The sequence below is a fragment of the Diadema antillarum genome, unplaced genomic scaffold, assembly GCF_040938485.1.
Source record: "Diadema antillarum isolate AM-2024a unplaced genomic scaffold, OU_Dant_1.0 scf00000074, whole genome shotgun sequence".
NCBI lineage: Eukaryota > Metazoa > Echinodermata > Echinoidea > Diadematoida > Diadematidae > Diadema > Diadema antillarum.
In genome coordinates this window covers 4,430,645-4,676,209 of record NW_027270963.1, presented here as the reverse complement: position 1 = coordinate 4,676,209, position 245,565 = coordinate 4,430,645, and the positions used below count along the sequence as shown (strand labels likewise).

The 245,565-nt window shown below is 38.9% G+C and overlaps 10 protein-coding genes across 10 annotated transcripts; 6 read left to right on the top strand and 4 right to left on the bottom strand.

Moving 5' to 3' along the window:
* Positions 1–9,938: 9,938 nt before the first annotated feature.
* On the top strand, positions 9,939–18,921 carry LOC139717306 (uncharacterized). The gene is made up of 3 exons (XM_071628797.1): positions 9,939–10,081; positions 11,904–11,998; positions 17,977–18,921. The coding sequence occupies exons 1-3, from the start codon at positions 9,965–9,967 to the stop codon at positions 18,656–18,658; spliced, it is 894 nt and encodes a 297-aa protein (XP_071484898.1). The 5' UTR covers positions 9,939–9,964; the 3' UTR covers positions 18,659–18,921.
* An 8,148-nt stretch (positions 18,922–27,069) lies between these two features.
* On the top strand, positions 27,070–32,063 carry LOC139717305 (small ribosomal subunit protein uS12). Its single transcript, XM_071628796.1, has 3 exons — positions 27,070–27,077; positions 30,830–31,116; positions 31,851–32,063. The coding sequence occupies exons 1-3, from the start codon at positions 27,074–27,076 to the stop codon at positions 31,995–31,997; spliced, it is 438 nt and encodes a 145-aa protein (XP_071484897.1). The 5' UTR covers positions 27,070–27,073; the 3' UTR covers positions 31,998–32,063.
* A 4,057-nt stretch (positions 32,064–36,120) lies between these two features.
* LOC139717379 (regulator of nonsense transcripts 2-like) lies at positions 36,121–73,006 on the bottom strand. The gene is made up of 34 exons (XM_071628882.1): positions 72,926–73,006; positions 71,117–72,180; positions 69,397–69,595; positions 68,289–68,336; positions 67,205–67,366; positions 65,867–66,118; positions 64,015–64,062; positions 63,095–63,264; positions 61,977–62,151; positions 61,446–61,538; positions 60,692–60,731; positions 60,063–60,217; positions 58,959–59,040; positions 58,231–58,386; positions 57,322–57,425; positions 56,646–56,731; positions 55,965–56,073; positions 55,035–55,092; positions 54,494–54,549; positions 53,866–53,982; positions 52,833–52,934; positions 52,482–52,607; positions 51,984–52,145; positions 50,731–50,869; positions 50,137–50,273; positions 48,362–48,548; positions 45,886–45,993; positions 43,637–43,779; positions 42,693–42,761; positions 41,825–41,920; positions 39,689–39,928; positions 38,474–38,552; positions 37,243–37,364; positions 36,121–36,285 (listed from the first exon to the last, which is right to left on the bottom strand). Exons 2-34 carry the CDS (start codon positions 72,166–72,168, stop codon positions 36,121–36,123), a joined length of 5,037 nt encoding a protein of 1,678 aa, XP_071484983.1. The 5' UTR covers positions 72,169–72,180; positions 72,926–73,006.
* Positions 73,007–78,565: 5,559 nt separating this feature from the next.
* On the top strand, positions 78,566–97,147 carry LOC139717304 (uncharacterized). The gene is made up of 8 exons (XM_071628795.1): positions 78,566–78,659; positions 91,186–91,572; positions 91,963–92,085; positions 92,872–92,969; positions 93,438–93,589; positions 94,443–94,604; positions 95,888–95,966; positions 96,999–97,147. The coding sequence occupies exons 2-8, from the start codon at positions 91,235–91,237 to the stop codon at positions 97,145–97,147; spliced, it is 1,101 nt and encodes a 366-aa protein (XP_071484896.1). The 5' UTR covers positions 78,566–78,659; positions 91,186–91,234.
* A 10,221-nt stretch (positions 97,148–107,368) lies between these two features.
* Positions 107,369–110,152, top strand: LOC139717303 (ras-related protein Rab-43-like). Its single transcript, XM_071628794.1, has 3 exons — positions 107,369–107,753; positions 108,510–108,693; positions 109,541–110,152. Exons 1-3 carry the CDS (start codon positions 107,520–107,522, stop codon positions 109,789–109,791), a joined length of 669 nt encoding a protein of 222 aa, XP_071484895.1. The 5' UTR covers positions 107,369–107,519; the 3' UTR covers positions 109,792–110,152.
* A 15,418-nt stretch (positions 110,153–125,570) lies between these two features.
* On the bottom strand, positions 125,571–150,319 carry LOC139717302 (haloacid dehalogenase-like hydrolase domain-containing 5). Its single transcript, XM_071628793.1, has 8 exons — positions 150,015–150,319; positions 144,666–144,872; positions 136,318–136,430; positions 131,741–131,837; positions 130,661–130,869; positions 129,140–129,185; positions 127,446–127,588; positions 125,571–126,003 (listed from the first exon to the last, which is right to left on the bottom strand). Exons 1-8 carry the CDS (start codon positions 150,141–150,143, stop codon positions 125,571–125,573), a joined length of 1,377 nt encoding a protein of 458 aa, XP_071484894.1. The 5' UTR covers positions 150,144–150,319.
* Positions 150,320–156,883: 6,564 nt separating this feature from the next.
* On the bottom strand, positions 156,884–179,126 carry LOC139717301 (pre-mRNA-splicing factor ISY1 homolog). The gene is made up of 9 exons (XM_071628791.1): positions 179,075–179,126; positions 169,189–169,211; positions 168,160–168,320; positions 167,607–167,719; positions 166,724–166,841; positions 165,559–165,681; positions 164,209–164,327; positions 162,552–162,644; positions 156,884–156,991 (listed from the first exon to the last, which is right to left on the bottom strand). Exons 1-9 carry the CDS (start codon positions 179,075–179,077, stop codon positions 156,884–156,886), a joined length of 861 nt encoding a protein of 286 aa, XP_071484892.1. The 5' UTR covers positions 179,078–179,126.
* Positions 179,085–193,726, top strand: LOC139717378 (U3 small nucleolar ribonucleoprotein protein IMP4-like). The gene is made up of 10 exons (XM_071628881.1): positions 179,085–179,109; positions 181,075–181,157; positions 182,669–182,777; positions 183,292–183,375; positions 184,159–184,265; positions 185,790–185,922; positions 188,306–188,460; positions 189,451–189,545; positions 190,490–190,563; positions 193,488–193,726. The coding sequence occupies exons 1-10, from the start codon at positions 179,085–179,087 to the stop codon at positions 193,601–193,603; spliced, it is 981 nt and encodes a 326-aa protein (XP_071484982.1). The 3' UTR covers positions 193,604–193,726.
* Positions 193,727–199,788: 6,062 nt separating this feature from the next.
* LOC139717377 (uncharacterized) lies at positions 199,789–208,605 on the bottom strand. Its single transcript, XM_071628880.1, has 3 exons — positions 208,209–208,605; positions 200,754–201,876; positions 199,789–200,163 (listed from the first exon to the last, which is right to left on the bottom strand). Exons 2-3 carry the CDS (start codon positions 201,861–201,863, stop codon positions 199,831–199,833), a joined length of 1,443 nt encoding a protein of 480 aa, XP_071484981.1. The 5' UTR covers positions 201,864–201,876; positions 208,209–208,605; the 3' UTR covers positions 199,789–199,830.
* A 7,197-nt stretch (positions 208,606–215,802) lies between these two features.
* Positions 215,803–232,772, top strand: LOC139717300 (uncharacterized). Its single transcript, XM_071628790.1, has 6 exons — positions 215,803–215,919; positions 219,641–219,784; positions 225,150–225,215; positions 226,577–226,645; positions 229,802–230,024; positions 231,160–232,772. The coding sequence occupies exons 2-6, from the start codon at positions 219,670–219,672 to the stop codon at positions 231,299–231,301; spliced, it is 615 nt and encodes a 204-aa protein (XP_071484891.1). The 5' UTR covers positions 215,803–215,919; positions 219,641–219,669; the 3' UTR covers positions 231,302–232,772.
* Positions 232,773–245,565: the final 12,793 nt, after the last annotated feature.

The window sequence follows — 245,565 nt, the reverse complement described above, 5'->3', positions numbered from 1 at the left end:
TGTACACTTCTCCGTTCAGTACAGGACTCCACAATCGCGAATTTAACCACTCGCAAAATCGTCGGGAATTCTGGATTCGTGAAAATTTAGACTCGCGAAATATATGGCGTATACAGTACTCTGCTGTTGGGTTATAACGAAGTTTCATAATCACGAAAGAAAACGGTGGACTCGAGGACTTCGTTATGATGGGAGTACACTGTATTACCTTTCCCTTAAACTGAAACTGAGAGCACTTTGAGAGAGTATGAAGATAGTTGTAGAGTGAAAGAAAGAGGATAAAGAGAAGGGAGAGAGGGGAAAAAAATGTGTGCGTGCGTGTGTGTATACATCTGTAAATGACCCTCGTACCGTAACATTCAATCGCTCTGCTAAAGCTTAAAGGCATAATTTACCTTTTGCAGATGAAACAAAAACCAGCATTAGTGCTTTGAAATAGTTCTAAAATGTGAGTTAGGGATAGAAACAACCACTGCGAAAATTTGAATTAGTAAAATCAATGCTAATGTTGTTAAATATACCAAATGTGAACCATACAGATATGATAAAAATGTTTCCAGACTAAACTGTATACCGCTACGGTTTATTGAGAAAAATACTAACATCTCCTTATATCTTAGGCTTTATTGCAAAACTTTTATATGGAAGGATGTTTTGTGGTACAACAGACCTACACTTATGCATGAAAGGCGATATCTTGAACATTTTTCAAATGACTGCTCCCAAAGGTAAACTGGACCTTTAATTGCTTGCCACTAGAAGCAATATGTTGCCCTTCCTCATTAGCCAGTTTCGATTACATGCTGTGGAATATTCTCCAGACCTGCAAAGTTACTTTTTGACAAGGCCACATACATTTATTGGCCCACTCTGAAAATGTCTCCGCACTTAGTCATTTAACGAGGGCTGGTTTCCACCTCTCACTGAACAAGTTTGTGAAGTGGTTTTGAATAGGCATTATATTTTGATGTCCAGGGCACTGTGTGCACAGATCAGTCACAGAGAATTGTGTGAAGGACTCCCTATAGGGTGTCGTACTATTCCCTGGCACACTTCAATCACAGAGAATTGTGGGAACAATCCCCTATGGCACGTTATAGGTTTCCCTGAGGTTTGCCCAACATGGCATCAATAGATACGTACCTTCATATCTTTAATGAACAATCAGAACTAAGGTGATTATTTACTGAAAACAGTATCTGGCAGGGTTTGTTTGTTTCTTTCCATTCCCATTTTACATTGTCTGGCTATAGCATTCAGTTATCAATTGGCCCATTACAGCACAAATTCTACACCATATTCTTGTTGGTTTTTGATCAATGGAGTAAAATAACCTAAGCAATGGTCAATTTCATCAAATTAGACTGAATCCAAGTTTTATGGAAGTACATGAACAATTTTTGGTGTGTTGCAATGATCAGGGATGGGAGAGGGGATTAGTTATGACTGCCAGTTTACAGATCAAAGTAATTATTTCCTTGTTGGTAACACCCCCCCCCCCCCGCCCTCCCATTTGTGTGTGTGTGTGTGTGTGTGTGCACTTACCCATGGTGTAAAACGAGGACACATATACGAACTTTACATTTAAACCGAGGACACACAGAGAACCGAGGACGTCCTCGGTTCGCAGACCATTCCAAACGGTCTGCTTTTGCATGCTTTTGCATGTAGGGGTACATGTTTGTAGGTCCTTGATTGTGTGTGTGTGTGTGTGTGTGTGTGTGTGTGTGTGTGTTACATGTTAAAACAATATGATTCAGCAGCACAAGTGTTATTGTTATGAAGCAGATATTGATTAGTTTCATCAGGTTGATTTAAGATAGCGTTTTCTTAGAATTATGCAGAGTTTTTATATCACTTTTGTATACATGGTTTGTTTTGCAAAAAAAAAGAAAAATGTAGGGCCTATATTTTAAAAAAAGAATGTGATTCAGCAGCACAAGTGAGAAGAATACAGCTGCTTATTCTTGTTCAAACTAATTTCATTGTGAAAATGAGCTTGATATCGGATGAAATTCAAATAAAGAATATAAAAATAGTGTGTGTGTGTATGTGTGTGTGTGTGTGTGTGTACTCCCAATGATGGACTTGTGAGTTCATCACATAATCCAATCTGCCAGTGTGATATTGATAAACATTACTTTTCAATAAAAATTTTGACAATTCTCCATTTCGAATCTGAACGTACATCGTAGTATTCTATTAAAGTCAGGGTGAGCATGGAGAGAAATTGTGCATATTCTGTGATGTTTATTCAAAAAATGAAGAGATTATGTACAACTGAACAATGTATGTTATTCTCTTTATATATCCCTCTGTGCTTCAGAATAGGTCACTAGATGGTGCATTACCAATGTTGTACTTATTATTGTAGCTGTTGTTATTGTTGTTATTATTATTATTGTCATCATCATTATTATTATTATTTAGTTGTTGTTTTTTTTAAGTGACTTGCCATATCGAGAAAACATACTGGTAGAAGTTTTATTGAAATTAAACATTAGGCCTAAATCTGAACATAGATTAAACTTTTTCAGGTGTTTTCAAGAAAGTGCTGTTTATAAACAAACAAACAAACAAACAAACAAACAAACAAACAAACAAACAAACAAACAAACAAAAAACAAAGGCAATTGCAAATTGAACAAGATGAGGATGAACCCATGCCTCTCAAATCTCCTACACAAATCTGAACACAAATCTTCACTTCCCCATCTTTGTTTTTCTTTTAAGATGCCATACCATTAAAATCATTCTTTTTCCTTGCATCAGGTTGATATAATCATAATGTTATATACACCTGTAAAAAAGCCTCAAGCAATTCTAATGGTGGAAATTGTAATTGCCAAGTCATTGACCTCATGGTAATGAGCTTTGTTGATTGTTTTTATATCTCTGTGGTTTGGTGCAAACCATATGAAGAATTGAAATTGGAAGTAGTCATCTTCTCTGCAGTTCATTTTTGTTTTGATTGATTGATTGTTGAATTGTTTGTGTGTTTGTTTGTTTGTTTGTTTGTTTTTACACTTGTTGCCATTGGCTGTTGTCGTCTTGACAACCCATAAGGAACATCTTCCTTAACCGAAGTGTAACACTATAATAACCCAACATACCCGAAATGGCCCCTTGTCGAAATACCCGACCTGCTGGAAGTACCCTGATGTGTTATAAATAGAACATGACGCACTAAATATTGACAGCTTCTCTCATTCATAGTACACAGTGCATGCATGAACAAGTGATTCTCAGAGCGAGAGACAGATTTTTGCGACCGGCTGGTGTAAGGCCGCATAAAGGGTATCGTCTTCTCATCATACGCAGCACTCGCTGTAAACAGATCGTTTTCATGAAATCCGAGTTTACTTGCGTTATTTCAAGTGAACTATATCATAAATCTGAGTAGGTAAGTAAAAGGACTATTCATTCTACTTCGTGATAAATGAAAATTGTATTCTCTTTCAGGAAGTGATATTCACTGTCAATTCGTCATTTGACAGTCCCGTTCCTTATTATTTGTGTCTGGTTTTGTCCAAAGTTCCGTGACGCGTGAAATGATAAACAAGCGCCTCATAATATGATCATGGAGCACAAAGAAAATCTCAGGATGCAGGTGTTTGTGTGGCATGTGGACCTTGATCACACATGAGACTAAATCTTCAACTTGCCTAAATCTATACACAAACAAATGAGCTTTTTGTCACGACTGAGGATCGAGGAGTGAAAACGTCGAACCGAGGTTCGACCAACTGTGTTTGCACTGTCGTGTGCAGAGACGAATGACTACACTAGATCTAGTAAGTTTACTGTAGGCCTCTAGGTCTAGCTAGACAAGAAGGCAAGATAGTTAAAGGGAAAGTTACACAAAATTTTACTCTGTGGCAGGTAGGACTTTCGTTCATGGAAAGAGTTCCATATGTATGCCCCAATAATCTAGAACTCCGGGGTCCGCATTACCCGAGGACACTGAGATCAACGTTTAATACCCTCACCCTAACCAACAAGATGCTAACCCTAAATTATTTAAATAAAGCCACTGAAATTTAATCATATATCACTTTATATACATATCACTTCAATTTTTCCCCATTTTTTTTTTTTTTTTTTTTTGGGGGGGGGGTCCATGGAACTCTTGCCTCGTTCATGATCCATTTACATTCGTTCATGTACATTTGTACATTTTATAGCTTGTTGAATCAGACCGTACATTTAATACTAAGGCCAAGTAAAAAAAGAAACTAGTTTCTCGTCCTCGCGCGCATCGATTTTGGCCGCCGCGTCGATTTTTTTACTATTTACTATTTTCAAAATGGCGCTGAAAATACCAAGAAATTCATAATTCTCGTCCCAGCCCGCTCCCCGCCCGCATCGATTTTCAGTTGCCGCATCGACTTTTTTGTTATTTACTATTTTTTCGGCCGCCGAAAAAAAAAATCGACAATTCACCTACCAATCGTGATGTCTTATTTAAGCGTCCTTATACTTAGCTGTAGTACAGCTGTAGCTTCTGTAGTGCGTATGTAATAACGCATGCATTTCACACTGCGAGCTCGGCAAGAAGGAATGACCCACAAAGCAGTTGAACTGTAGTTGGATGGGCGGGCCTGGGCTGTGATGTATAGCGCACTCGGTACCTCGTGATGTAGACAGGACGTTGAGCACCTTCTGTACATTTGCTGCATTCATGTGCTGCTAGATTGATTGCGCAATGTAACCACAAACCCCGTTATAACGAGGTCCGTGAGACCGGCGATACTACCTCGTTATAACCGGTACCTCGTTATAACCATACTCATCAAAAAACAAAGAAAAACATAAGCATGACGTCATATACCCATCAATGAAACTTAGACATATCCTTTGCGTTGTTATTACACAATTATTAAGCGTTATTATTGAGAGAATAAAGGGAGATTTGTGAATTAGGCGAAGAAATAGAGGCTGAAATGATTAGTTAATTCTTTATTGTAATTCTTGTTTGTGAAGCTTTTTCTAAACACCAGCGCAAATATGGGGGCAAATATATAGAGTAACATACAGGCCTTGTTTACCGTAGGCCTAACTTGCTAGGTATATTTTTACGCTGTTGGTGCCCAGCGGGAATGCGATGATTTCATGAATCATTTCGGCTGTAATCGTGTATACATGTACAATGTATGATCGTTGCGCCCAAATGGATTAAAAATGCGTTCTTTATTGTCTTCCGAAAATCTCTTCGCGTTTTGTACGACCGTTCTTGAAAAATATATCTAAATGAAAAAAAAAAAAAATATCTAAAAAAATATCTATATGTGACAGTATTGAATGTGGGAGGTTGTCATCCTGCTTACGCAAATCTGTACCAGATCTATTCAAACTAATAAATGCGTTTGTTTCTTTTTCTGATTTAGGTTAACATTCGTCATTCAACTTTTTTACGCTACTGTCACCTGGCGAGATCGCAATGATTTCAGAGTAGTTGTTTACCGCTAACTTGCGAGGTATTTTACGCTGTTGGTGCCCAGCGGGAATTCGATAATTTCATGAATCATTTGGCTGTAATTTTATACAATGCATGATGGTTGCGCTCGAAGGGATTAAAGATGCGTTCTTTATTTTCTTCCGAAAATCTCTTCGCGTTTTGTACATCCGTTCTTGAACTGTTGAGTGCGTTTGTTTCTATTTCCGAGCACCGATTAAGTAGGTTAACATGCATTATTCATCAATTTTTACGCTACTGTCACCCAGTGAGATCGCGATGATTTCATTAATTATTTCGGCTTTAATCATACACACTCATATTCAAATTATCATTCGTTAAATGATAATGAACAAATCCAGATCTATTCAAACTAATACATGCGTTTGTTTCTTTTTCCGAGCACCGATTAAGTAGGATAACATGCGTTATTCAACTATTTTTACTCTACTGTCACCTGGCAGGATCGCGATGATTTCACTAATTATTTCTGCTTTGATCATACACACTCATATTTAAATTGTCATTTGTTAAATGATAATGAAAAAATCCAGATCTATTCAAACTAATAAATGCGTTTGCTTCTTTTTCTGAACACCGATTAAGTATAGGTTAACATGCGTTACTCAACTATTTTAACGCTACTCAATAATTGTCACCCGGCGGGATCGGGGCGATGATTTTATTATTTCGGCTTTAATCATCCAAACTCATATTTGCTCAAAACCGGCAAAAGAACTGGAAGGTGCACACACATTCCAATTGTCCATTTTTGGTCATGATTTTATTGTCGCTACAAGAAAAGTTTTTGAATGCATTATCTATTTTTTTCTCGTTGCGCTGTGGTCTGACCTCATAGCACGCACGCGTTTCTCGCGAAAAAGAAAATCGAATGATTATGTTTAATGATTTAGTAGGAACATCGGAAGGTGTTCCTATGTCTTATCGCGTGATTAAGAAGAAAACATGGAAGGAACGGTTCTCTGCAAAACGGGAAAAGACGTGGATAGCGAGATTTCGGTTTCCAATGTTTCATTTGTCGCGTGTTTGAAAGCGGCAATTTGGTCAAGAAATGGAACCTCGTTATATCCGATCAAATTGCTTATGTTTTTCTTTATCATGATTTACCGAAATTGTCCTCGTTATAACCGGAATCTCGTTATAACTGAACGCGTTACAACCGATTCGTTCTGCCATTACACGCAAAGGAAAACGGGACCGACGCGATCACCTCGTTATAAGCGGTTCCTCGTTATAACCGAACTCGTTATAATGGGATTTCACTGTAGTAGAGGAGACCAGCCAGCCAGCGTAGCATCGTTCTGGAGCTGGAAAAAAAAATCGTGGAGTGATGGAGAGAACCGATCTCAAGCGCACGAGTGCACAGCGAATGGCTTTAGTATTCAACTGGTTCGTATTCTGTCTTTCAGTAAAAAGGAAATCAGGTGGTTGTTTCACAGGGTTGACAATTGGCAGTGCGGCATTTTAAATCCTTGAGCGAATAAGTTTTCATATGAGAATAGATCTAACTCAGTAAGTTTGTGTTGTGTTGAAAGGCAAAAATAATGCTGTGCATTTCCAGAGATATTATGGTTGGATTCGTAGGTTCAACAAGTGATGCATAAATGTGTTAAAACTAGAAATGTCGCTATGGCGACTGGTATGCCTCCGCCATAATGCATGATTCTCCTAATAGGTACAGACAGTACATGTGGACAATGTGTGATTACATTTTCACAAAATTGGCAAAATACATATTAAACCGACAAGTTTGTCACAAATGTGTTTAATGTTCACCTACCTTGGCCTAGGTTTAATTGGATGAACAGGAGAGCATGTATTTGGGAGTTAAGGACTTTGACTTGACTTTGACCCATTCATATGTTTGTGCATTGAGTTATTTTCAAGGTACGGAGAAAAAGTGCAATTTCTGTATCGAATAGTAAATTGTTACCATTTTCATCTGGCCTTTGACCCTAAAATTCATAAAATAATCACTGTCAGGCAGAACATGCATGAATATGTAGTACGTTTCAAGATAACTTGAGCCACTTCCGAGATATGGAGGTTCAGCACTTTCACATGATCTTTGACCTTTTGACCTCTGAGGCAAAAACAAAAGAAAAAAAATTCCAAAGAATCTGAATTACATTATGCATGCATACACCAAGTGTGAAACATAATAATCCTGCCAGCATTGCATAAACATGAAGGAAATAGTAAAATTTTGAAGTGTTTCCCTTGACCTTTGACCCCTGACCTTTGACCCCATGAACCCTAGATTTTCTAGATAATCACTGCCAGTCAGTATGTGTATATATACTATGTTCCATGAAGATACCTTGAACAATGTCCAAGGTACAGAGAAAAAAGGTGAAGTTTTAATATTTTTACTTGACCTTTTGACCTTTGACCTTTGACCTCATGACCCAAATTTTCATCAGAGAATCTTAATTGGGTAATACATGTATACACTAAGTTTCAAGAAAATATCTTCAGGCATTGCATAGATATGGTGGAAATAGTGAAATTTTATGTATTTGACCTTGACCTTTTGACCTTTGACCTTGAGCATGTGCACCCAAAAGTTGATAGGCACAACTTCACCCCCTTATACACATACATGCCAAGTTTCATTAGGATACCTCAAAAGGTTTTGATAGTTACCCTGTCCACAAAATTCATTACGGACGGACGGACAGAAGGAAGGACGGACGGACAGACGGACGGACGGACGGAAGGACGGACGGACGGACGGACGGACAACCCGAAAACATAATGCCTCCGGCACCACTTCGTGGCGGAGGCATAAAAACGTGTTTCTTTTCCATACCCTTGATATGACTGAATGAATACAGTCACAGTGTAGTTAAATTGGTATACTTGTCATGCATAAACAGCAATATACGCAGATTTGGTATTAAATTGTGCATCACTCAAATGATAAGTGGTTTATATCACTGCTGCTTCTTGGTAGCACTGTAATGATGGCCATGGAAGAAATGAAGGGAGAATGTGACTTACCTTCACAGGTACATGTTTTACAACATATGTAGTTTTGGTATACAATCATTCATCATCCAAATGATGAGTGATTATTAAATGACTTTTTAGAACATGAAGAAACATCTTTAAATGTTTAATGCTATAATGCCATATCAGTCAGTATCATTTTGACATCCATCTGCAATTATTGAACAAGCCAGTTTCCAGTTGAATGTGCTACAATAATTGTACTGTGAAGAAATGCAGATACATACCAGCTGTGTGGACACAAAAAGTCACAAACACAAATGATAAATAAAGCAGTGTTTTGAATATCATGGAATTCATTTCAGTCGTACATTTGTTGAAGGACATGTTTTATACCTGTTTCAATTTATAGCACAATACATCAGAATTGCAAGTACTAGTACACTGGTATCAGAAATGCCATTACAACACTAAATACCAGTATTAAGATGGCCATTTTCCCTTCGACATCTGTAGTGGAAAGAAAAAGCAAATGTATTTCTGCATGCATGAAGTTTCATTTCAAGTATGGTACATATATCTATTTGTTTGAAAATGCACATAGTGCAGGCAAGACATACACTTGGGACCTGGTCTCTCATAACACAGCTACCAGAGTGATATTTCATTTCGTAAATTGGATATAGAAAATAGTAAAGCCCTCTCTCGTTACCTTTCTCAGAATTACCGGACGAGAAACACATATTACTTTCATTTTGACAATGCTCGAAAAAATAGTAAGATATCAAATAGTAAGGACCTCCCTCATCGCCTTGCTCAAAAAACCCGGACGAGAAACTGCTTTCTTTTTTTACTTGGCCTAATGCGTGAGGGGCTCACCCTTTTGGCCAATTATCAGGCATTATTCAAAGACTTACAGTATTTTCTTTGTGAAGCAGTGCAACAAGTGAAAAAAAGAAAGAAATCATACTATTTAATCAAATACTAATTTGAACTTCAGGTACTATGCAGTAGAAGTCTGCATGCTGTCCACTAATTTACAGACTGTATTTTTATAATTTTACCGCACCAGGCCAAGTTGGTTCATCTTGGGACTATGTATCTAGATGATCATAATAATGTTCCTCACACTCGCAGTGTGCAAAAGGAAGAAAAGAAGCAAAAGTGGGAAACAACAAGTTCACATTTTGTAAAATGTTGGCAAGAACTGGACTAACCGATATTGTTGATTATGTATAAACAGTATGTGCATTGTTTATCTGTTGTACAAATAGATTATCAGTTTCTTTTCAGGCAATGAGGGTTAAAAATATGATTATTATATCTTCAACAACAAATATATAACAGTACTTTAAAAACTTCAATTCTATCTTAAACTACATGATTCAATATACACTGTATATATCAGGGGGTATTTGTTGATGTTTATTGATTTAATGATTAAGATTAGTTTTCATTTTCAAATATACCATTGCTATATTGCTCTGTTACAGCACAGGAGGAAGAGACAGGGGGAGAAGAACTGTTTCATCTATCATGGCAAGAGATGTGTTTGGGAGGGATGCCCTGATGCCCCCATTTCCAGCCAGGCAAACCATATTTGACAGTGCCCAGCAGATGGACTGCTACCATGGAAAGCTGACCAATAGTGAGGTAAACATCCACATTGCAACTTTGAACTTATGCAAAAAATAGGCGCAATAATGTAATGAATAAATATATGAATACATATATACATACATACATACATACATTCATACATACATACATACATAAATGTTGATTAATGATATTAATAATAGAAAATGAATGAAAATACCCCCCCCCCCCAAAAAAAAAAAAAAAAAAAACACACACAAAACAAAACAAAACAAAGAAACAAACCAACAAACTAACAGATGAATGTTACAGTATGTGGTAATATTGAGGTTGAAATTGGAGGTAGTATGATGTCATGTCCAAGATGATTGTAGATACATGTACTTTACTTTTGTCATGTCAGCCATTTAGAGCCATGTGGTTATATACAAGACCCGCACACCTCAAATGTATCCATAGGAAGAGAAGAAGCTATATGAGAAGGGATGAATTTAAATCATGAAGATGTTTCGGTACTTACTTTCCTTTCCATTCTCACAGTATTTTCTCTCTGAGCGTACTTTGCTGTAGATGAAAAACGTTTACAGTGACTGTTATACTTCTGGATCCTTTTTTCCTTTTTTTGGTTTATTTTGTTTTGGATATCATATAAACCATTGATCAATGCACAGATGCATATTAGATCAGGAAATTGTGTTGTTTGATTTAATCTCCTGTATCAGAAATGGCCTTTGTATTGGCCTGCTGTCCTGGCAAAATACTGTAAAACCAGAAATATTCTTATAAATGCATTTTAATTTTGTGAATTTTGTGAAAGCCAAGATTTGCTAAATTAAAATGTGCGCAAAAGGTCTTGTCTACACTACAATATGCATTGAATGCCAGTGGCTATTCGTAAAAATTTCATGCCAAGAAGAAGGCCTTGGCTCCAATCCACGAAAATTTCATGCTGTGAAAATATCTTGCTTCACAGTAAATGATTATTTCTGAACAATATTTGCACTAGAATATAAAATGCTTTTCTGTAGATATGGATCATACAAATATTCTCCCCATGCACATCAAAATGACAAACACATTTATAAGAACATTAGAAAAGATGTTATCACATTTAGAAGATCCTTTGACTGGTGCTTAATATATAAAACAAGTTATCATTCAAGTCTGTGTTTGCGTCAGACTTATTTCTCAATCCATTGCTCACAGGAACAGAGCTTCCTGTGTATGTATGTGTATTTAAGCTGATTTTGAAATTGCTGATTGTATGTGATGTCAGGAAAACTTTAGAATGCCAATTTAAGTCATTTGGTATAGTAATTTCAAAGTGTCGTTTCTTAATTCTTTGTCATGGTCTCTTTATGCAAATGGGATCAGTACAAATAAGGATACGTATTGTTTTTTTGTTTGTTTGTTGTTGTTTTTTCAGGCTTATTTTTATGGGATGAGGAGATTTCAGTTTGTTGTTGTAGCCAATTTACAGGTTATAAAAATCCCAAATTCCTCAACCTGCTATGTGAATGATGATGCTGCTGTCTCATGATTTACAATGTATATACCACTCACTTGATGGATGAAAATATGTGTATTTTATGCATAAAAATGTTTTTAGGGAACAATTGAATGTTTTAGGGAACAATTTATTACAATTTGTTTTAGGGAACAATATTTGACAGATCGGAGAGTTGAATTTTTTACATGAAAGCATAAAACTGTTGCAACTCTTGCAGCATTGATTGTACATTCCAGTTTGTTCGTCTGGTAGTATCATGTCAGTGTATAGTCATTAATGTCATTATAATCTTGCTGTCTCACCCCTTCTTTTTCCCCTCGATTAATCATCATCCTCTCCTCGTCACCTTCCAACACACTTCACCAGGAGGATAAGATCTTCAAGTATTACCTCGACAAAAGGGGAGCATATCTGTTGAGGAAAAGCAACTCACAACCAGACGTCCTGGTGATTTCCATTGTGTAAGTCCTAAGAGTCAATTAACAGGGTGCTTCCTAGTCTTTGTCAAAGACCCTCTCACTGTACATAGCGATTGCAAGAAGAGCAGGCAGAGGGTCTTTGTGTAAGACTAGGTAAACCCATAGCAAAAGCCAAGACCCAGAAAGAGGGCCTGTGGAGATCTGTTTGAGTTTCGTTAAATTACACTCAATCTTGGAATTATCAAATTGTGCTATCTACAATTGATAGCAAAAATCACAACCAATCAGGAGAGGCCATCCGAAGAGGTTCATGCAAACACTGAGAGAGAAAGACAGCCAGAGTCCTCCAATGGATGTGTCAATTGATTAATACTTTGGAATAGTTTGGAATAGCTGTAATGTAAAAGCTTGTTATCAGGTCCTTGGCAAAAACTTGGCAAAAACTAAACATAATTCTGAATGGACCATTAAACTTTCCTATTTTCTATTGTTTCGGACATATGTGGGCAAGTCCAAGATAAGGTCCCCTCAGAAGGCAAAATTTCATCTTTGCTCAATATTGACATGTTTGGTATCATTTTGAAGCTTATGAGTTGAAGTTTTGATTTCCATGGAGGAAAAAATGATGTTATGTAAATTTATGCAAATTTCAAGGGCTTCATTTGCATAAATGTGAAACACAGCGTTACGTATGGGACATTTATAAAAATTCATATTAATTCAAAGGAAAGCAAATAGTATTTGATTAATATGTGGACATAAGAAGTTCATCACATAGTCTAACTTGGTATGAAAATTTAGGGATTATGCAAATGATTATGCAAATTAGCTCGTGTCCTATCATGAGATGTCCCATACGTAACAAAATGAGGTCATTTTTTTAGGTTTTTTCTGAAATTGCTAAGGTTATTTTAATGCCCTTTTGGAAAGTTCTAATTTATTGTTTAGAGAAATTAAATACCAGAGAAAAAAGAAAAAAAAATAAAAGAAATATTTTTTATTAGGCATTGAAGTAATGTTACGTATGGGACAAATGCATTACGTATGGGACATCCTCATACATATTGCATGTGAATGCATGTAGCTAGCTAGGAAGGTCTCTCAGTACACAAATGGTCAATCATCCTGAAGAAAGCATCCCAACATTGTAGCTACTTTTTGAGTTATAGACACTTGAAACAATACATGAACTTGACTGAACAATTTTCAGAAAGGGGGAGGGGAAAATGGCAAAATACACAATGAAAAATCAGCATTAAAGGGATGGTCTAGTTTTTTGTAGAAATGGGGATTCAGTTTTCAACATTTAAAGAGATGATTGGAAACCAATTTATGTGAATTATTTAAGAGCATAAAATCCTAAGACTAGAGGAATTCAAAGTTTATGTGATGGAGATCCAATTTGAAATGGTTGTGATATATATAGGAAAAAAAATAAAAAGTAAAATTTTTTTTTTTCATTGCAAGTGATACACAAATAGTCCTTATTCAGTTTTCAGTAGTAGCCACAACAAAAAATTCATGGGTACACATACTGAGTTGTGACTCAAATCAATGACCTGACTGCTAGACAGACATCATATATCTACTCGATCACTGGGGTTTCACGCAGCAGGTTTTGCTTATTTATTAAACTTAATATTTCTTGTGTCAAGTTGTTTTTTATTGAAACTAAATGGCAAACTGCCCTTCATCAATGCAAGTAAACACTTTAAACTATTCAGTTTTTCAGTAGTAACTATCCTGATAAAAATAGGGCATACATACTCCGGTTGGTCATAAAAAATATAGAATATGATTGAATATGATTATGATGGTAAATATCTGAGGAATATTGTTCTCTTGTCAATCTGGATCAGTATTTGAGTAATTTCAACTGATTCCACCTCAATAATTATGCAAAAATTTGTTTAAATGGGTATTTTGCAAAATTATTTTGCAAAATATCCATTTCATAAACATGGTTCTCCACACACTAAACGAATGGGGGACAAAGGGCATGCATACCCAGGTTGGTCATAAAAATATAAAAATATGATTGAATATGATTATGATGGTGAATATTTGGGGAATATTGTTTCCTTGACAATCTGGATCAGTATTTGAGTAGTATCAACTGATTTTACTTCAATAATTATGCAAAATAACCATAAACATGGTTCTTCACACACTAAATGAATGGGGGACAAACTGTCCCATACGTAACTGTCCCATACGTAACACGTCATGTCTGTCTTTAATTAGAATCTGTAATTAGAGCTTTTTGCCTAATGACATGAAACTTACCTGTGATAATCTTGAGTGTTGTGACTTTCATCACAGTGAGTTACAAGTTGTAGAATGATATACTTTCAGAGAGTTTTGAGGTTGAAAAAAATGTTCAAAAAAACAAAATTTTTCTGGTCCCATACGTAGCGGCACATATTTTCTCTTCTAGAATATAATTGTCAAGGTCATTTTTCTCAATTTTTTACATGATTATACTTCTTCTAGATATCAATCACCATGATGAAGTTCAATATGATCAAAGGCCATTAACACTATTTTTCAGGTCATAAAAGTCTCTGAATGTCCCGTACGTAACGTGCGCATTATCTTGGACTTGCCCATGTACATTACAGTGATAAAAAAAAATTATTAATGGTTATTTAACACACACACACACACACACACACACACACACAAAGGAAAATCCACAAAGTTTGAATTGCATAAATTGATAGGTAAAGAGTTTATGGTGTTGTCAGTTGGGGAGCATTGTTTCCATTTTTAATTCCATAGGATTCCTTGTTGTGTCAAAGCTTTGCTTCAGTGTTTCAATGGTTGGATTGTTATTGCACTTCAGATCACTATACCACAAGCACAATGTACTAGTAGACCGCAAGTTGGATCACATACGTGATCACATACATGTAAGTGAAAATTGGAAATTGTTTGTGGGATGTACTGTATTTTATAACTTAGACAAGTAGTAACTTCTTTATAGCTTCAAAGAAAACTCCTATAGAAAAGTTCTAAAATCAATTTTTGCAGATTTTGTCCATGTACACTGTTTCTTTTTACTTAAAACATACAAATACCCTGTTGCTTAGCCTGTGTTGATACTTAACAAAGAAAATCCAGGAAGTTCATTCATTGTAAACATCAAATATTGATAGTGTTTACATCAATATTTGTGTGTCTGTGGTTTTTGTGCTTGTGTAGATGTGAAGGTTCCTGATTTCATCTGTAAAATTTGCATCATTTAATGATGTTTGCAAAAAAACAATTTCGGGTTTCGCTGGAAAACTCTTCCTTTCGTTTAAGGAATTACAGCTTGTTATAATTCCATCCAACTTATGTTTTGTACCCTACCCTAAAACATACATTGAAACCCAGAATAAACATAATACTGGTACAAGTTATTGCACAAACAGCATTCGCTGTGCTAATCTGATGGAGTTCTCAGAAATACATGTTTCTGTGACAACTCACATGACATCTTTCTACGCCACTGTGCGGAACGGAAGCCAATCTCTGCTGTAATGTCTGTCTGTGGGTTCATAAAGTTTAACATGAATTGGTACGCAATAAACAAGACAAGTCACATGCACAAGTGCTGTCTGTACTAATTGGACAAGTTTAGAACGGTGGAGCCAGGAAGGAAGTGATACTGTTTGAGATCAGCACAGTGTCTCACACCTCACGTCCCTATTTCTGCCACAAGGCTGCACTTTTACAACCCAGCAATGTGGAAAATTCTCCTATTTAAATGTATACACACTGTAGTTTCGGGAGCATATAAGACTAAATTGTGCTAAAGTTTTTTTCAGAGTTTTCAAACTTTTCATAGGCAGCCAAGAGGGACATTGAAATGTGTTAATTTTCTGTCCTCCTGGCATACATTAAAGGACAAGTCCACCTTCATGTACATAAGGATTGAGAGAATGCAGCAATATTAGTAGAACACATCAGCGAAAGTTTGAGGAAAATTGGACAATCCGTTCAAAAGTTACGAATATTTTAAGTATCTGCGCAGTCACTGCTGGAAGAGAAGACTACTACAGTGTATGATGTCACATGCGTACAACTATATAAGGAAAATAAAGAGAGAATTTCACAAAACTTTACTTTTTGAAGAAAGTGCACATTTCTTCGACTTGCTACTGACGTATGTTAAGGGTAATATTATTCCCCCTGCCTTCTGAAAGAGAGAAGTCTAATGTACTTTTGTTATGCGAGAAAAATGGAAATATGCTGAATTTTCTTTATTCTTTCTTTATATCGTTGTACACATGTGACATCACAAGCTATAGTAGTCTTCTTATCCAGCCGTGACTGAGCAGAAACTTCAAAAATTCATAACTTTTGAACAGATTGTCCAACTTTCCTCAAACTCTCACTGATGTGTTCTACTAATATAGCTGCATTCACTCAACCCTCATACCTTGTCCTTTAAGGTCTTCCTCAGTGTGCATGTATTTAAAGTGTAAGAAACTGATATATCTTGAGATAGGCTATGATTAGCTAAGTCTGTTGCACTCATAATAAATAAGAAATTTGTGAATTTGTCAACTACGATGACATAAGAATCTATTGTACTGTAAAACGAGGAATGTTCGTGTGCATTTTAATTTTGTGAATTTCGCGAGCGGCAACATCCGCGAAATTAAAAAGCATGCGAAAGTTCTTGCTTACACAATATGCATTGGATGCCACTGGCAATTTGCGAAAATTTCATGCGGCAAGAAAGGTCATGAGGTGCAAATCACGAAATTTTCATGCATGTCTACATAACACCAACTTACACAAGTATCTAAAATGTACATCCCCCAGTTCCAAGTATTTACATAATTGAATGTAATGTATATCCGCCTGAAACCAGTTGACATATTAATCCCCTCGATACCAATTGCCCATAAAAATGTAATGAATATCCACCTAATTCCAACTGTAAGAATCGAAATTTGCCTGAAACCAACTGATAAAGGAATCAAATGTAAATAGTATATCCCCCTGATACTAATTATTGACATAGGAATATATTGTACATGCATCCTCCTGAAACCAAATGACAAGAGTTTCTAATGTACCAAGTATACTGCCCTGATACCAATTGCTATTTAGTGATGGAAGTCAGGCAAGTAGCTCTGGTGTAAATGTGATGAGTGCAACCTTTTCATACAATTGATAGGTGCACCTCCAACTGCAGCTGCCAATGTCTGCAGGACCAATATTATTCTGTGCTGATAGGACTGTGCATATGCCAAAACTGTATACTGAGTCAAACTGATCACATGATTGTTGAGTTGGTTATACAGTATGTAAGCAGACTGTTCACAATTGTCTGTTGGATACTGAAAATTGTGAGAAAAAGATAGAAAGATGGCTAGCCTGAATGAAGGAAAGGATTGTAGAAAAATAGACAGAAAAAAACAAGGAGAATAAAGGAAGAAAGAACTAGAAAGAAACAGCAAAGACATGCATGGTTATGTCGAAAAATAGACAGTAACTGACACAGGGGGAAGAACAGAGATTGTAGATCTGTTGCCATGGCAATATCTGATTGTCTATGAAATAATTATTCTTGTATTGAGATACATTGTTTGTACCTAATTTTCTGACTTCTCTGGGCAGATCAACAGTCTATGTATTTCACAGAAAAGAAACCGCAACTGGTGGTGGGAATGCACCAATATCTCCCTGAAATACACATTAAATTTACCATCATCACAATCTCTCAGTAAACAAAATCATAATTTCCTTGGTATCTTTTTTTATTCGTATTTATCAATTCATTTCATCATGATGAAATATGAAAGAAACATGCAAATGTAAGATGAGTCAATCATAATGATACACAGATGTGTGTAGAGATTATAATTGAATGGGATATTGCAGGAACTTTAAAGAGATTTGTTAACTGTATTCTCAAATTAGACAAACTGACTACAGTGCTCAGTGATCACTTACGTGATACTTGGAGAAATACATGCTATGTTGACATATCTTTTTCATTCCTTTTCATATCCTCATGACAGGGTTGACCGCAAAAACATCTACCACATCAAGGTGCACCAGCGCCATGGAAACGTGTGCATCATCCAGAGCACAGAGGAGTTCTCCAGTTTGGCGGAGCTCCTCCATCACTTCTCAAGGTGCCCCTTTCCCGCTGTCAAACACAAGAATCTCTATCTGACCAGAGCCATTCCTAGTGGTAGTGGTAGTGGCAGTGGTAGTAGTAGTAGAGCCAAGCAAGCCCTTCCCCCGATGCCAGGGGGTAGACCACCACGTCTCTCCCCCGAGCAGAAGAAGTCGTCAATCGACGAGCGACCGCCTATGCCTCTTCCATCCGTCCATGATCCCATTTACGCCGAGACCCGTCACCTTTACTCCCGTGTGGACAAGGTCGAGTCCGACCAGCTGGACCTGATTCTCCGGCTGTGCGCGGAGGTGGACAAGGAAACCTGCCAGCTAAGTCGCATGAAGTGCTCCTGTGGACTCTACATGGAGGAGTCGACGCTCATCGGGTCCTGGATGATGCACCGGGACACCGAGGGCGAGACTACCAAAGGGCGTGTCTTCTTCCTTGACACCAAGACCAACAAGTCAATGTGGCGTCTGCCCAGTCAAGTGGAACAAGAGCTGAAAACTCTCTGCCCAGAGAAGTGGAAGCGAGTTGAGAAACTTATGAAAGAACCAGTTGCCAACTATGATTTTTGAGGAACAATTTTTGGGCTTTCTGTTGTCTTCCTGCAAACCTCAGGTGTTACTAACACTTCTTGGATCCCCTGCTTCCAGCTACCCAGATTCAATACACTCTCCATATGACAAGAACACTGGCATTTTGGTGCAAAATAGCTCTTTCATACACTTGATACATCTTGAGCCCAACCGAGGGAAGAAAGTGGCATGTGATATGACATAAGGAAGATCATTTATTCCAAGATTGCCATTGTACAGTAACAATGCTGAAGGAAACTATATTAGAGTATTTTATGACAGATATATGATAGAGAAATGTATATATTCCACTAGTTTTATGTTCATTAGCTTGACAACAGTAATCATATCATAGAATAGTTTATTTAAGAATTGCTGACAATGCTTGTATTTATGTAACTACTTTTTTGCACATTGGCTGTATGCTTATCATAAGAGAAATGCATCACTCCCTTGTGAAGAGGAGCTGATGCATAAAGTTATGTGCTATTCATGTCAAAAGAAAGCAGAATTGCACTAAATTCTACTTTCATTTAACTGATCGGTCAGTTAACTTACGGACCATTGTGGTTCATGTGACCATGAAAGCAATTTATTATTTTTTTTTTTTTCAATTTGCAAGGATGACAGCATATTGTTATCATTCCAATCATAACTGTCGATGTATGCACTAGTGACAATGAAATCGGGGGGGGGGGGGGGGGGGGGGGTGGAGGAGGAGGAAGGGGATGTCTCAAGAATTTGTCTCATCGTAAAAGAAAAGATGACTCAAGCAGTGAAGTTGTCATGGCAATTAGTCATAGCCATAGCAGAATCACTATCCAAATGAATAGACTTCCTCATATTGAATGAAATTGACAAATTTGAACAGTCCACAGATTTTGGTGCATTTTACTTGATTTCTTGTGTCTTTCATCACCACGGCGATAAATTTTGAATAAAAAAGATACATTGGTTTTTGTTTTTTTTTGAGGGCCCTTCATTAGATAAAGAATCTCGCCACAGTTTGACTGAAACAGAACAAACAAGTCATGGTGTTCAGCTTGGATGCAGAGGTTTTGAGACAAGCAAATGTCACTTTCACTCCATGTACCAATTTGAATATTCCACAGACTTTGATGCATTTCGCTTGATTTCTTATGTCTTTCATCACTACGGCGATCAAGTTTGAATCAGGAAGATACTTTGAGTTGTTTTCTGTTTTTATGAGCCCATCATTAGATTGGGAGTCTCGCTGTGATATGAATGAAAAAGAACAAACAAGTCTTCGTGTTCAGCTTGGATGCTGAGGTTTGCAGATAAGCAAAATGTCACTTTCACTCAAATCAATGGTTGCAACCAAGCAGTGAAGTGTTCCTGTACTTGCTGCAATGCATTGATGCCACAGTGTCAACAGTAATGATGTGATTTCCATCATAAAATGGAGCTGCATTCTTCTCTTAGTGGAAGTGATGCTCTTGTGCATTTCTTCTTATTTTTTTTTTTTTTTTGGGGGGGGGAGGTCCTTTTTACATCAATTGCAGAATCACACTTTTACAGCAGTTTTAAACTCTGTTCCAGGTGGTGTGGAAAAATCCAGTAAAGTCAAATAAAAGGAATGGTAGAGGTTTTATCCAAATTAGGCCTAAAATGAGAAAGTTATGGAATTTGAAAGTTTCATATGTTTCTTCATGAAACAGTGGTATTAGTCATAATTTTGATAAAATGTAAGTGAGATAAGATGATGATGTCATTCATTCACACTTCTTCTGTTGGCCAGTGCACAAATCTTCACCAGAATTTGTGTAGAATATTTTTATCAGTCACATCTATTTGCTTTTTTTCATGTATGCCAATTACCCAGCAAATGATGGCTTTTAGGGGAAAAAAGGTTTGTAATTAACAAAGTACCTACCAAAAACTTGTGTTTTTTTTTTTTTGGTTCTTTTACAAACTTTAATGGGAAATTCGGAGTCAATTACTTCATCACCCATCTCAACAAACTTACCTGGGTAGTTGTGACCACTTGAACTTTGTTGAAAATAGGCATATAAATCTGAGATACATATTGCTTGCCATCTTCTTTTTTTTTTTTTGAAAACATAATATATATGGTAACGTTGTTTGCTTTGTGGTAATGTGAACAAGTATTTGTGTACATAGAGGAGCAAAATGTGTGAGGTGAATCTAAACAGTACTACCTGCTTTACTGACATTGAGCTTGGTGCAGGCAAAAGTGTATTATATTACGATTGTGTATAGTAAGTTTCATGCCAGCATGCATATAGAACAAATCAGAGAAGGTAGATATTAGAAAAGTAGAGTATTACTTGAACGTAGTTTATTGGGACCTATGTCATAGCAAGGCCAACAACAGTAATAAGTTTCAGTTATTTGTGCTGCCATGGCAACTCTTCAAATGCCCGTTTGTAATTGGGTGTCTTTGCCATGATAGAGATCACTGGGTACAAATTATTCCATTCATTACATGAGTGTCATTTATGAAAAGGGTACCCTAAGAAGTAGAGTGTTGATATTTCAGTTTTGCACGTGGGATGATAAAATGAAGAGTAAAAAACAGTAATAGTAAGGCACTCATTCTTTGTAGAAACCAGATGTACAATTAATTGCTTTATGCCATATATACCATGTATTTTGTAACAAAATGTAAAGATTAAGTTTTTTCTTTGTCTTCTTCCATTGCATATAACTACAGGTATCCAAGTATAATTATGTTCTTAATGTATTTTATATTCTGGATCGGTCATAAGATTTTTGTTCTCCCGTGTATATATTCTGGAAGCACAACAACAACAAAAAAGCCTCGCAAACCTCATATTATCTGATATCCGGCCCTGAAAATGACAAAGAAAACAAAATTGTCAGAGCATACACTGCCTAGTCTATTATGTGCCAATCTTTGAAGATGAACCATTTATTAGTGCAATTTGTGTGAGCGTACAATGGTAGTTGAATTGGGTTGACGTAGCGGTTGCCACATTTCTGAAACTGAAACACCTCATTTTTCCTGCAGTAGATATGGTAACGGCTGAATAAACTGCCTCCCGATACATTAGACGGAATCAATGGCAGGAGAAAATCCCCTGTAAATGAATATCATACTGAATATTGCATTATCAGTACATGTACTTAGAAGTCTACTTGTATATTTTGGTATGACGCAGTTAAAAAAGGCTTGTTTTGAAAACATCGATGAGTATTAAAGTTACTCTTAAGTGAAGTACCAAAAGATTGCTTTAAAGAAGAAATCCACTGTAGATTTTTAGCGATTTCATAAGAAAAGAAAAATAAAACCTGCAGAACAGTGCAAAAATGATCAAAATCAGATAAGAAATAAGGAAGTTATAACGTACATTCTGAAATTTCACTATTTTTTGGAAAACACTTCTTGACCAGTGGTTCTGAATATTCATATCAGCAAGTTGATGATGTCATGATCTCACAATTTATTCATTTCATATACAGAAATTAACCAAAATTTCATATTTCAGCTGTATATATATATTAGTATACCTTGCCCTACAACCACCCAAAATAAAACAGAACAAATGTTAACTCTGATATATTTTGTACCTGTATTAGCTAAAAATAACACTTTTACGTAATTTCATGTATAACATACTTGGAAAATTATGAGGGCTATGACATCATCAACTGGCTCATTTGAATATTCACAAGGGCTTGTCAAGAAATGTTTTCCGAAAAAACGTGAAATTTCAAATTGTCATATCTTCCCTATTTTTTTATCCGATTTTGGTCATTTTTGGAACATTCTGTAGGGATTTTTTTTCTCTCTTTCTTTTAGAGTGTTTTATTTTTGGGGTGGATTTCCTCTTTAACTCTAGTCAGTGTATTCAAATGTACAGAATATCAAACAATTTTTGCATTGTCATCGTTAAAGTGGTATGCCATGTCACGTTGATATACACCAACTAGTGCATAAGACTCGTATTTGGTGAATATGAAATATGTGTGTGAAAGGAGTTCAAAAAAAATTATTGTTTATATTTGGAAGGTGCAAAGTTTGTGATGCAGTGTATGTCAGATCATCTCAAGCATAAGAATTATTTTTTTTCTTCTATCAGGTGTTATATACAGTCACTTGTAAAAGCAAATTTCAAAATAAGAATATTTCTATACACATGCATGACTTGTAGAAAAAGAGATCTTCAAAAGATAAATAAGAAAAGAAAAAAACCCAACAGTTATGAGAGCATACCATATTCGCCGGCGATAAGGCTGCGCTACTTTCAACAAAAATAAAGAAGTGAAGTTGGGGTGAGGCCTATACGCCAGCACAAGCAAATTACTGTATTGTAAATTTCCAACTCAAGAGAACCACCTACCTAACCGACATACATAATCATGTATGGGACTATGCAGTGTGCCACTTGTTACTGTTATTGTTAGGAAACGTGTGGAAACCCATAGAAATAACGAAGTTTCTTATAAAGATAACGTAGTAAAGTAATTAAGTTTTGATCAGAACAAAATCCCTTGATTTTTTTTTTCTGTTTTTCATCACGGATGTCGGGATGCGGCTTATCCGGCGTTGCGGCTTTATATGTCGCTGGCAAATACGGTAGTCTTAGAACAGTAGCAAAATCAGTTCACTTCCCTCAACTTCGTTGATGAAATGTAAATATATGTTGTGAGTATGCATGTATTATATTCACATAATTAGAAAGCAGTGTGACAAAATCTCGTACTGACACTCAAGCGTAATAATCCTGTTTGTGTATGGCTGCAACAACAGTGTGAAAAAAGCTTTGCCTGTGAAAAGGAATTGGGCATGAGTGTAAGTTTATTGTGGAGAGAAAATTGTGGAGTTGGTAAACTAGATGTGATTTATATATTGTCTTCCTTTTGTTTCCAAACTACAAATCAAATATATCAGGGATAAGGCAAGACATTATATTGCTGTGTTAACCTCAGTCCAGAGAACCGGAAAAGTTTTTTTTTTTTTTTTTTTTTAAAGTTGCTATATTTCATTGTTGCAGAGCTCTGCAGAAGGCTGTTTTACGGGCTGATATTCAACCTTCTGATGGCTAGAAATCTTGTTTATTGGATATTTTCTGTGATGCACATTCTGAGCGCAGGACTGCCATACAGGAGGCACAGAAACAAAGCTTTATATGAGAATGTGAGCAGAATTCTTGATGCTTCTTTCAAACCTTTAAGCTCCTTACAGTTTCATGGCATTGTTACACACATCCCACATACAAAAACATGCATCTATTTGGGCAGTAAGTCAGCAGCTGAGCAATTTTCCAGAGGGGTGGCAGCAGCTGGCTGAAGTGCTAAAGGGTTAAGCTGGTACTTTGGTATGATGGAAGTCGAACCTATTCTACCATTGGTCTGTAGGTTCTGTTCAAGTAGAATAGGTCAGACAATCAGTAAGTAGATAGTAAGGTGTCACCGGACACTTGATCAAAAGATCCATTCAACCTTACATGTTTTTGGTTCTACTCCTTGCAGATTTTGTTGCAGGAAATCACATCATATATAATGAAAGGAGAAAAAAACAACCCTCTTTTTTATGGTTTATGAGACCCAGCTAATACCTTGAATCAAACATCATCTGTCAAATGTCATGCTTATTATCTCACTTCTGTGACCATGTGTGTTTGTATGCATGATGCACAACAGGGAAAAATTATCTTTGTATGTTAAAAGGTGAATGTCACCCAAACTATATGCTTTGAATGAGTCATTACAAGTACAATGTATAGGAAGTCAGACAGGTAGTAAAAAGTCTGTTGTATTTGCATGGTACATAATTCATTGCCCATTTTCAGTGGCAGATCCAGGAATTCCATAGAAGGGGGGCACAAAAAAATATTTCTGGTGCCACTTGCGGGTTTAATCAGCTGACAAGCGCCCCCCCCCCCCCCCCCCAAAAAAAAGGCCATTTCTAGAGTCACTTCAGGCTACAGCACAATTTTCTCTTTCAAAAATTAAAGGGGGGGGGGGGGGCTTTCAATTTTTTTTCTTTTATTTTCCCTGCAAAATAAAGGGGGCATGCACCCAGTGCACCCGGATCCGCCACTGATTTTGATATCTTATTTTGAGGTGTTAAAGGGCTTTGTTTAAATTACATTAGGAACAATTCCATGTATCAACCATTGAATGGGAGACTATATTTTCCCATGCCAATTCAAAGAGTGATGGATTTCAGATCTTTGGTAATCTTTAAACAGTGTCATGCAGATGAGGATATTGTTTGTAATGATACTCAAATGTGCATTTCCTCCTCCCCCTCCCCCCTCCCCCCCCCCCCCCCCAAAAAAAAAAGAAAAAAAGATGACCTCCACTGACCTCTTGTCTGGAATAGTTGTACCCAACCTCTTCAAGCTGCAGTGGCTTTGAACATGAAGAATAAATGTGGCCATAAAAGACAGAGAATCTCTTTGATTTGTGCCCAATACTGATGTCACGTGTGTCCTTTAGGATGACAGCGTAAAAGTTTCACTTTTGTTGTGTCTGGCATTTTGCCAAATCACAAGTTTGCAGAGCAACTTTTTTTTTTAATGATTTAATAGTATGACTCCATTGTGTGTGTGTGTGTGTCTGTCTGTTAAAGTTGTCTGTCTGTCTGTGTGAATTCCATGTGTAACTTGTCATATGGACTTGAAAGCAAGTAAGTGTAGCAGTGGGCATTACTGAACCCCAGCCTCTACCTCCCCCCCCCCCCCAAAAAAAAAAGGGAGGTGGGGAGAGGCAGAGAGAGAGAGAGAGAGAGGAAGGAAATCAGATTTAGCAATCACAATGTTTCATAAAGCTGCCTATTTTTTTTTTTGTCACAGAATTTAAAGAAAGAGAGATAGGAGATAAACTCGCCTATTTGAAACAATTAAAAATGCAGGTATCTATAAACTTTCATATTCCTACGTATCCATGAATCAATAAAGTTTATGTTGATATGGTGTGAGCAGAACTAGCTGTCATTTAAAGAAATGCCTGAAATATTTCTGTGCATGGTGATCATTTGAAAAAAAAAAAAAATATTTCTGCTTGTCAAAGCTCATGAATATATTCTCCAAAAATATAGCAGTAGTACATGCATGTCTGATGTTTCTGTTGCTCTTATTGTGGAGGAATGCTGCCTCATGAGTGGAGAGTGTGGATGTAGAGGTTTTCAAATTCAAGTTCAAATGAAGATTATTAGGAATTTTCTGCATCGAATATATATTACAAAATGAAATACAGTCATTTCTTTTTGTTTACAAGACAATGGAACATACAGTGTGTACATCCGAATATAAAACTGAGATATACGTGTACAGATTAATGAAAAGAGTAAGAGAACACGTCGATTGGGAACCACACGGGATAAAGAAAGTAAAAGGATCTGACTGAATTATGGCACATGTATTGGGAGTATAAATGCAGAAGACTGTCGTCAAATAAGCATATAGCTTGAAGATACAACAGCCTTGAAAGAGAAGGAAGAAAAAAAATGGGTAAAACATGCATCTTGTATAGTTATCGAAAAGAAAAGAAAAAGCAAGAAAAAACAAAACAAAAACAAAACAAAACAAAAGTTTATATGAAGCTTTCAATTCCTGCTTTCCTTTGGATATTTGATATAATCTGAACATACTCAGGCAGTCATTGAATAGTGAACATCAGGCCAATCTGCCATGGGAAGAAAGGGGTGTGTTTCGACATGTAAATCAAATTACACATGAGACTAAGAAGATATTGGAAATCAATTCTGTTAAGTATAATTTCTTGCACCTTAAACATAAGCGATTTTTTTTTTCTTGTCAGCCGATGAAACCCAGAAGTGGCACCAGAAATATCTTTGGCGCCCCCCCCCCCCTTTTTTCGGAATTCCTGAACCCGCCCCGGTTAGAGGGCTTTCATTTGTTCTTATCAATTAGTTTTAGAGTGAAGGAACACATACCCTCAATGATTTTATTAGAATGTTGGGGGATGAAATAAATTAGTTCTTACTTATTGCAAATTTTCGAACAGTGATAGTGGTTGCGACTGCTAATGTGAGCGAGATAAAGAGATGATATCATAATCTCACACTCTCCCGTTGCCCTGTGATCTCTGTGCAGGCGCGGGCCGGAGGTGGGGGTGGGGTGGATTTGAGAGAGTGGTGACTGGCTAATTTATTTCAAGCCAAAAATCATACTAAAATCGCCAAATGCCAAGAGCCAAAGCCAATTAGGGTTGCCGAGCATTCAATTTTTACCACTCTAAAAAGCTAGAAATGTTAATATTAAGGCCAAAAATTTTACTTTGAAAATAATTATTTTAATTTGATAAGGATTTAATTTGATATCTACTTTGTGTCAAAAGATTTATTCAATTATTTTATCAACATTACGAAGGTACACATACCAATATGTTTGCCCATGCCTGACCAATGCATGTCCTTTTCGTGCACGAATCTCCTCAAACATGGGTTAGTTAATCTGACATGACTGTGAATAATCATGGAATACTGCCTATTTATGCCGTTAGAAACTTAAGCTCTGAGTTTCCTGGTTAGAAAGATTGCCTTTCAATATCTTCATATACTTCACGAGGATTATAAAAACAAAATTCTGTATTTCTGAGAGGAAGTTTATAACGATTCGACAGAGCTCTTTGATTGCCGTGCAGTAGTGGTTAACAGAATGCCGCATGCATGTACTTTTGTACACGACCTCTTTCACCATACCACATGCATTGGCCATTGCACTGCAATCTGCACTGAGCGAGCGCGAGCCCCTTCAGCTTCACTACAGTACAGGACATGACAGTACACTTGATGTCTGCATACACAATAGCCAAACCACTACAAAGTCATCACATGCACAGCTTCACAGTATTGTACCGTAGGCTATAACGAACTGTCACACATACACATGCATTGCATTAGTAGAGCGAAGTGCGCAGAAATTGATCATGATGTAGAAGAACCTAATGTTGATTAAAAATGCCAGACATTCACATCGCATGTGACACGCGCCGCAATTGGAGATCAGCTGGGGCGACGGATTTTCATCGCTCTCAAAAGACGTTCCGAATTCACCTTTTTCCTCCATAAAAACAAATAATTTTAATCCAAATCATAAAATGTATTTTACTATATGTAACAGGTGACAAAACCATTTTTAATGCGAGAATGTTTGTGATTTCGAATGGATTTCAGGTGGCAGATTAATAAAAGTTTTTCAAGCACGATGATGCATATCATGATGCACAATGCATCCTACATCGAAGTGTGTGTATATAACACACGCGCTGATATTATACGTGGCGCGCTATGGGCGGCGAACTAGGCCACCGCGAAAATTTTTGCGTTCACACTAACAGTAACAAAGAGTAACTGCGGCAGTAAGCGGCTGTGCAGCTGTTCGCGGCAGGTACAACATACACGGTAATATACTGCTAAACACAGCATTGCACTGTTTATACATGCACACTACACATATACTAACACACTAGCAATCAACAAAAACCAGCCGATAAAATGGGCACGATCTCTGACGAAAGTGAAATTTTCTCACCTAAATGACAACATATCGCATCCAAAATAAAATTTTCGGTACTTATTAACATAACAATTGAGAAATATGGTCCAAGAAACTTGATTTTTTGTCATTTTCCCAATGCTCATGGATTTTGAAAACATATCCTCACATAAAATAGAACTTTCGCGAGCTGATGTGGGCCGCCATTTTTGTTCGGAAAGTGGATGTTACCATCGAAAAAATTCAAAAAAACACGAGAAAGACGTCAACAGCACCGCCAGAATTGCGATCTTGTTTGCGGCCAATGCATGTGCACCTGCTATTTTCACGTGCTTTCGCAATGGGAATTGGTGCTTACGCAATGTTCGCGAGACATGTGAAGGCGTTCAGCTAAAGATCGCGGAGCACGCGCGTATTGCATAGGGATTGTACATCGTGCCGCAAGCAGAAATACTACGTCGCATATTGCCCTTATCGACGAAAATTGTGCCGGGTTTTGCCCCGGTAAATCATGAAAACTGCGTTGGTCAATGGAAAATTTCTTTTATGAAAACAATTGCGTTAATGAATAATCTTGTCTATGATATATGAAATGGTTGAAAATAATTTGCCTGATTTGTTTACAAGTTGGAAAAACCCTTAACAATGCTTAAACTGCCGCAAACGGGATATTTTACAGGCCTCGAAATAGGATTTTGGAGGGGCAAGGCCATTTAGAAAAGGGCACTTTTTCCAAGAGGCCAGGGCACTTAAGTCAGTCAGAGGGGCACCAAGGCCACATTGGAAAGGGCATGTTTGGTGTTTATGAAAAAAGAAAGAAGAAAAACAAACCGAGAAAAACAAACACACACACACACACACACACACACAAAGTGCAACACACAACAAAAACCTCTTCCCTGCAGCTGGGCAATTCCGCAGTTAGGTGGACATGACATGGATAAAAGAAATGTGCCTCTTTATCTTACTCTTTAATTTAGATATCAACTAATGCCATGGATGTTCACCAATCACTAAGGTCTTTCAAATTCAGTAGATTTTATTTTTCATATTCATTGATTTTGCAAGATCTAAAACCATCATTTAAAATGTGCATGTGGGACTGGGGATGCTGAAATTCACTTAAATGCAAATTACAGTGGGTTGCTTTGACATTTTTTCCTGAAATTTTTGCTAAAAGGTAAAAGATGAATACATTTAAATACTCCAGAAGTCATGTGACATTTTGTTGATTACAAAAGGGTGAAATGACCTGCGGAATTACTCCGGACAAATGTAACGTTACTAACCGTAACGTTACTAACCATGCATTTGGGGTCTAGCTAATAAATCATCGGTCAAACTGCTAAAAATATTTGTGTGAACATTTGTCATGACGCAATAATTGAAATTAATGCAACACTTTGTTTTAAGTAACTTGAAATTTTGCACACTTTTTGTTTCAAGACATTGATTTTTTTGTCATGTCCTTTTTTCGTAACGTTACTAACCAGCCCTTTTAGTTGCCATAGCAATTCTAATATTTATCGGATTGTACTCATTCTTTTCTATATCATAGACCTAGGAAGGATGAACATGTTTTAAAATGATTTTGACTTGAAATGAATAAATGGTGATTTAGTAGTAAAAATAAATATCTAAATTTCTTTAAATGTAACGTTACTAACCGCGGAATTGCCATGGCCGTCGGTGGCCGTCGGTTAATTCGAGGCCTGATTTTACTCTAGTGTTTTAGGTTTGATCTGAGATCTGGTGTTTTGTCAACAATTGAACTCCATCTGTATGCATTCAAATTTTGCATTCAGGCTGGTCGCACAAGGTTTTTCATGTAGTTGGTGGTCAAATTTTGGACAGCATTATATTATGGTCGAATTATGGGTGGCTTGCTTTACCGACATGCTCTTTCCCTCGTTTTGGTAGTGGTAGAATGTGCTGTGGCATAACCTAAAATGGTGTCTTTTCCCCTAAGTTGGACTTTCTTCCTCTGAGTTTGATTGTTTATATTTATAAACCATTTTGAACAATCTGCCAATTTAATTCAGTTATAAAATGCTAGTAATTACTGGTGGTACATGTATATACCTGATGATACAAGATTGTATTTCAGACTGCTGCTGAATTGGTATCTCAAGTTAGACAATGTGTTTTCCATTTGGGGGGCTGAAACAGCCATGGTGGGTACAGAATTGAATTTATCCCCCCTCCTTGACAAAAGAAAAAATAAATAAAAAGAAACAAAACAAACTGTCAATCAAACAGAAAAATGGTAAGGCTCAATTTGAAGTAAATACTATAACTGTTCTTTAAAAGTGTAGGGGAAAATGAATGTGAGAGCTCTTATCTCTCAGAAACATGTATTTTGCCTCTTTGTATCATTTTCTCTGACCCCGAGGTGTTGGAGAGTTCCAATGTACAGTGAGCAAAAAGAATTTAATCCAAATAAATGTGATAAATATTGGCCTACATTTTACTCTTTTACTGAAATCCATACCCTCCTGAAATTAGTTATAGATTGATGCAATGAATAGTTGGTTACATCAGAGCTTCATAGCAACCAGCTGTAGTGGGTATGCAGTAATTGGGGGGGGGGGGGGGGAGGCCGGAGGTATATGAAAATAATTTTGAGGCCGGAGGTATATGAAAATAATTTTGAGGCCATGACAGTCAATGCATGCACGCCATGTTTGTTTCAATGCAGGAAGTGGCAAGCCAAGAGGTCTGAGAACAGCCCGCAAGCTGCGTACCCATCGCCGCGAGCAGCGATGGCATGACAAGGACTACAAAAAGGCTCACTCCAGCACAGCCCTCAAGGCCAATCCATTTGGAGGTGCCTCCCACGCCAAGGGTATCGTCTTGGAGAAGGTCGGAGTGGAAGCCAAGCAGCCCAACTCTGCCATCCGCAAGTGTGTCAGGGTACAGCTCATCAAGAACGGAAAGAAGATCACCGCTTTTGTGCCCAACGATGGTTGCCTCAATTTCATCGAGGTGAGCAAGGCTTTCATTCTTTAAACTGAAGATAAGCATAGTCAACCTTGCGTAAGTCGAATCTACTTGAACTGAAGAAATAACTTCGACTTACAGAAAAAATCTGACATATGAGGGTGGCCTGTGATATCAATGTGACAAACAAAAGACATGGCGAGGGAACATGCAAGTTATGCTGAGTCGAGGGGAAGGTGCATTCCAATGTCTTTTGTTAAACATTTCAGTACTTACGCAGTGATTGACAGATGAGGTCATCTGAGGAATATTGGTTTGGAAGGATTTTTTGTTGGCGTTCCCAAGTAATCTGAAGAAAAATAGAAGAAAAAATCATTAAAAATATATGGAATGTTTCTAGATATTCATTTCACCGCAAAAGTGATGTTGAGGGTATCATAAATCGACACAAATCAACATGCACTTGGATTTCAGGGGCCCTTTAAATATAAAAAAACAAAGTAAAAGAAAGTGGTCGTAATATAAGTTGGATCCCACCTTAGGACCTCTTTGTTTTTTTCTATATCTCGGCCATTTCAAAACCAATTTCAATCGAATAAACTTTGAATTCCTCTAAGAATTGTATGCTCTTCAATATTTCATAAGTGGTTTCTAATTATCTCACGAAAAGTAAATCTGCATCCCCATCTCGGCCAAAACTGTACCAGTCCTTTAAATGTGGCATGTTGCAAGGTGTTAACAAAATGTATTCCTTCTGTGTCTGCATTTGACAACTGCAGGAGAACGACGAAGTGTTGGTGGCTGGATTCGGTCGTAAGGGTCACGCCGTGGGAGACATCCCAGGAGTTCGCTTCAAGGTGGTGAAGGTGGCCAATGTCTCCCTCTGGGCTCTCTTCAAGGGCAAGAAGGAGCGGCCGAGGTCTTAGAAGCCAAGTGATTGTCAGCTGGGAGAAATTCTCAATAAATTACTAGTCACGTGCATGTAACCACAATGTTTTGCATTCCCTTGTTTGTCTCGTGTCGTTTGAACCTTTATGTTTGCACATGTGAGCAGTACATGGAGAGAATGAAGCGTGCAGCTTTGTTTTCATGCTAGAGTGGGGCATATGAGTGTGTATTGTGTACGTGTGCGTTTGATATAGAAAAAGACTTATTTAAAAGTCACATGGTAACATGCAACATCATAACATGAAACGTGTCATCCATATTGGCCAAAGTTGATCATATTAAGCTAGTTCTATCTTATGCTGAAGAATATCATTGTACTCAACATTCCTGTTAAAGAAGTCCAGACAACTTTCAGAATTTCACATCATGTGGTGAATAAATTGACAGCTCCATGTATCGATTTGTGGAATTTAATTTGGTCATTGTTGGTCCTTCAGCAGAGAAACCAATGCTTTGGAAAAACTCAAAACAAATTATACTGAATGTTGAACCACAATGTGATTTTTGCCTTCAAAATATATTTTTAACTGTGCATCATAATGTTTGTTTTTTATCATGTTTAGGTGTGTGTGTGTGTGTGCGTGTGTTGTGTGATTGTTATGCAGATGTTGGCAGCCCTGCAAAAGATGGTACATGTACTTTAAAGGATAATGCAACCAAATATATACAGTATATGAGTTTAGGGAATGTAGCGATATTAGTACATTTGTAGAACACATTTGTGAAAGTTTGAGGAAAATTGGACAATCTGTTAAAAAGTTATGAATTTTTTAAAGTTTGGTGCTGCCATCACTGGATGAGAAGACTACAATACTTTCTTACGTCATGTATGGAAAACAAAGTAAATCTAAAGAAAATTCAAAATACAGTACATGTATTTTTATTTTTCTATCACAATGAAAGAGCACTTAACCGAAAGCAGGGGAAATAATATTACCCTGAACATGTCAGTAACAAGTTGAGGGAATGTGTAGTGTCTCATTGAAAAAGTAGATTTTGTGGAATTCTCTGTAATCATTTCTTTATATCGCTGTAGTTATCTCTTTGAGCGATGGCTGCATCTAAACTTTAAAAATTCATTATTTGGAACGGATTAATTTTCCTCAAACTTGCTGCATTCACTCAATCCACATTTATATTTGGGTTTCATTCCCCTTTGGTATTTATGTTAGTCTTGAATATCTACCAAATGTTTACCACAAGTAATTTTAGAAACAATGAACCCATTTTTCTGTCACATATTTTGATACATTTATACTCTGGTCTGTGTGTGTGTGTGTACGTGAAACAGAGAGAGAGACTTGGGTAGTAATGAAGCTGGACATTCACAGAACTTCTCGCAAGCCATAATAAAACAAATGCACACTCGGTGTAAGACATCTAAAGTTAAACTTTATTACAATTTACATGTAGCCAAAAAGTAAAGGGAAAAAAAATGCTAAAATGCAATGTAAAATTTCAAAAGCAAGAAATATGAACATGCAAGCACTTGGGAGAATTGCACCAGAAATCATACATTAAAGCAATGACTGACATCACAGAGGCAGATCTGCCATTTCTATTTGCCTTTAAGAATTCATCCAACATTGGCTTGGACTGGAGAAATTAATGAATAGTGTTCGTTTGGACAAACACAATGTCCTCTTCAACTGCAACAAGTACATAAACTTTGTTGAAATGTGTACACTTGTGGCCTCCCCCCCCCCCCCCCATTTACTTTTGTCGTCTAATTTTCTATTTATTTTCATACTAGGGTAAAAGAAAAAGGGCCTGTTATACCAAGTGGTGTTGTAAAACCACAGCAAAACGCAATTCATTCTCCTTGCAAAGAAAGATCACTTGCACTTGTGTATAAGCTATCATTTTCACGTACAGATATTTTGCAAATGAATAGGTCAGACATTTTCGCGAGATGTTTTCGCAAATTACACTGAAGCTACCGTAAATGCACTATTACCCTAGTGAATGGAAACATTTTCATGCGTTGTTAAATTCGCGATCCAACTCAGAACCGTGATTCGCGAAATTCACGAAAATAATGGCTTGTTGTTTCTCCCCCTCCCCAAAACTTAAGAAAACAGTAACAGACGGTACACATAAATTGCTGCATTAACAAGAACATGGAGATGGAACCCAATTTACTGATTTGCCATGCTCGATATGTATCCAACTAAATTACACTTGCAGCATTGGGCCATTCACTATCTCCAGCAGGTACAGTCACTTGTGCTGCATTATGTAATGGGTATCACTCTTGCCTGGGTGTATGAGCGTGCAATTCTCACCAAATTGGATTCCCAGTTCTAATCTTTGAGCACTGCAATGCAATCTGTGCAGTTTTCTCTGGTAACAACCCCCTGTCTGCAAAATCAAAGACTTCAGTATAGTTGTAGACATTAGGGCACACATGCCCACACAGAGAAGAAATGAATGCAAGTTTTTAGCCTCCACAAAGTACCTAGGTGGTCATATTTTGCAGTACACATATTTTACTTCAAGGAGTTCATATTACTAGTGGAGCTGTTGAGGTGTTTCAGTGATATTTTTTTTTTTAAAGTATATTTGACAGACAGCAATATGATCTACGAAAATGAGCGTTGTTATCTAGAAACATGAAGTCATCTCTGGAACACAGGGTGAAAAGAACACAAACTTTCTACGACATTAGAATTCTTTACACACAACGTGGCCACTTTTGAAGTCAGGATGAATGATGTTAAAGTCTGCTCTTCAGTGGCTTTTGCCTGTTATGTTTTTTGCCTGTTTCATATGTAAAAACACTTGAGGTGGCCTTGTAAATGGCAGTGAAAGTGGATATGATGTCCATTGAGTATGGCCCCTCCCCCAATTACATAATTTCACACCCTTTCTTTGTGCAGAGTTTGAGTTGCAAACCTGAATGGTAAAATGCAAAGCCATTCAACTAATATTACTGTACACCTGGTACATTTTGCAGTGTTCTCCATTTTTGCAAATTTCATGAGTCAATGTTGACATTCGCAAAATCAACAGCTCATGAAAATATTGTCTCATGCAACACAAAGCTCATGAAAATATTGCCTCACGTAACACAAAGCTGACGAAAATATTGCCATATGCAAAACAAATGTGCTATACCATTTCCAAGGAGGAAATCATAAAATTTTCTCCTGACAAGGATAACGCTTGTTTGTCATTCTGTCACTGTCGTTTCAACTGCGAATTCAACCACTCGCCACATAGTCTTCATACTCCCAATTTGCGAAATAGTATGACACGCGAAATGCACAGAATATACAGTAGTTTGGCACATACACAAATTTCAAGTGTACAGGATGTACTATATTTGCAAAGGTGTGAGAGATGTTAAGGAAAAGCAAAGATGAAATGCAATACAGTATTTGCAACAATTTCTTCAGCTTAACCCCTCCCCCTCCCCCCACCCCCCCCCCACCCCCCCCCCCCCCCCACCCCACCATCCCACCCTCACATTTGGTCATAAGTCTCATATTGGGTAGCTCATTCTCATAACCTGACCACCATGTTTAAGTGAGTAATCCAAGACTTCTCTACAAAGACATACTTTTTGTCTTTGCTTGGCACTATCCTCAACAGGTAAATGAACATTGGTAACACAAAGTCATAAATGGGTCAAGTCATAGATCAAGTCATAGGTTATATCATCTCCGGTGGCACAAGTTGGTTTTCTAACACTGCGGAGCTTACTTGGGCACCTTGAACATTCACATGGATCACATATCTTCGTGAACATATTTTGTCATCTGGCCCAGCAATTGCCCCAGCAATTGCCTTTAATAGCAAATGCCCAAACAATCCCACAGGCTCAATGGGACTTGAAGCTTTCTGCATCAGGCACTGCCTTGAACACAAATCTGTCTGGACCTATACGAGCCATGCATTCTACAGCACGACGAGTTGCCTGCTACGTGTATCTGTCGTTGATCACACTGCTTCGTCATATCATGAAGGCAGTAATATCTAACAATGCAGTATTCCTATTTGGCTCCTTACAAGGAAGGCCCTTCCCACTGGACACTCCATACATCCTCGCAAAGGTGGACGCACCAAGACCTTGACGTTTGGGGCTTGACCACTGGACAGCTACTGAATCCTCAAGGATAGGACAAGGGCAGCCCTAGAGGGTTGGCCTCTTTCCCTGGCGTCGTTCATCTCGTCCGCAGAAAGGACGTAGCGCTGAATTGCTCCAGAACCACATGTCACTCTGGACCACATCTGGGGTAAAGCTTCGCCCACTCCTACCATTTTCTGCACATTGAAAATTGAAGTAGAACGTGAAAACAGTACATGCATTCAGATGATGAAGACCATTACGACTGAATATTTCTTTACCATTTATGGCTAGCTGTATACACACCTAAGGCAAAGTCACTTTATCACTACAATCACTGGCAGTCATGAATTCCCAATGAAAGTAGTTCTCATCCATGATTCTAGACATACCTTGTTTGTCAAGCAAGACAGCACAAGTGGAATCCCATGAATGAAAAACATCAGCTACTGCACTCCTCATTCCAAAAATGAGCGAAGATGTAACTTATACTTTGTACCTATACTGAAGTCTAAGAAGACTAATATAAAACAATTTGCAGATAAAATCTTTTTACAAGATGGGATCAAGAGAGTTGTCCAATTAACACAGCTGTGGCATTAGAAATCAAGAATCATTGCAGCTTTTAAATTCTACAATTACTTTCCGCCAATATTTACAAATGAGCCCAACATTTCCGACACGGAAAGCTGTCAAACAGATTGCTACATGACTGGTCATCATAGAGGTTATATACTAGTAGGTACTAGTGTGCTTGCTTGCAATGCGCCCTGTGCAATTGCTCAGTGAGTGCGTAGAGCGAGGTACAAGGCTTGCCTCTCATGGCGGACAGCACTCCTTACTATACACACTAGCAGCCATGAAGCAGCCAAGGAGTGTGGACTTGGAGTATGCCCTGTACTTGCTCTGTGAGTGTGGAGCACACACATGCAGAGTAAAGTCTGCCATCACTGATTTGGGCTCATCTATATCTTCTTGTAACCACATAAATTTTAGGTGACATGACATTTGCTCCTCCGACAATTGCTCCAGTCTTATTTTCTCCAAGGACTTAAGGTTAGGGTTAGGGTTGTGATGAGGTTTTACACTTAGTTTGATGGAAGGATTAGGTAGTGAGCATATAACCTCTCTGCGTCTCATTGACTGGCCGATACCAACCTGTTGCCTTTGGCATTGAAGATCTGCTCAGTGTCTGGCGCCCCCTTGGGGTGGTGGAATCGAGGCTTGTGCTCCTTGGGGACACTGATGGCCGGCCTCTGAAGACTAGCCAGCATCTCTGAATAACACAACAAAAAAATATTTGATTGGAACCACTTGACCTCGTCCATTAAGCTGTCAATCCATCCATCTCATTTTATCTTCCTCTATCCATCCTATCTACCAATCTATCTATCTCTCTATCCATCCATCCATCCATCCATCCATTCATCTCCAGCCACCCATCTACTCATCAATCTATCTTTCCACTTATCTACATTGTAACTTCCTATATCTATCTAAAGAGAGAAAGGCATACATACACATTTAAACACTTTCAGAAGCTCCAGCTGAAATTAAAATGAACAGAAAAAGACCTACTGTCTGCTATGATTAAAGCAGGTCTGCTATGATTCAAAATCCACAAATACTGCCATCTTCAAAGATGCCAATCTCCTGTACACCTGATACTAGGCAAAGTCAAACAGCCACAGTGGTCCTAAATGCACTCTGAATACATATCAAGTTGAAGACTCTACCATTTAGCAAAATGCAAAAGGGTCTTTAACTCTAACACTGCATACAACGATGTTAAAGACATCACTGACTGGATGGTTTCTTCAAACTTAACTTTCCATGGGGGTGGGTGGGGTGGGAGTGGGGGACTGGAGTGTGGTAAACCCCATTACAGATGTAAAACTGTTGAAGTAGAAATCATTGTTTTTCAACTGCAAGATTTTCATATGCTTCATTTTTATACAATACCACAGAAACTGGTATCATATAGGACCATACAGCTCATGTTTTTGTTTAGCTGTAGTTTGTTTGTTTGTTTTTTTTCAAAAAGGAAACATTGTTAAACAATGCCTTGCTAACACCCATCTGGTTCCCCATTGAGATGATATGAAGAATTTGATCGCAAAATCGCAAAATAACTCCATTCTTGTTAATTTGAGATATCTGCTATTAAAGCAGCTAAAAACAAAGAAAATAATAAGAAAATATGGGATATTTCAACCATAACTTCAAGAATATACCTTGCCATGTTACAAATGAGGTATATACTGGAAAGGCTTTATTTTGTTCTATCTGATGAGTGGTTTACTCTGGAATGTTTAAAAACGGTCCTTAATCCATTTTGTGATAAAATGCTTCACACTGTGAGTCTTCCAGACATGCTCTCCTCACCTTCATAGTCCTCCTCCTCCTGTCTCTCATTGATGTGAAGAGTCAACTCCTTCATCCTCTGCTTCTCTGCCCTCTCAGCCTGGCAAAGAATACATAAAATAAAACCCACTGAGTAACACTTAACTCTTTATCTGGTGTTAAGTGGAAATTTTCTCACATTTCATGCAACCATTACCAGGAGCTAGCATTTAAAAACCATGCGAATATTTTTGCATGCCATATGTTCCAATAAGTAATATCCTGATTCCGCAGAATTAAAAGCATGTGAGCTTCATCTTACCCAGCAGAGCGTGAAAAATCATTTGCACCAAAATATCCACTATTACAGTATGTGTTTCAGTCACAAGAATACGAGTGTTTATAGTCGTGTATGTCGGGGCTCAGTTGTAATTATTGGAGGGATATTACTGTGGAACAATCTCATGGCAAGTTTGGGTATGATTTCACACAAAATATATACATGGTGTGCATCCTCTGCGGAAGGGTGCACTGTTCAGCCAACATGATCACAGTACAAATATAAACATTCAAGATGAGTTTCTTGATAGGACGATGAGAATGTGATAAATGACATTTCTCAGCTGTAAGTGTTCCATAAGCTGATGGACTCTGTAAAATAGATGGTATGAACTAACCTGCATAAAGCAACACATAACAAAGAATCATGCTGTTTTTTGACAAAGTTCATAATGTTTAAGAGACAGCCTAACAGATGGACAAATACACATAGAGGAAACATGAAAGAGAAATGGCAGTGCAACAAAGGTTCATCAAGTGAGTTAACCAGGCATGGTGAGATGTCTCAGTCAGTTGTCGGTCTCTCTTGCACTCAAATGTCCTGCTATAAAGCGATGTTGAGTGTAATCACGCTGTTCCCTCTAGTTAGCGGCAAAACACAATGTCCGTGTGACTGGGAGAACGTGGGACGTACTGTGTGTGACAGACATTAAAATGCCATGCACATAAAAATATCCCACTTCACTTTTTTCAAAGAGTAGGGTGCTGCCCTAATGAAATGGTCTGCCCACCCCCACACAAATACCAGAAACATTGGCAAATAATTCAAACCACTTTTGACAAAGAAAAAGAAGAAGAAGAAGAAGATGAAAATAAAGATGATGAAAGACAAAGGAGAAGAAAAAAAAAAGACAAAAATGAAGATGAAGAAGAAGAAAAAGAAGAAGAGAAAGAGGAGGAGGAGGAGAGCTGACCAACCTGCTCTCTGTTCTTAAGGTTAGATGCCAGCTCGGAGTTGATTGGAACCTCAAACTCCCGGAAGTGCTGCTTGTTCCCCTTCCGGGTCATCAACACAAAGTTCACCGTGCTGGGGTCTTCCGGAGACAGCTGCGGCTGGAAGGGGTTAAAGGTCATGGGCTTGGCACTCGTCCTAGCCTTGATGTGAAGAGGAACCCCAATGTCCAGCTGAGCCACCTTCATGGATTCCGCATTTCTTTGCTGTGAGTATTCAAGAAGTAAAAAGCTTTGTTCATTTCTATATGAAAAATCCATCTTGGGTTGTTATTTCCACTGTACCAGATATTGAAAGTGTCATTGTCAACTTTGTAGCTCTAGCTTCCTAGGTATTTTTCATGGCAATCGAGTACCAGAGTGATGATGTAACAGTCTTTTGCTATAGCTTGGGTTAGAACAAGGTGTGTGCTCATAAACACTCAGGCTAGACGAGGTTGTTCAGAACCAGTTTCCATGGCAATGAATGGCTAATGACATCACATTTTGGTAATCCATTACTACACCTGACAAAATGTGACCCGCTACAACAAAATGATCCTAAAGTCGGGCAAGGTCGATTATTTGAAAATTGCATGACACAATTTCCTAATCTTTCTGCTTTAAATTGATATACAACACATCTTATAAAAATAATCGGCTGCGGAGATATCGATGTTTAAAAAAGAGCATGTCGAAACATCTGGGAAATCACTGTTTCGAGAAAAGCGCCCTAAAAGTTCTCCTTGCGACGCAATCACGATCAAGGGACACGCAAGTCAGTATTCACCTCCGGACTATAGAAGGTAAGCCCTAGCAACCCCCGAAATGTTCATTCAAACACAGCGTCGACGGTCTCCTCACCTACCAATCAGTGACCAGGAGGCCAGGAGAAGTGGCTGGGCGTAGCGCACCCCGCCAGCACGCACCAGTCGACTGGACAGTGTGCGAGCTTCACGCTTCGGTTAGCGGCAAGCAGCAAACTGACCAATGACATCACTCTGGTCGTTGTTAGGGGCGGAGCCTATGTGTGGCGCTCAATCCAAATGTTCGAACCAGTTTCTGCTTCGTTGAAACGCCCAAAAAAAACATGGCCCAGAAAAACGCTATTTTTTAGTCTTTCCTTCCATCATTTTGCTTCAAAATTTCGACAGATGATAGAAGACATGTCAGACTCTAATAATATGTCAAATTCAGAAAATCGTAAGTTTTGACCAATTTTGATGCTCTGACTTCAAACTCGATTTTCACGGCTTCGACCGTGCGCGACTTTAGGACCATTTTGTTGTAGCGGGTCACAAATTACCTCTTTTCACCACAGTCCCCCCTTTACAAGACATTCATTGTGAGCAAGCTGGACTTTTGAAAGATGTGGAGGTATTTCAAGCTGAATCAATCTTGGAACTAAATCTGGATCTTTAATCATGCATCTCACGAATGACTCCTAAATGAAGAACTGCAACATGAAAAAGTCGCCACTTTTTCTTTTTTCTTCTTCTTTGTCAAAGCACAGACAAATACAGAGCATATAAGCTATTCATTTTCAAAACCTCAACACATCCTTTAGACAATTTCTGACCCCTAATTGACATTGCTACTATTAGCAGTGTGGGAAATATGAGATAACAGATTCCTTGTATCTTATGTTACTAACCCTAATGATACTCTTGTGCAAGTTGTATATGCTCACATTAACATTTTAAACAGCAGAAAATATAAATAAAGACGCTAGTCCTGGACATTCCTGTTTTGTTTAAGGATCTAAACCATAAACAGTATTTGACAGGATTTCATCATTTCTGTTTTGATTATTGTGTGAATACACACAATCTGGAATACATAGGAATATGGGAAAATGGTGTAAATCAACCATCCAGAAGAAAAACCATGCTGTATCCCATAAAACATTTTCAAAGTGAGAGACTTATATAGGCAATTCAAGATGGCTGGAGTTCACATATTATCTCTCTCTATCCACATATAATCACATCATTTCCATCATATATGACATATTTTTGTGACCCTGTGTTGATGTGAGTAACAAAAAAAAAAAAAAAAGGACAGCGAGAGACGGAGAGAAATGCTATTCCACAGATATGTTGACCAGACCGTGATGGTCATTACCTGGATATTTTCCGACAGCATCTTATCAAAAGCTTCGGTGAAGTTCTCATCTTCCTCACAGGCCATGAGCTTGGGTCCCCCCGTGATCACAGTCACCTGGTGTTTGGCACGGAGATGGGCAGAGATTTTCATTTCGAGCAAAAGGTGAAATAATGATATCCAAATCTATTTTCTTTGTTAATTACAAGAATTCATCATGTTTCAACATGTTGCTCCTTTTGGAGCACCATACCTCATGCTGACAATGAAAGAAATGATTACTCCAACTTCAAACTGCCATACAAAATAATTAGGACAGGGACAAATGTATCAATTCAAACCTTTGAAAAAAACATATCACTGTCATACTTAGTACATATGGACCTTAACAAAAACATCTGGGCCCCGTATCATAAAAAGTTGCTATGATAGCAACTCTTGCTGGAATGGCAAATTGTTGTGGTAATGACAAGAATCCGGAAGAATCCAGCTTCCTGATTGGTAATTGCTACGGTAAGTTACTATTCCAGCAAGAGTTGCCATCCTAACATCTTTTATGAAATGGGGCCCTGGTGTTAAAAAACAACAACAACAATAAAACCCATTAATAGATAAAAACACATACAAGCATCACATCTTTTTGATAAGTGAGTGCCATCCTATCAAATCACTAATGGAAGTTAACATCAAGCCAGAGAAAATGAAAACATGTCAGTGCAGTAACTTGTCACTGATAGTTACAGCAAGATTTATAAAGACATAATTCTGTGGATGTGCCATTCTATAGTGCTCGCATTCCAGTGATCAAAATAGAAGGGACATCTCTTCGATCAAATATCTTTGTCATTTAAATTCAAGTTTTCAAACTACTGAAGTGTGGAAAACTTACATGGTCATCTTCCTCGTTTTCACCAGCTGACTCAAGGGCAAAGTTATCATCTCCATAGTCATTGTATGGCTGAAAGGGAAAACAGAGAGAGAGATTGCATGGCACCAATGAGCTTTCGATGTCACAACCAATCAAACTCTTGAAGATAGTAGAGCAGTCCCCCTATATACCCTTTAGTCCAACCTATATATAATACATGTAGATACACTCATAATGCATTCTTCTATACCTACCTCATATACAATGTATCTCAGTTTACCATCAAGTTCTAGAAGCCACATATCTATGGTTTGGGGTTGTATTTTCTATGATAATTTTACTATTCGTTATTAGCATTCTATGGAGTATAGTATCAAACATCTCTTTTATCAAGGCCCTTGAGTGTTCATAACTATGTTATTCATTCTTAATTTTTCACTTTTCAGTGAAAAAATTTTCAAGGTCTCTTAATTCCTTAATTCATAAGAGTGCGGATCATAAATTACTTTGTGAATATGTTTAAGTGAAAACCTGTTTGGAACACTTTCTAAGTATTGCATGACATAAATCACAGAACTTGATCTTCACCTTTGACCCTTGTCACTTATCACAGCCCACCCACAATGATATGCAACCAGTGTATGAGATAGAACTGAATGCATGCATGCATGTGCACGGCATTAGGAAAAGCCACATTTCTGTCTAGGGCTGACATGATTGCATGATCATTGTATTGGTCAAACAGCAAAGATATCAGCTCGCTGTGCTGGTCCTTTTGTTATGAATATTAAAAAAGTGATGCGAAGGAATTTCTGTCAGATGTCATTGGTGCAAGTGTACTTTCTATCAACAAAAAAAAGAAGAAAGACAAAAATTTTTGTCATTTTATTGTCTAGAAGTAATGCCAAGAAAAAGGAAGGGGATCAAAACTGTCTGTGACTTCAAGTTCATCGCTCTTAACTGACCTCCTCCTGTTCCTCGCCCGTATTCTGACTCTGACTGTTGGTGGCGCTGTTACGGTCAGCTCTGCGATGACGCCCACCGCTTTCTCCCAGCTCACCGTCGGACAGATCATCGTCGTCATCATTCAAGGACATGGACTCGACACCTGGGTCAAAAAGGACAGTTGCACTTGAATTGTCAAGAACTGGTTCAACATACTGTAAAACAAGGACTGTTCGCGTGCATTTTAATTTCATGAGAGCCGAGATTTGCAAAATTAAAATGCATGTGAAAGTTCCTGTCTACACTATACGCATTGAATGTTAGAGGCAACTCACGAAAATTTCATGCCGCGAAAATATCGTGTTTTACAGTAACATGATGTAAAAGGCACTTGATGAGGCAGAGTTTCATGTACAAGAGAAGACCTGCAATTTAGATCACTTGCAAATGTGATTTAGTAATCAAGACAACATGTTCCATTTTCAGGTCTCGAGTTTATGAAACCACACTCTGACAAGGAAAAGAGTAACAAGAAAGTAATATGCATGTGTGAACTGTGTTCTCCATTGTGTTTGCTACTTTATACCCCATGATTTTAGAAGTAGAATATTTTGCAAATTGGAACTTGCATCCCAATACGAGTTTAATTCACGATCCAGAAACACACTGAACAGAACAAGAGAGAATCATTACCACTTTTCAAGAGAAACTTAGCAATTTCCATCCTGGGAGACATTATGTAATGCAATTGTGTTACATCAGGCAATATTTTTGTGAGTAGTTAATTCAATAAAAAGGAGTTGACTTGCAAAATTTGTGAAAAAAAACCCCACTACACTGGGACCACATACCACATATACAGTATACATGAACATAAATAGTTAAGGACTATAAGCTGCTTTGCACTGTTTGTCTTTGCCATGATTATCACTGTAATTTTTTTCTTAAAGGTAGGGAATCCCATTTGCATGCCTTAAATGAAGAGTTGTATAAATACAGTGGTATGTTGAAGAGAGTATCATTTTAGAAACTCCCATAAAGTATTGAAAGTGGAAGGTAACATTTAGTACACTTTTTTGACCGTTAGATTTTGAATTGAATTTTTTTCGGGGCTCACCGTAAATTCCAGTACATTACTAGGCTACATTTGCAGACCCATGCACTGCATGTGTGTCCATCATGTATATTTTGTGAAGAAAGTTCATCCAAACTTACAAACATTTCTATATACATTCTTGCCACACACTCTATATTATGTTATTACATCAGCTCTTATACTTTTAGATTTGTGTTTATAGATAAAAAATACAGAAGACTGCAACAAAAAGGCTTAAGTGTGGCTGACACACAGAACTACTGAGTAGTTGAGTTTTGTGCATTATTCAAATTGTAGATAACTGTTGACTTCCAAATTTCTCAGCAGTGGCCTAAACAAGTCCCCTGAGGTTCATATTTAATGTTTTGCTGCATTTTGGGAGGTCTGTAAAAGGTATCCCCTACCTTTAATGTCATATCAGTATTACAGTCGTCATCATGGTAAATCTTTGTCATCATCCTAATCACAATCATCATCATCATCTTAATTTTAACCATCATCATTATCACTGTCATCATTATCACCAACACTATCATGATCGTCATCTTCATCATCACTACCATTATTATCATCATCATGATCACACTCATCATCAGTATCATTGCCATCATCATGACCGTAACTTATCAAACATATCACATTCATCACCACAACCACCATCACCCCGCAATTATCATCATTTGATTACCAGAATATAATCATCATTATCATCAACACCATCCTCATTGTCATCATAACAATCATAAACACAAATATCACAATCATCTTATTTTCTTTGTAATTAGCTGCATCATCATCATCATCATCATCATTATCAACATCATCATCATCATCATCATCATCATCATCTTCATTATCAACATCATCACCATCATCACCATCATCACCATCATCACCATCACCATCATCATCACCATCATCATCACCATCATCATCATCATCATCACCATCATCACCATCATCACCATCATCACCATCATCACCATCATCACCATCATCACCATCATCACCATCATCACCATCATCACCATCATCACCATCATCACCATCATCACCATCATCACCATCATCACCATCATCACCATCATCACCATCATCACCATCATCATCATCATCATCATCATCATCCCTCCTGCATTGCTCATCACCTTCAACACCATCACCCAATCTTACCTTGTGACAGTTCCACCTGGTCCTCGTTCCCTTCCATGATGGGCATTAACCCTTGGCCTCCGGCTGGTGGCTGAACAATGTTTAACTGGATCTCAGGTATGATGTTTGCTGGCAGGGAGGAGTGGGCAGAAATTTTAGTCAGTATCATCATAATACTGTACACGTATATGCCATACATTTAGTGGCCCGTATTCTACTGTAGACCAAGGTTTAAACCCATTTTAGACTCACCTATGGTTTAGCTAGACCAGAGGTTTAATTTTGTATTCTGCTAGCGAGGTTTAGTTAAACCCAAGTCTATTTCGGGTTTAAATTAAACCCGAAATAGTCTTGGGTCAAGCCACCATGGTGCCCTCTATGGAAGAAGAAATTCTCCCTCTCTGAGTACTTTTCTCTCCACAAATCCACTTAAATTTATTATTGGCAGTGTATCAGCCACATGAGCGTGACTTTCTTGGATTTTGAATAGTTTTTACGGGTATTTATGTCGAATAAGGGCATGCTGTATTTTTGCTTGCGACGACTCGTGAAGCACTGTGATTATACTGTACAGTTTGTGTACGTGTGCGACGCACATCACAGGATACATGGTAAGCGTCTAATAGCGTAGCGCTATCATATTTTTGGCTAGCTAGCTTTGAATGCTCAGTATACTTGGGTGACCCGCACCTCGTCATAGTTAATGTTTGCCCATAATTGAACCACATTTCGCCACTGAAATTCTTTGAAATCCAACTCACATACAGGAAAAATGCTGAAAATTCCAATGGAATCACAAGTTCACTGATCGATATTGAAAATTTGCAGCTATCGTCGTCAAAGGCGAACGATGCGAAAAAGTTGCGCGCTAAGGAAGGGGCCCGCAACTCGTCACCCGCTCTCCCATAGACTTAGCACGTGAAAGACGTGTGCGGGTGACCGTGATGTTCCCATAGACATACACGTAATAGATGCGTGCGGGTGACATATAACACGTATTCCTATAGCCCTGTTAAAATTTCAGATTTTCGCGAAAAACTGTTCGGTTTTCACCACAATTTGCTTGGTTGTGGTAGTCCTGCCAAGTATCAAGCGTACAGAACACAGTCCCGGGCAAACATTTTTGTTCAGTGCGCTCAAAGCGATTTTAAGCGGGGTGACGGTATTCGGGCCCCTGACGAGGTGCGGGCACCTGGCTATACCAGCAGATCCATCGCGCCGCGCCGGCCGGCGGCACGGTTGCTGTGTGCGCTGGATGGGACATGGCTTTTTATGTCGATTGAATCGTGAATTCGGAATGGACTGGCAATTGATCAAACCAGGACTTTGAGGTAGGAAATTGAATAAAAGCTTTTCTCTTAAGATTGTCAGTTAATAAAAATAGAAACCATTCTAAAATTTAGAAATAGATCTAGATCTACTATCAACCCTGTCTCGATATTAGAAGTAACGTTAGATTTTACCTACCGTACCACACTAACTTTTAATAGATCTAACGTTAGTTCTAATGTTACAATAATGTACTCTAGCTATTCGAATAGGTTCTACTAACGTTAGTAGGACCCTACTCATACTAACTAGTCCTAACGTTAGTCCTACGATCGATCTAGGTTCTCGATCTAACAGAAACTATGCCAAATCGACCTCAGGCTCTACCCTCTAGTCCTATACATTGAGTTCTTGGTCTAGTCTCCAGGTTATTTTCATCGTAAAGCTTATCTAGACTAACGTATTAGTACAGGTAGTACTAGGTAGCTGTTAGTAGTATTGCTACAATTTAGCTCTCGAGTCTCTTCTAAGTGTACAATTTGCTACAAGTACTATAGATCTAATATGTAGTAGTAGGCGTATCTCGTGTGTACTCGCGTGTGGCCGGCAAGCTAGCTGCTGTATCCAGCCAGCCACTCGTTTTGTGCCATTGGCATTGATCCGTGTGCTGGTACCCTTACCAATCATCGTTAGACTCGATTTAAACTCGAAATAAACCTCCTCCAGGGTAGGTTTAATTTAAACCCAATTTAGACCACAGCTGGACTTAGTAGAATACAAATTAAACCTGGGTTTAAACCTGGGTCTAAACTGGTGGTTTAAACTCAGGTTTAAACCCCAAAAACCCACTTTAGACCCAGGCATGGGTTTAAACTCGGGTCTAAGTTTTTAGCAGAATACGGGCCAGTGAGTCTAAATTTTTGTGAATCGGGACTTTAAACGATTTTCCAGGTGGTTAAATTCGCGATCGTGAAGTACTGTACTGAACGGAGAAATGTATACATGTGCGTCACATTCATATCGGGATCAGTCATTATTTTTGCATGTCTTTAATATCGTGAATAGCACCCGACTCGCGAAATTTGCGAAAATAAAAGCCTTGCGAAATCTTTGGCATATACAGTATATCATATGAAATAAATTCACAGTGGATTTTTTCCTGTAATTTCTATGACACTCAGCCGAATGAAGAGCTTGGTATATACATTGTTGTCATGGCAACACTCACTGATCTTCTGGACCTGATCTTTCTCCAGCTGTGCCACCTCCTTGTGAGCCTCCTCGAGAGAGACAAAAAGCTTGAGCTTGGGTCTCAGCATCTCTAGGGTGTCAGAGATGGCGTTGTCCACGTCCATGGGGAATGGGCGGCCCTCTGTGTTCCAGTTTGGCAGGTTGCGCTTGTACCAGATGTATTGCTACAGCAGCACAGAGATATCAAAACTAAAGATATGACGCTTCACACCTCCCCCCCCCCCAAAAAAAAAATATATATATACATACATATATATATATATATATATATATATATATATATATATATATATATATATGCCTGCATCCATTTTGATGAGAAGCAATCACCATAATCTGCAACCACTCAAACCAAGATCATCAGCATTCACCTGACATAACATAACAGGTTCCATGACATTTGCTCCTGCGACAATTGCTGACCAACAAAATATCTGCATGTTATAAAGCCAAACACAAATTCTACCCACAAACATAACCTTGATCCTAATCCTAATCCTCACATCAATCTGACCTTAAAACCCTATCACATAATGGAACCCTATGGAACTCTAACCCTAAGTCCTTGGAGAACATAACAGAGCGATTGTCGCAGGAGCAAATGTTGTGTCCCCAAATGTAACATGACATGAAATCTACGACTTTATGCAATCACGAAATATGATATTTCTTCATGCAAATGATTGATTGATTGCACAATAATGATACCAAGCTGGTTGGAAACTCGATTTTGATGAACACACGCATAGCAATTCTGCAAAAATTTATGACAATACTGCAAAAATGAAATATCGTGTGGCAAACATTAATTCATGACACTGCACCAGAAACCTTTCATATCTGTGTGTAATTCACTATCTGTCTATGAAGTGACATATGAACAGAATTTTGCCCTTTTGTGCAAGGCCACTATTCTGTTTGTACACTTTTTAGAGGTGACATATATAACAGATTTTGGAAAATAATAATACACCTCCTACCATCCTGTTGTTGTTGTCGTTATTGTTGTTGTTGTCGTTGTTGGTGGTGGTGGTGGTGGTGCTTTTTGTTTTTTGGTTTTTTTTTTTCTGGTAAGTGTCTGGAGCTCATCTGTGTCTTTAGTCACACTTGGCTAGTATTTGAGGTAAATTGGCGAATTACAGTACAGATCATTAAAATTCACCATGAAGCCACCACAGGAGTTAAAGGGACTGTACAGTAGTGGTTGAGGTGGGGATTCATGTTTTGAACTTTCCTAAGTGAGATAATGAGAAACCTTTTATGAAATATGAAAGAGCATGCGATTTTAAGAAGGATTCAATGTTTATTTGATGAAAATTGGTTTTCAAATGGCTGAGATATCCCCAAAAGTGATAATAATAAAAGGCGACATGCCCTAACTTTATTAGGATCTCTTTGTTTTACCTTGTTTTTGGATATTTCTGACATTTCAAAACCGATTTTCATCAAATAAACTTTTGATACCCCTAAGAATTGCATGCTCTTTTGACATCTCATAGAGTGGTTTCTGAATGTCTCGCAAAACGTTAAAAGCTAAATCCTCACCCCGACCAGAACTGTACACACCCTTTAAACTGAATAAATTATTTCTTTTTTGGGGGTTTGTTTGTTTTTCTGCCATGTCATCAAAATTTATGCAAAAGCAATGCTGCACTTTAAAAATTGCACCGATATTTCCCACAGGATATTTTCATCATATGTGGCCATCTGAGTGCCTCAAGAACTTGGCCAGAAGAGGGAGTCACAATGTACCTGGAAGTAAACAAGGAAGCAGTCTAGTTTCTTCTTGCTCGAGCCGCGGTCAAAAAACTGACCACAGGTGTCCAGCAACGTGCAGACCAGTCTGATCCTAAACAGGTGCTCTGGAGGATCAAGGGGGCTTTCCACACCTATCCAACACAAGAAAGAAAAGGAAAGAAAAAGAAAATAAATAAGAAGAAAGTTTAAAGAAATCTCCAGCATGTATTGTTCTAGTTGTTGTAGGTTCTGGAGGGTGGATTCCTACTGTGGAATTTGAAATACTGTAAAGGAAGAAATTTTCACGGTGTGGAAATTTTCATGCATTTCGCATGGTATGAAACAAGTGCAAAAATCATACAAATGTGTAAATTTTTTGCTGTTCTATCTAATATCAATTTACACCTTGAAGCAAGACAGGTATTGAAGGGGTTTCACCGTTATGTAATTTGATATTTTCATCATGTTTGCTAGTTTTCTATCATGAGTGAACTTGCTGTCACATTGCGAACCAGATACTTTTTACCACAGCATGGATTGCACTGCCACAAAATATCTTTTGTAGTGCTCAGCTGTCACCAGAGATTATGTAATAGGTATCAACCTTACCATCTAGTGTGACACCAAAGCGTATCAGGGAGTAGAGAGTCTTGAAGATAACACTGGACTCCACCAGGCGGTAGTTGTAGAGTTCTCCCAGAAACTTGACCACCGTCACTCTGCGCTGATTGTACTTAGGGTGGTTGATCTGCGCACACATAAAAAAAAATAATAAATGAATAAAATCATTAAAAAAATATATAATGTTGAGAAGCAACAGAGCATACCTGCAAACCCTGAAATTTAGTATATAGGAATAATTGGGAGAAAATAATGCAAAAAATACACATTTTTACCAATCTCCAATGCATCACTATTAGCAGATGTTGACAAAAATAGGAACACAAGGTCGACTGAAGCTTCTTTCCTAAGAAAATGGAATGTTCCTATCAAATGGGAACAGCTGACTGGTATAAATGAAAATGACAATCAAGCATGGCAAGCATTGTTGATTCCAATCCAAGGATATCTGATTTCACATCAAAAGGAAGCGTGATGATGACTCTGACATCCCTGAAAGTCTTTGGAATTTTCTTCATCTAAGCTATGCTCATAAGGCAGATGAAATCTAGACAGGCAATCTTTGAAAGGTATGGGTGACAGCTTTGGAAAGTGAATAGCTGAACAAGACCATTCAAGCACCAACAACAATTTTTTTCTTCACGATGCAAGCACTGAGCGCAAATGGGGACAGAGAGATAGGCGATGTGATGAGCAGTGGTTATCAACCTGATGTACTGGTAGGCTATCAACCTGATGTACTGGTACATTTGCATTATTTTAGAAATCGGGAAAGTTTGAGACTGCCAAATAATGACACAAGATGTCACAAGCTAATTTCAATGACTGCAACCTGGTTATTCTGGAAATGCTTGCCAAAGATTACTTTATTCAAAAGTTAATAAAATTTCCACTCAACTATCGTCTCAAATTAACAAAACAGCATCAACAGAGAGACACTTTAGTAATAGGCAAAACATTCTGTCCCTTGGACAGGACATAAAATGGAGGTCCTGTGTGTGAGAGTCACAACTTCTGTATGTAAAAGATCCCACTTAATTCATTCATCTCAAAGAGCAGGGTGAATATTAACCTGGTGAACTGATCCACCTCAAATCCAACTGGACCTCACGGAAGACCAGCTAGTGCAGCTAAATATGGGCTATCCAGCCATCTTCTCAAATGGAAAATGGACAAAGACACAAACAAACAAACAGACAAACAAACACTCCAACAGCAGGAAGAACATGGGCATGGCCTACCTCCATCCCGATGCGCACATCCTCCAGGATAGCATCCACCACCCGGATACCAGTGTCGTCATGGTACTGGACCAGGCCGGCTAGGAGGTTGGCCAGACAGTGCACGTTGTTGTACTTGAGGTTCCACACGCTGCTCAGGCACTTCACTGTGTACTGCTTGATCTGGAGCAGCAAAGAGACACACACTCGCATGCATTTAAAAAAAAAACAAGCCAGAAAATAACAAATAGATAAAACAATGATGCTATTTACTCATCAGTACAGTTTGACTGGCATAAGTTGGTAGCTCTAATCCACTCTGCACAATTTTCCAGCTCATTTCACTGTAGCATCTTATAAAATTGTTCACATATGTGACTCTTCTAAGAGAACTTGGTAAACGTAGAGCCTTAGTAAACATATTCCGCCCCGTGCATTTTGTGCTGCTATATTCATAGAGTTAGTCATCTTCGACTGCAAACTCAGTTGTCATGGGAACCCCTCTCCTGTGGCACTGACCTCGGGCGTGTCCCAGGGCAGCTTCCTCATCTGCTTGAGCACCTTCTCCACAGTGGTCTTGGACAGATCCTTGAAGAGCAGCTTGCGGATGTACTCGTGCATTGGTGGCCGCACCTTCCTCTCAATCTGTATTGATGGGAAGACCAAGAAAAAAATTTGGGGCTTGTATTCTCCGAGACAGAAAATTTGATGCACATTATGGAAGTATCAATACACAAACAAACCTGAACAAAGCAAAAAGAAAAGAGAAAAGGGCAACTACGGAAACATTTGGTGAAAGTGTACAGAACATGAGAATCACATACCCCATCTCAGTCATAATTGTAGAGCCAGAGGAAAGAGGAGACCTACCTTGGTGACCTCTGGAGGATTGCAGTAGAAGAAGGCATTGTCCACCATGGTGTTGTGTCTCTCCCCTAGCACCATCTTACTCTTCTTCCGCATCATCAGTTCCTATGGCAACAGAGAGCACTGGTAAAACTCAATATGCCTTCATCTACCTTATCTGATACACCTTCATTATTCAATGATTTCTGCATTGCCAACAGAATAATTTTAACACCGGTAGTCACCATATCAAAGTTTCCTGTGCAATATTGACATTTCTGTGAAATATTAACATCCCTATGTACTGCATAAAACATGTATACAATATATATGTAGTGATGAAATACAGCATGACATAATAACAAGATTTCACTACATTCTTCAAATTCACATCTTAAAATAGAAGAGGGAATGAATGTAATGATGATGAGAGGCATCTCATGCAGATGGGCAATGCAATGCTGAATTTCCTCACTGTATGGATATTTCAAGACTGATTCAGCAGTTTGACAATGCAACAACGAATACATAGTTGTGTTACTGACATGAGCAATATTTTAGTCTTTTACCTTTGGTCCCCCTAGCCGCAGCCACACCGGCAAAACATCACAAAGTTTAACCTTGAGAAGTCTTTGCGAAGTTGGTTTGTTTGTCCACACTGGCGGTCAAACTTCTCTAAGTTTCAGTTTTGAAATCAGGGTCACCCTTAAACATTGTGAACTTAAATTTTGCGACATTTGCCAGTGTGACCACGGCTAATTGGATATAATTTGGAGACTATGCAAAGATGGAATAGTTAAATCTCCATCAAGGGTGTCAAACACCTCACTGCAGGATTTCAGTCAGCAGCCTTCATGGTCAGATACCTAAAATCCTACAGCATCAAGAACAAAAAAAAAAAACTCCACAGATACTGTCAAGTTGTATCTGTACACCTGTTCGAACACACACAGATATCACTCTGCAGATACATTGTAATTACAAGGCGGTGAGATACAGTAGTCCACGCCAATAGACTAGGGTGCGCTACAGACCAGGAAGGTCAGAATGGACTCACCAACAGGGCGTTGGTCTTGAGGTGGGACTCTGGGGAGCGGTAGAGGAACCGTCCACAGCTCTCCAGCAGGGCACACGCCATGTCGATGTTGTGGTGCCGGAAGTCTTGGATAAGGCTCTGAAAGGGAGAGGTCCACAGCAGAAGGGTTGATGGAGATGTATCTCATCTTTACACTATTTATAATCATTAGCTCAAGGCCAACATACATGGTAAAGGACCAAACTCCTATCTAATTTTCAAGTCATTGCAAAGCTGGATAATTTCATGAGAAACACATCTTATCCCGCAAGAACTGATCTACTTTGTATGTCAAGAGACAAAAATTAAGAGAAATATGAAAGGGAATATATCAATAATTTCTAATCACAAAGACAGTGAGAATAGTAGTGCAGCCCTAATGCCAGGATATTGATATAAAAGTTAACTGAATGACTGTCTACACACTAAAGCATAAAGATAAAAATGCAGATTACCACTAACTGGTAATTGGAATGACTTGGATTTGAATCTGCTATATACATGTACATGCACGGTTGAGGGTGGTGAAATATTGATGAGAAAATGAATGGATTCATTCTCTCAATCCAATCCAATGTCATACAGTGTTTCATAAACATGAATGTCCTACCTTGAGGCATTGCAGCGTATCAGCTTTGGAACACATCTTGAACTTGGTGAGTTCCCCTTGTAGAAGTAGAATAAGATAGATGTCATCATCACTAATACTTTGTTTTCAAATTTCCTAATTTAACAACAAGAAATACTGTCTTTTTGTTTCATTTCTTTTTCAGTATCTAAAGGGTTGTAAAAAAGTATCTTGCTTGATATTCAAAATATTCCTTCACATGGTAACATGGTGAATGACATTTGAGTAAGCACACACCTGTGTGTACAGACTATCCTCCTCTCTCTATTTACTGGAAAATGACATATGACTGCTTGGCAACAGTATGATCAGTGAATAGGTAGAAAAGAAATGGCAAAACAGCTTTCCTGGCATTAAAAAATAAAGACAAACAAAAAAAGGACCAATCTAATATCTTGCTTTATAGTGATCTTTATAGTGTTCTTTTTCCTCGCCAACAGTATGTTACCCTAGACATTATTCTACATCCATTGCTCAGTCAGTGACCGACACGTTCCATCACACAAAGTGAGGAGACTCTCACCTATGAACCTTGCCACTTTAATCTTGGACTCCACCATCATTTGATCCTTCTTCCTCACCTGGTGATTATCAAGAAAACATGACAAATGAATCACACAGCCCACATCTTGTACCGAGGATACATTTCAAAGTCCCTCCCATCTCATTCAAAAATCTCTTTTTAGTCTTGAATTATTGCATGTGCCACATATTTTTGTGAGTATATTTTCATGAATCAGGATTTGTAAGACAATTTGAATGTGGCTAAATTCACTGTCCACAAACACATCAAATGAATGAGAAATAAGTACTTCCCTTTTTCAAGAAGCAAAGTTATTGAATCCCTACCTATTAGGAATCATTGTACATTGCATTTCAGTTACAGGGGGCAATATTCTGGCATGTGTTAATTCTGTGGATATTAACTGACTCATAAAATTCACCCAATTTATACAAACACTACAAGATATATGGTCTATACAGTATATGTTACAAGCATTTGTATGAGTTTAAGGGTTGGAATTTGTTAACTTTTTTTTTTTAGGATGACCAGAGCTCAAATTTGAAACTGTCTTTGTTTCAGTTTTTGATTGTTTAATGAGCACATTTCACTAGCATGTCTTTCTCTATTTCCCACTATATGTACATACTGGACTTAGAAATGAGTAAGAAATCAATCACATAGTGAATGAAATAACTAATCAATTTTCAGTACCATCTTCAAGAGCTGAAACAAAATATCAGTGCAGTAAGAGGACGATCATCAAACTTCAAATGCCTGACATGATGCGTTAATTTTCCAGGACTTGAGCAAATCCGCAGGAACTATGAATCAAATGACTAGACTTCACAAAAGTGATGTAAGAGCAGCATCTTTGGGAGAAGATGTAGGGCAGACCAGTTGAGATATGATGCAGGACATCAGAATGGGACTAATATAATCAATACTCACATGCCACCTGAATTCATTCTTGAGTCTCTCCGCCAAGTCTTCCGCTATGTCAGGCATGCACACATACAGTGTTGCTACCAGCCGGGAATAGAATGGCAGCAGGTCAAGTCTGGAGCACAAAAAAAAGGGGGGAAAGAAAGAATGAATATAGATGTGTGGTAATTGATGTAAATGTGATGTGTGTCTCTTTCTGAAGTTTTGTGCATGAAGCGCTATGAGAGCAACATCATTTTTTTAGTGTGTAGGTGTATGTGTGTATGTGCGCGTATTACTTGTATTAAAAAAAATCAGAGAAGTATTTGTTATCAGAATTACTACATGTTGTTAGCATTTCACTTAGTCACTCCTGAACATGACCCAATGCGCAATTCTTGGATGTATGACACATGAAGGGAATATTAATATACCGGCTTTGATCTTGCCAATATAACAGATTACAAGTTGCTGAGTTTTTTTTTTAATTACACGAGTGTTACATCAATATCGAGCAAATTCAACAAAGCTGTATACAGGAAACTAATAAAAGTTGAGTTAACATCAGTGGCTTTTGCCTTATGACATCATCATTCTTAAGGTGTTCTCTAATCTTTTCCATCATTCAAATGCAGATGTACCAAACTATGTAATTTCCCTGCATAAAACTTGAAATAAGTATAGATGTGAAGGCACCACTGGACTCACCTCGTTCTGGGGACATTGAACAGAGCTTTAGCCAGTTTCTTCCTGTTGGCCTTTGTGTTTAGATTCAAGCAGAAGTCAACAGCAGCCTGAGATATTTAGAATATAAGGATCCAATCAAAAATAAATTTGCTGGGCTAATTTGCTGTGCAAGTAAGATATAAATGAAGCACAACTGCATGACAAGGACTCCTAAATTAGCAATCATGTCTACAACTCCAGGATAAGATGATGGAAATCTTAAGAGAACAGAAGCCTTTACAGCAGAGCATCATATGTCCATTTAGTCGCATGCAAATTTCAATTGCTGAGGAACAAGTAGGCCTATGCTGTGATTCACAAAATAGAGGTTGAATTCAATCAAGCCTGAATAAATTTTAGGATTATCCTCAACCATAATGGTCATATCAAATATATCATGGAAGGTATAGTTTACACACAAGTGATCCCATAGCTCATGGCTGCTCATGAAGATGAAGATATAGTATTTTTCTCATATGATAACTACAGTAACTCACTTGAAATATGCCATTGAACTTCCCTACATCCTTTCAGCAGCTTCAAGAGACTCGTGGCTCCCTCAGGGTTTCATCGCTGTTCATAAATTAGCGAATGGGCCTATATTAGTCATCACAAGTCTACACATTTACAACTTTCACCTTACAAAAAGTCCACTGACCTTGTCTATATGGTCTCTGTTGACACACTGTGGGAGGCTGTTGATGTATGCATCCATCAACATCTTGAGGGTGGCATTACTGATCTGTTCGCCCTCATCAGCATCTGAAAAAGATGAAGTAACACGGGATAGAGGAGCTTGTAATTGTATGGGATTTTGGAATCTCTCCTGCCCTGCGTCCTGGGGACAGGCAGGAGAGATCTCATCTTTTTTACAACAGACCATCCACACTACTCTCAACTGTCCCTGAGCTGCACGGGAAATCAGGGTCTGCGGTGGGCCCTGCCATTTGACAACAGGGTTCGCTTGATGAATATGAATATGTTCGCTTGCACACGCTTGATGAATACAGCTGGGTGCTATGAATTACGAGCCAAGGTCACTCTCCCCTCTAAATTTTGTCCCCGGTCCCAACAAGTCATGGAGACACTGGGAGAAATCCTGATGAGCATCCACACTATAGTTCTGGAGGGGAAAGTCCAGCGAAATCAAACTTTCCCTGTGGACTCCCCCCCCCCCCCCCCCCCCCCCTTTGCAGGACCTAGTGTGAACGCGAGCTGCACCTTGTCCATGACAAAACTGCTGGGAATCCTTGTGAGTGGATAAAGGTCTAGAATCGTAATAAGGAGACCCTCAGTTCTAATCCTATTACTATGTCAAGTGCAAACATTCTTGGACAGGGTGTCTTGCTCACAATGTCTTAACCTAGGAACAAGAATGGGTACTTGGCATGTGCCCAGATGGTAATAATAATAGTAAAGTCCTTGGGAAGATCAGTGATTTGGAGGAAGCATCTACGCTACAAAAGAGTTACAAAATGGAGTGCACAGTTCCTCACTTCACATTGTTTTTATCTAAACAACTTGTGTATAGTCTTTTTCTTTTGAAGCACTGCTCATGTTTTCTGACCTTCATCCCCTTCAGCCGGGTCCATCTCTTCCAGCGCCATCTCTTCCTCTGGTTTCGTCTCAGTGGCTTGCTCCTGCTCCTCCTCCCCTGCCGCCTCCTGGTCTCCCTCTTCCACCGTCTCCTCCTCATCAGTCGCTATCTCCAGGGCCTTTATGTCTGGGGGTCAGAGGTCAGAGGTCAGATACACAGTTGACAAAATGCAAGTGACAATCACAAAATGCAAACACACTGGCCAAGTCAAATTAAGCTCACACAGCATAATGTGGACATTTGTTGTGCTGTTGTTGCTGGGGGGTTTTTGTATTCATTTCTCTGGAAAACAATTTGATTTCAAATTTGATAAAAGCTATTTGGATGCCCACAGCTGTCAACAAGACGAGGTATAACAAAATAGGATCTGCTACCTAGATAGTCCATCTACTCATATCTTCACGTACATAACTTGCCCCTTGCTAACTGCTTGACAGATTTTTTTTGGTCATATTCAGTTTTGTGTACAATTGAATACAATCAGCTACTTGAGGTAATTTCACCAAATCAAACAGGCATGTGCATCACAGATCAAAACAAATGGAAGTCTACATGTATATGCCACCTTGAACAGACTTTTAGGCAGTAAACTCAGTAAGACATGATATCAAAACTCTTCTTCTCACATAAGGGGAGAAATTCAGCTTTCCTGGGAACTTCTCTGTTTGGTTGTTTTCCACTATTCTTTCCTAACTTACCATCTTCAAGCTTCTCCAATTTCTCATCTTCTTTGTCTCCAGGTCTATTCACTGACCTCTGGTCTGCATCCTTGAACAAGATCTATGAAAGACACATTTAAACAATGATTAGATTGCCTATGAGAGTAATGAAAATGTAACAATGAAATTCAAAACAATGTAAAAACAATAAAGCTAAAGAGATAGCATAATACTTACTACTATGAAGGTGGAAATTTCAACGGTGTGGAAATTTTTGCACATTTCATGCTTCCACAAGCTAGTGCAAAAATAAAAGCATGCAAATGTTTTTGCTTGCCATATGGTCCAGCCATTTATGTCCTGATTCTGCCGAATTAAAAATACAGAAATTTAACCTTATCTGGCTAAGTGCGAAAAAATTACTTTATCCACTTTTACAATATCTGTTTGAAACTGCAAGTGCACTTTTCATTTGCTTCTCATCTGATTCCTGAACACACAGTATTACGGTATCATGTAGCACAGATGCCACTGTTTTAATAGAATTCAGATAAACTGAAAACCACTTCCACTGGACAATGTTACAGGGACATTTCCAAGGCATACTATTCTTTACCAATTCAATCAGACAATGAGTTAGTTAAATTAGCAACAAATTTCATCAGATATGCCAGCAAAACAGACACATATTCTAAAATTAATCTTCCTGAATGAAGGAAATTCAGTAAACTTTACAGCGAACAATGTCATGGGTATTTAAAAAATCTTCCAGCAAACGATAAAACTATTGAGGAAGACAGAGTATGCAGCAGGAGTATAGATTAATTGCTGGACGATGCATCATACAACCCTTTGGCAAGCTGAATCCAGCCTAGCCTCTTAGAGAAACACGCTGTTATGCACATTTGTGTATACTTAACTCTGATACCGTACATAGTTTATTAAAATTGCCCACCAACAGCGATGCAAAAACTAATCTTCAACTAATACGCAAAGATACATGTGCAATTTGAACTACAATCATTGAATTAAATCATTGGTCATGTCTTGATCATGGTCTAAACCTCTAAATATAGTGAGTCAGCTTCAAGGAATTCCAGGCTTTGATTTGATCCATCATGTTCCTACTACAGGGAAACTTACTGCCGGCACCATGGATCGAAGGTTGATGAGATTCTCGTGGAACGTCCTCGTGTCCTCGTCTTCCCAAAGCGAGTTCGCCCAGTCAAACTCGCTCAGCTGACCGTCGGATCCCATCATGTCGATGGTCAAGATGTCCAGTTCATCTTTGCTCAGTTCTGAAGAGGAGTAAAAAAAATGAAATGAAATAAAATCTGCAAAAGCACACACTATTCAGGATGGAGATAATGTCAAAGAAAAATAAGAATTGACATGCTTTGCTTGAACACATTGATACTCCTCTCCACATGACTTTCCTAGCTTATGCTGGTGACAAAAATTTAAACTTTCATCAATAAGAAACTTTGAAAACACAAGACAATGCGAGAGACTGGTAAACTTGCCCTTCTTACTGAGGAATTCTTATTTTCTGCAATCATTTTTCTCAAAAACTCTAGCACAATTCTTCATTGTCAGACGAGCATTGTTATTCAGAGCTCACTTCTACTGTCATATTTTGCATTTTTCAAAGAGCTGCTGACTTATTGTGCAACGGTGCAAATTTCCTCTCATATGCACTGAACCTGCACTATATCGTCATTGACAAAGTAGATTCAAGGGGTCATTTAATGGGCACGACCATCAAAACTTGCCTTCCACTGGCAAGTCCGGCATGTCTTCATCTATCAGATCCTGTGGAAGAAACAGAAAGAAATGAAATATCCTGCTGTAACAGATGTGAGCCATCTATCTACAGTTGGAAGGGACATTTGTGTCCTACTCTCCAGAAACCACATCACTCCCTTGCATTTATCTCTTTGGACTTGTTTTAAAGGTTGCTATATCACCAACTATGCAGGATAATGGCTTCATCTCCGCAAACCCTGTCAAACTCCGCAAACAATGCCAATGGACTTCTGCTCATAATGTGGAGCTACATGAAATGGAATATCTGAGGAGGCATATCTCATACTCTTCATATCTTTGGTCTCCATTTCATTTAACGAACTGCTTATTGGACACATGTATGCCATGTAGTCAGTCTATGGTGAATCATCGTATCTCAGGGGTGACAAGTTAAACTAGAAACCAAACCTGGATTTTATACATCTCATAATATTTTGTGAAACTACAAGTTGCAGTCAGTGGCCATTCTACTATACATTTCTTTAGTGTGTCATCATTCGAATACATCTTTCTCAAACTTGTCTCACTTTTAAAATATATTTGTCAAGAACAGTAAATCTTTTTACCTCTTGGCAAGAAACAGAATTAAAACAATGAACAGAGTGGGTGGTGGAAAAGTTAGGTGTTTGACTTATGGAGCAATACCATAGTTACAGCTCGAAGATAATTTGTCAAGATTAACAACAACAAAAAAGTAATAAACGTAGACTAATGACTTACTGCAAAATTTGAGGTATTCATAAGAAGCTTCTGGTATGCCGTTTGCTTCTCTTCGAGTTTCTTCCTCCTTTCTTCACTCAGCTCACCTTTGTTCTGTTTGAAAAGACCATTTCAACATTAGACAGAAACAGAAAGAGATCAAGCATACTCTCACTATAAAAACATTCTTAATCTGGAAAGACAACTACAAACACGGCCAATCTTTTGATTGGTGGTACTAATCAAACAAAACTACTGGTTTAAAAAAAAAAGCGACAAAAATCTACTGAACTTCCACACACACTGAATCAAACAATTCTTATCAGGGAAAATGTTAAAGTGCATCATAGAATCTTTTTTAACCAAAATGTCTCCGATCAACATAATACTCAGTCTTGGTTCTTGAACCAAACAAGTCCTACGGTATATGCTCTAAACTTTTCTTCCGTGCTGCTACAGCAAACAATTCTTGCCTATAGTCAGGACCATCCTCAAAACGGGGAACTGCATCTGAGTGAAGCTAGTGAAAGTGAATTGACAAGTAAAACTCACCTGCAGCGTCCGCCTGTTCTGTCTCTCAATGTTCTGGAGGTCCTTGTGCTGTCGCTGGAGGAACTTGGCCAGAGAGCCGTAGTGGTCCTTGAGGAGGTTGCGATAGGCCGTTTGCAGCTGGCTTGAGAATACCTCGGGTGTTACCAACCCCAGCTGGAACTTCTCTGCCAGCAGTCTACAAGGATATGATGTTAAAGAATGCATCTTTAGAAAGAGGGCAAACTGGTTCCTATAGTAACAACAATGTCAACATCAATATCATCAACATTATCATGATGATGGTGATCATCATCATCATCATTATTATATCCATAATAATATAATGATGATGAGACTAACAATTAGAAAAAAAAAAAGAGGACAAGAAGAAATTAATGAATCAGCAGTAAACTTGATCTCAGCATTCATGATTGACAAGCAGAGGTCTTATTCAACAACTCTGATGCTGCATAACGTCTGTTTGAATGAACGACACAGAAAAAGATTAAGTAAAGAAAATCGATATCCTACGGACTGTACAAGTAAACTCAAGGATGCATGCAAATAAGTCATATAAGGGCTAAATGTGGGTAATAGTGCTTGGATGAATGAATTAATGAATAGACAAGCACTTGGTAAATTCACAAGAGTATGTATGGGCCAATATTTGAATTGACACTAGGTGTACAGTGATGAGAGTCAACGAAGACTGAAGCAAATTACCATAGAGCTGAATGAACAATTGAAGGAGTAGACATATTGTTTACGCCACATATTTAACTAGTCCAATTTTTAGCGTATCTAGACTTCCTCACAATTTCCCGAGTGGCTACATTTGCGATTGTGGAGTACAACAATGGACGGGGAAATGCATGGTGCATGTAACAGCCTTGTCAGGATCAGATTTAATATTTCCATGTGTGGTTAAAGTTGCGACTTGCAAATTTCATGAAAATAAACCCCCTGCAAAACACATGGCCTATACAGTATCTAAATAGACACTCAGAATATAGAGGTGAGAGTAAATGAAAACTGAAGCAAATTACCATTTAACGAACTGAACAACTGAATGAATAGACATAAAACATCATCTAAGAATCAAATGAATGATAGAGTAAAATGAAAGCTGCTGGAAGTACCTCTGTTTTCTGGGCACGATGCCAGCATAGTCCTCTCCACAGTGCTTGGTGAAGCTGATGATGATGCTGATGTTGTTGTGGTTCTCCTTGTCAGCCTTCATGATGGAAGAGAGCAGGTTGTTCAACAGCGGCACCCCTTCCTTCTCAGTGAAGATGCCATTGACTATGAGCTGCATGTGATTATTAAAGAAATCCAGTTCATCATATGATGTTTTAGAATAAGCCAGTTCACAGTCAGCACCAGTCTGCACTGGCCTCTGGAACCAACAGACTTTACAAAATATGGAATAGTCTTTTAGAAGAGCAATTGAAAACAGCCAAGCAGAAAATGGTAACTTTATTCAAACAAGCGCTGCATGAAAACTTTATGATAATTTGGTTGATAAGAATACACATTTACCTGTACATCTCAATATGCACCTGGTTCATGCATGAATATTTATAGCATTGTTTTCATGAAGACCTATCCAGTTTTTAAATGCCTCAGTTACACATCAATCTCAAGAGAAGATCTGCATTGCCCTTTATCTGCACATGTTCAGATTGAAAATATGAAATTGTTTTATGGTACTATTGTATGGTCCCAGATGCTCAATGACAAGGATCACAACCACACTCTTCTTGAAAGTACCATATCTCTGTCTGTAATAATCACTTTTGACTCACAGTTTCTCATTTGCTACAGTCTCAATAGGCACACAAGCATGCATGCACACAAATTCAAAACATACATGCATACATACACACACAGCAGAAGATAAGATATTTTCGCTTGAAATCAAACATAACAGATGAGTACTGTCAATGCACTTGATATGAGAATACACTGTACCACGTAATTAATGTTGGCATTGAATAAAAAAACAATTATGTACATGGGAAACATTTACATTTCATATAAAGAAAAAAAATAATCTCACCTCTGCTAGGAAGCGCAACTCAACCCTGATCTTGCTGTCAAAGATGATCTGTGAATAAACAGGGCAAAACAAACAAGGAAAAGTAGAAATTACGCGGTGCGTAATATATGTCCCCGCCGGAAGTAGCATTTTGTAGCAAAATGTACAATATAGGTTAAAAATCAAGGTCAAACGTCAAATAAGTCAAAGGTCAAAATTCTGTGTAGAAGTTTTGAAGCCCTCACCTAGAGCCATCACATAAAGCAAACGGAATCGAAATCGGGTTAGAAATGGCGAAGGAGTAGCATTTTGTAGCCAATGTACAATATAGGTCAAAAATCAAGGTCAAAGGTCAAAGAAGTCAAAGGTTAAAATTCTGTGTAGAAGTTTGGAAGCCCTCACCTACTGCCATCACAGAAAGCACACGGAATCGAAATCGGGTTAGAAATGACGAAGGAGTAGCATTTTGTAGCAAAATGTAGAATATAGGTCAAAAATCAAGGTCAAAGGTCAAAGAAGTCAAAGGTCAAAATTCTGTGTAGAAGTTTGGAAGCCCTCACCTAGTGCCATCACATAAAGCAAACGGAATCAAAATCAGGTTAGAAATGGCGAAGGAGTAGCATTTTGTAGCAAAATGTACAACATAGGTCAAAAATCAAGGTCAAAGGTCAAAGAAGTCAAAGGTCAAAATTCTGTGTAGAAGTTTGGAAGCCCTCACCTAGTGCCATCACATAAAGCAAACGGAATCGAAATCAGGTTAGAAATGGCGAAGGAGTAGCATTTTGTAGCAAAATGTACAACATAGGTCAAAAATCAAGGTCAAAGGTCAAAGAAGTCAAAGGTCAAAATTCTGGGTAAAAGTTTTGAAGCCCTCACCTAGTGCCATCACATAAAGCAAACGGAATCGAAATCGGGTTAGAAATGGCAAAGTAGTAGCATTTTGCAGCAAAATGTACAATATAGGTCAAAGGTCAAGGTCAAAGGTCACAACTGAAATTCTGTGTAAAAATTTCAAAGCTCCCATGTAGTGCTACCATATACAGCAAACAGAATCAAAATTGGCTCATAAATGACAGAGAAGTAGCAAATTGAACATTTTGATCACACATGGACATACACACAGACAGACGGACGGACGGACGCACGGATGCACGGACACACACACGTACGGAGCCCGTTTCATAGTCCCCTGCTCGAACTCGTTCGGCGGGGACAACAAACTTGTTCAGAGCTGAAATGGACTTTAAATGAGGTGATGGACCGCTCAACAACTTCCCATACCAATTCAGACATAAGTACATTGTGATTTAATCATCCCAATATTAGAATCACATAGAGTTTATTGTTCATTGACACTTGCATTTCAGCTTGGTTTGTTGAAAATGAAATGAAAACAAGGAAAAAAACCCTGATATTTATGACCACCTTGCATGTTTTGCATGAAAGGGATATGTTCACCGTTCAATACAATCACTTCCTGTCCAGTTGATTGGCTGCATGCAGGAAGTACAGATACAGCTATTGAAGCTAAAGACGACAATGAATACCATTTCAAGTTTACCGGTTGAACTGAAATTGGTGTTAAACTTTTGATCTCAATACAAGAAATTTACCTGTGGAATTTTCAGCTGTCAACATTACAGCCTTCATCAGCGGAATGACCGGTCTGGTGATGGTTGATAAGCCGCTCATACGCTTTGAGAAGTTTGTAGCGCCCCCTGTCTTTATTGAGAGAAGGTTGGTAGGCCCTGATGTAGATTGCTTCCTTAACTGAAAATTCCTGAGGTAAACAGCTTGTATTCAGATCAAAAGTTTAACACCAATTTCAGTTGAATTTCCAATACAGACGAGCTTCTACTCTAATAAAGTTTACCGGTTGTTTGGCATCCTTGTCCTCTTTCTTGACAGGCGGTGGTAGCGCCCTCTGTATGCCCTGCAGGAGCTGCGTGGAGAACTCGCTGTAGCGCTGGTGGAACAGGGAGCTGAGGTAGATGGCGCAGCCGATGTCCGCCATCTTGAGCTTGGCCTCGCAGAACGCGATGGCCGCCTCCCCGACGTACTTGGTCAGGTTCAGTCCCTGGAACTCCTTGGCCAGCGAGTCCCTCTGCTGCTCCGTCAGCATTTTCTGCCAAATAGCGGAGGAGACACAGAGCATGGTTTCAGTTGTGAAACACTTCATCGTCTCCTTGTTGCCATATCAGTTGACATAAAAACAAAATATAGCACATACTTCTACTACTCTGTACTAAAGTCTTAAAATGTAAATCCTCACTTTATGTTCAGGTTGGCTTTCATAACTAGAGTAAAAAATAGAGTAAAATCAGAACAGAAAGAGCAAATGCAAATATGCATTTTATTTCCTCCTATGCAGTTTGTTTGCAGTGGGACTGTTTTTAGGGACCACCTGTGCCTGAAGACTACTTTTCAATGTCTTCAGATGATTTTCAAACATGATGTGACTGTTTTACAGATTGTAATATGATAATAAAGAGAACATGACCCTCACAAGGCCATACATCCTTCTGATTCTAAACTGTACAAGTATGTACGGCAAATACATTTCAGATTAAAGAATGGGTAGCGAGAATTTTTGGCAAGAAAAGTACCCATTCTATATTAACACAGATGATGCACATGTCTTTTCCTGCGTCAGGCAGAATATAGTGTGCATGCGGTAACTGATGACATAAATGGTATCCCGGGGTACCAAATAAAAATCAGCCATTTTGTAGAATTATCTTTTTTTTTTAAAAGGTTGTACCCTGGGTGCCAAAAATTGGGAAGTTATTTTGGTGCTGGAGCTAGTGCACGCTAGCCACTGCACTACACTGCGCTGCACTGAAGCACACGCTATAATGCCAGCACAGCATACCATGCATGCATAGTATCACATGCAGTGGCATGGGAATGACTGTAGATGCACACACAGTGCATGCATTTCTCTGCGGCTGTCCTCGAGTGGACGTGAGGTGGCACTACACAACGTGGTACCCCAGAGTACAATGGTACCCCAGGGTAACGCATGATGCATCAACTATGGAATTTAGCCTAAACCCACTCGGCTTCGCCTCGTCAGTTAAGCATTCCATAGTTACCTTATGCACACAATTCCGACTGACGCACTCAGACCTGTGCATCATTTGCATATTGGCAAACTTAAAGTTCTTTGTACTCCCCTCCCCCCTCCCCCATACACAAACACAACACCTACCAGTTTCCTAATGAAGGCAGTGTTCTTCTTGAGACTCGAGTCCAGTTTCACAAAGAAATCCTCGTCGGGCCAATTTGAGGATGCCCCAAGGTTCTTGGTCCTGGTGGCAATTTTGGTTTCTTTCCTCTCCAGCGCCTCTGCGTGCGTTTCTCTTGCCAATTTCTACATAGCAAAAGCATACAAAGTTAGAACAAGGGATTCAAGGCAGTATTTGCCAGTATATATGCAATCATCTATCTTGGTCACTCTCTCATGAAAGCTCACTTGCAGAACAAATCCTCAAGACAAAAAAAGAAAAAAAATCACCTTAAATACATGGCATAATATAAATATATACACACACACACATTAAAGTAACTGCAAGGGAAGTGAAATATACAAACAGAAATTCATAATCACATGTAAAAAGGCATGCTACATTCTACACGGATCTTGCATGTGCCACCTTGCTCGTATGGCTTTATCATATCCTAGAGAAAATTCCCCTTGTTCTTGAGTCCTCTTGTCTTGGACATGCACAAGAACATATTGCATGTGGTTCTATCATGAACAGAATCATAACAAAAATGTTTCTTCTGAGTACAATACAGAACATTTTGTGAATAAATCTCAAGTTTTGTGTATGTCTCATCATTACAGTCACATGACGACCACCGCAACTTTTTGCAGTTGCTTCAGAACTACCTTTTTTCAGGCGGTCAATGGCAGTCCAATGGTTGCAATATTCTTGATATAATTCTGACTTAATTCGATATTTCATCATTTTTCTTTCAGTTCATCAAGTTTGTCTCTGGATTACAGAGATGACAGTTAGAATAAAAGAAAGGGTCTGATATGCATCTACATGAAGCTACTCCATACAAGAAAGGGCCTGAACTTTGATACTACCAAGGCCTGAATTTGGGTTTATGCTTGAAAACTGGGATTCTTTTGGATTACATTTTCCCTCATAGATGGTACCTGTTAATCAGACATCTACAAAATGCCCCAAACTTCTATAAGAAAAAAAAAAAGTTAAGTACGATTAAAGTATATATAGGATTAGTTTCTGAAAACTTGACGAAAAGAAAAACAAACAACTCACCTCTTCTTCCTCCTCTCTTCGCCTGGCAGCTTCTTCCTCCATTCTTTTCTAAGATTTCACAACAGAAACAAGTATTAAAACCACATTTATATATATAATATATGTATTGCCCATGAAAACCACCTCATATACTTTCAATATAAGAGGAAGAAATGCACAAATCCTGACTTGAAAATAAATCTAATCCCTTACTGCTTAGAATGGTTTCTTCTATTTGTTTCTTTGTTTTAATTTTGTTGGCTATTTTTCTTTTTATGGGGGGGGGGGAGGGTTGGGGAAGAGAAAGCTTGTCATCATCAGTGCTCACTGCTTGGACTGTTCTCTTCTCTATCCAGTCACCTGTCTCTTCTCTCATCACATATATCTAGCAGTTTTCATCCCATGGAAACTTAGGATATTGACGCATTATCATTTAAAGGGGATGGCTAGTAACCAATCAGTGGGAATCAGTGGGAATGCTGAGGGATGATTGTTCCAATCCTTGTCGGATTCATTTAAGAGTACATTATATATCTACTGTTGTGACAAATTATTTGCTTCAGAACGGTCTCATATTCAAGTAATGTGCAGATTAATGCCCCGTCACTGACCAGGCACGCTAACCTGGAAACATTAAACAGCACATTACTTGAATATGAGACCATTCTGAAGCAAATAATTTTCACACAACAATAGATATATAATGTACTCTTAAATGAATACCACAAGGATTGGAACAATCATCCTCCAGCATTCCCACCGATTCCCACCGATCAGTTACTAGCCTTCCCCTTGAACATATCCTGCTTCCACACTTAAACTCTCATCTAAATACAGTGAGAAATACAATCCACCGCAATTTCTTTAATATCCTTAGCATAGAGCATTACTCATACAGCTTGTTGGAACCCAGAAACATATACCATATGACTGTGCAAAAAGTTAGAATGATGTCACCATATTACCATTAATATCATCATCATTACTTACATTACCATCCATGTAATTTCACATTGATACACAGGGCATAGATGTATGTACCTGAACAATGACATTGCATTGCTCATCATAAATGACAAAATCAACACTACATCAAGTAGTCTTGGCATTTACTCTAGGAGAAACTTGCCTGTTCTTCCTCCTTCTTTTTCTTCTCTTCTTCAAGTCGTATCCTTTCTTCTTCTTTTTTCTTCTCATTTTCAATCTTTTTAGCTTCCTCCTCCTTTTTCCTTTTCTCCTCCTCCTCCTTCATTCTGTCTTCTCTTGACTTGGACTTGTGGTGGTGGTCCTCCTCCTTCCTCTTGGATCCTCTTGAATCTGTCTCTCTCCTGAAATGAAAATGGAATAAAAGGAGAATGAAACCATCATACAGTGCACTCCCCATATAACGAACATACTGTAAAACATATTTTCACTGCATGAAATTTTCGCGAATTGGAGCCGACAGCCTTTTTCGTGGCATTAGATTTTCGCAAGTTGCCTCTAACATTCAGTGTGTATAGTGTAGACAAGAACTTTCAGTGTTTATGGTGTAGACAAGAACTTTCACATGCATTTTAATTTTGCGAATCATGGCCCTCACAAAATTTGCGAAAAATGACAATGGATGCTAACAATCCTCGTTTTACAGTAGTTATAACGAAATTCTTGTTTTCTTGTTACAACAAAATAAAAATTCAGGTCCCCAAATTATCATCTATATTACATGTTTATACACAACACTGTTCGGTAATAATGAAATTTCAATATATCAAAAGGAAACCACCATCCACTGGTACTCCTGTTATAATAGTTATTCAAAATTCTAGTTACAATGAAAATCAGAATTGAGGTCCCCAAATTGTAATCCACGTATGTCTATACACTATACTGTTCGGTCATTACAAAAGTTTGATATAACAAAAGATAACCATTCTCCACCGGTCCTGAGGACTCCGTTATAACAGGAGTATGCTGTATATATGAGGATTGAGTGAATGCACAAATAGTATTAGAACAAATCAATACATTTGGGAAAAATCGGACAATCCTTTCCAAAGTTATGAATTTCTAAATTTTGGTGCTGCCATCGCTGGACGAGTAGACTACAGGAGTTTGTGACATCACCGCAGGACAAGGGCACAAAGAAAATATTTCGAAAATTCAATATATTCTCACTTTTCTTGCAATAGTGAAAGAGCACTTGACTTACCTCTTTCAAAATGCAAGGGGAATAATATAACCTTTAATATGTGTCAGTAACAAGTCACCTGGGAATGTGTACTTCTCAATATAAGATTTACCTTTGTGGAATTCTCTCCATATTTTCTTTATATCATCCTGCCTTAACATCATAGACATTGTTGTAGTCTACTCATCCAGCAATGGTGGCACCAAAATATTACAAATTCATATTTTTTTTAATGGATTTCAAATTTCCCTCACACTTTGCAGAAATGTGTTTTGCTAATATTGCTGTTTTCACTCCATCCACATTTGGGTTCCATTTCCTTTTAACTCTCTCTCTCTCTCTCTCTTAGTATTCAAACAATATATTTGGTTATATTACTTAGATATTTGATTGAAACTCTTATTCTTATATCAGGCATATTGAAAAATGCAGATCTGACCTGTGCATGTCACTGATATATATTTGTGCCATACAATCACATAAAAACCACTTTATATTTGTAAGTGATTGTATTGTAATCTACAGACTCTCTTACGCAAAGCATACATTCTACACCAGTAAGACTTTCTGAAATAACTTGAACTTTTCAGCAGGATGCTGAACTCTGTTGTTGCGCAAATCTTCACTGGACCTCTCTTACTGCCTGAATATGGCTGAATAGATCCAAGGATCAGCCTACCTGCGATCTGCCACCTTCTCCTTGTACTGGTCCCCTCTCTGTTTCTCCCTTCCTTTTTCCCTTTCCCGGTCTCTATCCTTGTCCCTGTCCCGAGACCTTTGACCCCCTTGCTCTGGAACGGGGTCTCTGCTTCTGTCTTTCTCCTTCCCATCATTGCCTTTCCTCTGTCCGCGCCTGTCCTCCCTTACTGCTCTTCCATCGCTTCCTTTAGCCTCGGGAGCTGCCTTGCCAGTTTTGTTCTTGTCCTCGGCCTTCTTCGCTTCTTCCTCGTTCCGTTTTCCTCCCCTGCTGCCAGATCTCTGGGCCGAGTATGACTTGCCCCCTCTCTCTTTACTCGGAGTGTCAGCATCAACTGAATGTTTCGTACTCTGCTTGTCAACTTTGACTGGTATTACGTGCACTTTGGCAGGGTCTTTTGCTGCTATTTTGTCATGTTCGGGGATGGCAGCATGTTCCTCTGAATTGTCATTCCCTGCCTTATTGTCACCCTCTTTTGTTACAGATTTTATGACATCATCACTTCCGCTGATAGTATTTCCAGAATTGTCATCTTTACATTCAAGCGAATGAGATGCTGTTGCTGTTTCACCTTGTTCTACTTCAGCAGAACTAGCATCAATGCTGCTCACTTCAGCATCCTTATCAGTGCCAGCCACTTGCCCATCACTGATTTTTTCATCTGTGTGCACCATATCATTCTCCACACTCTTAGGATTACAATTTTCAGACTGGTCTACTGGCTCCGCTGGGTTCTCGGTCTCAGCCTCTGCCCCTGCTGATATATGAGTTTCTCCTTCGGGCAAATTTGGCTCACTATCGACGGATGCCGTTCCTTTTTCTCCCACATGTTCAGATTCGGTCAGAGATTCCTTGTTGCCGACAGATACCCCACCCTCTGAGACTCCTCCATCCTCTTGTCCTGGGGTCTCCTGCATACCATCTGTCTGAAGACTTTGGGATGGGGACTTGCACGGATCGGCTGGATTGTTGGCTGACGCCGTCTCATCTGTCTGCGCTGATCCATTGTTGTTTCCCCCTTGATCTGTGTCCATGCCTTTCCTTTTCTGCAAGGAGTTCAAAACAAACTAAAGCATGAGCTGCAATCAAAAGTCATTTCTGATCACCACATACCAGATAGTGGCACTTTCTTAGTCAGTGCCTAAAGAAGTCCAACTTTGAAGGTTTGCTGCCTCTTGAAGGATACACTTCAATCAAATTCAAATTGGGATATACAATGCAATCTATGCAGCCAAATGAAATCTGACCAATGAAAAGGGGAAAATGAAGACTTACTTTGCACAGATTATGTCTAGAGAAAGCAAAAAAAAACAAAAACAAAAACAGGAAAAAAATCACCAAGATCTGATCTGTGACATCCGAAAATCTATGTCCACACAGTCTGTGCTGAGTAACTACTAAAATTTTTAAGTGCTGATTTAAGTTTTTGTTACTTCCAACACATTGTAACATTCAGGTTTATTTCAGCTAAACAATATAGAATGTGGTCTACCAGATCTAAACCTAACTTGTTAGATTTTTCTACATGTCTGTCATCTCTCGACCGATAATGTGGACAAGACTGTGTGATGCACATCACATCAGCTCATGTCTTTCGAAACATTCGAAACTAAAACGTTACAGCAAAAACGATAGGTGGGACTATTCGAATACTGTCGGACGTACGAAACTGGCATTCGTGGCTGCACAAAAATTAAAATTGCGTGAAATTTGAGGATCTGCTATGGCATTACGAGGGCAAGAACACTTCTTTCAGCACAGAAAATACAATCCAGGCGGAATTAAACTCACGAATTCAAGCACTCCAGCAAAAGAAGCCTACTTCAGTCGTGTCAACAGGACAGACAATCACGGGTATCGGCTGGGATTCTGCGACTGCGGGTCAACAGAGGTTACACGATTTTGATCCGACGATTCGCGATCGCGACACGAGTCGAGTGCTAGTGCTCGTCGAGCACACACGATGAATAGGAAATGCATTATTCATCAGTGTTGGTCTATTTCGCTTGGAAAGTGTTTAAAAGGAAATAACAACAACATCAACAAAAACATCAACATGCTGTCATAAGTTGTTATGATACCAAAGCTAATCATGTCGCCAGAACACTTGCAGTGTATACATACTCATAACCGAACATCTTATGATAGGAATAGCTTATAATTCGATATCATGTTCTTGATTCCTTTTCATATTTTTTTTCCCTCACTGGGATATTTATTACTCTCTTTCATCTGTACACGTAATACATCATATTTCAAACAACATAATACTTTTTTCAAATACAATACAATATAATATACATCAAGAAAAAAGGTGTCTAAAGAGACACCATTTTTTCTGAAACACTAGCAACTTATGATTATTTCTTGCAATAAATTTCTCTTTATCATATTATTCCCTTATACTATATTTACATAAATCAAAACGAGGTGTTATTTTTCTTATTTTACAAACACAAATTTTATATCTCACAAGCATGGTAACACAATTCAATGCCGCATTGTTAATACCCCCAAAACCAAATAATCTATTTTCCGTCGTAAATGTTATTTCTAACCCCGTGTTGACATTAATCCATTCTTTTCATATCTTGCTTTTCTTTCCTGCGACCACATTTTTGTCTTCTCGATCATTTAAAAACGAACAAACAAGCAAGCAAACAAACAAACAAACAAACAAACAAACAAACTCTTATGCGTTCTGTGACAGACTTTTGTTGTTGTCTTTTCTCAGTTCATGTATTTTTGATTTCTCTCTTTTTTTCTTTCTTTCTTTTTTTGCAACGAAAGGGAGTCACATAAACAGATTCGAGTGTTATCTCCGTGTGTCTCCGGAAAGCCCAAAGATTTGATGTTTCTGCTCCTGCAACAATTCAGGGCCCTGTTTCATAAAGCTGTTCGTAAAGTTACGAACAACTTACGAGCGACTGGTGATCAGTTCTGATGTTCTATACTTATCAGAATTTCCATAATTTAGCACAAGAACTTATCACTAGTCGCTCGTAAGTCGTTCGTAACTTTACGAACGGCTTTGTGAAACACCCCCCGGTCTTATTGCTCCGGTCTTATTTTCTCCAAGGACTTAAAGGGTTATACTAGGCCAGGTTAGGGTTGTGGGTATAGAGAATTTATGTTTGGCTTAGCGTGCATATATTTCATGGGAGCAATAAATTATTGTTGCAGGAGCAAATGTCATGGAACTTGATTAAACATGCTCCTGACCTTCCCCTCATATCGCATAGTCATAACATTGAGAGAAAGCTGTAGCACAGCTGGCCACCGGTAAATTTAGTAAGGCCAGTTAAAGTTAACGAGTCTCTGGATTGTTGACGCAGCCCGGAGATTTTGAGGTTGAATCCTAGTCCGTGCTCGCATCCTTGCTGAAAACAAACAAACAAACAAACAAACAAACAAACAAACAAACAAACAAACAAACAAACAAACAAACGAACAAACAAGCAAACAAACAAAACAAAGCAAACTGAAAAGTTTAATCTACAATCAATGTCCCTCATTAAAAAGATGTTGAATAGAATTGGATTGGTTGAAAGAAAAGAATGTTCATTTTGTAATGTGTATGTTGAGACTTTACATTTTTTGAGTGAGTGTCAATATGTTGATAGATTGTGGGTTGAAGTAAGAGAATGGATTAATGTCAACACGGGGTTAGAAATAACATTTACGACGGAAAATAAATTATTTGATTTTGGGGGTATTAACAATTCGGCATTGAATTGTATTACCATACTTGTGAGATATGAAATTTATGTTTGTAAAATAAGAAAAATAATACCTCGTTTTGATTTATGTAAATATAGTATAAGGGAATATTATGATAAAGAGATATTCATTGCAAGAAATAATCATAAGTTGTAAGTGTTTCAGAAAAAATGGTGTCTCTTTAGACACATTTTTTCTTGATGTATATATTATATTGTATTGTATTTGAAAAAAGTATGATGTTATTTGAAATATGATGTATTACGTGTACAGATGAAAGAGAATAATAAATATCCCAGTGAGGGGGGGAAAAAAAGATGTTAAAAAAAAATGGGGGACACCCGAAAAAACATATAACAAACAGACCTATATAAATGGAAAAAAAGCAAAATGGGTTCCAGAAGAACTATAGGCTGACAAAGGGGAGGGGGTTGGGTGTGCGTTTGAACCGATCCGTCTCCCCCCCCCCCCTGCACACACACACACACACACACACACACACACACACACACACACACACACACACACACACACACACACACACACACACAAAATAATCCCCGGCATCCCAACATTTCTTTTATAATTTTTACCCCTGTGGCCAATTTCTCGACTATATTTCAGTGTATCTTACTATTGCCCCGCGTCTGTCTGTCTTCCATTAAAAAGATAATAATAATGTATATATACTAGGAGGCTTTCATTATACTAGTAGTTAGGCAAAATGTCGGCGATGGAGGGATATGGTGGGAGAGTCATCTCTCTTCCATGATCCATCTCCTTGCTATATTCGTGTACAGGTTCCGCTGAACTGGAGGGCATCCGCACACACACACACATCTACACACACACACACACACACACACCCCTCCGCTGGCGTGTCCAGGGTCTGCTTTAAAAATGACAAAGAAAAGGGCCTATACTTCTTCCCACTTATAGTATAAGTTCCAAATGCAACAAAAGGTTGTTGCTGTTTTCAAATCAATAAAAAAAAAAAGAAATCCAAAGACAGTTAATGCCATTGACATATAAGATTTAATCCCCCCTCCACCTTTCCACTCTCGCTTCGTCTCGCTTCAATGTAGTGAGTGAGATCTCTACCCGAGAGCCATGAACCAACTCTCGACTCATTATGGCCGAACGCAGGTGGGAGAGGGGTTTTCAAACCTCTTTTCCTTGGATTTTCAAAGAATAGCTGGTCAGTATCGACTATGATAATTACTCAACAATTAGAATTTACATTGATTTTCCACTTTATCTGCTGGTTATGTTTCTTGTTATCCAACAATGAGAATACTCATCTATATCATCTACTTCTAAAACACTCTTTTGCATCGTTGTGATTATTTATTCTTTTTTGTTACAATGGCAAAGTGTGCATTGTTTGTTTGTTTGTTTGTTTTTTAATACAATTTGTGCATATGATTTATATTGTGTTCTCTGATCTGTCCTTCCCAACTGGATGGAAGTCGAATAGACACATATGCTGCTTTATCACGTATTTTCTTTTTCTTAATGAAAAAAAAAGATAAATAATTGAACTGAATTGAATTGAAAAGTAGAATATTGATGCCCCTCATCCACCATCGTGGTCGTACATCTGTATCACCATACACTCCACTTGTCATTGCCGATGAGCACTATATCAACCTCCTTAGACTTACGTAGTAAAGACGACCGCGTGGAACAAGATGTGACAGATGTACAATAGTTTACCTATTCACATTCTCCCTGAATATTAATTTTCTCACTTTTTTTAATAAAAATTTCCCAAATATTCCACCAAAAGTGTGCATCAGATCGTTGAATTTTACATCTAAAAATGTAATTTAAGCTCCCTCGTGAGGGAGAGCGTATACCGCTGCCATACTCTCCCCTTGCTGCGAGGGGTCGCTGCTTTGCTTATAGACATCGGATTTCAAATGGTTTTCTCAGTAAATGAGAAAATCATGTCACAATATTACAGAAGGTACCGGTAGTTTGTTTGGGCTTACGTATATCGTTTCACTCTATTTTTTGATTGGACACTTTCCAAGCTCCATCGAATGTGCATGCTACGATGTGCTCAGATCATCATAAAATTTCAATTCTAATCAAAATGAAAAAGCTCCACAGTGCGGAAGGGGATATATCCCCTCACCCTCGCTCCCTCAATATTTATTTTCTCACTTTATTAATTGAAAATATCATTCATTCATTCATTCATTATTCATTCATTCATTCATTCATTCATTCGTTTGTTAATTCGTTCGTTCATTCATTCGTTCGTTCGTTCGTTCGTTCGTTCATTCATTCATTCATTCATTCATTCATTCATTCATTCATTCATTCATTCATTCATTCATTCATTCATTCATTTTTCGATCTCCAGCAAAATAAACTCCTGTTTACATAAGATATGCATAATCATGTCAACATTACAAAATATGATAAATGACATTTATGGATATAATTATGACAGGGTGAAAAAAAAGAAAAAACACAAAAAGCATTCTGAATTTTAGAAAATGCGGGAGATGGGGAGGAATGCTCCCCCAGTGTAGGGACAGAAGTATTGGAGTAGTATGTGTATTTTTCTTCATGAAAGTAAGCAATCTAGCGGCACAATTCGTCGCTGAGTTTACCGAGTTCTTTTTGTGGAAAGCTGCAAGGCAGAGAATTGCAGAAATCTAGACGAGACGAAATAAGAGCATGCATCAGTTTTTCTGCCGCTGATTTAGTTAAATACAAACATGTATCTCCGAATTGAGTTCAGGTTACGCAAATGTAATCTTACAGATTGGGGTACATATGAAATATGATCTTTGAAAGCCAGATTTGCGTTAAACACCAAGATAACGAACTTTGTTCGCAGGCTTAATATTACTATTTCCACTTCTAACATAACATGTATCAGAATTCACTTTGGACAACATCTAACCCATTCTGTTTGGATCCTATCAGAATAAATTCTGCATGACTTACTGTCGTTAAATTTCAGACCATTTCTTTCCATCCCATGTCTTAACATCATCAATACACAATTCTAATGGTTTTAAAGCTTCAGAGAGTTCAATCCTGGTTGGTGATATAAGACACAAATATTTGTATATCATCTGCATAACAGTGATAATGTTAAGTCTTTCAAAAATGTGCCTAATCCTTGAAAGATACAGAGAGAACGGAAGTGGTCAACCTACAGACCCTTGTGAGTTGTGGGACACCGCAATTAAATGTAACCGGACTGGAGTTACTGTCATTGATCTTAACGACTAAGTGAACGGCTAGTAAGGTAAGATTGAAAATTCATCGAGGAAATCATTGAACTGGTTTGGATTAGGAGGTCTTTCATACACTACTAGGGCCTATCTTTCCTTGTCTAATGGATTGTTGTTGTTGAGTAGGCCCCTAAAGAGGCCCTGATGTAGCCCTATAGTGAACTTTCAGACTTCCAAACTCTCAAGCTGCAGACGAGCTCTTTGTCGGATCCCCGGCCCCATCCCAAGCCTGAGACAGGTCCCCGCCCCCTTACCCCCCCCCCCCCCCCCCCCACCCCCTCATCACACACACACACACACACACACACACATGCTTGGCCCTACCACCATTCTTAGCGCCCCTCCCCGCCCGCGCCCAGCCCCTGCTGCCCGCCCCCGGCGGCCACGGGCCGCCCCAGCCCGACACCATCGAATCGATGATTGCTCCATCCATTATTGGTGTGATCCTCCATCCATCTGGCATCCACGATCAACTACGCTACTACATGTACACTGTGGAACTGCAGTCACGAAACTACATGAAGTCAAGATTGCAAGAATTTTAGTAGGTGAGGCATTAGTTAGATATGTGTTTCATATCATGAAAAATGGAACGGTAGACAGGTATAGATGTTATTACGGTACTGAAGATAAGTACAGCGGACAATGCATCACATAGTCCCATGAATAGGAATAGGTGTCTGGTGTACGATATTTGCTTTCTTTACTTTTTGTGCATAGACCTAGGTCCTAGCCAGTGGCAATGATGCATGGCCCCATTACGCTTTACGTAAGTTCTATTTACTTAACCTGCGAGTTTGCCAATTATTTTGGACATTATCGTGATATAGTCCCCACCTAGTTCCCCACCACAGTGCGCGTGCACCTGTGCGTTTAGGGTTAGGGTATAAAGGGTAACCGCAGCAGCGACCCCATACGGACAAATACGTACCGTTACTGTGTTACAGCGCCCCGCGACGGGGTTAGGTAGGGTTTTATTTAGTACAGACACGCAGCGGTGGGAACTATATCACGATTATGCCTTATTTTGGTGAACAGACGCACAAGATGCCGAAAAAGTAAGAAAAGCGGTAAAAGAAAAAAAAATGGCATGAATTGCTGTCTGTGTTGTACTGTTGTCTTTTACTGCGACCAGCCCCAATGCTACCAATCATCCAAGGTCACGCCACGCCCGTGACGGGGTTTATGTTGGCCTGTAGGCTGTACTTAGTCTGGGAAATCCGCTCATGACAGTCATGTTGATGAGGCGCAGTGCAGTGTGACCAACGAAAAACACAGGATTGTGCCTAAAATTATGCTAAATTGCCATGAAATTATGTCAGATCAAGTCAACCAATTGTGATGCCTCAGCAGCTGACAAGCAATAAAAAAAAAAGGTCCTCACTCACATTTCTTTTTGCTACAAATTATGGTGTCCGATCGGCTGACAAGCAAAAAACCAATAGAATAAAAATTTAATTGTGGTGCCCAATCTCCTCCCATTTTTTGCTACGATCTGTGGTGCCCGATAAGCCGACAAGCAAAAAAAAAAAAAAAAAGAAAGAAAGGCCTCATATTTTACAAATTATAGATAGCTAGTGCCCAATCAGCTGACAAGCAAAAAGAAAAAAAAAAAGTCCTCAACTTCTGTTCTCCCAACTGAACTGTGGCTCTCATTCACCAAAACAAAACAAAAAACCACCAAAACGCATCTTCACAACTTTTTAGTGTCAATTTCATCCAAACATCGGCACACAAACTAACAAACCAACCAAAAAGAGGTACCACAGTACAAAAATCGCGTGGAGATTTCCTTTCTGTAAAAATTATGCCAGATTTGTGCTAAAAACTGCCAAATTGTGCCTAGCATAATGCCAGATGCTGAAACATCTAAAATTATACCAGAAAGCATAATTATGCCAGCTCGGGCAACGTTGATGAGGGGGATTGGGGACTCCTCTCCCCCACATGAGCACCCCTGCACTAAAGTGCTAATGAGGCCCTTGGCCCGGGGTGCTCATGGGACCTCCTCTTCACTTCTCATCCATCTTACATCAGACATATAAATTGTCGCATATTCGCGCAGTGGTGATTTTGTTTTGTTTTGTTTTGTTACACACACATCTCCACCCTCCATGATGAAAAGAACAAAAAAATGATTATGTCCGTTCATTTTGACAAAAATCAAGTTTTAATCAACCGATATGCAGCGACCCACTGAGGAATGGCAGCAGGTTCGGCCAATGCAGGGCTGCTGCACCTATCGCCCTGGTCTGACTTGAAATTTTCTGTGTTTTTTTTCTGGGGCTCTCAGCTCTCCACGCATGCATCAGCCCCATGAAACTGAAGTCTGACATCATTTTACAAATATTTGTAAAGAGAAAAGTAAAATCTGAACGAATCTGATCTTGTTCACACATTCCGAATTACTATTCCACATTGATAGAGTAAGTGGGTACTCCAATTTGTCTGCAGAATAATCACTTTGTGGGTATTACAGGTTTATTTTCTTTGTGAATTCCGCTGTTCACCAGCCTTTTGGCACCTTTCGTGCAAGTGTCCCGCGGCATTCAGCGCAGACAGCGCGCAAGCCATGCACGCTGTGGGATTTTCATATCGAGCTTGCGCATGCGCGGCAAGAGATTTCTGTGCATAGCATTTTATTGCATCATTCATGGCTTGTGCGCTGTGATACTCAGATGAGCACAAGACCCCCCAGGGTCTCGTATTTACTGTATAATGTACCACAGCAAAGAATCAAGTGAGGTTTTGCCACAATTTTATTTAAACTATTTTTTCCACATATATATGTATACAAAAGATTGTTTGTAAAAGAAAAAATACTAAACAGCTGAATATGAAACAATATGATTTTTGTTTTCATTCTGTGCTAAAATCTCTGTAGTATTGTAAATATAAACAAAGACATTAAATACACCATGGAAAGACACACATGGAAGGGAGGTGACATAAATTATTTCACAATCAAACCAAGTATCCTTTAAATAACTCGTGGTCATAAAGTACAGGGATCACAGAATAAGGAAAGTGAAACTCTGATAGTTCTCCAGGAATTGTTTTAAACAGTGAGGCCCGAATTCACAAAGGTGGTACAATATGAAACCATGGTTTAAACCATGGACAAAGACCGTAGTTTTGTATGGGGCGCCAAGTGTCGCATGGCCTATTTCATTACGAAATCAGTCATTTCGTCCAACGTAATGTTAACATTTCATAATGAAATGAACATTTCATCAATGAAATCGATGAAATGACTGATTTCGTAACGAAATCGGCCATGAGACACTTGGTGCCCCATACAAAACTACGGTATTTGTCTATACCATGGTTTCAATTGTACCTCCTTGAATTCGGGCCTAAGTGGGTATGTTTATAGTGTATCATGGTGTAAGAGTCCATACAATCATACACACAAAAAAGAGGATATTATTCCCATTTAACTTTAAAGGTCCTGTTTACCTTTGGGAGCAGTTATTCTAAAAATGTTCAAGATGTCACATTTGATGCATATGTGTAGGTCAGTTGTATCACAAAACATCCCACCATCTAAGAATTTTGCAAGAGAACCTGGAATATATGGAGATATCACTATTTTTCTCAATAAACCGTATAGATGGTTTAGTGTGGAAACATTTTTATTGTAACCATTGTTCACATTTTGTGTATTTAACAATACTTAACATTGATTATCTAATTCAAATTTTTACATTGATTGTTTCTATCTCTAATACACATTTTGGAACTACTTTGAAGCATTTATGCTGGGTTTTTATTTTATCTGCAAATGGTAAATTATGCCTTTAAGCAGCAGGGAGGTGGGACAGAGAGGGAGTTGCGAAGAGTTCTTCAGTCCTATGTGCTGTGCCTGCCACCAACTCTGTTTAGTTTCATTTTCTTTGTAATGAAATTACCACTGCTCTGCTTTGTGATCATTGCAAATCATGTGCTGTTAAACCGGTACTATCACACATATTCTAGTGACAGCCAGCACAATGGCATGCATAGGGTCTACGGGATTTATTTTACACAAGTTTCTGTAGGAGGAGAGCAGCAATGCAAGTATTAAAGGGGAAATCCAGCCCAAAAATAAGTTAGTCTGATGAAAAAAAAAGTAAAATCTTACGAGTACAACAGTGAAAATTTGACTGAAATCGGATGAAAAGTAAGGAAGTTATGATATTTTAAGTTTTGCTAATTTCTGCAAAACAGTTCGTGTATAGGGGATATGCAAATGAGTGAGCTGACCATGTCATGCCCTCACAATTTTACATTGATCGTGTACAAAAAATGACAAAAATTCAATGTTTTTGTCATTGAAGTTTGATGTTATTCCTGGTTGAATAACTTCAGAATGGTGATCAGTTAATTAATAGGATTTGAGCCTCAGGCATAATTGTGTTTGAATGAAAAACTGGAAATTTCAAAATTTTATGTACAAACTCTATGGCAAGTTGTGAGGGGATGACGTGCTCACTTTGCCACATGCATATTCATATTGACCGTTCAAGAACTGTTTCCTCAAAACTTAGTGAAACTTTGAAATGTCATAACTTCCTTATTTTTCAACAGATTTTGATCAAAACCTAACTGTTGAACTCAAAATATTTCATTCTTTCTTATCAGACTAACTTATATTTGGACTTGATTTCCCCTTTAAACCAGAGATATTCACAAGGTATCTTCCAAAATTGCCAGAAATGTTCATACAGGTGCCTCCCATTATAACAAAAACAAACACATTCAGTTTTATGTGATAAGTCTTGTAATGTTTGATGAGAGAGTCAAAATGATCATCTTAACTAGTCATTGACACCTTTTACTGTTGTTGTTGATAATGCACAGACAGAACACAATGAATGATGGCAATTGATTGCATAGCAGCAGGTCTTCTCCTCTTCCGGTTGGAGTACAATCCATGATATGGTGTATTTTCTTACTCATAGGCCTACCAACCAGGGGTGGATCCAGAATTCTGTAAAGGGGGGGGGGGGGGGGGGGGGGCGTGACTAATATTTCGGGTGCCACTTCCGGGTTTCATTTCAGTGTACTGTTTTTCTTTTTATTTCTTTTGTTTTTTACGAAAAATAAAGGGGGGGGGGGGCGTGCGCCGGTTGCGCCCCCCTCTGGATCCACCACTGCTAACTGACTAGTCTGGTGATTTTTCTACTAGTATTTTGGATGGTCCACTTCACCAGGTTTAGCACCCAGCCACCCTGCTCTTTGCAACAAACTAATGAAGTGGGATCTTTTACATGCATGGGATGTGATACTCTCACACATGGGATCTGTTTTTATGTCATACCTGAGGGATATAACGCGCTGTAATAATGCTGTAACACGCATTTCCCATAGACACTTAGCTGGGTATACTCAGGACCAGTCTTCAGTTGGTTAAATACAATTGTATAGAGTAAAATCAAACAATCAACGATGTGTAGGTTCTCATCACAATTACCAGTATATAAATGCACAAGGTCCAGAGTGTCACTTAGAAAAAGAAAAAAAGAAGAAAAAAAAGGTGCATACTGTTGCAGCTGTACTTTACACATTGAAAGTTATTCATTCTCAGACTGACTGTACCCCCAACTGTTTGAGCTCATGGGTAAACTCTTAGGTAAATTTTGTGGCCTGAGACATATTCTACCAGAACAGAATGTAGAGATTAAACTCTCCTTGAAGATAAAAGTAAAGAAGGAAAATTCCCAGAAATGATCATGCAGGATGGTAAAAGAGACCACTAAGTTGTTCTGCGATCACTTCCTTTATTATTATATTTTCTTTAACAGAAACCTCTACTTTGCTTTCTCTGTTTTGTTGTTAATTCGTAATTCAGACATGCACAATTACCCTTTTTGCAGGTGAAGGGTTGAACTTCCAATGTAATATGAAAGATGATTTCATGCCCTCGTAAATTGTGATTTTTTTAAATGAAATCATGTAAATGCTTTCTTTGAAGTTTGCATAAGCCAAAGTCGCATTCGGTCAAATTTTTCCTGATGTCAGAGCAGGTCAAAGTGAATTCTCAGACCAAAATATAGAGATTGTGTTTACTACAATGTCTAAATGATGAATATGACCTCAGTAGCATTTTATCCTCTAAAAGCCATATAGGTATGATCTGCACTGAGTTGACCACATTCGTGAGTGGTGTCGAAAATTTCCTTTTTTTCACTACATTATACTCATTATTTATCTCTTTTTGTTTGGGGGTGGGGGGAGCCGAATGAAGGATTAGGAGAAAGTAGATGGGATATCGTAGATTACATTAATTCTGTGCCATTAATAAATAGGCATAAGTGTTCCATTGCAGTGCTAAGTAGTGTAAAGGTGACTCCTGACTTGCCGTTTTCTTCACGACATAGTTTTTCGGCATTCATCTTCTGCTCACTTAGAGAGATTTATAGGCTTCGTAGGCTATTACTGCTGCATGCAAGTCATACAGAGAGAAGAGGGGTTCCAGGAGAAACCCTATCACACCCCCCTCTGATTTCCCAAAGTACTCCATGAAGATGGACAAGACACTATTGTATAAGCTGTCTCCAACCCAATTGCCCATATTCAACACCATTGTGTAGATCAAGCACACAGCGGCCCACTTTCTTTGCGGGGCCTCTCGCAGGTCTTGGCGTTGGACCACTATCAGGAAGAAGGTCATCAGGAAAACTCTGGCGAGTGAAGTAACCGAAGAGATGGCAATGAAAGTATATTGGCTAATTGTTTGCACTGACAGACTTTGATGTCTTTCTTTGAGAAGGCTGACTGTACAGATGAAACTCAGGAGGTAAAAGAAGTAGATTCCACATGAGGAGACTAAGAGCATCAAATCATGTCCCTCGAGGAGACCGCGTTCATGCGAGATGCCACTCTTAGGTCGAAATTCAGGGAAGCACTTTGTAATGCGAATGTGGTAGATGCACAGCAAAATGAATGGCAAGGTGTAGGAAATGGAGACTAAATCTACAAGGGTAATTGTGAGGAAGTTCTGATTATTGATGGTGATTTGCCACCAGATGATTGCCCCTAGTAGTGTGACAGCTAACAGGGCGATGACATACTTCAAATAAATCTTGTTTGCTCTGTTGCTTCTGGACCCTGGTTGGTGGTGGCAGGGACGGCCTTTCAAACACAAGGAAAGTCTCTCGGGGACGCAAGCATTTCGGTCTTCGATTAACTCGAACACCACTTCTCTGCTGTTGGAAGTAAGTGATGTGGGTAATGCTAACAGCCATTTAGGAAAGATGATAGCTGCTCCATTGATGCCAAATTCAACATAGAGGGGTCGTGCAAATTGCCTTATACTGGCAAAAGACTCTTGCATGGGTGCTGTTGTGTTGGCATGGAGATAAGGGATGTGGAGGAGGGTCAAGAAACTTGTAGGCGAACAGGAAGTTCAGACGTCGCAAGGCCGACCAGAAATACAAGCTGAATGCCACCGCAAGGAAATAACACAGGAGTGGCTTGTCTGTGAATACTGCATCGTGAAGTTTGGTCAAGAAAATTAAGGTTGTACAGATGGACAGAATGTAGCAGGCGTCAAGGAGAGCTTGGATGACCAGGTTATCCATGGGGCCACTGCCCTCAGAAAAACAGATGCACATCTCCACAAAGTCACACCCAACGCACACAATGCACAGGAAACCAAATATCTTAAAGACAGAAAGAATTGATTTATGCTGAGGAAAAAACAGGGGATGGTCTGATGCTCTTGGAGTTATCCGATCATGTGCCAAATCTTTATTGCAAGGCACTGTGTCGGATGTTAGATATGGTTTTGTACAAGTCATCAATGTAGAATCTTTTGTTGGTCCCACCAGCGAATTCGTGGCAAGTTTCTTGGAGCATTTCATGTGAGATGGTCTTTGTCCATTGAGAAGCATTTCTGAGGTGCACTTGTGTCTATCAACTTTGGTTGGATGTGGTAAATGTTGCAATTCAGCAGGATGTGTTAGTGATGTTTCTGCCCACTCGGATTCAGAATGACTGATATTGAGAGTTAAAGCGGCAGCTGCATGGGAGGCACAGGAGTTTCTCTGTCCTGAACAAGATGATGGCAGAGACTGGGTTCAGGAGTTCGGGAGAAGCAGCTGTTGGCAGCACCAACTGGAGAACAGTGACCCCTACTGGCGGGACCAGGTCTTGAGTGCGACTGCTCGCAGGAACCGTAGCTTGGAGAAGGGTGCGCGAGTCCTTGACTGCCAATCGATTGTATCCTTGATGGTGCAGCTGAATGTTGGCTGCAGGAGACGAGAATCTGTGCACAGTGTTGGCACTCCATTGGCCAAAAGATGGTCTGCTCCGTGTGCAGTTTTGCCTTGTGCCAGAGGAGCCACATGGAGATCAGGCTGACGATGAAAATAGATGCGCTGAGGATGATCTGCCCCACGATGTAGAGGTAGTTGTCTTCGGGCATCGTTTGAAGCGGGATGTGTGGTGTGAAGGAGAACCACACCCCTAGAGTACTCACCAAACACATCACCAGAGCACTCGTGAATTTACACTTCGCAAGGACTATTTGACTGTTGGCCATGTTCACGAATTAAATGTCCAAGGGTAATCCAGGCGTTTTAACTGATGGAAAACAAGAAATCCAGTGAGAGCAGTCTCCAGAACACACCGTCCACCACATGCATAGTAGAGCTGCATTGAGTCAGCCAAGCATATTGATACAGGTTGTTTAACCTCTAACTACTCATCAAAGCTCGGTTTCACATGTATACTGTGGTCTGCTTCAAATGTAATCAATGAAGATTAGCATACCGTGTAATTGCAATAGAAAGTAAAAGTGCTTGAGATTGGTGGATCGATGAGCGTGGGAGAAGGCTTTCCGATGAAGTGGTCACAAGACCCATATCATTAAAGAAAATTAACAACAATGCAGATGTACACCTGATTTCCTCATCCTCATTCTTGGACAAATTGTCCATACTCTCTGTTTGGCCTATTGCTCATTCAGGGCACATGATCCCGCACTGGAGCTCAGTTTAAAGGGAGAAAGTGTGAGATTAAAGGGATGATGGTACAGTTTTTGTTTAGATGAGGCTGCAGGTTTCCAACTTTTGTGTGTATGTGTGTTTATGAGACAATGAGAAACCTCTTACAAAATATTAAAGAGCATATAACTCTTAAAGGAATCCAAAGTTTATTTGATGGACATTGGTCTTGAAATGGCTGAGATATCCAGAAAAGCGATCCTAATAGAATGTGACGGGCCACGACTTTTATTAGGATCTCTTTGTTTTACCTTGTTTTTGGATATCTCAGTCATTACAAAACCGATTCTCATCAAACATAAACTTTCAATTTCCCTTGGAATTGTATGCATTTTAACATTTCATAAAGTGGTTTCTAAATATCTCGCAAAACATTAAATGCTTAATCCTCACCTCAACCAATACTATACTATCTCTTTAAAGGGTGTGTACAGTTCTGGTCAAGGTGAGGATTTAGCTATCAACGTTTTGCGAGATGTTCAGAAACCACTTTATGAGATGTCAAAGAGTATGCAATTCTAAGGGGTGTCAAAAGTTTAGTTGATGAAAATCAGTTTTGAAATGGCTGAGATATCCAAAAACAAGGTGAAACAAAGAGATCCTAAAGGCGTGGCCTGTCACCTTTTATTATTATCACTTTTTTGAATATCTCAGCCATTTGAAAACCAATTTTCATCAAATAAACATTGAATCTTTCTTAAAATTACATGCTCTTTCATATTTCATAAGAGGTTTCTCATTATCTCATTTAGGAATGTTCAAAACATGAATTCCCACCTCAACCAGTACTATACAGTCCCTTTGATATAACGCAAACAGTCTGGTGCTGTACTTATACTTGTACAGCAACATGCCTTCAGATATCATGGAAGCCGAGCTGTCAGAACATTATGTGGTTGTTACAATGCAGGGTGTGTGAGTTTTTCCCCCTAGGCAATTCCGCAGTTAGGTGGACATGACATGGATAAAAGAAATGTGCCTCTTTATCTTACTCTTTAATCTAGGTATCAACTAATGCCATGGATGTTCACCAATCATTAAGGTCTTTCAAATTCAGTAGATTTTATCTTTCGTATTGATTGATTTCGCGAGATCTAAAACCATCATTTAAAATGTACATGTGGGACTGGGGATGCTGAAATTCACTTAAATGCAAATTACAGTGGGTTCCTTTGAATTTTTTTCCTCAAAGTTTTGCTAAAGGGTAAAAGATAAATACATTTAAATACTCCAGAAGTCATGTGACATTTTGTCAATTACAAAAGGGTGAAATGACCTGCGGAATTACTCCGGACAAATGTAACGTTACTAACCGTAACGTTACTAACCATGCTTTTGGGGGTCTAGCTAAGAAATTATTGGTCGAACTGCTAAAAAACATTGTGTGAACATTTGTCATGATGCAATAATTGAAATTAATGCAACACTTTATTTCAAGTAACTTGAATTTTTGCACACTTTTTGTTACAAGACATTGATTTTTTTGTCATGTCCTTTTTTCGTAACGTTACTAACCAGTCCTTTAAGTTGCCATAGCAATGCTATTATTTCTTGGATTGTATTCATCCTTATCTGTATCATAAACCTGGGAATGATGAACATGTTTTTGACATAATTTTGGCTTGAAATGAATAAATGGTAATTTAGTAGTAAAAACAAATATCTAAATTTGTTCAAATGTAACGTTACTAACTGCGGAATTGCCCCCCTGCAAGAGTGCATTTTAACAAAAGCAATTCTCATGTTAAAGTAGTCACATAATTTCAGCTTTATATTGAAATATTTGGTAGATTTGTTCAAGTATTTCACTTCTTTTAGGATGAATTTCCCGAAGTGGCAAAATTAATTTCCTTGAAAATCAGCTGTACTTCAGATTCATTTTTGTCTTTCAAATTTTACAAAGTGTTTATGGCGCCTAATCTCATAACAACAACAACCACAGAAATATCAAACACGTAATTAGTTGGCAAGGCATGTCTTCACGTGAAATTCAGAATGTCCACCATGGATGCAGTGAATACTGTGAATCCCCATTGTCTCTTTTTCTAAAATTTTATGCAAACACACTCAGTGAGAGAAAGTCTTCTGTAATGAAGGTGAAAGTGATAAAGTGTCCTATTAAAGTGGATAGACCCAGGTGAGAATATGACAAGTTATTCAAGTTGAATAACATTTAAGCTGAATAACTGATACTTTTCAAGTGTGTAAATTGAGATTGATCACTCAGATCATGTTTAGATACAACTGTATATGCATGTCACATAACTGCTCAAGAGGTTGCACACATATGTTGAGAAAACTATTCCTCAATAGTAAACATCACTCAATTAGAATTTCCTAAATTTATTCACCTACAGACAAAGGTTCGATTTTTGTGGTTTTCTTCAAATGTGCTTCTGAACAGATCACTTCTTCTGTCTCAGAGAGTCTCAGAAAATGTCTCAGAAAATATCAAGAAGGAATTGTGTCTGTACAGAAAACATGACATTTTGTGACATTTTGTTTACAAGTCAAGAGAGGACATTCTGTGAGCAACCCATTGCACCTGTGACTCAGAAAATCAGTCTTGATGTGCCTTCAAGACACAAATGATGTATGAATAAAAGCCTGAAATTTCGCAATCAACAAAATGTGGGCAGAAATATAAAACAACTCTGTAAGCATCTTATTCAGGCAAAATATTTTGTCACAACATTGACCTTACCCCTGGTACTTTTTATGCCTCCGCCACGAAGTGGTGCCGGAGGCATTATGTTTTCGGGTTGTCCGTCCGTCCTTCTGTCTGTAATCAATTTTGTGGACAGCGTAACTAAAAGACTGTTTGAAGTGTCCTAATGAAACTTGGCATGTATATGTATGAGTGGGCAAAGTTGTGCCCATCAACTTGTAAGATGGACATGCTCAAGGTCAAAAGGTCAAGGTCAAATGCTCAAAATTTCACTATTTCCCCCATATCCATGCAATGCCTGAAGGTATTTTATTGAAACTTAGTGTATATATGAACTACCAAATAAAGATTCCCCAGAGAGAGTTTCGGGTCATGAGGTCAAAGGTCAAGTCAAAATGTTGAATTTTCACATTTTTCTCCATATCTCACAAATGGTTTAAGGTATCTTCATGGAAGTTAGTGTGTATGAATGTACTGACTGGCCTAGGGAATTTAGGGGTCATGGGTCACAGGTCATGGGCCAGAGGTCAAGGTCAACTCCTCAAACTGTCACTTCTTCCCTCATATTTATGCAATGTCTGCAGGATTTTTCTTGAAACTTGATATATACACGTATATTACCCAATAGAGATTCTGTGGGAAGTTTCTTGCCAAACGGGCAAAGGTCAAGTGAAAGTGCTAAATTTCACTTCTTCCTCCCTATCTCGAATATTTTTGCATGTTCTACCTGACAGTGATTCTCTTGGGAACTTTAGGGTCATAAGGTCAAAGATCAAGAGTCAAAAGCCAGGTTTAAATGGTAGTATTTTACCATTTAATACTGAAATTACACTTTTTCTCCATACCTTGAAAATTACTCATTGGATAAACTTATGAAAGGGTCAGAAGTCAAGTAAAAATCCTCAAATCCCAAATACATGTACAATTTGTACTCTTAGACAATTTAGCCATTCATCCAAGTAAACCTAGTTCAAGGAAAGTGAAGATTCAGCACATTTGTGACAAATCTGTCATTTTAATATTTTGCCAGTTATGTGAAACTGTCATCACACATTGTGAAGACATTGTACTATGGACCTATTAGGAGAACCATGCATTATGGCGGAGGCGTACCAGTCGCCGTAGCGACATTTCTAGTTGTATTTGCTATAATACTGTAAAAGTGGTTTCTTTCGCGTACAGAAACTTTCGCGGTTTCCATCGGTGCTGACTTTTTCGCGTGTGTTTAAATTCACGGTCGGTAATGATAGCGTTGTAACAAGCGACGAGTTCAAAACATTTTCGCATGATGTTAAATTTGCAGTTCAACCTCAAAGCGCGAAAGGCGCGAAAATAAAAACAAAGCGAAAGAAACCACTTTTACAGTAGTCACTACACGTGTATCAACAATTTTATCACCTCTGGCTCTCCTTTCAGGTTGCAGATCCCCATTGTCATGGCAGCCAATTTCTCCGATTGTATGTAGATGAGGAGGGACATGGAGCGCCTCCATACAGCCGTTCAGAAGGGTGACTTGGCACAGGTTGTCAAACTCTCCGCCTCGGCAGTGGCAGACGGCCGAGTGTCGGGTGAGCTCTTGGAGGCAGCCAACCCCAGGTCCGGGGACCGTGCCCTCCACCTGGCAGCCCGTCATGGGCGCCTGGCGATCCTGGAATATCTCAAGGATGCGGGCGTCGACCTGGAGAGCGCTAATCTGGACGGGAAGCGGGCCCTGCATGAATCTTCGGCAATGGGTCATGTGGAGTGTGTGGACTTTCTTCTCCAACAGAAGGTGCATGTTGATCCTCTGAAGAGAGCCGATTGGTAGGAAGAAACTGAACTTGTATTTATACACATATTATACTGTATACAACTCTGCAAAGGGATTAAATTCAAGATCAAGAACCTCAGTGACATAAAGAGAAATCAGCATTTTCTTGTTTGGAAGAAAAGTTAGCGATCTCCAACCTTTGAGATGATATACAGCACATTTACATTTTTTTGATATTTTGGTGAGCTGTTAATTTCCCAACTTGCAAAATATAGCATATTCTTTTGTTGTTATGGTTGTAATGAAAAAGTTTCAGTATGTGTCTGATGCATCTGGATGGAATGGTATCCTGGAATACCCGGGTCAATTGGTTCTTTGTAGCTTTATATGTGTGCCTTGTACTCATCCTTCTGAAAAATGTGCATCCTATCCCTACAACCCAGGACTCCTCTCCATCTTGCTTGCACAAAGGACAGTCTGGAGGTTGTGGAGCGTTTACTCGGTGGTGGCGTCGATCCAAGTCTGCGCAACAAAGACGGCTGGAATGCCTTTCACATCGCAAGCAGGTAATCCTGAAGGGCAGTGATATTTTTCTTTTATGCGAGTCAAAATTTCTGACAGTTTATGATTGATCAGTTGATGCCCTCGTTGTCAACCTGAAAAAATAGAATATGGTGTGATCATAAGTTCATGAAAATGATGAAGATGACATTGTCATTTTGCAGGGCAGTCTCAACATCATTGGTATCAGTGCTCCTCCTGACAGCCTTACCATTATGATCATCCCTGCAGTACTAGGAGTATTTGTAAGACACCCTCTTCAGAGCAATTATTGCTTCAGGAATTCTTGCTGAAAAATGTGGAACTCTCTCCAATAGTCCCCATTCTACAGTCCCCCCTAGTTCCATTTTACAAAACGTGGTAGTGTTCTTTCAGTGGTACATGTACCAGTACCAAGAATCATTTCCACTGTAATTGTTGTTACTTCAGAAATGTGTCGTATTTATTTATTTATTTTTTTGGGATGGGGTGGGCATGGGTAATAAGAAAATTGTGATGAATCTTCAGGTGTCACCCTGATTGGTCTGGTGAAAATGTTCATCTCCACAGCTGCAGGGAATAATTTTCAAATTCAAATTTGATTAGCAATTTCAGCTGATTAAAAATATCTTCAATGATATCCTGTACACTTCTATATAAGAAAACTGCTACACAAAAGTTAGTTTGTGTAAAAAAAAAGTTAGTGGTGTAAAAATGCATTGCAAATTGCTATGCGATACCAGGAAAATTATTCCCTTAGCTGTCATTCAATAGTTCTGTTTCCTCCTGATTTTGTACATGGTGCATTGCAGAGAGGGCCACGTTGACATTCTGAGCATCCTTCTCAACCACAGCAGCAACTTATGGGATACCACTAGCAAGAATGGTCGCACACCACTGCACACAGCGGGTGAGTAAAATTAGCCAATGAATGATAAATATACGTCAGTCTCAGAGGTGTATACCAGAATGTTGGCAAAGAAAATACACTTTGTATTACTGTAAAAGTGGATGTATTCGTGCGACTATTTTTTTTTGCGCTCAGCCGGTTAAAAAGAGTTTTAAAAAAAAAGGAAAAATGTTCCTGTGCTTTTATTTTTGCTCTAGCTTCTGGTTGCGCGAAGTGCGCGAGAATTTCAACACTGCAAAAATTTCTACTTTTACAGTACTCTGTGCATGCATGAAGCACAGTCTGCCTTTATTATGATGGACATCTTGAGAGAAAATAGTGGAGGATTGACAGACTTAACAACTTATCTGAGATTAACAAAAATGCAGGTTACCTCCATCTCAAGCTCTCGCTTGATCTTTATTGAAGCTTCATTAACATTAATGATAAAGTACATGGTGTTCTCTGTTTCTATCTGTCGGATACCAGCATTGCATGGGTGTGTGGAGGCAGTGGGGCTGATGCTGGAGAGATGTGGATATCTGGTGGACCAGCAGGATAGCTGTGGCAGCACTCCCCTCATGGATGCCCTCCGGGCTGGCTACGTCAACGTTGCGCAGATCCTCATCGACAGACACGGGGTGAATAGGAGATTTCTCTGTGCTGTTTAAGAGTCCGAAGTTTAAAGGGACTGTACAGTACTGGTTGAGGTGGGGATTCATGTTTTGAACATTCCTAAGTGAGATAATGAGAAACCTCTTATGAAATATGAAAGAGCATGTAATTTTAAGAAGGATTCAATGTTCATTTGATGAAAATTGGTTTTCAAATGGCTGAGATATCCAAAAGAGGTGATAATAATAAAAGGTGACAGGCCACGCCTTTTATTAGGATCTCTTTTTTTCACCTTGTTTTTGTATATCTCAGCCATTTCAAATCTGATTTTCATCAAATAAACTTTTGATACCCCTTAGAATTGCATGCTCTTTGACATCTCATAGAGTGGTTCCTGAATATCTCGCAAAATGTTAAAAGCTAAATCCTCACCTCGACCAGAACTGTACACACCCTTTAATTGTGAACACTCATGACCCTTAACCTTTTAAAGTGCCATTCCTTTCACCATCTTCATGTTTGGGAATATATTGGCGAAACACAAATTTAGCTGTGATAGAAATTATGGAGTCAGTCCTTTGACATGGTAGACATTAAACTTGCAAAAAGTAGCCATCTGTGAGTTGTCATAAGTTTCTTGCAAAATTGAAATATGCTATCAACTGTGCATTGAACTTTTATTTCATTGTGCCTGCTCAGGAAATACTCTGATAATACATTTTAACTATATAATATGGTCATTTTTGTTTTCTTTGGGGGGGGGGGGGGGGAGGGGGGGGGCTATACAGATAAACATGCTCATAACAAATGGAGTAGGTGTTTAATTTCAGTTTCTCATAGTGCCAAGTCCTGTTTCTGTTTACATTTAATGTTTCCCAGGCCAGTCTCACCAAGACGGATATTCTTGGACGGCAAGCAATCCATCTAGTCGCTCAGGCAGGTAACCAGAGGTCACTGAACTTCCTTGTCAGGCAACATCAGGTGGCAGTGGACACACTCACATCTCCTGGGGGACACACTCCTATGCATCTTGCAGCAAAGGTATACATTTCATTCATTATGTAGGGTTGTTGTTTTTATGCCTCCGCCAACGAAGTGGCCGGAGGCATTATGTTTTCGGGTCATCCGTCCGTCCGTCCGTCCGTCCATCCGTCCGTACGTCCGGCCGTACGTACATCCGTCCCGTTGTGTTTTTGTCGATATCTCAAGAACCATGTGGGTGGTTTTACATCAAACTTGGTATGAGGGTTTATCCTGGGGGGGATAATACTTTGTTTGGATTTTAGGGTCATGGGGGTCAAAGGTCAAAGGTCACAGGTTATTTTGTGAAAAAAAAAGGTTGAAAATTCATGTTTTTCTCCATATCTCACAAATGGTTCAAGGTATCTTCATGGAACTTAGTATATATATGCTTGTTCCAATGGGCAGTGATTATCTAGGGAAGTTGGGGGTCATGGTTCAAAGGTCAGGGTGTAAAAGGTCAAGGTCAACTCCTCAAAATATCACTACTTTCCTTATATTTATGCAATGCCTGAAGGTTTTTTTTTTTTTTTACTTGATGTATACATGTATTACCCAATATATATTCCGTGGGAAGTTTCTTGCCAAAAGGTCAAAGGTCAAAAGGTCAAAGGTCAAGTGAAAGTGCTGAATTGCACTGTTTCCTCCATATCTCAAAAGTAACTCAAGGTATCATCATGAAACTTACATATTTATGCATGTTCAACCTAACAGTGATTCTCTTTGGAACTGTGAGGTCAAAGGTCAAAGGCCAGGTTTAGATAATGTTATTTTCCCATTTGATACTGAAATTATACTTTTTCTCAATACCTTGAAAATTGCTCAATGCATAAACTTATAAAAGGGTCAAAAGTCAAGTAGAAATCATCAGATACCTGCACTCTGACATTTTAATCATTCATCCAATTGAACCTAGTTCTAGGAAAGTGCACATTCAGCACATTTGTGTCAAACCTGTCATTTTAATATTTTGCCAATTGTGTGAAACTGTCATCACACATTGTCAAGACATTGTACTATAGACCTATTAGGAGAACCATGCATTATTGCAGAGGCATATCAGTCACCGTAGCGATATATCTAGTTTTTTTTTATGGTGGTTTTGCATCGTAGCAGGCAGACTGCTTGCTCACTTTAATTTTTAAGCTAGCGTCGCATTGTTTAGAATGTGTTCAACATTTCCAAACTGCAATTATAGACGGTGATTTCTAAACTGAAATTATGGACATTGTTTTCAAAACTGCAGTTATGGACAGTGGTTTCCATGATAACATAAATTGCACTTTCTTCGTTAATGCTGGCAGGAAGGGCAAGACCATCTCATTGAAGATCTTCTCTCTCTTGGCGCAGATGCTAATGTGGTTGACAGCAAAGGCAGAACGGGTAAGTACTGCTAAATTCAAAATTTAGGATTTCTTTTGTGAATGTTGCCAACCTAAAATTTCCATCAAATCATGCCATGTAACTCTGTCCAAGGAATTTTCCACCTCCATCAAGGCAAGAATACCTGTGTGTGACAAGATGCAAACAAGGTTAAAGCCAAGTGATAGATTTTGATCTTAGAGCTTATGAAGCAAATGACATTACAATGTACCGTCACAAGGCCACACTTTTACCATTTTGTCATATTACAATTTGATGACCTTGCATTTCTTTTGTTACTCTAATGCCCGTACATTCTATGCAGTGGACTGTTTGTTCTTCACTGCATTTTTCTTTTTTGTTTTTTGTTTGTTTTTAAAGATAAATCTGCCAATGACCTACTTTGTACCTTTATTGTTGAGTACAGTTGAGGAAGTGACCAGATATAGTACTTACGTAATTCTGCCTATTTGTCCTAACCACATGAAAATAAAAGCATCTCAGATACAGGAACAGTATAGGCAAAAGAAAAAACAAGGAAAAACCTGAAGATCAAAATGTCATAAATCAAAGACTAACAACCATATCTTTCATGGATTCTTGGGTACATCATTACGTGCATAATCTTCTACAAGTTGTTACAAAATGGTCTTCACTTTGGTAATTCAAGTGATCAGTAAAGTATGAACATTTCCATGATCAACATTTCTGCATAGACTGCAAGTCTTTTCTGTTTCAATGAATACTAATGTAAAACCAAAAAACATAGGCAGTATGAAACTTTTGCAAAGTGGAACCGATGACTTTTTTCGTGGCATGAATTTTTCCCAAATTGCTGACAGTGATGGTGTACAGTATTGTAATCATATTCAGTGCATTGTGTAGACAAAGACTTTTGTGTGTATTTTATTTTCATGGGTCTCAACTCCTTGTGAAATTTGCAAAAGTTTCATGCATGCGAAATTTTATGGTTTTACAGCAACTAAAAGCTAAAGCTTGGAGAAATGTGACATTTATTTATCAATGACCCACTCTCTGTTTGACCTTTTCCAGCCCTCCACATTGCTGCTGGGTGCCAACATTGCAACTGTGTTCGAGTCCTCCTTGAGCACAATGCACAAATCCTCAAAGACCACAGCGGCAAGCTTGCAAAAGAGCTTGCCAGGCAGAGCGAGGTCATCGCCCTCTTTGACGGAACTTGATGCCAGCTGAAACAATGCATATGCATGTTCATTGTATCTTGAATATTCATTAACCTTACCCAAGGAGAGATTGATGTGATTCAGTATGATTGTAGCTGTGTCCGGGTCCTCCTGGAGCAAAATGCACAACTCCTAAGAGACCACAGTGGCAAGCTTGCAAAAGAGCTTGCCAAACAAAGTGAGGTCGTAGCCCTCTTTGGTGCCAACTGGAATAAATTGGTGCATATATGCATGTTCGGCATGCATTGAATATTCATGAACCCTCCTCATGGAGAGATTGATGTGATTCAGTGTGATTTGATATGATTGTAGCTGTGTCCAGGTCCTCCTGGAGCAAAATGCACAACTCCACAGAGACGAGAGTGGCAAGCTTGTGAAAGAACTTGCCAGATGGAGCGCGGTCATGGCCCCATGTGACAAAACTTGATACCAGTTTAAGTAATTTGTATACAGCATGTGATGAATATTCATGAAGTCTCCAGCATGTGATGAATATTCATGAAGTCTCACAATGATATGCCTTCTTTGACATGATGTAAAGTTATTTGATTAATGCAACTGCTGAAGGAGCACTCAATGCTTGTAAGCTAGCAACTCTCTGGACTGACTGGCTGAAAATTCCCTCCAAAAGAATTTGCCAGACAGAGCGAGGTTGTTGCCCTCTCCGATGGAACTTCATACTGGCTAAAGTAATGCATATGACATGCATGAATATTCCTGAAGTTGGGCACCAGAGAGGGAGATGTAAGTCAGGCACAAGAGAGGGTGGTGTACATCACACAGAGGTTATTATTAGGGACTGATGGTCTTGTAATTTGTTTGGTGAGATGTATTCTAGGCTTTAAGTACTTACCCAATGTTGTTACGCCTGGAATGTGATGGAATATGTGCAATTATACACTCACCGCTCAAGGAACATGCAGTGCTTGTATGAGACGGTCACCGTGGCTGGCGACTAGGTGGCCGCAGAAATCGAAAAGTCCTATTTGAGACATTGTCACCAAGTCATTTAAAGCTGGCAGCAACCACACAAGGAGAGCTGTCAGACTTGCTTTGATACCCAACAAGGAAAAAAAATTCCTTTTTACGGCAAGCATGACGTTTCATATTTGCATGCCTGCTTGCCAGCATGCTTTCACCTGGAAACTGAAACTAAAGCAAACTTTGCATAATTTGTCTTTTGTTTAAATATGTTTTTCATCTTATGACCAATGCATTATGTTCTTTATTTTCTTCTTCCTTTCGTGTCATTTCACTCCTCTGATGAGCAGAGTGAGATACACATATGTTGATTTTCTCATCAATCTGTAATTGACTCTGTGCATAATGAAAGACCCCCCACTGACCAAAGGGAGTGAAGTTTAAAGGTAAAAAATGTAATCATTTATCCTTTATGAGGTAATATGAAAAAGAGGGGAAACAGGATGATTCCCTGGACTGCTGAAGTACAAGTAAGATCCAGTGCAAATGAAGTGTCAAGAGACCTGATATAACAGAAAGCCTGCACAACTTTAAAGCAAGATATTTTCGCAGCATGAAATGTTCGCGAATTGGAGCTTTGCGTTATGAAATATGTGTAAATTGCCACTGGCATTTAATGCATGTAGTGTGGACAAGAACTTTTGCATGCATTTTAATTTCACAATTCTTGGCTCTTGAGAAATTTAAAAAAAAAAGTTAAAATGCATGAGAACATTTCTGGTTTCACAGTAACCAACTCTTGCCATGGTCTCATTGAAACTTACATCTTTGTTTTTACTTTTGTGGTATAGTTTTTGGCTGCTGATATAACAAGTGCCTGATAAAATGAAAACCCAGTTTCTAATCCTAAAGACCTCTTTGTTATTGAAGGCCATGGTATGATTCAAATGAAATGAGTGATCACAGTCTGCCAAAAGATTGTTGAACACACTACAGGAATATAAGCAGCAAGAATAGATTGAATTATAATTGAGTATTCATAGCAATAATGTGCAAATAAATATAGTTGTAGAAGCATGTTATAGCATCAGCAGTAGCAATAATGATCTGATTCTTCAGCGATGTGACTGTTAACTTACTTTTTTTTTCAATACCATCTTGCGAAACTTATTTTCATTTCTGTTTTTGGTATGTTGTTCTCACTACAGTCATGAATGCTCCATGCTTCAATACCTTAGTACATTTTTTTTTTCTTTTAGAGAGAAGTTGCTGCAATGATCAAAAAGCTTGTGTTACGGCATAATATAATCTTGGCAGTGTTCCCTGTCTTGTCACGAATGACATCTTTTTATGTCTCTTGGATTTACTTTACTGCCCATCTAATTTATACATCAAACATCCCTTGAGGTTTTCCACTTAAAGGAAACTTCTTGCAAGGTCTCGTCTCCATAGTTACCAAATGTCTTCAAACAACTCAAGGTGGAAACAGTTCAAGCTCTATAATGATGGGGCATTGTGAAAGTGTTACAATTTTTTTTCTTTTGATTGGATGTCATTATAAAGTGATATTAATAAGTCTTCTCCTTTCAAAACTTTCATAACTACACTGTACAGCATACATGAGAGCTGTGGCACTCGGCATATAATTCCCACTACCTGTTAGTTTCTGTATACAGCCTGACCTCTCCTATCTAGACATGTCGGGACCAGCGCTCATCCGGAAAAGGGATGTGGCCAGATATGGGAAACTCAATGTTTAATACATGCACAACTGCCGAAAAACGATTGCCCGTACCGTGACCTGATTTAATGAAAAGTTTTCCGTCAATGTTCTAGCAGTGATTTGGGGTAGTGAATGTCTGAATGCATGTTATTTAAATGAAAATTAGATGTGAATGTATGTTTATTAAGTTGGGAATATGTGTAATATGTAGTTCATGTGAGTTTGGGTAGGAATTTTGCTATGAGTTTGAAATCTCCCTTTTCCCCATGATTATTAGATTGAACAAAAAAAAAATCATGTCGAGATTGCATCCTGATAATAGAGAGATCCGGATAAGGGGAGGCAAGATAGGAGAGGTCGAACTGTACTTGCCATCGAGGTCATTGTTGCAGAAATGGCACATCTTAGCAGTATTGTGTGGAATACTTGCTGGAGAGGATACAACATGAAGAGAAAATTATATTCAGGAAGGTGGTACAGTACAACTCCTTAAAGCTGCACTGAGAACTGTGCAATGAAAGATAGCACTCTATCACTATTTACACTGGTCAATTTTTCTCTGATGTGTCGCCTGGGAATAGGAAGTGATTGCTCTTAGTGAGCGGTTTGTCACTAGTTAATATTAATGTGATCCTGTCCTTTGTTTAATTGTTTTCAAGAGCTTGAGTCACTGATGAATAGCGTAGAAGTCTTTAAAGGAAAAACATATCAATTGAAAAAAACAACAACAATATTTTAAGTAAAAAACCATAAACAAACATAGCATTTCTTCATTATCCAACTTGGGTCTGAAAATTATAAATAAGATAAAGATTGTATTATCCATGTGCTTTACCCAAAGTGAGGAGTCAGTGATTTTATTAATATGACATTAAATTACACTGTCTGCTTTTTTTATTTTTTTCTCCACAGGAACGATTGTAAAATTTCAATGTATATTTTGTTGGTTTGATATGATGTGTTTTACCAGTCTTTCAACCTGAGCATGCTTCAAACATTTATACAGGGTAAATTTAAGACCTTGTAACTGGCTAAATATTAAACTTGCAAGAAGTCAATAATCATGTGAGTTTTGTCTTAATATAATCTCATATGAAAAAAATTATGAGAGGTGAAATAAACCAAGAAGAGTTCTTGGTGACCACAAACATTTTTCATATCTTTCATATCATGCTTGGTTGTTTGTTTGTTTATATGGATACAAAGAGCAGTGCTGTGTGTGCATGGTGTGAGAGACAAACATAATGTGCATAAAGTGTGAGAAAATACAATACACTTTAATAGACAGTCCTGAAAGTACAGAGTTATTGATTTTATGTGTGCATCGGAGGCCCAAAGTGAGAAAATGGAGTTAATCTGTGATGCACATGGAGTGAAACTGTGTGAGTGAAACTTAACCAGTGAATATTCCCTCTTGAATAGAAGTGCACAAACAATAGAAAATACACAATTTTATACTTTCCTGTTTTCAAAGTAGTGTACAGTCATATCTGTCACAAGAAGAGAATTTAGATGAAATAATGTATCCCTTCACAAATTTGCCACACGCAGGCCTGCACTCACATTTCATTAAGTTCTATTTCACATAGTTTTTATGATCAAGGAATACATGTAATAACTTCTTTTTAGAAGGTGAGTTGTTATGCTTGATCAAATATTAAAAAAAGAAAAACACATGTACTGTACATTACTATGTTGAAATTAATGAAGGGGGTTTAATGCAATGACACCATTACCTCGGCTGATTTACAATAGTCATAGTCATTTTGGCCAACATTGATGGGTGCAAATATGAAATGTTAATTTCCTTTGGGATAAAAGTTGGGTGAAACAGGAAAAAATGAAGAAATTTACATAGGATAAGATCAGGCTCATATCTGGGAGGGTGTGTGCACAGAATTCCCGCATCACCTTGTGCAGTTTTAGAAAGTTACTTTTAATTTCCTGCATAATCATTCTCTTATGGTTTGGAATCTTTAAAATTAGTTTTGTTTCTAAACTGTGGAACATTATTTTCTCTCTCTTCTCAAAATGTCTCCACTCGGTACACCCCGACACCAGTCTGCTCACCATCAGGCGCCCTCTCGCTTTGCTCCCTCATTAAGGTCCCAGCATGTTTGAATATTAACAATCAACTTTAGAACTGTAGTCGAGAGTTTGGAGGTAGTCACGGTACAACGATCCCATACGCCTTGATATCTACAGAAAGAGGGTGTGATGAGGAGAATAATGAAGTATTTTAAACACAACCACATATAACGTTAGAGCCCCGGGCTTAGAGCTACGTGTGGCTGTTAGAACCATTGGTGCATGCACTCCCAAAGGCGGATCCAGGAATTCCATTAAGGGGGGGGGGGGGGGCACAAGAAATATTTCTGGTGCTACTTCCGGGTTTCATTTCAATTTTTTCTTTTTATTTCTTTTGTTTTAACAAACAATGAAGAGGGGGCGCGTGCCCGGTGCGCCTCCCTCTGGCTCCGCCACTGACACCAGTGTCCTGATTATAGCAACTTGCTTCGGGTTATATCAAGGAGGTTTGAGAGATTGAGCCACAACAGTGATACGCCCTTTGATTCCGTCGATGCCGCCACTCAAAAATATTTGAAGCATGTGCTAAACTGGATTTGCCCCACAGATAGGAAGACAATGGATTCACGTCTTATTGCATAATGACCATACAGCCACTCTCTGAGGGAAATATGCGTTTTATGATGGTAATTACTTTTCGTCATCCCTACTCATACAATGTACCTAAAAGCTGAGCGGCACTCACTAATAATGACACGGGTATGCGCGAATAGAAATTGCGCAAATTTTGCTGAAATCAAAATCAAAATGAATCAACGGTGACATGTCTGAACACTAATCTGATATATCAATTCATAAACAACTCTATATACATATGTGTGTGACAATATTATACTCACGTCAGTTTCATTTGTCGGAAATAATCGGAAAAGTGATAAATGGCATTCCGTGCAGGAGGGCACAATTTCAAAGACTTTCCGACATAACATGCCGATTTACACTTTTACAAACGTTCTCGGACGGGATTGACTTCTCTTTGATATGCTTTATCATATTACATTGTACTACAGGTGAAGTTTCATTTCATTTAACCAGTTGAAGACTGTAGTGCCGAGTATTCTCGGGCTGAGATAGAAATGAAAATTGCGTGTTATCAAATCAATCCGTCTTCAACGGGTTAATTGATTAACAAGCAAAATATATCTATGTTAAAGTAAAACAAACAAACAAACAAACAAACAAAAAACTTCATCGCTGTTCATCATTCATGATTGCTCAGAAAAATGCTGACATCAAAACGATCATCAAAGGCATAAATCCACAAGTAGAATTCGTTTGTTCTTCCATAGGAAACTGAGCTGTTATATATACATGGCCAGTTGGAGCCCAATCGATCTCATATTTGAACCTCCTTGGTTAAATACACAACTCAACCATAGCGGTTTGCGTACTGACGTTGCCTTGAGTGTGTACTGGTCACGCAGAGTAACCCCCCCCCCCCCAAAAAAAAAAAAAAAAAAAAACCAAAAAACCAAAAAAAAAAAAAACAAAAAAACAAAAAACCAAAAAACAAAAAACAACAGCAACAAAAAAAAAACAAAAAAACAAAACAAAAAAACAAAAACAAAAAACAAAAATCCCACAACAACAACAACAATCAAACAAAACACGCACAAAAAACAACAACAAAACCACGTACCTTACCTCCTCTAAATATTTAGAACACTGAGGATGAAAACCAGCTATGCGATATCCTTAGAAGACATTCCGTACGGAACAATTAGATAGAAATTGGTTTGTTTTAATTTTGGATCGTTTCTTTTTTTTTTTCTTTCTTTTTTTGAGTGCCAAAAGTGGATTGGGGATATGCGTTGTCTGTGAGCCCCTTCCGCGGGTCCTTGAGTATAGACTGCGAGATCCCTTTCTTTTATTGCATTAACGTATCGTATTATCGGTTGCCAAAGGGTCAAGCTTATAGCTTATTATTGGCAACCGTTCTGTATGGTAATTCGTATCACATGTATCGTAATGTTGTCTTAAATGCATTTGTAATCAAAATTGTTGAAACTAGCTATAATGAGTTTCATATTTGTATATCATTATGTTTGATTATGTTGAAAAAAAATGTAAATGTTGCCATACGGAGAATGAATAAATCAAATCAAATCAAATCAAATCAAATCGTACCCAGGCATTGATAAAAATCGGAACTTACTGCAGATTCAAATTAACCCTGATAAGACTTAGTATTGAATCAACTAAACAAAATCCATTTGAATGTTTTTGCGATCATGCTATCTGAAGAACCTATGTTGTTGTTGTTTGTTTTTTTCTTCTTCTTCCATCACGAAATCAGTGCTTCTGGTTAATTTTGATGCATTCTCCTGATGTTAATGTTTGGCTATCGTTTGAGTGTCTGTAGTTAATCCAAAGAGATGAAATCACTTTGAGGTAGACTTAGCAATTGTATGGAATTGAAAGCAATTAATGTTAAAAGAAACGCATAGGCCTATAGGCCAGTACACTCTTAAAACATCCGAGTCAGAACTGACCCGGAACTGGGTCTGTTGGGGTCACACACCGTACCGGGTCAGAAATGACAAGGAATTGGGTCAGATATGACAATGTATGACCCATTCGGAGTCATGAATTGGGTCAGGGTGACCCCATTCGGGATCTTCATGACCAAATTCCAAGTCATTTTTGACCCGGAACGGTGTGTGACCCCAACAGACCCAGTTCCGGGTCAGTTCTGACTCGGATGTTTTAAGAGTGTAAGGGGCCTTTATAGAGCTTTCATATAAAACCTAGGAGTCACCGACCCCTTATTATAATAGATCCCTAAATTTAGAATACTGAAAACAGTTATATTCAAGTATCATACTTCTTGAGATAAAGCTTGCTTAATGGTTTTCACAAGTGAAAACGTTTTTTTTAATGTATATAAGAATTCAGCAAGGGGTCTAGCGAACAGCAAAGAGAGAAGAGCTAATGAAGTCGCTGATGACCTTTATAGTAATTGGATAAATGATTATACATGAATGATCTGATAAACAAGTGGGTTGATTTATCAATTAACATCTGTAGAAACATCAATGAGTGAATGACCGAAAAATGATAAATAATGTAGGACACGGAATTAACACGCGAGAATTATAGATAAAACCTAACGCTCAAATATAAATCTAATCGGCACAAGGGCAAGTGAACATGACAGCTGCAAGAACCAATTAAATAACAATGTTTCTGGAGCACATTTCACTCTGACATAAAACGCCATACAATAAAACAACAACGACAACAACGACGACGACGACAACAACAACAACAACAACAACAACACCAAGTAGCAGAGACTCCAACCCCAAGCACCTTCTGATCTGGAGATTCTCCCGCCCGAAACCCCTAGCAAACGGGAGACTCTAAGTTGATGTATGCGAGGCGCGAAGTTCCTTGGGTTCTAGGTGTTCTCTGGTGCTATCTAAGGCTTATTTTTTCAACATACAATAGAAATAAGTAAGAAATCCTTTCCACCGGGAGACACAGAGCCAGGGCGGGAGAAATCAAATCTCAAACGGGAGAACGGGAGATTTTGCAAAAATGGGCTTTCGGCGGGAGATCTCCCGTCGAAAACGGGAGAGTTGGAGTCTCTGAAGTAGTTTGAGAATAGCTAGACAAAACAAACGACAGCAAATGCAAGACAGCTTTCTACAGTATATACATTTTATCTCTGTTCAACTTTTTTTTTTTTTTTTCGATGCGTGTATGCCAATTGAAGGCGCGGGGGAAGCTGGGAGGAGGGCTGAGGCGGATCCGCCAATCGGACCCAAGCACAGTGTAAAGAACTTACACCTGTAAATAAAATGGAATGTTCCAGACCCCTTCGCAAATTCGTTCCAAAGATACCAAAATAAATGAAGAAAAAAATTAATCAAAAATCAATCATGTAGTTTGGCAAAAAAACAAAACAAAACTGAATGGCTGTAGATATTGAGTATGAATTCCTCTACAAACTGCAATTTGGTTGGAAGATGAAAGCTTTTCTGATGGAATTTGAGGGGACTATATTTCATTGGGTATACATGTACGGAAAATAGGTGATTTTTTTTTTGAGTGACAAGAACTCGTAGTCTGGCTTTGCTGACCCTTGGACAGAATTTGAGCAGAAGAACCCACCATGGAAATTTGATGGATGAAAGGGTATCTCACTTATCCAGGTTCGTGAAGCTGAAAAAACTCATTTCTCCCGGCTATTTTACAGAATTTTTTGAAATTTGAATTTTAACACACGTCTCTATGGGGAATTATTTACCCGTGTGAGCCCTTCTCGGCAGTGGGCGTGGGGGCAGGGGGAAGTGGGCGGGGCGTGAGGGAGGAGGAGTCAGGCAGGACTCGGGAGGAAAATGTTTATTTTCCCCGGCCGATGATGTCACATCCGTATGTGCTCCTCTTTCCACAGTTTATCGTTATTTCTTGGCTATGATGGCTATTCCTATCTTTTTTCATGTCTTCTTTTCCTTTTTCTTTTTTTCCCCAACTGTATAACATGTTAGGCCTATGCATAGGCTTACAACACATTTTACATGTATTAAATATCTGTGCCTGTTTTTCCGTCACTGTTCCGGTTTCAGTGTTTCTTTTCATTGTAATCTTCTTTTTAATTTAGGTCATGCCCGGTATTGCGCGATCGGTTCCACGACACTTGCTCTTGCGACAATCATACTCCCATGGGGAATATCTGCACGCTACGCCAAACATAAATTCTACTCCCAAACATAACCCCTACCAAATCCCAATCCTCACTAAACCTAAAAACCATTACAACCCTATTATAAAGTCCTTGAAGAAAATTGGAGCAATCAGGAACATTGATATGAAATTTCGTGTTACCGGCGCAATCAGCTGACTATTTAGCGCAGAATGTTGACTAAATATAAAGTGACCGTGAACATCAGCAATTAAAAAGCGCCCATCAACCTGAACAACAATAGCAGCAAATGCACAGTCGACGGTCGAGCCCGGGTGCAGGGTGGGGTGCGGTTCAAGGCAAAGCTCGCTCGCTCGCGACCTCGACAGAAGTGATGATGTGGCCCGGATCAAGGATTTGACACGACGCGTTTTCTACTTGGCCACTGCCTGACAATCGCATAAGGGTCTTTTCCCTATCAGGCCTTGAGTCACCTTAGACAAGGTCTTTTCCCTATTTCAGACCTTGAGTCACCTTGAATAGGTGCTTCGGTAACGCAAACATAGGCCTACATTCCGTAAAAGAAAATTGTAACTCGTAAGTTATACCGATGCGCTAGCAGCCTACGTGGAATTGTGTGCGCATAATAAAGGTACGCAGTGCAAGTATTCTGCAATCACGAGTCGCGACCATCATCAGAGGTGCGACGGCAACTGCACCATCACGCGTTTACACGCTCGGTACGGTACGGCCGCGGGTCACCTTACTAATACTAGTATCTCATTCTCATGGAATCGCATATGCATAAAAACACGCCTGTGATCGTACTTTTCCGCTGTCCTCTGCAAGTATACTACGGATAAAGCTCGTTTATTTTTCCGCTCTCAAGCGCCGAACGTTTAGGCAGTTGGTGAGGCAGAGAAATGTGATCATAAAAAGCGGACACAATACAAGACCAGTGTTTGAATCTAACGTTACACCTGTGTTTGTTTCGGAGTGCATCCGTGTGGCTGATGTCGTGTCTACCAATCCATAACAAGCCAACATCAGCAGCAATGTCTTACGTCGATAGCTCAGACGAGACTTTTGATTACCTGTTCAAGATAGTGTTAATTGGAGACGCAGGAGTCGGCAAAACATGTGTGGTGCAACGCTTCAAGTCTGGGACTTTCCTCGAGAAGCAGCACAGCACCATAGGCGTCGATTTTACGATGAAAACATTGAATATAGATGGCAAGAAAGTTAAGGTTGGTATAAAAATCAAACACAAGAATGAATATGTGGGACTGTTGATTTCTTAACGCGACTCCTACACACAACTGAGTGTGGGTATGTTTCAGTCACGAGTGAGTCATTGATGTCATATGATATTGCCATCACTCACACTGGGGTAACGTAGCAGAACGTTGTTATCACTGTAAAATGCGGTTTTTAAGTGAATTGTAGTCTGAAGCTTTAGATGAGATGAGAAGAAAATATAAAAATAAATGTAAATTACATGGTGTGGTGTATCAACAAATAAGATTGTTTTTAAAAAGCTCATACCAAGGTTCGACCTCTTGTGCCAAAGCTCAACAGCATGCAAAAGCATAGGTTTTATCTGTACGTAGCTAGTGGTCAAATTTTGAACAGTGTTAAGGTCAAAATATGCCATGGCCGGCTTGATTTACATTATCATCGTCAACATCAATTCATAACTTGCCAGTCCTTTGTCATGCTAGCTACATTGATGCTTTCTTTCAAATTATCAAGATAGACTTTTATTCTGCGTAATATGTGTATTATATGAATTTTATGTGATCTATGTTATGTACTAGTACTTCCAACAGATAATAGATGAGTCATAATTTGTGTACTGATTACAAATTGTGTGGTTTTAATTTGGTTTGGTTAAAATGTTTAAGGTTGGATTTAGGGATTTAATTATGGAATATGTACTGCAACTTTTTCAACATGCCTTTAATGCTTTCCTGTACAATGGTACATGTATGTTTTGCCAATAGCTCCAGGTGTGGGACACTGCAGGTCAGGAGAGATTCCGGACAATAACGCAAAGCTACTACCGGAGTGCAAACGGAGTCATCATAGCCTATGATATCACAAAGAAGGAAACGTTCAGCAACGTCCCAAGATGGATTGAAGATGTTCAGAAGTATGCGGGAGGCAGTGTAGTCTGTGTTTTATTAGGTGAGGATGTAAGGGACAACTGCAGATTCCAATGGAACATTCAGCAAGACTGCTTGTACACGTACACATACATATGTAATGATTAACAAACAGTGATCTTGCAGAAGTTTAGGATATTAAGATTAGATGGTCATGCAGAATGTTGCAAAATAACGATCATCAAATGTTTCATTTTAGGCTGGGATGATGTAGTTGCATGGGAAAACAAATTATCAAAGAACTCAGTCAGACTGATACAAAGCCAGTACTTGGTATGTTTTGTCTTCATGCAATATGTGGTTAAAAAAAAAAAAAATACTGAATGGGACAAGACGAGATGTCGTGTAAGTAGAGTCCATGATGTAAAGTTGCCATCATACACCAGTTATCAAATAGAATAATGAGAGTGGTAGGGAATGATTTAAAGCTTCGCTCTGTCATGAGCCAAAGACAGGCTCTTTTATTCAGAAAGCTGAATGTGAAGGCAGTTGTGAGATGCACATGAATTGCATGCCTCCCTCACAAAAATTGTTGAAGGCACTGGCATTTTATATGAGGGAACGTTCTAATCCAAACTATCTGAGAGCTTAGTGATTTGCCACTGCCAGTTGTATATAAAATGTCAAGTTGATGATTAAGGTGATAACAAATCGATTATCAAGAATAGGATTTTTTGTGATTATACTAACCATCATCATCAATGTGATTTACCTTGTCTATCAACTTTAGCACCATTAGTGTATGATGCATGAATTAATATGTATATCCAATATTTTTGTTGCTCATAATCCCAATAGCATTGTGTCATGTGGTGAAAACATGAAGATTTTGATGATGACCTGTTATCTCGCTGTCTGTTCTTGTGCAGGCAACAAGAAGGACTTGGAACACATACGGGAGGTGGACTATGAGGACGCCAAAGCGCTGGCTAGTCACCACGCGATGGTAGACTGTATAGAAACGTCTGCCAAGGACTCCACAAACATTGATGAGACCTTCTGGAAACTAGGCCAGGAACTCAAGCGTCGCCACGGTGGCGAGTCGTCCCTGGCAACAGGCGAGACGAGCAAGCTGTCGTTGAATACGAGAAGGGTTGACGGTTGGAACTGCTGTGGATAGCATCCGTGTTGCCAGCATCTCTTCCATTTTCAACTCATCTCACGTTGATTGAAAAAAAAAAATCACTTGGTCTTTTATTGCCTTTATTAAGGCTTTGTACAGAATTCAAAAGCATACAGATATATATGATACCATATTCTTATTGCTATACTCATTTGCTGTTATTATTATTAATATTATTATTATTATCATTATTACTATCATCATTAACATTGTCTCTTGTTGTCTTGCCAGTGAACAAGAGTGCTTCATAGCTGGGTTGTGGGAAACCCAACTTCCCACTCATCATATATCGAGAATTCAAATATTTTATTTGAAGTGATAGATCATCAAACAGTTCCTGAGAAGCAAGGAACTGACTCGGGACGGATAAATCAAAAGAAATACAAACAAACAAACAAAAGGTTTAACATGAAGAGCACTTTCACTAAGGAACTCAAACTAAGCCCTCCCAGTGAAAGTGTTATCATTATTGTGCTTTGCACCACTTAGTAATTGCTATTCACGCATAAAAACTTGCTTGTGCTAATGATTAAACTTTGTAATTGAAATACAATTTAGTTCGCTTGCCTGTTGTGATAATGATTGGCTGAAATTAAGTTACACATCTTCATTCACTTTTGCTCACTTAGGATTTACAACGACATTCTTTCTACGCATCTCATCAGAACAAACCATAAGAGAATTTTATCAGCAGTCATTAAGAGTCTGAAGAGTTGATCTGTCTGAAATACAGAGTCCACAATATAGTACGACAAAATGCAGCATAAAATAAAATGTCTGTAGCTCTACTTGGGCCTGAAATCTCCATAAAGTATTCAAAACAGATTTTTATTTGAGAGAAACTATGAAAATAATGGCTTGAATGGTTGGTTCAGAGCAATATTACATCCTTAACCTACCAGCATAAGGTATGTTCCTGCAGTGGTGATAGTCATTTTCTGTAATTTGTGTTCTCAAAAACCTTGTACTTCAAAGGTACATATGTGGACGTACGAATGGTGAAAGTTTATAGTAAGTGATTGTGTATTTAATTTGTGAATATTTTACTCTATATTTTGTTTACCAATGTATTTTCATCTCCCCACAACTTTTGTGTTTACATTCACATACTGATAGTATGTAATGACCTTGTGAAATAGTTTTGCCCAGAAAGCTTAACCATATTTGTCCATGCACAGACCGAGAAAATCTAATGAACTGAAAGCAATTTATTTGCAGTCCTAATTCTGATCATGAAATAGAAATCTCAGAAATACATACATATATTTAAGTAGAAACATTATGCGAACGACAAAGATTCTCAGGTAAAAACAAGAAAAAATGTATTTATACATACATATGTATATATACTACAATGAAGTAAACTGAGACTGAGGCTTGTACCGTGCATAGTCAAGTTGATTTCCTCTAAATTTCCCTAATAATAATAATAATGATGATGATAATAATAAAAATATATATGTATGGTTTTACCAACTCTTTTTAATAAATCAACAGAATGGGCACCTAAAAGTTATTGTTTTTTTTTAATGATACTAACTTGGAGTGCAATGCAACCTCAGCTGAATCTTTGCGTTCTTCTTTTAACTTCTTGTATGATTTATTGGTATTTTTAATTCTCTTTGTCTTTTAACATATTTCTAACCTTGCCACTTGCCATGATAAGATATATGTGGATAACCAACATCATCTGGTACCAAAATTTTTATTTGCATCCTTTTTTTGTGTGTGTTTTGGCAGTAATACATCTCTGTTTTCAAAGATTTTGCCATGTGAGTGGTTTTATTAGGTATAAAGTACTGTATGTGTTCACCTTAAGTCATGCATTTAGTGACATTCCACATGAGCAGTTGTGGTGACCCTTTATTTTCTTCTCTTTTTTTTTTTTGTATGGTATATAATTGAAACATTTTTCAAGAGATGATTCCAGAAAAGAGGAAACATCGATTAGCATCAAAATGAAGTGTTGTACTGCATATTATATATCACAATAACTAACTAAACAAAAATTAAAAAATGTTTTGCACACACACATGGTCATGTTGTCACTTGTGTGCATTTTTTGGCCACGTAGAGAACAACACACAAAGAGTGTGTAGTTGCAACACATACAGTGACAATGAATAGAGTGCCCACAGCTAACATAGACGCTTAAAATGCTGGCTGTGGCAAGATTATGCAGGTACCTTCATGTATGCCCCCAACCTGATAGGTTACATTTAGGAAGTGTTTGCATGTCATAGGGTAATATATGTAAGGCGTTTTGTACATTACATGTAGGGCCTGTAGATCTGCCTTCATATTTTTTTTTTTTTTTTTGGGGGGGGGGGGAGGGGGTGGTGGAGATATGTCAATGTGAAGAGGTAGTTCCACTCAATATTTGTTATGATAACCATTTTTCCATGTCTGTTAGATATTATCATCTTTTTTTGTTTAAATTTAGTTTGCTTAATTTGCTACAAATGAACTGAGGAATCCTGTGTCATGGTAACTCCCATAATGCAGTAGATAGTAATGATTTAAGTTTGTGAAAAACTTGATAGGAATACTGTATTTCAGAGAGATGTAATGTATTTTTTGAAGCTGTTGAGTAGTTGTACCTTATTTGATCTGGGATGGCAGGTCATAATCATAACTGCATGCATGCACCTTTCTTGGTGATGAAAATTGCTTGTTTGATGATATACAACAGGAAACCTTGTAGTGCATTAGCAGCAGTAGTCTTGTGCTTTGATTGTGTGCTATGTAAAGCGACTTTGCATTCCACCACCCTCTGTTGTTCCTTGTGTAACTCGGCGTCCGCTTTCCTCGAAAACATTTCGGGAGACGATGCCATCGACTGTCAGACTCGGGCATGTGCCCCTTACACCGAGTCTGAAGTCGCCTTTGTTAAGTGATTTTCATCTCGTACGAACATGAGCAGCACTTCTTGTTTGTTTGTTACAGCATGTAAGATATAGATCTTTTGTATCAGCACTTGTTCTGTGCACATGCCATGATATGTTTATGCTCCATAGGAAACACATGTCCTTAGAGTTGTATGGAAATATGTGGCTTCTGTGGACATGCGCTACACTAGCTCTCAACAATGTGTCTTTAAAATGGTTATGTAGCTTTACAAAAGAGAGGGAGGGGGGCATGCTAATATAAAGCAGATTGCCACAAGAAAAACTCTTTTATGATTGTAATATTTGTTGTACAGCTGGTAGAAGGGCATTGGCCCATAGTTTGATGAAAAAACAACAACAAACAAACCACAAACTATGATGGCTGTATGTGTTCATTCATGATACTATGAGGTCAGCATCACTAGAAAAACAACAGCAACAACAAAATAGAAAAGAGATATCACTAGATTAATTCAGCAGGCACTAGAGTGAAATTTTTGCTCCTTTTGTGGCAAGAATTTCAGGCAATACCAAATTGCAAGAAGCACATAGACTTGTTACAGTGAATTGCATCTCACTGTTTTCTGTCTAATGTCATTAGTATTTTTCGACGGCTGGAATAGCAATACCATTAGGTTTTGAAGTAGCTATCTGGAGCAACACTTGAAATGCGTACCTTGAACTGATACTGTACATTCTCAGCCTGTTGCCTTCTCATTCTTATCATATTTTGTTTCTAACCATTGAATGTGCTCAGGTTACATTGCAACATCATTTCATGTAATTCCATGTTATTTGACAGTGAAAATATTAGTAAAAGATTGCAAAGTTATTTTTCCTTTAAAAAAAAAAGAGCCTTGGAAATAGGACTTACAGGGGTGTTGGTGCTGTGTAGTTATTGAAGTTATGGAGCATTGTTGTTATTGATTATGTCAATACACTATGAGCTTACGTCATTCCAGCGCCACCCTGGTAGACAAATGTATATCTTGTATATCTCCTTGTGTGCACTTGGTGTGATCGCACGATGATAACTGGCTTTGAGAAGTGAAAACAATATCAGCACCATCTGGCAGTACAATGAGACTTGACACAGAAAAGACAGAAGCAAAACCAAGCAGTACCAACCAACTTGTGCCGTATAGAGACACCATATCATTTCCTTTAGCTTGCATTTGATGCCCTAGCGAAGTCATGTGACATATAGTGAAAGTAGAGAGGGATTGTGAGTGATAGGTGGAAATGAGGAGAGGTAACTTTCAGTGCCACATCCCCACATGCCACACACACAGGCTCATTTCCTGCCATGACGGCATTCCCACAATGAAGTCATTTCTTGGTACAGATGATGTAACTGCTCGGGACTTCCCCCCGCATGCCCACGAAGGAGAGACAATTCATTTTCAGGCTGAGGGAATGTAACATTGTGAAACTTTCTCACAGGCGAATTGAAGGAATTGCCTACTCCAAGGAGAGCACACTATGATGTAAACTCTGAATTTCCATTAATTGTCATTTTAATTTCTTGATTTTAATACTCTCCCTAATCACTTATAAGATTTGTAAGTTAAGGGACACTTTGTGAAATCTGCCAACATCAACAAAAAGAATATGAAAAATGAATGAATGTGCACATGTTTAATGTTGATTCTTTTAACTTTTCACAAAAAAAAAGGAAGACTTAGCAATGATCAGTCATCCTAGTGCCACAGCTAAGGTAATTGCAAATTCTGCACATATTTTCATTTCTAGTGCCTTGGGAAATAGATCATGGGATCACCGATAAAGAGAATCACCTTTAGTCATCGGTTGTTCCGATGTCTGATGAGAAGTAGAAGGCTGAAAACGCCGAATATTTCGTGAGGTTTTTATTTTCGCAAATTTTGTGAGTCGGGTGCTATTCGCAAATTTTAAGACATACAAAAATATTAACTCTGGTCCCATTGTGAATGTGCCGTGCATGTATACATTTCTTCATACAGTATAGTACTCCATTATCGCAAATTTAACCACTTGTGAAATCGTTAGGAAGTCCCGATTCACGAAATATCAGACTCGCTAAATATATGGTGTATACTGTCTGAATGATTACTTGAGGGTTCCAAACAACTTAACTTGCAGCTTTACCCAGTGGTTTGTCTAGTATAGTTTGCAAATTGTGATGCAAGTGATTGTAATACAATGTTGTTCTTTCATGAACTTTTCAGTGCAGAGTATGGAAACAGTGGTGCGTGGGAAGCATTTCTCGAATTAGAGTTGCAGTTAGCTGGGGCTTAGATATGGCCTGATAGCACTCAAACTCACCATTTTGTATCCCTGCCTGAACGGGGAGGTGAAAGACAGATTGTAGCCTCCCTGTCGCCACCAGCTGTCTGCACTATGCCAAATATGAATGGTAACAACTTTCATCCAATTCAAGAGAAACATCTATGTAACAGAAGAGACCTAGCCAGTATAATTTATTCGAACGACAAGTTAATCCATTGGGTGGTGCAATTTCTTGTCACATACTGAGGCTATACACAACATCATGTGTAATGTGGAGTACATGAAACAAATGATGCACAGGTCTGAGTGCAGTAGTAGAAATTGTTTGCAGATTGTAACTATGGAATGCTGAACCCACTCGTCTTCCCATCTTGGGTTTAGGCTTTATTCCATACTTACCTCATGCACACTTTTCCTACTGATTCATGAAAAGACATATGCGTCATTTGTTTTATAGAGTGGGGGACATTTTTTATTTATTTATTTCTCTTCTTTTTTTTTGCCAGAAATCCATTTTATGATCATGAAACCTGGTTTGCTAGACAATAGGCGTCTCTTAACCCGTTGAGGACGAGTCCCGAGTATACTCGGCAGGTGTCTATGAGAAACGTGTGTTGTAGCAAAATCGGTCTGTCCCCAATGGGTTAATGAGTGCGCAAACGCTTGCTGAGTGCACAAACTCTTTGCTACAAGTGCACAAACTCTTGCTACAAGTGCGCAAACTCTTGCGACAAATGCTCGATAACACGTTGAATGTGCAACCATAAAAAAATCAACACCCAGCTCCTGACCATTGAGATTACAGGATTTTTGCTACACATTCTGTAAGATGTGTTTGACCATATGGCCAAACCTTTGCTCTGCATTCTGTTAGCCCAGCAGCTGCCACATACTGACTAGATGTGTGTGGTACTTTGTACTTGCATACTGGCTAACCAGTAACTTCCCTATTGTACACTCTGCCAATTTTTTCCGCCGCACCACACACTTACAGTCTTCCTACCAGGAAGTTTTACAACCTGCACACAAGATTCCATGTGACGGAAGGCGAGTTCTTTGGGCAGTGCAGTGTAGTACACTGCAGGTGGCGAGAGAATCACAATTTTCTGGGTTTTTTTTTTTTCTTTTTTCTTTTTTTGAGGGGGGGGGGGGGCAGACAGATGAAAAAAATTCCCATGGATCTGTGGTCTGTGCTATTTGACCCAACAAATTCTGAGTCCTTTTTGTTATGTAGTAAATTGTTTATGTTGCACCAGGGATGCCAAGTTCAAAAATTTTTGATGGGTGAAATTTTCATGATTCGGCCTCTGGGCGAGCGATATGCGCACGAGCGAGGGTGTGGGAGGGGTTTTCCCCCTGTGGCCTCCCACAGTAGGGAGCTTTTTCAATTTTTAGCTCTTATTATGGTGTGATCAGGTGCATACTTACGTGACTGTTTTTTACTTATTTTGAAAGACAAAAGGAAAATATACCTTCAATTGCAACTATCACTTTAATCTTTTGAGCTATGCTCCTTATTGTATGCCCAAGTTGCAGACTTTGCCCGATGCGTGAGAAAAATGGGTGTCATGCGTGAGATCGTGAGACAGACCATAAATGCTTGAGTCTCACTCAGAATGCGTGAGACTTGGTAGCTCTGGTTGCACACCTATAGATCACATAATTGTTAATGAATATAAATTATGAACCCTTCTTGCTGAAAATTTTACACATCCTTGTCAGTTTTTATTGGTGATGGAGGCTGGTTTTGCTCCGAGATAATGCTGATAAACAGTGGACTAACCATTGACAATTATTGCTTTCCTGCTATCAAGAAGACGATGCAGTAGGTAATGATGACCTTGTTCTGCTTTGACAGTAGGCAGTCAGTGTGATTCAGAGTTGCACAGAAGACATTGCCCAGATCAGATTTTTTTTCCCCACCTATGCTTAGTCACATACCTTTCACTTCAGTGAGCCAAGAATAATGTCTCAAAAGCCAATCTGAGTTGTACATAGGTGTCTCTCATGTGTGAAGGATTGAGGCTGTCTTAAAGGGGAATGTGCTCACTATAACTTAGCATGTCTATTTATTCATCCATTCTTTAAGGGTTTAGTGCATAATTCAGACTAAACCTGTTGTTTTGCTCGCGACTGTAAATTTAGGAAATTTGAAGAATTGCTTAGCGACTTGTCTTCCAGTTTTGTATAGGCTCTGTAACAGTTATATAATGACTTGTGCTCATTTACTCATTTTGAAGAAAAATGTATCTAAATTACTATCCTTATCTAGCTTGAACTAATCTAATCCTTTTGAATGCACATTGAAACATGATTTCCATTCGGTGCAATACTTAAACACCAAATTCTCGTTCATGTAAACTCTGTAATATTCAAGTGTTGCATCAAATGTTTTTGACACTTCATGTGACTGAATGGTAGTCATTGTCTTCAGTTCAATCAATTAGAAGGTGAATTTGCATTACTCACAGTCGTACCTGAAGTGTGACATAATAGCTTAACACAACAGTTGTGCATGTTGATATTAAGCATGAGCAGAATACATACAATAACCTCTCCGTCACTGTAGCGCTCATTTCTTAACAAGTCAAGGATACATGTGGCTGACCTAGCAATTACCTAGTTGTAGGGTTTTTCCATGAGCTATTGTGTTTTATTTTGTGATCAGAATTGCAAGATGTGGTGGAAAACGAAGTGTTTACGCATCACACGGATAAAAGAGGAATATTGGAAGGGATGTACTTTGTTTGATCTGGTCAGCTTTGTCTAAACACAGGTTTAGCTTGGACAGTACACCAACGTACCGGTACCTAAAAAACATACATGATCTCAATAAAGGAAGATGGTCAGGTTGGATGATCCACACACTTCCATGCCATTTTTCATTGGTTGTGATAACGAGACCAGAGAACAGTACTCTTGATATTGCGTAGAATTACCGAAATGTCATTCAAATGCATTCTTCTCTGTTACCGAATGTACGTTTGCGTTGTGAAATCTCAAATAAATTGCTCATCAATGGCACTCCGACTCGCTTTGTACTGTACTGCGGAGGATGTTGATTCTGGAATTGTGGATTTTGTATGCAAATGTATATGTATGTATGTACATGTATGTATGTATATATGTGTGTGTGTGTATACATTTGTGTGTGTCGAACGAATCGAACCCGGGTCATTGGCATGGAACGCCAACGCCTTAAACCGCTCGGCCACGGAGATGTCATGGCGGTGCAGGCAGACCCAAGCTTGAATACCCGATGGACCCATATATTATATGTATGTATATATATAGTGTGTGTGTGTGCGTGTGTGCGTGTGTGTGTGTGTACATTCACATACAGTTGAACCTCTCGTATCCGGACAAGTCGGGACCAGGGCTCATCCGGATAAGGGATTTCGCCGGATACGGGAGACTCAATGCTTTATACATGGCGATATACATACACAAGTACTGATGTAGCCCATTGTAGTACCACATGTAGTAATGTGTATACTGCAACCTTTTCATTGTTACATTTGGGGATGTTTGGGGATGTTAAAATGTCTGAAGAGTGAAGGTAAGCAACTTGGAAGGAAATTTGATGTAATGTATGTTAATCATGTTGGAAGTAATATGTAATTCATGTGTGTTTGTGTAGGAGTTCTCAAGGAGTTGGGAATCCCCCTTTCCTCCCGTAATTATAAAAAAAAAAAAAAAAAAAAAATCACGGCGAGATTGCGTCTGTATAATAGAGAGATCCGGATAAAGGGAGGCCGGATAAGAGAGGTTCAACTGTACAAATTTTCTCTCTCACAATGACTTGATGATGGATGGGCAGAGGTTAATGTACTTTTTTCACTCGTACCACAAAGATGGTATGTATACAATATGTACATAGAGAACAGAACAACACCTCAGACACTTTTTGTACTTGTTGTAACAAGAGACTTACAAAGCATTTATTGGCAGAAGCAACTCCAATATTAGGACTAGATCACACTGGCTATCCTTGCACAAAAGTATAATTTCAGCCACTCCTAGCTTTTTTCCCCCCAAGCAAACCCTCTTGTACGCATACACACACACACAAACTCTCTCTCTCTTTTTATCTGTGTGAGCTATGACCTGAGGCACATTGTTGGTGTAGGAGTCAAGCATAGAGTATCATTGCTTACAGAGATAATGCACAAGTGTTGGTGTATCCCGGGTGATGCAATGCACGCGTGAAGGTTATTCTACATTGTGAGATTACAAAGTGTATATGGTAGGCAGCCGAATAGCACGTATGCTACATGGCTTCTCTACCATGAAGTGTGCATTATTTGATTTATAAGATGGGTCTACTATTTTAACAGCTTTAACTCTGCTTGACAATACCTGTATATCTAGCGTCAGCAAACATAGTGGTACATTGCTACTGAGCTCAAAATAAAATTCTTTCTTAGAGGGTCTTACCAAGGAGGTACTAGGCGAGCTCGCCTAGTACCTCCTTGGTCTTACGTAATCGGCACAATGCAGCATTGCTCACAAGAAGTAAATGCAACACACTGCTGCTGATTTTGCAATGGAAAAGTTCCCACAGACCTGCAACGTGCAGTCCAGTATGCCTTATACAACGTGACACATGAATTTGTATCTACAGCCACTGCGCAGAGTGCACGTTATGCTAAATCAATGCGCACACACACGTGACCCAAAAATGTGTTTTTGCCATTAGTTTCATTCCTGAGCCTGTTTAATGTGACAACTGACCTCTAAAACACTACATGGCTGAAGATTTGCAAACCCCTCAACGCTGGAAGATAGCGAGGGACAGACATGTAAAAAACAAAACAAGCAAAATGTAGGCCAAAATGCCTCTGACATCACAGAACACTGTACTGTAATGGTTTCTTCTCATTACATGAGAAGACATCCACAATATCGACATTTCATACACACTAACAGTCAGTGTACAAGTTAACACACAGATACACAAACATGCACACAAAATTGAACACCATCTGCAAGTCATGTAAAACATGATTAAAAATCCTTCCATTTTGCGTGCAATTACGCATGGACTAAACCTCAAGATATTCTCTGTCTTAAAAAGAGAGTAAGATTAACCCTGCATCCTTGCCAAGGCATGATAACTTCATGTAAGATACTCTTATCCAAGAATCTAATTTGCTCTAGGATCCACAAATTTCCAGATTAATGTATTGGGGTACTAGTATTCTTCTTCTTTTCTTTTTTTTGAACCAGATGAGAAGATGATCTTGTGAATGACAAATGCACAGATGTACACACAAATGCCAAGTTTCATTCTTTTATAAAATACATTCCTTGGCATACTATAAGTGCCAAACTGACAGACTTTAATTACAGTCCGCATGAAAAACTCTTGGAATATGTTGCCGATCAGGGTGTCGACATGTCACTCACTTAGTCTGTTAATCCCTTTCTTCTGACTCTAGTTACTAGCTGAAAACAACTATGTAATCTAACAGTATATTCACCATTTAAAAAAAGAAATCACAACTTGGACAACATTATAAATGACATGCTTATACACGTACTTGAATTGCAAGCCATATTCCTGTCACATGTGAAAGGTAACACATGTGCAGTTACTTTGTACTTGTTATTTGGCTGTCTTCCTTGATTTGTTACAAGCATTGTAGTTACTGCTACAATAATTCTTAGACTAGCTCTGAATATTTTCTGTGGGGGCAAAAAAATCATAATTCTTCAAATCTAATTTGAGATTGCTTGATTTGGTTAGGATTTCCATCTGAATTCTGACAAATCAACTGCAAGACATTCTGTGTTCATGCCTTTCATTTTCCTCTTTTTTTTTTTTGGGGGGGGGGGGTTGAATACAGGAAAACAAGATTGAAAATATGGTACAGATCTTTGCATATATAAAATTACATCAACTAATTTTAAATGGTGTAGACTTGAGAATCAACCAAGGAGTTCAAACTTTCAAAAGCACACAGGATAAATTCACACAAGTGAATGGATTGTTCAGATACTTGTAATCAAAAGAGGACCCTGCAAGTGTCTACAAAAGTTGTTCTACATAAAAAAGTATATATAATTATATATATCATGTCTGAAAATCAAATTGGTATTTGATGTGCTATAACATTTCAAAAAAAAAGACATGAACAATAGGGGTATATATGGTTTTAAAATATATTTTTAATACTAGTGTGTGCTAATGATCTCATAGCAATACCACATGAGGCACATATCCAATGTCAAGCCAACAGAAAGCAACTTAAATAAGTGTGCAATTTATGCACAGTTCCTATGAAAGCCAGGAGACAAAAAACACAGGTAAATAAATCGATTTTACTGCAATCTATACCCTGCATGATTATGGCTGGCATTGGGTGAAGGACTGGGTAGACTGTTGAAACACCATAGAAACAAAAACTTTGAATTTGGAGAGCTTTTTATTGTCATTCTCTCCTTCATCACAATCAAAGAATTTTGTTGTAGAATAACAACAATTGTCTCAATATACCATCATCCATGCGACGGTATTTCTTCTGTGAAATTTCACAGATCCACATAAGCTTTCATACCCTCTCTCGTACAACAGAAATTACGCAATTCGTGTTTTTTTTTTGTTTTCTCTCTGTCAGTGTTGAATAGGATTCACAAACAGACGCATGATCTATTTTATCTCCAGTCACTGCTGAATGGATAAATACATTAAATACGTTCCAATGGACCTAATCATAAAACTTCATGATTCAAACAAATAGATAAGAACGCTAGTGATATCTGTACAAGCATGATAACAAATATAAATTGTTATGTGTTATATACAGTTTTTACAGCTACAATAAATAGGCTTGTGTTCCCCAATGCACATTCATTCTTTTTTTTTTTAAAGCAAATAGAGAGCATGGCAGCATTTTCATGTGCTGCAAGTTTGCATGCATAATTTACATCCCTTAAAAATCCTCGCTACATGCAGGCTCACGATAATCACTGCTTTCCCATTGTCCATCATGCAAGACCCACCCACATATTCAAAGCCCAAACTAAAAGGACAGTATTAGAAGCTTGCACTCCAACAAAGAGAGGAACATTGAACACATGATACACAAACCCATATCAAAGCATTGATAAACTACATGTCATCTGAGCATGATGAGGAAAAACTGGCTCTGGCTTCTCTCCCCATACATTGTACTTTCCTTTGCTCTACAAACACAACAGACTTTGCGCTATTGCATTATTCAATAAGCCTGAGAGATTCCCCCCTCGGTGGGGGACCCTGTTTGCTGAAACACTGGCAACGGTTTCAAGAATGGTTGCAATGATGGTTTCAGTTATTGTACGTTAGTAATAGTTGAACTGGTGTTGTGCTTTGTGAAATGTCCCTTGCAATGCCCAGAATTACGGAAACAAACGTATGTCTACTCCATACGGAGCTACATCCGACATTTACCTGAAAAGTGAATACCCTGCCAAGAGCAAAATTTTCTTCCCAAATTTCTGATGGTAGTTGTCATGGTGGCTGGAATTGTGGCAAGTTGCTGCTCACAAGAAATGAACTCCTTTATCTGTATGGGTAACTGCTTTTACGTCAGCAGTGACGCAGTCTTAACAGGTAAAAGATGTTCACTGGTAAGCAACAGAAAGTTTGTGTCTGATGCAGAAATGAGACTGCATGACGAGATTGAATGCCCCCCCCCCCCCCCCCCCCACAAAAAAAAAGCCTCGTGAAGTACCAGGTATGCCACCCCCTGTAGCTCTAAACAGAATCATGACTTCACCAGGCTGTCTAGAGTGCTTGAAAGGTCAGGCAAACCACTTTTCCAAAGAAAAAATAAAAAGGGGGGGGGGGGGGGTAAGAAGCAAAACAACAAAAGAGAAGCCCCTGTTTTTATATAAATATAACAATGACTCACCAAGGGATGTCTTCACCATTTAATACTTGAGGCTTACTTTTATGAGAGTTTGCATTCTTAAAGAAAGCTCCACCCACGACAAAAGCTTGAGCGGCACATGATCAATTCAAAGCACAGCTTCTACCTGATGGTTACTACAAAAAGAAAATCACATGCCACATCATTTGTCTCTACTCAATTACCATGAAAACAAAGGGTGGTAAGATGCTGTATCAGCAATTCTATGGTGTAATCTTAGGCTTGCTGCTTTCCTTTTCAATAATGTTGCAATAGAAATGATGGCAAAACTACGCACCCTGCATCTTTGACAACCCATCTAGCTCCTGTAATGAGATTGCTACGTCAGGCAGATAGCTTTAAGATATCGTACTATTAGTGAATGCTTACACTTTCATCACCAACATCATAGTTTCAATGACGCATTCACACTGGGCATAATGTTCTCAGTATAAGAGAAAATATCCTCTCCAGTGTGAACAGAGATGCATCTCTGATTTTCGTTTACAGCCGATCTCTACAAAATATCTTTGGCTGAGTGAATTTAAAACTCCCAATATGCAGTCTAGAACAGGTGGGATCTTGTGGGCACAGTCTGTCTTTAAAGGGATGGTGTAGTAATTGGTGGAGATGAGGATTGGGATTTTAACACTTTTTTTTTTGTGAGATATCAAGAAACTACTTATGAAGTAGTACAGGGCATACCATTATAAAGAGGAATTGAAAGTTAATTTGATGAAATTCGGTTTTGGAATGGCTGAGACATCCAAAAACAAAGTGAAACAAAGCGATTGCTCTATTTTTGGATATCTCAGCCAATTTAAAACCAATTTTCACCGAATATATGCTTGATTCCTCTTGGAATTACTTGCTCTTTCATATTTCACAAGAGGTTTCTTATTATTTCACCAAAAATTGTTAGAAACCTGAAGTTAGGTCTCAACCAAAACTATACGATCCCTTTAACACAAATGTCTACTGCACTCCGAACAGAGCAGGGGCAATGAGTCATCTACTACCCAAAGTACAGTGCACTCCCATTTTAACGAACACGGTTTTAACAAAATTCCGATTACAACAAAATAAAAATCCAGGCCGCTAAATTATCGGCTCTATGTTTTTTATTGTTTATTTGTTCAGTTATAACAAAATTTCGATATTACGAAAGAAAACTGCCGGTCCCGAGGACTTCGTTATAATGGGAGTCCACTGTAGCAATGGAACCCACTGTCTTAGCAGCGAACAAGAATGACAATGCCACTAATGAGAGAAATATGTGTGAAGGCGATGTAAACCACAAAGCATGGCCTACTTTTATGTTTACGAATACTGAATTTCTGTGATGGTTTGTGCTGTGGTATAAAAAACTGGCCACACATGGTATGGCAAGAAATTCAACTTTCTCCCTAAATTCCTTCTTTGATATTCCAGGCACTACCAGTTCAACAACACTGTATCAGAAACAAAAACAAAAACAAAACAGGACTTTTTAATGAATACATTTCCTAATTTGAAAAAAAAAAAAATCATGGACATGATAACTGGGAAAATGAACACATTCCCATTTACTTTTTCAAGGGGGTGTAGAAAACAGTAATAAGTAGTTCAAATTGGGTGCATCTAAGATTGATGTCTAGCCAATGAAAATGGATCTAGTCTCTCATCAACAGACATCAAAAACTTATACTCACATCAAATAATATCCAACCTGTCTAAATTTACTTTCAGACTTGAATACTTGTCTGGACAATCAACAACATGAAATATGCATGTTATGCTGAAGAGGATGGGTAATGCAGACACCCTGGTAAGTCCAGTTATGGTAATGATATCTGGAAAGGCTTATCTGCAATACATTGCAAGTCCATATTTTCTTGCATTCACATTTTGTTTGGTTGTTGTTTTTTATTTTTCCAAAAAAGAGTAACATGCTCTCCACATGCTTCATGCACACTCTATTCGCTACATGGGGATACGAGGAGCACCCATGGAATTAACGTCACCGTCATCAGTGACTGTTGTTACAAGCTATGGATGCGAGGCTGAACAATTGGCAAGTGTGCGCCCCCACCCCGGTCATCACACACTGCAAGGCATTGCACAGGGAGAAGAATCATGAATAATTCATGAACATCTACCGTCCTTTAGCAACTTACATAAACGTGTGGCCAGCAGGCAGTGTACTCTACATTGTGTGTTTGGACAATTGCACGAACGAGCACAATAAGATCTCTACTTAGGCATAAAGGAGAAAATAGACTGAAAAGAAAAGAAGATGTGACTGTACAAGATGATTAACATCTGTAGACACACAAACAAACAAACACACAAACAAAAACCCAATTGAGTGGCAAGAGAGAGAGAGAGAGAGGGAGGTAGGAGAAAGAGTGAAACAAAAAGGCATTGAGAGTAAATATATACAGAAAGAGGCACACACACGAGAAGGGGTGTCAGAAATGAGCAACTAAGTAGTAAAAGAAAAACAACAAAAAGTAATAAAAGAATGAAAATGGAAAAAAAACAATCTGCCATTTACAGCGCTCCAATCTCAAAAACACACCACAATTGAAAGCCCACAAGTGCTTAAGCAAAATCCATAAATTTGGACAAGCATTGGTGTACAAGACATCTATAGGGACCATCCCCAACCCCAACCCCTCCCCTCCAAAAAGATAAGAGAGAAAAAATAAGGAAAATAAATTACGGAAACTAAGAAGGGGTGGTGTCACGAGAATTTCTCGAGCTCAAAGATGCGCTTGATCGCCTCGAGGACGTCGTTGACCTCGATGGTGGGGCGGCACAAGTCCTCGTTGAACTTAAAGTCCCTGTGACCGTGATCGAGCGCCACCTCCGACTCCCGCTCGATCTGCTCCACGTTCACAGCCTTGGAGTGGACGCCGGTGCAGACCAGCACCGACTCGATGCTCTCGGCCCCCTCTTCAGCAATGATGTCGTTCCAGTCCGAGTTGAGGTCCACCGCAGCCGCCTCCTCGTCACCCTGGTGCTGGACGGTGCCGCAGAGGGACGGCCGGTACTTGTCTCCGGGGTCCGTGGTGGAGCTGCCCAGGCTTACACTCTTCTTGACCCTGCTCATATTCATGTAGGTGAGGTAGTGGTTGTACAGGTTAGCACCGTAGATGTCCGTCATGGGGTTATCCCTGCAAGGAAAAACACAGAAGGTAGTCCAGATTATGGTAAAACGCCACGTCACTACAGGTGTGTGTCTGTTTGTTTGTTTGCTTTGTGTTTTATTCATTTAAAAAAACATCAAACATTTCTGCATGACTAAAACTCCACTCCATATTTAATGGAATTGACTCACACAAACCGAACAGCAACATGTTCAATAAAACTGGACAGAAATTAATACATAGAATGTGTAAGTTATTTTCGCCATGTCAGGAATAATTGGTGACAAATACATAAGTAAATCTGTTGAGATGAGGATGTCATGCCCTAAGAAGTCTCCCACTAGCTTGCATACAACTCTTCACTTCATATCTGTCCTTCTGAAATAAATTCCAGAAAAAAAAAAAAGAAACTATATCGTCTGAAGTAAATCATCTTAAAGTCATAATGATTTGGAAGTAATACTTTTTTTTCTTTTTTTTTTTTACAAAGGGAATAACATTTTCTTATTCATGAACTGACCAACGTTTTCGTGTACACAACATTGGAAGAGTCATGAGGCAATGACATACCACACTAAGCTCACCTTAGTCGCATATGTATGACTGTGCCCAAGCTCACTGTTTTGTGACATGTTGTGAAACTTTTAAAATTTCACAACTTGTCTGATATTAATCAAATTTTCACAGTAACATTTTTTTTTACTGCTCTGGTTTTAATTAAATTTCTCCATTTTTTCTTTTTTTTTTTCAAAGTCAATTTTGAAACTGGAGAGGAGTGTCCCTTTCATTTGGCAACTCCATAAAGCAGTCAGAACATCCCTGAAAGCCGTTCAAAATTCATCCAGGTACGTTGCAGATTGATCCTATCAATTCCCCTGCAGACGAGACAATAATGCACCACCACAGCTGTTCCTCAAGGCCCAACAAATATTATTCTTGCACATTTGCCAAGTACCTATCTGGAAAACAAGGTCAGTTTGAATAGTGTGGGTAGGACACTTCCAGGTATCATTGACAAAAGCGTTCTTTCATTAAATTTTCTCATATAACATGACAGGACTGTTGCAAGGCAATTGCCTCTCCATTGCCTCTTCTAATTTGGCAAATATGTGATTGCAACTTATTGCACTGCTTGAATATTTCTCTTTTTTAGTCTAATTCAACCGAGAGTTCTTCCTGTTCTACTAGCTTGACTTCACTCTTCTTATCATATCAATTTGAACATAAGAGTTTGCCATTAAATATTCCTGAGCACTCGCTCTTCAATCTTAGGGACCAGTGCTATGAGGAGGAAATTGAATGGTCACTCATTCATTTCTTTAAGCCTTTACATGTCCAAGCACTTAGTCTAACTGGCTAATTTTTTCCAATTTGGTGGAGAAAGCACTCTAGTATGAGTCAAGTGGCAAACAACACACACTCGGGGTCAAACAACCATGATTTCATGACTGCTGTACTGCTGCCCTCACCCGATGGCGTAGAGCGTCCTAACCGGCCGCTGGATACCCATGGTCCGGGCCTGCTGCTTGAGGACGTGCTCGGCGTAGTGGTAGGTGATCTGACTCGGCTTGCCTGTTAGTACTGTGTAGCGCAGGTCCTGGCCTGTGATTTTCTGCATTTGTGGGAAAGGCAGATGGTAAGAAGCTATGGTAAGTTAAGGATCATCTTCCTGCACGAGATCTTCCCACAGGTGATCTCCCACTGAAAGCACAAGAGTTGGAGTGCCTGCCCTATACACATAGAAATTATGGTATGTTGGAAAAGTTGAAAGATGAGGTAACCAATTTCTCATCCTTGATATGGTAATTTTAATCACTTACATCCTCTGGTCACTTTACCACCAAACAAGAGCTATCAATAAATATAAACAAAGAAACAAAAAGATCACACATACATATAAAAACACAAACACACACACACAATCTACTTCTGCGACAAAGATATCATGGTGAACTAGAGAAGCACTCGGAGAGCGCAGACCTCCACCAAGAAGTTCATTTCAACCATACACATATGCTGGAAATTGGCTAATATCCTGATACAGAAGCCTTTTGTCTACGTAATCAGCTTCCTGCTATGCGGCGCTTTGCCACAGCGCGCATGCAAACCTCAAATACACGCAGCTTGAACTCCCAAGTTCATTGACCCTAATCTATAAAAAGATCAAAAGTTCTTCAACAATTTATAAAAATTCCCGGATCACTACCAAAATTTAATCATCTGTTGCTTGTGTCATTATCAATTTTTTCCTGTTAGTTTCATTAAAATCCATTCACAACTTTTTGAGTTATTCAGCACACAGACAAACCAACGCCGATGAAAACATAACCTCCTTCCTTGGCATAGGTAATGAATGGGGATAGCATAATCGTTAATGTATAATCCAGTGGGGACCTAAACTCCTCTGACAGCTGCACATTGGGGTAGAGGTGAATAGGACATAGCTACTACACTGACATTACGGATCTTATATCACACTCAAAGTCACATCAAATGACCTTTACTGCATAAAGGAGGTCAATCGTCTTGTTTAAAAAGAGGGGGTGTTACAGGGGAGGCAACCTCACATGTTTACTTAGGAGCAAAGTCTACAGGGCTACACTGATGTATCAACAGTACCTTCAAAGAACAAACAAACACACACACACACACACACACACACACACACACACACACAAACAAACACACACACACACATGCCAATATTATGTACACAGTTCAACACTAAATTTTTGTCTATGATGGCCCACTTGGGCCACTGAAATCTTTGAATTTGAAATTTCAGTGGCCCAATTAATTGGAAATACAAAAATGAACTTTGAATTGCATCTGCCTGAACGGGCCACCAAAAGATAACAGTTTTGAAAATTTGGTGGCCCGACATCAATTTTTAGTGGCCCCGGGCAATAATGTCGTACATTGTTCTTGTCTGGAGTAGGCGTGACCTACAATGTACAGGGTATGATGTGCCTAGTTGGTACTGTTGAAGGTAGGCTATGACAGGTCATTAACCCGTTGAAGCCTAGTCCCAAGTATACTTGGGCAGGTTGTCTATGGGATATTCGTGTTGTAGCAAAATCAGCTTGTCCTCAGTGGGTTAATGGACAACTTGCAGATACAGAATAATACAGAATAACATTTACAAGTGTAGATGTGCACATACCTTGTAAAGTGCTTCCAGACACAACAAGAAGGATCCATGGCCCAACCTGAAAGCAGAGATTGAGACAGTCATCAATATTTGTTCATGGTTGCATAATGAACCTCAATGTCCTTCACTACTCATTCCATGACTAAAAAAAGAAAAACACTGACAAAATTTAACCCAGGCATGGGCTGTAAATGTGAAAAAGTTTATTTTTCACACTGCAGCAATTTCAATGAACTTATCATTGATTTCAGGGTTGAGAATACTTTTGCATGTATACCTGATGGTCTCAAAAAAAAAAAAAAAAAAAAAACCAAGCATAGGCTCAAAATTGCTAAAATATTTCCCATTTACAGCATTCCAACAAAAAAGGACAGAAACAAAATAAAACACATATCTTTGGCTGCTTGCTGACTATTAACTGAAGATGACTTTAAAAAAAAGAAAGGAAAAAATCCTGTGCGGAAGCTATGCAATAGTAGAAATTCATACAAAGAGTGAAGAATCAGGATAAACGCAATTACAAGGAGCACAGTGCATTAACCCGTTGTCCCCCCCCCCCCCTCGACAAGTGTATATCACATGAAATTGACAGAAGCAACAAGGTGGTACTTGTAGAGGGAATATATATAAAAAAGAGCAGAAGTACAGTTGTGTGTACATCAATGCTAAACTGACTGGTCCTTTAATAGCCGTATTTTAAGCTCCACAATATCTTCTGCATTTCGATAAATGAATAAGTAAAGGAACAAATGTATAAATAGATATATACTTAAAATAAATATGCATGCATTCATGCATACGAAATGCATTCATAAATGCATGCATATACAGAGCATACACTAACAACTATCAAATAAATGAAAAATACTTAAATAGACAAACATCTCCCACCAAACTTGAAATGTATATGCTTTCATTGAGGCGTGTCCGACATGGGTGAAATGTTCTTGACACCGACAATATTTACACTAGCTGCATATAAAAAACATCTCCAATTTTGACATATTTGATAGGATGGTTACAATGCTACCAGCTTCATGGAATCCATTTGTCGGCAGGATAGCAAACAAAAAAGATTAAATACTGTTGGGACTCCTTTGTCATAATAGGGTGTGTCTGCTCTGCCATGACAGAAACGGCATGGTTGACTGACCACTGTCTCTTCCTATCTCTTTAGAATCTATGGTTCTATTTAACAAAACAATTTAGATGTATTCTATTGGTGCTGTCAAAAGGCTGGATTCCCGCCTCCACCCATTGATTCAATGCTTAAATACCTGGAATTTAGTACAGGAAGAAACAGACAAATAAGCAAACATAAGGCTATCAAAGATGTACTAGTCATATGTATGTGTTGCAGAGTCATGATTCAATGGTCAACCTGGCTATTCCAAGTTGTCCATACACTGCAATGTTAACTGGTATCTCTGTAGCATTCCAATGGGCACAACTGCCATCATTTTGGAAATGATACTGCATGAATATGTAAATGAGTGAAAAATCAAATGTACAAAACAAGGAAGAGGTCGTAACCTTGGCAAGTGAGCCTCAGCCATCCAAAGCAGGTCCATGTTACAGCCGAGGATTGGAATGTGGGGGCGAGGTACGGCCATAGGCTTTTTCTCCAGCTGACCATCGGTCATCAGGACGTCCAGAATGAGCTGCAGGTTGGTCTCCCACCTGACTGGCTCGCCAAACAGCACCACTGCCTCGATCCGTGGTAGCAGCTTCTCTGCCGACAGCTGGAAGGGTTGGTAAAAGTGTCAACAATTTATAACACTGGTGAAAGGAAACAGTAATTAGCACTACTGAAAATGGATAGGGTATAGGCCAGTTTGTAATTCTGCTTTGCATACATGTGTATGAGCAGAAATAGGTCAATTTGTACCAACTGCCATGTGGATTGTAACTTCACTTCTATAAGTATCTGTGGTATAATGATTGTATATATAATCCTTATAAATCATACTTGCCAGACGATCCATCCAACAGTTGGTATTTGACAATATATCAGTACAAAAAGTTTATTTATACATTCAATGCAAAACAATGAATTATATGCTTCCCCACATGTTAACTGGCAGACCAATCTTGTCACCTGCTCTGCGCAAGTTAATTCTTTGACTGAACTCAAAGCCCATAAATTCTTATATTGCACGTCAAGCAAGCTTATAAATGCACACTGTCGCTTTGAAAGTGAGTAAAGTGCCTAACCAACTGAGAAAAAAGAAAGACTGTCATTTGTACCTATGTGCACATGAGCTAATTACGAACTCGCTTATTCAAGTCAACTGCCTGCACAATGGCTCTTATATACGTACATGTACTATGTACATTATCTGATATTTAATACATGAGAAGACACTTTTAGATGATAGTCAATAACAACCATAGGTGTGATCTACCACTTGGAAAGAACACACCTCGACGAAATCCATTTCTTGTGTTAGAAAGTTTAATACCATGGAGGAGAAAAAGATATTCAAGAAGATTACGAAGACACAGGGAAAGGAGAAGAGGAAGAACAAGTAGGAGGAGGAGGAGGAGGAAGAGGAGGGGAAGAAGGAAGGAGGAAACATTTTACAAATTTACATAACTGAGGAGGCAACTTACACTAGATGATGGTCTCCTGCGCTTGTGGCTGACGCAGTCAAGGTGGGGGTAAAGGTCCCGCACCTCCTCTATTGTTGTCACCTTTGTAAAGCCAAGCCTGTTAATGGGGTGGGGGAAATCCCTTAGGTTAAGGAAGCAGACCCAAATGGCCAATATTCCGCATGCACTTTGTGTAGTTTCATCATATATCAATATTCATAGATGGGTGCATTCTCTTGTTACACAGCAGCATGATAACATCACGTCAGAAGAAAAATGGGAAAAGAAATTGCCAGGGAAGGCTAGAGGTGGAGGGAAGACATATTGCATTTTAGTGCCTCACAATTTTAGGAGGAAGGATCACACACATGAAGAGAAACCCATGAAAACTTAACAAGGGCAACATCATATCTTTCACTAGCTAGCCCTGATTTTTGTCATTTTTGCCCATTTGTTTTCTCTATTCTTCATAGAAATTTTGCAGGGAAAACAATAAGAGAAGTCTTGAACAAGAGCAAATCATGAGCTTGTTGAGTATCATGAACTGACACAGGTAAATTGTACATGGTCTGTGACATAGCTGCCTCAACCTACTAAGAGAATTGAAGTTGAATGTTCAGCTGGGAGCACAATCCTGGGGTCATTGCATCATGACATATATACTTTGCAAACTTGGACTTGTAAGACAGATTTTGCAACCACGAACCAACCATAGTGAAGGAATGAGAAATAGTTATCACCCCCTTTCAGAGGAAGATCTTGGGATTTCCCACCCTAGAGCCAACATCCAGTGTGTTTGTGTTACTGGAGGCACTACTTTTGCAAAGTTGTTAATTTTACAAACATCAATTGACTTGCAAAATTCATGAAAATAAATTCAGCATCACACATAATGTACATATATACGATTTATGCCACGTACGTATGCAGCATTTTACATGTTAATGATATAGATGTGGCAATTATGGCATCATTGGCAAATTTCATGAGTGGTTTCTGAGACAGTAACCCTCATTATTACTTAAGCACACAGTTCTCCCCCCCCCCCCCCCCCCCAAAAAAAAAAAAAAAAGTTCTTGGCAAGAGTTTTTGATATCGCTACACAAATGATGTCATTACAATATTGTCATAATTACTGCTTATATACATGTATTTCTTATATAATTGGCAGCATTTGTTTCTCTTTCTCTATATAAACAGCATATATGACATGAACTCCCCGATTAAGCCAAGTGAAGTAGAAGTGACAAATTATGCCTTTAATGACAACCTTTGATTGGCCAGCCAGACTGCAAAAGTGGGGATTATATGTGAGGGGCTGCGCCAGCAAGGCATGTCAGTTATAACAGGTGATATCCTGTGCCCCTGAATCAATGAGGGCACCAGCACAACTTACAATAAAGAAATAAAATCTTTCTTATCATTCTCTCCTTCTTTCTCTACCTACTTTTTTGTTCTTTGTAGATCCCCTCCCCCCCCCCCCCTCACCTAATTCCCCAACCCCAAGGATTTGACAGGGTGGGTTATTATGGCAAGGAAAAAAGCAACTTTAACCTTTAGTCAGAAACTGATGTTCATGAGAAAAGAGGTGTGATGTCAGAAGCAAAATGTTGTAGGAACACGTTTTCAAAGAATTCTACAACATGCCATTCCTTGAGAAAAGTACCAATATCCTCTACTCACTCACTGGTAAAAATAATGATTATAGTTTAAGGGAAAATATCATTTCTCTAGAATTCTGAAGGAGATAAGTCAATGCACTGCTCTTTCATTATGCCCGAAAAAATGGAATATTCTCTCTACATTCTCTTTTTGTCCTACTACTAGGGCATCTCAAAATCTCAAAGTCTTTTTGTCCAGGAGTGATGACAAATGGATTTAACAAAGACTTCAGGAACTTTCAATACAATTGAACGTGCTGTTTGATTTTTTCCCTAAAATGCACTAATGCCTTCTACTAATATTTCGGCATTCATTGAATCTATATGAAATTAATTTTTCTTTTTAAAAATGGAATTGGGACAAAGCAGGATTTGAAGAAACATTGTTCTTGTACTTTCTATATTCTCTTCATATTGTCTTTGGGGCATCTCAAAATGTCAGTCTTTTTATCAAGTGATGACGCTACATGGATTTAACAAAAACTTCATGAATGTTCAATGTAATTGAACATGCTGTTTGATTTTTCCCTAAAATGCACTGATGCCTTCTACTAATATTTCCGCATTCCTTGAATCTATACCCTGGAATGAATTTTTCTTTAAATTGGATTGGGGCAAAGTAGAATTTGAAGAAACATTGTTCTTGTACTTTCTATTTTCTCTTCATATTGTCTTACTATTGGGGCATCTCAAAATGTGAGTCTTTTTTATCCAGCGATGATGATACATGGATTTAACAAAAGCTATGATTACAATTGAGCATACTGTTTGATTTTTAATGACAGTGTAACAACACTGCTTCCAACTGAAACATCTCACAAAGCATTTGACAGAACTGGTAATGGTTGACATACTACATGTATAAACAGAACCATTGTATTTGCTTTTTTTATGTCAGGGTATCCATTGGGAGTATGGAAAAAAAGGGGGTGAATACTTTCCATCCTTAATGTTCATATTCTTATTTCACTTTCTAATCTAGTCTTTGTTTTGTTTGAATCACAGATTGTAGTAGAAGAGGTCATTCAAATTGAATGTTGCACAAATGAAGTACACAATACATCATACACTTGTACTGTAAAAACTTAAAGGCCATGGCCGTTCAAACAAATACACACACACACACATACACACCTCAATAATCTAATAATAATAATTTAATAATAATAGCACCACAACAGCACCTCTTGTGCACTGGAACACTGAGTGTTCACCAGAGCTTGCATATTAAATGATTTCATTCTCCAATAACATGTACTAAAAACAATTAGCGGCAATACAAAGAAAAAATTTTCCAAGTAAACAGTGCGCCATCTTTTCTAATGAGTTTGCTTGAATCTTATGACTTTGTTATAAAATTACACTAATCCCATTTATCTAATGGAGCCATTTGCTTGGTCTTGCCAAGTGACACCATCACAATGTTTGCTATGTACATGTAATACCACCAAAACTACCCACTTCGCAGTCAAAGTGCTGGCAGATTTGCATAAATTTCATACGTTTGTGATGTATCCACATTCTAACAATCAATGATTTCTACAAAATGTAGCCAATACATTTTCCAACTGCATCATTTACAGACAGATGTACTAGCTGACTGTATTCTAGTTCCTAATCAACAAAATGTATAGAATGAGGAAATATGCATAAGGTCCACCACTTAAAAAAAAAAAAAAATGAAAATAATAAAACTCTCATGGGGTCCTGCTAGCCACAAGATGCAAAACTCTTGACCTTTTCAAACATCAGTCCTGACAACGTGGATCAGTTTGCAGCCTTTCTACATGACATGGCCTTCAACCATGTTCTCGTCATTCTGGCACTTTGGATTTGGGTAATAAAGCTACATGTATGTATTTGCCTGTCTGCTGCTTTGTTCAGACAGGAAGTCTGAAGTTTGGTGTTGCATTGTGGGAGAGCCCAGCTGACAGTGACGCTGTAGAGTCATGACAGTTCAGTAATGATTTTTTGATACATGAGAGTCAAGTGACATGGCCATCACATATAACCACCACATCCTGTGTTGCACACCCATGAAAATGTCTATAATGTGTCAGCATCTCCAAATGTAATTCTGAAGGTGAGAATCATAATTATGAAAGTGCTTCGGCATATGCCTTTAATGAGTAGCTGTTATAGTGTATGTGTCATTAATTATGCAAGATTGAAAGCTTATGCTTTGAGATTGATTCATTTTCTTGAAATCATATCACACACACCTGAAAAGACGTCCATATTTTACACTGTACAAGCTTGTATGTTTCATACGTTGCATCAATGATGAATGCGCAAGGTCTCCTTGCATTCATGTTTAATTGTAAAAGCGTTATACAGGTAAAGTACATGCACTGCTTGTGATTGGTTAGGCTACATCACATGATCGTGTGAAAATTTCGGCATAGGGCATGGTTGTGCCCTTTACTGTTGATTTTGGCATGAGGGAATCCCCTGTTAATAAATAGTACATGAGTCATTTGTTTATAATTGCTATTGTTTGGGAATCAGCAAGAAAACTTCTTTAATGCTATCAATTACAGAGAGAACAAAGTTGTATGGTTTTATCAACAGGAAGAAGCTTTTGCATCTTAGATCTAAATGAAATCAGTAGAAGATCTAGTATGGCCTACACCTACGGTAAATGCATCTAGTAGATCAAGGGGTCTATCAAATATTTGCTGCATTTTGCTGTTCTATTTCTGCACCAGTACAAGTACTGAACTATAGAACTCGGAATACTAAATTGTCCCTCATGCACTTCTATTTTACCTCAGTGTGTGGCCTCATTGAAACACAGTAGCACTCGTATAGTTGTCGCTTTATAATCACATACAGTGCATAACAGAGCATGCACGGATTGCATAATATTGCACAGATTTGCCATTTCACTCTAATATCACAAGAATGTTTCAAAGTGACAGGAAACAGCAAGGATACATGTTTGCGATTTCCACCACAGGTCCCTGGCCAGAAACCAAAACGTGCTTCTCGTGGAACTGCGGTAAAATTCTCAGGGGACTGTGTGACATCACCACCTGGTCTGGCACAATCTGAAAGTGAAAGGAAGATAAGAGAGCAAGCGGTCAACAGATATGATGTCATCAATGGTTATAACTGGTCAACTTACGATATAGGCAATTTTGTCTCAAGTGACGAGATCAACATCACAGTTTAGATCTTAGGGAGTGGGGAATGACAACATGGTAGTGAATTCACAGTCTGATACTGCAAATGCACACATTTTTGCAGTGCATTGCCGGTAATCTTTGCATATTTCGCACTTCTTCTGGCTACAATTGCACAAATCCTAAAACCTGCAATAATATCTTCACAATTTTCTCTGCACATTTTTAATGGGTTGACAATTGTGCATAGTAAATTCAAGAACCCACGAATGTTTTTCAGCAGCTCAGCGTGAAAAAATGAATAATGCAAAAATATTGATGTTTACGGGAGGCATACATCGTAATATGGACAGAGTTACAGCGTATTTACATACATTTTCCTCAGACACTTGAAAGGGTTCCTTGAGTATGCTAACAGACAATTTTTTTTTTTCAAATACACAAAGTGTTACAGTTGTATGCTGTACTCTGTGTAAGGGCCATCTATACGTACATCAAATGATTTTGTGTGAAGGAATGTTACATGTCTAATTAATAAATTGTAACATGAGCACACAGAATTACAGTGTTAAACCTATAGCAATGATATTACAATACATTATCAGGTTGTCGATATCATTAACAAGGAAAAGTAGAAATTACGCGGTGCGTAATATATGTCCCCGCCGGAAGTAGCATTTTGTAGCAAAATGTGCAATATAGGTAAAAAATCAAGGTCAAAGGTCAAAGAAGTCAAAGGTCATAATTCTGTGTAAAAGTTTTGAAGCCCTCACCTAGTGCCATCACATAAAGCAAACGGAATCGAAATCGGGTTAGAAATGGCGAAGGAGTAGCATTTTATAGCCAATGTACAATACAGGTCAAAAATCAAGGTCAAAGGTCAAAGAAGGCAAAGGTCAAAATTCTGTGTAAAGTTTTGAAGCCCTCACCTAGTGCCATCACATAAAGCAAACGGAATCGAAATCGGGTTAGAAATGGCGAAGGAGTAGCATTTTGTAGCCAATGTACAATACAGGTCAAAAATCAAGGTCAAAGGTCAAAGAAGGCAAAGGTCAAAATTCTGAGTAGAAGTTTTGAAGCCCTCACCTAGTGCCATCACATAAAGCAAACGGAATCGAAATCGGGTTAGAAATGGCGAAGGAGTAGCATTTTGTAGCAAAATGTACAATATAGGTCAAAAATCAAGGTCAAAGGTCAAAGAAGGCAAAGGTCAAAATTCTGTGTAGAAGTTTTGAAGCCCTCACCTAGTGCCATCACATAAAGCAAACGGAATCGAAATCGGGTTAGAAATGGCGAAGGAGTAGCATTTTGTAGCAAAATGTACAATATAGGTCAAAAATCAAGGTCAAAGGTCAAAGAAGGCAAAGGTCAAAATTCTGTGTAGAAGTTTTGAAGCCCTCATCTAGTGCCATCACATAAAGCAAACGGAATCGAAATCGGGTTAGAAATGGCGAAGGAGTAGCATTTTGTAGCAAAATGTACAATATAGGTCAAAAATCAAGGTCAACGGTCAAAGAAGTCAAAGGTCAAAATTCTGTGTAGAAGTTTTGAAGCCCTCACCTAGTGCCATCACAGGCCTCGAATTAACCGACGGCCACCGACGGCCATGGCCGTCGGTGCCCCTCTCGTTGGCCGCAATGCCTTTTGTTTTTTTATCAAAGTTACGGCCAAAAAAAAATGTGCCCTTTTTCTTGGGGCCGTGGTGCCCTTTTAGAATGAAAGTTATTATTTATGACGTATGATATGCCCTTTCTCAAAGTCTCTTTAATAAGCTTGAACAACTTTCCTGATCTCAAATATCATACCTTCAGTTCACTTGCGTCCCGATATATCTGATTCAAACTCAAAGTATCTTTCCGAGATACGAGACGACGTGTACCTACATGTACGCCCGACCGGCTTTTACCATCCCGACTGCCTCCGCAGCGCAGCGGCCGCGATTATGTACTAGCTAGGCAGCGCATATTCAGATAGAGTAGTGAAGAGTGAACTCCAAGTTCACCAAGAAAAAAAGAAAAATCCCACGATGCCAAGGTGTGCCAGACTGGGGAATGGGGAGGGGTGGAGAGAGAGAGAGACCAATCAACAGAAGAAACCGCGCGTACTGGCGCATTCTTGGAGGTCATGAACTGTCTGTCACAGACTAATCATAGCAATCTACACGCGCACGCAAATTCCTTTGCCTTGTGGTTTTGCCAGCCAGCTGTCGGAATGTGCTTTGAAGTTTCATGGCAGCCTGGCTGGCCTGAAAGGGTGTTGAGTTTCAATCAATACCTACTGTTGTTTTATTCCTGTTTAAAAAAATGTTGTTTCACTGATAGAAACGCGGAGATCGGGAATGTGTTACAGCTGTAGGGAAGAGGTTTTTGTTGTGTTTTGCACTTTGTGTGTGTGTGTGTGTGTTTGTTTGTTTTTCTCGGTTTGTTTTTCTTCTTTCATTTTTCATAAACACCAAACATGCCTTTTCCAAAGTGGCCTTGGTGCCCCTCTGACTGACTTAAGTGCCCTGGCCTCTTGGAAAAAGTGCCCTTTTCTAAATGGCCGTGCCCCTCCAAAATCCTATTTCGAGGCCTGCCATCATATAAAGCAAACGGAATCGAAATCGGGTTAGAAATGGCGAAGGAGTAGCATTTTGTAGCAAAATGTACAATATAGGTCAAAGGTCAAGGTCAAAGGTCACGACTGAAATTCTGTGTAGAAGTTTCAAAGCTCCCATGTAGTGCTATCATATAAAGCAAACAGAATCAAAATTGGCTCATAAATGACAGAGAAGTAGCAAATTGAAGATTTTGATCACACACGGACGCACACACGGACACACGGACGGACGGACAGACGGACGGACGGACACACGGACACACACACGTACGGAGCCCGTTTCATAGTCCCCTGCTCGAACTCGTTCGGCGGGGACAAAAAAAAAAATCAATTCATAGACAAATCAGCTTTCCATATATTGATACAAGACTACACAATAACATTTCTCTTGTGATTGTGTTTTCATACACATTTGCATGTACTGCAGATCCAAGAGGTATAATGTTTCAATACAAAAGCAATCAGTGGAGTCACTTCCATGTATACACAATTGCCAGATTTTGGCTTATTATCACAAAACATCTGTGGATATGCCCTCAGTTCGCTCATACGAGTACAACTCGAGAAGGATCATATTTGTAGTATAGTGGCATTTAACATCATATGCTCAACATTTGAAGGATGTCATTAACGTCAGGTCATACAGTACCACTTGACGAGCAACACTGGAAGTTTTCACATTTACAATCCATACAGCATTGAGGATCAATATTGTCAATGTTGATGTGTACACATTGTGTACTTTTTTCAGCAAACCATAACTATCTAGGGTAACACTACTACAAGGTAACACTAACAGGGCTACTTCTTCAGTAAGATGCCCAATAAAACTGAATATGTATAATATTGTACTGCACAGGTGTACCATTCATAAGCCCTACCAGAGAGAGATCTTTCAGGCCCTGCCCTCCCCCCACCTCCTCCATTTCAGACAAGGGAATATACAGAAGTTGATTCCCCCTCATCTTTGTAGCAGACTCAATTAAACCAGACAGACAAGTAACACAAAACTGCTCACCTCACACACTGAACACATACTCAATTCAATCATGCCTCATATTGTGAACACCCAGCGGACTCCAGTCTTGCTGGCCCACAGAACTTTTTATAGCAACTGAGGACATCCACTGATGTGTGTAAATTCTTTGAAATGGCCTTTTAATTAGGGGAGTTCACAAGGACAAGACAGGGAGGTACAATTGTACCTCTGTACAGAGGCACACACATACGTTTGTACATACACTGTCACACATATGAATTTATAAACATCATACATCACCCACACAATCATCATTTAGTATTCTAAAATTTGATACAATCTACAGTGTACATATTTTCTTTTGCTACAAAATTGTATGTACAACATGTACATCTGGTAAAACTAAACACACTATAGACACCCTAATCACATACTGTAGGCAACCACTTTATAATTCCTTGGGAAAGCACAAAGTTTACGTGTGAAGGAGCTTGGTTATGACAACATACAGTATATCCTACAATAATTCTTACTGTTTGTGAAAAAGGCACAGTTTGTCTATGAAAACATCATCCCCCCCCCCCCCCCCCCCCCCGATCTGACAATCAAACGCTGTTTGACACAGGTTGTGAAAGAAATGGTTAAAGTGAAAATAAATCACAGACAATGTTAGCAATCCGGGGACATGTTACAATGGTTTCTCTCTCATCAGAAAAGACAAAGATCCGTGACTGTAACATCGGTTTGCTGAAATTTTGACAAGAGCATGAGAGTTGGTATGTACAGTCGTGTACAAAATATCTATCATATACCACAAACTTTTGACTTGCAAATTACAATGAAAGAACTTCAATAATGCTATGTAACCCACAAAAAAAAGGGAAAAAAATGTATTTCTATAATGCATGTACAATGTCTTACATCATTCCATCACTGGTACCACTACGCAATATATATGGCGAGTCTAATTTTCTGTGAATCAGGACTCCCCTACAATTTTGCTAGTGGTTAAATTCACGATTGTGGAGTACAGTTACTGAACAGAAAAATGTGTTTGTGCACGTCACATTCATGTTGGAATCAGAGTTAATATTTTTGTGTCTTTTCAAATTAACAAATAGAACAGATTCTTGCCATCCACAAATTTTGCAAAAAAAAAAAACCTTGCAAAATAATTGGTGTACACAGTACATGTATGGTTTTGTTAATTGCATGGGGTATGTTTGTATCTGAGCCACGGTTGCACACTAACCCATTTTTTCTACCAGTCCGACCTGTCTGTCAGATCAGTAGCTACTAGTACCCATTTTTTTTTTTTTATCAATTATTTTTTACTGGTCTATTGCTGAAAAAGTTACTGGTCCCACAGTGATTTTTACTGGTCCTGGACCGTCGGACTAGTGTGCAGCGTTGCCTTAAAGGGATGGTACAGTATTGGTGGAGATGAGAATTGGACTTTTAACTTTTTGTGAGATACCAAGAAATTACTTATGATATAGTACAGAGCATACCATTTTAAGAGGAATTCAAAGTTTATTTGATGGAAATCGGGTTTGGAATGACTGAAATATCCAAAAACAAAGTAAAACAAAGCGATCGTAATAAAGTGTGGGTCCCACACTTTACGAGAACTGCTCTTTCTTGGATATCTCAGCCATTTCAAAATCATTTTTCATCAAATAAATGTTAAATTCCTCATAGAATTACACGCTCTTTCATATTTCATAAGAGGTTTCTCATTATCTCACCAACAAATGTTAGAAACCTGAAATTAGGTCTCAACCAAAACTATATAATCCCTTTAAGAGCAATTTTTGTCAACATTGACACTCGAAGCTGACTTGATCTCTTGAGGTGAACAATCATATGTGAGGGTAAGACAACTCGCACAATATGAAATTCTTCTCTTTCTCTCTCATAAAAGAATATTCTCTCTCTCTCCTTCTCGCTCATGAAAGAACATTGTTGTTTGTGGACTGTGGTATACAGTACATAAATGCATTATCAGTGCTTTGGAATCCAATATCATATGAAAGCTTGTTTATCAAAAATGTATCCTGGAGCTCTAAAATCAACCTCTCCTTCACAGAATTTCCCGAACTGCATCTTCCTCTCTCATATTCGTCATCATTTTTATAGGCAGACTACATCGGTACAAATAGTGCCGTATGTAAATCATATATTATGCCTAATCACTTCATATGGTGAATATAAAAAAAAAGAAATATCACAGGAATTACTCGGCCATTACAATTCTGCTTCAAGCGAGCAATATTTCAAAAGTGATGAATTTGACATTCATGGGTATTGAGATATGAAAATGGAAAGAAAAGAAAAATCCCTGTGCTTTCTATGTAGGCCCTACATGTACCTTAAAACTGGGAAAATCATATCTATTGATAAACCTGAGAACAATTTTAATAGCTCTACGGGGTGTAAATGCTTTGCTATAGACTGGAAGCCACAACAGCTGTGAACTGGCCCGCATCTTTTCTTCAAAAACCATACAGAATATGAAAGGAAACAATAAATGGGGCATTTGTCATTCCCCACCTCCCATCCCCCAACCCCCTCCCCCCTGTTAACTCTAACACCCCGCTGCCTGTCATTTGACTCACATGGCAGCAGGCACATGTCTGCCCACATGCACAGTATGATGGGGGGGGGGGGTAGAGATTCCGTGTAGACGTTCAGTGTCTGCCTTCCTACAGATGAGGACATGCGGGTTACAGTGACCTCACACATTGTATCCATACTGCTCCATATTCTCTCTTGTCTGTCACTCTATCTGTCTGTCTGTCTATATACTGCAAAAACTGTTATTACCTCCGCCAAGGACAGGAAGTTATGATTTCATCGATCAGCATTGGTTTATTTGCTTGTCTGGGACATGCAAAATACAACTCAAAAAGTTGTGACACAATTGAATGAAACTTACAAGAAAATAAATTTGATAATGACACAAAGAACAGCCGAGAATTTTTACGGATTTTTGGAGGATTTGGATTTTGTTCTTGTTTGCAGACAGGGTCAATGAACTTGGGAGTTCAAGCTGCGCGTATATGAAGTATACGTACAATGTACACTGAAGTGCATATTTGAAGTACACTGTATAAACGTGCATACGCACACTAAAGTATGTGATCTATTCGGGAGAGGTGCCGCTCAGCTACAAGCTGATGATGTATCAACAGGCTTTGGGAAACTGGACATGTATGGGTGGAAATGAGCTGCTTGGCAGAGATCTGAGCTCTCTACGTGCTTTTCTAGTTTTCCCGATGGTTCAATTTTTGTGAATTTCGGGAATCGCAAATTTGACATCACATGAAAATATCGCAGAGGCATTAATACACTTAGCCTCAAAGTAAAAATCAGGAAAACATCTCTTATCCTACGTGTATATATGGGGGAAGGGGGAGTTGTCCTGATACGCGAGGGTGAAGCGCTGTTCGCACATCAGATATCTATAGTACTGATGGCAATATCCCAATTGTGTGCCTTGGGAAGTTGATGTGAAGTGGTCACACTGACACAATGTACCAGCAGTAGGCCACAGTTTGTCATTAGTGTTAACTGTTATCATTCCAAACATACTGTTACTACTTGTGGTCTAGCATGTCAACTGCTTGTGGCACTTGTATTTGCATCATATAAACTACATGAATGCACATGTCGCGTGAATATTGGTTACAAATTTACATATTCCAATGCAATCTAAATTTGACCATCACCTGCACAGTATATTTTGTATATGTACAATTGTACAATGCATATTGAAAGACTGTTCACGAAAAAAATGCATGTACCATATGTACTGATATTTTTTTTTTTTTTTTTTTTTTTACAAATAGCTGTACCATCAAAACCACTTAATTCCATCTGTAGCCAAAAAATTTGATAAGACCCAGGGAATAATTTTCCTGGTATCGCATCGCAATGAGCTATGCATTTTTATACCACTGCTACACAAACTAACTTTTGTGTAGCAGTTTCTTACAAAGGAGTGTACAAGATATCATAGAAGATATTTTTCATCAGCTGAAATTGTTAATCAAATTTGAGTTTTGATATCACACAAATTTTTTTTTTCAATAATCTTTTTTTGATTTCTATAATTTCGCATAACGAACTATACACACACACACACTCACAAGATGGTGCACACTTTGATTTAATACTGCTAGATATTCACACGTATACCCCCCCCCCCCCCCAATACTTAAATACGTTACTTTGCCTACAAATTCCATATCTGGCATAACCTCATTGAGGGCAATACTGTAAAAGTGGAAATTTTCGCGGTGTTGAAATTTTCGCGCATTTTGAGCAACGAGAAGCAAGCGCGAAAATAAAAGCACGCGAATATTTTTGCATGCCACATGTTCCAGTACTTAATGTCTTGATTCCGCAGAATTAAAAACACGCGAAAGTCTTCTGACAAGGCCAACCGTGAAGTTAGTCGCGCGAAAATATCCACTTTTACAGTATGTTTGGGTTACTTTGATACAAACTTACTACATTATACTGACCTCTTGGGCAATGGAATGTTTAGTACATGTATGCTCCCTACAGTCAATACCTACCTTCACATTGAGTATGTCCGTCAACTGCTTCGCTTTCTGCTCCCGCAACGAGTTCCCAGCATTGGTGACGAAGACCGTTGGCACTCTGACCGCTCCTTTGCTATCGCAGAGGAGCTGGAAAGCCTCAAGGGCCTCTGGGAGAACATTCTTGCCCCTCACCAGGACTCCGTCGATGTCAAACAGGAGGCCAAAGTTTGGCAAGGGTTGCTGACAAAAGGAATAAATATAATGTAAAAAATGAATACAAATTGTCACCAAAAAATAAAATAAAATAAAATAACACACGCTTTTAACAGGGAAAGATTAGAATAGCAGCAAGTCAGACATGTGTCTGAAAGATTCATGCTATTGTTCAAAATCAAAGAATACACAGAACCAACATACCATTCATAACATCTACAAATATTAGCATAAATGAATACCAGTAATACAAGTACACAACTTGTCTTGCCACTTTCAAGAGATTACCAGAATGAGATCCTGAATTATCATATGTACACATTTATTAAAAGTACCTGTACCTAGGAGAAGAATTAGCCAAGGATTAATGAAACTGGACGAATGTTACATATATCTTGTAGTTACATGATCCCATCATAAACTGGATGCACCATATTGCAAACATTGGAAACCATGCTGTTTCGCTGTGATGCTGTCTCTTCATGATCTACAAAATCTCTCATCTTATGCACATCCTTAAATTCCAGAAACTTTTGCATAATTTTTCAAGGAGTGCATATTATCTTGAGAATCATTTTTTATCAATCAATTTGATGTTTTGCTTGTTTTTTTTTTGTTGGCAAAAGTGATCATTTCTAAATTCTTTTTGATCGTTGTCAGCATTGGATAATAGGACTAATCACGTCAAGTACTAGTAGATAGAGGGCATTTAGTTGTACAATATGTACTTATAAATGCGTCATTGGCAGTGCAGTGTTCAAAATCTTGACTATAAAATATAATAAACTTGTATAAGCTGAGCAGAACTGAGCTGAGCTGAGCTGAGCCTTTAGATGGCACCATACTTTCAGGATGTACTAGTGTACAGTATTTCCAAACATGTATCAGATCATTTCAGAACATTTGAGCCAAACTGGATATTGGAAAAGCTCCACATCGGCTTTGACTGCTGATATCATCATTCAAAACAGCACAGTTCATCATGAAGGTGAAATTATATCATCTGAGTTGTATAGTCAACATAGTCATACAACAGTGTACATTGTAGCTCAGTAAGAGTAAGAGCTAGGATAAACCCAGACTCATCACATTAAAGACTGAGTTTACAGTGGGCAGTTTGTGCTTGTGTCTAGGAGCATTTCGTCGGGTGCCCGTGCATTGGCCGCTAACTCAATACAATTTGTATTGTGTTAGCGGCCAATGCACGGGCACCCGACGATTTGTAACGGTTTGAAAAGCAAGCTAACTTTTCTTGTCAAAAGACAAAGTATTTTTCATTTGAAGTTTTTAGATAACTGGCTCGACTCTTGAATCTGGGCCAAAGTTGCCAGCTTCCACCAGCCACGGCTGGGATTCATGCTGGTAAGATCTTGGCTGGCCATCAATTGCAGCACCTCTGACTGTCATTCATGCTCCTGTCACTTTCTCTAACAAATTCTATGATTGCTCCATCTTCATTGCTGTTCACACTATTAGAATAATATAAATCCCCAATCTCAATGTTCATGTTGAAAGCAACATCAACCTTGTGAAATTCACCTGACATTTTCTATTCTCAGTCTATAGGTTTAGTAGTTGTAAGTTACAAACAATACAACAATCTGCACTGAAATGCCATGCTTGCATGCATTTACAGTAAGTAAACAGGCAGTGGAGGTTTTTATCTGTACCTTCTAATGAGTATTACTGCTTACGTTAGAAGTGTCCTGGATACATGTATGCAAAACTAGAGAAGCACTCTGAGAGCGCAGACCTCCGCCAAGCATGCAGCCCATTTCCACCCGCACTGATCTTGTTCTTCCACAGAGATCAGTGATTTCCACCAAAACTGTAGTAGCAAGCGTCTTTGATTTCCACCCATACGTACTGCATTGTGTGCTGAAAGCCGCCCAATTTCCCAATATAGCAGCCTTTGTTATGTCATAAACCCTCAGCTGCACCGCGCGCCTCGCCCTGGCAGAAACTAGAGCACGCACTTTAGTGCGCGCATGCAAACCTCAAATACACGCAGCCTTAACTCCCAAGTTCATTGACCCTACCTGCCAAAATATCAAAAATATCATAAATTCCCCCAAAATTCTTGGATCACTGCCAAAAGTTAATCGTTTGTTACTTGTGTCATTCTAAACTTTTCCTGCAAGTTTCATCTCTATCCGTTAAGTACTTTTTGAGTTATTTTGCACACGGACAAACGAACGAACCAACCAACCAACCATCTGACTAACAAACAAACCAACGGTAACGAAAACATAACCTCTCCCCTTGGCGGAGGTAATAACATTGTCAAATGGGCCAGTTTGTCATAGCGAACTGCTCTTCTTCAAACTATTCAAATTATTGCATTCGTGAGAGCTTCTTCTTTGTGTAAAGTCTTAAAGACCAAATTAAGTGCAATCTTAAGCATTTCAAAACCTCATAGAGCCTACAACTGTACAATAGGTAATTTTTAAACAACACATGGATCAGTGGAAATGAGAAAATGAGGAAATTAGAAAAGATAACTGCTTTCTATAACAGTTATCAAAATGGATGGTATGTTGCACATGTATTATGACTGATTATTTTTCATTAGAGAGAGTTTGCATGTCAGTAGAGGGTAGGAAAAAAACAAGTCTCTGCAGTTTCATTATTTATAACCCTACAAACTTGTACCTGCACAAAGTCACTCCAAATATATTTCAAACTATAGATTTGCACTGTGCACAGTACATTGTAGGTAGCAGACGTTTGTCTGGACGCTAGCATGACATTTGACACAATACAGGTATAGCTATTGCTGCTAATAAAGTGCTATGAGTGTGCCATATGGATGATCTTACAACCCTGCCACAAGATGACCCTGTGCCAAATTAGACTGCAGCTTGATTTGTACTTGATTTTATACGTAGTATACGCCACTACATGGTGACTTGTAGAGATCTGTTTTTGCTGTAATGTCTGCTGAGCAGCCCTCTGATAAACTACTGAATGAGATCCTGTGTACTGGTTTTTTTTTTCTTTTTTCTTTTTTGCAAATATTTACTGCTTTTTCCTTAAATGTACCCACAGCAAAAGACCATAGCCAGTAATATGATCAATATGCAATGTTTGTACATATACAATTGTATAGTGTAAAAAGTGTTGGACAATGTAAAAGAAAAGCAACATTTACATCTAGACTCATTGCACGTGGTCGGATTTTGGTCTGAAATATGAACTACTCTTTTTTTTCCAATCTTGAAACTTTATTTATGGACTGTTACGAGGTAAAGGTCTATAGATATGTAGTACATTCACAGCTTCTCTAGCAGTTAGGTATATAATACTTTTCAAAAATAAAAGAAATATACAGTCTGTAAGCAATACAGAGAAAAGTCTGATTATAAACGAAAAATTTACCTTCATAACATGCGGAATGAGTGAATGTAGCTGCAACAATATCAGCAGGACACATCAGTGAACGTTTGAGGAAAAAAGGAAAATCCGTTCAAAAGGTAGGTATAGAAGTCCCAATGGAATACATGCACTAACACTCAATCGAACCAAGTTTACTCCAACATACTTAAAGCGTGCGAATCAACGTGTGCTTTATCAAGCTCTTGACTTATCTTTACATGTGATTTTCTAATTCTATAGAGTCTATCATTTTTTGTATCTTTGGACTTTACATTTGGGCAAGTGAAAGTCATGTTCGGACAAGTGTTCTGCAACAATTTGAAACCTTGCCGGACTGGGCAAGTGGTAAAAAAAAAAAATGAAAAAATACAAAAAATGCTGCATTCTCTCAATCCTTAAAAGTCAGTTTTTGTTTTACTTCTATTAAACAGTTAGAGCATAGCGCATAGAGGGCCAAATCGTGATACCGGTCCCCTCTTGTTCTGCATGTGCGTCTTCACTATGTGCAAAGTCTATGGGGGTTGAAAGCAGTCACCGGCTATGACGAAATGAATGGTGGTGAATGGAGTGGCGGACAATTTCACGATAATGCCGCATGGAATACCGGTACATTTTTTTCTGTAGATGATCCTAGATCTACGTCTACGTAGTACAATGTACTGTAAAACATGATATATTCGCGGCATGAAATTTTCGCGAATTGGAGCTGACAGCCTTTTTCTTGGCATGAAATTTTCGCGAAGTGCCACTGGCGTTCAATGCATATAGTGTAAACAAGAACTTTCGCGTGCATTTTAATTTCGCGAATCTTGGCGCTCGCAAAATTCGCGAAATTAAAGTGCACGCGAAAATTCCTTGTTTTACGTGTACAGTATAGTGAGGTGCCCGCACCTCGTCAGGGGCTCGAATACCGTCACCTCGCTTAAAATTGTTTTAAGTGCACTAAACAAAAATTTATGCCCGGTACTGTGTTCAGTATGCTTGAAACTTGGCAGGGATACCACAACCAAGCAAATTGTGGTGAAAACCGAGCAGTTTTTCGCGAAAATCTGACATTTTAATAGGAATAAAGTATCATCACTGTCACCTGCACGCATCCTTTACGTGTATATGGGACTCGGGAGCATCGCAGTCACCTGCACACGTCTTTTACGTGCTTAGTCTATGGGAGCGCTGGTGACGAGTGGCGGGCCCCTTCCTAGGCGCACAACTATTCCGCATCGTTCGCGTTTGACGACGATAGCTGCAAATTTTCGATATCGATCAGTGAACTTGTAATTCCATTGGAATTTTCAGCATTTTTCCCGTATGTAACTTGGATTTCAAAGAATTTCAGTGGCGAAATGTGATTCAAATATGCGCAAACATTAACTATGACGAGGTGCGGGTCACCCGCCAAGCATACTGGTATCTACGTTTAACCACATTACAGTAGGCCTTGACTAGTTTCTATTAAAACAGTTAGTTTGTGGTAGAATCATTATTGTATGTTGAGTCCAGTACTGTACAGGCAGTAGAATGTCTCAGTGAGTCAGACTCAGAGTACAGACGTCTATGGATGAAAAAATTATTCAGAGTACGGTCGGTACGTGGTAAAGTTTATCAGTGTTTACATGGACTTTATGGTCAATCTCAACGATCTGATAAGATGATGGTAAATTCTCAATCTCATGTCAAGTTGAATAATCTCACGTCAAATAGGTTCTATATGCATGACTAAAATGGAGTCTTACAATCGTGACTATTATTTATAATATGACTAGCCAAAGATTGTAAGACACAAATATCACTCACCTCATCAACTTGTGATTGATGAGAAATTGCCCTCCTTGCAATCCTGTGACGGCTCTTGATTTCTTTCAAAGTTCCTCGTATTTGGGCCGAAAACAGTGTCCGTGTAGTCAAACGGCCCAATGAACCCATCCTCAAAAAATCAGTTCGAGGACAGAGTTAACAATTCCTCGATATTTCGAATGTAATCAACGACAACGTGAGATTAAATGGAAGTGAAGGTGTCGTCAGATAATCATAATGCGAAGAAACTGGAGGAACGAAAAGAAACCGGCGATTGTCTGCTCATCAGTTGGGGAACCGGACAATCGATGTGTTTCCAATGGCGAGTACCGAGTGAACATTCATGGGGCGCGTATCTGTCGTACGTGTAGACTGTGTTGTGTGTGTGGAAGACAAGCACGCACACTGCATCCCGAGCGTTGAGCAAAGGAACCGGCGGAGCATTTCTGTGTATTGTACCGGGTATTGCATCACGACACTGATGTTGTTAGTCTACACATTCATCCTTTGGAGCGTTCGTAAGAAGCGCTTCGACGGCTCCAGCGCACCGGCGCGCCGCGGCGGATGTACGACCAGTTCGACTATCAGACTCAATGAGGGCTCATTAAAAGACTAGCCAATCGTTTCGTAGCATGTGGCGACTCGTGACCTCGCCAGCGAGAGTCAGGCCATAATTATCATAAAAGATGTGGGTGTGACCAATCAGGCAACGTCTTTTCAATCACATGATAGTCGAGCCTCCGTATTATTTGCATGTCATGGTGACGTCACGTGACGTTTATTTTCATTGCCCTTCAGTGTACCCGACGTTTTCTCGATTGTTTTTTTTTTCCTTCCAAAAAACAGAAAATGACGTGTTTTCATGACTGTCAATGCACACTTTTTTTTTCTTGCACTAAAGTACTTCTTTTTCTCGAACAACAAAAGCAGGTATCACTGGAAAGAGGTACTCAATTGTTTGTATTGTTACACAGGAAGGATGCTATTAATAGCATAATCAACCTTAGATTTAATGCATCCTACTGTGATACCAAATACCACTTTCTACAGTTATTTGAGGAGACTTACACATGCAAAGTCAATAAAGGTCAACTTCCTTCTTTTGGCAGGTGACTGGCATCACAGACCTGCCCCCCCCCCCCCAATTTGTCCACAGCCCCCTAAAAAAAAATAAATAAATAAATAAAAATCAAAAAATAAAGAAACTCCACGGCCCCTGCAATAAAAGAAATTGAAACCCAGACATAAATGTGGATTGAGTGAAAGCAGCAATATTAGTAGAATACAAACATGAATGTTTGCGGAAAATGGGATTAGCGATTCAAAAGCTATGAATTTCTAAATTTTCAGTGCTATCATTATTGGATAAGGAGACTGATATACAGTTCATGATGTCATTATGGACAACAATTAAAAAGAAATAGAAATAGAATTAAACATATTTTCACTCTTCTAGTAATATGAACTTTACTTACTCTTTGAGAAAACAGGAGGAAAGACATTACTGTTAAATTGGCATGTATGTCAGAAACAATAAAGCCGATGGAACATTTACTTTCCATGGAAAATAACATTCATGGAATACTCCTTACATTTTCTGTTAATTGTTGTCCATAATGAAGTCATGTACTGCGCTGGTCTCATTATCCAGCAGTGGTACTGAAACTTTAAAAATTTTTAACTTTTGATTGATCATCCTATTTTCCTTAAACTTTCACAGAATTGTTCTACTAATATTGCTGCTCTCACTCAATCCACTTTTATTATTTAGTTTTTGGTTTCTTTAAATTGTAGGAACCTCAAGTCATATTACAGCTATGTGTTAACACTGCAGGGCTACCAGCCTGAGTGAAAGTTTGGAGAGAGACACTGTGACGAAAAGCAAAAATAATGGATGTTTTAAGACATCTTTGTTTCAAATATATAACCTTTTGCTTCAACTCCGGATGGCTATTTGCCCTCTAGTTTATAGTTTCAAACCCATACTGCAAAGGGTGTAACACAAAACTTCTTCTTACAAAGAATCCATTTCCCCTGTGGTGATTAAATTCATCTGAGAACTGAGGGATGGTAAATGTATATATATATTTCCTCTTCTCTTTCACTCACACACTCTCTCTCTCTTTGTTCTTCTTCTTTTTTTGCTTTTTCTTTTCATTCTTCTGCTTTACATTGTTTTTAAATACTCATTTTGGCACTCTCCTGGGCTAAAGCTATTTACTGCATCTCTTTCTGTAATTCAGCAGAAATCTGATGATTGCATGCACACATTTCCACTATCACATTGTCTGCATAATTTGTAAAGACTAATAGCAATCAAAGCTTGTTATATCATACAGAGGCTTTCCAACAAAGGAAACACCAGTGCATATCTATGTGCTGGTCTGCATATACAATTTGAAAGGGATACTCATGCAGACACACACACACACACACACACACACACACACACACATACACACACACACACTTGTGCACACATACACACACAAAACCAAGTTACAGTAAGCGTGAAAGAGACTCAAATACTGACATCCATTTTTGTACAGAAATATCTATTTACAATCACTGCTGTCAAAGAAAACATAAATCATTCATATTTTTTATTACAAACATCATCATTGTAATTCCCTGGTGATATTCCATCCTGTTTAATCAAACAGGCTTCTCGTAACCACTGCACAATACAAGTAGTAACTCTCCACACTTGACAAGCAATCCTGAGCACTATGCTGAAGAACCATTACTGTATACTGTAAAACGAGGAATGTTCGCCTGCACTTTAATTTTGTGCGAGTTCAGATTCGCGAAATTAAAATGCACATGAAAGTTCTTGTCTGAACTATATGTTGAATGCCAGTGGCAATTCATGAAAATTTCATGCTGAAAAGAGGCTGTCAGCTCCAATTCGTGAAAATTTCATGCCATAAATATATCATGTTTTCAGTTTGCACTCCACCATGTGCACTTTTGAAAAGAGCCTCTTTTTCATAAAGATGACAGGTTTCAAAAGAAGAACAAGTCCATAAAATGCTGGATTCTGATCACATGACAGTTAAACTGTTGTAATTTGATAATACCAAAACAAACAAACAAACAAACAAACAAATAAACAAACAAACAAACAAACCTCCTCACAGAACTAAAAGACGTAGGTTTGGTACAAATACTCTGAGAAGGAACTCATTACAACAAAGTCATGCGCAGAACAAAGCAATTTCCAAAAGTCTGTTACTGTCCCTGTCGATCAAATTTGGGAACTAATTGTCAGAAAAAAAAAATGAAATGTGATCTTGTTCTATAGTATTATGATGTCATAATTAACTTCACTGGATAAACTGAGAGTTTCACATGTCTATGTCGATATTTCATATAGTAAACACAAACAGATGGGTAGACATGTGAAGTGGGAAGTAGATAATGCAAAGCACATATTATTACAACTTGATAATATTGAGGGCAAGGTCATTGACTTTGCTAATGCAGATATGGAAACGTGTAACTGATAACTGCACAAATAAAGCCATCTGAATGGAACAGAGGGACAGTGAAACCAATCCTAGGGTGTCAAATGGGAGCAGTGTAGTTGCATTCATGCCAGCATGCGTGCCCCATTAGTGGGAGTTGTGTCAACCTGAACTTTGCCCGCAACTGTTGGCATATCTCTGCTAGACAGATCTACCTTCACATCTCTAATTCCCCCCCCCCCCCCCAGTCTGCAGCGCAACGACCTGCCACGAATGCACGTCCTCACGGTACATACCTTCAAGTATGTGATGTGTACCTTTGCTTCATTTCTATCTCATCAAGGAGTGTGCATGTTATCTAAATTACATCACACACCTTTGATGTACCCCCACTGAACAAACATTCGGCAGTTTCATTATTGCCAAACAGGAACTATTGTCATCCCATTAATGTGTTTTCAGACACTTGGAAACCAAACGATGTAAAACACACCTGTACTTTGTTCCCAGGAGCAGTGTCCTGTAGGATAGAGAACCTTACTTCTCAGTCTAATTACAGTGTGCAGTGAAAACGGATTCTAAGGGATTACAAAATTGTGGCTTGGGTATTTCTGTCGTTTGCTTTTTGACCCACCTCAACATCCACTAGCATACATATCCTTGAAGGAAAAAAAATGAATGTTTGATACCGATATATGATCGCTTATCAAGACAAAGTCATAAATAACAGCGTTCATCCTCTTTTAAGGCTCAAGTTGATTAGAAAAAAAAAATGCCCTTTAAAACACTGGAGGGGTAAATTGTTACAAATCTTGGGTATCCTAGCACTTGTCAGCAAAAATCATACCTAATAGGGCCTCAGCATACCATATTTTGTTCAATTCAAACACTTGTAAGTTTACACCACTCAATGCCTCCAGCATCCTAAGTGTTGATGTTTTGAGTTGGAGAAAAAAAAGTGACAGATTAACAAAGATATATATATCTCACCTTCCATCAACAATAAAATGCACAAGCTTTCAAACCAATCTGCATTTATTTTGATGACCATGAATGTAATGGCAGGAAGTCAACTGATTACAAACATGTGCCAATGCTGTAACATCTCCTAAGCCGAATGCCCACTGTGCGATCTGAGCCTGCGAGCTGGTGCCAGCTGATGCGAGCTGTATGGGGCACCGAGTGTCAATGAAATGTAACGAAATGACAAAATTTTGTTACAAAATGACTGATTTCGTAACGAAATAGGCCATGCCACAATTGGCACCCCATACAGCTCGCACCAGCTTGCAGGCTCAGGTCGCACAGTGGGCATTCAGCTTTAGATCATTTCATATTTTTTTTCAAGAAAACAGATATTTCAGCTGGAGCCTTTGTTGCAAAGAGATACAACCAAGTGTCACTGTTATCAATCAAAACATGTTTAATTACGTATTGAACAACCTGGCATCACACTATCAAAGTATAAAAGAACAACGTGCTACCTAGTAATACTGTGACAATCTGGATTTTTTCATGGTCATAGTCAATGTGCACTACTCATCATCCAAGTGCACGGCTTCACTGTCAAGTTGATGATTCCCTTTAAGAGTGGCTCAATTCAGTGATCCCAGGGTTTAAAAAATTGATATTAAACCTTTCCAGAGAGTCAGATACAACATTGTCTATATGCCATATATTCAGCACATCTAATTTTTCACAATAGGGACTTCCCAACAATTTCACGCATGTTTAAATTTGTGAGCATAGAGTACAGTTACAGTATGAAGAGACACATTTATGTGTGCACTTTGCCTTCATGTCAAGGTCAGAGTGAATAATTTTTTGTGTTGCTAAATTTGTTGCTAGCACCCGACTCGCAAAATTTGCGAAAAGAAACATCTCACTAGAAAAGCTGCTAAGTGACTGGTATGCCTCTGGTATGCCGCCATATTGCATGGTTCTCCCACTAGGTCTAGAGTATGTCTTGACAATGTGAGACGACAGTTTCACATAACTGGCAAAAAATGAAATGACATAATTGTCACAAATGTGTTGAGTGTTTACTTTCCTTGAACTAGTTTTCATTTCGATGGATAGCTAAATTGTTGAAAGAAAGCGATATCTGGGAATTTAAACATTTTCACTCCACCTTTGACCCTTGCCCTTTCACGCCATGGCCCACAATTCTTCAAATCAACACTAACTGGGAACGTCCATTTCATTGACAAGACTTTATTTTCAAAACATTGTGACATTTTAAAATTTTCACTTGACCTTTGACTCCACCGCTAAAATCTTTCCCTACAGGATCATGGTGCAGTACTGCATGTGATACCTTGTTTGATTAAGTTTATGCATTGAGTAATCTCTAAGGTATAAAGAAAAGGTGTAATTTCAGCATTAAACAGTAGAATTTTAGCATTTTCATCCTCACCTTTGACCCTGAAACTTTGACCTCATGAGCCCAAATTCCCAAGAGAATAATTATCAAACAACTTTTCTCAGAGAACCTTTATCTGGTAATACATGTATGCACTAAGTTTCGAGAAAATACCTTTAGGCATTGCATAGATATGGGAGAAATAGTGACATTTTAAGAATTTGAACGTGACCACTGCCCTTTGACCTGAGCATGTGCATCCAGAGGTTGATGGGCACAACTTCGTCCACTCTTACATACATACATACATACATATGAAATGCAAAGTTTCAATGGGATACCTCAAATTATGCTGTCCACAAAATTGATTACGGACAGAAGGACAGATAACCCGAAAACATAATGCTCTGGTGACACTTCGTGGCCGAGACATAAAAATCTAAATATACAGCATAATATACAGTACCTCAGATGAAACCTAAAAAACCCAACACAAAAAACGTCGTATGGTGAAACCAATGAGCTATTCTGTGTAAACTTTCAGACATGAGGTGGCTGCATGCAGTATGGGAGCCAAAAGGTTGTAGGTAGGCAAGGCACTTATGACTTTTCATCAGTACGTAGATCTTATTTGGTATTGGTTAGTGTGAGCTTCTGTTTGTTTGTTTGTTTTTGGCAGGAAGATGACGGGTTTCTCTGCTCTTCAACGTCATAGTCCAGTAAAGGCAATGAAAGATCCATCTGTGCAGCAATCATCTGCTTCCTTCTCACGGAGATGCAGAGAAACATGGAATGTCACTCCTCGTCCAGATTCAAGGTCATGCCGAATCCGGTCTGCTTGTGAGCAGCGGAAACTTTGGCATAAGTCTCACACCTATCAAGCATGCTGATGCAGCGAAGAGGATGCAAAATTTCACACCGATCACATGCTGAGGTTGGCACGAAACCTTATCATACCACCGCCGTTCATCTTTGTTTCAATAAAGTTCATGGGCCTGTGGGTGCCCAGTCTGCGGATCCATGGGCCCCATCCACACGTCTCAGAGTCCCATTAGCGTCTTTGCCTCATTACCCTGCTGCTGCAATGTCTCACTGGCATACTTCTCCAGAAGCTCCATCTTTTTCCGCCTCAAGAGGGCCTCCTCCACCTTGAAGTAATGTAAAAGAAAGAAGAAGAAAAAGAAAATTAATGATAAGCCAGTTCATAGTTTCACTTCCTGCATGAGCAGAAAAAGGTCACTTGCCATAGCAGGCTCGCTGGTTTTTAAATTCACCAAGATCTCATCTGTGATGTAATGATCATTCAGGTAATCTTTATAAATGGTGCCTGCCAGCACACCCACCTGACAGCAACACATTAATTTGGCAATAATGATAGAAAAAAAAAGTTAAACATTCAAAGCACAACATTAAATGAAATGGATGTTAACTGATGGGCCATTCTGGTTGCCTGGTTCATTCTTTGTCTGAAAGTTTCATAAATTGTTATGTCGAGCAAGCTTACACATTATGATGCTTTTAAAATGAATGACATGCCTAACCAATGGAGAAAAAGAGAAAGGTCATTTTTCGAAATGTGCATGTGAGCTCATGTGAGCTAAAATAAGGAACTGGCTTATACCTGCCTTTCAAAGACTACCTCATGTTCAAAACATCACATGCCTTCACGAAAGAGCTGATTGATGGAAAATTCAAAACCATTCATTATTGTGTCCTTAATGCAGACATGATCTGAAGGTGTACAGCAACTTTCAAATCAGAAAAGAAATAAAAAGAAGCATAAGTTAATACAGAAGTAGAAGCCTCTCTGAATGAGCCATTCCATTTTTCCTAGAAATGCCACTACAGATTGTCCATGTATTAGCTGTCAGAAAAGCAATATGTGAAACAGTTTGGTTGAAACTGACTTTTGGTTTGGTCAAAGTAAAAAGGAACTTCAGACTTTGGGATGCAGGATGATATTGAGGTTTGTTGAAAAAATCGGAAATCAAAAATTTTGATACATGGAAAAAGCAAAATGTGTGTAGACTGGAGAAAAAAACTCTGAAATAAGATTTAAATCTACAGAATATCATGCCTGGGATGGCTGGTTCAACAGTTGGACAAAACAGTTGGGAAGATCTCTGTGTGAAAGACTTTTGATGTTATGGCCAAGGTCAAGGGGCAATCTTCAGGCAACCCAGTGGTGTCTGAAGCCACATATCTTTGCAGAGGCTGTGTTTTTGCAATGCTCTGTTTATTCCAGAACATCAGAAGCCTTTGTAACCTCTGAATTCTCGCTATCGCCAATGACGCAAAAAGTACCCGGATGTTGATTTAAGCGTCATTTACGGTGCATTATGGGATAGTCCGGTAGCAAAGTCACTTCCGTTCGTATGCGCGTGATACGTGACTAATGCTATTTACACACATAACCGACTGTATTCTACGTGTACTTCCTGTTTTCTCGACTTGAATCACAGCTTTAATATGATTTGAAATTTCTCCATTCTTAAGAAATTGCTGTTAGTATGACTATTGGTTGTTGCTGCGAAGCTGCCATGTGTTGTTCACACGACAATAAATGAAAAAAATCTGCAGAAATAGGACCCTTACTGGCATGTGAGACATGACATGGCTGCGTGGGTGAAGTTTGCGGGTGACTCCGCAGCGCAGTACGTGCACGCGCGACTTACTAGTACACTAGTGGTAGTAGGCCTAGTGCCTACGTACTTTAATACTTGGAAAAAGTTGCTTCGGAGACGGGATAAGTTTGAGATCACGGTTTGTTTCCGATTGTGTTCGCGACATTTCGATAGAGAACAAATTAAAAACTAGATATATCGCTACGGCGACTGCTATGCCTCCGCCATAATGCATGGTTCTCCTAATAGGTCTATAGTACAATGTCTTGACAATGTTTGATGACAGTTTCACACAATTGGCAAAATATTAGAATGACAGGTTTGACACAAATGTGCTGAATGTTCACTTTCCTAGAACTAGGTTCAATTGGATGAATGATTAAAATGTCAGAGTGCAGGTATTTGGGGAACTGATGATTTTTACTTGACTTTTGACCCTTTTATAAGTTTATGCATTGAGTAATTTTCAAGGTATTGAGAAAAAGTACAATTTCAGTATCAAATGGGAAAATAGCATTAGCTGAACCTGGCCTTTGACCTTTGACCTCACAGTTCCAAAGAGAATCACTGTTAGGTTGAACATGCATAAATATGTAAGTTTCATGATGATACCTTGAGTTACTTTTGAGATATGGAGGAAAAAGTACAATTCAGCACTTTCACTTGACCTTTGACCTTTTGACCTTTGGGCAAGAAACTTCCCACAGAATATATATTGGGTAATACATGTATACATCAAGTTTAAAAAAAAAAAAAACTTCAGGCATTGCATAAATATAAGGAAAGTAGTGATATTTTGAGGAGTTGACCTTGACCTTTGACCCCCTGACCTTTGAACCATGACCCCCAACTTCCCTAGATAATCACTGCCCATTGGAACAAGCATATATACTAAGTTCCATGAAGATTCCTTGAACCATTTGCGAGATATGGAGAAAAACATGAATTTTCAACCTTTTTTTCACAAAACCTGTGACCTTTGACCTTTGACCCCGTGACCCTAAAATCCAAACAAAGTATTATCCTCCCAGGATATACCCTCATACCAAGTTTGATGTAAAACCACCACACGGTTCTTGAGATATCGACAAAAACAAAACGGGACGGACGTACAGACGGACGGACGGACGACTCGAAAACATAATGCCTCCGGCCACTTCGTTGGCGGAGGCATAAAAAGATGGGCATTCCATGACGATATCCAGGTGGGTGAATATTTTCCAGCATAATATGATTTTCAGCGTATGCAGAGATGACTGATCTGTGATGTGCACATCGATCGCATGATCAAGCAGTACGCTGTACCAGTATGTGTTAGCTTATGCGTGCAGCACAGTGGTGCATGCTAATGCAAGGCCATCCGCCGGCCGCCGGCCTAGGGCAATGCATGCGGGGACTACAGTGTACGAGTATGACAGGCCTGGCCACTTGCTGGCTCGGGCGGTACAGCCGCCTACATACAGTACTGTACTAGTATCCGTGCTCGGCGCAGCGCTATAGGTAAGGTACACGTACGCGCACGCTAGCGCTGTGCAAATTATGCCCAGCGCCGGAAGTGCCCTTGCTACGAAGTGCTCTAAATCTTGACGAAAAAGCCACATCCGGGTACTTTTTACGTCAATGGCGATAGTCCTTCTATTGCTTGACATTATATACCAGAAGCATACCTAAGCTGAAGTAATTTTATAATGATAGTGAAAAATCATCCCATCTAATATAACTCAATATCTGGAAATAAGAAACACAAACAAAAGAAAATCATAATCACATGATTTGTCACTTTTGTCAAGATTGGAGTCAAAAAGGGCCTGAGCTTTCAATCCTAGCAGAATATTTGTCAGAGGCAAAATGACAAATAGAAAGGGAAAGCAATCACATATAAGGACTACACACAACACGAACGTCAGAGGAGGGCTCGGGACACAGAACAAAGAAAACAAAAGGGGAGAGTTGGAGGTCATGAGCAAGGAGCCCAACAGGTAAAGGGAAGGGGATTAAAGGAGGTTTTTGTCAAGATCAAGACACATTTTATCGCAGTCCCCTGGCTTAGCAAAGGAGAATTAGCAGTTCTGGATAAGCTAGGAGAATGAGGACCTTGCCTTGCATGAAACCAAACAATACTCGATCTAGTTGATTAACAGAGTGTGTTTCTGCCAAAAATAGCTGCCAATATGTTAATGAGACCAATCTTGTGTGCAAGGATTATCATGGCAGCTTACCACTCTGTCCTTTGGGCTGCACCATTCTATTGTGATTTTTGTCTTCCATTGTTGTGAAAGCAATATAGTTGTTTAAAAAAACTAGAAATGTCACTACAGCGACTGGTTATACCCCCGCCAAACAACATTTCATAAGCTTTGGTCAAAACAACATTTCATAAGCTTTGGTCAAAAAACTGAGGAAGTAGTTAAATCCGCAAGATCTTTCCTTGATCTTCTGCCATTAATATGCCGTTACCATGGCAACGTACTTTCGGGTACTGTTGAAAATGCGTCTTGCACATCTACAACCGAAGGCACACATCTGTACCAAGTTTCATGGAAATTGGGCAAAAACTGAGGAAGTAGTTTGCAACACAAAATTTTCCATCATTTTGGCTCATAATATGTGAGCTGTTACCATGGCAACATACTTTTTGTCACTGTCAAGAAATGTGTCATGCTGACCTATATCCTAAGACAAACATTCAATATGAATTCCATGAGAATTGGAAGAACACTGATGAAGCAGTTTTGCCATGAAGCATTTTGCCCTATATTTTACCAATAACATGCCGTTACCATGGCAACGCACTTTTGCCACTGCGGAAATATGTGTCTTGCACATTAACATATTCAGATGAACATCTGTACCTAATTTCATAAAAATTGATCAAAAACTGTGGGAGGAGTTCGCGACGCAAGATTTGTACCCATTTTTGCCCATGATATGCCGTTACCATGGCAACGTACTTTTGGGTACTGTCAAAAAATATGTCTTGCACATCTACAACCCAAGGCACACATCTGTGCCAAGTTTTATGGGAATCGGTTGAAAACTGAGGAAGTAGTTCGCGACGCAAGATTTGCAACGGACCGACTGCCCGACCGACCGCCCGACCGACCACCCGACCGTCCGCTGATTCCTAGATACCCCCTTCAAACTTCGTTTGGCGGGGGTATAAAAACCAATATTCTCTAAATGGCCTTCTTACGCTACAAAAGAAGAATAATTTCACCTGAAATTTCTTTGTAAAAGAATGCCTTCTTCGACAGCATGTGAAGCATGCTCTAATTGATACCTTTTCTCCAGAGTCTTATACTTTCCATGAAATATGGTATCCCGTTATGAATATAGAGACATTACACAGACATCTGAGTCAAAGGGTGCATTTATCGAAAAATTTTCTGAGGCAGAATCAAGATCCTAAACGTGTTTGAGACATTTAACCATGTTTTCAAACGCACTTAGAAAAGTTGATTTGAAATGGCATTCAAAAGGCAATTTGAAATGCATTTGAGACCACGATTGCCTTTCTACGAGTAGACAAATGAATTGCTGTTTTGAAATGCATTTCTCTAAGCTGGCAAGGTCAACTTCCAGTACACTGTACATGCTGTCAGTTCAAAACAGCGTGCCTCAGTTTGACCTCTACTTCCCGGGTTGAACGGCGCAAAGCAGCTCCCAAGTGACAACACTCGAATCACCACTATATGATGTTAGATAAATGCAGCACCCCAAGAATCCTGTTTCAAACCACGCTTGTAAAAGCCACTCGAAACGCGTTCTCTCTCTCTTGAGTTAGATAAATGCAGCTGAAATTTAAATTTCAACATGCCAAGTGGTCTGGCATAAGGGAATGTAAATGTTGCGGGGGAAAAGAGCTGATGACAACTACTGTATAAGTTGTCATTTTCGCGTATAGATATTTTCGCGAATAAGGAGGTCTCGGACATTTTTGCGAGATGTTGTTTTCGCGAGTGAAAACCTTGGCTATCATAAATGTACTACATGTGTATTAACCTGGCGCATATAGCAGCATTTTCGCGTGTTGTTAAATTCGCAGTCCAAGAGTGATTTCTTTCCATTCTCAAACCCTTCTCACCTCTTTCTGTGAAGGCACTGGGACGTGTGCAACGTATCTTGGCTGGCCATCTATCGTCTCCATTGCCATCTCTTCATCTTCCTCATCTTCCGACTATTTATAAAGCACAAAAGCAAAACAAAAAACAAAGCATACAAAAGAGTTCAGTTCAGTGCAGATATCTGCCATACTGTAAAACTAGGAATGTTTGCATGCATTCTTCATTTTAAAAATTATGTGAGAGCCAAGATTCGCGAATTAAAATGCACGCGAAAGTTCTTGTCTACACTATATGCATTGAATGCCAGTGACAATTTGCGAAAATTTCATGCCGCAAAAATAGGCGGTCAGCTCCAATAAGCCAGTTCGGGGTTCCAGTTTGAGCATGAGCAGAAAAAGGTCATTTGTACCGAGAGACAGGTTGGTTTTTAATTTCACTGAGATAAGCATCTGCATTGCTATGATTATTCATGGCATCCTTATAATGGTGCCTGCCAGTACATCCACCTGACAGCAAGCCTGGTATTTGGCATTGTTAATAGAAAAAGTTTGCTAATGTATTCAAACTAGCACAATGAAATAGATGCTTCCAAAGGTGTTGATTGACGAACCATTCTGGTCACTTCATCTACACAGGTTCATTCTTTGTAAGGATACGAGTTCCATAAATTGCTTTGTTGGGCAAGCTGTTGCATTACGTCGCTTTGAATTGAGTGAAGTGCCTAACCAACTGAGAAAAATGAAAGGTCATTTGTACCCATGTGCACATGAGCTATCTCCGAACTGGCTTATTCGCAAAAATCCCATGGCGCGAAAATATCTTGCTTAACAGTACTTAATTCCTCTTGGACCTAGCCTCTATCAAGGGCCCTATCACAGTAGTAATTGCAAGAGATGCAAGCTGACAGTTGTCATGGGAGACAGAATCAAGCCACTAACAAGAGGCAAGTCCTAATGAGAGGGCCTTCGGAGATTAAGTCTGAATATCTCTAAAATAACCCATCTTGCTACTCGAGTTTGGTAGAGACAGTAAAAATCAATCATTGATTCCTGCACAGGGAAGCAGTATCACGAAAACACTTTACACTTACTGTGACAAATGGTTCATTCTTTGTTACGCACCACGTTTAATCCCAATGCATGATTAGGCCTCCAGTAATTCTTTTTCAACTCGACCATAAGCCTCTATGCTTAAAGGCAAAACAGAGTTTCCAAAAAACTGCAGAAAATGTTGATTTTTGGAGACACACGTAAAAGAAATGTGTGACATAACTTTGTGATTACGAAAGTCAGGTACATCAACTTTTATCATTTCAGACATTTTATCTCTTAATACTCTTTAAAAAAAAAAAAAAAAACTAATTATCCTGGCAAATTGCATCAGACAGACAAGTTTCTCAGTAGACCATTTTGATATATTGTATAAAAGCAAATTCCACATGGTGGGAGATGAATTTTGAGCCGTCCTGAGAACTATGTTTTTGCTGTAAATGAGTCTACATTTGGACAAACTGCATTTGTCATTTACATAGTGGGGTACGTTGCATTCAGTACCAAGCACTGTTCATGAAACAGTATCTCCTGCATGACAAAAAATGACATACATCCGGAAGAATGGCACATCCTTTAGAACGTAAATGTTTCACCCCTGCTGGCTGAGAGTGAGGACACAGCTTACCCCCGAGTCCGCCTTCACGGCATATATGTTCTCCTCCTCCTTCTCATTCTCCTCGGACACACCCTCCAGTAGACCTGCCTCCTTCTTGCTAGTCCACTCACTCACGGCTGCTGCAATCACTATGAAAGAAAAAGAGTCCGCTCAATAGCTTTTGTCCGTATCACACATACAGTTAACCCATATCTTTTTCTCAATTTATATCATTATTATCATTTTTTTTACCATTCATCTTTAGTATTTCATAAGGTAGACTATGACATTCTCCTTTATGCTACTCTTTTGTTGTAATAATGTTTTGTTAAATTTTTTTTTTTTTTTTTCAGAGGCAGAATTTTCAAAAGCACCTTGATTGATGGATTAGTAACTCATTTTCAATGTGAGAATGCATTTCAGAAAATTTAATTACTAGATTCTTTCTCAAATTGATAAATTTTAGCAAATTCTTTCTGACTATGTGCAGATTTACTGTAAATGTCAATACTTTTGCGCGATTAATTTTTCGCACTGAAAGGCTCAAAAATATATTTGTGGATTCTTGAATTCACACTGTGCTGTTCAAAATGTGCACAGAAAATTGTGAAGATATTTTTGCAGGTCTGGGGCTTCTCCGTAGCCAAACATGTGAAATATGCAAACCTTTAATGTACTACCAAAATGTCTGTGTTTACAGTAATCTCTCTCCAATATAACACAGCAAGCAAGATGTAGAGGTGCCAATCTACTGATGATATATTCATAATTTCTGCAGCAAACTTCCCCCTGGATTTAATGTGTAAGGGTAATTCCAGAATAATCTATTTAAATCTGGACTTGAAGTTTGTGCAAATGAATATATTGTCAGTCAGAAGGGTGGAGGCCATCTATGTTACTGGTAATCCTTACATATCATTAAAATCATATTTGAACAAGGCATCTTATGTTTATCTTTTTTTTTCCATGACAAGTACTGATAAGAAAATTTCAACACTTGTTGATTCTTTTTTGACAAAGAGGTTTGGTAAGTTTAATACATTCATTACATATTCAACTTAATTTACAAATCCAGATATTGTCACTCTAAATCATATCTTAATTCAAACAATTTATCTCCAGTATATTAGTACCTTAGTCTCATTCTCTTGCAATATCTTCTCATTTTGAAAATCACATTCTCATGATCATTAACAAGATTGGTGTATGATTTCCTTAGTTGACTGCTAGTTAATCCATGCTTAGCATATACCCCCCTCCCTCAAAAAAAAAAATGCCCACAAACAAGTACTGTCAAAACATAATTTGCATAGGGGTGGAAGGACTGGGGGAGCCTTCCGAAACATCTAATGATAAATTGACACATGTTGGTATACTAACATTCTTTTTCATGTTCCATCTCTAGCGGAACGAGCACTCCATCATCTTCATCCCTGTAACCGTAGTAATCTGCATCTATCAGCTTCATCATCTCTGCCCTCGTCTTCCTCGGTGGAGGAGGGGCTGTGGGCCAGAAACAGACAAAGTATCATTGTCATAGTAATCCATGCAACTCATGTCATTTGACTGCCATAATCTGTTAAAATTCACAGTAACAGTTAGGACACCACAGATACTAATGCTTCATTATCAAAAGCCCGTTGAGTGTACTTTTGAAAAGAATGATTTAGAATAACAGAAATACAGACTGATTAGAACAATTTTTCTGTGATTTCTTGGATACTTGACTGATGCTCATTTTTGTGTTTTCTTTGTTTGGAGCAAGTCATTGTATTATTATGAGAATCAAGAAGCAACTGAATTGCAACAATAGATTTCTGAGAACTCGTGAGCTGCATATTTTGCAGAAGCATGTGGCTGAAATAAACACATGCAAGAAGATGGAAATTTAATAGCATAATGATCATTCTATTCTATTCATTCTACTTTTGTAGAATTTAACATCGGTTAATGACATTTTGCTTTACTTACATATTAAAATGTTGCATAAGTACATGATGATAATGCAATTTGATAGGATCTATCATCAATTAAACCAATTCCTGTTCACATCAAATGACAATACTATAAAAGTGGAAATTTTTGCGATTTTGAAATTTTCGCGGTGTTGAAATTTTCGCGCATATCGCAAAACCAGATACTAGCGCGAAAATAAAAGCACGCAAATATTTTTGTTTGCCATATGTTCCAGTAGTTGATGTCTTGATTCCGCGAAATTAAAGACACATGAAACTCTCCTTACCCGGCCAAGCGTGAAAAATTAGTCGTGCGAAAATATCCACTTTTACAGTAAATGAAAATGTTCTAAAGTTCTTGGAGGTGTCAGGAAAAATTGAATATCTTCGTAGATAGGGCTTTATCCAGAGCAATACTTAGTACCTACGTATAGACGTAGTTGTGATCCCATCATTTTAAACAGGATCATCAATAGATCCTTTTGATAGAGCTTCCCTGTCAAAACCTAATTGTAGTATGACAAAAATAACACCAAAACATAAAACAAGACACAACAAAAACCTGCTACAAACAGGCAAGGGATCCGTACGTTCTTGTTCAAATAGTTCTCTCACTCCAGGCAGATCTTTGGCTGCACCAAAGTACTTGTAGCCTCTGTTTCCAGGCACTTCTTTGCCTTCTTGGTCAAGCATCTTTGGGCCTACTTTCTGCAAACACAAATACACAACGACAAATGATATGCATGGTGTGCAGCAAGTTTATCTATCAAGCAACGACACAGAATCTTACCATAGTATTTGTCATGAAGCTTGATTTAAAATGAATTTTATCATGGAAATGTTTCTGTCATTACCTGTGGTGCATACTGCATTTATACACCAACAGAACATGTGATATTTGTGTGCTCTGATCCAGTAACAGTATTTATCATGTTAAAAAAAACAAAAAACTATTCTATATCAGAAGAAAAAGCACATATTTTGTCAATGCAACAAAGTGGTGGATATTTTCCCCAAATACAGTACTGTATGTGGTCCACACATTTAACAACTGTTACATCATTACATGTATCTGTAACCTCTTAAGTTTCTTGTTGCACAGAATGAATTAACACTTTCATCAGGTCAGTCATTGAAAGTCATTATACGAAGACAATACATTGCTGAAACTTCCTAAATGGTATCGATAATAGATTTATCTACCATGGTAAGTAAGTAATGCAAGTAATGACAAATAAAATGCATCATACATAGTGCATTCTTATCAACACACTTATTACCCGGTACAATCACTCTGTTTGATTTCACACTCAATCCTTACCAACCTTTGATAACAGTGATTCATTATTTCTATTGCCTCATATTGATATACTGGTGCATCCATAATACTAACTTCATGAAATCTGACACAATTATATCAAAGTTGCATATCAATGAGAAATGCATGGTCACTAGATAACACAACATACATACCCTGTAGTCTGGTCCCCCAAGCTCCACTATCCTTGCCTCCCAATGACTCTTTTCTCTCAGTAGCTTGTTGATTTCGTCGTTCAAGTCACGGATTTTGAACTCTCCAAGACCGGCTGAAAATTGAAAATTAGAGTCACACCTCATGAAACAAGAACAAGAGCTTCGCCACCAAAATAATTTCCACTTTTTTGGCAACCCAGGGTACAACCTTTTTAAAGAAATAAATAATTCAACAAAATGGCTGATTTTTATTTGGTACCCCAGGATACCATTTATGTCATCAAATATCACTGGAATGGCGATTAGGATCTCAATCTGCTTTATACTGTATGATGTAATACTTGGTGAATGTAAAATTGCTATAAATAAATCATATCATATCTGACATTGTATACCACAAATATCACTGGAATGGGAATTAGGATCTCAATCTGCTTACGTTGAATACTTGGTGACTGTAAAATCGCTATAAATGAACCATATAATATACTTGTCATGCAATCCTCATCACATACAACCATCAGCAACTGAAAAAGAAATAAGTATTTCGCACCATTCTGAATCTGAGCCACCTTGCGTGATATCTCAGAAATTACTTGGCGCCTCCACTTCTCGGCCTTGTGCAGGTCTTCACACTCACTGGCGAGGTACGGCCTTCGCTCTTTCATCTTCCCATCACCCATCTGGGCAGCTCGGAAGCGAGCAAGGGCAGTCCTGAGGAAAAATCAGAAAACTTTTTTTTTTCACTTTGCTTCTGTTTCATAATTACAATACAGTTACAACAACAACAACAACAACAACAACAACAACAACAACAACAACAACAACAACAACAACAACAAACACCACCACCAACAACAACAATGACAACAACAACAACAACAACAACAACAACAACAAACAACAAACAACAATCAACAACAACAATGGTAATAAGCCACTGGCACCCTGCCAGGCAGAGGCATTAGAATCTAGGTCACAGAGTTCACTGTTGGTACAAAGACATGTCTATCCAGTAAGATAGTTTCACATATTTTTTTCATGACCAACTTGGAGAAGGATCATGGATAGGAAATATGAATAGGGGGGAACATTCACAATAAAAACAGATTATGTAACATAACACAGGCTTTAGCATGATGACACTCTACTCTCATAACTGATTTTCAGTGATCTTTGAAAGCAATCTCATGAAGGATCCAATACCCATTTGATTAAATTGAGACAAATAATTATCATGGATAGGTGATCAATCTCATTCTAATGCCATAACTCAACAGTGCCAGTGAACCACATATTACAAATTTTGCTGAGAATTTTTAAGTTCTCATAGTAATTGTGGTTCTATCTGTAATCTCAACAGCAGTCATGGAAAGTGGTGCCTACTATATTGTCCACAATGGCAGAATGTTAGTCCCAACAATAACACTATTTTAGTCTTGATGAAAAAACAAACAAACAAACAAACAAACAGACACACACACACAGCTTGTGTTTTTGAGGAATTCACTCTTCACAATGACTTCATATCAACTACAATTATGTAGATATGGAATTCACATGAGTGAAAACGTATACTTACATTGCTTTTTCTGAGTTCCGTGCCTGAATATGAAAAGAGAAAGAGGTAATATGGCTTGAGGTTATGACACATAAACATGTTCAAACAAATCCAAAGAGATTTTCCCCAGTGACTGCTAGAGTGCGGACTCTTCATACGCCCTGTACTATTGTTTTGTGAGCGCACGGGGAGCACTAGATGGCGATGGCGGTGGGCTCACCCCTCGTGCTAACACGCAAGTAAACGAACAACAGAGGAGCAGCCAAATCAAAAGTGCATACTCGCGTAAAAGCTCAAAAGCTCGCGTAATACACACTGTACAATGTTACTGTAGTACGCAAAGTCCGCCATTACTAAGTGGGTACAATGGCAGCCCCCATGAAATCACTGACACCATTGTAGAGTCCGCCCTCTAGTGGTGGGAGGAGAAAAATCTCTTTGAACAAATCTCAAAGGTCTTGACAAGGGCTCACACCTTAGAGGGGCATTCCAGACAACTTATATAAGTTTACATTACCTAGTAATAGTATATAAATTGAGTGTCATGCACAGATTTGTAAAATTCATTGTGGTCCTTGAGCAGACAAACCATTATTAGTAAACTGCTATGTACAGAGATCTCCTCCCATGCATGCACAAGCTCACTCTGAAAATCCCACAGCTTGCATGGCTTGCGCGCTGTCTGTGTTGGATTTAGTGGGACGCTTGCACAAAAGGCGCCCACAGGCAGGTAGATGGCAGGATTCACAAAAAAGAAAAGAAAAAGAAAAGTGAACCCATAATATTACCTAGAAAGTGATTAGTTTGCTGACAAATTTGAGTACGGCACCCACCTACTCTATCAGTCTGGAATAGCAATTTGGAATATATAATTGTATGCACAAGATCAGATTAGTTCTAATTTTATTTTCTCTTTTATGAATATTTGTAAAATGATGTGAGATTTCATTTTCACAGGGCTGATTTGTGCGTTGAGAGGCGAGAGCCACAAAAAAAAAACACCAAGAATTTTTAGTCAGATCAGGCCGATAGGTGCGGCAGCCCTGCATAGACCAAACCCAATGGCACTCGTGTTTTGGTGGGTTGCCGCACATCAGTTGATTAAGACTCAATTTTTGTCAAAAAGTACAGGCAGAATTTTTTTCTTCTTTTCATCATGGAGAGTGGACATGTGTAAATTAGTGTGTGAAACAAAAAATCACCAAACAAACTTGCGACAATTTTTCAATATTTTATGATATACGTCAGATGTGAGGTGGATGATAAGTGAACAGGGAGTCTCATGAGCATCTCATGAGGAGGACGGATAAACCTACTATGACTAATGTTAGTAATGAGCAGGAGCCACCCTCGCTCGCTCATGAGCGGGTTTCCCGGGCTGAAGTGAAATAAATTTAAGTTAATTTAGATCTAGACCTCTAATAGGTTCGCGCATAGGCACTAGATGGCGCTGTCGCGGATGCATCCCAAAAGTCAATGCATAAATCGTTCCCGATTCCATGCGATCGTTTTGCTATCGGCAGGTTGCTCTGTCAGGATTGGTCGTATGAATATTCTTTTTCTGATCTGCTACTGTATCAGTACTGCTGCTCTCTAAAGACAGCCATCCTGTGAGGAAATGCGACCGATATGTCATAGAATCAACAGCGAAATGCGAGGCTAGTCTTTAAATTTGAATCGATCACATGCAAGTTTTCTGTGAAAAATTGCAATTAATCAATGAGAGTGTCCAAAAAATTGAAGTTCTAGTGTTTTTTAACAATCTTGAATGCTTGTACGAGCTTTCTTTTACCAAGGCATGGTAGCGCAGAGTAGCGCATAGATGCAATGAGTACACAAAGTAGGGCTTGCAGGAACGATTTTCACATGATATCGGTGAGTGAGCAGTCTTCGTTCGCGCTTGCGGGAAGAAACCCGAGCGCGTATCTATACAGTTATACTGTATGATACGATAACGTGTTACGTGAATGGAGGTATGATGGTATTGTACTTTTGTAGGCAGAATTTGTTGTGTGTCCAAAGCAGTTTCATATTGTTGTTTCCTTACGATAAATTATTCTCCAGTTCGTGTAAAATGGAAAAACGCGACATTTAAAATGCACATGACTGCGTTATTCTGGTCCATTCACTAGTACTGTCAGTATGCGCTAGTATAGTGGCACGGCAAACTGGCGACGGACAAAGAATTCGGCGACTCACACAACTCACGGCCCTGTGGCCCCTGGAGTTGAGCGCAGCGAAGCAGTGGCGACACGAATGGGACACATCCTGCGGCTGCTTGGATTCTCGCAGGGCTGCGCTAGCAAACGAGCTGATAGCAGAAGATTTGTATTTCAGAGTGCGTAACGGACGCCTAGTAGCCTTGGCTTAGCGATAGCAAGCCATTATCACAATTATCGCGATATCGAATTCCCATGCGACGGAATGGAATGATAGAATCTAGATCTACATATTTTTAGACATATTCAAGGACAGTTTAGTTTTCTCTCTTTTTCTTCCGGATTCCAAACAATATCCAAAAAAGCAAACATCACGCATGACATTTGATATAAATTTATACCGGTATCTAAATTCAGTGACAGTCCCCTATTTAGACAATTTTAAGTGTAGATTTATTTTCCAATGAGATGAGACTGAGAGTGCCTAGAGTAAAAGCCCCAATTTTCGGACACTTAAGCTTCTTTGCAATATTTATTCAACTCAAATAATACTCTACAAAATTATATCTATAATAATGTATGTTAAATATATCAACCTAATTTTTCCCAATATTCATTTTGTTAAACAGATCATAAAATTTCCCCCAAACCCCAAATATTATCACTGTGTCAATTCCCAAAAATTCGGACAGCGTCTCCAAAATTCGGACACGCGCGCAATGTCAATATGCATACAAGGACGCTGAAAAATCCGCGCGCACCATACATTGTTAGCGCAGGGTCGCATCGGGGATGTTGCGGCTCCCGTTTGTGTCCGAATTTTGGGGACTCTGCACTTGCATTCAGCCCCTGTACATTTATTCACTGCATTGGCACATACGGAGATTTTGTTTCTCTTTTGTGTTTTTGAGGATACCATCACACTCTGAGCTTGCGATAAGCGAAAAATCTCGCAACAGAACGGCGTAATTTTTCAATTTTTAGCGCTTTTTCGGCGACCCCGATTCTTCACATGGGACCTAATTCGCGTGCGCTTTGGAAAAATTGCGGCGATTCCGCGTTTTTGACGTCAAAATTGGGGATTTTAGACGGATTTTTGGAGGTGACTCGGGCACTTTCCTGTGGTGAACGAGTGTGCTAGTATGTGAAACAATGTGATATGCTTGTGTTGTGACAGTCGACTTTGCTGCCTTGTGATAAGTGGCGAGTGTCCGGAGGTCAAGGGAGGGGAGGGAGGGGAGGTCAAGTTTGCATGTAGTCCTTGTGGTTCAAGGGTCCTCAAATTTTGGAGAAATTTTAAGGCTGATCTGTAATTTTTTGTTTGTTAATTACAATAATCTGGTTATTCGGATTATGTTTTCTCTGAAGACTTCACCTGCTTTTTGACACATTTGAGAATTGTTGTATTTTGGGAGTCATTGTCTTCATGGGATCTGGATCAAAGATGGCTTCTGCATATTCAGCATATCCCCACATGTAACAGATGGTGTTAGTATGGTGTACAATGTGTCTACACTGTACAATACAGCACAGCTTGCAATTGCTTATCCACCATGATGGCTGCCCACCTCACACAGCCCCACACACTTCAGAGGATATGACTGTAAGTGCATCATTCATTTGATTGATGGTGACTCAATATTTGATGGCCGGTGACTCGGCTTCAAAGCTCCAAGCTTCAATCAACTCGGCTTTGGCTTCATTTGACATTTGTTATTTGCAGTAAATTTAAGCCTGCAACTTGGGATATTACAACAGTACTCGGTACAGTAGTATCAGTTGCAGCATGTTCTATGTCTACAGTGTGCTCTTCAGCCGCAACTACCGGTATGTGATGAAAATTCTTGTCATTGATTTGATAATGCCTGGCACTCCTGCTAACTAGTGTTAGGACATTGGCAGTTGGCAATATGCTGCTTTCTTCAATCTCGACAAACTTTTTATGGATCTTACTGACATTTACTTTCATAAGAGACCTGCATATCATTGATGTTTCTGGAACAGTTTATGATGTGATTGACGTTCACACAACACACTTCAGGAATAAAGCCTTATTCCGTGCCCCTAAGGCTCCCTCTGTCAGTCTGTTTGTACATGCATCCAAGTCAATATTTCACCAGGACACCTGTAAAGATGGGTTAGTTCTTCTCTACCTGTCTTCACTCCTTTTAAGTCTTTCCTATGCACTGGAACCCAATCCTGGACCTGCTAATGGCAAGCTGAGTCCTGACACAAATGTGTCTACAGATGCTCACTCAAAGCACTTGTCATGGTTATGTGGTACCTGCGACGGCACAGTAAACTGGAGTGACCGAGGATTGGCATGCAATGCGTGTGGACAATGGTACCATGCCCGTTGTCAGAGTGTAGATACAACCCTCTATGAGCACCTTGGGGAGCTAGGCGAAGAGGAGTCCTGGTATTGTGCCATCTGTGGCATTCCTAATGCCAGTTCAACTGTCTTTGATCTCCATGGAATAAATAGTAGTACACACTCGACACCAAATGACTTTGACAGACCAGTTCATATGTCAACACCAACCCGTGCCAGTCAGCAAGATGGATGGAAAAAACGGCCCCTTCGTCTTTTAAACATCAACTTTCAGTCCTCTTGAGGAAAACGAGCGGAAATCCTTAACCTCCTGGAGAGCACAAAACCAGATATAGTTGTGGGAACGGAATCCTGGCTCGACTCATCTATCCAAGATGCTGAAGTATTTCCAAGCACGTACAGAGTATTTCGAAAGGACAGAAACCGCCATGGTGGGGGTGTTCTCATCGCGGTGCATTCAAAATTTAATTGCTCAGTAGTAACAGAGCTCCAGGAAGATTGTGAAATTCTGTGGGTAAATCTGAAATTACAAGGAAGACCGTCAGTTTACATTTGTGCATATTACAGGCCAGATGTTTCAGATGAAGACAGCCTGAAACTCCTCAATGCATCCATGACCAGAGCAACTTCAATTAAAAATGCCCACATCATCTTGGCTGGTGATCTTAACCTTCCATCTTGGGATTGGAAACAAATGAGGATGAAGCCCAGACCATCGTACCCAAGACTTCATGACCTCTTCATTGAAATGCTGGATGACCTAGGTATGGAGCAGTTAGTCGAGGAGTCCACTCGAGCAGACAACATACTTGACTTGATTGTCACAAACAGCCCCCATCTTATTCCCAGAGTCGAAGTCCTACCAGGCCTTTCAGACCATGACGCTGTCTTCTGTGAAATCAACATATGCCCACGGTCACAAAAGCAAAAGCCTCGCCTTATACCGCTTTACAAGCAGGCAGATTGGGATGCCCTGAAGCAAGAGTTAGTTGATTTGCATGCAACCTTCAACGCAAAGGATGACCTGATTTCAACGGAAGATTTGTGGTTGTCATTTAAGGATACTCTTCATGCTGGTGTCCAAAAACACATCCCCCACAAAAAAGTCCGACCAAAAGAAAGTAAACCCTGGATTACCCCAGCCATACGTCGTCTAATCAAAAAGCGTGACCGTCTCTACAAAAAGATGCGTTAAAAGGGCAGAGAGAAGTATGAAATGTCATACAAAGATCTTCGCAGGCAAGTCCAACAAAAACTTCGGAGATCCTACTGGGCATACTTGAATGATATCTTTAAAGAAACAGCCACTGACCCCAGTGGAGCCAACAGACACAAGCGCTTCTGGACATACATTAAGCATCTTAAGACTTCCAATATCGGAGTTGCTCCCCTCAAGGTAGATGGCCGACTGGTTACTGATGCAAAAGAACAAGCCAATGTCCTGAACCAACACTTTCATCAGGCATTCAGTGAAGGTACAACATACTCCAAAGAAGAGTTTAACACTAAATGCCAAATGCCAGTGAGGGATTACCCAGTCTTAGATGAGGTGTTCATTTCAGTGGAAGGCATTGCAAAGCTTCTACACAACCTCAAACCAGGTAAAGCTCCTGGTCCAGATGACATTAACCCAATGGTCTTAAAGGAGCTAGCCAATGAAGTTGCCCCTATTCTTGCAATCATCTTTCAGTCCTCCATGGACAGTGGAATAGTACCAGCTGACTGGAAAGAGGCCAACGTGACGCCCATCTTCAAAAAGGGTGAGCAGTACGAACCTACAAATTACCGTCCTGTGTCTCTAACAAGTGTGTGCTGCAAGCTGCTAGAGCACATCTTGACTAGCACAATAATGGGTCACCTTGAACAAAATAACATCTTGTGCCCACAACAGCACGGTTTCAGAAAGAAGAGATCCTGTGAAACTCAACTGCTGGAATTTACTGATGAGCTGATCAACAATATGGCTCAAGGGAAGCAGACAGACATCTTAGTCTTAGACTTTGCAAGAGCCTTTGACAGAGTCAACCATTCACTCCTGGTTCACAAGCTCCACTATTACGGGATCAGAGGGCATACGAATAAATGGATCTGCAACTTCCTCACTGGCAGACGTCAAGCTGTGGTGATTAATGGAGCTCGTTCGGATCTATCGACGTACAGTCTGGAGTTCCACAGGGCAGTGTGCTGGGCCCATGTCTATTTCTTGTTTACATCAATGACATCTCGGAACTGCTCACCTCCAGTGTCAGGCTTTTCGCAGATGACACAGCGACGTATGATGTAGTTACTAATCCAAGCAACCAGGAGGCCATCCAGCAGAACTTGGATAAACTGGTCCAATGGGAAAAGAAATGGGACATGCTATTCCACCCTCAAAAGTGTGTTGCCCTGTCTGTTACCCGTAAAAGGAAACCACTGCGGACAGAATACAAGCTCCATGGACACACGCTTGATAATGTTAATAGTGTGAAATATCTAGGAATCACCATCACATCAGACTTGAATTGGTCAGAGCATATCAATACAATCTGTGCTAAAGCTAACAAAACTCTTGGCTTCATCAGACGCAACCTCAGGATCTCATCGAGGAGGATTAAAGAAGTTGCATACAAGACCTACGTTCGTCCTATCATTGAATACGGCCACACCATCTGGGACCCATACCCAACAGTCAATCAGGATGCTTGAGGCTGTGCAGAGACGGGCAGCACGTTTTGTAATGCAGTGCTACCACAATACATCCAGTGTAACAGCAATGCTAGAGGAGCTGCAGTGGCCCTCTCTTGCAGACCGTCGCCGAATTGCACGCCTGGCAATGCTTTACAAGATAACGCATAACCTCGCACATGTCAACATGATTAAAGAACAGCTTCAACCACTCCCTACACGTCCAAGAAGAACTCACAGCCACCAATACCTGGTCCCGCCCAGCCGAACTCTCTATCACCAAAACTCCTTCTTACCAAGAACCGTCAAAGACTGGAACAGATTACCCCAGGAAGTGGTCGAGGCCAATACCATCGACACATTTGTGTCACGAGCCTCGGCCCAGGAGTAGAATAAAATATCCCGATTGCGGCAGTTTAAGCATTGTTAAGGGTTTTTCCAACTTGTAAACAAATCAGGCAAATTATTTTCAACCATTTCATATATCATAGACAAGATTATTCATTAACGCAATTGTTTTCATGAAAGAAATTTACCATTGACCATCGCAGTTTTCATGATTTACCAGGGCAAAACCCGGCACAATTTTCGCCAATAAGGGCGATATGCGACGTAGTATTTCTGCTTGCGGCACGATGTACAATCCCTATGCAGTACGCGCGTGCTCCGCGATCTTTAGCTGAACGCCTTCACATGTCAGGCGAACATTGCGTAAGCGCCAATTCCCATTGCGAAAGCACGTGAAAATAGCGTGTGCACATGCATTGGCCGCAAACAAGATCGCAATTCTGGCGGTGTTGTTGATGTCTTTCTCGTGTTTTTCTCATTTTTTTTCGATGGTAACATCCACTTTCCGAAAAAAATGGCGGCCCACATCGGCTCGCGAAAGTTCTATTTTACGTGAGGATATGTTTTCAAAATCCATGAACATCGAGAAAACGACAAAAAATCCAGTTTCTTGGACCATTGTTTCTTAACTGTTATGTTAAGAAGTACCGAAAATTTCATTTTGGATGCGATATGTTGTCATTTCGTTGAGAAAATGTCACTTTCGTCAGAGATCGTGTCCATTTTATCGGTTGGTTTTTGTTGATTGCTAGTGTGTTAGTATATGTGTAGTGTGCATGTGACAGTGCAATGCTGTGTTTAGCTGTATATTACCGTGTATGTTGTACCTGCCGCGAACGGCTGCATGGCCGCTTACTGACGCAGTTACTCTAGTTGCTTAGCACTCTTTTCTTTTCTTTTTTATCATTATTGTTATTATCATTACTATTATTGATGGACTTGTCAGTTTATTGGTTACTTATTTATTCATTGGACGATGATTACTACGGCAACTACTTGAACCCTTTGAAGACTTGTACAACTTAGACCTCCCTGAAAGTGACAGAATAATCAGCAAGTTGATTGTGGTCACTCTTACGGAAGAAGAAGAAGTATATTGGAGGCCGGCCGTCGAAAATTGGGGCTCTTACTCTACCTCTAATCAATCATCGTTATTGACATTATTCATTAAGATCATACACAGTCCACACAGGTCCATGGCATTACTACTTATACTAGAGTAACTGCGTCAGTAAGCGGCCGTGCAGCCGTTCGCGGCAGGTACAACATACACGGTAATATACAGCTAAACACAGCATTGCACTGTTACATGCACACTACACATATACTAACACACTAGCAATCAACAAAAACCAACCGATAAAATGGGCACGATCTCTGACGAAAGTGAAATTTTCTCACCTAAATGACAATATATCGCATCCAAAATGAAATTTTCGGTACTTCTTAACATAACAGTTAAGAAACAATGGTCCAAGAAACTGGATTTTTTGTCGTTTTCTCGATGTTCCTGGATTTTGAAAACATATCCTCACGTAAAATAGAATTTTTGCGAGCCGATGTGGGCCGCCATTTTTTTCGGAAAGTGGATGTTACCATCGAAAAAAATGAGAAAAACACGAGAAAGACATCAACAACACCGCCAGAATTGCGATCTTGTTTGCGGCCAATGCATGTGCGCACGCTATTTTCACGTGCTTTCGCAATGGGAATTGGCGCTTACGCAATGTTCGCGAGACATGTGAAGGCGTTCAGCCAAAGATCGCGGGGCACGCGCGTATTGCATAGGGATTGTACATCGTGCCGCAAGCAGAAATACTACGTCGCATATCGCCTTTATCGGCGAAAATTGTGCCGGGTTTTGCCCTGGTAAATCATGAAAACTGCGTTGGTCAAATGGTTAATTTCTTTCATGAAAACAATTGCGTTAATGAATAATCTTGTCTATGATATATGAAATGGTTGAAAATAATTTGCCTGATTTGTTTACAAGTTGGAAAAACTCTTAACAATGCTTAAACTGCCGCAAACGGGATATTTTACTCTAGTTAGCCATTGGCACCTAAACTCCTGTAAATTTACCGTAAAGTCCTGGATTACCAATAATGTGAGTTAGACAATAACAGAAACGTTAACTAGAACTGTAGACTCTAGAGTTAAAGTTAAAGTGAGTGCTCGTACCCTCGTGATAGTGATCGTAGTCGTAAATCTATTTTGCAATCGGTAAATTACAATACAGCCATCCTATTAGGTGGGACTACAGTACGTTGAAAGTACGCTAAAATTACACTCGCTTTCTTGATCGAGTTTCGAGCATGTCATATTCTACAGGCTTTACTGCATTTTATACCAATGCACTACTATCTTTTTTAGAGTAAAAGGAATGAAAAGAACGACTTACCATTTTGTTGATGAAGCCAGCCCAGACCAGAGCAGGTCAGCACAGAAAAGATGTAAAAAATACTAGTTTTCAGCAGTGTGAATCGACCGTCGCTCGATTCTCTATCTCAAAGTGAGAACTATATCAAATGGAAGACGTTACATGATTGGCTAGAATGATGATTTTGTCGGGAAACTGACCAATTGCAAAGCCTAGCTAAAACTTGCCTACGTATAAGAGTGGTCCATGTGCGGAAAGTAGCCAGGTCGTGTTGTTTTTGTGGGTTTGCACATTCCATTCTGTGCTTATAACCTGTCATCACTTACATACTTCAGGACAATTTTACGGAGATGGTGAGAATTTCAACATGATTAATGCTGAATTATGTGCATGTTGATGTTGGTTGAGGCTGGAGCTGCGCTGCTGCAGTACGACTGAGTGTCTCCTACGCTAGTCCTATCCCTCCCTATCACCATGCATGTTAATCTATGTTGGTAGGAGAACGAGAGCAAGAGTGTGTTCGTGATCGTGTGCGAGATAATTATGTGCACGTGACATACACACAAGCTTCCACTACCATGACTACAAGATATATCCTCTATGACTCTAATCTTTTTAAGATTTCTAATTAACGTTTTCTGGAAGTCAACTCAGTGGAATTTCTCAGAATGTTTGATGTTAACTTGTGCGATATCATATGTGCATGTCAGTTCGGGAAACCCACTCACAAGGGGGGCCCCTCCTTATAAGTAACCCGTCCCCCTTATAAGTAACCCCGTCCCCCTTATAAGTAACCCCCGGGGCACCCCTTATAAGGAGTCTCCACGCTTTTTTGCAATGCAACGCGAAAATGAAAGGACTGCGGCAATTCGCTTGATTATGTCCATAAAGCTTCACAAGTTTCCTAGTTACTCACGAAATTTGAGCAAAATCGGTTTGAGGCATCATATCTAAAATCATGGATTTAAATGCGATGTCCAACGACCCATGCGAATGCTGAAATGCGAGCGATTACTGGCGCGAGTGTCGCCAGGCGCGGCGGCGCGGCAATGCTTGAGTGCAGACGTGGCGACTGAGTACGAGAGAGTCTCCGTACTCAGTCGCCACGTCTGCACTCAAGCATTGCCGCGCCGCCGCGCCTGGCGACACTCACGCCAGTAATCGCTCGCATTTCAGCATTCGCATGGGTCGTTGGACATCGCATTTAAATCCATGATTTTAGATATGATGCCTCAAACCGATTTTGCTCAAATTTCGTGAGTAACTAGGAAACTTGTGAAGCTTTATGGACATAATCAAGCGAATTGCCGCAGTCCTTTCATTTTCGCGTTGCATTGCAAAAAAGCGTGGAGACTCCTTATAAGGGGTGCCCCGGGGGTTACTTATAAGGGGGACGGGTTACTTATAAGGAGGGGCCCCCCTTGTGAGTGGGTTTCCCGAACTGATGTGTGCGCTGCGCTGCGCTGCTGGGAATTGGAATGAACAGGCGCAGGGCAGGGACTTTTGCTGTTTGTGGCACCAGGGCAGGGGCACAATTCACATTGCCTTTCATCATGTTTGTACTCTTAGTCTTAGTCTTGCCAACTTATGCCACGTAATCCCTCCAACAAGGTTAATCCTTAGACTCAGGAGTCGAGTGCATGCATGCAGGACAATCATGACAATGTCATGAGATAATTTACTTATCTACTTATGGTAAGTAAAGCAAAAGTGCCAAGGTTAGACCTCCCGTGCCAAAATTCAACCACATGCAAACGCATAGGTTTTACATGTAGCAGGCGGTCGAAGTTTGGACGCTGTTACGGTCGAATCATGGGCGGCTTGCTTTATAGGGAGTATGAAACTGCATTTGTGTTGAGATTCTGTTGTCGATGATTGTGGTAGGTAATAAAATTTATTTCTAATGGCAGGATGAGTGGTTATTTGTGTGAAGGACAAACTTTGCTGAACTGGTTATTTAGGTCAAAATCAGAGCAAAACATATGTTTTCTTCCACATACTTGCCAACATTTTCATTTTAGAAAGAATACCGGCTGCCTACGTGAGCAGCGCTAGCTCGAAATCTCTCAAAAGCAGTAGTCTACTGCCAAAAGCGGTAGAGTTGGTAAGTATGCTTCTCTATTATTATGCCTCCGCCACGAAGTGGTGCCGGAGGCATTATGTTTTCGGGTTGTCCGTCCGTCCGTCCGTCCTTCCGTCCGTCCGTCCGTCCGTCCTTCCGTCCGTCCTTCCGTCCGTCCTTCCGTCCGTCCGTAATAAATTTTGTGGACAGGGTAACTATCAAAACCTTTTAAGGTATCCTAATGAAACTTGGCATGTATGTGTATTAGGGGGTGAAGTTGTGCCTATCAACTTTTGGGTGCACATGGTCAAGGTCAAAGGTCAAAAGGTCAAGGTCAAATACGTAAAATTTCACTATTTCCTCCATATCTATGCAATGCCTGAAGATATTTTCTTGAAACTTAGTGTATACATGTATTACCCAATTAAGATTCTCTGGTGAAAGTTTTGGGTCATGAGGTCAAAGGTCAAAGGTCAGAAGGTCAAGTTAAAATATCAAAACTTCGCTTTTTTTATCCGTACCTTGGAAATTGTTCAAGGTATCTTCATGGAACATAGTATATAAACATGTACTGACTGGCAGTTATTATCTAGAGAATCTAGGGTTCATAGGGTCAAAGGTCAGGGGTCAAAGGTCAAGTGCAACACTTCAAATTGTTACTATTTCCCTCATATTTATGTAATGCCAGCAATTTTTTTTTTTTTTACACTTGGTGTATGCATGTATAACCTAGATTATCTGGAAAGTTTCTTTTTCTCTTTTTTTTTTTTTGGGGGGGGGGGGCAGGGGTTTGCCTCAAAGGTCAAAAGGTCAAAGATCAAGGGAAAGTGCTGAACTAACTTTTTCCTCCATATCTCAGAAGTGGCTCAAGTTATCTTGAAACTTACTACATATTTATGCATGTTCTGCCTGACAGTGATTATCCTATGAATTTTAGGGTCAAAGGCCAAAAGAAAATGGTAACAGTGTACTTTTCAATACAGAAATTACACTTTTTCTCCATACCTTGAAAATTACAGTATTCATACACTTATGAATGGGTCAAAGTCAAGTTAAAGTCCTTGAATCCCCAAATACATGCTCTCCTATTCATCTAATTAAACCTAGGTAAAGGAAGGTGAACATTCAACACATTTGTGACAAACATGAAATTTCAATATTTTGCCAATATTGTGAAAATGTAATTATGCATTGTCCACATGTACTATAGACCTATTAGGAGAATCATGCATTATGGCGGAGGCATAGCAGTCGCCTTAGCGACATTTCTAGTTACAGCAGTCAGTGTTTTCCTTTGATTATGGCTTAGCAAATCTGTGTGTGCTTAACTGTCTAGAGACAACATAAAATCTATCCTAGTGCAATGTGTCAAAAATGTAAGGAGGTAATGATATCTTACAGGTATCTCAAGGTGTATAAACCATGTATCTCTCTCGGTAATGTTGGCAACTGGTGTTACGAATTATTGCAAATAAGAGAATTGTCAAATTGGATGGAAAGAACATGTTAAATGATGTAATGCCTATGGCATTTTTTTTTTCTCCCCTGATCAGTTGAGGAGACAAGCTCGGCAGAGGAGAGAGTACCTCTACAGGAAATCTCTGGAAGAGCAGGAACGTATCATCAGGGAGCGAAAGAGAAAACTGAAAGAGGCTCTTGATGGTAGGCTACCAGTAGGAGGGATGATAGTCTTCTTGAATGCTCTGCATATTAAAATAGATTGAAAATGCATTTTCCTTTTCTTTCTTTTTTTTGACTTTCCAAATCAGATCTCAAATAATATTTGTAAGATGGGGGAAAAAGTTACCTTCAGAGTTCTGGACTTATACTTTGATTACACCAAAGAAGATGTAACATATTCCTAAAGGTCAATTATGACAACAAAGCTTTATATATGTCTAATACCCAAATTTGGCCATTGCAAAACTGAAAGAAAAATAATGATTTGTTCAAGGTAACTCCTATGCCTGTGATGGTAATCTGTAATGAAGTACAAAATGTAGGGTCTCCATCACATTTATATCATTTTTGCCTTTCAGTCTGATGTGAAAATGTCTGTAGCTGAAGCAGTGTGTAAATCTTAATCCACGAAAAGACCAGCAACTGGTATTTATAAATTTTGATTCATTCTACGCACTTGAAACATATGTATAATGTTCTCTTTTGCCTATCACAGAAAACAAGAGAATCCCAACAGAGCTGCAGAAAGATGCCCTCACTCTGCAGAAGACGCTAGCCTTTGATGATGAGGGAGGCGAAGGTAAATCAGTGTGCACTATTTGACAGCAAAGTAAGGATAGTTATTATGCTGTACTGTATACAGAAATAGTCTTATGCTGACACATTTTGGAGGAAACATGATATACCTCCAACAGTGTGAGTATATAGTCATTTGGAGCTGTCATTTTGTCCTCAAAAGGAAAATCACAGAGGGATGTACTCTGGGTTGAAAGTGATAAGCAATTAAAAAAAAAAAGATTCTATCTTAGGTCATTCAAACATTGTAGAAAGTGAAGTCAAATTGATCTGTGCTCTTAATAATTGCTTGCGTGTGTTTTATTGTGTGCTCAGCCTGACCTATTCATCCTAGTGAAATTGACATTGCTTTTCATCTTGATTTGGTATCTTCTGAGACTTAGTATTATTTTCATGTAACTCACTAAAAGAGTGACCACCAGGTTCATTCTTCAAATCCTTCTTAAAAAAGAAAAAAATGAATGCTAATGATTTTGCATGTTCAACATTTTTCTCTGCATCGAGACTCGGGGAATAAATCTTACTCTGCCAAGTCCAGTACTCTGTGTAAAGAACTGAAAGTTGCCCTATCCATAGGTGACATAGTTATCGATGAATCATTTTAGATCATTGTTAATGGTATGTGCTGTAATGGTGAAGGCCATTCATGTAGCTCTTTGCCAACAGAGAATACCACCAGCTAGAGGCCTTTTTGGTAGTGTTACAATGGTCCAAATATCTAAAGGTTTTGGTAGTCATTTCTCCATTTCTTTAAATGTGTTAGTAATGTGAATGTTTTCATTTCCAGAGCTGAACCATATTGATGATGAGTACAGATGGGCGGGTGTACAGGATCCAAAGATTATGCTGACAACATCCAGAGATCCAAGCTCAAAGCTCAAGCAGTTTGCCAAGGTAAAAGAAGCAATAAAATCTCAGTATTGTCAGAAGTTGAACAATCATATATGCAAGCAGCATAGATTGCTCTTCCTCTCCATGAATGTTATTCCCTTCCTTTTTTTTTCTTTTTTTTTCTCTCTCTCAATATTTGTTGTAACCTTCATTTCATTTTTACACATTTTCATGTTTATTATGCAGGCTGTATATTATACTACTGGCCTCGTGTGATATTAATATTTATTGCCAAGAAAATACAGGTGAAGCAAAATTGCACATAACATACTTGTATTTTTGTCATAATTCTATGACATTACAATTGTGTTTTTTATGTGTAAGGTATGATAAGTGCAATTCAGCTGTGTATCCAATTATGCTGTATTTCGGAGAGCAGCATATAAGCCAGTTCGCAGTTCCACTTTGCGCATGAGCAAAAGAAAGGTAATTCATACCAACAGGCACGTTGGTTTTTAAAGTCACTGGGATAAGCATCTGTGATATAATGATTATTCATGTAATCCTTATAAATGTACCTTGTCAGCACATCCACCTGACAGCAAAAGAAGTATTTGATAATATCAATAGAAAGAGATTGTTAATACATTCAATGCAAAATAATGAAATGGATGTTTTCCCAAGTGTTAATCAATGGATCATTCTGGTCATCTGGTCTATGCAAGTTCATTCTTTGTTTGAACAGGATCAATGAATTCCATAAATTGTAATGTAAAGCTCACACATTATGTCTCTCTAAAACAAGTGAAGTGCCCCTAACCAACTGAGAAAAAAGAAAGGTCATTCGGACCTATGTGCCCATGAGCTAACTTCATTCTGGCTTTTTGCAAAATATTAGTATGTTTTGTCCATCCTGTTATACCTCATGCCCAAAAACTTTTACTTGCCATTTAGTGTATCTCTATGTCTGCTATGTCATAGTTCCTTACTTTTTGTAATATAACTGTTCAGTAAAAGTAAAATAGTGGTTCTTTTTTTTACCACAGTTTATTCTATATGTTATGATTTCATTTTGTCGTTTTAATCAGTTGTTCTCTTTGTTACATTATAAAGATTTTTACCTAAGGTGAGAAGACTATGTTTTGTTTCTTTCTCTGTTTGTAAAATAACTCAAAAAGTTAGGAACGGATTTGGATGAAACTTACTGTAAAAAGTCAATAATGGCATAAGGAAAAGATAATAAAATTTTGTGGTGATCCAGGAATTTTCATCAATTTTTGAAGGTTTTTTTTAATGCTTTGGCAAATAGGATTGATGAACTTGAGGCAAATAGGGTCAATGAATGATTCAATGAATGAGTTCAGGCTGCATGTATTTGAGGTTTCCATACGCGCACTGAAGCGCATGCTCAGTTTGAGGCGCCGGCACAGCAGGAAGCTGATGAGATAAACACATGGCCTCTTTGTCATCGGTGGAAAGTGGGTGATTTTCAGCATTCGTGTATGGGTGGAAATGAGCCGCTTGGCGGAGGTTTGTGCTCTCTGAGTGCTTTCCTAATATTCTCTCTGTTTTCTTCACACTCATCAGGAACTGAAGCTGATCTTTCCCAACGCTCAGAGACTGAATCGTGGCAACTACGAGATCTCGCAGCTGGTGCAAGCCTGCAGAGCCAACGAAGTGACAGATCTCATCATGGTACATGAACACAGAGGAGTGCCAGGTACAGGATCTGCTCTCACTTGCCACATTATTCCTCTCGCTTCTTTTTTTTTTTCAGAATTCGGCATCCGCAACACAGTCCAATTTTTTAAGAAAACATTTTTGTTCTTTTCTTTGCCAACGCTACGACTGATTTGAAAATTCGGTGAATTGTTTGTGCTTGTAAAGAAAGATTATAGATAGTGAAATTTTTTTAGAATGACATATCTAAGACCCCTTTAACAGTGCGAGGCTCGGCCGCTGCTCGGTCGCGGCCCAGCCCACCTTCATTTCAGTGTAAACGCGCAAAAGGCCAAATGCGAGGCCAAAATTGGCCTCGCATTTGGCCACGCTCTGGAGGTGGTCTCGGCGGCGGCTCCACCGCGGCCGAGCCCGGCGTTTTCTGAGTGTAAACGCAAACTGGGCCAAATGCGCGGCCAATTTTAGTCTGGCTTCCAAACCCTCTGCCTGTACTATTTCGCTATTCAGGATATTAACCCCCTCAACGTCGAAAAACTAGTATAGTTTAAGGTGGTTTTGTCTTGCAAAGGATTTTTTCCTTCGGCAAAGGCCTTTGCCCGAACGGCGACTTTGTTGCCACGAAATTCAGTTGGCAAAGGGTCTGAAAACCAGACAATACCAAATTGCGTCTGTTTACAAGCAGAGCGCTACTACGACAAAATATTAAAAGGTTTGAATCAAAAGCGCGGCCGAGCCCAGCAGTGTAAACGGACAAAATTGCAGGGCTCGGCCGCGCAATTGAGGCCGGGCTCGGCCACGGCCGAGCCGCGGCCGAGCCCGGCCCCGCACTGTAAACGGGGTCCTATTGTCATCCCATATAGGTCTAAACTTTATTTTTTTGAACGTGAGGTACATTTTCCAATGACTCACAGAGAGTTGTATGCTACACAAGTATGCAAAATATTTTACTGTGATTTAAAAAAAAACACCACACACACATACAAAATAATTGTGTGCAAAAAATGTATTTTTCAAGAATTTTGGGAGGATTTTTCAAAGAATTTTTAACTAGGTTTCACCTTTTCAAAATAAATGTTGGATGTAACATGTGACTAACTTTATTTTCCGCTCCAATGTAGAGAGCTCTTGCAGTTCTAGAGATGATCTGAAAGAGAAAATACTTGCCACTCATACCACGCTGGCTATGTTGCAAATTCCTGTAATGATGTCAGAACTTTGAAACATCAGTCAGTGCATGTACATAAATTCTCTGCCAAGACAAAAAGTGTGTCATGCGCACTGATTAGGATGTAATCACATAAACAGGAAAGACTCCAGTCTGTCTTGACCATTTTTTATGCCTCCGCCAACGAAGTGGCCAGAGGCATTATGTTTTCGGGTCGTTCGTCCGTCCGTACGTCCGTACGTCCGTCCCGTTTTGTTTTTGTCGATATCTCAAGAACCGTGAGGTGGTTATGCATCAAACTTGGTATGAGGGTATATCCTGGGGGGATAATACTTTGTTTGGATTTTAGGGTCACAGGTCAAAGGTCAAGGTCAACTCCTCAAAATATCACTACTTTCCTTATATTTATGCAATGCCTGAAGGATTTTTTTAAAACTTGATGTATGCATGTATAACCTAATATATATTCTGTGGGAAGTTTCTTGCCAAAAGGTCAAATCTCAAAAGGTCAAAGGTCAAGTGAAAGTGCTAAATTGCACTTCTTCCTCCATTGGATATCTCAAAAGTAACTCAAGGTATTATCATGAAAGTTACATATTTATGCATGTTCTACCTAACAGTGATTCTCTTTGGAACTGTGAGGTCAAAGGTCAAAGGCCAGGTTTAGATAATACTATTTTACCATTTGATACTGAAATTATACTTTTTCTCAATACCTTAAAGATTTCTCAATGCATAAACTTATAAAAGGGTCAAAAGTCAAGTAAAAATCATCAGTTCCCCCAAATACTTGCACTCTGACGTTTTAATCATTCATCCAATTGAACCTAGTTCTAGGAAAGTGAACATTCAGCACATTTGTGGCAAACCTGTCATTTTAATATTTTGCCAATTGTGTGAAACTGTCATTACACATTGTCAAGACATTGTACTATAGACCTATTAGGAGAACCATGCATTATGGCGGAGGCATACACCAGTCGCCGTAGCGACATTTCTAGTTTTTGTTTGATTGGGTCATGCCAATCATCTTTTCAGTGAGACATCTATTCAAGCATTTCTGTCCATTTCATCTTTGTAATCACAACCATATAAACATGTATATCTTTCTACAATTTTTGAATTATGTATTTGATTGATCAATTTTTTTTATTGTTCCAACAATGTGTTCTTCATATTTTTGCTTGTTCAGTCTTTCATTATTTATGTTTTTATGTTATCGATTATCTAAGCCGTATTCAACTCTCTTTATTTTCAGATGCATTACAAATATGCCATCTTCCCTACGGACCCACCGCCTACTTCACCCTCTTCAACCCAGTCCTCCGGCATGACATTCCCAAGATAGGAACGATGTCCGAGGCCTACCCTCATCTGATCTTCCACAATTTCAAGTCCAGATTAGGTGAAAGGGTGAGTCTCTGTTCTCAGAATTTCATGTAGAGAGAAAAAGATCTTTGAAAGGATTGTTGTTTTGAGGAAGGAGACCCGAGAAAGTGGAGGGGGAAGAAGGGAAGCCATATAGGCCCGAATTCACAAAGGTGGTACAAATGAAACCATGGTTTAAACCATGGACAAAAACCATAAAGCACCAAGTGTCCCATGGAATATTCCATTACAAAATCAGTCATTTCGTCCACGAAATGATAATTTCGTTAACGAAACGGTCACTTTGTCGACGAAATGAACCATTTCGTAATGAAATATTCCGTGCGACACTTGGTGCTCCATGGTTTTTGTCCGTGGTTTAAACCATGGTTTCATTTGTACCACCTCATGAATTCGGGCCATAGGGAGTGTGTGAGGAAGGCAGATGATGAGAGTCGAAGGGCATCTCTGAACTGGAAGATGTGATTGCACCGAGGGAGACTGGAGAATAGGAGACAGGGACAGTTGTAAAGTTACTACTGTCACTCTCAATGCTTTTAAAGCCACTGTTTGCCATTTGGCGCAGTGATTTAAAAAATGTTCAAGTTACCACATTTGATCCATATATGTAGGTCAGATGTATCACAAAACATCTTAACATGTAAAGATTTTGCAATAAAGCCTAAGTATAAGAAGATATCTCTATTTTTCTCAATAAACCATCACTGTAGACTGTTTATTCTAGAAGAAATTTTGATGAAACTATTGTTCACATTTTGTATATTTAACAATACTTAACTGACATTGACTAATCTATACTGATCAACATATTTTACTTTGGTTGTTTCTATCCCTAACTCACATCTTCGAACTATTTTGAAGCAGTAAAGCTAGGCTTTTGTTTCACCTGCAAATGGTAAATAGTGCCTTTAAGGATTACATACACATGGTAGTACCGCAAACTTCTCTTCCTCATTTACGTCACCATGTGATTTTTCAAATATCATGTGTTTTTTTTCTCTCTCTTTTTGAAAGGTGCAAAACATTCTGAAGTATCTATTCCCAGTTCCTAAGGAGGACAGTAAGAGGGTCATCACATTTGCCAATGAGGATGATGTCATATCCTTCAGGTATGTCTTGGGGGAGCCTACTCCATTTGTTAACTGCCTGTTGCTGGTGTCTTTTCTAATATTTCTGTAAGAAATAGCTGAAGATGAGATGTTTTCATTGTCATTTTAATTGTTTCTTTGTGTTTTCCAAAAGTGCCTGAGATGTTTGAGATGATACATTATCTGTCCATCTTTCAGTCAAAGACCTTCAGAAAAAAAAATCTGCAAGGATATATTAAGTCCTGTATAGTAATTTCTTTCCCCCATCCAACTCATGCTGTATTGATCATGAGAAGTCGGTGTTTAGGAGATGTAGGATGAGTAGTAATTAGTCCTGGAGGGGAAAACAAATGTCTGGGTTGTTATTTTTCTTGTGTAACATCTGTCTCAGTGAAAATTTATTTCATTTGGTGCTAATTACCCCAGGCAGAAAATGTCTGATAATACTCGTCTGTTCACACTTAATCATACCAAGTCATCATGTATTTTACTACGAGTTTATATCATTTACCCATCTTGCACTAAGTATTTGCATTATATTACATTTGATTTCTTTTCTTTAAGTGTTCTTTGCAGAGATGGGGAGGAGAAAGCAGTTCATATATACATGTATTACAGTCCAGAGCCTAGAGAGAAAGAGAGGAAAAGAAAAAAAAGAGAGTTGACAATTTGGATGCATTTGATGAAAATACCATGACAACAGCCAAACTGCATTTCAAGTAGTCTGTGTCTACCATAGTTGCAGTTACGGTTGGTTTCACGTCTCTATGAAATTTACCCCTTTTCATTTTTCCTCAGTAATTGAGATGCAAAACTTGTCATGTGTGACCACGGTGAAGAAAGTGCAAGCAGTATTTGATTCTGCCAACTATTCTCAATGCTTGAATGTATGACATCAGTGGTGCTTAACTACAGTGATGTCAACTTATTGTTGTTTTTGTTTTCTTTTTATTCATGTTTTGCAGGCACCACACGTACAAAAAGGTGGACCACAAGAACGTTGACCTCACAGAAGTGGGCCCACGATTTGAGATGAAATGTAAGTAGCCCCGTATTTATTGGTGTGGGAGTTCTGTTATCTTTTCCTAGCACCACCTAGAGTCCTTTGTCCCTAGTAACCAAATCTCCAGACCCATTGTCATGGTTGCTAGGTGATGTTTGCTGTTTGTGTTACCCAATAGCTACTGGTGATGCAGTGCCCAACTTGACATCGTGGCTTCAATTTGCTCCTTGTTTGTCTACTGGTGTGCTGAGATTATTTATCATCCTCGACAATGTTTTTCACGCTAAGTTAATTGGAGAACAACCTAAAAAGCAAACTCTTCTTATGTTTAGATTGCAAAATGTGTTTGGAAAACAGCAGCAAACATGATAACTGTCATAAAGTCTGTTTGTTACATATGAAAATAGTCAAACCTTGATTAAATAGAATGCAATCGCAGTCTGTTTGTTTTATTGTTACATCATCTGTAGAGGATTATCTGCTCAGTAGCTTAGTGTTTTGTTGTTTGTCATGACAACAGTCTCTATTAATGACTTTGCATGTCAACCAGCTTGCACTTCGTGATGCTGAAAGATTGATTTTACCTCTGTTTAATCATAAGATAGCAAGGTGCTGATGCTTCTAGAAGATATTCTAAAAGTAGGAGGAATCATTACAGTTAATGATACAATGAAAAAAAAAATAGAATAGCAGATGGTAAAAAATATTTCTCTGGGCATTACTTCTTTACAAAAATATGAAGCAAATGCAGAAAATCAAACCTACAAGGTGAAGATAATATTCGATAATTCAGGTGACTCCTGTTTTAATGGAGTCCTCAGGACCAGCAGTTTTTATGCCTCCTCCCGAAGGGTGCCGGAGGCATTATTCTTTTATTATATTGAAATTTTGCTATTACCCCAAGGATGATTTTGCACCATAGCTTTTATTTGCAATAATTTTGGGACCTGAATTTTAATGTTGTTGTAATAAAAGTTCCTGTTAACCATGTTTCAGGGACGTGAGAGTTCAGCTCTTTGTTTGGTTTTGATTTTTAGCTTTATTTAGCTTTTTGTGCATTTCCTCTATAAACAAACATAGGATCTTTTGTGGCTTCAGCTTTTTTCAGCTCTTTTTATTTGTGGGCACTCACACCCCTGGTGTTTGTTGTAACAGGATTGCCCTGTAAAATTACATTACCAAATAGTCACCTAATATGGGAAAAGGAAACTACCTTTCATGATCACATGACCTTGATGTCATCTTTGAGAAAATCCTTTGATGTTTGGAATGTCGTCTGTAAATGCACATTTTTTCTTATGATTCAGCTCAAGATATAAAAATCTCGATTTCACATCTAAAGCAAAACAGCAAACAAGACAGAGGATGTCAAAATGTCTTGAAATAAGAGTGCCAACCTTTTTTTTTTTGGTGGGGGGGGGGGGAGGAGGGGAGGGGGAGAGGGTAGGTCTTTCTTGTACAAAGCAAGTGAGAAGTACATTATGTCACATGAGCAGTGCAACAATTATTTACAGATTCCCATTGACAGCTGTGTTACTTAAAATGAAAGTGTCTTTGTGTTCTCTAAATTTGCTTTGAGATTCCTGCACAAATATTCAGCTCACTTTCTGTCATCAGTCACTGTTATGTCACCGCCTATGTTTAGATAAATATACTGTTTTGATATTAATCATGGAAAAACAGACTTTAAAATATGGGGGGGGGGGGGGGGGGTTCTCCACTCGTGCATTCCAGAAGATGGGAACAGTAATAGGGGGTGGGGGAGGAATTATACTCATCATTTGTCTTTTGGTTGTTATTTGCCCAGTATGGACGTATCAGCAGTTGCAGTATTTCAAAGTAGCCAATACAAGTCTTTGGAGGGAACTGTAACCCATAGCAACAGGCCAGCTAATGAGCTTGTGTCATCCTGATGGGTTGTCATTAGGAGGTGCTGTGTCTATTTATATAGCTGATTGATTATCCACTGGGTTTAATGATTAGCCAGCATTTGGCCCTTGGGGATGTAGCAACATAAACAAGTAGGTGTTCTGAGCCCCCTTGGAAGAATAATTAATTTTTTGGCTTCATTGTAGGTATGAGCCTTATGACAGGGTGGCAAAAATGGATCTTTGTGGATTTATGGTCTAGTTCAAGAGCATAGAGCAAAATAATGGCTTTGTAAATCATTTGGTTCATGTTTTTAAACTTGACCTTTTCTTAGTTAAATTGGTTGTAATTTCAGCCTGTAAATGTGCATGGGGTATGATGTAAAAAAGGAGTATGTTTTACAGCCTTTAAAATCTTGCAATTTCATTTGGTGTTATTCATATATTTTCACTAGAATTTCTATTATTATCATGATTATGAATTATAAAAATTGTTAATGTGGTTATCATCATTTATTCATTGTCATTAATATAATCACTCCTACAACTACTTGTCCTACTATTGCTATCATTATTGTGGTAGCATCCGTAGAAAACCAAGTTTAATTGTTGTTCCAATTTATGTATCTAAAAAAAACTTTCTGTATATCTAACTTCGAATGACATTTGGAGACAAGGTTGTAATATTTTGACATGTACTTAAGTTATGAATCCATCAATCATGCATCATGTCCAATTATGTGGGAAACCCAGAGCAGTGCAGCTTTCAACTATCATTATCATCCAGTGTGCATATTGTGTGATACAGTTGAATTAGCCACGATCTGTTTGTGAGTGTCGTATACTGTATAATGGCAATGGAAAACATGCTTTATTTGTCAATTAGATGTCATCGTCCATCATCTTTTACCATTTGGTATCAGCATCTAGTATTCATAAGAGAGCTCTGACAGTCCTGTGCAAACAAGGGCTTCCATCACTTTTGCAGTTCATCTCATGACAACTAAAATGACCGTTCTAGTTGTGTGCTCACTCTTTGTTCATGATGACTAACCAATCATCTCCCTTCGATCATTGTACCTACCTATACAGTGTATGAAATTCGACTCGGCACGATAGACCAGGCCGACACGGCTGAAGTGGAGTGGGTGTCGCGGCCGTACATGAACACCGCCAAGAAGCGTAAGCATCTCAGCAACAATGACTGATCGGTTTGCCCTGCTCTTGTTGTGGTTGAGAGTTACACAAGGCATCCGTCAAGGCTCGTCACCATGGCAACTCAGGGGAGCATCCTGTTTCAGGGGGCAGCAGTGAGAGGGAATGTCAAACGAATGCTTAGCGATCCAGAGGAACAGGTCATCTCTGCTTCTGTTAGCGTTGCCATGGTATCACTCAGCTCAACACGAAGTGAGATGGTCCTTTCTTAAAAAAAAAAATGTGGAAATCCCTCGAGACAAAATGAAGACTTTATGTCTCAGGAGCAATAGTTTATTTTTTACTGCAGCAACAGCAATTGAACCTGTCAGATTCAAATGTCAACTTGATGATATTTTTTTTTTTTTTGGTGGGGGGGGGGGGAATTTTCTTGAAGTTTTACATGGTAAAGACTTTGGTACCTTTTGTCACATGTGTTTGAGGATTTCAAGAGGTGCATAATATCAGGCAAAATCAGCCTTCACGATCATTGAAAATACATGATAAATGGTGATAAACTCGATGATGAGAAAATGTATGCAGTAATTATTGTTTCTGTGTTAAGGTGCAGAATGCTGTCCAGGTCCTTTTCAGTTATTAGTACCACGGCAATCAAATCATTGTGATTCAAAGTTAACTGACACAACTTAACAACTCATTTTGCTAAATTTGTGTTCAGGATGGCATATTTTTCGGCGGAATCATGTTATCTTGAGTTTCAATCCTAGATTGGTGGGGTGAGCAACTATTTCTAGTGAAACTATTTCTATTGGCTCGACTTTACCTTTTCTCAATTCCAAATCCAAACTGCACAACTGAAGGGAATGAACATTTTGCATTAAGATTTTCTTGCAATTGAAGGTCACAATTTCTTGCAATTGAAGGTCATGCTGTGTAAATATTCCTGGCTCTTTTTTTTTTTTTTTGGGGGGGGGGGTTTAAAATGTTGCTGACATGCTCCCCTTTAGTAATTGCACAAGTGGCATACTACGACAGTCAAGAGCACTATCATTCAGCCAAAGAAGGTTCATCATGTAGCATGATGATGTGCAGACGATATAACACAAAGAAGTTATTCTTGTGGGAAGACCATACATGGTATAACGCAAACAAATTATTCCTTTGTTTCCTTGTTTCATTGTGCTTCTCTTTGCTTAGTCCCATTAATGTTAGCTGAGGTATAGCTGTGGAATTTTAACATTGCTCTTTTTCACATCCTAAACATCCCATTATGATATTTTGTGAAATTCTCCTCAAGTGTGTTGCTTTCAGATTATAAGCAAAACAAAACAGTACATATCGAGTATCCATGGCTTATACTGTATAAGCTGCTCTTTTCACGAATGAGGAGTTCACAGACATTTTCGCGAGATGTTGTTTTCGGGAATTGACAGTACATGCATATGGACCTACCTTGTGAAAATCTTGAATTTCAAATTCAAGGACCTTCCCACACCCCACTTATATATTTACAGTGATGATATAGTTCTTGTTCAGACCTGGCTTCAGGTTTCTAACTTTGTGGGTGATATTATGAGACACTCTTATGAAATATGGAATAGCATGTAATTCCAAGAGGAATTCAATGTTTATTTGATGAAAATTGGTTTTGAAATGGCTGAAATATTCAAACAAAGTGATGCTAGTTAAACTAGAGAGGCCCACCATTTATTAGGATCACTGTTGTACTATGTTTTTGGATATCTCAGCCATTTAAATACTGATTTTCATCAAATAAACTTTGAATTCCTCTTAGAATGATATGCTCTATGACATTTCATAAGTGGTTTCTTAGTTCCTCGCAAAAAGTTAAAACCTGAATTTCCCTCTCAACCAATACTCCACCATCCCTTTAAATGAAACTCAGTTTTTTCACTTGTTACTTTTTTCCTCTTTTTTTAAACTCAATGTGAACATATGGAGTTTCTCGTTTAAAAAAAAAAAAAAAAGTGATCGCCATGACAAGGAGAGGGCAAATGAAGAGACAGAGACTGAGCGGAGGAGATTGTATTTTGTACAGTGATAGGGTATTTAATATGAAATAAACTCTATGGAAGATCATGTACATAATGTGCATAGAACTAACAGGTATGCGCTTCTCTCCCATGCATTACTTTGTATCCAAGGCAGTGAACTTGTGTATAGTTGTGTCTGTGTGTTTGTGTGTGTGTGTGTGTGTGTGTGTGTGTGTGTGTGTGTGTGTGTGTGTGTGTATGTGTGTGTGTGTGTGTGTGTGTGTGTGTGTGTGTGTGTGTGCATGTGTGTGTGTGTGTGTGTGTGTGTGTGTGTGTGTGCGTGTGTGTGTGTGTGTGTGTGTGTGTGTGTGTGCCTGTATTCAGATGTCATCTGTTGTGGAAACACAGGTGTAATAATGTGTATTTGCTCAGCCACTGGTGTACATTCATACTATTTCTGATCACAAAACATAAAACATCTGTAATCAGATACATGTACACACATTGTGAGAGGTATTCAGAGCTAATAGTAACAGAATAACAAATACAACGCATATGTAGAAGGATTCCTATCCTTTTTTGTGATTCTTCTTAAATGCAGCCTGCCATTTCTTGAACATGTATGTGTAGTCAAATTTTGTCCATCAAAAGTATGTATCCAGACACATTAATTTACCAGAATCAGTGTTTACATAATCACTAAATTTCATTTCATGTGTGCTGTGTATACATCAATTAAAGCCATACTGTATGCACAAAGTTGTGAATGTCATCAACTCCTTGGATATTTTGCTTTCAAACATATACTGGTATGGAGAAAAGAAGGCATACTGATAAAGATTGAAACGATTGCCATCACATTCTCTCTAAGACGTGCAATCACAAGGAATAAAAGAGAATACAATATAAAAATTACAAAAGCCACAACTTAATAGACTTCATCAAATTTACCAAAAAAAAAAAAAAATACCACACATAACTGCGATACAAATACTTCTAAAAGATCACTGGAGTAGATATTAATTATTGGAATGTTCAGATTTAAAGGACATAAGAAGGACATGATACATGATGCAATGAAATTGAAATTAATGTTGATTGGAATCGCCTAGTCTGTTAGTCATGGGCATGACAGTGTGCTTCTCTCATTCCCCCTGTTTTAGAGGACAAAATAAAGTAGATAAGATGAGAAAATAATCTACACATGTAAATAAATTTGCATGTGACTAGCAACCTCGTGGCCACATGCAATTGCAAAGGACAAGACATAATTGATTCCTGGTTTTACAGAGCCCCTGATAAAGAAAAATAAAAATAAAAATACTAATTAATAAACCAAAGCATGCTTTCTTGTACACTTTATCAATGCCATGATGTACCAGAGAAAGTTGGCTGCTAGGACAGTTCATGTGTAATTACAAATCCGGATTAAAGATGATCAGAGAATAAATAGTTCTATGGTATTTGGGGAAAAGCTGTACTAGTATCTGTATTTACAGATCTTTCATAACATATCAAAGGCTAGTCTCACTTCTTCTCAAATGATTTTTTTTTTTCTGGTGAATTTCTATGACTATAAATTATCTAAACAGAATTCACTGTCCATGAGTTTGTGAGCAGCATGATACAGTTGTATGCCAAAAAGAAAATCCACTGAGCAAAAGTGGAAAATCCTGTTTGCATTTCGGAAACTCGTGGCAGATAATTGAACATACTGTAATAAATTAAGACTGACACACACGATGAATCACTAGAAAATTGATTACATGCAAATTGCCAACACAGAGTACGTACCAGACAGTTACGTAAACAAGTACAAATATCGTGTGTGTTCTCTTTGACTACGGACGATTATACAATCTGAGTTTTCATACGTTGTACAGTACAGTGTAATCCATATTACACTGGAAACTCAATATTTCTTTGTATTTATTCATCTATTTTATCATCCGATCTATTACAGTACTAGTTACATCAGATCAACATTACTCCCTTTGTTCAAACAGAAATGTGTGTTTTTGGCAAGTCAATAGTCATTCGCGATAGAATCAAGGGGGGGGGGGTACTAGCTGCGTCAACAAAAGTAACCTAACATTGTTCGGAGGCATCTTATTAAAAGACGTGCATGTTTCATGAAAAGTTGAATGTATCGAGACGTTTGGTTCTAAAAATCATAATTTGAGTGGTACATGTATTTGAAGCAAAGTGGAAGGGGCGGAAGAGAGAAAGATGGAAAACCCAAGGGATACAAATGGAAAGAGAGGAAAGCGTCGGAGAATGTCTGAAAAGATAGCATATCAAGAACTAGACAGAAAGATCTGTCTGTCCGGAGGAGTCTTTTATTTTTTTTTTTTTTTGACGTTATCGCTCTCCTCGATCCGTGAAGCCAGACGCAGTCTCCGCGGAACATATCCCCGACGACCAGATACAGACTGATCTTTCGGTCAAATCAAGGACGGACAATCGACAAAGAAGTGGTTGTACAAATTATAAAACTTGTTAAATCGCTAAGGGGAATTGTTACCCACTGTACTTTCAGGTATCAAAAGAAAACTCGTAACAAAACTGAGATGCGTCAGTGCACTTACAAAAAGTATAATGCCCCTTCTAGCTGCCTCTGCGTGATCACATTGCTTCACCATTCCCTTGCAAAGTCAGTCACTCTCTATATTTGAGACAATGGAAAATAATTTCGCGTTGAAACAGGTCACAGAACATTTAAGTTGATGAATACAACATGTACTTCTATATACTTCCTGTTGCACACTGCTAAATCTGCCCGAAGTTTGAGCTGTAATTTGAGGGCAGTAATGACTCTGAAACTCTTGTTTCAGCATACATGTAAGTATTTAGATGGCTTGTCCACTAAAAATCATAGTGTGGATGCAATAGATACCGTTCTCATTTTAACGGACCGAAGTTTTTCATTCTTCAGTAGCTTTTCACTACCCGGTAACGACTTGCAGTACCCACTTAAAAAAGAAACAAGATAAAATCTTGATTACCCCTCATGACATGCATGATGGGCAAAACTATCGTAAACACATGGTGATATGGAGCTTTACATCCGGCTCTGCGTGTGTGGACCAGGGATTTTACAGTCTGTAAGCTGTGTATTGACATTAGTCTTATTAATCTGTGATATTTACTCGCACTACAGTGCTTCATAGAATAAACACGTGCTTATCTATTCTCTTGTGTAAATTGCATTACATATATTTATTTCTAACGTCATAATTTCAACAGAACAAAGTCTATCATCTCATCTCGCTCGTGACGGGCGTGCTAGATAAACGTTTTACAGGATCGACGTGCAGAAAATTACAACATCCCAGAAAAGCAGGAGACCACTTTATCATTTTGAACATAAGAACGTCGTATCTCCACTGAGGAAGGTGCAACCTTATTCCACTCCGTATCTCTATTGAATTTAATGATGTTTTTATACGTCATCTTCCTCCTAAAGCGATTGATCACACTTACGACAGTGGTCATGTTTCACTGAAATCGTAATAATTATATTATATTGATTCTCTCGTCCTTGTGTTCGTAATTTATCATAGAGTAATTGAGACATACAAGATCACATATCTTGTCGATCTGCACATATCCTTACTTGACAACGCCAGAAATGTCTTGGCATATTATAATACATGTATTGATAGACACACGATCACGTGTCATAAGTCGTGTACTAAAGTATACACAATAATGTGGAAGAACAATACATCACGGGCACACGTTGGCTGGACGGGTTCATGACGTCATGATTACATGACTAGACAATAACAACAACAATAAAACGCCAATGTCATCTATCAAAATAATGAGTTAACTTAGCAACATTGTCAATGTACAGAATAACATTTACAAGTGTCATAGTTGAGTACTCTATGACAACTAAAAAACATCGTCAGCAAAATTTGCTACAAGATTTACAGCACTGGACACTCATTAAGTGAGAAAAGGTGTCTTGTTTCAATAATGCACTTTTAAGATGTGAATAGGTCCCTTAAAATACATCATATATCGCCACGAAAATTTGCACTTTCCACTTCTGATTCCGTCTTGTACAAAGCCCTCTCGGAAAACATGTCTTGTCCATTTCTAAATCAGGCTGTGCATGCTCCCACTATGAAATGTCACATCTTGAATGATAATCATCGATAAGTTCCAGTCATCGGGACCTTAACTCGATGTTAATGCGTGTTTTGTTTTGTTATGTTATGTTTTTTGTTCTCCTTTTGAGTAGCATATCCGATGCACAGTCGAGCTCAAACACCATCTCACAAAATGACGCATGTCTTGGACTGAGGCGGTGGTGGTTGACTCCTCGCGGTTTTGTCGTTACCGCGCTGAGCGCCGGAATTAGCTGGTTGCGCGCCGCCGTACTCGGTGGTCGGCCCGTTTTTCCCGCTCGCTCGTTGCTCGTGCAGCCTGGCCAGTGTCTCCTCGTCGAGCATGTTCTCGAGGATCTGCACGTCGCCGGTAATGTCGCGGAGCTCTTTCTCCATCCTCGCCATGCGGGCGTCCTTGGACTGGTCGTCCTTGGCGAAGCGCTTCAGGCGCAGCTGAAGGTCCTTGACGCGCCGCTCACTCTCTTCTTTCTCCTGCAGGACCTGGAAAGATGATGATTAGAAACGGCTGATTACAATTCCGCTGTAATCATAAACATACCAACAAAATGAACATATACTTGGACTTATTTACCAGCGTAACCTCATCTCATGAGCACAGGTCTTCTAAGAGTGCTCTTCTTTCACTCTCAATCTATTTTTTTTTTATTTGTTTTGTGTTTTGAGGGGAAAAAACATGTTCAAACCGATACAGAATCGAAGCACGGATCTCCTTGGAAAAACACTCCCTAAATTACCACAGTTTCCACTCCAGTATTACATTACCAATGAGATACTGCATAAAGTGCTTACTGAAAACAATAATTACTTCAACTCATGAATTAAGACATTTTCGGTTCAGTGCTAGACTGAGTGTTAGCTGGAGAAACGCCACAACGCGTTATCGGGGACTACGTCTACCACGACGAGAGGAAGAAAGGGCCGTACCACATCTCACTGCCTCAACAAAGATTTGCTTCTTTTTCATCTGACGAAAACGGATCACCTGTCTCTGAAATCAATTGGTAAAGTATCAGTAGATTACTTTAGAAAAAAAAATCTGAATGAGTGGCATTATAAGTTGAAAATGTTACCTCTGCTAGTTTTTCCCTGAGATATTTTTCGGTGTCCTGCTGCTGACTCAGTTCCCTGGCCAAGTACTCTGCTTGCACCTTCATCCCTTCCTTGCGTCCTTCCTTCATCCGGTCGAGCTCATCCTCCACTTCCTTCAGCTTACCTCGGAGCTCCTCGTTCTCGCCTTTCAACTTGTCCATCTCAGACACAACCGCCTCCTGCTCCTTCGCCGCTCCTGGATCGGCAGCGTCCGCTATGTGCGAGGCATCTGCGTTGTTCGCGGCACTTGCAGCCTCCTCGGTGTTGTCAGCAGCAGCGGGTGCGTCCTCAAAGGCGTCGCGCATGTATTCAGCTTCCATGTCTTCCGTCGTAGCTTCCGCCGCGGCCTCTTTCTGCTCTTCTGTCGTGGCGGGGACATCAGCTGCGGGTTCCTCTGCATTTTGAGCGTTCGTTTGTTCAACGTCGTCATCCTTTTTCTCTGCTACTGCCTCTTGAGCAGCATCCTCACTGGATGCTGCCTTCGCTTCTTCAGCGGCACTTTCCTCGGCGGCTGGCGCATTTTCGTTTGATTCTTCCTTTTTCTCGTCCGTTTCCTTCGCGGTTTCTGCCTCACCATCGTCCTTCTCTTCGGCTCTTTTGTTTCCTTGTTCCCCTTCTGTTTTTTCATTCGCCTCAGCGTTCTCTTGTTTTGAGCTCTCTTCCTTGGGATCAGCACTATCGTCCCCCTTCCCCGCTTCGCTCGATTCCGCAGGCTCACTTTCAGTTACTTCTGTATTGATCTCCTCGCTCTTGTCACCAGCGTCAGGAGTATCTGCGACTTTGGGAGCATCCGCATCATCTGCCTTCGCTCCACTATCCTCCTCTCCCTTCTTCTCGTCGCCTCCATCACCGCCGTCGGTCTTTGCCGCATCCTCGGTGGTTGCACTTTCCGCCTGGACATCATCATCCTTGGCAGTCTCCGACTCGTCCTTCTCACCACCTTCTGGCTTGCTCGCCTCTTCCCGTGACGGGGTGATGGGCGTGCCCGGCTTCGTGGCCGTGACCGTCACTTGCGGTTGTCCCTCCCCGCCCTCGGGAGACTGAGGGGTGCTAGTCGAAGGCACGGACTCGTCATCCGCGGCGCCAGACATGACTGCAGTTATTCTGTGATTAAAGAGGAAATGGTAGAGGATCAGTCTCGTGTAATACACAAAATGATAACGAAATAGCTGCATGAAGATCGCCAATGAACATGTCTAAAATGGAGTGATGAGAATTTCCAACACTGGCAACAGCTTGTTTGATTCTCGCACTATCTAAGCAGACAAGAAAACCATTTGGGACTTAAAAATGTGATTGCAACTTGTCTTTTAAAAAAAGCGAGAAAAAAATTGCTTCATAAAATAGTTGTTTGCGAGTTGGGTGTATGAATAGGTGGATGAATCCATATTTTCTGACGATGAAAATCGTCAGAAAAATATGGTTTCATCGTGAAGGAATATGGATTCATCCCCTTATACACACCGAACCCACACAATAACTATGCAGCAAAAAAAAAAGTCTTTTTTTTTCTTTATACAAGTTGCAATCCCATGTGTTTCAAGCGTAAACAAGTTTCGTCGTTTTGATTTTTGATTTGGTGTATGTCGTGTTTTATTTTGCCCTTTATGCTCCTTCTAATTTCCCCTTGTAATGCTTTGATGAATTTTCGTTTTCCCCTCTTTTTGTTATATAACATTATATTGTTATGCAGATGCTGTTTAAAAGCGATAACATCATTTGAATAGAGTTTCGTTCATACAACTATTTCATTTTTTTTTTGCTTCATAAAATAATTGTTTGTGTGTGAGCTGAGGTGTAAGATTTGCATAGATGGATGAATACATACTTTTTGACGATGAAAATCATCAGAAAATATGGATTCATCCATACATCTGCATCGTGATAGGGATGTTGCAATCCCATTAAGCCTCGGACGTCAACAAGTTTCGAAGGTTTTACTTTGTTTCGTCCATACAGCTTCCTTTATTTGGTCTTGCTTTGCCATTAGTTTTCTTCAGTAAACAGTATTTTACTCGGATGCAGGATCGTGTCATCCTATGAGAAGACTTCATGCTGAATATTCACACTTATTCCGCATAATTACAACGAAAATTCCCGTTTTTTCCTGATATCCAATACATCAATCTTGATCATCCTTCGCCCGTCTTTCTCGAAACGCACACTAACAGATATAAGATAGGCACATCATCATAAGTGACGTCTTTATTTTTTATTCGAAAGCCCAAGAACAGACTGAGATGAGATCGACTTTGAATCAGGTTTACAAACAACAAAACAGCATCGCATTTGATTTCAGCACAAAAGAGAAGATTTACTCCGCCTGTGCAGAGTATTTCGAGAGTGTGTCTCATCTCTTTAAGACATCTCTTCACAGCTGTTTTATCAGGACGGTCCAAGTAAACAGCCTCCAGGAGAAGAACAAATATCATCGAGTGACTGTCATGAATGGTTTCATTATTTCCCAGAGCTCTCTGAAGGGGTTGTGTGGAGACGCGCAGAGATTTCCATTATACATGATGTACATTCAGCTCCTCAAGTCAAAAGAGGTTTCTATGGTTCTGCGCCCGTCAAAGCCAGATCTCGCATACAAACACGGGGGTCACACATACAAACATATAAACAAACGCCTACGTCTCAATCAGAGTTCTGCATCTTAAACCTGGATTTTGATGGCTTTGGTGCATCAACATTGCTGGCGTATTTGCAATTAAATAACCTAAGAATATCTTTAAAAATAGGCCTCTGCATACCAATAGTTTGACCCATCGTCTCTTTAGCGTGGCTGGACCATCATCATGGTGGTGATACAAAATTGTTTCACAAATCTCATATTGTATTACAAAGTAAACTCGACAGATTCGTTTCAAGACACTTGAAGCCAGCCAAATGTCAACAGACGCGTCCGTAGATATTAAATGACGGACCATGTTTATGTGTATTTTCATTTGAGCTGGGGCTATACCTGATAGTTAGACGGTCCCACACGACATGATGATCTCAGTCTATGATACGTCTACACCGTCTTAACAACAACAACGACAGCGAACAATGATAATGGCAATAATTTACAGTTCACATTCATGGCCTTGACTTTTTAAGACTTTAAAACAGTCCACTTCTGTTAAAAACAAAAGTGAATTGGAGAAATGAGGATGAAAAAACACATCGAAAGTGGGACAATGATAATAAATCCGCTTATTACATTATACGCCTGTTTAGATTAATCAACTACGTGCGTGATTCAGACGGGTGAATGCATTTTAGTTGTTTATGTGCAATGCATTATATTCATTTAGTTTGAGATGTTCCTAGACACGAGGGACACGTGCTTTAATCCCCTGATTCTCACTGTTCTCTCAAAAACTGCTCCTTCCGAACAAACAGCTGCGTGTGGTGGGTGAAATACGAAACTGTTTTGTTTATTAACTCCATGACAACCAAATAACAGACGACCGATAAAAAAAATATGTCACAGAGGAGGACTTGGCTTGCCAAAACGCTCCGGAGATGGACTACCAAAGAACAGGCTGCAAACAAAGGCTTGATAATTCAGAAGCTATGGAGCGAGACCTTGTTGTGGTACGGGCTACAAGTACGAATATACTTTAGTTGCATTGTTCCATGTGAACTTCTCAGTGTGCGAATGCAATTGGACCACAATGGAGAAATTTATGAGGTCTTTGTTTGAAATGCGTTTACATGAATACCACGAGGGTGAATTCATATCGATTGGCACAATGCTCCTTTTGTTCAGCAAGCCTAGTCTTCGATGCAAGTAGATTGGGCACGACAATTCGCGAAATAGACCCGTTTGCTAATGTATACTACTGTGACTGCACTTCCTGACCCATAGTCGTTGCTATGGTGACAGATCTTACGTCTCATCACTCTCGAGTATTATTTAACCTGTATATTATGACAGCGAGTCATGATATATGAAGCGCCAATCGGTGATTTCTATTGCAATAAAGATCGTTCTGAATCAGTCTATACACACCTACCTCAGTATGATACATTGAATAAAACAATATAACAACACAAAGAATCCGTATTGTTTTCAATACACACGCACACGAACACATTTCATCCTGCGTGTAGTGCTCTTTTGACGACGGGCATGTTAATCGGTACTCATCGCAGACAATGAAGATAAATCGTCACCTTTGTGAGGCTATTACTATACTCGACACCGTGGGTCGAAATATCATGGGAAACAAACGCTCATTCAGGATCATTGTTTGGAGAGAAATGTGCAAGGTCGCATCGGTATTTGTCGAGTTACTCGGCATCAAGCCCAAACGAAAAGACTGCTAGGCAACTTATTAATTTGCCAATTTCCAGCAGCCGATTAATATGAAAGCTGGAGCTCTCGGTGCGGCTCGTTTGATTGAGCATCACAATACACATTGATTCCGCAATTATCTGAAGCCATGGAACTACCGCATGGAATATCATTCTTTTGCGTCATCATAAGTTCATGCTTTTATTAGGGCCTATTATTATACTTTACTTGCTGGGTTGGTGGTGTTAAATGCTGGTTTTTTGGTTTGTGTTTTTTTTTTTTTGGTGTGTTGTGTGTTTTTCGTTACGTAATGAACAAAGTTTTGTCGATACCGAAGTCATCATCTTTCGCGGTACGATACGATGCGATGTATCATATACGATGTATAGCATAATCAAAAATATGACAAAGCGGGCATTTTGATAAAACAATGTATTTCGATAAACAGAACAATGGTGATAACGTAATTACGATGTTACATGACTCGATCGACATATTTCCTATGTAAACGCTGAAGTATAATGCCAAGCCACAGAAATCGAATGTACAGTATCCATGAATAATCCACGAAACTTAAAATGTAACTCGGAATAGGGAAATGAAGACAACAAATACCAAAGAGGCTCATCAGTAATATTGGATATAGGAAGAGATATATGAGGGAGAGATGACAACGAAAAAAAAAAACGAGAAAAAGATGACGACGACAAACGGGATAACGATGATAACGTAGGCCAGTCGATGTATGGTAAATTTAAGCGTTTAGCAGTGTATATAGGTCCTATAATGATACATGTCATTGCAAATTCAAGCGTCCCTCAATTCGACATAGTGCTTTCTGTCCTATTTGGAAATTGAATGAATGTCAAAATATCTGACTGCTTAAAGAGAACGAAGAGAAAGAGGGGATAAGAGAAACACAGTTGACTTGACAGAAAATGACTGTGTGGATTGGCAGCCCTGTCGACATGCTCCGCAGGACGTCTGGTCGAGCTCGGGATGATAGGGATGCAGCAGAGGATAGATGAGGGTGTGTAAGGGGAAAGGGGATGAAAGGAAGAGCAATAGAGAAAATACAGTATATATATTATCTGAAATGCGATCTCTCGCAGGTGACCTGCCAACGCCCTCCCACTTTGCGCGGCAGAGTTGCTGCGTTCTTTCTCCTTGACAGGCCATTTACTGACATTTAATTGTCTAGAGATATCGTCATCCCGCGGCCAGTACTGTTTGCTTTCGTAATCAAACGCAAGCGATGGATACCTTACAAGTTATACCGTGGCACTCAAGTCATGACTATTAATTAGAACAATAACAGCAGTATACACAACGACGGCCCATTGTGCTACCGATACGTCATTATCGATCTGTGTTGCCCACAGAACTCTGCAGTGTTGCCACGTGAGGAGCACAAGGGAACCCTTTGTAGTACCGAATGACCTACACACTTTCCACAGCATAATAGTGTCTAAACTAGCCAATTGGAATGTTCACGGTCAAGAGTGCGGTTCAACACTTAGATCGTTGCGCTAACCCATCTTCATACAAACATAATTAATGTTCTCCGTATAAGTATTGACAGAAGTGTGGTTCGGACACGTCGGGGAAACGGCTCTTCCGGACAATTCGACGTTTTATTTCTCCCTAGTTATCCATGATACACTGTATCCATACTAACAACTTGCAAGCCTTCCTTTTCAAAAGCATTTTGAAGATTTGTACATATGTGTACAGTACAGTGATTATACCAAGCAACAGCGTAATATGGTACTAGAACTATGAGCATATAGACAGTTCATTTTACGCAATACAAAACTTATAAAAAGTGGCTTAATCATGCGCAATGCACTCTGGACTACTGAAGGGAAATCCTACGAACGAAACCTACGAAACCACTTATGAAATAGTGCAGAGCATGCCATTCTATAAAAGGAATTCAAAGTTTACTTGATGAAAACAGGTTTTGGAATGGCTGAGACATCCAAAAAACGAAGTAAAACAAGGCTATCGTAACAAGGCGAGTCCCAGCACCTTTTAAATTTAATAGGATCGCTCTGTTTTGGAGTTTTCATCATTATAAACATTGAACTCCTGTTCGATTGTTATATGCTCATGCAGTTTCACAATAACATTTCATGAGAGATTTCTCATTATCTCACCAAAAAAAGTAATAATAATATCAGAAACCTGAAGTTAGGTCTCAAACAAAACTATACAATCTCAATCACTGGGAAAGATGTTAATCGATCTGATGGATGGTGCCCAGCGGAGGAAACGCATTTAAAGTACAGAAGTTTGGAGCGGTTAGCAACCTTGGGTTATCAATGGTTATACATATTGTACATGTTACTATTGTAAGAGATCACTAGCTGGGTTGAGGAATGTTGGATCAACATCAGTTTGAGGAGATTAATATCATCTTCTCGCATATGAGCATGTTTGTCTGTGTTATGTTTTGTTAAGTTTGTGTAAGAACGGATGATTCCAAACATGACTGACATATTCAGACATCAATAACATCAGCTATCCGAATCTATCAGGTGGTTTCTTCCCCATATACTCTGGCGCTACAGGGTAAAACATTTTTTAAAAATCCATAAATAAGAGGTATTCTAGCCAAGCCTGGATTAAGTACGTTGTCAAGAGCAATAACTTCAAACGGTCATCCAAGTAAGTCAATGAGATAAAAAATCTGAAAAGATTGTCAAAAAACTGCTCATGCACTACGCAATATACATGACTGTACGATGTATATTTGCCGTATTTGCTCTCTATATACAAATCTTGGTTATGATCATTCGATCGTTTATGAAGAATACCGACTTTTATTTTTAGGAGAAATATATACCAATGAGGTGTCGTCTCCCTATCATTGTAATAAACCCGTATAAAAACAGGCGGAACATTTTACCAATACAGCCTATATATGGCCACATAATCATAGACGGATTTTAAGAAGTTAAAACACTGTACATTTTGTTGGCGTTTCTACTCATTTTTTTTTTCAGGTAAAAAGTTCAAATCTACCACTATACCAGGGGAGCTTCAAGATTCGAAATACGTGTAAGTAAAGTATACAGCTCTCCTATACTGAGAGCACGGATCCTCAAGAGCATTCCATGTATTTCTTCCGGAATTCCGACCAACTTACCAATTCGTTAGTTTTCCCGCGATGCCAATCAGTTGATAACGATGACATATACAGTCTCTGCTACGAATTCATGACTCCTTCGCGCAACATTAAGTATATTGACTTGACAGATATCCCAGTTGATCGCTGTGATATATTCCAATTGCAATTGCAGAGGTTATACAGGACACGGTAAACAGTACATGTGTGTTCTTATAGCACCGTTTGCCACTCCAAACCTATACACATCATGGCAGTTATGATAGCATATTTCTTCCTTTTAGTGCCAAATTATGCCGATGACTTTCTCTGTGGTCACTGATTATGATATAGTACAAGTTATTTGGCCAGTGCTGCGTGTCGAAGGGTGAACACAACTCGCTGGAGAAAAAACAGAAGAGAGAAAATACGCTCTCCGCAAAACTTCAAAAGTGTGTGTATGCGGGCTTGCTTTTCTCACGTAGCGACCGCTGTGTACCGCAGGTGATTAGGGGAGCGTTGCGGTGCGATACCAACAAGGTTCCCGTTATAGACGTCCCCGTGCCATGGACCAATGACCTTTTCCTATATATTCCTTAGCTCCCCGCGGGGTGCTGTGCATGCATGGGGTCATAGTCTGGGGTTTCATTGTTTGGGCCGTTGCCAAGGCGACAACTATTCATCCGCATTCTCCCGTATCGGATTACAAGCCGAGTACCATTCGGGATCCTTGTATACCATTTCGGATACCAAAGGGACCAACGCGAGCCCACTGGCCAGTTACATCCGGCAATTATGAACATTAAAACGGCCAATAATGTTGAAGCAGGGAGGTGTATCCTCTCACCTCCCTGGTTGAAGCGAGGAGATCGCTCTCGCAGACTGGAGCTCAGGTCGGGTTGGTTTCGGTATTTCTGAAGAGCTATATACAGACATTATATTACACCGGCAGAAGCCGGCATTTCGAGAGCTTTTGCTCGACGAAGAAGTATGATAACACATGCAGCATACTGTACGTGGTACATACATGAAAGGGTCATTTGGTTTGAAAGGAAAAAAGAAGAAAGGAAGACGGAAAATAACACAGGAAAGAGAAGAGGAAAAGGGGAAATGACGACAGTCAGGAAAAGTTGGAGAAAAGGAGAGGGCTAAGCTGAGAAATTAAAACAGCAACGACAATAAAAACATGTTGGAACTGTCAAAACTGGATTTGTGGTGATTGGATGGCAGTGAACTTCAAAGGATTAAAGGCATTATTTACCATTTGCAGATGAAACAAAAACCCAGCTTTAGTGCTTCAAAATAGTTTTAAAAGAGTTAGGGATAGAAAAAGCCTATGCATAAAATGTCAATCAGTATATAGCGTTAGGTATCGTTAAATGTACAAAATGTGGACAATATATTATAAATAATTGTTTCTACAATAATATCATATATACCGTTTACAGTAAAATGTGTATTGAGAGAAATAGTGATATCTCCTTATATTTTAGGATTTATTGCGAAATTGTATATTATGTGTTAGGATGTTTTATGATACAACTGACCTACACATATGCATCAAATGTGATAACTCGAACATTTTTTTTTTAAATCACTGCTCCCAATGGAAAAACAACACCATTAATAATGCTGTTTAAATACTAAAATGTCTAACAAAGTTGAAGCACATGTGGAACAAAGGAAGTCTTACTGTGTTAAAGTAATTTGATTTATACCACTACATTCTCGCGATTATAGTTTTCTGTAACTGCATGTGAGCGGCATATAGGGCAGAAAGAAGACTTTAAATGTCCTCATTCCACTGCTATTGACCAGAATATGACCAGAATACCAAAGTGATGACACCTTATGTATTCCTTTGTATGGTGCACATAAAGTGTGGGAGCCCGAGCCCCCACGGCCCCCACGGTTCCGCCGGCCATGAATCATTTTCAAGAAATGTTTCTTATAATTCCATCCGTCTTTAAACTTATTTTTCTTCCTTTTTCTGTCTTCATCATTCCTTGTTCTTCTTCTTCGTCTTCTACTACTCAGTGGCGGATCCAGAGGGGGGCGCAACCGGCGCACGCCCCCCTTTATTTTTCGTTCAAAACAAAAGAAGTAAAAAGAATAAAAATGAAATGAAACCCGGAAGTGGCACCAGAAATATTAGTCACGCCCCCCCCCCCTTTACAGAATTCCTGGATCCGCCCCTGCTACTACTACTACTCCTACTACTACTACTACTACTACTACTTCTACTACTACCACTACTACTATACTACCACAACTACTATACTACTCCTACTACTACTACTATACTACTACTACTAAGTACTACTACTATTACTACTACTACTACTACTACTAACTACTACTACTACTACTACTACTACTACTACTACTACTACTACTATCGAAGTACACATCCTTCATAGTTGAAGATCAACACACTTCTATGACAGTGATCATGATCATAATCAGTGACTTAGAACAAAATACTCCATAAATTACATCACTCGATGATCATGGAAATTTCAGCTTATACATACTATTTCTTTTCTTCCAAATCAAGATAACTAATATGATCGAAATAAAGGAAGGTATTGTTTTCCCACTCCACACCCACTATAGGCTTGCTAAGGGCGAAAAAAGGGGTGATCGCTGCATTTTATAGTACAAATGTCCTATTCTGCATACATGTTCCTCGGTACAATTGGAATTTTTTCATCTAAAGAGACAATCTTTATCTATGCAAATAAGCCTTAATTTGCATAATTTATGCAAAAATACATATAAAAATTATCAAAAAATATATGTGCATCCACCAGAAATACCTAATTTGGTAGAAGTATTCTATAGAGTATATATATGGAAACAATTCCTGCAAAAACTGATTTCATACCTATGTAAATAAACATAAAATTTGCATAATTATGCAAGTTATGCAAATTGATTTGTAAACAATTAAAACCCCTCTAAATTTCATCCTATATAACCCGTTAGAAACACTCTATGAAACAAAATGAGAAAAGAATTGGAATTGAACCATCATTACCAGCTAATGTACATAAGTACTAAAGAAAGTAAAGTAAAAACATGATTTTTAAAGTTTTTCTCCTAGTCTAAAAACTGCATTTTATGATAAAATCTACCAAAGTAGTATGTATATCCTTTAGTCAAAAGGAAATGGTTTGTAATATCAAAACACTATTTCTCCATGCAAATACCACCTAATTAGCGTATTGTGCGTATCAATACCCGAATGTACCAGAAGTCAATGGTCAAGGTCGACTTAAGAAATTGTATCAGTTTACGCGATAACGCAAGACTGGATTAAGCAAATTTCGCCAAACTTGGTCCAAGGATGACGTTTGATGGGGCAATTAATTAAGCAGTTTTTAAGTAAAATCCGCAAGAGGTCAAAGGTCAAAAAGTTCAAGGTCAATGCTCAAAATTTCATTATTTAACCCATATCTATGCAATGCCTGACGGTAATTTCTTGAAACTTGGTGACTGCATACATGTACTACCAAAATAAGATTCTCCAGAGAGTGTTAGGTCAAGAGGTCGAAGGTCAAAGGTCAGGTGAAAACGTTAGAATTTCACTTTTTTTTTCTCCGTATCTCGCAAATGGTTCAAGGTATCTTCATGGAACTTGGTACTGGCAGGAATTTTCTAGGGAATTTAGGGGTCATTTGTCAAAGGTCAGGGGGTTAAAGATCAAGGTCAATTTGGCCCTCAAAATTTCACTATTTCCCTCATATTCATGCAATGCTTGTAGGATTTTTCATGAAACTCAATACAATACATGTATTACCTAATGGAGATTCTCAGGGAAATTTCCTGCCAAAAGGTCAAAAGGTCACTTTTTCTTGTGAATCAAGGTATCATGAAATTATACATATTTGTGCATGTTCTACCTGACAGTGATTCCCTTGTTGATTATCGAAAAAGTGTTAAGCCCTCCCCTCTCAAGTGTTTTTGTTTCCTCTTGATCAAGTAGGAAAGGACATGGAATTCAGTGACATAGGCCTAGTATATAAATAGTCATCACTGTCATTGCGTTTGATATATGGGTCGCATGAAAGTTAATCTTGATGCACACATGTTTAACCTGTGACATTCTTACCTTTTACATTTTTACCTGTGTATTCTTTTTAATTTTAACCTGTGACAGCTTTACAGAAAACCAGTTAACATAATTATTTTTGGAAAAAGCTTCAAGATCATAGTAGGTCATGATCATCTATACAGGTATTAGCTGGTATGTGGTGGAATATGAACATTCTTTGGACCGCCAAAGAGTTACATTATCCCAAGGGAAAACAATCACCACCAGGGAGAATAATGACATTTACGATCCTCGCAAACAGTAGCATGTGACGATCTGTTGACAAATCACATCCTAATAATTGTAGAGGCCATCTAATATACTTTTTTATGGCTATTAACATTATTTCTGCTTTGATTTATTGTTGGAATTGACTGATTCTAAGTCAGACACTAAGATTATCTCCTACACTCTAAAAATATCCGAGTCAGAACTGACCCGGAACTGGGTCCGTTGGGGTCACACACCGTTCCGGGTCAAAAATGACTTGGAATTGGTCATGAAGACCCCGAATGGGGTCACCCTGACCCAATTCATGACTCTGAATGGGTCATATCTGACCCCATTCCTTGTCATTTCTGACCCGGAACTGTGTGTGACCCCAACGGACCCAGTTCCGGGTCAGTTCTGACTCGGATGTTTTAAGAGTATATTGTTCACATGACAATATTTGCATACATTATTGCCTTTTATATCACAATGTTAATTTGCTAGCACAGTTTCCATGCCATAGCAGCTCGTAGTATACTGAGGGAACTTTTTTCAGAAACAGACTTTGTTTCTAACTCAAGCTTGTAAGTTCTTAATGTGTGCAGATACCCTTGCATCCACATAGTTTGCACAAGTTTATGATCAGTTTCATGTAAAAAAAAAAAAAAAAAAAAAAACTTTTATTCGTTTGGTTGCCTGCAAAATACAATGAAAATCAGAATTCACACTTTCACTATGGTAGTGTTTTTTTTTCTTTTGTTATGATTTTCTAAGCATGACCTCAGTTGTGTACTGTTTGCAAGAAAAAAAAAATCCTTTTGTAAGCAATATCGTTCCGATTTGCATATATCAGTGCTGTTCCTATGTAGGCCCTACTGTTATATTTGCATAATCATATTATATAAAGAGTGTCACTATCGATTGCTATTTTTCCCACCCGCAAAGCAGTTATGCAATAATTGAAAATTGATAGTAAAACAAATGATTTTAAAGATCAATATGTTTCGAAATTTCACGTCTTGCATACTTACTTACATAATTCATGCATAAAACGCCTGGGTTAATTAAATAATATGGAAACAATTCAAGCAACTGAAGAGTGTTGTTGCGAGAATATTTTCTTATTCTATTAGCTTTTTGGATATCAAGTTCAAAGCGATTTAAGACATTGTCACATGATTGCTTTTTGTTTGTTCTGATTATCTATGTATAGGTATTGATATGCGTATTATGCAAATAACAGGTTGTTTGCATAGAGACAGTTTGTCTCTTTAGATGAATCATTTGCTTGCACGACCCAAGGAACATCCATCCCAGGTTCAAACTTTGTACTACAAAATCGAGTGCTTAATAAATTAGAAATTCTTTCTAAAATGCAGATTTTTGCACAATAACTTCCATGATTATGCAAATTTTATGTTTATTTACATAGGTATGAAATCAATTTTTGCAGGAATTGTTTCCACATATACTCTATAGAATACTTTTACCAAATTAGGTATTTCTGCTGGATGCACATATATTTTTTGATAATTTTTATATGTACTTTTGCATAAATTATGCAAATTGAGGCTTATTTGCATAGATACAGAGTGTCTCTTTAGATCAAAATTTTTCAATTGCCCTAGCGAACATCTGTACCAACTGCAAAGTAGGACATTTGTACTAAAAAATGCAGCGTACCATGTTCTACTGAAGGGACTCTCACACCTCCCTCACTTCACCATTCATGAACTTGCCCGAGTGTGGAATACGCACAACAGCAGTGCCGTAGGCTCAGAGCGGGTTGATATCAACCCGCTGTGCACAGGCTTGGAGAGCGCCATCTGTTGGTTATGTACTTATACTCGCAGCTGCTGAGAGGAATTTTTTTTTCCTTCTTCTTCAGACGATCTTTGTAGAACAATGCATGTACAATTAATCTATCATTCTATACAATATGTAGGCGAGTTTACCCAATGTCTACATTTCCACATTCAATAAGGCAGGTAAACGTAGAAAATACAATTTTGTATGTGAATATAATGAATAAATGGATAAATAATTATATTTAAAACGTGATACGAGTAACGAGTGTGTGTATAGTTGTGTGTGTGTGCGTCTGTGTGTGCATTTATGAGCGTCATTTCATAGCTCTTCTGCTATGTCAGGAAATGTTTCCGCACACACATGCCCTTTCAAATGCATGCTGCCACACTCACCTTTGTTCTTGTGTTCGCACAGGCGTGACGCTATTGTTCGAACCCTAAGCAATTGCTTGCTGAATGCAAGCAAAAGGTATGTGCACAAGCAAAAGATTATGCATATGTATTTAAGCAATTACTTGAGCTACACCTTTTACTAGACGAGCTTGTGCTTTTGCTTGAAGCAATTGCTTACAAGCAATTGCTTGTTTTATGCATTCGGCCCAATGTCATTACAGGCTCTGAAAAGCACTCTGCTACAATTTATTGACCGGAAGTACCTGTGTATGACTTTTGTAAGGCTAAAATAAAAAAGCGGGGCGTATATGCATCACTTTGGATTTTTGTGAATATTCTTTTTTTTCAGTCTGCCGATATCAAATGAGTTCCTCAGCTCAATTCATTCGATCATTCATTTGGCAGTCCTCGCTGAAAAAGTTGAGCTGTACATGACAGAAACATTAGTGATCTCCTCTTTACATAAAGGTGATACTATGACCGTGATTATTTGTTTCATCTTGACATTTTTGTCCGACTCGTACTTGCATGGTTCATATTATGTGAATCGTCCCGAAGTTTGTCATGTGATAAAATGACTAATCACTAGAGTCGATGAACGGAGAATGTGAATGGACTACTAGATACTGAACAGGGTTGACTTCCCAGTTAGAGTTTTTATCACCTCCCTGTTGTTTGGACAGCATCGTTCCGGAAAAGTTAAGTAAGTAAAGTATATTTATGAAGGCGAATCGAATCTGGGGAAGTGTGAAATGTTCGATTTTTCTGAGTTGAAAAGCGAGTCACGTTTGCCTTATCATGCTTGATTTCATATCCAACAGATAAGGATTATGTCACTGGCCCCCGCGTCACTCAGCGTGGAGTTCTGTTGCTGTTTGTAAAATGTATCATGAACACATTTTCCAAAACAAAGTAGTCTGACGTTTGTGCGTGTATGTGTAGCATGTGTACAGATGTCACGCTCCTTTCTTTTAGTCAATGAAAAACTAGAGAATTCATTGATAACTTGTATTGAATATTCATCAGCGTGTGGAGGGGTGCTAAATGTGAGTATGACGTGAATATGGGATTCGAACGATGCGATTGGCTGATATTTTGTAGCCGGCACCAAAATATTTTCCGCGCGAGACTATAGCGTACCTGAGAGAGGGTCGTGTGCAACTCACGTGCTTAATAATTATACGCTATTTTTCCTTCTCGAACGAGTTCAGCGTGGAACTGCAACGAAATTTTGCTTAGTATTTTGGTAAGTTACTTATCTGAATCTTAATTCGAGTTTATAATCATTGTAAGCTACCTGTGTTTGTACACAGAACCATTCCATATCATTCCGCATTTGACGTGAGAATGTAAACAAAACAACGTGCACATGTTCACGTGTCAGACTCAGACTCTGGTTTTGTAGTCGAAGGCAACACTCGCCGTCAGCGTCAGTCGCTGACGACGACACAATGCGGAGCAACACAACAGGGACTGGCGATGTACGTCTAGAGTTCTACACGAGCGTGGACGATTTACGGTGTTAGCCGTGTACGACAAGACATTTATTCCCACTCAGGAACTGAGCCAGTAATTGCGACAAACATCGCTATGACGCTATGAATTTACCAGAGTTGTACTGTTCAGTATGATATTGCATGTGCATCCGTGCATCCTACCATTCATTACGAGTCGGACGAGTTTCAACTCATTTGGATTTCTGTGTCCATTGCATTGTCCCAGGCCTGTGTAACTTACGTTGCTGCAGTGTAACACGTAACAGTAGGCCTATTGCCATTAATTGGGCGGCATTCGGCATTCGGCATTGGTGTCTTTATTTGGTGAAGATGAGAATTGGGCTTTTAACTTTTCAAAACCAATTTTCATCACATAAATGTCAATTCCTCATGGAATTACATGCTCTTTCATATTTCATAAGAGGTTTCTCATTATCTCCCCCCAAAATGTTAGAAACCTGAAATTTGGTTTCAACCAAAACCATACCATCCCTTTTCGTTTTAACCCCGTTGCGGGGCACTGTAACCCTAGGCCTACTCGGTTCGTGTTGGGGTCGCTGCTGCGGTTAGGTAGGCCTAAGACATTATCGATAGCCAACCAAGGTAACTGTTAGTGTTGAGAGTCTTGTGACACGGTTGTGTGTATTCTGTGACACGACCATCCATGACGACTGTGGCTGTATAATTTACCATACAATGGTTTGGAGCGCCCTGGCCCTGGCCGCGATGTGGGGTTAGTGAGTCTAAATGAGTGCTTTAAGTGGTCTAATATTAACACAAATTGCAATCGTACTGCTCGATCTCGGGCTCATAACAAATAATATTAAGTTTAACTGTTAGTGTTAGTGTTACCAGTGTCGGCAGTGACAGTGTTAAAGTAGACTGGTTAATATTTCTTGCTTCCAAGCGGCGTTCGTTTAAAAATTTCTTTCAAATTTAAGATCAATCTCACTTTTGCTTACCCGGTATTTAATTTTTATCTCTGATTCTGCCTGAGTGAAGCTAATTTAATTAAAGTTAAATGAAAGTTACAAATGTAATTTAGATTCCAAATTTTAATTGGAGTAACAACCCAGTTTGCGGCAGGGTACCAATTTCTGGCAGGGGCACTTTTGTTGGCATGTCATGTGCTTAGTTCAGAGTCTACAGTAGTCTCTCTTTGGAACACAAGCAGGAGTTATAGAATTCTACTCCCAAGCGTTATGGGAAGTGACGCCTGATTGGGCCTTTTCATCAATGAATGAAATAGCCCCTGCGAGTATGCCGCAAATAGGCACCTTGTACAAAGCTTGCCGCAAACAGATTATTCTACTCTAGTCTAGAGCCCTAGGGCCTAGTTGAGCGCATGTAGGCCCTGCCTGATGAAGGTCTAGATCCTACTATTTAAAGTCCTATCTAGGAGTAGATATCTAAATAAGCAAAAATTTTAAGTTAAATTCAGATCTATCCAGGGGGTTTAGGGGCCACACACTGTCAGTGCCTTGGGGCAATATGCATGTGATTTGAAGTTTCATTAAATTTCTAGCAAAAGTTAACTATGCAAAGCCCTATCACAGCACAGCTGCGCAAAGCGTGTGGTTGGTCGCGATCAGGCTAGCAACAGGGTTCAGTAAGCATAGCAGAAGCCAGCATTTACCCTAACATTTAGTAACAATTTTGCTAGCTAATTTCAGCAGATTGGTGCTCTGCCAGGCATACATACGTCTATAAAGGCATGCAATGAGTAGCAAGTCAATCTTGAACTGGTATTTGATATTGCTGTATGCATGAACTTGGCAATGTTTTTCGCAAGAATTTCATTATTTATGGCCCAAGTTGCATTGCAATGACGTGATAGAGAAGCTAAAGCGTGAGAATATAATTCTGTAGCCCAAAATATCAGAATCACATTGAGGTCAAAAACTGTGTGGCCCATAGGCCCCTGGATGGCCTAATTTTACATTTTAACTCAAACCTAAATATAAATGTAATTTTGATTAGTTTTGCTTTATTTTGGCAATATCAATTTTATTCTTACACAATTTACAACTGAAAAGATTTATTGCTTCATCTGCTTACTTTAGATTACCAATACTTCTCTCCTCCCAATTATTCACTTGGTAAAGGCAGAAGTTACTTGGATGGTCTTTGCTGCACTTTATTAGGTCATGCTGTCTTGGCGGCCTCGCGGCAGTACACTCAAGCAGCGCGCACATGGAAATGATTGCTGCTGCAGACGATCAACGGTAACGCACATGCTGCGCTCGCTACGAAGCACTGTGAATTGCTTTGAATTAGTGCAGCGATGGACAGGTTTTGCAGTCAGAAGCGCAGCTTTTGCCCATGGACGTTTCTTGATGGCTGGATATGGATTGTAATACCAAATTTGGTATTACATTCCATTTGGACTCCCAGCAATCAAGTTTGTGTAAGTAAAATTCAAAGTTTGGGGTTGAATGTAGAATTTTTTAAATGTTTTGTGACTGTTTCCCAGGATGTTCCCATGAAAGTGTATGACTAATGGGTCCTTGGTCTCTGGTCGGGCTAGTCTCTTGCATGTGATATGGTCTCTAAGTGAATAACATTAATGTAATGTTAAGCACTTGATTTCAAAAAAGCTGTATCATGAAGGTGTAACTTTGTAGATTTGGGGGGATGAGTGGACACTCCAAATATCTTTGTTTTTGAGATATTTTCTAAATAGCATGCTTTACATAGGAACCCAATGAGATTGTATTCTACTCAGAAAAGTGTACGATAAAAACAAGAAAATGAAATAAAATTGAGAGGGAACTTGCTAATAGTAAGATTGTATACTCCTAGCTGATTTCCATCGGTAAATGTTCCTTTATTTACTATTTGCAAACCTCATCATCATGTCTCTGTCCCGGTCCTGTCAAGTGTATAAAATGACTGGAACCCAAGCATGGTTGGAACTTATGGGGCACAGATGGTCTTGCATCAGGATGCTATAAGTCTGATATCCCACAACTGTAAACAAATAGCAAATTATGGCCAAATGTGCCCACATATATTTTTTCATATAACTCTGAATTGTTTCTCATCATACATAAGAGTTCTTTACGTACCCCCACTGATTTTGCCATGCCATTCTACGCTACCCTGCCCTTGTTACCTAAACCTTACGCGCAGATGTGTGCCATGCCCACCACTTGCCAAATGTGCGTGCGTACATCCGTGCGTTGAAAAAAAAAGTTTGATGGTTTGAGTGTTTCTGGATTTACAGTAAGCAGTTTGACTTAGAGATATTGTCAAAGAAGTAGTGAACAAGAGGGTATTGGTATTGGCAACTGCATGGTACTTTTTTTTTTCTGCTGCTTAGACAACTCTGTTTTATGAATCTGACTGCATTTGACTCCAGCTCCTCAAAATCTGTGATTTCTGCACTTGAAAAATCCAATTGATTGATTTGGCATAAATTTGCTGTTCACTTGAGAACGGGTTGTATCCTGCATTTCGATTCTCCCCCAGACTGAAGTCAGCCGGCTAAACAACCCAAGATGAACAACTGCTACAACTGCGGAAAGCCTGGGCACATCGCCAAAAACTGCAATGACGACTATCGTGGTGGGCGGGATGAGTACCGCGGCAGTGGGCGCAAATCGGCTGGAGGAAGTAAGTTAACCTATTTTTAGCACTTAAGTATCACTTTCTCTCTTTTCTGTGCAAGTATAGCCATAGAATATACATATTTGATTTTTATTTTATACTTCTTTTCTGGTGGGGGGGGGGGGGGGGGGGTTAGGGTGGATGGTAGCTTATAGCTTGTTCATGTTATCAGGTCCAAGTGAATGGGACCTTTTGAATACTGAATTTGTGTCATCTGTTTTGAATATGTAGTCAAGAAATAAATGTGTATCCTTTTGAAGGTGCAGTGATGATGTGACAAAGCCCCTTATGTCGATAAATCAAAGCAACATTTAGTGATATTGCTATGCACCTCCAGAAAATCTTTCTTGAGAGATGCTTCCAGATGAGCCAACTGTGATACTGAAAGCTACCATAGCACTGGGCAGCTGTCTCGCAAAACTGCTCTAGAGAGCACTATTGGTACTTGTTCCATTTAGTATAACCAGGGCTGCACATAATTTACATGGCCAAGAATGAAGAGAATTCACTCAAAGGATTTTTTTTTTCCTTGATCATGAGATCAAAATCTCTTATGAGGAGGTTGTTATTGTTTTTTTTCCCCATGCCGTAAACTGGGGGGACTTTGGACAGGTGGGTGACTTTGGACAGGAATTGTTTCACTGGCATTTTTATTTTGCTGTTGGTTTTTCTGAAAATATTTTTGTAGGTTATGAATGACTGCACTTCTCGTGTATATTGCAAGCAGCAAAATAATGTACCTGGGTAAGTGAATCTGTCTGAACTGTCCAAAGTAACCCCCGCCTGTCCAAGGTCCCCCCAGTTTAAGGTGCTGTGTATACAGGCTTATGGGTGGGTATTTTTGCCATTGTTTTGGGATTTTTCTTCCCCGAACATCTTTTCCCCCACTTGACTAGCTGGGGCAAGGCAATGCATTGATGATAATTTATACCCGTAGCGTAGGCTCAGGCCTCTGAAACTGATGCGTTTCTATCCGGCTCTGTTACCAAACTCCACTTGCAGGTCGCTCCTCGACCAACAAAGGTAGGCTTTTGCAGACCAGCTTATGTCAGTTTGTGAAAGTTGCACTGTCTTTCTGTGGTAGTCCATGATTGGTTGCCTGGCCCCCCTGGATGCCTGCGCACTCCAAGCACAGTTTGCAGTGTGTATTGGTGAAAATTGTGCCTATATTGACTGCAATACTGGTTTATATCCTCGTAGTTTTGCTGTTAAAGGGTGTGTACAGTTCTGGTTGAGGTGAGGATTTAGCTTTGAACGTTTTGCGAGATATTCAGAAATCACTCTATAATATGTCAGAGAGCATGCAATTCTAAGGGGTATCAGAAAGTTTATTTGATGAAAATCAGTTTTGAAGTGGCTGAGATATCAAAAAATAAGGTGAAACAAAGAGATCCCACTAAAAGGCGTGGCCTGTTGCCTTTTATTATTATCACTTTTTTGCCTCCGATATGTCAGCCATCTGTAAACCAATTTGTCATCAAATAAATGTTTGAATCCTTCTTAGAATTGCATAATCTTTCATATGTCAGAAAGAGGTTATTTCATTATCTCACTTAGGAATGTTTAAAATCATGCATCCCCTTGTACCTCAACCAGTATTGTACAGTCCCTTTAAAGGACAAGTCCACCCTCATATACATTAGGATTGAGAATGAATGCAGCAGTATTAGTAGAACAAATCATTCTGTGAAAGTTTGAGGCCAAAAGGTCGGACAATCCGTTCAAAAAGTTATGAATATTTTAAGTATCTGCGCAGTCACTGCTGGTATGATCATGAAACTACTACAGTGTATGATGTCACATGCGTACAACTATGATAAGGAAAAGGTTTAAAAGAGAATTTCACAAAACTTTACTTTTTGAATAAAGTGCACATTTCTTCGACTTGCTAAACTGATGTATGTTAAGGGTAATATTATTCCCCCCTGCCTTCTGAAATCAGAGAATTGAGTGTTCTTTTGTTATGCGAAAAACATGGAAATATGTTGAATTTTCTTTTTCTTCATCTTGTCATATCGTTGTACTCATGTGACATCACAAGCTTACTTAGTCTTTTCATCGCAGCCGTGACTGAGCAGAAACTTTTCAAAAAAATTCATAACTTTTGAACGGCATTGTCCATTTTGCTCAAACTCTCACTGAGGTGTTCTACTAATATTGCTGCATTCACTCAACCCACATGTCTATGAAGGTGAACTTGTCCTTTAAGGTTGATACTGGAATGCCTGAACTCGGCAACTACTTCCAAACTGACAAGTCAGTCTCATATGTCGATGTGATGTTGTTATTTTTTTTTAATGGTTTACAAAGAGCACATACAGTGCTTTCCTGTTTTAATGAACACAGTTAAAATGAAATTCTCGATAACTGAAATTCTTGTACAACAAAGTTGACATTAGGTCCCCAAATTATCATTTACTCTAACATGGATCCATTTCACATAAAGAACTAGACTGTAGAAGATGACAGAATTGCAGGTACAGTGAAAGCAGCATAAAGTAGTTTGATGGATGCTCAGTTGCTGCAGGTGGACTCAACAATTGCTCTGTAATTGTTTTATGTTGCCTCATAAAACGGGCTCAGGACTCCAGACTCTGTAAATGCACTGTTAAACCAGATGTATTAAAAATAGAAATTTAAGCAAAAACAACAAAAACTTGTATTGGAAAGAATACAGATAAAATTGAAAGTTTATGTACAATGAAGTGACTGTAAAATACACCAAATTGTTAGTTTGAATACACATATGACCAGTTGTCAAGGCTAATATGCAAATTCAAATTAACACTAGTCAAGTTCATAAAATATTACTCTGCTCTCTTAAAGGAGACCTCCGGACGATTTTCAGATTTTTACATTTGAACAACTATAAATTAGTTATGCTGAGGACAGAGCTTTAGAATATTGTGATAATTGGGATGAAGAATAATAATATTTTTAAAATTTAGAACAAATTGCAATGAACAAGGATAATGACATGGCAGAGTCACCATAAGAATGCATGAGTTGGGGCTCAAGGAACCAGAACAAAAGAAGAAGGCATGCATAGATTATACACAGGTGAACTCGCAAGCAAACAGTTTTGTAATGGAATTACACTGCTACATTTCTAAAATATGTGAACCTCCTATGTCTTCATCCTTGTTCAGTGTAATTTGTTCAGTGTTTTTACAAAGTATTGTTTCTCTGCTCAAGAACCACAATAGATTCCACAAATCTAATTTATATACTACATGATGTGAAATTATGAAAATCATCTGGAATGTCCCTTTAATTTGCTGTGTGAAGGGCAGAGGATATGTTTTACCGTGCTGTTGATTTTATGTACATGCTTAATATTTTGCGAGGTTGTCATTTTTTTTTTTTTTCTGCGAGTAGAGTGCTGTTCCTGAATTCAAAAACACACAGAAATATTAACTCTGATCATGACGGGAATGTGATGTGCACGCTGCTGCATACAGTGTACATTTCCCCATTCAGTACTGTACGTCATAATAGAAAATTTAATCACTTGCAAAATATGTTGCGAAGTTCTGATTTGCAAATTAAGTTAGACTCGCTGTGAATGGCGTAAACAGTAGTCCAGCAAAATAGACGCACCCTGTTGATCGAGGGCTTTGCACATCTGTGGGAACAATTAAAGTGAAAGATGACTTGTAGCTGGATGTGATGTTGTCCTAGTTAGATTTCTGTATTTGCATGCTTCGTCTTGAGTAGTACAAGTGTGTGTGATAATTCCAGTGGCAACCTGCTTTGCCGTGATGCCCAGTGGACGTGTGCGTTTGTAGATCAAAGTCTAAGTACTCGTTCAGTCAACACATCTATGTAGATATGTAATTTGCCATTCACTTTGAGCTCCTTTGTAAGGACCAGGTTGGTCTTGTAACCATTCTCATCACAATAATTCTCCAACCCCTTCCCTTTACCCACCCCACCCTCTCCTCCGCCCCCCCCCCCCCAAAAAAAAAAAAATGAAAAGGGATGTATTAGTACATATAAGCATGACCTTTACAATTTGCTTTCCACATCAGTGTAGGTCCAAATTTCAAGTGTGTCTGCACAGTAAGAGGTTCCTGTCAACTTTGGAAAAGTGCTTAAAAAAGTGCTTAAAAAAGTGCTTGCCCTTTTTTACAGTAGAGTGTTGAAGTTCATGCCCATGATATACCCACTAGCTTGAGTAGAAATTTCGCTGGCCCTTCTACAATCTTTGAACATTGTGATAAGGCAGTGTGTCAATTGCCAATGCTTCATTGTCCTCAGAGCGAGGAATTTTTGGAGGTCAGGTCGTATATCATATTACTAATCGGATGGCATTTGTGTGTCCCTGCTGTGCATTAATGCCAGCAGCCTATGTTGTCTTAGCAGCCTATGTTGTCTTAGCATTCATCCATCTGTTCAAAGCGTAATTGTCTCTCCTTGCTGTGATAACTTGGGAATGGCATGAGGCATCGTACCAAGATCAGACTAGACTTTTTCATGTGAACACATGACTATTTGCAGTTCACTGATCTGACCATTTTCAGAGATCACATGACCAAAGTTTGGGACAATGTTTGTATATATCTTGAATAAATGATACAAGTTTAAACTTGTTATTAACAATAACTATTACCACACTCATGCTGCATGGAAGGTTTAGATGTGACAAAGCACTTTACATACCTGGGAAACGCTTTCCTTCGTTGCATTTATTTTTTTTTCCCATGGCAGGGAAAGGGTAAGGTCTGCTTCTGAAGTTAGCACTCAATGATCTGATTCAAGAAATAAGTTACAAAATGTAATGAAACAAGTTAAGATGCAAACTGTGGTACCCTTATGTGTGATTTGGTCAATTTCTCTGTTTATGATGTATCTCATATCTAGATTTACAAGGTTTTGTACTGAAGGAAAGGCCATTAACAGGGCTGTGGATATGGTTTGTGGTAGAACTTGACATGCCATTGTATCTGAGTCAACCTTGTATAATTGAAATATGTCACAAGATACAATGTACAGTACTAGTGGTATAGTACATTTTTCAGGACACCTCTGACAGTGAAGTGTCACAACTCTATCCCATGTTAGACTGGAAATGTGTTTCTTTGTGTTTGTTTGGTGTGCCATCATAAACTACACTTGTATAGGATCAGGTTTGTCTCTTTACTTTTCAAATCTGTGGTCGCCTTCCTCACATTGAAAAGCAGCTCTCTAACATATCAAGTCAGAGTGTTACTATGTCAGCTTTGTCAGCATCATTGTAATGTGTAAGATTTTGCAAGTTACATGTTGTATCTTGTCATGATGTGCAGTTTCAAGTAGTAGCCCATATTTGATGGAAATGAATCTTTACTTTAATCGTGTACCATCCCTGTGTATTTTCTTTGTTTTCTAGTCCGCTGCTACAGATGCAACAAGTATGGGCACTTTGCCAAGGATTGCCAGGCAGCTGGAAACGAAAGTGAGTAAACGCCTTGCTAATCAGAAGGGGGGGGGGGGGGAGGGGGGGGGGGTGACAAGTGCAGGATAATATCCTTCTTCATGAGTGTCTGTATTGCATATCACAAGGACATCATGATTTGATCATCCAGTTATAAGTAGAACTTGTATTGTGACTGTTTTCAGTTTCATTTGCCTATTTTCTCTCCAAAAACTGAATGGTCAGCCAAAACAGTGTCATGTTTGTTTTGTCTTCAGAGCATTTACAACAGGATACAAATGTATGCTATATGCCCTAAAAAAAAAAATAGAATGAAAAGCTCTAAGTATATGTTGTATAACTCATTGTGTCTTGGCTTGGACTTCACGTTGATAACAGAACATTACAATGACAAATAAATGGGAGGCAGCATGTTTGGCATTCTTCTGTTAGTGTAAATGGTTGATAAGAATGATATCCTAGTAGCCTTAGACCCGTTTACAGTGCGGGGCTGGGCCGCGGCTGGGCCGCGGCTGGGCCGCGGCCGAGCCCGCCTTCATTTCAGTGTAAACGCGCAAAAGGCCAAATGCGGGGCCAAAATTGGCCGCGCATTTGGCCACACTCTGGAGGAGGTCTTGGCCGCGGCCAAGCCCGGCCTTTTCTCAGTGTAAACGCAAACTGGGCCAAATGCGCGGCCAATTTTAGTCTGGCTTCCAGACCCCCTGCCGGTACTATTTCGCTATTCAGGATATAAACCCCCTCAACGTCGAAAACTAGTATAGTTTAAGGTGGTTTTGTCCTGCAAAGGATTTTTCCTTCGGTGAAGGCCTTTGCCCGAACAACGACTTTGTCGCCATGGAATCCAGTTGGCAAAGGGTCTGAAAACCAGACTATACCAAATTGCGTTTGTTTACAAGCAGAGCGCCACTACGACAAAATATTGAAAGGTTTGAATTCAAAGCGCGGCCGAGCCCGGCAGTGTAAACGGACAAAATTGCGGGGCTCAGCTGCGGCTCGGCCCAGCCCCGCACTGTAAACGGGGTCTTACAGGTGGTAACAGAAGGCCATTTCATTTTTACCTCATGAGGCATTGCAGAAGACCTAGCTCCGTGAATTAAAGCAAGAGATTATATGAGAATTTTGCAATATGTTGGTTGTTCAAAATATAGATCAGCAAATTGTAAAAAAAAAACAAACAAAAACCAAGGTAAACCCTCTCATAACAAGGTGGTTTTGCAGGTCCCAACTCTTGAAATTGTTTGTTTTTGTACTCTGGTATAGTGGGAAAGCTGATATAACAAGGTACAATTATTGTGGGTTTTAGGTTCTTGGTGGAACGCAATTCCACTGTAATCGCTCTTGTCAGTTATGAAAAAATATCTTTCTTGATGTCTTCTGTCTAGATCTGTGCTACCGCTGCGGGGAATCTGGGCACATCTCCAACACTTGCCCGAACCAGGACCCAGGAATGGGTATGTCTGTGAATTAGCCCTTCTTTCTGAGTAATCCGTCCTTGTCCTTGTTTTGCCATGTTTGGTCTTGTCTTCTCTCAGCTTATCTTCTGTCATCTTTTTCTCCTCTATGTGGCCAGTGCCTTTCAGACATTTTTTTTAATGCCTCCGCCACAAAGTGGTGCCGGAGGCATTATGTTTTCGGGTTATCCGTCCGTCCGTAATTAATTTTGTGGACAGAGTTACGAAAAAACTTTTTGAGGTATCCTAATTACCCCGGTAAACTTGGCATGTATGTGTATTAGGGGGTGAAGTTGTGCCTGTCAACTTTAGGGTGCACATGCTCAAGGTCAGAGGTCAAAAGGTCAAGGTTAAGTACTTAGAATTTCACTATTTCCCCCATATCTATGCAATGCCTGAAGATATTTTCTTGAAACTTAGTGTATACATGTATTACCCAATTAAGATTCTCTTGTGAAAGTTTGGGGTCATTAGGTCAAAGGTCAAGGGTCAAAAGTGAAGTAAAATGTTAACATTTCACTTTTTTCTCCGTATCTTAGAAATTGTTTAAGATATCTTCACGGAATTTGGGGTTCATGGAGTCAAAGGTCAAGGGAAATACTTCAAAATTTTACTATTTCCCTTATATTTATGCAGTGCCAGCAGGATTATTTTTTTTTTTAACTTGATGTATGCGTGTATAATCCAATTGAGATTTTCTTCGATTTTTTTTTCGCCAAGAAGGTCAAAGGTCAAATGGTCAAAGATCAAGTGAAAGTGCTGAACTTACTTCTTTCTCCATATCTCAGAAGTGGCTCAAGTTATCTTGAAACTTAGTGCATATTTATGTATGTTCTGCCTGACAAAGATTTTCTTATATATCCTAGGGACAAAGGCCTGATGAAAATGATAACAATTTACTGTTCAATACAGAAATTGCACTTTTTCTCCATACCTTGAAAATTACTCAATGCATAAACTTATGAAAGGGTCAAAGTCAAGTTAAAGTTCTTAAATCCCCAAATACATGCTCTCCTATTCATCCAATTAAACATAGGTCAAGGAAGATGAACATTCAACACATTTGTGACAAAAATGTCATTTTAATGTTTTGCCAGTTTAGTGAAAATGTAATCGCACATTGTCGACATATACTATAGACCTATTAGGAGAATCATGCATTATGGCGGAGGCATACCAGTCGCCATAGCGACATTTCTAGTTTTTAATAATCTCTAGTATGTAAAGATGAGCTGGGCCCTTTGATCTGTGGTAATGTACACGATGTGAGTGTTTGTCTGTTATTTGATACTTTGCTTATTGGTTGATATATAAACTTGAAGTTCAGGAAAAAACAAAATTTACTTGTGGGCCTTGTGAAAGGAATTCAGGCATTGGATGTGGTAGACTTATGAAGATATCTACACATTATTTGAAATTTAAGGTGCTCTTTTTACTGGGATGAAAGTTGATTTAATCAACTGTAATACTAGTATTGTAAAAGTGGATATCTTCATGTGAGTAATTTTTCACACTTGGCCGTGTAAAATGAATTTTTCATGCATTTAGTTTTGAGGAATGAAAACACAAGACGTAACACAGAGGTAGATAAAACAAGCAAAAATAAGCACATGCTTTTATTTTCATGCTATTTTCTGGTCGCATGAAATGCACAAAATCTTCAACACCACAAAAATATTCACGTTTACAGTATTCCTTTTTGTCCCCGCCGAACGAGTTCGAGCAGGGGACTATGAAACGGGCTCCGTACGTGTGTGTGTCCGTGCGTCCGTGTGTCCGTGCGTCGTAGCGTCCGTCCGTGCGTCCGTGTGTGCGTCCGTGTGTGATCAAAATGTTCAATTTGCTACTTCTCTGTCATTTATGAGCCAATTTTGATTCTGTTTGCTTTATATGATAGCACTACATGGGAGCTTTAAAACTTGTACACAGAATTTCAGTTGTGACCTTTGACCTTGACCTTTGACCTATATTGTACATTTTGCTACAAAATGCTACTCCTTCGCCATTTCTAACCCGATTTCGATTCCGTTTGCTTTATGTGATGGCACTAGGTGAGGGCTTCAAAACTGCTACACAGAATTTTGACCTTTGTCTTCTTTGACCTTTGACCTTGATTTTTGACCTATATTGTACATTGGCTACAAAATGCTACTCCTTCGCCATTTCTAACCCGATTTCGATTCCATTTGCTTTATGTGATGGCACTAGGTGAGGGCTTCAAAACTTCTACACAGAATTTTGACCTTTGACTTCTTTGACCTTTGACCTTGATTTTTGACCTATATTGCACATTTTGTTACAAAATGCTACTTCCGGCGGGGACATATATTACGCACCGCGTAATTTCTACTTTTCCTTGTTTTAATTGTCAGCAAAAGCATTTTTTTTTCTGGTGTTAGTAGAGAAGCAAATTTTAATTGGCATTGATTGCCAAGGACAATCAGATAAGGTTTTTGTCATGGTTTTCTTTATCTTTTGTACTGAAATGAAGTTATCAATGCATAGAGAAGTATAGTAAAAAGTGCTTGTAAAGATATCCAGCATTGTGAGGTTTACTCTCTTTTTAAAACAACATTGAAGAGCTTATGATATCAAAGTAGAGTTGCCAGACTATTTTATGACTTTTAGTGGAAAGATCATGATCAGCTATGCATGTATGAAGCTCATGGAACTGCACAGTCATTCATTTTCAATGGCACACAGATTCATGGGTTTACTTATTGACATACATGGAATAATTTTCGTGGTGTCGCATCACAATTTGCTATGCATTTTTACAACACTGCTACACAAACTAACTTTTGTGTAGAAGGTAGCAGTTTTCTTCCATAGAAGTGTACAGGATAACATCTAAAATATTGTTCACAGGGAATAATTTTCTTTCTCGAAATTGAATAGCATTTTTAGTTGGTAGTGATACACTTTGAACAAAATGTTGTACCAGCCTATGCATTGAAATTGCTATGCAAATGATATTTTTCATAGCAGTCATACGAAAATGCATAGCAAACTGCTACGCGATACCAGGAAAATTATTTCCTGGTTCATCAGCTGAAATTGCTAATCAAATTTGAGTTGGAAAATAATTCCCTTACGTATACTCTTCTCTCAATGTCTCACCCTGCCTCCCCCTCTCTCCTTCTCCAAACGATTCAGTGAAGTGTTACAACTGCTCCAAGCAGGGGCACATGCGTCGTGATTGCCCCGAGGGCAAGAGCTGCTACACCTGCCACAAGGTTGGGCACATCTCGGCCGAGTGCCCCAACGGGGGCATCCAGGAACGCAACGGGGAACGAGGGGGCAGCAGGGGGGGAGTGTGTTACAGCTGTCAGGAGGAGGGCCACCAGGCTCACAAGTGCCCCAACACCACCTGCTACAAGTGAGTCGATGATAACAGTGCACTCCCATTTTAACAAACACGATTATAACAAAATTTGGGTTACAACGAAGTAAAAATTCAGGGCACAACATTATCCACTCTGTGTGATTTTATTGTCGAGCCCACCGGAGGTGCGGGGAGGCTAAGGGATTGCCTGCGGCGTCCGTCCGTCCGTCGTCTGTCCGTAACGCTAAAAAAACTTCAATAACTCTTTACTCTGGGCTTCAATTGCAATCAAACTTCGATGGAAGAGGGGTCATACAAAGTTTCACATTTTACCATATATGAAGGTCACCTCTAGGTCAAAGCTCACAGGCAGGGGTCAATGAACTTTAGGGCACAATGTTAAGTTTTTACGGCGCGTTTCTATTATGGGTCATAACATTTGATCCATAGGTCCGTTTATGACTAAACTTGGATGGTAGATGTCCCTTGGGGAGTGGATGATCACCACAAGGTCAAAGGTCACAAGCAGGGGTCAACAAACTTTTAGAGCCCAATGTTAAGTTTTTATGGCGAGTTTCTATTATGGGTCATAACTTTTGATCCATAACTCCATTTGTGACTAAACTTGGATGGTAGATGTCCCTTGGGGAGTGGATGGTCACCACAAGGTCAATGGTCACAAGCAGGGGTCAACAAACTTTTAGAGCCCAATGTTAAGTTTTTATGGCGAGTTTCTATTATGGGTCATAACTTTTGATCCATAACTCCATTTGTGACTAAACTTGGATGGTAGATGTCCCTTGGGGAGTGGATGATCACCACAAGGTCAAAGTTTCATGGTGAAAGTTTCATGCCACGAATGTTTCTGGTCTTCAGTATGGTGATGAATATGATGATTATGATGATGATTGAAATGATACAAAATTATATAATGATGATCACGATGGTTTCATAGTAGTGATTAGAAAAAGGCATTAATAACTACTAATGATGGTACTTTCAAATAGGGTGCATAAACTCAATTCAATGCCTTGAATCCACTTGAGTGCATTTTACCATTCAGGGCCAGTCTAAAGAAATTTTTCTCATTATGATCAACCTTTGAAATGGATGTGTGCGCTAAATTTGAATTTGTATTAGTGATCTGAGGTATTGTGTAAACATTTTCTCCTTGTGCTCAATTCTCTAGCTGTGAGGAGAAAGGTCACATGGCCCGAGACTGCCCCCACCAGGAGTACAGCCGCCGCCGAGGAGGTGGCATGGCCGACACCAAGTGCTACAGCTGTGGCGAACTGGGCCACATGGCCAAGCACTGCACTGTCTCGGCGTGAACCATCAAACCCCACTCCGGCTATCTCCACTAAGATTCTGGTTTCCAGTCAGTTGATGGGGGAAGGGAGAGACAAAGAAACCATTATTTGAGAAAACCAAAATATGAATTTACCCTGAAAAACAAAAGAGACCGCCTCGAAAAAACACTAATCAACTGAGGTAATTCAGCTGAGGCCAACATCAGTGCCGAATTGTTACTGTGGGTGTCGTCGAAAAAAGTTTGGCAGGAGATTTCGACACCGCAAGCAAGAACCAACCAAGAATCATTCAAAGAAAGAAAGAAAGAAAAAAGGCAAATCAACCCTGGTGCCGGTGAAACGATGGCAGTCAGGTGGTACGTTTGTAGGTGCCGTGTGCCGCTGTGTCTGCGGCCAAGATATGCGCAGGTAGATTATGGCAGACCAGCGCGGGGCTCTCGGCATGGCCTGCTCTGTGTGGACATGATGAGCAGGTAGGGGGAGGGTGAAAAGGAGAAAAAAAAATGCCAAGTTTGAGGCAATCCTGTGTAGGGCCTGGTCTGGTCAACTGATTTTGATGCTGGTTGACGCTGTAGGAGTTATGTAGTGGAGTGGAGTTTGGTGTATCAGCCTTCCCTTAATGGACACCGTGGGATTGGCACCAATTTTAAACCTGTTCAATTCGCAAGTTCTCGTGAAACATAAGTCAAAGGTAGTTTCAAAGTGAATTTGTGTGCGACAGTTTTGTGTAGAGAGTTGTGATTTTGATCATTTTTTTTTTCGATAATATATGATTTCATGTAAAAAGTGACACCCATGAAGTGTTTGCAAATAAGCAAGTCATTGTGTTTTTCACCAGAGAAGTGAGAAAGTAGTCTGCACTGTCAAGACTAAAAATTGTTTGATTTATGACAATCTTAGGATCACATTTTTTCTGTTCTTTTTTTAAGTGGATGGGGTGGGGGTAGTTTACACACTTTTGATAGCATCCACAATACAAAAACTGTATATTTAACAATAGTGGTATATTAAGTTCAGGCTGTGTAATTTGTCTGGTATTTTGATATGTACTAGAAAGAACACTTTTTTTTCAGAGTTTGCTAACTAGGGAGTCTGTCTTGACAAATTTGTAGTGGGTACATTGCAAGCATGAGAATGTTAGTTGTGTGCCTTGCAGAGCACTTTATCCATGGACTGTTTATGACGATGTGCACCCAGAGGTGTTGAATCACCTCCTCTATTGTAATTCAAGATCTAATTTGCCATTGAAGTTGAACAGGTAACACTTGGCTCAGTTGGAAAAAAAGAAATGATTCTAAATTTTCAAATTCAGGCAGTGAGATGAGACATATATGTCTTCACAAGATATGTTGGAAAGTGTTATCTATTTATTATTATTATTTGTTTAACAAGCATTTGCTACTTAGGTGAACATCTATTCTAGTTCTTCTGAGAGCGCAATGCTATTTAGTCATGTAGTAAAGATTACTAGAAAGCACTGTCAGTTGAACTCTATGAGATTATTAAAATTTGTTTTTTCCATGGCTTCTAGGGAGGGGGGGGGGGGGGGGGGGGGGAGGAACCCCTGTGACAATATTTACACTTTGCTGCATTCAACTGTAAGATGCAACCCCTGAGGAAAAAAAATACAATAATACTCTTGTTCCAGTGGGCATCCAATTATAAGTCTCAAAAATAAATCACAGCATCCTATTTGTTTATAGTGTGCAAGAAAATAATTGTATAAGGAAAAGAAATTGGACCCAGGTGAATCCGTTCTTCACTGTGTTCTGCATTTGGTCCATTTTTATAGTTCATTATCAGTCTGATATATGGGGGTGGGATGGGGGATGTTGCCTGATATTCATTGTGTACATACCACATTTGGGTCTTTGCTAAAGTGCAGTGTATTTGTTCAGCAATGGTGGCAAAGTCTTGCATGGTGTGTATAGATGATTGTATTGGTGTTTTGTAGATTCCCATCATGCAATGCAGTAGGCTTGTCCATAAAAATCTGTTTTTGTTTTTTTTATGGTGTAATCTTGTCTGTACAAACTTTTTTTTTTTTTTGCAGGCCAGTTTATTATTATTACTTTTTTTTTAAAAATATAAAGTTGGATGAAGGATTGGACATTTTTAGGAACCTGTGAAGGGCAAAGAAACTCCTGTGGCTAATGCATTGTATTGCATTATATTAATGGTGTTGCAATTCTGAGGTATATTGCTTTTCCATAAAATGACCCCATGAAATGATGAGTATGTGGGCAGAGGTTGCATGAAATATTTCACAATTTAACAATAGTCCTCCCTTCCCAGCATCCCATAGTGTTTCTATGCAATGAACCTGATTTAAAAAAAAAAAAAAAAAATTAATTGAATGTCCTCATAAAAACAGAGGTATGAGGTGAAAGTTTCAGAGTTTGAGAATGCAATACACAAGTTGTATAAAAATAATTAATGTGCTGAGAAATTGAGGATATCTTTCAAAAATCATAATCACACATATTTTAGATGACATTTGTTAGCGAGAGCATTGGTTAGGTTCCGATTTTCTCTTCTGGAAGTGTTTGAAAATAATTATGCATAACATTGACCAGTTGATATGGATATGCTCAATATTTGGACGTCGGCTCCCATTTTGCAAACTGTATTTTTTTATATGAATGGTCCCTCCTTGCATTTCTTTTTAAAAAGATGTCCGCCACGATTTAAGATGTGTGGACAACCTTAAGAGACCAAAGAAAGAGATCGCGGTATACAAATGTAAGTTAAGTTATAAGGTTAAAATTGTAAAATTTGGTGTTCATCCACAATGAATCCAACTGGATGGAAGACATAGTTCAATTGCGTGTGGAGGACATAAGGACCTAAATGGTTGAACTTTGTAATGTTTATGTCCAAGATTTCAGTGTTTATTATTAAAAAGCATGATTCCGTTCACAAATGGTTATGTTGGCCCGTGTCTGCTTTTATGTTTTGCCAAGAAGCCACTTTGTCTTTCAGATGAAACTAGCCTTGTACAATGTAGTTCACATCTATAGCATTTGAAAACGTTCATGTATTGTGCGAATTTACTTACCTTGTGTGTCAGCTTCAACAAATTACACCTCCCCAAAACAAAAGTGCACAATCTCTTGAATTTAAATGTGAAAGATGCAAAAAAATGGGGGAAATTTTCAGATTGCCTCGTTATCGAATTGGTAGTGTTACTTTGTAGTCCTTTCAAACTCGCTTTTCACAAAGCAACCAGAGTTAAACCGGGAGACCATGAAATTGCTTACGGTCTCCCTTTTTGATGTGGAAACAAACTTTGCTCTGCTTCCCTGAAAGGGATTGTATACATGTAGTTTTGGTTGAGATGAGGCTTCTGGTTTCCCACGTTTTTGTGAGATAAGGAGAAACCTCTTATGAATAATATGAAAGAGCATATACTGTAATTCTAAGAGGAATTCAAAGTTTAATTGATGAAAATCGGTTTTGAAATGGCCGAGATACCCAAAACAAAGTGATCCTAATAAAAGTTGGGACCCACCTATTGCGTGCATTTGAATAGGATCGGTTTACTTTGGTTTTGGATATCTGCCATTTCAAATCTAATTTCATCAAACAAACTTTTAATACCACCAGTTTGTATTTTGTTGTCGTTTGGTTTTTTTGACATATTCTGGGATAGCGCCATCACACTGCTTGTCTTGTGTGATGCGAATCACACTTTGGCAACAGGGAAAAATACATGTACAGTGTACTCCTCATTATAACAAACATGGTCTTGTAACAACAAAATCAAAATTCAGGTCCAAAAATAATCATCTACAATATATCTTTATACACTATACTGTTCAGCTGTAACGAAAGAAACTGCCAGTCTGGAGGACTTCGTTGTAACAGGAGTGCACAGTATTATAAAACAGTCCAGCATTGGCACTAATGTTATGACAAAATTCAGGTTACAACAAAGTAAAAATTCAGTCTGCAACATTACTGGTATCTGCTCTGCTTTTTTATTGTTACCTCCGCCAAGGAAGAAGGAGGTACTGTAAAAGTGGAAATTTTCGCGGTGTTCAAATTTTCGCGCATTTTGCGCAACGAGAAACTAGCGCGAAAATAAAAGCACGCGAATATTTTTGCTTGCCATATGTTCCCGTACTTAATGTCTTGATTCCGCGAAATTAAAAACACGCGAAACTCTTCTTACCGGGCCGAGCGCGAAAAATTGATCGCGCAAAAATATCCACTTTTACAGTAAGCGATCATCGGCATTGGTTTGTCTATTTGCAAAATAATTCAAAAAGTTGTGAATGGATTTGAATGAAACTTGCAGGAAAAGTTTCTAATGACACAAGGAGCAGATTATTAAATTTTGGTTGTGACCAGGGAAGTTTTACGGATTTTTGAAGGATTTTTGATATTTTGGCATGTAAGGTCAATGAACTTTGGAATTCTAGCTATGCATACTGGAGGTTTACATACGTGCACTAAAGTGCATACTCTGCTGAGGCAAGGTGCCACGCAGCTGGATGCTGATGACGTAACAAAAGGCTTCTAAATTGGGAAATTTCATGCCTGTTTAGTGAATAGGTTGTTGGCTTGGCAGAGGTCTGCGCTCTCCGAGTGCTTTCTGAGATTGTTTGTTCGGTTATAACGACAAGAAAACTGCTGGTCCTGAGGACTCTTTTTAACAGGAGTAGCTCCTAGAACACGGCTTTTCATCATACATTGTCCTTCCTTGTCATTCATTAAAAGGAGGAACAACAAGCACACAAGTATTAGGAATGGCATTTGCCACAGTTTCTTTATTCAATTCTCCATAACTTTTTTAAGATATCTCCATTTGATACACACAGTACAAATATCAAATACAAAGTCAAGTCTACAACACTGCAGACCCAGCCTGAATTTGTACATCACACAATTTACCTTGACACTACGAAAACCTTTTTTTTTCCCTCTCTCCTCTCTTTTCATCTTTAATCCAGCACCTGTCCTGCACTGCCAGTACTGGTTTCACTGTATTCATTAGCGTACTGCATATTTTGCATAATGATACTGCGCTGGAGCGAAAACATTTCTTGCAAACTAACAACAAATATGCCACAGAGTATGGCATTTGTCAAATGCCACTGCCAAACAACATCACATATTTCTGTGGGAAAACCTAGTGCAATGGAATCGGCACACCTATCATCACAGAGCTATGATGCACTCATTTTTTTTTTCCAGTTTAGATTTGAAAAAAAAATTAGAAATGTTTATTTTATGTATGACTTCCACTTACGAATGCTACCAAACAATAGGTTGTAGTCAATGCGGGCTATGTAATGCACTGAATTAAAATGTCTCAATAAAACGGGAAGGGTTAATAAAGAAATAAGAATTGTATTTTAGAACCTTCTGTGCAAAAGTGGATAAAATAAATCTTATACACTGTATTGCTTGATGCTGTAAAATGTCTCTGAATTCCAGCATTCTTGCAGTGAATATACAATGGTACAAACTCACTGTTCTGTATTTACTCCAAATGGGACAGTTATCACAGCTTAATCTAAACACACATACAATATTATTTTTCTCTACCATAGAACATCCTTCTAATTGAGTGATCCACCCAATCCAAAGTTCTTATCCGCCATATTTCAGTCTGTTGAATTTCAAACTCTGCTGACAAGTCTTTGATTTCAAGAATAGAGGAACATATACATCTTGGGATACCACTGAAATATACATTGGGTTCCAGTTATTTCACAATTTTCCTTCAAAAACAGACACTGCTAATCCATGCATTAAGGTAATGACTAAATTTGACAATATCATCACTTCACTGAAATAACATTTTACTTGAACATTTCCATTTTTAAATTTAATACAAGGGCATTTTTCAGTGTAATCTCACATTTGTCATTCCATTCAGCTGATTTAAAAATAATAAATCATAACTCATTTCATATTAAATTACATGAATGATTACTCATACATTGCTCTAAAGAGAAGCAATTTTGGCATTTGCTTACAGCATTTATATGTATTCATGTGAAATCCTACAACACATTCAACCTGGAAGTGGATCAAACAAACAAAATGGTTTGGGTTTCATCAAATTTGCCCTGAAGAAAAAAAAAAGTTTGGGAATCACAAGTTATGCATGTTTTCAGAAAACAATGGTATCAGAAGTCACTGCATATGCAAATTAGATGAGATGGTGATGTCGTGGCCACACGAGACTCCCATTGACCAATATAACACATCTTCACGGAATTCCCTTTGTTGACAAGAAATTACACAGAAAATAGTTGAATCCTTCTGATCAAACTTTGTGTTTTTGTTGCAACAACGTAGCAATGATGACCTTCAAGGAGAAGAGTTGTATTTACTAAATCATTGACCAAATGAGCATTTTTTTATGGTACAGTGTGTATTTATGTGCATGAACCCATTGGACCAATTGTGAGTTGATGACATCACCCCCCCCCCCCCCCTCCGCTCATTTGCATAATTATATGTGGGAGACAAATCGCACTATTCTGCACATTATGTAAAATTTTGAAATTTCCTTTATTAAATATTCCATGTCAGATTTTGATGAAATGTCTACCACTACCTAAGTCTGATCTCACTGTAATTATAAAAGTCAACATGATCATGATGTTAAATTGCACTTCCAGGATTTTCAAGGAAATAGTAGTCATCCCATTGAAACAATAGCCACATACCAGAGTTCAACGCATACAATTAGTAACTTGCTTGCTAAACTAAAAATTCGTCTTCAAAAGAAACCTTTGTTTTTTTCAACTGAGTTGAAAAAATCATCAACTCATACTAGGCAGCTTTTATTGCAGAGTAATGCACAAAACAAGGCAATAATATGTGGAGACTGTACAAAACATGTTACAAGAAAATACTGTCGCAGTCTACGTTTGTGCTTTGTTGGTATTGCTAATAGAGCAAATGATATAAATATGCCAAATGAAATAAAATGCTGTAGATACCATACATGAAACAAAACAAAAAAAATCATTTGTTGTTCCATACTGTTTGTTACAGAAATGATATATCAAGAACATATTTATATGAATATAAAATCCAACATCTGAACTTGTTCAACATACAGGAAAACCAATATCAACCAAGGAGTACAGGTATAAACACTTTGTACCATACATTCCAAGGACCTAGCACAAGATGGGATTTTATTGACCGACTTTCACTGGAGTTGTCAAGCATGAACATTAGGATGGATATATTGGAATCCTGCAAATATGAAACACATGTACTGGAACAGTAGAAGGGCATTGGATATCCTCAGTCTTTGCAATGAAGAATGTGATGATCTTTTCTTTTTCTTCACTTTTTTTTTTTGACACTGGAAGAAGCAAACATATGAAGCATTTCTTGAAATGATCATCCTGTATTTGTCACCTGTGTGGGGATATCTCCACATGCTGTCGGTAGCATCATGAATGAAGACACAAAACTTAAAAGTGAAAAGCAAATAGCTAAATCAAATGGAGAATCTATATTGTGCTGCACAGGCAAAAAAATGAATATGTGAATAAATCTTAAAAGAATAATAAACAATACGAAATAAAATTTAAAAATGTTGGGCCCAGACAGCCTGTCATATGACTTTGGAAAAATGATCAGATTTGGGGTTTTAGCTTTCTACTCATAAAATGGGGGCAAGGATGCTGATCAAATGAAACTCAGTATGCTAACATTGGACAGGTCACTGAATGCTCACTCTTCCCAGTACATTGTACCTAGAAACTCACTGATGACCATACACCAAGTTTACACTGTCCAGTTCTTGTTTTACTAAAAAGAAATAGATGTTAGCAAGATGCATTAAAAACAAACTAGCCAAAAAATTACCTCCCCCCCCCCCCCCCCACACACACACAAATCTCAAATCATTTGACAAAGAGTACTACAGTGCACCATCAAATGAGAGGGAACCATGTGGCCATTTATGGGGACTGTGCAGTACAAATGCATGTTGACTTAAATTGATTCATGGTACAGTATACCCTGATCATCACTTATTTGGCCAAAGAATATCTGAATATGTGTCACATACAGTCAACCTTGCTTAAGTTGACCTTGCGTAAGTCGAACAATCGGCTATAAAGTTGAAGGTCTTTTCAAGTCCTCTTCTCTTTATATTGAATTGATTTTATCACAAAAAGTCAAAATTTCTATAAGATAAAGCTATTTCTTCAATCCAAATAGATTCAACTAATCCAAATAGATTCGACTAAGGCAAGGTTAACTGTAATTTAAAATGATATTTCTTTTATTTTTCTTAACATTACATGGATATGCCCTAAAAAAACAAAAAAACAAAAAAACAAAAAAAAACAAAAACCAAACAAACAAAACCAACCTTCCAAATCAATATTCTGTCCATGACATCATCTGTCAATCATAAGTTAAGTACTAATATGATTAACAAAAGACATTGGAATGCTCCTTCCCCTAGAACGAACATAACTGATTCCCTGCAATGTCTTTTGTTAATCACATTATCAACATGGAAACATGGAAGTTATGCTCAGTCTAGGGGAAGAAACATTCCAATTCTTTTTTGTTAATCATATTTGTACTTTAACAATAACTGACAAATGATGTCACAGGCAGAATCTTGGTTTGGAAGGGTTTTTGGCAGTGTATCCTAGTAATGTGAAGAAAAATAACAGAAATATTATCATAAATTATATGGCACATCTTTAGATATTCATTTGGCCACATAAGTGATGTTAAGGGTATCATATATCAACACAAGACAACATGTACTTGCATTGCATAGTTCCTTTAAACCAAACCAACAGGAGGCAGCACTTTGGACTATTCCAGAAGTACCTCACTGGGATTAATTGCACACAAAGACACGCTCTGATAATCTTCATCACACTCGGCTCGCAGATACGGGGTCAACACTACATGTCTGTAATCACGAAACATGTCAACTAAACTGTGGAGATATGATCTTCGACAAAACATTACCGCCCTTTGAATGATTATGATGATGGATATATCAATATATATAATACCAGAGTATAATATGCTTGACAATCATATGATACAGTCTTACACAGACATGCATATAAAATGAGTCTTAGGAATCTATGGAGCATCTCCTGCATACGGTACAATTATCTGCATCATGAGCCAAATTGTAATTGACCAAAAACACACAAATAAACATATGTTCACATGAGCAATCATGCATGTCAAAGTCAAATTTTTTTGTCGGTATAACAATGTAAATGCATGATTAGTGCTGGATGAATGGAATAGCAAAATGTATGCATGAGTATCACAACAAATCCAATTATTAGTTTGCTTGAGATGTAAAAAAGATCAAGGCACAGGAAATGATTAACATGCACCCTGCTTGATTTGTGTGTTGTTGTTTTTTTTACCACAAAAGTAGGAAAGAGGAACTGACGAAATGAAAATATATCAACATCCAATGGCTAACATACTGACTCCCTGACAGTGAATTAACATTCGTTTCTCTCACTAGCATCAACTAGCACGCTGTGAAACAAAAGCTGAATGCCATTACAGTAAAAACAACACAATATAAACCAAAATAGTTGCTGTCCATTCATGACAGCAATAAGTTGCTCATCATGTAACACAGAAGATGAATATACAACCCCTATTACTGGGAACGGGCTTTACAATTTCAATTCAAGTCAAAACTTTAATAATGCTTACTAGATTCTCGACAACAAAAGCATTTCAATCTCTTTTCCTGAAAAAGAGAACCATTTTACCTGCTTCACTCTGGTGTTTCATTTCTGACATGAAGATCAAAAATTGTACAAGAGCTCTTGTGTTTCTGGCAAAAAAAAAAAGAAAAAGAAAGGAGATCTTGAATCTTTGACATTGGTGAATTTTATCCAACTGCAGCAGGTTGCATCACAGCGAGGAAAAGCGTTTGACTGGAGAGCTTGCAGAAGCACAAGACCTATTTAGCACGAGTATGCTGGTAATGAAACTTACTCCTCACTACAATACAAAACAAAACAAAACAAATCAAAACAAATCAAAACAAACCATAGTTTAAGAGGACTTATGAAGATGCTTCTAAATCTTTTCTTGCTGAAAAGTTTTCCTATCCAGGAAGCATCGAGGTGACAGATAAATTAGGTCCCCACAATTGATGGTGCTTGGTATTATTTGTTGATGACCATTTTGTTACGATCCCAAACGTGATTAATCAGACCTCTATTTGTTTTCTCAAACAAAAAAGTAAAAAATTATGTTATGCCAAAGCTCTCAAAATCAGCATCCTGGGGCAGCTGAGAGCAAGCAAATAGTGGCTGAGTGACGAACATTGATCCATCGAAACTCGGGAAATTAATGTTTCGCCAAAGGACTCTTTTTAAACACAGAAAGAACAACTTCAGAATTGAATAAATATCTGTTCTAAGTAACTGTCTGAAAATCAAACTTGACGCTGTCATAATAATGTGCATTTTCGTATTGCACATGGTTTCATACCGTAACTTGAAAGTGTGCAGCAGAAAAGTATGAAAAGCTTACCTTAAAATCTATTAAAATTAGAGTGAGACAACTCAAGTGAGCAGTTACTCTGGTCAGATGCCTACTAACAATTCATCATGAAAGGATGCCACGAGGAACAATCATTGATGTATTACCCTTACAAGTTGTACACAGCAAGATCCAAAACCAGCGCTATCTCGTTTTCAAGACCAACAGACAACTAGAAAGTAATACTGAAATGATAATACAAGTGAACATAGGCAAAATTAAGAAAAAAAAAAGAATAAAAAATACAGTAAAGAAAAGGAAAAATGGAAGAATAAAGAAGGAGGAAGAAAGAAGGAGAAAAAGAAGAAGAAGATGAAGAAGAAGGAGAAAGAGAGAAAGAAATCGTAGAAGAAGAAGAAGATTCAGCCCAAATTATCGCTGAGTTGTTCAGTCAATGAATTTCAATATGTTCATTGAAAATACCATTCTCTTTATAAGGAGGATTTTTTCTTCCCGAAACATTATAAGACGAATGTCCTAAGCCACAGGCACAACAATAGACACAGAGATTATAATTTTCACTTCCCCTATAATACTTTTAGACTTTAAAAAATTGAATTTATATAAAATAAATACAGGTAAGGGTGGTCCATGCAGTCAAACACCTCTGTAAAATCAAGAAAGAAAATACGCAACAAAAATAATACTGATCTTTCCTGAATATATTTTTGCAACAATTCAGGAAAGTGGTCAAATGAAATATATCCTTTACACACATAAAATGTATTAAAAAAAATGATGATCATGCATAGATTGGAAGAACAGAAAAATGCATGCAGCCAATGAATTGAAATCAATGTTAATATTGCAAGAATTACTAGCGATTCTATCCTACACATATCGTGAAATTCTACAGCATCAATGATCTCAATCAACTTAAATACACATTTACAACACAAATTCCTCGGTGTCATATTTCAGCATGCAATGTGACTCATTCAAAATCTGCGATATCATTAGGACATGTATTGCACAGGAAAGCAAAGGTGAGTGGATGGAGGGCTGCAGAATCTACCAGTGAGTGTTGACAGTGTGAGAACACAGTGCATTTTGGGTATCGTGCAGGACACTGACGGGTAAAAATGTCTGCGACAGATATTGTCAGTTTTCAAATATCAACAATCACAAAGAGGAGAAAAAGACAAATTCATGGGTAATAATTCTCAAAACTAGCCCTTTCCAACATTCATTCTACAATGTTTCTTCCTCAAATTACAGTACACAGGTATTGTGACAAAGGGATCGATTGTACAATATTTTACATTCATAAATACTTGTAGATACTATTGTCCTATTGTGGTCAAATCAAGGGCGCAGCTTTCTTATAACGCATCGTTTGAGCTATCATGTTAGTTTCAAATGTTTCAGCCCCATGTGCTTAACTCATCCAATGTTAAAATCTTTGTAAGGAAGAGAATATCAAACAAAAATATTAAACCTGGATTAACACTACAGTAGCCGTCTTTCAGTCCCCAAAGAATATCACCCAAAGTGTTAGTAATTTCAGCTATCTACGTCAGAAACTTCACGCGATGAGAGCCTTCCATCAGTCAACCAGCTAACTGGTTCATATACCTCTGTATCAACATCACAAACATAGGGATTATTTATGTGTCCAAAGTTGCTTTCCAATACTGGCGACTTCTTCCGAGCTTTTATATCATTGTCTCAGCTGATGAAGATATAAAAAAGGTAGGCTACTGCCTGTTTCAATGCTTATCACTGTAAATAGAATATAACTACGTGATGACCTGCTTAAAGGGATCGTATAGTTTTGGTTGAGACCTAATTTCAGGTTTCTAACATTTCTTGGTGAGATAATGAGAAACCTGTTGTGAAATATGAAAGAGCGTAAAATTCCACAAGGAATTTAACGTTTATTTGATGAAAATTGGTTTTGAAATGGCTGAGATATCCAAAACAGAGCGATTCTAGTAAAGTGTGGGACCCACACTCTATTATGATCGCTTTGTTTTACTTTGTTTTTGGATGTTTCAGTCATTCCAAACCCGATTTTCATCGAATAAACTTTGAATTCCTCCTAAAATGGTATGCACTGTACAATTTAGTAAGTGTTTTCTTGGTATCTTGCAAAAAGTTAAAAGCCCAATTCTCATCTCCACCAATACTGTACCATCCCTTTAATGAATCATGAAGTATACACCAATCCCAATATACTTGTGAGACAATCTAACAGGAACAATAACCAGTACTTGGTATTAATAGATTTGCACTTTTGGTGCAAAGTCCTAAGGTGTTGCTTCATGTCACACTTGTCACATGCCCTTTCTTATTGGAAGAGATCCCATCATTCAGGGGTGCTGTGTGGAATATGACCGATAAAATGGCCATCGGTTAAACAGTACACTGTAATGTGTCCAACACACTACCCATGCAGTGTACTGTATATGCTGTTATTTTTGTGTACATATATTTTCACAAATGAGGAGGTCACGGACATTTTCGTCAGATGTTGTTTATGCGAATTGACACAAAGGCCTTTGTAAGCGCACTACTACCTTAGCGTATGGTGACATTTTCGTGTGTTGTTAAATTTGTGGTCTGACTGTGATTCGAGAAATTCGCAAAAATCAAACCCTAACGAAAATAACAGCTTATACAATATTCAGAATCACCAGCCCTGACATCTTTTATGACAATGACACTAAAAACCAGAATTTATGCTGTACTGTGCTTGCTCCACCTGGTAAGATGGCAGAGAGATGCAGCCCGTTTCTCTTCACGATTGAGTTTCTCATCAGCAACATATCAATGTTCCTTGAAGATCTGTAGCTGTACATTTGACCAGCCAGAGTGACCTGCCAGAGTGACCTCTGGTATTGTCTAAACTTACCATCCAGGGGCCTGTTTCACTAACATGGGAAATCGATCCAACCCAAGACCGATCCCAACTCTGGGATTGATACCATTCTGGGAACGACTCTTGTGGCGCGTTTCACTAAATCAATCTTTGCTTGGGAACGATAATTAATTGAGTTCGACTGATTTATTCAAAGTGAACGAGGCTGTGATCGATAGTCTCCGATATTGCAGCAGAAAAATGGATCTTTCCCAACTTGGGTCAAATCTGAATCAATCCCAACTTTGGGTTCAAATCCCAGCTCTGTATCGTTCCCAAATTGCTAAGTGAAACAGTTCCAAACTTTTTGGGAACGATCGATCCGAAAACTGCCCCTGGGATCAATTGAATTGAGCTTAGGATTGATCCCAGAGCTTAGTGCAACAGGCCCCTGTTACCATTCTATCACTGAGACTGTGGCAGTAGAAGTTCAGAATTGATTTCCATTCAACAACACACATACACTCGAGCAAGACATGTGATACAACATTCTTTGTTTGTTGGTAGGCATATACAATGTGCAGGGTCTTGTACACGTGGACTTTGTTATATAGCAAGATAGTGGGACTGCAAGGATGTTCTTGTTACAATGAAATTTTGTTAAAACACACAAAGTAAATAAGGGATATAATGCATTTTACCAGTTAAATCCTCTAGATCCAATGAAACCTTGTTGTATCCATGTTCGTTATATAACGGGTTTGCATGTAGTATGCGTCCTATTTAAACCTAAACGTTGCACATCCCCAAATCCTTGACCTATAACCCTGTTAGCATAATAAACAAGCATCACATCTACCCAGCAACACTGCTAAACATTACACATAGCAGAGAAAAGAAAAATAAAAGGTGACTTTTGGCAGAATTTCTCATGGATGTATCAACTGGT

Coding starts and splice junctions, on each gene's coding strand:
- LOC139717306 (XM_071628797.1), top strand. CDS start 9,965: ATGGCAAGAGATGTGTTTGGGAGGGATGCCCTGATGCCCCCATTTCCA. Junction 10,082..11,903: donor GAAAGCTGACCAATAGTGAG/GTAAACATCCAC, acceptor ACACTTCACCAG/GAGGATAAGATCTTCAAGTA. Junction 11,999..17,976: donor GTCCTGGTGATTTCCATTGT/GTAAGTCCTAAG, acceptor TCCTCATGACAG/GGTTGACCGCAAAAACATCT.
- LOC139717305 (XM_071628796.1), top strand. Junction 31,117..31,850: donor GTTGCCTCAATTTCATCGAG/GTGAGCAAGGCT, acceptor TGACAACTGCAG/GAGAACGACGAAGTGTTGGT.
- LOC139717379 (XM_071628882.1), bottom strand. CDS start 72,168: ATGGACACAGATCAAGGGGGAAACAACAATGGATCAGCGCAGACAGAT. Junction 69,596..71,116: donor GAGAAGGTGGCAGATCGCAG/GTAGGCTGATCC, acceptor TTTTCATTTCAG/GAGAGAGACAGATTCAAGAG. Junction 42,762..43,636: donor CGGGCGAGGAACAGGAGGAG/GTCAGTTAAGAG, acceptor TTTCCCTTTCAG/CCATACAATGACTATGGAGA.
- LOC139717304 (XM_071628795.1), top strand. CDS start 91,235: ATGAGGAGGGACATGGAGCGCCTCCATACAGCCGTTCAGAAGGGTGAC. Junction 92,086..92,871: donor GCCTTTCACATCGCAAGCAG/GTAATCCTGAAG, acceptor GGTGCATTGCAG/AGAGGGCCACGTTGACATTC. Junction 94,605..95,887: donor CTATGCATCTTGCAGCAAAG/GTATACATTTCA, acceptor TAATGCTGGCAG/GAAGGGCAAGACCATCTCAT.
- LOC139717303 (XM_071628794.1), top strand. CDS start 107,520: ATGTCGTGTCTACCAATCCATAACAAGCCAACATCAGCAGCAATGTCT. Junction 107,754..108,509: donor TAGATGGCAAGAAAGTTAAG/GTTGGTATAAAA, acceptor TTTTGCCAATAG/CTCCAGGTGTGGGACACTGC. Junction 108,694..109,540: donor TGTAGTCTGTGTTTTATTAG/GTGAGGATGTAA, acceptor GTTCTTGTGCAG/GCAACAAGAAGGACTTGGAA.
- LOC139717302 (XM_071628793.1), bottom strand. CDS start 150,143: ATGGGTTCATTGGGCCGTTTGACTACACGGACACTGTTTTCGGCCCAA. Junction 129,186..130,660: donor GCTGAGGCTCACTTGCCAAG/GTTACGACCTCT, acceptor CTCTGCTTTCAG/GTTGGGCCATGGATCCTTCT. Junction 126,004..127,445: donor AGGACGCTCTACGCCATCGG/GTGAGGGCAGCA, acceptor TTTTCCTTGCAG/GGATAACCCCATGACGGACA.
- LOC139717301 (XM_071628791.1), bottom strand. Junction 168,321..169,188: donor CGGAACTCAGAAAAAGCAAT/GTAAGTATACGT, acceptor ATTTTTCCTCAG/GACTGCCCTTGCTCGCTTCC. Junction 156,992..162,551: donor CAGTGCCTTCACAGAAAGAG/GTGAGAAGGGTT, acceptor CATTACTTCAAG/GTGGAGGAGGCCCTCTTGAG.
- LOC139717378 (XM_071628881.1), top strand. CDS start 179,085: ATGAAGCCAGCCCAGACCAGAGCAG. Junction 188,461..189,450: donor AGTCCAGATTAGGTGAAAGG/GTGAGTCTCTGT, acceptor TCTTTTTGAAAG/GTGCAAAACATTCTGAAGTA. Junction 189,546..190,489: donor GATGATGTCATATCCTTCAG/GTATGTCTTGGG, acceptor CATGTTTTGCAG/GCACCACACGTACAAAAAGG.
- LOC139717377 (XM_071628880.1), bottom strand. CDS start 201,863: ATGTCTGGCGCCGCGGATGACGAGTCCGTGCCTTCGACTAGCACCCCT. Junction 200,164..200,753: donor TCAGGGAAAAACTAGCAGAG/GTAACATTTTCA, acceptor TCATCTTTCCAG/GTCCTGCAGGAGAAAGAAGA.
- LOC139717300 (XM_071628790.1), top strand. CDS start 219,670: ATGAACAACTGCTACAACTGCGGAAAGCCTGGGCACATCGCCAAAAAC. Junction 225,216..226,576: donor CCAGGCAGCTGGAAACGAAA/GTGAGTAAACGC, acceptor TCTTCTGTCTAG/ATCTGTGCTACCGCTGCGGG. Junction 226,646..229,801: donor GAACCAGGACCCAGGAATGG/GTATGTCTGTGA, acceptor CAAACGATTCAG/TGAAGTGTTACAACTGCTCC.